The sequence below is a fragment of the Microcebus murinus genome, chromosome 17, assembly GCF_040939455.1.
Source record: "Microcebus murinus isolate Inina chromosome 17, M.murinus_Inina_mat1.0, whole genome shotgun sequence".
Classification (NCBI taxonomy): domain Eukaryota; kingdom Metazoa; phylum Chordata; class Mammalia; order Primates; family Cheirogaleidae; genus Microcebus; species Microcebus murinus.
Genome location: NC_134120.1, coordinates 40,599,426 through 40,887,783, shown reverse-complemented (window position 1 = coordinate 40,887,783; position 288,358 = coordinate 40,599,426). Strand labels below are relative to the sequence as shown.

Genomic DNA, 288,358 nt, shown 5'->3' with positions numbered 1-288,358 from the left:
ATTTCACATCTTCTAATTAAGCATTTCTCATTCATTAAATTCTTCCTTTTTGGCATTTGATTCTTATTGATTATTCCAAGTTTGTTTTTTTCTGCCTTTTCACTTAGAAATCAATTGTTATAAATCCATTGATTCTTATCTTATTCCATTGATTATTCCATGTTCATGTATTTTTCTGCCTTCTTACTTGGTAATCAATTGTTACAAAACCATTGATTTTTATCTTATAGCTATTTTTGTAATTTGATTTAAGCACTAAAACACTTTGTAGTCCTTATTGATCAATAGACATAAGAAATGCCCTTGATTTTGATGTTTACAGTAGTCCCACCTTATCCACGATCTCTCTTTCCTTGGTTCTAATTAATCATCAATCAACTGCAGTCTGAAAATATTAAATGGAAAATACCAGAAACAAATAATTCATGAGTTTTAAATTGCATGCTGTTCTGAGGAGCATGACAAAATCTCATGTTATTTGCCCCATCCTGCCTGGGACATGAATCATCCCTTTGTCCAGAGTCTTCATACTCGGTACCCACGGTGTACTTAGTAGGCATCTTGATTAGCAGTTTGATTGCCATGATATTGCAGTGCTTGTGTTCAAGTAACCCCAACCATTGATGCCATCTGCTCCTCACATCCGACCATCTACATTGTCATTGCTTGATGATCTAAGATCACCTGAAGTAGATGATCCCCCTTCCAAAATATTGTAAGAAGGTCAATGGTAACATAACACTGACATAATGCCTATATAATTCACCTCACTTCATCTCATCACATAGGCATTAAATCATTTCACATCATCACAAGAAGAAGAAGGGTGAGTACAATATAATAAAATATTTTGAGAAAAAGAAAGACCATATCTACATAACTTTTATTATAGTATATAGTTATATTATTATATTTTATTATTGGTTATTGTGGTTAATCTCTTACTGTGCCTAGTTTATAAGGTAAATTCTAGCATAGGTATATATGTATAGGAAAAAGCATAGTATATACAGTTTTTTACTATCTGTGGTTTCAAGCATCCCTTCGGAGTCTTAAGAACTTGGGACACAGAAGACTTAACATATCTGGCTGATAACAATTCAGCCTATAATATTTAGATATGAGATGCAATCAACAAGAGTAATAGGAATTATAGAATGAGTTTATTTCCCAAGTTACCCTAAACACTTACTCTAGCAAATATCTTTTTATCAGCTTCTCTATTCTTTACCTGGGGCTGCCATAAGAAAACACCACAGAGTGGGTGGTTAAACAACAGACATTTATTTTTTCTCAAATCTGAAGGCTATATGCCTGCCATCAGGCTGTAGGCAAGGTTGCTTTATTCTGAGGCCTCTCTGCTTGCATTGTAGATGGTCACCTTCTCCCTGTGTTTGGACATCATCTTCCTTTTGTATGTTTCTGTGACCAAATTTCCTCTTTCTATAAGACACCAGTCAGGGAAGATCAGGGCCCACCCTAATGACTTCATTTTAACTTAACTACCTCTTTAAAGGCTTTATCTTTAAAGTAGAGTTATATTCTGAGGTACTAGGGGTTAGGACTTCAACATACAAATTTTGAGAGGACATAATTTAGCCCCTACCAGCTTCCTTCTTAGCCTTCCTCCTTTGTAACATTATGAAACCTCTTTGTTCTCCATTTATGAAAGACGAATACTACATTTTAAAACAATCCTAGGAACACAATATAGACTTAAATACTGGCTGATACCATCATAGACCATCCATTATTATACTCTGGATCTGTGAGATGAAGAAGATAACGTAGTTATCAAAGGTGGAGAACAAACTAGAGAAAATAAAGCAAAGACTGCTCAACACAAGACTGGTCTATAGTACAGGAGTTAAGACAACAGGATCTAGAGTCAGTGCTGCTTCATGTATAAACCATGTAACTTTATTGACTTCTTTCAGTTTTATAGTTCTCATAAGACCATCCTCATCATAAGGTTGTTGCAAGGATTGAGGGAGATAATGCCAGGAGTGTGCCATATAGGTTCTTGCATAATGTAGTACTGGACGGTCAGAAGCCACTACCATTACTAATCACCTTTGGGATGATGAAGCATTCATTGTATTCTTGCACACTTTGTTTTTCATCCAAAGAAGTGAATGTGAATATTTATTAAACCAAACACTATTTTGTTTTATTTTTTTCATTAAAAACGATTGGCTAAAGAAATGCATTTTTGGGGTTTAGGAAAAGGAAATATATCTCTATAAATATACTGTGAAGAGTGAACCCTCAAGCAAACTGTGGAGTCTAGGTGATAATCATGAGTCCAGGTAGGTTCATAGATTGTGACAAATGTATCATTCTGGTGTGGGACATCGATAATCTGGGAGATCATGAGTTATGTGGGGGTAAGTTATGTGGGGTAACTCTGTACCTTCTGTTCAATTTTTCTGTGAAACTGAATGGATCTAAAAAATAAAATATACTTTAAAAAGTATTTTGGAAACACTTTTTATCCATTTTATACTATGACAGGACAAAAGGAAAAATATGTCTGTACTATTTATAAAGAAAGCTACTACTAAGATTATCTTGTATCAAAATGGAGAGAATAACATCTAAGTGTATATTATAAATGTTTTATTTGCTTCTAGATTTCTAAACACAGCAATGTCATTTTCTTTTACCTAACTTTCATGGAATTGAGATGATATTTATGATAAAATAAAACTCACTCATAGGCAATACAATAGTTCTCAGAAAAGTGAAATTATTCCCTTTTTTGTGCTATAGATTCCTCTAAAGCTTCAATCTGCAGTTTACTCATCTTTTTAATAATCGAGACTTTGGGAAATGAATGAAAATAATTATATATTGAGTGAAAGAAAAATTGGGTAGGAGGCTTTGGACAATCATGCTTTATTTATTCAGTTAAATACACAGTCATCTTTACCAAAAATTCTCCAGAAAAAAAGGGAATTAGGATTGTTATCCAACAAATTATTTTATGAACTTCTTAACTATGCTTTACATTAAGCAGAGATCTGTTAAAATACACACACACACACACACACACACACACACACACATATTGCTCCATATCATTAGTATTCTAAGAACAGAGTAAGGAGCATACAAATGGAAAAAATGGCTCCAAAGTTATACATTTAACTTTATATCTCTATCAGAATCTTTGTTATATCCATTATCAGAAATATCATTTTTTTGTTAAGGGGGAAAAAAGAATCCAGTGTTCTTTTCTGAAGGTAAAAAGACATAAATAACATTCTCTTAAATTCAGACTCTCTGTAATTGCACCTGTTTAAATGAGCCTTCCTGAATACAGCAATGTCAGCATGTCATTTTATAAAGGATAAAATTATACTTTCTACCTACTGAATTATTAATGGTATTTAATTTCTCCAGCATTCGCTTTAGATTTAAGGGTCACAATCAGAAATATATTTGCTAATTCACAGTAACAGAAATGGAAGAATTAGCCAACAACATTCTCCAATATCTATACTCAACCACTGCACCACTCTAAGGACCTGTTTCAAATCAAGTATGTTATTCAGAAGAACTCAGGGAAATGAGAGGAATAACCTTGAAGTTTAATTACAGAGTGGTAAAGAAAAAATGTTGCTTTGCAGATACCAAAGAAGTGGAGCAAAACCCTTTCAAGTGAAAACAATCCCATTTTAGGCATATGTTTGCCACTCTGGAGGTCACCAAGAAAGGATAATCAGGATTTTACACTGGATATCAACTTATACACTTAAAATGAATATCAGAGTGTTTTCTCAAGGTGGCCAGAAGCACTCCTTCCAATGCTAGCACTGGAGTTATTAGTTTAACTAAAGAAATAAAAGAATAGAGTTACCACATTAAAAAAAAAAAAGACAACCTGAGACATCCCAAAACAATAGAACCATCTCTTTAAATGTAGAGTTTTCTATAAAAAATCTCAGTGTTTGTGTAACTTTATTTAATCTCTCTAATAACTTCAAGATTATATATGCAAAGTTGTTTTTTCCTTTAAAAGAATAGAATCTGACAAATTTAAGCCAGAAAAGAGGGATTTATTTTAACCTACAGAGATTCAAAGGGTCAAAAGAAAACAATATGACCTTGAGAAAGCCAAGTGGCAGGGTAGCTCTGGAGGGCTCAAAAGGCCAGAACCACAGACCACCCTTTAGACTCCTGGTATGAGAATATTTAACTGCAGTCCCTCATTCCCTAAGCATCCCTGCTCAAAATTCCTATTATTTGGAAAGAATCCATTAGTGCTAGCTTGGGACATGAGCATATCCCTATGGTAAGCTTGGAGAGTTGGAGGGACGGGTGGGGACAGGGATGGGGGAGGGGCAGAGGCAGGTAGGATAGTTGTGTCCAGGGTACTAGTGAGCCTCTCACCAGGTCACAGGGATGGCACCAGGGCTGTCCTTCAAATGAGAAGGAAACCAGCAGGGGGAAGGAGATGGACCCTGCCCCCATCCACCAAAAAGAGGAAAAAAAATTTCAAGTAAACTATCTTGTACATTAAGAAGAATATAGTTAGTGTGATAAACATCATCATGATGATTTATTTGGACAGGATTAGAACATACTAAATAAACTCATGAACACATTTAATCTGGAAAGCATGTCTCATTTGTGCCCTCAACAAAGTGTTTTAAGTGCTTCCACCTAAATTATTTTTCAGTTTTTCTATGATTTTTGAGAAAAAAAAATCACCCTCTTCTACCTTCACTGGAAATAAGAGGCAAAAACTTCCTTTTGAGCAGGCTCAAAGTTAAGCAGTAATGTCCTGGTCGTCACATTTCTCTTGAGTGCATAAGCCCCACAAAATTCTCTTAGAATCTTTCCACTTTTAGAGAGAATTCTCCATAATGAGTTCCCAGTCCCATAGCCAGGTCACTGAGCTCCTACCAAAACTCCTCTTGGGTGCTTCCCTTAGATTATTTACATTTTAACAGGAATAATAATTTAAGGGGAAAGAAAGGACGCTCTGACCTTGGAATTTGAACAGTTCTGAAGGGACAGGATTTGACAGGTGAAGAGTCTTGGTGGTGCTCTATTGGGTTGTGGCCATGTGGGAGAAAGAATTCCTATGGGACAAAACACATTGGTACAAACAACAGTCTGCTCAACTGCAAGCCCTTCTTCTTGCCTGCAAAATCAATGTGAAACTAAGATTCTCCCAGAAATTCTATTTTGAACAGTTGATCTACCAGCTCCTCCAGTCTTTGTTTTCAGAGCCCAGTCACTATAAGACAACACTCAAATACTTACTCAATTTAAATTCTGCTACCAGGGTACTCTGGGTCATGCCCTCTGTGTTTGTTATGTTATATTAAATATTTTGATGGTGGTGTTTCTTTCCTTTCCTTTTACCCTCCCTCCCTCCTTCTTTCCTTCCCTTCTTCCTTTTTTCCTTCCTCTCTCATTTCTTCCTTCCTCATTTTACCTAGACACAGAAAAATTTTATATAAAATACAGATTTAATAAAAATGAAGTAGAGTGTAATAAAATCATTCAAGGAGGTAAGATTTACAGTTTCTAGGTCTGAGTCCATTACTAACTATCTGTGGGATGTGAACAAATCTCTTAAGCTTTCTGAGCCTCAGTTTTCTCTTCTCTCCATGGAAAGAGTTATTTAAAGCAATAATTTACTAAAGTCCTCTACCTCCGCCCCACCCCAGCCAATTCTGTGCCAGGCAGTATATCAGAATTTCCTGCTTAGCATTGACAATGGGTAGTCTTTTATACAAGTTCCCTATTTCCCTGCCAAGATCCTATATGGTCCCTCCCTGTGTTCTCCTCGGAAGAATTCCATCACTGATCTCACTTGATGTTGCTGATGGAGTGTTACTTTCATCAGGGGCAATAGGGAAAAATCAAAGATGGGAACCATCTCGAAAGTTCCTTCCAGCCCTGACATGGTTTCTCAGTGGGTTTGAGTTTGCCACATTCTTTAGTCTCCAAGGATAAATTCAGGACTGCTCTCACTCCAAGAGAAGGATATGTGTCAAGAACATCTAATTAGGCTACAGTAGCTTTTAGAGGAGAAATCAATTTTAAATAGCACAGAACTAATATAACTTCTGCAAAAATTGCTCTCTTCATCTGGCTCTCTGCTCTTCTCTTTCTTCTCTCCCATGTAGCTAGTACAGTGGGAAACTTCTCTGACTTTTAAAAGCAGAGTGTTACTAGGGAAGGGTCCAGAAAAATGAAGGCATGGGCTAGCCTACTCATGTCTTCTCTTAACAGAATGGACCTCTGCACCATATCCATGTAATAACATGGATCAGTATGGTAGGGGACCGGCCAGGGATTCAGGGCTGAAATTCAGACCAACACAGAGCATGAATTTATTTGGTCATGTGCGGCTCTGCATTTATTCCCTGGGAACCTAAGAATCACAGCAGCAGCTAAACTAGTGTACAGGTCAAGGTTTGAACATCCCAGATAACCCAGAGGACATAACTTAAAATTAGAGTATTAGCTACTCCCAATTTTTAACTGCCTAATCATGACTGGTTCAATGTAAGAGTTTTACATTGAACCATTCTCTGAATCTTGAGAAAGGAAGCTGCATCATTTGGATTTCCTTATAATATTCAGATGTTAGAATTAATTATTAAAAAGCATGCAGTGGATAAAAGAATTTAGGGTGATTTTACCCATAGATAATGTTATAAACAGACCACCAACTCTTTCTTTAAAAATGTGACTATTTAATAGTAGCAAACTACAGGGTGTCTCAAAAGTCTCCATACAAAAGAAAAATTTTGTAAAATTTTGTAATGAATATTTTGTAAATAAAGATATATTTAGCTACAATTTCCCATTTTCTCTATGTATGGTGACTTTTGGGACATCCTGTATTTATTATTCATTGTTTATTCTAATTATTATTCACTATGAGCTTTAGGATTATAGGAGTACTTATGCTTGCAGTGAAGGTTGTACCTGCAGCAAAAACTGGTTTAGAGAAAAAAGCATATTTGAATATGACAAATACCTACTTATTTCAAGAACAACTGATTAACAAGTAGTTGGTCTGCATTAAGTATATTTTTCCTCCAAAATTAAGTTGTGTTGATAAACAATTAACTCAAACAGCCTTTACTGAATTCCTACCATGGACAAAGTATTGATTACCTTGAAGGAATTTAGAATGTAGCAAGAGAAACTGAGTTAAAACATATGTAATATATGTCTTATGATAGGAGTGTAGATGGATATTTTGGAGTCACTCTAGTGCTGGAAATGACCTATCTTAAATGGAACACAGAATATTTAATGTTAAAGTCTACATCCTTTTCATGACACTCAAGGCTCGCTTTACTTTGGTCCATACACACATTTCCATTCACTTCCTCTTGTTTCAATTTACAGTTCAGGAGTTTACATTTCAGTAAGTTAACTTACTTGTAGTCTCTAAAGACGGGCTCTGCTCTCCTGTGCCTCCATTGATGCCTGTTTTTTTGTTTATCTGCCTATTCCTTCTTTAGACTATGAGAGCCTGGTGGGAGCTTTTGTCGACCTTCACAGCCCCAGGACCTGGCACAGCCTGGCATACAATTGGCGTCCATAAGGATTTATGAAAGTAGACTGAGTTAATAGCTTATTCTCCATGAGACATTCCAAGCAGAAATCATTGCCTATCTTCAGTGCTCTCACAGTATTTTCTTCTTTCTACTATTTTATTCGTTCTTCTCTTTATCACGTGATTGTGGAGAATTAAGTCAATGTTCTTTTTCTTTTCTCTCCTTTTACTATCTCCTTGCTCAGTTCTCATCACATACTGGTGTCAAATGTGATAATTGAAATAATAACAGGTAGACTAGGGAGAGATCAAACACCTTAGCAGGTAATATGAATGGATGGTATTTTGATCATTATTCTTCATTATCATTTCTTAGTGCTTCCAAAATTTCAGACAATGTATTTGATGTCATGATATAGTCAAGTCTTATGTTCAGGATTGTTAAGTGATTTTCTCAGACATATGCGCATTGGGGTTTTGATTTTCTAGAACTGGCTTGGTGCTATGAGATAATTCCAGGCATGAGGATCAATGGCAAATAAGTGCCATCACCAGAATTCTCCCTTGAGTCCAGCACCCTGTCATCCTGGGCTGTAGACATTACAGCCTCTCCTGCTACAGCCTCTTCTCATAGATCCAGATTTCATTCGAATTTATCAACTGGCAGTAATAGCAGGCTGGCAATGCCCCTCCCCATCCCTCACACTAAGCTAGCCTTTAAAGGACTCTAGATGACAACAAATTGGAATTTCTTCAGTAATTCTATCACCAACACTAAAATGACTCAATTCTAGATTCATCCTTTGCAACTGAGAAATTAATGTATAATTTATACTACAAAGAAATACATTTACTTTTCTAGAGTTTTATAAAGTGAAATTAGAAGCAAAAATATTCAAACACGAAAAGTTCATGGATAACCTATTTTAATCTGATTCTAATATATCTAATTGTAATCCTTTACGTATGTTACTATAAAACCAGAATCTTTTCTGGTATGGAAGAGTTAAAGGAAAGGGGAAGAAGAAGCCAAGGCTAAGGGTGTATTGGGGTGGAGATTGGAGTTACTGGAGTAGGAGGAGCAACAAGGCAAATTGAGAGATAGGAAGGCAAAGAAACTCCATTTTTTCCCTTTGTTACAGCAAATAAATAACCTTTGCTTTAAAGAAGCTGCTGCATATTTTCTTCCCCTGCCTACCTACATTTCCACCAGCCCAGTCACCATAAAATTTATAAAGATCTAAAAATGAAAATGGACAGAAACATTATAATGTTTCCTCCTACTTTCTATTGTGTTTGAAAATCAAATTGCCTCCCAGATTAAATTTATTCCTAAGTATTTTATTCTTTTGAGACTATCATAAATGGGATTGTTTCTTGATTTCTTATCCTTTTTTGGATAGACCATTATTAGTATACAGAAACACAACTTATTTATGGATGATGATTTCATATCTTGCAAATCTGCTACATTCATTTATCCGTTCTGAGAGTTCTTTGGTAGGGTCTTTAGGATTTTCTATATATATAAGATCATGTCATCTGCAAACAGGGTTATTTTCATTCCTTCATTTCTGATTTGAATACCTTTTATTTCTTTTTCTTGTCTGATAGCTTTTGATGGTCTTCCAGTACAATGCTGAATAGAAGTGGTGAGAGTAGGCATCCTTTTCTTATAGTGGATCTTAGAAGAAAATCTTTCAGTTTGTCCCCATTGATTATGATGTTAGCTATGGGCTTTTCATAAATGACCTTTTTAATGTAAATTTCATTCTATACTCAAATTATTGAGAAAGGATGTTGCATTTTGTCATATGCTTTTTCTGCATCAATTGAGATAATCATGTAGTTTTCATCTTTCATTCTGTTAATGTGATATATCGCATTGATTTGCATATGCTAAATCAATTTTGCATCTCAGGGATAAATTCCACTAGGTCATGAGATATAATCATTTTGATATGCTGTTGAATTTGGTTTGCAAGTATTTTATTGATGATTTTTGCACCTAAATCTGTCAGAGGCATTGGCCTATAGATTTCTTTTCTTGTGGTATGTTTGTCTGGCTTTGGTATTAGAGTGATGCTGGCCTCATAAACTGAGTTTGAAAGTATTCCTCCACTTCTATTCTTTGGACAAGTTTAAAAGGGATTGGTATTAATTCCCCTTTTAATGTTTGGTAGAATTTAAACATGAAGCCATCTGGTCCTGGGCTTTTCTTTGTTGGAGATTTTTAATTACTATTTCACTGAAAACTATAAAACACCAGTAATGAATGTCAATTTCTATAGATAGATAGATAGCTTTTGGATAACCAAGGCATGCTTATATTACAAAAAAAGATCACTGCTAATGAAGATAAATACTACATGTTCATAATAAAAGTTACATTTTCAAATATTGATTACAATGTTTATGGTTTTGTTTCTTTAAAAACATACCTCTTTTCATATCACAACTCTGTCACTAAGAAGTCTGCTTTGATAGTAAACAAAAGACACTTTACAATAAGGTAACATTTTATTATTTATACAATAAAGAGACTTTTATGTTATTCAAAACACTTTTTTAAATACTGAAAAAGTTGAGTACACCAAAGCCGAAAAATGGATCTGCTATACACTGCACAGCATTATTTTAGTCAAATAAGAAGACAAATAAAGATAGTCCATGTTCATGTAATAACATTTTTCAAGTATTAATATTGTTAAAATATATATACTACCCAAAGCAATATATAGATTCAGCACAATCCCTATCAAAACTCCAATGGCATTCTTCACATAAATAGGAAAATAAAGTCTAAAATTTGTATGGAATCACAAAAGACCCCCAAATAGTGTAATCTTGAGAAAAGAAAACAAAGCTGGAGGCATTACACTTCCGGATTTCAAAATATGCTACAAAGCTATAGCAATCAAAGTAGTATTGCTTAGTAACAGACGCATAGACCAATGGACTAGAATAGAGAACCCGGAAACAAACCCACGCATATACAATCACCTAATTTTCAACAAGCCCACCAAGAAGACAAAGTTGGGAAAGGATAGTCTCTTTAATACATGGTGCTTAGAAAACTGGATATTCATATGTGAAAGAATAAAGTTGGAAATTTGTATTACACCATACACAAAAATCAACTCAAAATAAATTAAAGATCTAAATGTAAGGGCTGAAATCATGAAACTCCTAAAAGAAAACACATGGGGAGCTCCACAATATTGTTCTGGGTGATGATTTTTTGGACATTATACCAATAGCTCAGCCAACAAAAGCAAAAGTAAACAGAACCACAAATTTAAAAGTGCCCAGCAAAGGAAACAATCAACAATATGAAAAGGTAGCCTAAGATCAAGAGAGAATATTTGCAAATTATATATATGATAAGAGGTTAATATGTAAAATGTTCATACTACTGAGGAAAATAGCAAAATATTTAAAATAATACTTTAAAAATATTATCTTAAAAATTAGATTAAAAGTGGGCAAAAGACATAAATAGACATTTCTCCAAGAATACATAAAAATGGCCAACAGGTATATGAAAAGATGCTCATCACTAATCATGAGGGAAATGCAAATCAAAATGACAGTGAGCTATCACTTTATACCTGTTAGGATGGCTGTTATCAAAAAGACAAGTTGATGAGGGTGTAGAGAAAAGAGAACCCTGATATATTGCTGATAGGAATGTAAATTTGTGTAGCCATTATGGAAAACCTTACAGAGGCCCTCAAAAAATTAATAGTAAAAGCTATTAATACCATATGATTCAGCAATCCTACTTCTGGGTATAGATTCAAAGGAAATCAAATTAGCACCTTGTAGAGATATCTGCATTCCCATGTTCACTGCAGCTTTAATTACAATAGCCATGACAGAAAAACAACCTAAGTGTTCATGGATGGATGAATGAATAAAGAAAATGTGTGGATAGGTGTTTGTATGAATATTATTCAGCCTTAAAAAAGGAAACCCTGACATTTGTGACAATATGGATGAATCTGTATTACACTGGGCTAAGTGAAACAGTCTAGACATAGAAAAATATTGCACGATCTCACTTACATGTGAAATCTAAAAAACAGAAGAGGCAGATATATAGAAACAGAGAACATGTGGTCATTACCAAGGGCAGAGGGGGGTAGGAAACAGAGAAATGTAAATAAATAGGTACAAAGTTGCAGATATGTAGGATGAATAAATCTAGAGATCTAATGCACAACATGGGGATTATAGTAAAAATACTGTACTCTATACTGGAAATTTGCTAAGTGAGTAGATTTCAGGCGCTCTTACTATGCACACTCACACACACACACAAGAGTTACTATGTGAGATGATGGACATGTTATTAATTTGCTTGGCTATGGTAATCATTTTACTATGTGTAACTACAGCATCATGTTATATGCTTCATATATGTACAATAGAAAAAAATTGGTAAAGGTAACTGCATGGTAAATATTAAATCCAGAATCATTGCTTTTGGACTTATATATTTTTCTTATACAATTTAAATGATAAATGCTTAAAACAACATTTATAAATCTTAACACAAAAAGTAAAAACTTTAATATAAAATGAACCTAAGAAATATAATTATCTGACTCTTTGTGATAGGAATTTTGAAAGGTGGTTTTTATCTAACACTTAATTGACATAAAATATTTGAAACTTTGCTGATTGGTAGGCACTCAAGAATATTTTCTTGTAAATTCTAGCCTTGGTACTTTGCTCCAGTGATTATAAAATTCTTTTTAGAGAGCCCCAAATTGCAAAGAATCTCTAGGTCTTCCTTTTTGAAACAGAGTTGATAATGGCAAGCCAAGGATCTATCTTCTTCTGTTGTTTGTTTGGTTTTTATTTGTGTTTGTGGTTTTTACCTAGTATCTGACAGTATGACAGTATGACTTGCATCTTGCCTCTGAGTAGCTCACAAGCTATTCAACCCTAAAGCCCAAGTTGTGATTCCGTGACAAAAATATATTTTAAAAGTCTGCCTTCTTTCCTATTTGGGAAAATTCCAGGCTGAACTACTGGACTCTACAATGATTATACTGTGCTCTTCAATAAATTACTTGTGCCCTCTGTGTTGAAGACATCATGATTAAATTAAGGAGGAAACATTCACTATTCATCTATTTTTCAGTGTAAAGGGAAAGATTCATTAGGTCATATATTATGCTTTGAGCAATTCAGTAGCCAAAAAATATATTGTCACAATTTCACTAATCATTCATCATTGTCCACATTAGAATGTCCACATAAACTTGACATTCATACATGACTTGACGTCAACACCAATACAGCACCATTCTGGTGCTAACATCAAGTTGCATACATTGTCAAACACATTTATGCTAAAGCAAATTCTGCTGGAATATTCTGAAACAAAGCAAATTCAGCTGATCACAGCAGCGTAACTTGAAACATACAGAATTTCACTGAACTCTCTCTCTCTAAAACTAATTTTTGAGCCCAAACTAAGCAAGATAAATTATATAGCCAAAGGTATTTTTCTGAGAAAATTATTAGGGAATGAAAAATAGAGGTTAGCTCACCATGGCCTCAGCAACCTGAACTGGAGCATCACCATTACTGTCCCTTAAATTAGATTTTCAGTGAGATCTGCAACTGCTATTCAGGGCTTAGCCTTGGTATGTCATGTGGCCACAAAACTGCCTACAGCAGAAAAAGGAATTAGATCAGCTCAGGTGGGTGCATGATTCTGTTCTAAATTTGTTAAGGAAGGGTTTGGGCTACAAAGAATATTAAATAGTAGATCACAGGTTGATCCTAAATTTGATTTCTTTAAGGTACTCTATTTCATTTTGATCAGGAGGCAATATCACATCTATATAGTGGTTCTGGGGGTATATGGAAAATTGGGTCAAATAAGAAGCACCTGGGGAGTTTTAAAAGTACATAAATAATCATACTCCTGATTCAGTCCTCCATTCCAATTCTGTAACTTTCTCCACCTTTAGGTGTGTATAAGATTATCAGATTCTTTGAAAAGAATCTGATAATTTCAATACCTAGCGCCTTCTAAAATCACAAATTGCTGGGATGGTTGGGCTGGGTTTTATGCTGCCAAACTTGGAGCTAAATAATAGGAGGGTTCTCATTCAACCAAACCAAGCCAAACAAAGCAAAAACAAGAAAGGTAAATGCTTTTGATCCCAACTATAGAAGAGAAAATCAGAAAAATGTGGGACACCAAAAGCCCAGTATTGCTTATGTTTCAGCAACTTAGGGGTTGCTGTTCATACCAGAATCCATACTCCTAAGGTTAGCCTGGAAATGAATATCCTTTTGAATATGGGAGGTACCATTTGCTTCCCACGTATGCAATCATCTGTTGGTATCCATAGGTAATTGGTTTCCATCAGTAAATGGCCCCCAAAGATACCAAAATCCAAGGATGTTCAATACCTTTATATAAAATGGTGTAGTATTTGCATGTAACCATGCATAGCTTCCCATTTAACTTAGTATACATTGAATTATCTCTGGGATTATTTATAATATCTAATACAATGTAAATGCTATGTAAATAGTTGTTCTATTGTTTAAATAATAATGACAAAAAAAAGTCTACACATAATCAGTACAGATGCAATTTTTTTGGACTTTTTTTTTTTTTAAGAAACTAGATGTTGCTTTGAATACAGTGGCATGATCATAGCTCACTGCAGCCTCGAACTCCTGGGCTCAAGCCATCCTCCTGCCTCAGCCGTCCTAGTAGCTGGAGGTGCATGCCACCATGTCCAGCTAAATGTTTTAGCTTTTTTATAAAGATTAAGGTCTTGCTGTGTTGCCCAGACTGGTCTCAAACTCTTGGCCTCAAGGAATTCTCTTGTCTTGGCCTCCCAATGTGCTGGGATTGTAGGCATGAGCCACTCATCCAGGATCTTCCCAAATATTTTCGATATGAGTTGGTTGAATCCCCAGATGCAGAACCCATAGATACAGTGGGCTGACTACCAGTCACTACTTCTCTGAAACTACATTCGAGAAAAGCTAGAACAATAAATATCATTATCCACAAACTTTTTTTCTTTATGCTAGTATATCATTGGATTCTTTTCTGCTGGAAGAGAGGAAAAAATATGAACAATATGAACAAATTGAACAATATGAAAAATATATGAATATATTCTAATATCCTTAAAAGAATGTTTACTAAATTAGAGAAAGATCTAGAAAATAAGCAGGCTCAAATGCCTATCTGAAACCAAAATACAGTCATCCAGTTACCAGAATCTGGCATTTTATTTATTTATTTATTTTAGTTTTAAGAATATACTGATGATGATTCTTTCCCTGCTATTTTTTATCACATTCATGCATTTAGGACTTAGTTTAGTGACAAGAAACAGAAAAGGCACAATGAGATCATTGAGCCCTGAATACAAGAAAAAAAGGCGAGATAAGGTGCTGATCAAAGGTACTACCAATGCCCGCCAGCCAAAGACTGCCAGGAACATGCCTGTAGTTGGACAGGTTAGGTTTATGGCTTGCGGCAACAAGGGGCCATCGGGTACAGAGCACGCTATGGGGATGAGGGGTTTGGGGCATGTGGCCAAGGACATCTTATAAGGTGGTATTAGAAAGGACTGGGGCTTATGTCTGGGGAAGATTTCAAGGACTCAGATCTTAGCTACGAATTGGATGCTATCAGGAATTGGAGTAAATGTCATGATTGGGCCACTTAAAAAGCCTTCCCTGGAAAGAAGGACAATTAGAGTGAGGCTAAAGTTGTAATCTGTAAACCAGGAATGAATGATCATTCATATTAGCCAGGATAGGGTGCCGTTAGGTCATTTCTGGTGTTTGGCTAATATTCATGTTATTGTCCCCATTCAAACATGGTTGTGAGGTGGTCTTATTTTTTGTCATTTCATTTAATGATCCACACAGCTCCATGAGGTAGTACTCTGCTTGTTCCCATTTGTCACATGAGGAAAAGGAGTCGTGGACAGCTTGAGTTCCTGGTCCAGAGTTGCAGTGTTCCTACGTTGTCAAGCTGGCCTGACTTCAAAGCCTAGGTTGTAAAACACAGTGTCATGCTCCCCACAGCACACAAGTGAATAAATACTTCCGTTCTCACTTCTGAAAAAAATAATCTTTTGTGGTTAATTATGATTATCCAAGGGCCTTGCTTGCCTTCCCGATGCTCTGCTGAGCTCTTATTTATCTCCAATGCTAAAGCATTTTGCAACCTGTACCATCTTCACAATGCACAATATGTAAAAGGGGAAACCAATTTGAACAATTCTGCTATGCAAAAAGTGGCCTGAAATGTAGGTTTGCCAGATTGAGCAAGCACATGAGCATGCACCCACACAAACACACATGCGCACACACACACGCACACACACACACAAATACAGGATGCCTAGTTCAATTTGAATTTCAGATAAACAATAAATACTATTTTTAGGCTAAGTATGCCCCAAATATTTCATGGGACATACTTATGTGAAAAAATTATTTATTGTTTATCTGAAATTCAAATTGAACTAAGTGTCCTGTATTTTACCTGGCTATCCTACTCTAAAAGTTTAGTGAAACTTTCCAAATTGTCAACCATGAAATTAATTTCCTTTTTGCTATCTTCCTGGCCATAAGAAGAAAGACATCAGTTACCTGCTCTTTGAAGGCTGACCATTCTTCCATATTTATTTCTGTATCTCACACAGTTAGTATAGGTAGTCTGTAGATATTCTGGAACTAAAGGAACTGCTATATTTAAAGCCTTCATACACTGACGCATCAACATACCTATTTGATGGCTAAAGATGGACACATGGTAGTATAAAGAATTATAAGCATTTAAAAATTTCTTATAAAGATTAAAGATATGCTGTCCCTCATTTACTCAAGGAGCCTCTACTATGTCCTAGAGCCTCCATATTACTTTATGGAGCCTCTACTATGTCCCAGACACCATTAGGCACTGGGGTACAAGGAAAATAACACAGTTTAATGAAGTAAAGAGAGAAACAATTAGCTAATCAGTGGACATTTTCCAATCCTCTTAGCATTATTTATCACATGCATTTTCAACAAAACATTTATTCTTTGGTTTTGTGAAATAATGCTTCAGCAGTTTGTTTTAGAGAACATGTAATTAATTTTCTTCTTGGCCTCTGCTAAATTCATCAGATGTCTGTACTATTGACTGCTGCCTGTTAGGAGAGTTTGGTACCAATTTAGCAAGCAAGCTTTTCCTAATTATTACTATACCTCATACAGGCCTGACCCACAGTTTGAATCCATAAAGATTTTGACTTCTCTCTATCACCAGAGATCATTTATTATAGCAAATAATATTTTAAGGTTTGGTCATTGCAAGATAGACTGATAACCTTCACAATGAGAAAGTAGGTGATTATCATTGATCATGACAGAGAATAGCTGTGCTCTGTAAGAAAGCGCTTCATTAGCAACTTTTCAATAAAAACAAGAGCTAGAATCAACTGTTAGGAAGGAACAAAAGAGAACAATAATCCTACATATAACCCACGAATTATTTTCCCAGAAAGCACTAACTGGATGCAGGAAGGTCTGCAATTAAGATTTATTTTCTTAGTTTATGGCACATATGTGCAACATCATTCTATGAATACTGAAGACTATTTGATTGCCTGGAATATCTTTGATTAATTAAAGAAGAAAAACTTCCAACAATTGTTTTTCATGGAGTTCAAAGAAGACCTAAGAGATTCTCTGGAGCAGCAAAAGCACATAAGGTAATGATCTGAAATATGATGAGGGATATTACAGCCCATGGGGAGAAACTCAGACGAAACTGTCTAGCAACATACATTGTGTCTTGGCATATAGAAAAAGAACAACAAATATTGAATAAGCAATGTGATTGAGTAAGAGTGCATGGATACACCTCAGTGTTTGGTAAGCAGGAATGCAACATGATGAAAAAAGTTGGGGTAGATGTGCTCAAAATTATCCATGGGATGGTTATAAAAGGTCTACTCTACCGTTTGATAATTGAGCAACCTGTGCTCATAGGGACCTCATGAAGCAAGGAAAGACCTATCCAAGGACAAAGAACTGTTCCTTGCTGCTGTCCTCAAAACTTGCACAATAAGTCCTATACCCTCATTTCCTAACATTGTTTGCCCATCTGATTAGCCTATAAGTATTGTATGGGCCCTCCCAGTGCTATTTACAAATACAGGCATCCCCAGTAGGTACTGCTATTTCTTTTTAAAGACTCATATAGTTGAAATGAAGCAAATGCCCCTCTTAGGGGCCTGCTGGGCACCCCCAAACATGGAAATGAAGGAAAAATATTAAAATGAAGGGAAAATATTGAGTCCCATTAAGGTAATTTCTGGGCACCTAGTTAGCCTTGAAAAGCAAATGAGCAACCTGAAAAGCAAGAAAGTAGTAATAACTCCTAGTAAGTCAGAATCACAAGGTGTTTTAGTGCCCTATGGAAACTAAATGATAACATCTTATTAATAATTTATGTTCCGGATCATGTCTGTAATCCTAGCACTCTGGGAGGCCAAGGTGGGCGGATTGCTTGAGGTCAGGAGTTTGAAACCAGCCTGAGCAAGAGTAAGACCGTGTCTCTACTATAAATAGAAAGAAATTAATTGGCCAACTAATACATATAGAAAAAAATGAGCCAGGCATGGTGGCGCATGCCTGTAGTCCCAGCTATTCAGAAGGCTGTGGCAGTAGGATTGCTTGAGCCCAGGAGTTTGAGGTTGTTGTGAGCTAGGCTGACGCCATGGCACTCACTCTAGCCTGGGCAACAAAGCAAGACTCTGTCTCTAAATAAATAAATAAATAAATAAATAAATAAATAAAAATAACTTATGTTCTGGACTTGTTTTGCAGAAACCCCCAACAGATGGAAAATACAAATAAGGGGAAACTGAGGACTGAACTTCGACTGCCTTTCTTTGTTCCAAATTTCTCCCTGAGGGACCTGGAGAGAGTCACACCCACTCTAACATTCCTTTACTCTAATCATGACACATAAGCCCTCACTTCAAGATATCCCACCTTTTTTGGACCAAACCAATGAATAACCTCCATGTATTGATTTACAATTTTGCTTGTAACTTCTGCTTTCCTGAAACGTACCTCTGAAATGTACCCTGAAATGCTTTCCTGAAATTTTATAAAAACTCTTGCTTGTAAGCCGCTGGGAGTTTGGGTCTTAGGCATTAATTGGCTGCCTATTGTCCTTACATGTTGCCATGCAATAAAATGTCTCTTGCTCCCACTGCAAATCTCAGCATTAGTGTCTGGCTTTGCTGAGCCAGATGAGTGGAGTTTGGTTTGGTTGGGTAACATAATCTTAGGTTTAAAGAATTTATGTCTTTGACTTTGGACCATTTTGTGAACAAACCAAATCAGGATTGTAAAATGGGATTAGCTTGAAAAGCCAGAGCTTGTCAACATGGTCAAATCACACAGGCAAATGTAGAAATACCAGTGTCACCATTTGTTGTGGCTCTTTCACCAACTGGTTAGTGAAAAAGCTGGCCAAATGTTTTCTTGTCTATTCCACATCTTCTTATGGCAGAACTCCTAGGAAGCAAAGTGTTCATGCAGCCTATTACACTCAATGTGTCCTCTCCTGATTTTATCAATATTTTCTCATTATTTATTGTGCCTTTACCTTAAAGTACTTTTAAAGCGGGTTGTAAAAACAATTCCAGTTTTCAATATAATAAGTTGAGGTACAGAAAATGGAAGTGAAGAATGTAGTTTATATGTCAGGCACTGTGCTTTGCATTTAAATATATTCTATAATTTCATATGCCTAACAATCAAGAAAGTTAGGAATTATTACATCCACTTTAAAGGTGAAGAAGCTCAATCCCGAAAAGACTATGTCACTTGCCCCAAGTAACACAGTTGGAAACTGCACTTCACAATTATTAAAATATTGGCCCAAATAAAATTGTTCTATACAATTCTTTTTGAAATTGTCACTAGAGAAGATACTGTTTTATGATGTATCTTGTGGTTGTTCATTTTGTTTGGCATCTACTCCATGCCAGGGTATTCACCTACAATACATTTTTTAAGTATGTTTTGGCAATATTGTCTGACTCCAAAAACCCTATGAAAGCAAATCTAAGGATTATTAGCATGAATCAGTTTGCTTTAATAGTGCAATGGAAGTGTACTTTCTAGAAAAAGACACCATTTTGGCTTCACATCTGTAGATCCAGGGGCATTTCTGGGATTTCTAGTCTTAGATTTTAAGGCCTGAACCATTGGTAAGAGATGTAAAGTGGCTCTAAAGAGGGAGATGAAACGAATGCATGAAGTTGCTCACAGTCTGAGGACTTTTTTCTATTCGCACATCAATGCTACTGGAGCCCTTGAGGAAGTTTACAGGTCTTCCTTTTCTTCTTGTAGGAACTTCTCTCTTGTCAAGTACAATCCCTTGATTGAAGCCAGTAGTACTCTGTCCATCCATTTCTTTTTGCTGCTCTGTTAAAATAAGGAAGAAGAAAATCTTCCATTCCCATTCCTCTGTGATCACAGCAGTGAAGTTGGGTTTATTCTGCGGAGATCATCAGGAGGCAAGTGGGCTACAGATGAGCCATTTGGAGGATGGCTCACTGTTCCCTGAGGAAGAATTTACTAAACCAATATCATAGGAATCTCTCTGCCCTTTGCCCCTTTAGTCTGGATGGGGTAAATCAATTTCAACGAAATCATTTCATTAATCTTTCCTGGGTTACTTACTTTGTTGCATGGATATAAATCTTATCAAGACAACCTCCAATTGTTTCAGAAATGATTTCCCCAGCCAGGGTTACACAGAGTAGGAGCCTAAACCTGGAATGAATTTCCTCATTCCTAGACCTAAAGCAGTGTTCTCTTCTCTCTCACTGCCTATTTTTTTCCCCTAATAAAATTGTTCTAGCTAATTACTGGATTAGAGAACATGAGACTGTATGAAAATTTCCCAATGGCACCAAAGGTTAGAGGGGGGAAGAAGCAAGATGCGTTTGTGTACTGATTACTAGGGGAGGACAAAAGTCTTTTTGAAAATCATGTCCTTTTCAAGCAATAAGCCCTTACAATAGATCCCCACCCTTGGAGATTAAAAGGCTTTAGGGCTGTACAAATAACAATAATCACATCAGAAACTGTTAGAAGCATAAGACAGATAAACCCAATGAGAAATCTTCAGAGGGAAACAGATAAGCATTGCATCAGAGGGAAAATGCCCGTGAAGCTATTCCACTCTGGAGGCTGTGTATTTTTCTCTTGAAGAGAGAAGAAAGCACTGATTAGAAACAGAAAATGTGTGTGCATTTTAAACAGAGAGATGAGTCCCATGGAAGGCCTATCCTCGCCTCTTGCATCCTGTCCGTCTAATCCTGCTCTGTGGCAACTAGCCCGTATCATTTTTTAAAAGTTGGGACCAAAAAAGATGTGTCAATCAGGTAAAAGAGTAAATGTTAAATGCATGAGCAAATTTTAAATGAAGGAGACACATGATTGAAACACACTCAGATCCAAAGTTGGGCTGTTGGAGAGCAACATGCTGATTGATCTCATATTACCTCACCCAGGTCAAAGAGGATGCCAAATAGAAAAAGAAGAGAAAAGCCTAGGATTTCTGCTCAGTAAGCCACCTCTCCCAGAGCTCCCACAGGACACAGGATGTGGCCTCTCTTTTTAATTCATCTCCTGAGAGTTTTCATTGCTTAGGAAAAATATAAAATGATATAGATAAATTTTTTTTTTCTACGTTGACACCAATAACTGCTTTTAATACTTCTGAGTCACTGACTCGTTTTTTAAACAGCTTTACTGAGGTATGATTTACATATCATAAAATTCACCCACTTAAATTGGACAATTCAATGATACCTAGGGAATTATTAGAGTGGTACAATCATCACCACCATATTTTCTCTTTGTCTTTGGTTTTCTGCAGTTTATACATAACATGCCTATGTGTGTTTTACTTGGTGTTTATCCTGTTAGATGGTCTCTGAGGTTCTTGGATCTGTAGTGTGTGGTCTACCATTAATTTTGAATGTCTTTTGGCCATTATTACTCAACTATTTCTTCCACTTCACTCTCTCTTCTTCTGACATTCCAATTTTACCACAGTTGTTCAATGTTCTACTCTGTTTTTGTTTTTGTTTTTTTCTTTTTGTCTTTTTTTCTCCTTGCATTAAGTTTGGGAAATTTCTACTGACCAACCTTCAAACTCACTGGTTGTTTCCTTCTGCTGTGTCAAGTCTGTAGATGAGTCTTTGAAAGTATTCTTCATTTCTGTAATTATGTTTTTCCTTTCTAGAATTTTCTTTACATTTTTTCTTAAAGTTTCCATCTCTAACATTATTTTTGCATGTTGCTTTCTGTTTTCATTAAAGAATTTAACATGTTCATCATAGTTATTTTAACTCTGACTGATAACTAAAGTCTTTAATGAAAAAAGAAGCCATTCTCTAGGACTGTGGTCCCCAGGCATTTCTCATTGTCACGTTGCATCACATTCAGCGTGATGGTTAATTTTATGTGTCAAGTTGGCGAGGCTGTGGTGCCCAGTCATCAGTTCAGACACCAGTATAGATGTTGTTGTGAAGGCATTTTTTAAAATGAAATTAACATTTAAATCAGTAGAATTTGAGCAAAACTCTCCATAGTGTGGGTGGGCCTCATCCAATCAGTTGAAGACCTTAGAAGAAATGACTGAGGTTGGCCAAGGGCACAGGGATTCTATCTCCAGACTACCTTTGGATTCAAGACTATAGCAATGGTTACTTGAACTTCCAGTCTTTGTGTGTGTTGGCATGTGTGTGTGTGTGTGTATGTGTACACATGTACAAAGGTATAGGCTGTGTTTTTCTGGTGAGTCCTGACTAACACAACCACCAACAATTTATCAAAACTGCTATCTCAGTAGTCCTCCCAGTTTATGGCAACTCTAGCATCTTTCTTTTAGGTAAGAAGACCTTGATTGTGTCTCTCTGGATGCGGCTGTCTCTCCAGATGTCAGAGTGAAGGTTTGCTGTAAAACCCTGGTTTTCTTAAGGATCTAAGAAAAGTCATTTGTTGTTGTTGCTGTTTAGCTTTTTCTGCTGTAAGGAAGTGGTGATGACTTCCAAGATCTTTACATGTTGGAAGTGAAACCTGAAATCTCATTTTGTATAAATGGAATCACAAAATATATAGTCATTTGTTTTGCATCTCGCTTCTTCACAGAGCATAATGTTTTTGAGGTTTGTTCATGTTGTATTAATAGCATATTTCAGTAGATTTTTGCTTTTCATTGCTGAATAACATTTTATGTATTATGATACTGCATTTTGTTCATCCATGCACCAACTGATGGGCATTTGGATTCTAACTTCATATTTAACATCTAAATATGATTCTTTTTTGTCTTGTTAATTTATTTAAAATATCATAGAATAAAGTAGACTATTTTTCCTTTTGGTATACAGTTTTATTTTAACACATGTATAGATTCACATTACTACCATCACAAATAAGATACAGAATAGCTCCATCACTACAAAAATTCCCTTGTGATATCCCTTTATATTTACACCTGTCCCTCTACTCTTAACCCTAGCAACTTCTGATCTAGTCTCCAACACTATAGTTTTGTATTTTCTAGAAGGTCCTACAAATGGAATTATATATAACCTTTTGAGACTGTCTTTTTTCCATTCAGCATGATGCCCTTGAAATTCATTCAAGTTGTTGTGTGTATCAATTGTGGGCTCCTGTTTTACTGCTGACTGGTATGCCATTGTGTAAGGACATAGGAAAGACCAAAGTGTTTTTCCAACTCTCTGCTCACACTATTCAACACAGTAAATACTCCTGACACCAGATGTGTTGGAATTTCTCCCCACCCACTAAGCAATTCTCAAGCAGACACCAACTGGGTGTCCTTTAATTCAATTCAACTCTGACACTTTCTACCTGGAGATATTGTCAGATCCCACAGGTTGAGGGCTCAGTTCCACAAGACTGCACCCCACTTCAAATGCCAGCCACAAGTAGTAGGTTGTCACCTATCCTTCTAACTGACCTGCTATAAGTCAAAGTTCCCATGAGTTCCTCTTTGAGTTCAATTTGCTAGAGCAGCTCACAGAACCCAGAAAACACATTATTTATATTTGCCTATTTGTTATAAAGGATATTTCAAAGTATACAGATGAACAGCCAGATGAAAGAAACATATAGGGTGCGGTATGGGGGAAGGGGACCGGAGCTTCCATGCTCTCTCTGAGTACACCATCTTCCTGGAACCTCCACTACATGTTCAACCTTTCAGAAGCTCCCTGAAATAAATCCTTTGGGCTTTTATGGAGGCTTTGTTACATAGGCATGATCGATTATATTATTGATCATTATTGGTGATCAACTCAACCTTCAGCCCCCTTCCCTTCCCCAGAGGTTGGCAAGTGAGGCTGAAAGCTCCAATCTTCTAATCATGCTGTGGTCATTCTGGTGACCAGCTGCCATTCTAAAGCTATCTAAGGGCCACCAGCCACCAGTCATCTCCTTAGCATATAAAAGATGCTCATCACTTTGAAGATTCCAAAGATTTTAGGAACTGTATGCCAGGAAATGGTGAAAAAGATCAAATAAATATTTCACGGTATCATACATTGTATGACTATAAAATAGTTTGTTTACTCATTTATCAATGGAAGAAAATTTAGGTTAATATCAGTTTTTGCCAATTATTGATAGAGCTGCTATCTATCGGTTCATTTCTCTCAGGTAAATACTCAGAAGACAGATTATAGGATTATAAGGTTAGTGTATGTTTAACTTAACTTTATAAGAAACTCTGAAAATAATTTTTAAAGTGGATGTACCGTTTTTGATTCCCACCAGTAATGTATGAGAATTCCAATTGCTCTACATCCTTGCCAATAGGTGATATTGCCAGCATTGTTTATTTTCGCTATTATTATTTCTCTAGTAGCTGTGTAATGGTATCCCATTGTAGCTTTACTTTGTATGCTTTACTTTTATTTTGTAGTGCCTAAAGATGTTGAACATTTTTCCATGTGCTTATTTCCCACATGAAAAGATGTTCGTGAAACATCTTTGGTGAAATGTCTTTTCAAGTTCTTTTCCGATTTTTAACTTTGTTGTTCTATGTTTAGTTTTCATTATTGTTTTCTTCTTGTGGAATCATCCTTGAACCCCTGCATTACCATGTTGAATACTAAAACAATGCAATTATTTTAGAAGCTATGATAAAAAATAGTTATAGAAATCTATGTGGTTAATAATAATCACTCTTTTTAAAAACTGATGTAAATGTTAACTGAAAAAAGCTTTTTTGAAAGGGAAATTGTTGTTATCTAGTAAGGTTAAGGATATTTATATCCTATGGTCTCACAATTCCACTTGTAGGCATATACTCCAGAAGAAATCTTGCAATTTTTAAATAAGAAACATACTCTAGATTATTTAAAACAGTATACTTTATGAAAATAAAAAACTAGAAAGGTTCCAAATGCTCATCAACAATAGAATGTACAAATTATGGCAATTCTGTAATGGAATATGATTTTAAAAAGTGATAAATAAATGCATTATATTTATATAAAACAATAAAGAAATATTAATAGTAAAAGTTGATATGATACTAAATAGTAGAGTTAATATGATACTAAATTCATATGGAAAAACAAATATGCAAGAGTAGTCAGGAAAACACAAGAGATAAAAACCATGAGGAAGACTAGCTCCACCAGATGTTGAAACATTTTGTAAACACTCTAATTAAACCAGAAAGATACTAGTGCATGCCTAGACAAACAGACCAGTGAAATAAAAAATAAAGCCCTTAAATAGATTCAAGGACATATAAAATATAAGTATATTCAATATGTTATAAAGGTGGCATCTCAAGTCCCTAGGCCAAAGATTAACTTTATAACAAGTGATGCTGAGACAACCATTTAGCCACTCAGAAAAAGATAAAGGTGGATCTAACTCTCATATCATACACAAAAGTAAATTCAAATGGTTTAGGCATCTGCATGTAAAATAAAGCAATCAAATGCTGGAATGAACTGTTGGTAAACTACTCTTTAATTTTAGCGTAGACAAAGGCTTTCTAATAATGACTCAAACCTAGAGGCAATAAAAGAAAAACATGTTAAATTTGGCTACATAAAAATTAAATTTTTGTGTGACACAAAATACCAGAAACAAAGTAAAAAAAACAACCAATAAACTGGGAGAAAATATTTGCAACATATACTAGAGACAAAGGGCTGAATTTCTAATATAGTCATGCACCACACAGTGACATTTCAGAGATTCTATAAGATTGTAAGACGCAGATACAACAGTGACTCCATCAGATCATAATGGAGCTGAAAAATTCGTATCACTTAGTGGCATAGTAGCCACGATAATGTCATAGCGTAACGTATTACTCACGTGTTTGTGGTGACGCTGGTGTAAGCCGGACTGCCAGTTTTATAAAAGTATAGCACATACAATTACACGCAGTACATAATACTTGAAAATGATAATAAAGGATTCTGTATCTACTACACTATACATGTTCGTCATTATTTTAGAGTGGACTCCCTCTACATATATAAAAAAATAAGTAACTGTAAAACAGCCTCAGTCAGGTCCTTCCAGAAAAAGACATTGTTAGCGCAAGAGATGACAGATCTACGCATGTTATTATGGCCCTTGAAGACTTTCCAGTGGGACAAGATTTGGAGGTTGAAGGCAGTGATGTTGAAGACCCTGTTTGGGCCTAGACTAATGTGTGTGTTAGTGCCTTAGTTTTTAACAAAAAAAGTTTAAAAAGTTAAAAAACAATTTAAAGAAAAAAGTTTATATAATAAAGATATAGAGAAAGAAGCTATTTTTATACAGCTGTACCATGTGTGTTTCAAACTGTTACTACAGAAGTCAAAAGGCTTTACAAATTGAAACAATTATAAAGTTAAAAAGTCATAGTAAGCTGAAGTTAATTTATTGAAGAAAGAAAAATAACTTCTTATAAATTTAGCATAGCCTAAGTGTGCAGTGTTTATAATCTACAGTAGTGTACAGTCATGTCCCAGGCCTTCACATTTACTCACCATTCACTCACTGATCCACCCAGAGCAACACCCAGTCTTGTAAGCTCCATTCGTGATAAATGCCCTATACAGGTGTACCATATTTTGTCTTTGACATCATATTTTTCACTGTACCTTTTCAAGGTTTAGACACACAAATACCATAGTGTTACAATTGCCTACAATATTCAGTACAGTAATATGCTGTACTGCTTTATAGCCTAAGAGCAATAGGCTACACCCTATGCCCTAGGTTCATAGTAGGCTATACCATCTAGGTTTGTGTAAGTACACACTATGATGTTTGCACAATGATAAAATCACCTAAAGGCACATTTCTCAGAATATATCCTTCCTCATTGTTAAGTGATGCATGACTATAATTTAAGAGCCCTTAAAAATTGAGGGACAAAAGATCAAAATCCTGATAGAAAGCTCTGTAAAAGACATAAATAGACAATTCACATGCAAGATGATATTAAAAAGCCCTGAAACATATGGGAAAATGTTCAAATTTGATCATAATGAGATATGCAAATTTAAACAACACTGAGCCGTCATATTTCACTTAACAAATTGGCAAAAATTGAAAGTATCGCAACACATTCTGTTGACTAGCTGTGGATAAAGAAGCACTCTCATCCATCGCTGATGGAAATGCAAATTGCTACAACCCTTTGAACCAGCTCCATGAACAAAAATGCCTCTTTGCAGTCCTCATTTGTTTCAAGTTCCCAGACCAGCTAAGATTTGCTGACCAGAACTTTGCAACTTTCTCTTTCACTGATCCATTCCCTATTGAGTTGCTTTTCAGAAACAGTGAAACCTCCTTGTAGCCACAAGATAACTACAAGGCTTTCCACCACCTGATTGTTCAGAGAAGTCAAGATAAGCAGCATTCCACCATAAACCTTGCCCAAGGACCCTATGAGCTACCTACTCCCCACAACCTGCATGTGCACAAGGCTGAAGGGATGACCAGTATTAACCCCTAGCTCATTATGCTACTAAAATCTCTACCCTAGGAGGGGATTATCTGCCATTTTTGATCATGTGATAGATATATGCATCAATATGATTTTTCACTGTGCTTTCCTGCCTTGCACTCCACCCCAAACATGTAGCGGTGCTCACTCACTTTGTACATTATTCATTTCACCTCTAGAAAAATCCCTGACCCCATCAGTCTGGATTTGAGGCAGTTCTCCCACCTCCCAGTTGACATCCTCTGCAATAAACTTCCATTCTTCCTTGTCAATACTTGTTGTCTCAGTAATTGGGTAAGCAACTGAGCCTAGGAAAAAGCACCCTTTGTTGACACACCTTCTAGAAGGAATTAGGCAACCTACATATACACTTGTTTTAACCCAGCAATCACTTTGTAAGAATCTACCCTGAAGATACACATCCAATAATACAAAAATACATATGCACAAGTTTATTAATTGCAACATTACTTATAATTACAATATATTAGAAATAATCTAAATGCACACACTTAGGAGTGTGGCTGAATAAACTACAGTACATCCACTCAATGGAATAATATACTGTTTTAAACAGCGATGAGAATGATCACTGAGAATGGATATGGATTTCTAGCATATATTGCTAAGTGTTTTTACTTAAGTGCAAATGAATATCTATAGAATGCTCTCCTTCATGTACAAAAGAAGAGGATATAATAAATATATATGTATTTGTTTATATGTGTAAAAGAAAATTATCTATAGGGAGTGAGTGGGGAAGGTATTGAAAGAAGTGGGAATGGAACTGGACTGGCATGAGAAGAATGTATCAGTTCTCTGAGTGCCCTTTTTCCCTTGACTCTAAGAACTATAGTCATGTTTCATATGCCCCGATAATAAACAATTAAAATCATATAGGATTTGGGAAACCCAACTGGAGTACAAACAGTAACAGATGCACTGACCTGTACTACAAATAAATAACATTATCACAATGAAAGGGACAGGAGAGAAGAGAAGAGAATTAATCTAAGAAACTTTAAAAAAACACTGTATTTTGATCATACACCATCATGTTAATGACAAATAGAATTGTGCACAAATACTTGACTCTTGTGAATAGATTGGTTTCTCACAGGGGTATGGATTAGCAATTCCTAAATTACTTTCTGTTTATACTAGGATTAGACATATAGGCAAATAATGTATTATAAATAAGGTGAGCCAGGCTTTTCATCATTAGAGAAATGAGCTACAAATAAAATAAGGGGAAGACCAGAATGAACCCTGCAGTGTTGGACTGGAATCAGAGGCGTTAGTGTGAATTCGTGTGTGTGTGTGTGTGTGTGTGTGTGTGTGTGTGTCCCAAGTCTATTGCTGAGACCTGGAAGTCATAGCAATCCACACCAATGGGCACACCCAGTATCTGAATTTTAGTTTCTAAATACCTTTCCCTGATAGTAGAAACCAAAGCTCCTTGGAAAAAATGGTTGATGCTAGGACTGAGCAGGAAATATGCAAGATAACAGCCTAGAACATCTTGCAGCACCAGAAAGTAAGAAGTTGCTCAAAAAAGTTTGGGAACTTGTTAAAAGAACACAGAAGCCATCCTGAAGAAACTGAGAATAATTGAAACTGGAAAAAATTATGAACACTACATTAGAATATGTAGAATAAAATAAATATTCAGAGTCCACACTAATATATTTAAATAAAGATATAGAAAGCGAAAAACAGGATTTATGGAAGAATTCCAATTAGAAAATGAAGGGAATAGAAAAATCATTATTTGGCAAATACCACACTGAATAAATTACGGCACACAAGAATCACCAATGGATGCAAAAGCTAGTGGGTCAAAGTTTGAGGAGAAACAACATATTTTCATAGTCTCAAAATATCTTCCCAAAATATTTTCTAATCACAAAGGAAAAGTAATAACTTTATATTAGAGAACCAGGAAGATATAATCTTAACCAAGTAATTAGACATATTGACATCATAGATCCTGTGATATAATGAACATCACTTCTGTGGCATTCTTACCAAAGTAATCTCAATCTAACTAAAAGGAAATATTTAAAAAATCAAAATTAAGAGATATCTTGCAACATACCTGACCAGTACTCTTCATGAGGGTAATCAACAAAGTTAAGAAACACAAAGAAAGACTAAGGAACTATCATAGGCTACAGGAGATTGGAGTATATGAAACTAAATTTAATGTAAGCATTTATAATAAATGCATGCCTCTGGATTGGAGCCAGGAACAGAAAAAAGGGCACTAATAGAAAAAATGATGAGATTCCAAAAGGTCTGTGTAGTCCAGTTAATAGAATTTTTCCAATGTTGGTTTTCTGATTTTGATAACTGAACTATGTAAGTTACAGTATGCTAAGGTTGATTTATTGTTGAGGAAAGAAAAACATTTTTGTAGAAATTTAGTGTAGCCCATGTATACAGTGATTACAAAGTCTACTGTAGTGTACAGTAATGTCCTAGACCTTCACATTTACTCACCACTCACTCACTGGCTCACCCAACTTTAAGGGAAGCTAGGTTAAGAACATAATATAGAGAAACTCTTTCAACTATTTTTGTAACATTTCAATAAGTCTAAAATCATTTCTAAATAAAAAGCTTTCAAAAATAATATACTTAAGATCACAATATTTTCAGTAATACTATTCAATCTCACCAGGGATAATAAGTATAAAATACAGGCTAGTGGTGACATTTGAGGGTCACAGTATGGGAAATGGATTGAGGAAGGGCACTTCAGAGGGCTTCAAAGGTAATTTTAATACCATTGTTTTTACAATGGCTATGAATACTTGAATATTCATTATAACATGATTATTTTATATCTTCCATGTATTTGACAATTTTGTTAAATCAATGCAACATATTTAATAAATACAAATATGGGAGATTCTAGCATGGATATAAAGAGTTTACATTAGAAGCAGATTCATTTGTAGCAATTTGAAATTGCATTGCATTAAATCAGAATACTCCTAAAAAGACCTTTCAATGTTACAATTTAAAGTGCTAGGTTTGCTTACACCTCTGTTTAGAGAGCCCTAATGTGAGTTGGCTTGCATCAGAGGATAGTAAAATCTTGGCAATAAGGCAGTTTAGTTCTGAGTGTGGTATCAATGGAGAAAGGGAAGCAGTTGGAATATTTGCCTGTGGATACAATTTTAAGAAAAGCAAATGGAAGAAAGTACTTATTGGCACATACCAAGAAAAAAACCCTGCAGTGAGTCTCAAGATACCCAATTAAGATAAAATTAAATCATGCAAATATTGATGCAGTTAAATTTGCCAAGGGTAAGTCTTATTATCAGTCAAAATTTTTTTATATCAAATAGCAAGGAGCTGTGGAAAAGCCAAAAAAAATTTTATATATATTTTTAAATCAAGAGAACAGTAATAATAGAGGAAAACACATTTCACTTCATTTTTATTGCTTGCATTGATTATTGACTTGAAGTGTTGCTTATTATGACTAGTTACATTTAAAATTTTAGACTTCTTCCCAGGTGTTTACCACTATCATAGATAATATTCTACACTCAAAAAGCTAAGATTTTGTTTAAATAAGATGCATGCAATTTTATGTCATTTGCATAAAACTAAAAGCATAAAGTAGACCAAAAGATATCCATGAGCAGCACAATGGCACATGGCTTGGAATGTCCCTAGAAAATGACTACTCATAATCTCATTGATCAAAGTAATTGACTATAATTTCATCACCAAATGAAATTATTCTTTAAGGAACTTTCATCCTAATTGATGTAGAAAAACATGTTTAATTCCACAAGTGTGTTTGAAAGAATGCATGTCTGAATTTTCTTTGTAAGATTTATTTTTCTTTAAGGATATAGTTTCCAAAAGCAAATGTCTCCATTAAAAATGTCTCCATTTGCACTAAAGCAAGCTCATTAAAAATGTTTTTTCACAAATAAGGTATGAACAATTAGCCATGAATTTGTTTAATATTGTCTTCACTGTTTAGGTCATTATTCCAAGTTGTTAGCCATAATCTAATAGGTGTCTCTGATAAAGTAGATGCTTTCTTCCAAGTCTTCCAAATCATACAGGTCTTTGCGAGTGCAGACCACATCAAAGCAGTCACCTTTGGAGGTCACGTTTACCATTGATGTCGACCCTTGATCAAATACTTTTGGAATTCCTTTTTCAGAACTGCACTCACAGCTTACAACACATTCAGGAAAATCCTCAGTGGAGAAGAATCTTAGTCCTTTGGCAGTAGATTTGATTAGAAAAGAAAATTACGTGGAGTTCAGTATAGTGAATAAAATGGGTGATGAATTTGCTTAATAGAATTCTGGGCTAACTGTGAGGCTTGCTTACAAATGATTGCCATTGCTCCAGAGGACATTTCAACCGGACTTCACACAAATGGCACCTTTGTTAAAACGAGTATAAAAACTTCCAGAGAACCTATATTTTGAAGCACAATATTCACTTGTTTGCACTAGTTATGGTATTGACATTTTAACAAAAGACACTTTATATAATTCCTCGCAGTACACCATTCGGAGCTGGTTAGGGCTTGCTGTCCTCAGTGTGTCCCCGAGAAGCCATTGTGTTTCTGGGGGGCGAGGGTCCCCCCGACCACAGGGGAGGCCGCCTTCTAGCCTGGGTGGAGCGATGAACACCAGAGCTTCCCTTTTCTTATTCCACACCTCAGGTAGCACAGAGGCAGCCAGAAGCCAAGACTGTTACAAACAGGTCAAGCAGATGCCTGTGAAAGCCACTTATCCCCCCCAAACCTAGCAATTTGTTGAAATTTGACTAAAATGAAATGGAAAACAAGTTCACTGAAGGAAGACACACAGCTGAGAGTCGCTGGGGAGCGTAGCAAGGGCCGGCTGCTTTCACACAAAGAAGCTGACGCCGTGCACATGCGCACAAGCCGTTTGGCTGAAACTTTTTCTCTCCTGTCCTGCGTGGGGCTTTTCTCCATAACACGACTCTCCACTTTCACACCAGGCGTCCTCCCCGTCCTGCCTGTCTGCCCATCTCTGGGACGCCACAATGCTTAAGGCCATGGGTAGCTCTGATGGGTCATCCCCTTTCCAACTGTGGCCTTCCTTTCCTTCTCTTGCATTCTGGAAATAAAGATGGACACAGTTTCTCTCCTTTAGCTTTTCAAATTCCTCCTTCCTCGTGACTCTTCAGACAGTACAGTGAGGAGGTAAAGTGTGGGATTTGGAATCCCAGCCGGCCTCCTTACAGCCCTGCAATCTAGCTCAGGGAAGCGCCATGGAGGCTGGGATGAGTTAGGGCACAGAAAGCCAGTAGCACCGCCCTGCGCCCAGAATAGGCCCTCTGTGAATGTTAGTTATTAACATTGTGATTAATGCCTTAGTTTCCCTGTGCTCAGCAAACATCCTCCCTACACCAGCACTGCACAATCCCCTCACTACACATATTCGGGGTCCTACCCCCTTCTGCTTGGGCCTGGGAGGAAGAGGGAAGAGGAATGCTTGTCACCTTCTAAGACTTTTATCTGGAACAGGCTTTATCTCTTTCACTGTGGGGATTTTCCCCAGGCTCTTTTGTCCTTTACTTCAGAGCTTATTTTTCCTCCCTTTTGTGTTGCATTTGCTTCTATAGGGGGGTAGACGTGCCCTATTTACAAGACTAGCTATCACCATGGTAACTTGGTATTTTGATACAGGCATGAAACAATTCTGAGGGAAAAATAGGTCCCTTATTTTTCAGCTTTGGCATGTAGATGTACGGGAATCAAAATACTTGCCCAACATTATATAGCTGGTTCAAATGTCAAAGCAAAGAAACAAGTTTTGTTGATATTTTAAATAAGTATTGAGCAACCGCAGCAGGGTATCAATGGAGCAGAACATTCTCACAATTAATTTCTGCCTCTTAGGCACTCATGCCTGAAGGCAACGTGGCATATACTTTGGTGAACTCATTCTCTGAATGAAAAAATTGGTACACATAGTTGGACAAAGAATTGTTGTGTTCACTCACATTGCAAAAAGCATTGGCAATGATGCCGGTTGGAGTTTCTGGGATATTCTGATTGTTTATTGAGAGGGAACAAGAGAGAACATTTGAAAATCAGCCTGCTGATCAGAGGAATGTGGCTATTGTATATATCACTTATACACTGTGTGTGGAATGAGAAGCAGGCTGCTTTGGGTTAGTAAATGCCTACTGTATGCTGATCTCTCTTCTATGAGCTGCTTAACATAGATTAATAAACTGTCATTAATAAAAGTTCACTTCTACCCTTGGCACGCTTCATTGGTGAGAGAACAACATTTTACACCCTCTGCCAAACAAGGACAAGCACAATGTCTACTTTCTCATACCCCAGCAACCTCAGGATTCCCAGGAACCTTGCTGATAAGCCCCTTGAGAATTTCCATGTCGAACTACTTCGTTTTGCCAAATGTGACATCTTTTTTTCTTACCTTTACTCATCTTGCTTCATCTCCCCTGGATCTCTCTGTTCTGCCATGCCTCCTTCCCTATCCATTCCACATGTGTATTTCCTCTTACCAACTTCTGTGCCCTTCAGGTCTTGGCTCTGATATTTCTTCCTGGGGCAACCTTTGCAGACCCGCAAAGAGCGCCCAATTTCTCCTATTTGCTCCTATAATACCTTCTACTTACCTTCACACTGGTGCTTATAAAAATGTTTTACTGTTGCCTGTTTTCTGGTTTGAGTCATTCAATTCACTCATTGATCTTCACTGAGAAGCAGTGGGTGTTGTTGCCTGTTGTATTCCCAGGGTCTATCTTAATGTTTATTAAATAGATATAGAAATGAATCAGAGAAGACGCTGTCTATCATAACTGCTAACAAGGGAAAGAACTATCTTGTCCCATATGCTGTTGTCTTGGATTTGTTATAGAGAATCTTCCTGCAAGGTATGGGTGGCTAAGCAAGAGGAGAGATGAAGCTCCCTGTTTATTTCATTTCGAGGGTAACAGTTTATATTGAAATAATTTCAAACTTGGAGGAAAGTTGCAAGATTACTAAAAGCAACACCATAAAATGTTTACACAAGTTTTACAAATGGTTTACATTTTACCCCATTGGCTTTATCATTTTCTTCATCCCCCCCTTTCTCTGTACATATATATGTAAATGTACATGTCTGAATTTTTTGAACCATTTGAGAGTAAGTTGGAGATATCATGCCCTTTTACTTCTAAATGCCTCAGTGTGAATCTCTCATCAAACAGGACATTCTTTGACTATAATCACAGGATAATTATCAAAATCTGAAAATTTAATATGGATATTAATACAATATTAATGCCTAATCAGGGGTTTATCTTTACATTTTATCAATTATACCAATAATGTTCTTTATAGCTATTTTACTGAGTCCAGGATCCAATCAAAGATCACTTGTTGCATATAGTTGTCATGTCTCTTTAGAGTCCTTTAATCTGGAACTATCTTTCAGCCTTTCTTTGTCCTTTTTGATCTTGATAGTTTGGCTGATGCAGGAATGTTATTTTGTAGAATGCCCCTCAATATTTGGTTTAATCTAATGTTTTATTATAATTAGATCCAAGTTATGCTTTTTTTTTTTTTTTTTTGAACACTACAGAAGTGAGGTTTGTCTTTTTTGGTGCAGCACATCAGAAAGCATATGATTTCAGCTGGGCCCTATATAGATGATGGTAACTTTGACCACTTGGTGAAGAATGTGTCTGCCAGCTTTCTCCACTGGAAAGTTCCTATTTTTCCCTTTGTAGTTAACAAGGAATCATGCACACATGTACATAATTATAGTTAGATGTGTAGGTAGGCAGATACTTAGATACATAGACAGATATACAAGCATAGACATAGAAACAGATGTAGACATAGAAATTGACACAGAGGCAAAGATGTAGAATTTCAGGATCTTATGGTAAAAGTGAATATTGAGGTTTATAAGAAATTTTTTTTAAGGGTGGGAAGTCATTTATTATTCCAGGGAACCTTTTAGGGTCATGTATCTTGATTGGGTGGTAGTTGCAGGGGTACATACATTTGCCAAAGTGATTTTTAACCTTTCTTATTTTGTAATATAAACATTTAAAGCTATATATTTCTTTCTGAACACTGTTTTAGCTGCAACCCACAAATTTTGATGTGTATTATCATACAATTTGATGTTATGTCAAATTTCTCTTACTATTTCTTCAATATATGAATTATTTTGGAAATTTGTTTAATTTCTAAGTATTTGTAGCTTTTAATATATTTCATTATTATTCATGTCTATTTTAATTTTATCGTCAGAGATCCTAATCTGTAATATTTTAATCTTTTGGATTTTTTTAAGACTTGCTCTATGATCTATCATATCCTTATTGAACATTTCATACATACATATAAGAAATATGTATGAGGCAGTTGTCTGTTCTATAAATATTGATTAGATCAAGTTGTTTAACAGTATAGTGTGATTCTTCTATTTACCTGTTAATCTTTTGTATACTTGTTCTGTCAATTAAGGAGAGAGGAATGTTTTGTGTTCGACTTGTCTATTTCTCTTTTTCCCCCATTGATTTTTCTTTTGTACTTTGAAGTTATATAGGTAGATACATATGCATTTAAGAGTTTATGTTTTCTTGATGAATTAATTATTTTATCATAACAAAATCTTTCTCTTTTTCTCTGGTAATACTTTTTGTTTTGAAGTCTATTTTTTCTAATATTAATACTAATATAGTGACACCAGTTATTTTGCATCTACTGTTTTATGGCGTAGCTTTTCTCTTATACTTACATTTAACTCTGCCTTTGTATTTAAAGCGTATCTTCTATGGGAACAAAAATTGGGCCTTGCTTTTTTCTTTTTCTGACAATCTTTGCCTTATAAATAAGATAGTTTTTCCAGTCATAGGCAGACGTTAATATTGACATGGTTTTATCTATGGCTACCATTGTTATATTTGTTTGTTATTTGTCCCATTTGTTTTTAATTCACTCTTTTCTTTGTCTCTCTTTTGGGTCAAAGAGTCTTCAATATGCAAGTTTAATTTCTCTATTGGATTTTTATTAATAGTTGTCATTGTAGGAATTATAGAATGAATCTTAAAATTATCACAGTCTATTTAGAGTTGATATTATACTAGTTCACCTAAAATGTAAGAACATTGCAACTGTATAGTTTCATTTACCAACTCTATCTTTTGTTCCAATATTTTTGTATACATTAAGTCTACATATATTATAACCCCCACTGGGCATTGTTATAACATTTTGAATTTTTTTTAAAGCAATAAAGTGAAAAAACATATAATCTTCTACATTTACCTAAATGTATAATTTCCAGGACTCTTCATTTTGTCCAGTAGATCTGAGTGCCATATGGTGTCATTTTCTCCAGCCTGAAGAATTCATTTTAGCATATTTTGTAGTGTCGATCTGATGGCAAAGAATGTTCTCATTTTTATTTACCTTAAAATAGTAACCTCCATTTCTGAAGAATATTATAACTGGGTGTAGAATTATAGATTGCCAGATTTTATTTGTTAGCAGTTTGAAGATGTTGTTCCATTGTTTTTGGCTTACATTGTTTCTGAAGAAAAATTGATCATAATTTACAACTTTATATATGTCATTTTTATCTAGGTGTTCAAAATGTTTCTCTTTATTGTTGTTTTTCAGCAGTTTTATTATGATGTGCTTAGATGCAGTTTTCTGTTCTTAAACTACTTAGGGTTCACTGAGCTTCTTGGATCTATAAATTATATTTGTCAGCACATTTCAAAATATTCTACCACTTTCTCTCTTCTTTTTCTAGGACTTAAGTGACATGTATGTTAGACTACTTGATATTGTACCACGTGTCACTGAGAATATTTTCAATTGTAAAAATCTTTTTTCTCTCTGTTCTTCAGATTATATACTTTCTATTGATTAATATTTAAGTTTATTACTCTTTTACCTTCTCCAATCTGCTATTAAGCCAATCAGGACATTTTTCATTTCACATACTATATCTTTAATTCTAAAATTTCCGCCTGGTTCTTTTTCATAGTTTCCATCTGTCAGCATATTATTATCATATTTTCCTTTAAAATCATTAACATGCTTATAATAGCTGCTTTAAAGTCCTCACTCAATAAGTCCAATGTCTCGTTTTTCTGAGCACTATTAACTGTTTTTCTTAGACGATGTGACACATTTTTCTGTTTGGGAAGGAGTGTCTAGTAAGTTTTGATTATTTATTGAACATTGTGAATGATATGTTGTAAATATTCTAGATTTTGTTATGATCTTCTTAAAGTCAATATATTTGTTCTAGCAGGCAGTTAATTTGTACTCTAGATTTTCTTCCTCTTGTGATGAACTACAGCTGAAACCGAAGTTTTCTCTCACTCTTCCAGCTGTTACTTCTGGTGAGTCCGTTAGAATCTCCCTGTGCATGCTTAGTTCAGACTAATCGAAGATTTGGGCAATGTTTATTGACAGATTTCTGGGGTAAATATCTAGACATATCCTTCTGATCTGGGACTTGTCTTCCTACTACTATTGTAACCCTGAGCCCTAACCTCTGAGTTCCTGAGTAAGACCAAGCCTTTCTGCTTATGTTTAAGATACTTTATGCCATGGGGACTGGATGTACTCTCAGGCAAAATGCTACACAAACTGAATATCACACAGTGCTCCTATTCTCTTTCAAGAGACAAGTCTTCTCCAGTTTTTGCTTGCTTTTGATTTCTCTCCTGTGTTTTCTAATAGTTGCCTAAAGTTTATAATCATTATATAATAAGGGTTAGTTAGTCCTGTATAAACTGCTCAGTAATTACCAAAATTGAAATCTGCCAAAGATGGCCCTTATTACTTCTACACACAGGTCCTGTGCATAAAATAAGACAAAGATCCATTAATCCATTTATTCCAGATATTTCAGATTACGTCTATATTTCTTCTTTGTTTTATAATATTTCTTTGGGTAAGATAAATAAGACATGGCACTTATAACCATGACCTCTATTATAGCCTTTGAAACCTTCCCATATCTTTACCTTTAGACCTTACCATTTTTTGAGCTCCAGGCTAGATTTCCAACTGTTACCTGACCCCTATTTGTATTTATAAAATAGCATTTTCTTTGTGAAACCTTGCCCAGACACCACCAATGGAAATCAACACTCCCAACTCTAGGCTCCCAAAGCATTTTATTTTGCTCCTATCTTATCACTTGTCAGTATCCAATTTCTGTTTTAGGTATTTGTGTGTACTTGTTTCCTCCAATATAGTGTAAGCTCTTTGTTGCCAGGTGCCATGTCTTATTTATCTTCACATTATTAGTGCTTAACTTATTTATTTTGTTCAAAAATATTTCTTAAAATTAGATTTTAAAAGGACAAATGTTTATATATTGTTCTGGTATAATAAAAGGATGGTATTGTCCCAAGAAAGCTCTTTGCTTCTTACAAAGTTAAAATATTTGGTTTTTCAATAGGACTCTACAGCAGGCTTTGAGGAATGTGAATGAAGTGACACACTATAACCCATGACTTGTAGAAATACTTTTAAAGACAAATAATTCATTTTGAACTTGATGAAATATTGATATATACCTGTTAGTAAAGGGGAAATAAGCCTTTCTTTTTTTTATTTTTTATTTTTAAAAAAGAAGATATTTGACAGGTTCAAATTCTGAGTCATGTATACTCTGGAAGGAGTTATATAATATGTTATCTCTTTCTGATATGATCACAAGGGACCCATCACTTGGAAAGTGATCATTCTCCAAGCTCTTTCTCATGAAGAAGTAGAGTGATAATAACACTAAAAATAATAAGTGCTATATTTATTGTACTCTTTCTATATTTTCAAAGTATTGTTCAAAGTGTTTCATATCCATTAACTCCTCTACTACTCAGAAGAATGCTACAAAATATGTATGATTATTAATATCATCCTTTCTCTGGTTGAGAAAATTGAGGTTTAAGCAGAAGTAAGCTGAAGATATTTTACAATCTTAGTTTTCTTAACCAAGAATCTACTCTACGGGTGGAGGGTATAGTCCTCCTCATGCTTATTTCTGGTACCTTTATTTTACTGACTCATTGCTTCTTCGAAACCTTGTGTTTGCCTTTCATGCATTTCTTGTATCATCATTTTACTGGTGACAAGTTACCTAAAATATAATTTTTCTTTATGCTTAAAAATACTCTCCAACTTTGGCAAATATTCTCTTATCTCCATCCATTATAGTGAGCTTCCATTTTGTCCTTTTAACTGTTATACTTGCCTGCCACTAACACTAATTTTGACTTGAAGTAATAATCTTTTTTCCATCATAAGAAGCCAATAAACAATTTATGTCCCTACAACAACAATCTTCAGCCCGTTTTCAGTTGGCTCTTATCCATGTTGAATTACGTGTAATGTTATACTGATGGGAGTTGAACTCCGTAGGAATTGATTTGACATTACCAATCTAATTTCTTCTAGGTCCTTAGGTCTTAAGACCTTGCAAGTGGAGATGATGGGTTCTTTCTTTTTGGGTTTATAATGTCACCAGGTGTTTAAAATTTGAAGTTTACTTTTTATAAAACATACAGTAAAAAAGAAATTGAAGCCTTATAAGATACTTTTTACCAGAATATATGAAAGTAGTACAATTGCTGAGATCATGAAGAGCAATTAAATAACAATAGTTCACCAACATTTTAACGTTGGGCATCATTATTGTTCTAGTATTAAAAAACTAATAATAGTCTTATGTAGCTCATCATTTTGTTATGGGAAGAGTTAGTATATGTTTAAACCAGTATGTTGGTTAAATATAAATCAGTATTTTTATTTTGATCTGGTACTTAACTCAGAAACATGGAAATGGCAACCAATAAAAGGAAAATGGTTTCCTTCTCTGAGATGCCTCTATGAGAAAATATTATCAACAATAATGGGAGTTGGTTGTTCACATTGAGAGGGCACTATGCCCACAAGTACTCTTGAAGCAACATGTCAAATGTGCCTGTTTCTAAAGTTCTGATTTATGTAGTGCTTTATTCACTGTGTAATGACATCAGTCTCTGAAGTGCATCCCATAATTATACCAGCAATAACCATTTCTTTTTGTTTATAAAAAGAACAGTGAGTGAGTAGCTGAAATGTAATTTCCCAAAGCAAGGATCTTAAGAATTGATAACATCTTTGTAACTCTCCATCCATCATTTTCAAATCCCAATTCGGAAGGTCAAGAGTCTTGTTTATTAATGATTTCTAAACAATGGTGCCCCATAGAGTAATGGAATTAGAAAAGATTGAAAATCACACATATATTTAATGAATATTTAAAAATATCAAAATATAAGAGCACCTCAATTATTCACAATCATTTGAGGAATTGGACATTCTATTTCATTGAATTTTCTGGTTACGTGAGATAAGATCTATTTATGCTAGATGCATAAACCAGTTCACTTATCATGCCTCATTGAATTACTTTATACTTTTAAAAATATAGATATTAACCAACCATGAGTCTTCAATTTAGAAATCAATATATTCACTGCATGGTCAATATTATTAGAAAAAGTATATAAAAACAGAAGTTTAAAGGTTCTACCAAACCTTATAGGTATAAAAGAGTAATGGCCCAGAAAAACGATTTTAATTATTTCAAATATAAATTTAGCTCAAAATTTGATGCAAAAAAGTTTTGAAAAACAACTAGATAATTTAGAATTTATGTAATCTTATTTAAAGAGGTGGTGATAAAAATGCAAATATGCAATTGCCTCTAGCTCTCTTAGCTAACAGAATAAATCTTAGTTGAATCATTTATCCCCCTTTATACATATTCATATTCTTGCTGTAGCCTGAAAACTCAGAGGTAAGAAGTGAAAACCTTTAGAGGTATCTAGGACACAATTGGCAAACAGATTAAAAGTCATAATAGTTGGCAATGTGCCTTCTTCTCGTCTCTTTCTCATTGCCTATGCTTATCTCCATATGGTGCCTCTGTCTCAAGCTAGGCACTATCTTGTCTTCCCCAAATGAAGCAGAATTGAATTCATATTTCATTTTAATCTGCTTATTCTAAGAAATTAATGCCACCTGCTCCACAAGCAGAATGACACGTCTTTGTCTGGGTGAACTGTTAACGTAATATCTGGCTTTACCCTCTTCAAATGACATATTTATTTTTTGGCTTTATTGTATAAGAGAGACCAAGTTTGCCAGAAATGTTTCTACCATCTCTTTATGACAGTTAATAGCTATTTTGCACATAAATAAAACATTTAAATTAAATTTACTCTTCCTTTTATAAGAGTTTCTTAGGTCAGACTCTTTGAGGATTATGAACCAATTAACCTTCTTTGATTTCTCTTTGATAGTTCCTAGTTCTTATTTATATTTGTTATAAACTCCCTTGGTTGTAGGTCAAAGAAAATCACCTGAATAGTTTTAAGCAAGGAGTCCAATTTAGTGTAAGTGGTTTCTTTTGGAACATCCACATAGAAATGTGGTTGGTGCTAAAGAATGTCTGAATAGGAGGCACTGAACTATCTGCCTCAAGAAATCCTACTGTCCCTTCTCATTTCTGTGTCTCCGTGTAGTTGCTGAGTTAGTCTGCAATTGCAGACCAATTCTTTTTGTTCAGTCTACATAATAAAAAATAGCTAATGAATAACTCCATATTTATGTTGCCACCATTGAGAGCCTAGCAAGATGGAGCTGAAGTCTTATTTGCAATGACATGTTTTGATTGGCAAACTAGGATTATAACCATCTATTTTGGACTGAAGGCTGAATCATGTCACACAAATATAGCTGCTCCTGTTGTTAAACATATAAATGAGGAGGGGGGGAGCTTTGAAGGCAACACAAATGCCTTGATTTTAACTTTCAAATTAATTATGTGAAGTTTTGACTTACTAAAGAGATGGATAAGATTAGTTCTATTCATCGATTTTTAGTATTTATCCACAATCATTCAGGTATCATGCAAATAAATGTAGAGCTTTATTTAAGAGAAAGTTAGAAATGGCTTTGGTTTGTAACCATGCCTATTGAATGCTACTTCTTATTGTCTGGAGTTATTAATAATATTTTCCTGTTTGGAAACATACTTGGTAGCAAACTTCGCAATGTATATCCCTTTTTATCTTAGATATAAATAATACTACACTGTAGTAAAGCTAAAAATGCAAGTGCATAGGTTCACATGCAGTTATAACTCTAAGATATTAATTGTTGACCCCAGCACTCTACTCTGATGTAATGTGGCTCACACTTGTTAGGTCCAAAGGCAGGGATGATAGATGCATCACTGAGATCATGGTGCTGATGAAGCCAAGTTCATAGGTGTAGTCTCTGTGTGGGCCAGGATTCCTGTGCACAGAAAATGAAAAGCCAGCATCCCAAATCTCATCTCTTCTTTTTATTAATACATACCATTAATCATGAGGGAAATTGAGGATGATGTTAATGAAACTAAACCAAAATGCATATCCTCCTTACTGTACCTAATATCATATATAACTCATATGTAAAAGGAATTTCTTTAATCAAAAAATATCTTAGTTCAAGAGTAAATTTGACAATACATTTTGGCCTTTATGGAAACAGATACACTTTACTTTCAACTATTGGTTTATAGATGTACAAGTATGTCGTGAACTGTTTAGCCATCCACATGAATATAATAATCCTATTGTATGTTATACTTGAACCTCTATAGCATTTTGTGAATATTATAAATTGGCTATAGTCAATTGCTAGGTGTTTGAGTTTGCTTAATTCCAGTTCTTAGGTTAAAAAAAGAAGAGAAAATGAGAGGGATAGAGGAAGAGACAGAGAGACAGAGAGAGAGAGTGGGAGATAAAGAGAGAAATTGTTTTAGAAGATTAGAAGAAAATCTACATTTGAGGCCCAACATAGTGGCTTTTACTTGGCAATTTTAAAAATCTTGTGCTCTAAACTATTTTGGATGCCCCAAATCACTAAGTTCTGAAACTTACTGATGAATCAAGGAATATTTTGGGAAGACCAGATAGAAGTGTTTGGGATTGAAACAAAATGACAAGATGCCTCAATGTGTATTTTCTTAGAAATTTGAAATTATACTTAACTAAGACTTTTCAAACCTAGTAAGAAATTTGCCCTAACTTGTGGACTTTGACGCTGTGGTATAGCTCAAAGTCTGACCTATTTGAGATCCATGAACAGTCTCACTGAAATAATGTAAATTAAAGAAAGATATCATCAGCTAGTAAGTACAAAGTATTTCTTATACAACCATGAAAGGATGACATGAATGACCTGGTTATACCATTTTCATTTTAATACATAAACACATAATAGTATACAATATAGCGAATAGTCTTGTGATTCCTCTATTAATACCATTTTTTTTTTTTTTTTTACCTACATCAGGTGTGCTTAAAGCACACACATTCAGATGTATATGCACATTCTGAGGTCTGTTTCCCTTCTTGGTTCTGTCTACTTCTTTTTCAGGTCTAGTTTATGCTTCTGTCTCGGTGGATGTCCATCACGCAAGCCAGGAGGACGTGTCAGTTAACTCCACTTTGCCTTCTGACTTGGTTCTGCGAGTAATCTGAGTGCCACTTATGCTTTGATGTACAGATTTCCTTTCAAACCAGCAACATTCCATTACAGCAACTTGGAGGCATAGATTTCTTTTTCTACAGGAATCAGAGTGGTTTATTGTCTCTTTGATACTGTTAGATTTTCTTTCAGGGACCCTTTTCAATTTTAACATGATGTCCCTTTCCTGCCCTAAAGATCAGTTATTCTCTAAACCAACATCTCCCTTAAAGGGCCATACAACAATTTTCCTAATACATTTATTAGATAAAACATAATTGCACTAAGCATTGAACCATCTTATTAGCAACAGCATACAATGAAATAGTTATTCAACTGCATTTTCTTTGTTCTTTGGGCATTGACCCAAGGACATTATGGGAACCATGGTTTTTTTTGTATTTTTTTTTTTAAATAATTAATCAATTAGGTGCAAGAGTCTGGAATAGAGTAGCATCTGCACTGGAAGTACGTTCTTATCTGTGAGCCATGTTCCAGTCCTGTGGAATTACCAGTGATCAACTGGATTGGTGCCCTCAAATCCCAGTACATAGATGGATTACAATGTTGCCTCAGGCTTTAGAATTTTATTGTTCTTGAATTAGTAACAAGGCTTCTAGGATTGCTTTTTTGTGGCTTTCTTTTTGTTCATTCCATAGCAGGAGGGAGAAACTAATGCGCTATTGGATATTGCTGTTTGGTTGGTTTGCAAGAGCAGCATTTTGATGCTATGCCATTTTGAAATACACTTTTGCTATGTTGTCTAGCCTGGTAGCAACCACCATTCTTCCAATCGCCAATCTGAAAATCTAGTAAATCTGGTAAACTCAATGCTGACTAGTCTTTGTCTCTTTCTCCATCAACTATCACTAACCCCCACTCTTGAATTTTTTCCCCTGGTTCTGTTCTGTTTATTCTACTTTACCCATGTATTCATCTATTCACACTACATTGGAGCACCTCCAGAATCTATTTAATCTATCCATTTTTACAACCCCACAACCAAAGCCAAACATCCATGATTTCATCCTCTCTTGTTCAGATTCTTTCAGTAGACTGCTAAGTCATCTCTCTACTGTAGTTTCGACCAGCTGCTATTTCATTCTCTCTGTGCTAGACTATATATAAGCATTTGGGAAGGTGAGCAAACAATTCAAATGATTTCATAATTAACATTTTGAAAGAGCATTGAAATAATTAATATGAGAAAAATGAAAATATAGTCAGATTTCCTTACATTTCTTTTTACAAATTTATTATTGTTCTTGATTTGATTTTTTACATGGGGAAGAGTCACCATAATATTTTCCATGCCTAGGACCTCTGAAGATTTTATTTGGTCCCTGCAGACTCCATAGAACCACCCGTATGACTACTCAAGAAAATAAATCTCATCATATCTTTCCTTTATTCTAAATTCTTCTTCAGCTTTTCATAACCCAAGACAGGAAAATGTATATTCCTTGTCAAACTACACAGGAATGGTCATTGCCTGAACCTGCCCTCACGTTGAGCAAGCTTCATTCCTTGGCAATCTACACTCTAGTATTTTCAAATGACTTGACCTTTCCCCAAATGTGCCTTGAAATCACAGCTTGATATTTTTGTATTATGTTGTTCCTTTCCAGAATGTTCTTTTTCTCTCCTTTGGGTCTGGGGAACTTATCCTTCCACACTCATATTAAGTCTTGCAATGATGAGGAGGCAGACAAAAAGAAGTCAGATGTCAGATATTCCTTTTAATAGCTCCAGTGGAATTGGGTTTATTTCTGCTATGGCACTTTACCACCTATTGTAGTCACTGGTAGTGTGACTTATCTCTGTATTAGACCAGAAAGTCCTTGAGGACAGACCGCAGCCTTAATCATTTGTATAGACTCGTGCTTGGCATGGTGCTTGGCACAGAACAGATCAGTATCTTTCTTGGCTAAAGCACAAAGTAACATGCATTTTCCTTATTCTTTGTAAAGGTTTGCACTATAAAATTTGTCTCTAAAGAATTAAAGGGAAATGTTTTCACTTCATATTTAAAGTATTTAAATAACAAAACCCTCTTAAGAAGCCTTCACTAAAACCTGAATGATTTGTGTGAATGGCTGTATTCTGCTATATTACAAACACAACTATAATATTGTTGACAGAAAATAGATCATCTAGAACAATTCAGATTATTTAGTTTGATGTTTTTAATTTTATTTCTTCTTGACCATGGAAGACAGAGCTTAAGTGATAGACTCAAGTCTTAGACTTAAACATAGTAACAACTGCTGTGATAACCATCAGTCAAGGTTAGAAGATCAAAATTAATATTTATATATATATATTCTAAAAAATCTTTCATATACCTTTTCTTTTTTGTCTCTCATAATAGCCTTTTAAATTAAGCAGGCATTGTTATTTGTTCATGGTACAGAAAAGGATGTAGATGCCGACAGTTTGTGTGGTACGTATATGGTACATATTCACTAGTAAATGGCAATTCTGGTGTACAAACTCAGGACTTCTGGCTCCAGAAGTCTTCTCTTTCCACCAAAATGTACATCATCACAATTCTAGGGGAATTGGCTACCTACAAATTCCCTTTAATAACCAGAATGATCTATGTCTCACTCTTTCTTTTATATATTTCATATTTTTCCTTCTTATCCCCTGTTCTCTCTTTTGGATTATTTAAGTTATTTCTGCCTGGCTTCAAAAAACTTAGTGTAGGAGACTGAGATACTAACTTTACCCAAAGTAAAAAAGTGCTCTCAATTTTTACAGGTATTCTAGTTCAGGAAATCCTTACTAATGCCAATTTAATGTCCTGGTACAAAGAAAAAGTGCAAGTGAAATAGTTATATCATTCAAATTCAAAATACAGAGTAAATTTTATGTTAGGATAGCCAACGTCCTGAAATCCCACATTTTATTTCCCTGCTGGGAACTTAACAGCATTGAAATTGTAAGATCAATTTTCAAATATATTAAAAGGCTGACATCTTACCAAAATATGAAAATTTACAAGTGAAGCCTGCAATTTTGTTATATGGGAGGTAAAATAACTTTTATGAAGATTTTGTTATAATTAAAATGAATATTTACTTAAAAGTATATTTAGTGGCTAAAAATATGAATTTTAGAATTAGATACACCTGAGTTGTCCTACAAACTCTGTAATCATAATGTGATTTTAGATTTTATTCTTTTTGAATCTTAGTTTACTCAACTGTAAGATGGCTGATGTTTGGATCTAGAAAGATAACTTATTTAAGGCACATCAATAAGCACAAGATGAGCAAAATAAATGATTGTTTTCACTATTATGTTATTAGGCTAATTTATCTCTTTGTTATTTTTAATACATCTTTTAGTGTCTTAGCCAGTAATCATTGATATGTCCCTCTGGATAACATGAAAATAATCTATACACTAAGCCTTGTGATCTAATTTTCTTTTAAATTCTGTTCACTATTTACTGAAAAAACCTGGAAGATACACAACACAATGGTAAAAATAGAAGGGAGCCAAGGATGTAGGAACTACATTTTATGCTTTCTTGATATAAATTAAACTAATAGCCCATTACTTCAGGTAATCAAGAAAATATATAATTTCTCTTTTGCTCCAGGAAGATTTTTTTGCAAATCAAGACAGTCAGAAAATAGTCTGCTATAAATGGTGAGTTGTAGATTGTATTTAATTTTGAAAACATTTTTGTACCCCCCGATATTTTTGTACCTTTTAAAAAAATATAGGCACACGTTTTTGAAACCACACATAGTATTCATAAATTGGATATGTAATTTGACTATACAGTCAATATTTGTAGACTGTACACTTAATATTTATAGACCATGTTTGTATGCACATATTTTCATATTAATGAATTTTAGAATGGGTAATTCCTATCTCTGACATCAACATTCTTAAGGTGATAAATAGTTACAGGAAGCCGGGCGCGGTGGCACATGTCTGTAATCCTAGCTCTCTGGGAGGCCGAGGCGGGCGGATTGCTCAAGGTCAGGAGTTCAAAACCAGCCTGAGCAAGAGCGAGACCCCGTCTCTACTATAAATAGAAAGAAATTAACTGGCCAACTGATATATATATATATAAAATTAGCTGGGCATGGTGGCGCATGCCTGTAGTCCCAACTACTCGGGAGGCTGAGGCAGAAGGATCGCTTGAGCCCAGGAGTTTGAGGTTGCTGTGAGCTAGGCTGACGCCATAGCACTCACTCTAGCCTGGACAACAAAGCGAGACTCTGTCTCAAAAAAAAAAAAAAAAAAAAGTTACAGGAGAAGAATAGGATGGATCTATCTTTGGATTATCTTTTCCTAATTAAAAACATTTTTCAAAGCTCTAAGAATAAGGTAAGTTTTCAATTTGTTTTAAAAGGTGCTATTTATGTCTATTAAGTAGGGATTAATTATATGCTATACATTTTTACTATAGTAAGGTATACTTTATTATATTCTGGATATTTCTTTTTTTCTTAAGGAGCCAAAACCTCTTGGATTTTTTTGTAAAAAAATACCTTGCTATGAAGCAGTGAATAGCATAGGATAATACCATATCAAAACTTCTGTATGTATAATCTAGTAGAATTTAAAGCAATGTATACCAATTAATTGGCCTGGTAACATGCTGGTAGATGCAAATTTATCTGTTAATTAGGTTATTTGAAGGAAAGCAAAAATATTTTTGACAAGGTATTCAAATGTTCAAGAAGTATAATATTTATAGTCTAGATAGAAGGAACTCCATTAGATTATAGAAATATATCCCTAGAGGTTTGCACAAAGTACTTGTCTCCATTTATCAGGAGAATGTTTGTGGGCCTTCTGGATCAGATGAATTTTCCTTCTTCCTGTGAATTTTTGGGAATACATACTGCATTTTCCACCTCCTTTGTTCCTTGGGCTCCTTCTTCCCAATTTGACTGTATGTGAGTTTCTCTACATTTTCTTCCTTGCAGTTACCAAATCAAGCACACAAGTCCTTCCTTATATGAACTAATCACTGTGGGTAAATGCTGAGAGTCATAAAAATAGCAGCAATTTTCGATAGCTCCTGGGGTCTGGGTGTCCTTAAGAGCTACATTAGTACTATTTCAACCTGCCACCCCCTGCTGCACTAATATTTCTGCTGAATCTTTACCTGATTTCCACAAAGCACCAGGAGTACAAAACAAAAAACAGCAAAACAAAATCCCCCAAACCTCCTACATGACCTTTATGGTGGAAATGGAGCGGGTGGTTTATATATAACACTGCAAACAAATTGAAATTGAATGTCAAATGGCCCTGATGTGTCAGACTTTTCCTGTGCTGTGTAATCATGCATCATCTCTCACATTCACCTCCGTGCTCTTCCTGTGCATTTCAGACGTGGCACTCGAAGTCACCTCTCTTTTGCACTGTCCTAATCCCAAGAAGTCAGCTTTCTATCTAGACACAAATTTCCTTCCTAAAAGAGAAATTTTTTATACCAGGTGTTTTTATTTGGTTTTTGTTAAGCCACATAATAAAATGGCTAAGTTCCCAAGGTTAAAAACAAATTAATAAGCATTCACTATGGCGTGCCTCTCAGAACCTTCTGGAAAACTGAGCAATATACTTCCACAGTTCTGACAGTGTGGCTAGCAGATGGCTCCCAGTTGTCAACCCTCTTCTAGGATTGCCTGCCAAGGCCAAAAACCTTCCTAGGGCTGCACACATCCAATGGCTGGTCTACAAGGGGCATTCAGCCTACATAAGGCATTCCTTCCACCCACCCAACACCCAACCTCAATTTAGAACAACCCTGAAGGACCATTATCACTTTAAAATTGTCTGAGGTATCTGTTGAAGGCCTTTGTTAAGGCTTCATGGAAGCCCAACTTCTTCTCCTGCCTACTCTGGCCTTTTTCCCTTCCTTTTCACAATCATGGATCCTAAAACAATACTTCCGGATAAAATTTCGGCATGCAAATCTGCATCTCAGTCTGCTTCCTTTGGAACCCATCCTGGGTAATTTTCTTAATTAGTGTTCCTCCATATGGTTACCAACTGTCTAAGTCCAATGAGACCCTAACAATGCTTTTAGGCAAATCCAGACTGATTCTTCTCTTGGGTGATTCTACATGGCAGGTTCAGTAGCTCATACTGTGGCCTTGGGTATATTGGGGTGGGAGCCAGGCATCAGTATTTTTAAAACATACTCAGAAATCCTAATGTTCAGTAAGTTTAGGAGCCACTGGCCAATAAACTCCACTATTCTTCATGAAGTCCTTCTACCTTCCTGGATGTCTTTTCCTGTTAAAAGAACCTTTGCTTGTGCTTGATACTGACAACAGTTTTATTTAATGCTCATCTGAGAAGCCATGTTTTCTTCCCCTGAGACTAATGAGTGACTTCAGTTTCCTTGGCTCAGATGGTTGCTTCTCCATTCCTTGGGATCACTAGGATTTGATTTATTCACATAATGCATCTTTCCTAGAGGACTAGTCATGTTAGAATTATGGTTTGATGATAGAATAATCAATTTAATGTACAGAAACAGTAGAAGACAGTATCCTTCAAAGGACAGAGAATCAGTTTGTCATACCATTTAATCATTTTATTCCACCATTAAGAAGTCATAGCTATAATGAATTATTTGAGAAAAGCAAACTCACCAGGCAAACAAATCCTGGACCAAATGGACAAACTAATAGCTTCATCTCTGCCCTGTTTCTCTGGGTTGTGACACTAGTACATTCTGGGATAGCTAAGTATTAGCTTTCAGTACATAAAAAAGATACATATTTGAGGTTTCAATCTAAGTAGCACTTACTTGATTATATTAATACATATGCCATCCATTTCTCCAAGTTATTGATTGAATATTTAAAACCTAATATTTATACAGCCCTTTACAGTTTCCAAAATATTGTCACATCAATGGTCTCACTTCACATTCTTCAGTTGTGCTGAAAGATTTAATTAACTTGGTAATACTGATGTTAAGTTCTTGTAAAGAACATGATCATGATTAACAACAGAAACTTGATATATTTGCTTCTATGTCCTATACATCAAGTTATGAAAGTTTAATGGAGTATGATGACCTCATTTTTGAAAGATTCCTATACATAGAGTCAGAGGGTTTAAGAGGAATGTTACTATTAAGAAGGGAAATATTAGAAAGTGGATATAGAATTAGGTGAGCCCGGCTAAAATGGATGATTCTGCTAACATGGCTGAGTTATTAAATCCACAGTTTTGATGCCAAAGTCCACAAGAAAAATCTTCGAAGCAATAAAGTTTGATCTCTTTAGGATCTATCACTTCTAGGCAATTTAATCGATTTTCAGAATTTCTGTGGTTCCAAGTTTCCTGAAAATACTTGGATATTCTTCCAGAGCTGGCAATTAAGGAAACAGAGGTAACAGATGTAGAAGCATTCTGGTCACTGGGGCCTGGACTCAAGAACAATTCTACTTCTGTAAACTTGGCTTTGAAGGCTAAATTACATAAAATATATTTAATACTGCTTTTAATAATGGTAAAAATATTTGAAACAGAATGCGAAAGCCTAAGTTTTATTATTATTTTTTTTAGTTTTAAAAGGTAGAATAAAGTCTCTTACCAATGTAAGTGCACATATAGAAAGAACAAAAATAATGTATACAGTAGAATGATAAAGTTCTTAAGGAAGTTCTGTCTGAAGCCCTGTCAATAATGTCTGAAGAAATAATAGATTAAATTGAAATGTAAAGTAAAAAGCTTTTTTGAGAGTAGGTAAAAACATTTTCATTTTTTATAAATTATAAGAGGATATGAAGTAATGACTATGGGCATATAGGTAAATATGAGCATGTCTTATAACAGATTACAATGACGAGCTTATGGCATGCTCACTATGTTCCAACATAGTAAAGTGTTACAACAGCTCTGTGATGCACCCCTATTCTACAGATGAGGACACAAGAGATTCTGAACAAATTATCTGAAGGTTACACATCCATTAAAGGGCAGAGGTGGGATCCAAACCCAGGGAGGATCGAGCCAGCTTGTGCCTTCTGGTAAGACTTAATTTCTCCTCAAGGCACTTGAGGATGTTGCAATGTTGGAAGGCTGAGAGTTAGTATATTGGAAAAACAAACCAGCTATGTTGGCTAAAGAAACAGAATAAAAGATTCATCTTTCTTAGTGGAGAAGAAAATGAGTTTCTGCTAGCAGACTAAATGTTCCCCCAGAGCCTGGAAATGTTACTTTGATTTCCAAAATTGTTCAGCTTACAACTGGAAAATGTAATATCTAGGCCAGAGATGGCAGGTAGGTCTTGTTGTGCGTATGGATGAGATTGCTCACAGTGGCTGTGAACAGTGCACTTGGCAGCTTGCTAGGCGCTGGAGAAACTGTTGGATGAGAACACTAGGAATGTGCAAATCTTGGTGTAAGCAGTCAAGGAACTTAGTGAGGATAAGAAATTATTAAATTAAAAAAATTTTTGCTCTTACCCTGGGGTCTTCCCTTCATCCTCTTCCCTCCCAGGTGAATCCATACTTACATGCTTAGTGTCTCATAGGATATGTATGGCTCCTTGTAATATATGTGATTCATACTTAAAATTTAGATTGAACTAACTTAAATATTTTATTTAGGTATGTAAGTTGAAGATATTTGGCTGTTTACACAGTCAAAAGTGGCATATGGTTCAACCTAATACACAAATACTACTGTGCAATAGAGCTATGTTGTCCTTTGTTTGCTCGGCCCTGTGCTTTTTTCACTCAGTGCCTTCTAGAGATAAGTGTGAGCTCTGGAGCCAGACAGTTGGGCTTAAATCAAGGCTCTGCCACCTACTAGCTCAGTGTCAGTGGATGAGCCACATAGCTTCCCCTACTAGAGCTTCTTCATCTAAAGAAACCAGGGACTATAAAACTGACTTTGTATACCTTAATGTGTAGCTCACAGACTCAGTGACACTCTGATGCTGGGGCTTTATTAATGTTACCAAAAGGCATCCATGTAAAGTTTTCACACAAGTGCCAGCATCTTGCTAAGGAGCACTTAATTTACTGTGTGAAGTTCCTTAATCTTCCAATTGTAAAAATGTGGGAAACAATAATGCACCTTTTAGAAGTGAGCAAGTAGGGTAATTACTGTAAAGATTAAATGAGCTAATATTGCCAAGGGTACAGCACAGCATCTATGCAAGTGGAGAGAGCTCGGTATTAATAAAATCCATCCATGCTGTCGAATGTGTATCTGTGTATGGGTTTACACAAGGCTAGCAACAGTTTCAGTTCATGATAGTCTATGAGGCCGCATGTTCTTCTATCACAAATGAAGTCAATTTTAATTTATAATGTTCATATGGGGTCTGGGGAGATGGAGGCATTGATTCAGTTTGATTAACTCCAAAGGTTGCAGAGATCCTAGTGCAGTGGTATGAAACTGAGTATTCCTAGTGAAATAGGAACAAAAGGACAAAAGGGACAAAAGGAAATAGTGTCCTTCTATCTGTGGTTGTTGATACTTTTATTGATCTTTAAAGATGACAATGGAGGTGAAACAGGAAGATAAGAAAAGTAGCTAATGAAATAAGAAAAATATTATTAAAGTAGTCTCAACCAGCCTCAAAACAGGGAAGCCATTTAAAATGAAAATAAACTTTAAAATAGTCTCATCTGATAGTCATATTTCACCACTGACCCTGGATGTTAATACAATCAATGTCTTTACCATACATAATGAGAAACCTTCATAGAAAAAAAAGAAGCAAATTCTGCAATTGTACTATGCACACTGTCTTTCCCACAAAGTAGAAACTGGAAAAACAATCTGTCACAGATAAATGTATCTGCACTAACCTACAAGATAAACGTCAACATTCTTAAATTTGAAGTTTCTTACTCGAAGTTCTTTAGTTGTAGAGAAAGATAAGCAAATTATTGTAGAAGCTGACATCGATTTAGCAATTAAGTTCACCATACATTCTTGAACATATAAATGCTTTTAAGAATTATTCTTGAGATCAATATTTAAAAACTAAAAAAAATGAACAAATGAATTCAGTATTTAAATATATATATGTATATGTATATATGGGTTTGAGTAAAATAATATTTCAAAGATGTCTGTCCACCATCATATTTTTGATTCACAAAAATGTTTCTAGTCAAGAGGCTAGACCTCCCCCCACCCTGTCCCACCATCTAAAAGTGGACATTTAAAATAAAATGTAACTTCATGAACCTATTTTTTGCTAAAAGAAATTATAAACAGAAAGTATCTTCTCAAGCTTCAAGGTGTACCTATAGTCAGCACAATCATTTGACGTACTCAAAATTAAAGGAATTGGAATTACTGTAAATCCATAAATAATCTCCCCTGAACACATTTTAGCTGCTGTAGCATCATCTCTTTTTCCAACCACTGAACTCTCAACTACTGGATGAAAAACAGAAAAAATGGTGTTATATGTGAACTTTTACTACCAAACTTACAGAAGAGCTGATGACAAAAGAAAAAGTAGTATCTCTAACAAACACTGAATTTGCTGTGTCAAGAAAGAAATGGTCTTGCTGTGTTTCCCCTCCATTCCTTTTTTAATGAAGGTCCACCAGCTGAAGCTTTTCTGGGAAGGAAGGATTTCGTTTTGTTTTCTTATTTGTCCGTTGTTATCGTTGAGGACATGGTGGGAATGCCATTGTCAGGTATTTTATCATTGTATGATCTCAAAATTGTCTTGCATGACTCAAAACAATGACAGTTCAGGATCCTGTGAATCTCCTAGGTCTTCTAGTTTTCCTTATGAATTAGTTTAACAATTTCTCCTTTGCATATGCAAATGATACTGTTTTCCCTCAATGAAAAAAATACTATGACGGATCTTAAATGAACAACTATAAAGCTATGAAGTAAAAAGGGGAAAGAGGCTTGGCTTTTTAATGCTTCTGTTTTTTATAACACGGAGGTCAGTTGACATGCTGGTGGCCTGGAGATACCCCGAAAAGCTGTGGGAACAGTGACAGCCTTGTTCTCGTTCTCTGAAGTCACATCTCAAATTACAGAAGTGGAGATTACTGGTTTCAAAGACAGCAAATTGCAAAAATAAAATCATTGTAAATACTGTGGTTTTGGCCAATCTACCATTACCTGTTTGAAAATGACACTGAAATAAAGTTTTAAAATGTATATGTTGTTTAGAAAGATGTGAAAAGCAAAATTAATCAAAGGTTGTTAACAATAAAGAGATGGACCAAGTTATATTAGGCTAAAATCAGAGATATTATTTGGCAATAAATGAAAAAAGAAAACAGGTATATTAAATTAATATTGAATAAAGTGGACTTTAGGGCTAAAAGCACTGATAGTTACCATGCAAGATATTCTATAGGTAAAAGTTGAAATCCAATAGTTTTAAGCACATATCAACATGATCTGAAAATATACAAATCCAAAATACTAGTGGGAAATGTTAATAATCCTCTTTCAGAAATTGATAGACCAAAAATAAGTAAAATACTAGGCATCTAAAAAACAAGTTAATAGGCTTAGAGAAATGTGCACCCAATAGCCAAGTGAATAAATATTCTATATCAATTAATCAAAAAACTGGTTCTTTGACAGACAACAAGTAAGACTACTGACTACTCTGATGAAGAAAAAGAAAAAAAAGGTAGCAGGCACAGTGGCTCACACCTGTAATCCTAGCACTATGGGAGGTCAAGGTGGGAGGACTGCTTGTGGTTGGTCAGGAGTTAGAGACCAGCCTGAGCAAGAGTGAGACCTGGTCTCTACTAAAAATATAAAAATTAGCTGAGTGTTGTGCCTCACACCTGTAGTCCCAGCTACTTTGGAGGCTGAGGCAGGAGGATCACTTGAGCCCAGGAGTTTGAGGTTGCTGTGAGCTACTATGATGCCACTGCACTCTACCCAGGGCAACAGACTGCGACTCTGTCTCAAAAAAAAAAAAAAAAAAAAAATAGCATATGCAATTTTCTATCAATACACTTTTAAGATTGATGAAACAGATTTTTTAGGAGAGTGTTAATTGTGAAAATTTGTCAAAAAGAAATGTAACACTTGAATACGCTCATTCTTACTGAGGAAAACCTATCCCCCACAATGATAAAATTATAGGAGAGTTAAAACAATTTTTTGGCTAACAGATAATTGCGATTTATATAGCCCATTCCACAGCACAGAGCAAAAAAGTAATCTTCCTGATTATTTATTTTAGGCTAGTATAAATCTGAGATTAACAACAAACAAGGGTAGTGAAAAAACAGAGAAGCATAAGAAAATCACAAATAATTTAAAATTCTTAAGTAAAATAACAGCAATTCAAATATATCAGCCCATTAAAATAATAACTTTATGACCAACTATGGTTTATTACATATAGGAAAGTTTGTTTCAATATTAGAAAATCTAATGATATTAACTGAATAATTCACTATATTAATGGGTTAATACATAGTCACTATGTAGATGAAGAAAATACATTTTGTAAAATTCAACAGGTACACACAAAAATCTCAAAGCAAACTAGGTATAAACCTAACCTATAGTAAATGTTATATATAATGGTGAAATATACAAAGCATTCCTACTATAGTCGGGAACAATAAAATAATGCTTGTGATCACTTCTACTAACTGTACAGTGAAAACAAGTATCAACCTTAGAAAGATGAAAAAAAAAACTGTCATTATTGCAGTTATGATTATCTATCAGGAAAATCTAAGAGAATTACCAAAAGCTAATAGAACTAATACAAGAGTGAAGATACAAACAAGAGAAATAATAGTTGGTAAATTTCCAATAGACCAGTAAAGGAATCCTGAGAAAAAAATGATATGAAAGTAGAGCCCACTCATAATCGCAATGAAAATTATGAAATAACAGTATAATAAAATGAGATGTTTAGTGAAACTCTATGAATGAAGTACATATATATGATCTGAAAAATCAGAGATTATAGCATTGAATGGGATAATAAATGAAACTGTTATCTTTTCACAACTCAATAGAATTTTGAAAAAAATTTTTCATGAAACTTGACAAAATGTTTCTAAAATTTATGTAGAAGAGAAAATGTGGAAAAAGTATATAGGCAATTTTGACTAAAAAGAACAGTGTGGGTAGTATCTTGTCAAAACTGACATTGTAGCACAATAATTTAGTATTGTGCGGGAATTAAATAAAAGATCAATGGAAAAGAATAAGAGATTCAGAAACAAACACATGCTTATATAGGAATTGTGTATATATGATAAAGATTGTATTTCACATGCTTGGGTTATGGTTGAAGTTTCTAGCAAGTTGTATTTGGAAAATAGACCATGTATCCAGAAATTTTCGTGAAAGTTATATTTCTACATTGTACAAAATAAATTCCAGGTGAATTAGAAAGCTAAATGCAAAACAGTAGAAAGAAAACAATATAGGATAATAATTTATAATTTTGAGGTGGAAAGACCTCAAAAATCTACACTGAAACATATTGAGAATAAACCACATAAAAATAAAAATTTCTGTAAGGCAAATTTCTATAAGAGAATTCATTAGATTAGCAAAAGACCATGAAAAATGCATATAAATAGCTTTTTTGTAGATAGTGCTGGTAGGCGTGTAAATTGGTATAGTCTTTAATTAGGGAAATTTGGCAATGCCTTATTAAACTTTGAAGTGTCCATACTTTTATCATGGAAAATGACCTATTTTACAGGCACTGTAGCACTTGTATGCATGGTTTTAATTATAGAAGAGGTCCAAATCTAGGAATGGCCTAGAAAAACATGTTTCTGGGTGGGGTCCATAAATCATGTTCATAAATGTATAGCTTTCAAGGTTTTATGATGTCACATCATTACAGTAATTTTACAGAGTACTTGCAACTAGTACTGTGGCCTGACTAAAAGTCTAATTTCCAAAGAAAAAGGAATAAAGCCTTGGCTAGATTGTCTTATATTTTGTGGTTACTATTTTGAGCTGCATAAAATCCTTTCGCAAGAGGAGGAAGTTGCTGGTTTTTAGAAAGCCTCGTCTTAGCTGAAATGCATTTTGAAGCATGCTAAAACATTTATAATTCTAGCCATATTTAATTAACTTCTCTCCACATTCTTTAATCCAGCAATTCCAGCTCCAAGCATCTATTAGTATTAGAGAAATACTCCCATGCAAAGAGACATGCACAAGGACATTTATTGTGGCATTGATTTTAATAGGAAAAAATTGGAAACAACAAATTAATTAGGAAATGGTTCGATAAAACTTTTATGCCCATATTATGGAATACTATGTCACAGTTAAAAAGGATGAGGTAGATGTACATATATGCTAATATGCAAAAATTGCCAAGATACAGACTTAGTGAAAAAGGCAAGTTACAGAATAATACATAATGTACAATCTCGTTTTCATGAAAACCAAACAAAATAAAATCTTTATGGAAATGCATGCATAGAAATGCTTTCTGGAAGAAGAGCTAGAAATTATATCTACCAGCTAAGGAGAAGTTCCTTCTGTAGCAGGGCAGGAGTCTTCGAATTTCTATTAATTTCCTACTTTTACTGTTAAAATTTTTTTACAAAGGCAATACAGTTGTGTATTACATCTGCAAAAAGATTAACATTTACATTTACTGATTGTATACATATAAAATGTTTATCATTAACACTTAAAGTTTATACACACACGTACACACACACACACACCAGATATGGTCTGTGTCTGCACACCAACCATAAAAAAATGATTTGAACAGGTTTGTTGATCCAAATAATGTAAATTTTCAGTGTTGCAATGTCTGAATTCAAAAAGATAGTTCAGTTTTATTTGGATGTACAACAGCACAGAGACACAGTCTAAGAATCAATTTTAGAAAAGACTATTCCAGTTAGCAAATTCAGTAAGTTTCATTATGGAAATTCCCAGAGGCAAACTCCAGCACATTTAATGATTAGAAAAGTAACAAGAAAGTATTGCCTACAGTGTGAATCAATAGAAAAAGTAAATTTCACTGTCTGATATAAAATTACTTTCATGTTAAGCAAAAAACATGAGAGTTAATTAGAGGAGGTATATTATATGTTTTCAAAGTGTACAGTATAAGAGTATATGGTGTGATAATGATTATGAAGCAAACAGACAAATGCAAGTGAGAATTCCTCAAGTCTTTTAATATTCACTAATGAATCATATGGAGACACATCAAGAATTTTATAAAATTTAGCAAGAGTGTTTCCTTTTATGTCTTCTGCCACCATATCAAAAGCAAATGGTCAATTCATTGAATAAACGCCAGTCAAACCTGAATGTGCTTCACTAAGCACATAAAACAATGGCTTCAATGAACTGGAGGAAAATTCCAGGTGTCCACTGTAGTTTCCAGCTCCAGTCCTATAGCCCATTTACTGAAGTTTCCCTTATGCTGGCGGCTCTAACAGGAAAGACTTGTTAGACTCAGCATAACCATTAGTTTGAGCAGAAACAAATTAAAACATAAATTACATTAAGAATTAACACTGAAGTTCAGTGAAGTTAAAAAGGGCATGATTTTTATATCATCACCGGTAGGGTCTATTCCTGGGGTCATTCGATGTTTTTCTTCTATGATGATGATAAGATCCAAAACGATCCTCTCTGCTGCTCACTGGGCATGGTTGTCATGCTACTCATTTCAGTGGTGAACAGTGCAAGAACAAATACATACTTTTGTACCGTTGTTCTCAACAAAAACTCCAGTACTTGGAATTTTTGCAACATTCAAAGCAGCTCAAGTAGAAAAGAAAAAGTTCAAACCAGTCACCAGATCCAAAATTAGCATTTTATTCAGAACGCTGGGGTCAGAGGTGTATCATTTATATTCTGGTACACAATACAGAGGCAAAGCTGTTGTCAGAAGTCTCTCCAGTTTAAAAGCTTTTTTTTTTTTCATTTTTTTTTTAAAAACACACACTTAGTAGTGCCATCAGTGTCAGGCCACCCCTTTCTTTTCTTTCCTTTTTTTTTTTTTTTTTTGGTACAAATTATGTAAAACATTTGTGCTAAGAACTTTTCTCCCTCCCCAAACAAAAAAGAAAATAAAAAATAAAAAAATTAAAAAATTAAAAATTGAGTATTCTAACTACAGCTCAACAATTGAATCAAATGTCACTTTTTTGTAAATACTTTATCCATAACGAAAGATATAAACATGCAAAAAACCTGAATCCATAGTCCAAATAATACATACACATGTTCTGAAGTTTCTGCACTTCTCCATAGACTATGCCAATAAAACATTATGTACACATACCATTTTTACAGTGAAGTGGAAAAAATACAGAAATAAAAAAGTGTACATGGATTAAGACCAAAATGTGTCTAACATTCTAGTTTATGAAAAAATTCAATTTTGCTACAAATTGGTGATATGAAAACTCCCTTTATTTGCAACCAGCTGCGTAAGTTTTAAGATTTTAGTGAAAAAAAAAAAAGAAAAACAAAACTAAAGTCTAAAACTAGAAGTAATGTACATTTTCCAATCTCATGGTCTCATCCCTCAAGATAATAAAATTGCTCCATGAGTTTTTTGTTTGTTTGTTTGTTTAATTCCGTATTTTAATAAAAGCAAATGCAATGTAACAAAAGCATGTTGAAGCATATCATGGTTTAACTTACTGCTCCCACCACAAAATATTTTGTCTTTTACTTATCGTTTCAGAAATCAGTACCATTAAAGCCTTAAACATAAAACTAATTCCAATCTGAAAAAGGTACAAAAAGGCACATAAAATCCCAGTGCTTCTGTACTGTAAAATTCAAGTGTAACTGAGCTCAGTGTTTTTCCAAACAGTATTGGATCACTGATATTCCCTCTGAGCCCAAATTGGTTTGCAGCCTATGCCAAAGCCTCCAGCAAGCACTGTGCTAGCAGACTACAAAGTTAAAGCCTAGCTTCTGTTTGCTTTTTGGGAATATCAGTTGATATTGTTTGTACTTGTCCAAAAACCAAGTTCACCCTGAAGTTCAGTCATCACCTCCACCATACATGTCAGCGAGTTTCTTGAACCGCGGTCCCCAGTCGTTCAGGTAATCATAGTCCTGCTCGCCACCACTACTTGAGGAATTAAGGGAGCTTAAGGACCCAGCAGTGGAGCCACTGCCTTCATAGTCAAAGACTAAGAGGGAGTCATATGGCGGAGCTGTAGGATCATTGTCAGCAGCTTTAAGGCCCTACAATTTGGAAACACAAAGAAAGAAAGTATTAAGAGAGGGGTTCACAATTTGCAAAACCGCAGGCACATCCCTAGTGAGTGATTCCATGGAATCAAATAAACACCTGTTTGTAAATTTCCATTTTACAGACCATAACATTTTCAACACACAGAAACTGGGGTTATCACTATTTGAAAGTTAGACAAAAACTAACTTATGTCTTTCCTCTGTGAAGAAAAGAGCCTAAAGAGCATAGCTCAAGAAGGCCAAGCCTTATGAAAGTAGGGGTTAACTGGAGAATATGTTTGACAGGTAGCAGAAATGAATGGCCTACTGCTTGAGGCAGAGAAGTAGGGATTTGAAATAACATAATATATAGAACAGGACTGCTGGATTTTTTAAAAAAATATCTCATTGAAATACAAGCTATCTCATGGCAATTAGTATGAAATCAATTCATTCATTCATTCAACATTTATGGAATACCTACTACTCTTACCAAGAAGTCTGATAAATGCAACTATGCAATAGTCCATTGTGGAAGAGCAATTTTGAATGAGTAATTAAAGGTGGAATAGGTTACATAAAACAATACAGAAGGCTATGCAATCACGTGATACATGGACCCTAAGTCAGGGCGAGCAGGTTTTCACAATTAACAGGATGAACAGGAATTATAGGTAAGGCGAAGAGAGGGATGAGTACCATACGGTCCTTGCCCATGTACAAGGTTACAGTCTAGCATTGTATATGACCTAATTTTGGAAGGATATCAAAGAAAGAATGAAGGCAGGCCAGATGTGATGACTATGTAAAGAGAGGAGCTCGTTAAATCATTTGTTATTAACGTAACATAAAATGTGGAATTAATTGATAAATTATGAATCAGTATTATTCTTTAAAAAGCTTCCATAAAGCCTACAAAAGTCATAATCCAATATCTGTACATTGTATAAATATTAGGGAGGAGAGGGATTCTTTTAATCTAAATTAGCATGCGTTATTGACCTCTTAAAAATAATTTTAAAAATAAGAAATAAGGAAATAGTTATCATCTATATTCTTTTTTTTTTTTTCATTTCAGCATATTACAGGGGAACAAACATTTAGGTTACATATATTGCCTTTGCCCCACCTGAGCCAGAGCTTTAAGCATGTCGATCCCCCAGACGGTGCACATTGCACCCATCAGGTGTGAATGTACCCATCCCCCCAACCCCCTCCCACCTGATGAATGTTACTATATATTCTTAACTCTTGCAAATAGATGCTTTTAAATATACAATTCAAGTATCTGCAGCTAGTTCCTAACTATGCTCTGCAAAACTTCTAAGGATTTAATTTATATCCTTTGGGCATTTTTTTTCCTAGTTATTTTTCCCAGTTCCATTCTAGTATTCCAAGAAATACCAACATTAGTAATACAAACGATCACTCTCTCTTCCCACAGCTCTGCTTTTCAAATGCTGGTGGACCCATGGTGGCCTCACTTATCCAAGGTGTGTCACAGACTGCCCAAGAGAGATCAATGCTTCCATGCCATATGCACAGGGCTGTCCAGAAAGTATCCAGCCATAAATGCCTCTGTTTTGCATATTACATTGCTAGATACTTTCCATAGATAGTCTTTGTATTTTATGAACATTTAAATGTGTTTTTTTTAATGAGCATGTGCTCATTTCTTCTTTCAAGTTTACAGAGGAGGAATAGAGGTGACAAGCATGGAAATTAAGGTCACGGTGAGTATGGTGTAGTGGGTAAGGGATCCAGTTGTAAGCTGACATCCCAGGTCTCTCCAACACTACTTGTGGGACCTTAACACTTCCCCATCTCCAACTATAATAACAGTAATAAGATTATTATAAAGACCAGACGAGGTAAAGAGACCCAACGGCTCACCACACTGTCTGGTACATGCAGAGCTCAATGAATATTAGTACTTTAAAAAATTTTAAGTTTTACAGAAAAATTTCCTGCCTGGGATTTGCAAAAAATTTTTAAAAAAACTAAAAATATAATATTCTAAGAAACAAAATGGCAGCTGCTTGACTCGGATCAAAAAGCAGAGAGAAAAAGTACACATGACCAGCTTTCCCATCTCCACGTATCTCTTATGAAAAATCCTAACCATCAAATTAAGTATCATTTTCCCCCAAGTCACGCAATACTATTTATAACCCCGAAAAGCCTGTGTAAAATGAAATGAAGCAAGTCTTCAGCAAAGTACTTCAATAAATTTATATAAAACATAAATAACTTCAGATAGGATTTTCTTTAGCTTATTTTTAGAATAAGCTATAAGGCAATTCTGTTAAAATTGAGAAACCTACAATTTCTCAAACTTCATAATTCCCTTCTGTGGTAGATTGTGTTACAGACCTCAGTGATTCACTGCTTTTTTTTTTGCGTAAGCAGATCACACACCCATACCACCACAGTGTCCCTCTGGAGTCAGAGTTTATGTCCCCAACCCCACTGCCAGGCATGGCTTTGTGACTGGCTTTGGCCCATGCAATGTGAGTAGCTGTGAAGAGTAGCTTCTTTCAGAGCTCTATCTAATGTGTTTCCATCTACTCCTTCTCCTTCCCCCTCTGCCAGGAGAATGGCCTGTCTCAGATGGGAATTTTATTTTTCCATGGATCCTGAGATGAAGAGGAGATCAGAAACTGAGCCACTGGGGGACTGCAGTTGACTTGTAACTTGAGCAAGAAGTAAACCTCTGTTAGTGCAAGCTAACCATACTTTGGATTTGTCAGTTAACGCATGTAAACTTATCTAGCAAAAGCCAAAGAATGCACCTTCATTCACTTTGTTTTTACATTTATTTATTCAATTCAAGACATATTTGTTGACTATCTACTGCTATAATGTATTCTGCTTAATGGCAGAGATAACGACTATTAATGAGCTAGATCCAATGTCTGCCCTCGTGGAGTTTACATTCACATATTAGCACACACCCCTCTTCCCTTTTCCCTACAATAGCTAGCCATTGCAAATTTAAGCAACAGGTGATTCCTTTAGTTCAGCACTGTATAACTAGAGCCACACAAGAACTGGACCCAAGAAAGATCTGAAGAAAAATCAAGAAAAATCCGATAAGGAGAATAAGTTGCTGAAAACAAATATTAAATTTCCATTATGAGAACTGCTTTATAATATAGACAACAGAGACAATGGCTGGGATCCCTTTGTTCAGGTCATCTGATTTACCACAATTCGATTTTTAAGTGAAAATACACACAAAATCCCTGCCCAATCTTTATAGTATGAATACCAAACTGGAAATATGGAAAGGTTAAGACTAACATTAGCTCTAAAGAGTTAATGGCAGGGTTCAAGTGTGTCTGGACTCAGTTTAGAGAAGACGGATGGCCTGTGTTGACCATGTCCAGTGAACAAACATAAGAAGTGGTCTGGTCTTCGCTGGTGTGTTAAGGACCCCAGAGCTCGTCCTCAAATGTCTAAGTCACCAAATTCAGCTCCTTAAAATAAATATAATGCTGGTGACAATTTATTCCCATACCCACTATTGAGATTCTCAAAAACATTCCCCCCCCCCAACCTTTTTTTTAGCTCCTGTATTGGCCTTCTGATCATCCTGGTGGTTTCTGAATCTCTGTTTTCTTTCTTTCTTTTTTTTTTTTAAGGAGGTTAAAGCCATAAAATCCATTAGACAGAAACCACTGTGTTATGCTAGATCATGGCACATTGTCTTATGCTTTAGTAATTACAAAAGGGCAAAACCACTGAATTTTTTAATAATTCTTATGCAAGTCATCTTTCTAGGCAGAAGGTTAAGTACTTCGAGTCCCACTTCCACTTGGATAGCACTGATTCTTTTCTGAGAATAAAATATGACTCTTCTGAATGAGGTATTATATAAAACTCTTCGTAATATTTTGGTAATTCTGAAAAGATCACAGCCAAGTCCTGAGAAACTGACATGCCCGAGTAACAGGCATGAAATCAGACTGAATGCACAGGAGAAACCCAGTGGGCAATGGAACCTTCTGGTCCTCCCTATGGGATTCCCTATTCTTAGATGTGGACATCATTTCACAGGATGTACTGTTGCCAAACTTACAGACTCACTGCATGTGCTTCTCTAGGTTGGACTAAATTTAGCGAAGTGTGCTCTTGTTCTACCTTTCCTGGAGAGGTAGAGCTTGAACTTTGGATGCATCTGAACTATTTTCTGAAGTTTGAGGCTCCTCTGCAAAGTGAAAACTGTGGTGCTTGCTGAATTCTTGCTGAGCTTGTATTTATAGACTCCTGATCTTATGCTTTATGGGTGGAGACACGCTTTTATGGGGATAAAAACCCACATTCTCCAGTGAGGAACACATGAGGGATATAAGAGGGAAGAGGTCCTATCGATTCCTTTACATTCTGTCTTTTATAATCTCAGTGCCACTGTATTAGTACAGGTCCTCATTGTATCCTGCCTGGACCACAGCAAAAGCCCATCTAACTAGTCCCCCTGTCTCCAGTACTATTCCTGTTTCTTTTTTACAAACTACTCTTGGTTACTTGATGTCACACCCCCAAGTAAAGCTTGCTGACTGCTCTCGGTGACCTATAGCAGTGCTTCTCAGATAAGGAGGGAGTTCCTCAGGGTGTGTGAAAGATGATTTTTACTTGGTGCATGGCCACTTTAAAATAATTTTCTTTATTTAAGGAAATTAAGTGAAAATTAACTTAACATTTATGTTTAAAGAAAATAATAGAAGAGGTGTGCAGATATGTTCTAAAAAAACTTAGAAGGTGTTACTCAAATTTCTGCTGTTTGCGTAACCTATAGATAGGATAAAGTCAAAACTCCTTAGAATAGCACTCAGTGAACCTAGACTGTTTACCCACACTCTTTGTTTCAGCTATTCTCAACTCCAGCAACTCAACTGAATGATGCACCTCCAAAGGGAATCTCCAAAACTCAAAAGCATCGCGTTTTTGTGCACCTCCATGTTATGTACATAATCATTTCATTCGGCTGAAATGTTACTCCTTTTGTTTAAAATGTTCTCTCTCATATTTTTTCACCCAATTAATATCCATCCATCCAAGACATTATTAAAAATGTCACTTCGGCAATGTTTTTTTCCCCAGCCATGACGGGGAGTCATTCCTGTGATCCCTCTAGTCCCTTCTACTTTCATTATCATGTTTGCATCACACGAGATTGTGACACACCTTTCTGCAGAGGCTGTTCTGTGTTCCCATTCTGCTGTCCCACGCAAAGCCTGACACCCAGCAAGTAGCCAACAAGGTAACTCTGCACCGCTGCCATGGGCTTAGCTTTTCCCCTCGGCATCATGTTCATATTTATATCAACTTTTTTCAGAAAAAGTTAGGATCTAGATTTAAAATATATGTAGGCCGGGCGCGGTGGCTCAATCCTGTAATCTTAGCACTCTGGAAGGCCGAGGTGGGAGGATTGCTTGAGCTCAGGAGTTCGAAACCAGCCTGAGCAAGAGCGAGACTCCAACTCTACCAAAAATAGAAAAAATTAGCCGGGCATGGTGGCGCATGCCTGTAGTCCCAGCTACCCGGGAGGCTGAGGCAGGAGGATCACTTGAGCCCAGGAGTTTGAGGTTGCTGTGAGCTAGGCTGATGCCACCGCATTCTAGCCCACGCAAGAGTGAGACTCTGCCTCAAAAAAAAAAAAAATATATATATATATATATATATAATATGGATATAAAAGCATGCCATGTTTATGTTACAGCAAAATTCTGTGGCTTATCAAGGCTTATGCTACTACCCCGCTCTCTGGGAATTTCAATTTACTTAAAGCAATTTTTTAGAAGGAGAGGATTTTAATTGTTTTATTTATAATCAGAGAAAAGTACAATACAAAGTCTTATAGTTTTAAAAGGTAATTTACTTGTAAGAATAATATGATACTACTAATAATTAAGATATTTTACTATGAGACAGGCACTATATCAAGCACTTTACACAGATGATCTCATTTAATTCTCACTGCAATCTTAAAAGGAGTTTCTATTATTACTCCCATTTTATAAATAAGAAAACTGTAAATAAAAAAGGTTAAATCCAAGGAACTTGACCTTGTATAAGGTAACAGGGCTATGGGTGAGGCAGATGTATTTGAATTCACATAAATGCCCAACTCCTGTAAGAGTCGAAAGAGGTATTTTAAAAGAGGATGAATTAAACTTAATTAATAGGAGAAAAAGGCAAACATTGTAAATGCTAGTAGTTTTAAGCAAATTAATCTAGAAGAACCTTACGTAAGTTTTAGACAATATTAATCAAAAGTTGGTCTTTTAACAGAAGTATGCTGGTTTTTATACCTCTAAGTATAATGAAATACTTCTTTATATAAATAGTATATAGAGTATATTTCTTTATATAAAGAAATATACAAGATTAGTAAAGTTATTGAAGGTATGCTAATATCTACTGTTGGGCTAGGTTTAAAATAAATTTGTTTCAACTGTTTTACCCTTTTAAGATCATGGTTGAAAATTCAAAATAGAATGAAATTCTGAAGTTGAAATTCAAAAATGTGTGACTTGGTTTTCTCTACCTACTAGACTGAAAATCAGTTATCATTTTTGAGATTTAAGGCAACATTCGTTCATTATTTAAATAAACAAACTAGAAAATGTTCTCATGAGTTTTCTTATTCCGTATGTCCATAAAAGCACTCCAATTATAATCCCTACTACATTATTCTTCCTTTGGAACATTTGGTACTCTGCTAAATCAAATAAGACCTGCAGATAAATATATTTTTGTACATTTTAAGTATTTTTATAAAATGTGCATGATTCTCTCGAGGTGCTGTTCAACTGTTTCAAAACTTGACGTGTATTTATTTTTGTCCGTCCAGCTAATGAAGGACATTGGACAAGTCTTAATGGGCATCTTGGATGGAAGAATCTATACGGTGCTTTGAAGAGTTATTACTAGTTTATGCCTTTGGACGATTTTCATCTTTCTGAACTTTTCCACACAAATAATCATCACATCCCTGAAACTCTCCTTTTGGTTGTTTTCTGTAAAACGTTGAACTCTCTCAAACTTTCTTCCTCTCTCCAACTATAGAGACCTTTCTAGGTAACAATTTTTGGTCCCCTTTGTCCTCCATGTTTCTCTGTCTCGAAATCATATTTAAATTCATGGATTTAGTTGCTGTTTGGGGAATGATTTCCAAATTAGATCCTTTCATCCACTCCTTTATTCACCAAGCCCACGTGCCTCCTACTGCCACACAGGGATAAGCATCTCCTCCCAGGACCACGGCAGGGCTCAGAGAGGGGAGTTCTATGTCCCTCAGGATGCCACTGGATGGCACCTAGCCCATATTGTGCATGCCTGACCATTCCTGGGTCAATCAAGACTTAATGAAGGAACCAACTTCTAGAAAAAGGGGGAAGGGAATTCCAGGCAGGAAGACCAGCATGTGGATAGACAGGACCATAGAAGTACAAGCTGGCATTATAAAGTACAAGCAGATTTCTCTGTTGCTAGCCTGCAAGATGCTGGCTGGGGAGGGGTCTAAGCTGAAGCTGAAATGCCAACTAAGAACCAGACACAACAAGCCTTCTATGCCTGGAAAAGTACGGCTTCAGATCCTGGCACGTTTGCGCTGTACAAAGATTGTGCTGAAAAGCAAAGTGGGGAAAACACACAAAGACAATCTATGTCTAATTTATTTTTTTAATCCGCATATTACTGGTGTAATTATGTTACACACAGTAGACATTCAATAGTGATTTGCTGAATGGATGATCCTAAACCAAGCTCAAGATAGTTTCCAAATGAGCCATTTTTAACACAAGAGGCAAACCTCAAATTATGAATTGATTGTATTCTAGAAGTTAATTTGCAGTCAGTTGTTTGGAACAAAGTTTTTCACAGAAGTAATCACACCTGTTTGTTTTGGTTAAAGCCCCTTTTTTGACTACGTACTGAGCACTGTTTTAGAGAAAGAAAACTCTACATGGAAATTCCTATTATAACTCTTTCTATTGTGGCCTAAGAAAGGTTGGGTAAATGAACCTTATTAACTAGATGCTCTTAGAATAACCAATATCTGCCAGACAAGGTGGCTCACGCCTATAATCCTAGCGCTTTGGGAAGCCGAGGCAAGAGGACTGCTTGAGGCCAGGAGTTTGAGACCAGACTTAGCAAAAAATAGAAAAATTAGCTGGGTGTGGTGGTGCATCCCTTTAGTCCCAGCTACTCAGGAGGCTGAGCCAGGAGGATCATTTGAGCCCAGTCATTGAAGGCTGCAGTAAGCTATGATGATGCCACTGAATTCTAGCTCAAATGACAGAGTGAGACCTTATGGCAAAAAAAAAAAAAAAAAAAAAATAGAAAGAAAGAAAGAAAAAGAAAAGAAAGGAATAATCAATATCCTTATTTTCTAAATGCAATCAGCACCAGTAGTGTGAAAGGCTCCAGACTTGGTCTCCACTGAATCCCAAACGTAAACTGGGGAGTGCCCATAGCTTCATACCCTACACATCTACTGCAGTAAATACTTGAACGCCTAACAACAACAAAATCTGAGAGCTAGGCAACGTACTAGATGTTCAGGTTATAAAAACATGAGCAAGAAATAGTTCTTGTCCTGGAAAGAACTCGCATGCTGAGTGGGAGAAAGACACAGTGGCAGTTACACCCCGGCTGGAGAGGCCTATGACAGAGGAAGCATCTTGCTACTCCTTCCCAGAGGTATCAAGGAAGGCTGCACACAGAAGGCGACGTTTCAGCTGAATTCTGAAGGCCAAGTGGGAGTCCTGCAGGTGGTCAAGAGGGTACGGGCTTTGCAGAAGTTACAGTATATTCAAAAGTGTGATGCTTTTGAAGGTCTGCACATAGTTCACTGGGAAAACACAGGAAGGGAATGTGGGAGGTTGAGGGGCGGGGAGAAGGCAGGAATCAGATTCTGAATAGCTTTATAAACACTGCTTAGTTCCTAAACCTACAGTCAAAAGATTCACTATATCTTCAAACCTGACAACCACAGGAATAACCCAACAATTTCTCATAATGACAAACACTAAATCAAAAATAAAATCATCCAGGCACTGGTATACAGTCTAAAAGGTCTAGCCATATGGACAAATTTCTAAAAGTTTCCCTACCCAGGTCTATACATAAATTAAGAGCTGGAAAAGTCAGGATATATTTCTGTAGATAAAGGGATTTACTGGCATTCTGTTGTTTTTGGCTTCCATCTGCTTTTACACCATGTGTACTACAAATTAACCTATTACCAGTTTAGCAGAAGTGAATATATCTGTGTTCAGAAAGCAGCATATAATTTAGGAATAGACAGTGATGGACAGTTGCAGAGATAGATATATATTCCAATTCTGTTCCAAAACTTTTTCTATAAGCTCTAAGTGCATCTAAAAACCTAAAGTAGTTTGGTTATGTTTATATATTACACAACTATTTCAAAGAATACCAGGAAATGAGAGTCTTATCAGCACATGACTGAAGGCCATATACAATAGATACATTCCACTCTGTAATGTATTGGGACCAATTCCAATCTTGGAGATACTGAGGCTGCAGCCAGAGAATAAGAGTCCTGCCATATATTCACAATCAATATCAAAATGTATCTTTCTCTTATACTTATTAATACAATATAAATTCAAAAGGAGAATTATAGTAAAACTATAGACATGATCCAAAGAAGCAGCATAAATCATTTTACTTTAAAACTTAGGTATTAAATGTAGCAGAACTCTTGGTCAGTAATGAAATGAATGCCATAATAATTTTGACAGTGGAAATCATATCTGTTATATTCAACAGAGAATTAGCTTCCCTTTAAAGAAGCTCTTAAAACTCCTCAAAGAGACAAGTATTTAAATCACTTACATAATATTTAATTTAGCTCTTCCAACTAATCTCTTTTGATGGAGTCATTGGCTGGGCACTGAATTCTCGCCATTTGCGAGATGCAAAGGGTACAGTTTGAGGAAAATTAAAGTGAACTACTGTTATGTTTATCCATGCTAATAAACGAAATTAAATGCACTATAATATTGTTAGTCTGTTTATTACTTGTAATCTAAGGGAAAAGTCCTCCTTAGAGATGACAGTGTGACTAATACTGATAACATATGATGAATGTCATTTTACAAATTGCAGAATATTAATTGATAGATCTTTTTTTGATTGATCAAAACAACTACATTTGTTCTTTGTTAATGAAGCCGCGTTTGCTTTCACACAAAGATAAGCTTGAGAAAAGCAAGTATGTTTTAATGAACTACACAGTTGTATTTCAAGCAATTTGTGGCCTACAGTGATCTAACCACTGGCATAAGATAAAAAAAAAAAAAAACTTATAAAGAAAGTGAGTCTCTTTGTACCTCATTAATGAAGTCCCCAATGTCCCCAGGGTGTGGGGCTGCGGATCTGACCGGATACTGGGGCTCGGCGTGGATGGGTCTCTCATCCAGTCGTCGGATTCCTACAGGCTTAATGGCATCAGGCTCCACGGTATCGGGCTGCTGGAGTTGGCTCAAGTCATAGTCCTGCAAGAGACAAAATCCCAAACCCGTGGTAGATGGGCACGAAGACTGGAACACTCCGGTCTCTATTTTAAATCGTACACTCAGAACACACAGAAATGAGTACAATTTAACATAATGGAAAAGTTGCCACTATGAGTTTTTCATGTTATGATTAAATATTTCTTTCACACAGCTCTTTCTTCTGTGCTTTTCATTCCTGCAGTCTGTGCTCCATCTGCTTTGCAAAGTTCCTCATCAGTTTCCAATGGAAAACAGCAGTGTGACGAGGTCTCACTGTAAAATGACTAAAAAACCTACTAGACAATGTAGTTGTACCCCAGAAGCAAAGTTACTAACTTAATGTCTTTAATACTATAAAAAGATGATGAAGGTGCTTTTTCCTTTTCCCTAAAGGAAGGCATTAGTTCATCAAGGTTTCAAAGCCACCCTTCATCCCTCCCGTCCTTTTATGGTCTAGAGCAGAGTTCGCACACCATGGTCTGTGGGCCCAGTCTGACTCGTGGCCTATTTTTCTCTAGGAATAGCTTTTACATTTTTTAAAGCGTTACTTAAAATAACAACGACAAAGAAAAATATGCTACAGAGACTATACGTGGCCCACAAAACCTAAACTCTGTACTATACTATCTGGCCCCTTATAGGAAAAGTTTGCCAACTTCTGCTACAGTGGTGCTAGGCCAGAGAGAGGGTGGATTTGCTTTCAATGCAGTCCCCTGTGAATGTCTTGGAAAAAACAGCCTGCCCATTTTCAGAGAGGCAGAGGCGAGCTTGTGAAGAAGGATGCTCCGGGCATAGGTTGGGCCCTTAGAACTATTTTCAGCCAAGGCATCAGCCAGCTGGATGGGAATGTATATAGAAACTGACTATAATGTGGCAATGAATCAAAATTTTAGGTTTGGGCAAATGCTCTGTAGTTTTCAAACCTCTAAATTTTGGTGACACAAAATGTCATATCCCCAGCTTAACCCAACTTCTCCAATTCAACATCGGCATTTATAGAAACTGCAGATTTTCTGGTACTCTTCTTAAGAAGTTTGGGCTTCATCTCTCTGCCTAAAACCAGCTTAAAACCTTTTGCAGTATCTGTATGGTGGTTTGGATTTATTCAATACTTGAACATTTACTACCACGTGTTGGCAATGTTTGAGGTGTTTTACCTATGTTCGCTCATTTAATCCTCTAACAACACGTGCGATATTAAGTTTTATTACCCCAATTTAAGAGATGGGGAAACTGAGTTTCAAATAACCCAAGTGACTCATCCATTATCCCAGATCTATTAAGAAATAGACCCTGACTCCAAATGTCAGGGTCTAGACTTTAAAGCTTGGCTCTTTCACAGTCACGTATGAGTAAATCAAGACTGAGTGACAAGGTTAGGTTTAGAAAAGGGGTGAAGAACCTGGAGCCTTAGGGCCACATGTGGCCTTCTAGGTCCTTAAATGTGGCCTTTAGACTGAATCTGAATTTTACAGAGCAAATCCTTTTATATTTAATAATACATTTTTGTTCGTCTTTTATATTTAATTTTATTTTTAAAATATACATATTTAAATACCAAAGAATAAAATAAGCTTCAGTGAAATAATCCTCCCAGATTGATCAGGACAACTGGAACATTAATGAGCCATAAGGGCTAAATTGATGGCTGCTAGGCTCATGATTTAGTTCTAATTTCTCTCGCCAGACTGGCGCCACTACTGCATGAGGCTGGTTGGCAAGAGTTTACAGGGGTCGAGTGTGCCAGTCTGTTATCAGCTTTTGACAACGGTGCCTGTGTTTCTGTTTGAAGTGGAATTTGTGAGTAGTTGCACAGCTCGGTAGTATTTTTTAATTCTGTCTGCTTAACAGCCCATCGTGTCAAAGAAGACCAGGAGAAAGCTGAAGGAAGAAAACAGATTTTTAAATGAAGATTGGAAATTGCAATATTAACTTGTTTCTGCTAAAGATAAGATGATTCGCTTGCTTTGTGATACTGCAGTATCGACATTAGAGAAATCCAATGGTCATCGGCATTATAACACTCAAAAGGACCACTAATATTTTCAATTAGAGGGAGAGGCACGAAAAGTTGTATCGCAGAAATTAAGAGATGAGAAACAAAAGCAAAGAAATTCTTTCAGGCAGCAATAATACCTGGAAATAATGCCACTGAAACAACTTATAAAGTAGATTATATATTAGGGAAAAAAGAGAAACCACTCAGTGATGTAGAAATTGTGAAAGAATGCACTGTCAAAGTTGTAGGATGCTTAGAACCCAATTACGTTTCAAAGTACAAACAACTACCTCTTTCAAGGAGAACCATAACTGATTGGTAGCATGAATTAGCCCTCAACTTCATGCAATACTTGAAAAGGAAAATATATATTAGCCAATCGCTTTAGATGAATCAACTGATACTACTGACTCGGCTTAGGTTTTATACTTCATTTGGGTCATGACAGAAGATTTTCTCTGCTATGAAGAGTTACCTGCTTTGGGCACTCTTGCGAAAAGAACATGGGAAACAGATATCATCAACAACTTTCAATATAAATATCGTGAAGTTGGACTGAATTTGGTAAGTTTAATTAGCGTATGTACAGACGGTACACCTTCTATGTCAGGAAAACATGAAGAGTTTATTGTACAAATAAAAAAAGTATGAACAGATCCAGATGCTCTCGTTTCTTTTCATTGTATCTCACATTAGCAAAATCTGTGCTAAAGCTAGTATTTTAAGTGACACTTTGCAACAAATTATAAGTATTGTTAACTATATTTGTGCAAATGCAACATGGAATCCTCAGTTTCATAGCATGCTAAAGTTGAAGGTATTCAGTGTGGATTTGCCGTATCATTCCAAAGTGCGTTTGCCATTGCAGGGACAGGCGTCAGCCAAAATTTTAACTCTGGGAGAACAGAAAGTTAAATTTTATGAAGAACAGAATCAGCAATGTGAATTATTGAAAGAAGACTTCTGTAAGAATGCAGCATTTCTGTGTGATGTCATGGCAAATCAAGACGACTTGAATATTTCTTTGCAAGGTAAAACTAAGTCTATATATATGATACGTGGCAAAAAAATCCAAGCATTTCAAAAAGGCTATCTTTTTTCAAAACACTTCTTCTTCAAAAGGAAATTCTGGATGAACATTTTCCCCAGTCAGCAAAGGTCACTGATGAAAAGGATGACATATGTGAATCATTTGAAGAATACATAGCTGTTATGAACCTATTAATTGGAGAATACAACGAAAGGTTCACTGACTTTGAGAATCATGAAATTCACACTCAAATTAGCATTTAGCCTCACTTACTTGATGCTATCAAGGCACCTAAAGAACTACAGATGGAACTGATTGAGCTCGCAGTAGATGACATTTTAAAATCATTGTTTGATGCTAAGAAAGATCCAACTGAAATATGGAAGAATGCAGTCGAATATAGCACGCCTTCAGCAACATGCCCCCCAAATGCTTTCTTGCTCTTCAATCACTTATTGCTGTGAATCTACCTTCTCCTACTTAACCCAAATCAAGATGTCCTTAAGGTCACAAATGACTGATACCCATCTAGAGGACCAACTGCAACTGTAGAGGACCATGCTGCAACCAAATATTCAAATGCTTTCCAACAGAAAGCAGACACAACAAAGTTATTAAAAGGTTACTTCACTTTAAAATTAACAGATAGTTTTCATTCTTGAAATTATGAAGTACATAGTGGTTAGATTTTTTGCAAAATAATGTACATTTTTAAATATAGCTAATTGAAATTTCTTGGATGTGGCCTAATTCGATTATAGCTAAGTTAATGTGGCCTTCCAATAGGAAAAGGTTTCCCCACCCCTGGTTTAGAGAATAAGGAACAAGGTGGATGAGTACAAGGGCCAGGAATGTCAGGAATGCTTAAAATAACAAAGGAGACAAAGGGGAGAAAGGTCACTAACCTTGACACCCACTGTGTGCCAGGTACTATACTACACCAGGCTCTTGATAAGTGTTTCCTTGATATTAATACTTTCTAATGAACCTGTGAAGAATGTTTTATTATCATCTTTTTAGATAAAGAAACAGACTCAGAGAGGTTGAGTAACTTGCCTAAGGTCACACAGCTAGTATGTAAGTAAGATGGAAAAGAAAACCAGATGTGTTGTACTTTAAAGCATCTGATTTAAAAGTTGCTTCTATGCTCTTTGAGACACTTTGATCCTGACAACACTCCCCCTGGATAATTCCTTACCAAGAGCTTCAATTAACATTACAGGTGAAGCACTGAAGTACCATGATGGGAAAACTCCTCCTCTTAGGAGTGTACAGGGCGATGTGGAAGGTGAGGTAGGTACACAAAGTAACACGAGGCAGAGCAGGTGGTAAACTTGGAATATTACAAAGTACAACACGCTCAGAGGGAAAACTGGCTTTAGGTGTGAACTTTGAACCATTCATGGGCTGGGGTGAAAATGCTGTTTTGGGAGGGCTAACAGCATGAGCAAAGGCATTCTTGGGTCAGGATAGGGTATTTGAAGTCATCCATACAAAACTTGAGGGAGAACACTTTGATCTTGCACAGATGTACTCCATTTCCAATGTTACAGAATTGAGTAACAATTCTGTTATAGAATTTATAGACTATCTTAAAGCAAAGGTCCATGATGATATAACAGATGTGAAAGCCTCTGAAATGTTAAAATGCTATACAAGATAAAAAGAGGGATTTATTTAGAGAATTTTAAATGCTTTCACCCGAAGAAGCATGTTTTTCCAGGCCATGTTTAATTGCATAACTACCAAGCACAGTAGAGTGGGGTGAACCGTGAATAAGTGTGCATTCTAACAATTACCAAAGCTGTCTGTGGGAAGGAGGAAAAGAGATGGCAAGTGTATTGATGACAGTTAATAAATGTTTTTACCCTGAGGGTGAAAATTTTTATTAGAAGTCTGCGTTACACAAAAATAGGTAATTGAATCTTATGTTTAAGGACTGGTTTTTACTTGGTGACATATTCCTCGATAGTCCTGGATAGCTCAGGGTGACAATTATAAGAATATAGAAGGATTTCTTTCATATAGCTAGAGATAACAAGCATGGGGGCTTGCATTATTCCTTAGCTGGGAAGAACCCCTCTACCCTGACTTTTTATACAATTCATGCTGTATTCTAAGGTTGTAAATACAAATGCATTTTGATTGGCTAGCAGTGTTTTAAAAATATTCAAATAGGTCACCAACATTTAGATGCAGGTATATCTCACCTGGAAATAGGAAAATCTGGCAAAACAGAGCTCATATTCTGACGTAACCATTTGCTGCTATCTATAAGCAGCTCTCTCCTTTGGACAAGGATAGCATCCCCTGGCCTGCTCACTCATTAATGTGTACATAACATACTTATATGGTAGCATATTCATTTACAGTTCTTCATCTTTCTTTTGATAGCCTTCTTCTACTATCTCTTAAGAACCAGAGAGCAGTGGTAGTCTTAAAGCTTCTTTGGTCCTGTTGAGTCCTTTGACATCAATGTGTTAGGTCCATAGAAAGTTCTCATTTAAAAAAAAAAGAAGTGTTAAACATAATCTCAACAATTATATGCATGCCAGGTATCCAAAGAGCAGCCAATTTAAGAAATATGACTTGGATAATATTATGTTCCATAGCAGTCATTCACAATAGGGAAGAAGAGAAAGACCCCTGGTCCCATTTCTGAGAATCACTGTCCCCATAATGATGGAAACCTGTTTAAATTCCTTAGTGTGATGGTTTTGATAAAGGGGCAGAAAAGCACTGATTTGTAGGAAGGTAGAAATTGGGTTAAAGCACATGGCTTAGAGTTTCCCTGGGATGGTTTCCCCTTGTCTATTGCAAATATGGGATTCAAAAAATCAGATGGTGATAGGGAAGGCGTGGAAGTGTCATCTGGTCACAGGGATGGGTTTTCCTGTCAACATGCATCTGTGTTGTATGGCAAAAGTCCTGACCTGAGGGTCCGATTTTAGGCCTTTTGATAAAAGGTCGCCCTCTGCAAACCTCCTAAATTACACATCTTTTACAATCCCACAATGATTTACTTAAACACACAAATTACAACATGTAGGATAAGAATTATAAAGAGAATTACAGAGACTAAAAATATTCTCCAGGTCATTGAGTTCATGGCCTTACTTCTGAAGATTATAAGCAATCCAACAATGAATCTTTATTTGGCTCCTGAAACTCTAGAGAAATAGTGGGTCTGAAAATTCTCTCATGATTGCCAACCTTTACAATACTAAATTCACAAAGAAATCTAATTTTCAAATAGAGGCCCAGGAAAATCTCAGTTTTTAACTAATGTTCTGGAATGCATGTTAATTGGCAATGATCATTAAAAGTAGGCAGGAATTAGAGTTTTGAGAATACTAACATTGCAAATAACTTTTTTTTTTTTTTTGGTCTATGATTTAAAATGTTTTAAGGGTGATTTAATTCTGGGAGAGTTTAAGAAGTTAGTGAGCAGCTAAAGCTCTGATTCTAGCTTTTTTCTTGCTAAATTCCACTGATTTGCAATGATATGTAATTGGTTCAGAAAAATGATGCCAGGGATCTACCTTAGGGCATTTGGTTCTATTACAATAAAATAAAATACTATATCAGTATAAATTAAAATTCTGGAATCCCAGGCAAATATTTCCAAAAACAACACAGCAGATAGAATCTATAGAATCATACAATCAGCCCGTTTCAGGGAGTGAAAACATTCACTTACCAGTTCATGAATGACTACTAGGTACCAGATGTCATTTTTAGGCCTGAGAGCATGAAAGAAGGAGCACTTTTATTTGGTGCTCATCATCCATCAGGAATTTTACTAGGTACTTTCCCAGGTGCTATCTCACATAATCCAAACAGAAACCCTTCCAAGTGGGTGTCACTGTTCCCACTCTATTGATTACTGCAGCTCAGAGAGGTTAATGATTTGACCAAGGTCACAGACTCAGTTAAGCACCGTCAAAGGATAAACCAGAGACTACCAGAGCAAGCAAAATAAACAATCAAAAGCTGCATCTTTGGGTCATTTGCTAGTGAAAAAAAAAATGCACCAAATAGTTTGCAAAGTGGGAAAACATCAGGGGTTTTAAATACTGGAAGGAAGAATTTAAGGTGGCAAAGGTGGTTACGCCCATTTGGCCTTGGGCTTTAGCACTCTGGATATGAGTTCTTAGGTCTGTGCATAGTTGGTTAAAATAAGACTGTTGTTTAGACAGGAAGACTCTTTGCTTAGGCCCAGCAAGGGTCTAGCACATGGAAGAGGGCACTCAAAGTTCATGTTCCTTTATCAGCCTCCACTGGTTAGAACAGTGTTGAAACACAAGAGAGTTTTGCTATCTCCCAGGCATGGGCTGATACGTACGAGTGGAAAATTTTCCTTTAACAGTAGCAAAGGCAAGTGACTTCAAATTCCCATACAGATAAGGTGAACATTTTTAACGTTTCAAGGCGGAGTGACAGAGAGAAATAAAAACACTCACATCAAAGTAAATGGACAAAATTTTTAAAGAAAAAAAAAAAAAGGATCTGGAAAAAAGCTGACTGTGGCAATGGCCAGAAACTCCTCAGAGGGACACAAAAAGGAATGGAAGGCAGAAGAGAAGAACATTATTATCTCTCCCTCTATTGCTCCTGGCATTAAAATAATTGAATAAAATAGTGATGAGGTGTCAACACATTACCATACAACTGCTGACAAGTAAGTCAAACACCCTGGCAAGCTTTATGTAAATTACATCACGACCTGATTTTCTTCCAAGCGAAATATAGTTATGATGGTAACTATCTACACGGGCGAAATGATGTGGAAAACTAAGTAGATTCTATGGATTATTAAAGTCCCCCCCAATAAAAGATTTGCTAAAAGCTTTCCTGGATTGAATCATAAACCTAATAGAAATAAAATAACTTGGGGACTTAAAATATACAGACGGAGGCCCTGCACTCTCTATTTTCATGTACACTTTAATCTCACCGGTAGCTGGTTTTCCACTTCCCATAAGGGAGGTGGCCGAGTCCCCCAGGAAGAGGGAACATGGGTACTGTTTCTGGCTCCGTGGCTTATTGTTTCTGTTGTGCTGTCACAGGCCCTTTTAAAACGTTACCTGTTTTCAGAATTGTGACTGAGCTACAGGTTCATCCTTTGTAGTGTAAAATTATGCTTCTATTTTAGAAACTGGGACTGCTGAAATCTTATCACAACTCATTTCCCATTGTAAAATTATGGCTTATGCTTTTAGAAAAATGCAACCAATACACAATTCAATTCAACTGCACAGATATTTTCCTAAGCATCTCTTGGGTCACAGACTCGGTCATTGACCTCATAGAGGCTTTAGTCTAATGTCTTCTAAAAGGACACATTTAACAATAATAGAAGCTTAATATAATATCTAAACTAATACAAAAAATATGGAAAGTGAAGGTGTAAGTAGCTGTGAAGTAGGTACTGCTGGAAGAAGGGAGGATGTGGATACACAGAGCCTTCGGGATTTTAAGAGTCTCCTGAAATCTGAAACATCTATTTTTCTCCTATTATTTATAATTTCCCATTGTTTCCATGCAATCTAGTTACATACAGCCCTATAAAAATGAACTCATTTCTTAACCCTTCTAAGCATTGTGGGTCTTGGGAGACAAAAGTATAGCCATCTAAATGCATGGTGACTTCCACGTTTTCACCTTAAGCTCCTACTTCTCCTTACCAAAAAAAAAAAAAAAAACATGTCACCAATCAGATGATGTTCAAAGTCACTCTATCTCAGTATGACTTATTATTTGATCTTGGAGGAAACATAAAGATAGGCAATGAAGAAAGCACAACATTTGGTTGGGAATATGGTGGCAGAGAATCAAAATCCTTCCCTAGTTTATGACATATCACTTTGGAAATTCTCAAGGAAGAATATTCTTCATTTTAAGATAAATTTACACATAACAATCAGCATAGGAAAGGGAGCACAACATTTGATTTTTAAAAATGAATTCTGAAGTCAGAGTACCTTGATTCAACAAATGCTGGCTCCATCATATTTTAACTGTGTAACCCTGAGCAGATTACACAAATTTCCTGTGCTGACTTTAATAATATTCAACCTTTGACACAATAGGATGTTAGTCAGGCTTAGGAAGAAGAGAAATTCTGACCCAGGAAAGAACCTTGAAGACATTATGCTACTAAGTGAAATAAACCAAACACGCACACTATAGGACAAAACTGTATGATCCCACTCACATGAGGTAGCTATATTAGTGACATTCAGAGAGGCAGAAAGTAGAACAGTATTTGCCAGGGACTTGGGGGAGGAATGATGAGTTAATGTTTAATGGGTACCAAGTTTCAGTTTAGGATGATGAAAAAATCCTGGAAATGCATAGTGGTGATGGTTGCACAATGCTGTGAATTAATGCCAAAGTGTTGTATGCTTAAAAATGGTTAAAATGGCAAATTAAATGTTACGTATATTTTACCACAATTAAAAATAAAAGCATACATGTATTAAAAAATAGTATTCAACATTTGGCCAAAAAAGATAATGAGGACTCCATTAAATGGCATAAGACTATAATAAAGTTCCACTAACTTTTTTTCTGTAAGGGCCAGATAGTAAATATTTCAGGCTTTTTGAGCTACGTAGTCTTTCACAATGTCTCAACTCTGCTGTCACCGAAGCATGAAAGTAGCCACAGACAATATGTACACAATGGGCATGCTGCATGGCTGTGTCCCAATAAAACTTTATTTATAAAAATAGGCAGTTCCTGGATTTGGCAGCTGGTGGAACATTGGCCTACAGCATGTTATCAACTTAGCTGTTTTCCCCAAAATGCTAATATATATATTTGGCATTCAAATTTTTATCATTGTTATTACTAGGATAGTGATAACTACTTACTCCCCTAAAACTAAATATAGTAAACTTATAATTGAAAATGAATATTAAAACAAATTACATAAATTATTATGTTCATTCATATGGAGTGACAGGAATAGCAAACAAAATAGTCAATCATGTGCACATTAAAAATACTAAATAACCAGGAGGGAATGGATGCCAACCAGTTCAGGATACATGCTATCTACAGCCTACCAATATATGTCATCTGTCCACAAATGTTTTGAAAATAGCATGCAAAAAGGGGATGACAATGTGCTAACCCAGTCCCTGGTGAAACTTTCCTTTTGAGAAATCAGCATAATTCTTTCAATAACTAATACATACTAGTGTTTGCAGGTGGATAAAAATGGATGAATAACTTGGGAGCATCATTTAACAGAGTGTGCTTTAGCCAACAACAAAAATGTTTAAAGTGGTCTCCACAGTTATGTCCAGATTCAGCCATCTGTTAGTTTGCTTATAAAGCAGAATGATTTTGTAAAACAATTATTTCAAGGAATCAAATATACCATGGTAGAATTATACAGCTTCATTCTCCACTTGAGTCAAGTGGTTGGCCTTGGCTGCCCACATTGAGGCTGGTTCCTGAGATTGGCAGGAAGTTCACAGAGATCTTCTGGCTCAAGCAGAGACCTTTTGTTTCAAGAAAGTAGCTGGTTTGATCTCAAGGGGCTTTCTTGTACCTGTGCCCCTTCCCTCTGTCTAGGCATGCTGCCTAGATTTTAGAGTTTACTTCCTATTGTCCAGATTGTATACCCAGATTTTTTGCAAAGTATCCTGGCTGCTCAGGTTGTTTCTCCAGATTTTAACTTTGTTAACGTCAAAATGTGGTCAATTTTGCAAGCTTAATCAATTAATTGTGTCTTAGCCTTCACCAATTCTAAAGTCAGTTTACCAGTGGTCATCTAATAAACTGTGGCCAAGCACCTAGCCTAGCTGGCCCTCCCCAGTAACACCTGCCTGCTAATAGACCAGCGAGACAAAATAAAACACCTGTCATATGACCTCCAGCACAGTGCATAAGAGATTGATCTCTCACGTCACAGAGACCTGGGTTTTAAAGCTATACACATAGCAGTGTCTCCTTCATAGGGTCATCAGGCACACAATCAGGTATAAGGCACACAAAGTAAGAGCATCAAAGTGCCTGACACAGAACAAGTAATGAATGCCAGCAATTATGAATGGCATCATTTCCTGAAGACATCAGAGATCTCAAAGGATAAAAATAAAGTTATCAGGGGTGTACTGGTACAGTTAACCCTACAGATAGAGTTGCAAACTAAGTCAGAGATTCAGGAAGAAGGCCAATGCAGTTCAACTAACATTCTAGCATGTCTTCCCGGGGCCAACTGTCCTAGATACTGGAATAAAAAATGAATATGACAAGTCCCCGCCCTTGTAGTGCTTAAGGTCAAGACCAGGACTAGACACAAAAGCTCGAAATAGAGCTAGACAAGGATGCTGTGGGAGCACAGAGCAGAGACACTTGATTAGGCCTGAGACCCCAAGACAAGATACCTAGAGATGAATCGTGATGACTAGATAGAATTAGACAGGGCGAGACATGGAACAAGTCAAGAAAGTGTGAAATAGCATAGCATAGACGTAGAAGTTCAGGAAGTCCAATCCTACTTCAGTTTAAAAGGCAAAAGGGAGGGGCAATGAGAGGAGAAACTGAGTCATCGAACTTCAAAGTCCCTGTTCCTAAAAGCCAAATCGCAGGTCATAGAACTGTGGATTCTTACCCCACCTCAGGCACCTGCACTCTGCCCAGCACGCTTTTGTATCATCAAGACTGTAGGGATCTCATCTACTTAAATATTGAGATTGATTTCCACAAATCACATAACAAATCAATTTTATTGGCTGGGCACGGTGGCTCACGCCTCTAATCCTAGCACTCTGGGAGGCCGAGGCGGGCGGATTGCTTGAGGTCAGGAGTTCGAAACCAGCCTGAGCAAGAGTGAGACCCTGTCTCTACTATAAATAGAAATTAATTGGCCAACTAATATATAGAGAAAAAATGAGCCGGGCATGGTGGTGCATGCCTGTAGTCCCAGCTACTCAGGAGGCTGAGGCAGGGGGATCGCTTGAGCCCAGGAGTTTGAGGTTGCTGTGAGCTAGGCTGACGCCACGGCACTCACTCTAGCCGGGGCAAAAGAGTGAGACTCTGTTCCAAAAAAAAAAAAAAAAAAGTGTGAAAAAATCAATTTTATTATTAAAAAATTCAATGGACACTCATACAACAATTACAGGGAGGAACTTCTGGGTTCTAGAAACCTAAGCTGTTAAAAGGAACTCTTATGATGACTCTGTTTATCCTAAAATTATATGTGATTCCTTACATGCACAGGTGCTGGACCCTGATCAAGAAGACATTATCACAGAAAGTACTGGAAGCTTTCTCCAGATAAAGGAGATCTCCCTCCCTGGTTTCTGGGGAGCTTTACGTGCTATTTGTCATGCTCATGTGGTGTCTGGCTTTGTGTGTTGCTGCCTACTGTGTCCCTCTGTGTCCAGCGACCTGCATCCCTCTGGCTTCCAGGGATGGTCAGAACAATGCGACCCATTGTGGGTGGGGTAAATGCTGTTCTCCTAGAGTCCCCAGAAAGATTCTCTGAACTCAGGCACCTAACCCAGAGGTGGTAGAAACTTCCAGCTGATCTCTGAAGCCATTTATTCTTCTTTCTAGGCACACAGAGAACTGGGAGTGACAGTAATGTGTGCCACTTCCAGGGTCTAGCCTATAAATCATCCTCCGGGGCCCTGCTGTCATTGAGTAATTGCATATACATATGGCTAGAATGACCTTGGAAGTCACATGTGGAAGATGGGAGAGCCACTGGCACCCTAGCTCCCCGAATGACTGTATGAAGTGGAACAGACCTCCCTTCTCCATCCCAAATGCCCAAGACCTGAACCAAATTACTGTAAGTAAGCAAGAAACACATTTCAACTAGACTAACATTTCTATTCACTGAAATAGAATTTGTTACAGCAGCTAGTCTATTTTAACTAATATATCTGGCTAAATATATTTTCTGTGGCTAATCCTCCCTCTGTCTTATCTCAGTACTGCAGCAAACTAGCCTAGAAATCTACCTCTTCCTTGTAGAAATCTGTTTTTGTTAATCTAAAGCCTAATTATTATTATATAATTTAACCAGGGTCTGCAAAAAAAATAAGTATCTATAAAGTACAGGCTAATAACATAGATCAATAAACAATAAAGTTGGCATGATGCCAAAAGAAAATGTACTGGAACATGATTGCCCTGCTTAAAGAGACAGAGCCTCTATTTTGTTTCCAATAATTGTTATGTTGTCAGAATGCAGGCCATGTTTCTAGATCTTTCAGTTTTTGAAAGGATTGGGAATCAAGAATTTCATGTGATTATTGTTAGTTTTTGAACTCTGCAAGCTAAATAAAACAGTCATGGACTATGTATGAAAAGATCCCCAGTTTGTGAACTGTTTCTTTAAAGTGATACAGAATCTATCTTTTAGACATGTCTCCCAAACCATCCGGGTTGGTATTAGATACTGCTATGGTCTGAATGTTTGTGTCCCCGCAAAACTCTCATGTTGAAACTTAACCCCTAGTGCAACAACAGTATGAAGGTTGGGAGCCAGGTGGGTTGGGGCATGCCTATAATCCCACCATTTGAGAGGCTGAGGCAGGAGGATCGCTTGGGGCCAAGAGTTGGGGACCAGCTAAGCAACATAGTGAAACCTCCCACCTCTACAAAATAAATTAAACAGTTAGCTAACCAGGTGTGGTGGTGTGTGCCTGTAGTCCCAACTACTCAGGAGGCTGAAGTGGGAGGATTGCTTGGGCCTAGGAGTTTGAGTCCAGCCAGGGCAACATGGCGAGACTTCATAACAACAAAAAAAAAAGAGCTGGGGCCTTTAGGAAGTGATTAGGTCATGAGGGTGGAGCTCTCATGAATGGGATTAGTGCCCTTATAAATAAGACCAAGGAAGCCTATTTGCCCCTTCCACCATGTGAGGCCACAGCAAGAAGGTACCATGCATGAAGCACAGAGTGAGCCCTAACCAGGTATGGAATCTGCTGGTGCCTTGATCTTGGACTTCCCACCATTTAGAACTATAAGAAATAAATTTGTATTGTATATAAGTTACCTAGTTTATTGTATTTTGTTATAGCAGCCCAAACTATTGAGGTACTTTCTCTGAGAGTTCAGAACCATCTCAGATGCCAAAAAACTAGCCCCTAGTCAGTCCCTAAAACTTAAAAAGCCACATGTGATAATTCAAGCAGAGTCTTCTCAGTCCTGGGATGTGAACCTTACAGTGTTTACTGAGCCTAAGTGGTGTTGGGTCTCGTCCGAAGAGACTGCGAGAAGATAGAGCTCATTGTGATGGTGCCGTCAGCGACAGCAGTGAGTCTGAGCAGACGGACCAGTGGATCACATGGGCTACGAATCCAAGAGTGATCAAAAGAAAACCGACCTGGAACCTTTAAGCAGCCACTCAGCCTCCTGTCGTGACCTGCTCTGCTCAGTGTCAGCTTTAGTCTCTAACGAGTTAACTCTGCCTGTGGAGACAATAAGCTCTGATCCCTTATGGCTGGGATTGCTCCCCTGAGCCACCATTCCTGGTCTAAGGGGTCCTAGTGTCTGCTGATAGTCACTTGCAGAACCCCCGAACATGAAGACCAGCACCTCCTTTCGTAGATCAAGACTTCTCACAACAGGCCAAGGTCTTGGGAATGGTGAATTTTCAAGGTCAAATTTTGAGAGCAGAGGAAGCTGCTGGGTCTACTTTGAGAATGGCAGAGCCTTCTGGTGAATTCAAGTGGCTTCCTGAAAGTCAGTGTTTTCTTTGCCTTGGCTGAGCATGAGCTTTGCCAAGCTGGGATATGATATTGTAGACACTATCTTCTTTGGATTTAGGCAAGGATTTAAACTACACTTTGCTACTTTCCATAAACTAAAATAAAATTGTAAGCCCCCTAGCCAACTATCTGGACCCCCTCTTGGCCAAGGAGACGCCCCCAAAACCTTATAGCTGAGTTTCTGGCCACGAGGAAAAGGGAGGTCAGACATATCTAGTTATGCCCTGTACCTTTTTGTAGTTATTCTTTGTAACAATAAGATACAAAATCATTAACAGGCCTAAGGCCATGTAAGACAGAAGTTAAACCACACCTGCAAGTCATCTATTCACTATTTAATAGATCACTTGAGCGTCAATATATGTCCATATCTGGTGGCTTGTCTCTGATTAACAGACATTCTTATCTTAACTTAAAACATTCCAAACCTTTAGACAAAGCTTCATTTTTTTTAAATCAATTACAACTCAAAGAATCTTTAACCCCCCCCATAACCTGTAATCCCCCAGCTTCAAAATGTCCTGCCTTTTTGGGCCCAACCAATGTAGGCCCTTCCATGCATTGATTTATGATTTTATGTGTAATTCGTGTCTCCCTAAAGTGTATAAAACCAAACTGTAACCCAACCATGGTGGGGCCACTTGCTCAAGGCTTCTTGGGCATGGCTGTCTGAGCCATGGTCACACATATTCAGCTTAGAATAAACCTCTTTAAATGGTTCTTTACCATTCCCATTTCCAACAATATATGCCTATTTTGCTGTACAAATGTGAAGTGCAAATGAAATAATGTATTTAAAGTACTTAGTACAGTGCCTAATCCACAGGGTACCCCAAACAATGGTTTTTGCTATTATTATAGAGAATGAAGCTGCTTAGTGTTAGGTGATTTCAGCAGATGTTTTTAAAGTTGTAAACATAATGCACACTTGATAAATGTTTAATAATCAGAATAATCGTAACGAAGCCTAAGCTTTAAAGAGCAGGAAGCTAACAGTTTCTCTTTCCTATTCCAGGGCTTAAAGAAGATGGTCCCAGGGAAAGTGAGCTATCGGCTGTATGGCACATTCGCCCTGATTTTATTAGCAATGCTGATATGGAAGGAACTTAGATGCAAAAATCATTGAAAGCGATAGTGTATCTGCAACCAACCCCATTGGCCAAAAGGGCACTGAAGGACATTTACTAATGAGGGTAATTAAACATGTCTTACTAACCAGCAAAAGCCCTGGTGATTACAACAGTGAAACAGATAAAGAAGGAACCTCACCCTCTGAAAAGAGACTGGACATTATGCTAAAAGGCTCTGATAAAAGCCCCACAAGCTCTAATAACTATACACAAGATAAGAAAAACAGATATAGAGATTGTCCTCCTTTTTTTCTTCCTCCCTCCTTCCCTTACTTGGTTCTTTCCTTCCTTTTTCCTTTTTGTTTTGCTAAACAAATTTGCAACCTGTACACCCTGACTTACACCTTAAATAGCTAGGGATGCTAATCAAAGGCAGAGAAGATAAGAACTACTCTCTTAAAGGACAGCTTTGCTTTGTTTTCCTTCTAATCAGGTAGCTGCTGGTAAGAAGGATATTTTGTCTTAGCAGGAAGAATGAGAATCCGGCTAAATCAGCTGCAGGCTAATCTTCTTGAAACTGCTGATATAGACCTGCTCTTGCTGTAATCACAGTCATTACCTGGCATCCATCAACAACCTAAACTGACTCTGAGACTTGTCTAACTTTTAAAGCTGGATAAATAAAACATGGTTAATTTTGACAGTGGAATACTATTCAGCAACGGCAAAAATGATTCTTTAAGGCTGCCCAGACATGCAGCAGACTAGACCAGTGCCTGATATCACAAGCCATGTTCACCTACTAAGGCCCAATCCCTATCCACACCTTAAGGTAACACACATGCTCGGTAAAATACCAGCATGTGTGTAATCAAAATGACCTAAAACATGTCCAGAACACAGCATGGCACCAGTCCCATTTCTAAGATCCATTGTTGTAAAGAGATGACATCTTCAAGAAACTAATGAAAATTATGAATCATATTCCACTGCCAAAAAGGCTTAATGCATACTACAAAGAAATAAAATTTCTAACAGGGAGCTACATGTGAATTATGGAAAATAAATATAATATATTTGATAAAGCTGAACTCAAAAACTGACAATGATTTTAAGAATTAAAGTGATAACATCTATTTAGAAAACAAAGTCCTTGGATTAAATATACTTAAAAACATAAGATAATTAAATAAATGGTTTCTTTTTCTTAAGAAAAGAAAGTAAAAGAAAATCTGCCAAAAAATCTTGATGAATACAGTCACAGAATTTAACCTCTCAGATATCAAGACATGAAAAAGCTACAGTAATTTAAACAACACAGGATTGGCCCAAGAATAGATAAATAGAACAGGTAGCACCTCCCAGAACACCAGACAGATAAGCTCACGGAGCCATACATCTATAATCACCTGCTTTACAACGACAATGAACCACTGCAATGCAGTGGTGAAGGGTTACCTTTTTAAAAAGTGGTGCTGGATATTCATAAAGAAAAATAAAGTCTTGATCCACATTTTATGCCAAATGAAAAATCAATTACAGATAGATTATAGACTTAATATGATAAGTAAAACAATAAAGCCTCAAAGAGATAATATGAAGATAAATTTGGGGGGATGGGATTCATTTCTTTGGGGCAAAGTTTTTTTTTTTTCTAAATTAGGATATAAGATCACTAACCATAATGGAAAAAAATTTGATAAATTGGATAACATTAAAATTAAAAACTTCTGTCCATCTGAGGACATCATTAAGGCAGTAAAAAAGAATGAGAGAAAATAGTTACAATATATTTAACTGATAAAGAACTCCTATCTATAATAAATTAGGACCTCTACAAATCAGTAAGGCAAAGACAGACAATAGGAAAGTAGAAAAACAGGCTGAACAGAAATCTCATGAAAGAAAATATCAAAAGTCTAAATATGTCAACAGGAATATCCTAATGAAATTGTAATTAGACTGACATCAGCAGAGTGGCTAAATTTTAAAAAGATTGAAAAAAATCCAAGAGCTAGTGAAGATGAGAATGTGGGGCAGCTAAAACTTACATACACAACCGTGGGGAGGGAGGGAGTGTCAACTGTACCATCACTTTAGAAAACTGGTAGGAGCACATACACACACGCTACAATCTAGAAATTCCATTCCTGTGCACACACCAACAGAAATGCACCATAAAAATGCACAAGAATGTTCACAGCAGTTTTATTTATGATAACCCAACTGGATGAATTCCAAGGTCCATGTGTAATAGAATGCATAAATAAAATGTGGCTAATTCTCATAACACAATACTATTGGGCAATGGCAAAAATGAACTACTTCTGTATACCACATGGATGACTATCACAGATATAATGATGAGTAACAGAAGCCTACATAAAATGTACATAAAATTTACTTACATAAAATTAAAAAATAGGGAATGCTAATGTACAGTGATAGGAATAAAAGGGACTGGTTACTTTTGGCAGAGAGCACACTGCCTGTTGTGGGAGACAACAGAAGCATCTATGGTGCTGGAAATGTTCTTTGCTGGTAAGAGTGGTGGTTACACTCTCGTTTAAGAGGAAGCCTTCTATTACTGTAGTACCTATGTGTCCACTTAGGTGCTGCTCAGTTAATACCAGTTTGCTGGTGAGTATATGTGGTGCTTGTTTTTCCATTCTTGGGATACAGTAATAGGGTATTGGGCAGGTGGGAGGGGGCAGGGAGGCGGGTATATACATACATAATGAGTGAGATGTGCACCATTTGAGGGATGGTCATGCTGGAGACTAAGACTTGTGGGGGGAGGGGGGAAGGGCATTTATTGAAACCTTAAAATCTGTACCCCCATAATATGCCGAAATAAAAAAATAAAATAATAAAAAAAAATAAAAAGAGCAAAGAAGCATTAACAAGAAAGAAAAAAAAAAAGAGGAAGCCTTCTGCTTCTGGTTGGGATATGGAAAGTCAGGAGACTATTTTTCATACTCTAACATCAAAGAACAAACTGAGGCTAAGAACAAAATAAGGCCTAACTAAATGAATGTAGAGAAACTGACAAGCCATTTCCAGGAAAAAGAAGACCCATAGCTGCTCTTATTCCTGGAGGAGGAGAAAGAGGGAGAAGAAGGAAATCCGCGATTAAAACGCATAAGGACAAACCAGCTACACTTTGAAGGAAACAGTCTCCATGAGTGGAACGGCTTGAGGAATTTGCACCCTGAGGACATCTGCCACCAACTCTTTCCCACGCGCCTTCCTTACTGGGTGAAGGTACACCTTACTTGGGTGCAGGGCTGAAGAGCTGTGATGCTAACAAAGAAGTTTAGATTTGACGAATTCCAGGGAGTGGATGGAGGTGTTACAGCAGAGACAAGATGCCCGCTAGGAAGCTCTTGCAGGATGGAGGTGCCAGTAATGGCCTTGGAGACGGAAATAAGTGAATGAATTTCATGAACCACTTTGAGGTAGAGGAGACAGAACCCTTGGTGTAGCATTCCTACACCACATACTTCGTTCCGTTGCTATGAGGTAAAGATTAGATGCTTAAAAACCCATTATGTAATTTTGTCACAACTGTCTATAATGAGAAGCGCGTATGGAAACCACAGCAGAGGATCAGAGATGAGCAGAGGCTCTGGATCTAGACCACAATTCCATCAAAGAACCAAGAGGATACAAAAAGACACCACAGGAAGGTCAGTATCAAATAAAAAAAAATAAAAGAATACAGAGAAGGTTCTAGAAAAATCCTTGGACTATTGGGGAAGTGGGTAGGAAACAGCACGTTCATGCTCAAGAGTTTAGCTGGGGGCAAAACAAACAAATAAGAAAACAAAACAAAACCCTTTAGAGATCAGGAAAAGAAGAAGTTGAAGGCGTATGACCATGATTTTAACAAATCTTGTAACAGGTAAGATTTAACACGATCTCCCTAGAGAATAAAGAGAGTTTAATAATTATTTGTTGAATATAATGAATGAGTGAATGTTATATAAACCCAGACAAAAGTAATCAGTGACCTTATGGTAAAGTAATAGTTTTGAATTTCTGAATTAGTTATGTGATCTTCATAACATAATTATTTAAATTCATTATTCTTATATTTTAATAATGTATTTTTCTTATATTTATTTTTATCTTAAGAGTTACTATATTCTTTCAATGGTAATACTTCACTAGTTTGTACATTTTTCAAGTTGTGTTTAGCTTTAGCTACCTTTGAAAGATAAATAAGTATGGAGGGAAAAAACCTGTACAATTTAGGGCTATAATTTTAACCTCTTATATTCCCTAAAGGATATCTTTTATATAAATTAAACTGTAATGTACTTAATCTCACCTGTAATGTTTTGTGTAATTTTATGACTTCTATTTTGCTCTCTTAATTGTGATTAAAATTTATTGTTACCTAAAATATGGTGCTCTAATAAATAAAAAAATAATAGTGAGGACAAAAAAAGACTTATTAAACAATTTCTTGAAGGGATTGGGAGGGAGAAAGAAGAAAGGTTAAACTAGCCTCGTCCCTAAGATGTTGAGAACTATCTTGGTTCTTGCCTGTCTGGGCCTCCAATGTTGTGTAGCATCTCGTTATTACTGGTGTCTCTCTATCACTGTTTTTGCTGAAGCTACATCATTTAGGTTTCTGCCTTGAAAATCATGCATAATGACATGAAAAATAAAGTACGGGGAGAAGAAGAATTATGAGAGAATGTGATCAATATATGTTTGTTGATCTTGAACACAGCCTAGAAAAGTGAAAGGATAGATTAATTGAATGATGAATCCAAACATGAACTTTAATAGTCAACGACATCTATAAGCAAAACACCCTAAGGTATATTTATAGAGCCACTTTAATTAGTCAGTATTCAAAACAGCTTTACACACATGAGTCAAGTTTCAATATATTTTAAATATGCATCTCTTCTAAATGAGACAGTTGAGGTCTTAGAAACCAAGCACAGCCCCTGGAATCAGAACATGAGGTGCGAGTCCTGGCTCTGCCCATTACAAACTCTGAAAGCAAATCACGCAACTTTCCGCAGATGTAAAATGGAAAACTCTAACGGGCTGCCACGAAGATTAAACGATAATGGATGTGAATGTGCTTTGTAAAAAAAAAAAAAAAATGGATATATCATTTCCTCAAAGGAGTGGAGGAGAAAAAATACATTCATAAAAATTTGCTTTTATTTAATTAACAGCCCTATTGCTAATGCCTACATAGGCACTTAAGATGGAATACATTTTCATTTACAGATAATGATGCAAAACCCAAGAATTCTGGGTTCTTTCTCAGCCTATTATCTCTGACGTTTGCATTAGTAAGGAGAAATGACATTAGTATCAAATGTATCTTAAAAATTACCTGTCATAGCGATTCTCATGGATTATATTACTGTTCTTCCACAAAATTTCAAGAGGAACTATATCACAGTAGTTAATTCAGGCTGTAACGTCAGATAGACCTGCATTCAAATACTGCATCTATTACTCTCTAGGTGTATGACTTTGTAGAAGCCAGCCTGGGTTTTCTATTACAAAAGTGGAAACTATTCACAGTACTAATGCAACAGGTTTCAAAGATTTAAGAGATAGCAGCACTTTATGTACTCAGCAGAATGCCTGGTGTGTAGTGCAGGCCTTATAAATGTCAGCTATGATAACGTCTAAAATGTTGCTTCAGAGCAGATGGAGATCTTTGTTTTCCATTTATTGGTCATTCTTATCCATGAACAAGTACGCTGTCCCGTATGTATATAATGATATGGGAGCTCACATTATTTAACAGCCAGAAGGGAATTTTGATATCTATTGAACAACCACCACGAGCCAAGGTCTATGGCAAACGTTATAGACACAAAGATGAATTAGATGTTGTCTCTAACTTCAAATATTTCTCAGGAAAGTAAGACTCTTGAGGGCAGATACTTGTTAATTCTGCTCACCAAGATATTTTCAGGTATTAAAATAGTGCCTGGAATACTGGATTTGCTTCTTAACAATTTGTGGAACGAACAGTATTGGTGTTTTTTCTATCATACATATAAATATCTAGATCCAATGTAGAAGCTACTTTTAGTTCTATTTTGGTTACCTAATGAAGAAAAACTGTTAAAAAATGTTTTTATTAGTACAAATACAACTGGAATTGGGTTTAAATCCTAGGATCCTTGAAACAATATTAAAGATTTTCTTACAAAATAAACACAATGACATTTGGCACATTGAAAACAAAATTCAAGAAATGTGCAACAGACATAGGAAAGAACTCACCAAGTGACCAATAACAGATGGGGAACCTGATACCATTTTCTTACTGTGTGTATTAACATTTCCCGCTATTTATTTTACATGATCACAAAATTTCCTTTTAAAGGGATTTAAAATATTGCTCACCTGGTCTTCTTCTCCTCCACCTTCTTCATCATATTTTAAAATATTATCTCTTACATCATCTTCTGGATCAATTAAAAGTTGCTTGGCCTGGCGTTCTTTATCCCGGCGTTTCATCCACACCACAAACATCAGAACGAGGACTGAAGAGTAAATACATAATATTGTCATTTTTAAAGCCTGACCTGCCTACTCATCATAGTCAACACTAATACCTTATATGGGTCCAAGACTTGGAAAGCATCTTTCACTCTATTATCTATTTCTGGCCTCACATTAAGAGAAATGAGACAAAGCAGGCCCAAGCACCGTTTAGGGTGTGAAGGTGCGTTCCAGTTCTTGCTACACTGGAAACTCACTTGGTGAATGTCTCTGTCCTCAGTTTTATCACCTCCACCTGGGGACAATAGCTTTCTATCTTCACTTCGACTTGCTAGAGGACAGATGCCCTTAACAGAGTGTTCCGTGAAGTCTAAGGACACAAAACAGCAGTAAGTTAAATTGTCACTTGCTGTTTTATTCAGGTTGGTCAGTCATTGTTATGCTCCCAAATTTACAGAGGCTGGCACTTCTCCAGGGGGACAAGGCTTGCCTAGATGACTTGGGTAGTAATTTGGAACCGGGTCAGCAATTGGATCCTGGAATTTTTTGACTCCCAGAGGCCAGCGTGGTTCTGCCTCACTATTCTGCATTCTCTTCCGTATCAAACGGCATGTTTCAGCCAAGAAGGCTAGGGGATTAGTTTCAGCACTGAAATAACATTAGGCTTTCGTGCTTTACATTTTGTGCCAGGTCTAAAACTGTAAATTTTCCAGAGAGTTGATGTTAAAATCAACACCGATTCATTTTCCTTCAAAATGCCAAAGTCACTTCTTCATTGCTATCATCCATCACACCTAAGTCTTTCTTGATAAGATTGGCATCTATGGCACATTTCAGTTGAAATGGAAGCATGTCCCAAAGTGCACATCTATGAACGAATTCTGTCTAAAATCTGGGGATATCAGTTTACATCCTGAAGCAAAAGATTTAATGGCTCCGATTTGAGCACATTTTTATTATTGGCCATAAAAGTAAATATCCTCCTTTTAAAGCCAGATAACATGATCTCATTTGCCATTGTTCCAGGGCTAAATCTAGCAAGTGGATTATTAGTATAGCATGCAGGTTTCAAATTATAGCCAAAGTAGTCTCCACACAGGAAGTAAAAAATGCTCAGGCTTCTATAGTAATTGCTTAGAATAAAGGGACAGAATTCTAAATTGCCAGAACACTTGTAAATGGAGAAAACATAAAAGAAATGGCCAACGTTTTCAAGAAAGTGATTGGTGCATAGCATGATCATGCAATAAACTAAGTCCTGCTGCTATTCCACAATAAAACTCAGGGCCCAGGCAATTTATTCTTTTAACCTGCATACTTAGAAGTGGTTCCTAAAGTACTTTCCAGTGGTTAATTTTTTGCATTCCATTGAACCCAAGATTGCAAAGCACCTTCAAAAAGGAGCAATTCCTTAATCTACACTTACTCTAAAGGCAGACAATTTATTGAGCTGTGTAATCATTTCTATTATCCAATGTGCTGTATGTGAAGTACAATCTCACCATTTTCCGCAGCCCTTCAGAAACAAATACCTTGACGCTCGCATGACTGGAGCAGGTTGCTGACTGCGCTTTAGATGAAGGAAAGTGAAGGGAAGCAATATACTTATTTTCCTAAATCATCAACCATGGGCTATAAATTCATACTCAAATCATGAGATAAGTGCTCAAACTTGGGACTGTTTAACATTTTCCTATGAAAAGGGTTTGTGACCGCGCTCCCAGCAATCAGCGTCGGGAAAGGGTGAGAGAGCAGGGGTGGAGGCCTGCCAATGAGGCTTACTGCAAGCCTGTAAGTGCCTCAAACTATGCTCAGGGTTTTTTTTTTTTTTTCATTCTAAAGTGGACTTGGCCGTCCCACATATGATTGGCAAGAAAATGCTCAGAGGCCAAAGAGAGTTGTTAGGTGACTGTGCCGGGCAACAGCCACAAGTGATTTTGCTGAACGTCCCAGAAGCAAAAGGAACTGAAATGTAAAAGACAGTCCAAGTACTCACTGAGCAGGATGATGATGCAGAGCAGGATGGCGATGATGGCCCCCGTGCCAAGCCCGGCACCCACGATCCTGTCCACATCCGTGCAGTCCCCGTTGGAGTCACACTGGCAAACCTTCACGCGCAGAACGGAAATATTTGATTTGGGAGGATTACCCGAATCTGTGATTATGATGGGGACTTCATAGATACCAGCTTCAAGAAATTTTATCTTTAGATTAAGCTGAGCAAAATCACCTATAGGAAAAAAGGAAAAAAATACAGTTTGATAATTAATACGTAATGTGATGAAAAACACACAGCATTTTCCAGCATGTATTTACGACCTAATAGTATGCATAAAGTAGATTGCGACTATGCTGCATTGTGAAGAACTTTTGGGCTTTAAAGTCTTTTGATATCTTATTTAAATTTTAAGTAGCTTTTAAAATATGTTTAATGAGAAGATTACGAAGCACATAAAAATTAACTTTTCATACCAGGCTTCATGCCTCTCAATTGCACATATATCCAAATAATTAACCTGTTCTTACCATTAAGCCGAGTGATGGTCCAATTTCTCTTAATAGTCACTGGAGATAAAGGAAGATCAAAAGCAAACGGTCCAGCGTTTGGATCAATGTCATAATCAAGTGCCGTAATGTTAATGGAATTGGGGTCTGGAGTTTCACAAGTCTCTGCCTCTTGAGGTAACACTTGAGGGGCATTGTCATTAATATCAAGTAAATAGATCTGCAGCGTTCCTGTTCCACTCATAGGAGGAATTCCTTAAAAGGGAGAAAAATCACAAACCAGTGCTGAGCAGTTCTCTCCAATGAGCCTCGATTAGGATGAAATTCTCAAAGCTTCTTGCCCTTATCACTGTGTAACTTTGGAAAAAATCTAGTTGCCACAGCATCTGGACAAACTGTTTCCAGAGTAAAAGTACTTCTTGCTTCCGTTCTAGAATGACCCTGAGCTCCCACTGCTGCTCTGGAGGAGCTGAGCATGGTGGCAAAGAATGAATGCCCTTGCTGTGGGTTTCCATGCCGTGCTGCCCATCGCTCAGGGCCCGTGTAGGCCACACTCCTCCAGAAATGGAGAACATAGGGCTCATGATCTTATGGACCCTACTCTTGACGGAGAACCAAGGCATGGGTGTGAAAGTGCCAACACAGCTACAACCTATTGAAAGAGTCTCCAGACCAGTGATATTATAGTGAACCCACAGACCTTATCTTGGGAGGAAACACCATGGGGAAAAGAAACGATATTTATTGACCAACCAACTACCTACTTGAGAACGTATTAGGTTGCTCTATATACATTATTTCATTGCAATCCCATCAGCAGGTTTAAACAGACGAGAATCTGAGTGTCTGTAAACTTCTATTGGCCATACACTGTTAGAAGTGATAGATTGTAACTAAGGATTGGTCGGCCCCAAATCCATTCTCGTTCCAGTATGAAATGTTGTCTCTACAACATTATATGATAATCTACCCAATGTGATTTGGCTTCTGCTATATTATAAATATTTTAAAAATAATGACGCCTAGTGAAGCCAAGAGATTTAAGTGACCTACCCAAAGTCATGCAACTAGAAAGGTGAACACACACACAGTACTAAGGATGGGATCAGGAGGAATCTCTACCAAGCTCTTTGAGGAACACGATGGTCCTGAGAGCAGGGAGTGTTAAAGTGGAGGGGTACAGTGGCTGTTATAATATTTGACTACCACCATGATCACTATGATACTCGATAGTTTAATCAATCTTCATATTTATTATCACATTGAATATTTCTAGATCTTATAACAACTTTATAGAATAGGCAACCAACAAAATGATTTATCAATAATGACACTAAGGTACAGAGAGTATAAAAGCTTGCCCAATCATAAAGAAGAAGAACTGGGCCTCCAAATTTAGCCTCGTGATATAAAGTCAAGTGCATTTGCAAAGCATCAAAGCTACATAGATTTAACAGCTCACTTCTCTCCCATATCAAATGCTCTTTCGATTAGAAAACAATCCACCTTAATGAATGAGAAATCTGGTTGTAACTCACAACCAACATACATACATATAATTTTATGGCTCTTTAAATCTCAACAGCATGATTGAAGATGTATTACTTTAAGTTCTACTGTAGAGGAAAGCTATGGCAAAAACAGCATAAAATAGATACTAATGCTATGTTTTGATGTTCGATGGCAGAGGCTATTCCTACAAAGTTACAACTTTAAACATTTGAACAGGAGGTCCTACATTAGAAAGCATAAGAAATATTGCTTTGGCTCTGTCACCACGTAGATTTACTACAGATAGTAATCTCACTGAATCTTGTTATACGGGATTTGGAAAGCCTCATTGAAATTGTTCTTATCAAAAGTATTGATAGGTAATGTTTCTCAAACTGCACATCTTAACTACCAAATGGAAGCCTATTTTATTAAATAGCAACATGCATAGTTTAACACTAAAAATATTTTTAAATATAGATGTGAGCTGGACATGGTGGCTCATGGCTGTAATCCTAGCACTTTGGGAGGCCGAATTGGGAGAATCAGGAGTTCAAGACCAGCCTTGAGATCAGGAGTTCAAGACCAGCCTAAGCAACAGTGAGACTCCATCTCTACTAAAAACAGAAAAATTAGCCGGCTATGGTGGTGTACACCAATAGTCCCAGCTACTTGGGAGGCTGAGGCAGGAGGATTGCTTAAGCACAGGAGTTTGAGGTTTCATTGAACTATGATGATGCCACTGCACTCTAGCCTGAGTTGTAGAATAAGATCCTATCTCAAAATAAAAGAAAAAGAAATATATATATATATATGAAAGAAATATATATATATTATATATATGTATATATATATATATATATATGATTCAGTTTTGAAACGATGATGAACACGTAATAGAAATATTTGAGTGGTTAGTTTGTACCAGGCACTGTTTTAAATGCTTTAAATAGAAGCCATTATATGTTCCTCAAAACATTGAGTTAGGTACTGATAACATTATCTCTATTTAACAAAAAAGGAAACCAAGAGATTTAAAACCTCATTGCCAATCCCACAGTTAGGAAGTAGTAGAGCTAAAGTCTGGACCCAGGGGGTCAGGTAGAACTCCAGAGCTTGCACTCTTAAACACACATCACACTGAGAGCTAACAAAGTAAAATATGCCCATCACCAGGTGTACATAAGTCTCTTTTATCTTACGTAGCTGAAAAAGAAAGTGCTCCTCTATTAATCTCAACCAATTAAAACCCAGCAGAGACTCAGAAAGAAAAAAAATAAATAAATAAGGTGCCAAAATATATGTATGTTCCAAAACCAACACCCTAAAGCTCGCTACTCACTTATCTCAATTTATGCACAAAATTAAGAGTTTCCTAGCCCACGGCAGTTGAAACCAGGGAATTAGAAAAAGGAAGATTGCTAGAGACACACATACTGATGGCAGCAAACAGACTGACTGGAAGAAATATCAAAGGAACAACTCAAAGAACACTGTGTCTTAGGGCCAGTGATGACAGACTGAAGGTATCAAAATGTGGCAGGGTATAAGACAACAAAGGTTTATAATCACAGTGCCAGGCTAAGAGGGAAGGTGTATGGACATTGATAATTTTCATTACAGAAGACAGGGAAGTATGTCATAGAAAGCCCATTGGAAATGGAAAATAAAAGTTGAGCTCTTAGTGTAATAAAGGTCAGTTTTCTAGGTAATTGAGTCTTACAGAAAAACCGCAACTCTGGTGCATGTATTTCTGTACATCTACTCTCTTCAATCAACATATAAAATAACACAGTGAATGTATTTAATTACGTACCATTGTCAGAAGCAAGGAAAGTGGCATTATATATATTGTTTTTCACATTTGGCGATTCTCTGTCCAAAACAGCAATTGTAGTTATGTGGCCATTCACAGGATCTATTTTTAGCCAATTGGCAGGATCAGATAATTTTGTGTATCTATAAAATGGAAGTGCAGTAAGTTTAATTTTTTGATATGAAACCTAAAAAATAAAGCATATTTTACAGGTTGAATTCCAAATGCAACCGGCTCATTAACTCGCATATTTGTAGATGATGGTTGGAAATACAGCTTTAGCATAGAAAAGTATTTCTGTGACAGTGATCTGGGAGGCATGTTAAGGTTGTGTTTGATCAGATACACAAGAAACATTCTATGGGTGTTTGAGGGGCACAGTCTCTCTGTTGTGGGCCAACGCAGATTGGACAGATCTCTTTAGGCTCTTGTCCAGGCCAACAGATATCAGTGATGCAGACAAAATAGCTCAAATACACGTAAATAAACAGTAGTCCTAATGTATAAGACTTAAGAGAAATTATAATAGATGTTGGATATCACAGAACACTCCTAAAACATTTACCACCTTGTCATTGCAGAGATGAAGCCACAATGGCAAGAGATCTCCATAATCCCATTCCTACTTGGGTTCCACACTGGGCCAAGCCTCAGGTCTACATCCTTTCCAACCCTTTCCAATGAAGTCCCAGTCCTGAGTCTGTATCAGTGGATTTATTAGCTTAAATTCCTTTTTTATTCAGGCTAGGGTTTAATTTTTCAAGCTTGGATAACCAATGTATAGACTGGAGAAAACATGCTATGTTCTGAGAGGTAAAAGCTGTAGGATTTCAATGCACCTATTAATTGGCTATTTAACTATCTTGATTTCGATGTATAGGGAAATGGAGAACATATGCAGTTATCTGTTAGCAGCGGTTCTGTAAGAAGTTAAATAAAATATAAGCTCATTCTAAAAATGATCATCGCCAGCTATGGGTAACAGTCGTGTGGGGCGGGCTCTGCCATCCATTTACTCCTGTATCAGGAAGGATAAATTAGATTTTGCTGAGGTTGGAAATCTTTATAGATATGTTTTATAAGTCTAATAACTACTGTACAGGTAAGGGATGAAAATAATTAGCTCTTAGATCTTGGTTTTGGCAAGAGCTTTCTTTTCTTCACGATGCGTGGAGGAGAGAGATAAATGTTATAAGCCTCTGACAGTTTCTCATTTACTCACTGTAGAACCTTTTGTGGTGTTTGATATAAAGGCAGAGGCTAAATAATTATTAAATATTTTTTTTTAAAAAAAGGAAAGGTGGCGAAAACAAAGAGGCAAGAGGCATTTTTTTTCTTCTTCAAATAATACATGAGTAAGATCCATTCTTGTATTTCCTATCTAATACAGTCAAGAATTTACCGAGAGGAAAATTCATCAGAGAATTTTAAATTATCTTATAATAAGTAGTTTTAGTTCCAATGAAAATTTCTTACTCAAATAGTAAATTGAAAAAAATTTTATGCACAGCAGAGAACACGATGTAAACGATAAAAACACACCATAAATGGCATTTCATACCTAATGTTTTGCTGCATATATCGATCTGGGTCCTGAGCAGTAAAAGTTGTCAACATGGTACCGGCGTGAAGGCCTTCTTCTTGGCGAATGATCTTAGGGTTTGGGGTAAAATAAGGGTTTTCATTCACATCAATAACTGTAACAGACACAGTTGCGGTTGACTGAGGTGGGTGCTGAATTCCCTTGGCTAATGGCACTTGATTTTCTGCAGCAACAGTAAGGACAAACATCCTATTTGCTTCAAAGTCAATTGGCTGCAACAACAAAAAAAGAGAAACCATATTTTTGCAGGAAATAAGAATATTTGCAGTCTGTAGCTTATTCTTCTAACAACCCCATTTCCAAAACATTAATTTTTTTCATTCACTACATAAGGCTTCTCTCAAGTTTCTGGAAAATGTGCATTAACATGGCCAGTGTTCAAAATATTTATCCCATTTAACCTATTTATATATCTTGTGTCCCTCAAAGATTTATGTTCACAAAATAATGCACATGATTACTGCACAGATCCACTTATTTAAATACATATAAAAACTTGATTATTCTTAAAAACAGCATTGTTGACCCCAAATACTAAATAATGTAAAGTCAAGTGAGAACAGGATAGTCTAAATTCATACTCTCAAACACTGGTATAAATAAAGATCACTCCTCATCCAGGAAAGTTTTTATCAGTCTGTGATGAACTGAAGAAAACAAAACCCAAAAATGTGATTTTTTTAAAAAAATAAAGCCAGATTTATTTGATTTTAAAATATCTTTCATAATCTGAAGTACACATTTTGCAGTACAAACATGTACATATAAACACACCCCTTTTTAAAATAATAGTGTTTTCACATGACAGATGTTTTTCACTTTCCCTTTCTTAGCAAACTATAAAGCTCTGCTATCTTCAAAAGTAATTCTGGGTATTTTACTGGTCTGTAAAAATCCCAATTCTAAGAGCACCATCCTAGATAAATGCAATGTACAAATAACCCTTCATGTAAACATTAACTTGCAAAGTTCACTGACTCCTGCTGTCCCTAGAAAGGTTACCAGGAGTCAAATGATCAGATATTCACTCTTGATTTCACTTGGTCACCTTCTAGAGGAGGCGCAAATATGCATTACTGTGCGGTAATAATTGGAAAAAAAAAGGCAGCCAGGGCTCTCGTGCCATCACTGGTAGCCTGACAATGATCAGAGGTGAAGCTCTAGAGAAAGCCACGTTATCAGCACAAACAGTACCAGTTTCTTACCCTAGACCACCTCCTGACATCTTCAAACACATCATTTTTTTCTTCTTGCTCTGAAATCCCCAATTCAACTTCCCTTTCTCAAGTATTTTCCTTTTTTTTTTTTTTTTGAGACCGAGTCTCACTTTGTTGCCCAGGCTAGAGTGAGTGCCGTGGCGTTAGCATAGCTCACAGTTACCTCAAACTCCTGGGATCAAGCAATCCTCCTGCCTCAGCCTCCTGAGTAGCTAGAACAACAGGCATGTGCCACCATGCCCGGCTAATTTTTTCTATATATATTACTTGGCCAATTAATTTCTTTCTATTTATAGTGAAGGCGGGGTCTTGCTCTTGCTCAGGCTGGTTTTGAACTCCTGACCTCGAGCAATCCGCCTGCCTTGGCCTCCCAGAGTGCTAGGATTATAGGCGTGAGCCACCGCGCTTGGCCTCTCAAGTATTTTAAACATGACAGGAGAGAAGACAGGAAGTAAGACTGTAATATTTTGAGTGGTTTCATTAGCCACGTTAAACACCCTGGATGTAACATTTATTTATGCTAAGTGGTATCTGCACAGCTCTGAGTCCTTTAATGTGTATGAAGCTCATTTATATCTCACAGCAGTGCTATGACTTGGGTACTGTCATCAGCCCCACTTTCTGCATGAGGAACCTAAGATTTATAGAGGTCAAATAGCCAGCCATGATGACACAAGGCTTCAAGGGCAGAGCTGGGATTCCAACATGAACACCTGGGCTCTGGGCTGGTGTTCTGGATCACCTTGCTGTATTTCCAACCCCCATCCCATTCTGCTCACCCATATATATAATTCTTGGCATTAGCACCTGAGTGCACTTTTCTAAGTAAGGCCAACTTTTGGATTCACTTACAAATCAAGAGTGGGTGGGAGGCAAAGAAGTAAATACCTTCACTAGGTGGTGAAAAGGAGGGGACATTCACTTTCAAGGGCTTTGACACTATAGCTATGCATTTATTATACCTGAAGAACATTTTCTTTGTTTCCAGCACTCAATTGTCTTGTTTGGTCCTTTTTTGACAATTAAAGATCCAGAAGAACCAATTTCTTAAAGTCTTGAAAATAGCATTTAAAAATAGCCTTGTTAATGTAAAACCTTTTAAAAATGTAGGCCCTCTTCTAGCCTACTCATTCCATTTTACTTCTGTGATATTTTTTCGTTTGGTCACTACCTAAATTGCTGTAGACATGAGCACAGCACGTGTGATGCTTTGTTCTTAATAGCTATCAATGGTGATCAAAACCTCAGAATGTGATAGAGCACTAATATATCGACTACACTGACAGTTAGTTAACATTGTTGAGGTCAGTTAGTTAACATTGTTGATGTCAGTCCTGTCTTCAGATTGCTAAAACTGTCCAAACTGATTTAAAAACAATCATATGTCAATGATAATGTGAGAACCTCAACATAAATTAAACAACACATAACCTCTCCAATATACATGAATTCCACATCTAGAGATGTTTTTGGGGAAAAAAGTTCTAATAATATTCAATGGCAAAACAATAGGGTAGGGAGGCGTATATTGGTTTTTGCTGAGCAGCTGTCAGAGAGATCAATGGCCCAAGGAACACTTACTTTTACCACGGTGACGAGCCCATCATTGCTGTTTGGGTCGGTCTGAATGGCGAACCGCCCTGTGGGATCTCCACCGCTGATCCTGTACTCTGCGTTCCAGGCTGGCGTGTGGGGCTGGTCCTTGTCTGTCACAGTTAGATTAGCTACTATGACATCTACCCTGTTCTCGGGGACTTCACCATAAAACTGTGAGAAAGACAAGACTCAGTCAGAGGAGCGATACGGACCACACAAGACAGCTTGTCTTGATGACCACATTGCCCAATTTTACTGCCCCATTAAATCTTTGCTATCTGCCCTAAATGAGGAGATTGAGAATGCAGATACCCACAGCATTTATGTTTGGCTTTAAACATACTATAACATTTTTCAGTAGTCCATTTTTTCCCAAATTATGTTACAATTTCATTAACATTAAAATTAGCATCCATTTGTGAGTATCTGGGTGATTCATGTGAGGTCAGGGGAAATGTTTTTACTCCAGATACAGATAATTATATGCTGATGAAGTAGCATAAATCAGTCATATAATTCATGCACCTGAAAATATTTGTAAGTATTTTGTTATAACAGCACAAAATCTTTTTAGGAAATTTTTTCCAGGCAGCCTATTTCAATAACTTTAACAGTGGACTTGGGGACTATGAGGAAACCAATTACTTGGATGCCTTATTTAAAGCCCTGGTGACAGAAATGTCTGAGTCAGTAGTCATTCTACTATGAGATGAAGCAAGTTCCACCTCCGTTTAATACATTTATTATTCATGACAAAACTTCTTGGTAATGGACCACAGACCCAAAGTTGTGTGAGTGACAGGTTGTACTTACTGTCATGGCAGTAAACTCTGGGGGATTGTCATTGACATCTGTCACCGTGATGACGGCCGTGGCTGTGTTAGAAAGGCCGTATGTGGGATTGCCTTCCATGTCCGTAGCTTGAATTATTAACGTATACTGTTGCACTTTCTAAAAAGACATAAAGATAACAACTTAAATGAAACTAATTCCTCACGAAGACATAACAGTTGTTCCGTAAATGGCTCTTTATTACACGCACAGAACACCACATCATTCATTCTGATTAACACGACTTGAGATTTCCCAAGTGGAGTTTACTTTAACTTACAAAGCACAGGTCTGGTCCTTGTCTAGAGAGATTTAACTGTGTATATTCACTTGTGCTCCCCGAAAGGAACGCATTGCAGATGTGTGACATTCACAGCTAAGCTGAAACCTCCATCTGGTTGCAACCTTTCCCTTCCCTTCACAAGACTGCGATCAAGCATTCAAGTCATTTGGTTCATATTTGCTTTCTCATGTGTTAATTTCTACCCAGTTTAGGATACTAAAGACAATGAAGAATCTCAAAAGAGGGAGAAGGAAGCATATATAATTTATAAAGTATACAAACTTTCCTTTTATATATTCATGAATATATTCTTTCTATTATAACAGGATTGATACAATATTTTTCCCTAATTCCCATTAGTATATATTATTCAAAACTATATAGAGGAGATGTACAATATTCTTAAACAAAGTCAAACTTAATTAAAAGGTTTGTTTATATCCGTAGTCCTGGAACATAGTAGGTATGGAATAATTGATATTCAAGGGATTTGGGCATAATGTTCATTGTGTATAATGCTTTGAGCACAGACCTTTAATTCATACAGATATGAATACATTTTCACCTAGATAGTCATTATCAAACAGGCATCCATTACTTTCAAATCCCAGGGTGACTGTTTTAAAAGAGAGCCAAATTAAGCTGTAATGTATCTTGGAGAAAATGTTGAAATTGTCTAAGAAGTCAGACACTTGCTGACAAAGTTTTATATCAGGAAAACCTAGCTAAAAACAATCTCTAAAATCATTTGGAATCTCTGTGGAAATTGGCACAGACAAAAGAACTATAGATCATTTTCATAAATGTTAAAACATTCTGAACAACAAAATCCACTTCTTCGTACAAAAATAAACTGTCACTGCAAAGTGTGGTTTTCCCTGATTCTAAATATAGCTAACATTATGAATAGCCATTCTTAAGGGATTTCTGGAGCTTGGATGGAACAGACACAAATTGTAGCTTTTGATTTAGTTGTCAGAGGGAGGGGCCCAGGAAAGAAAGGAGTAGGAGGGAAAACCACACCTCCCACATTAGATTTTAAGTCTCTGTCCATCCAACTGCCAATCTCCAGCAGTTATTTATCTTAGTTATTTTTTATCTTCCTCAAAGAGAAAATGCCAATTTTTTTTGAATAAAAAAGAAACTACAAAGAAATAGCGCTGGTTGATTCATTTTATTTAATAATTTTTCACTATAGTGCTAGCGTAGGCTACAACACTTCTCAAGGGTTTCCTTCTCCCAATTAAGAGTGTCACTTTAGTGACAGAATTTTGAAGGGCATTCAGTCCAGCTTCCCATCTGAAAACCATGAAAATAAAAATTCGTTATGACTTTTGAAATGCCACTTTTGTTAGCTATTTGCAGAAACAGATGAACATTCTCAAAAAAAAAAAAAAAAAAGAAAAGAAAAAAAAATGGAGCTTATTTTTTTAAGAAGGTAAAAAAGCCCAATAGATATTATATGAAGGTACAGTTCTTTCCTAATGTTTATTCTACAAAAATTTTTAAAATTTGTGTAGGCGTATAATATACAATTTTCCACTGAGCTGCAATATTGAGATCAGTAGCTACTCGAAATTTCCCAATCGATTCAAGATAGTCTTGAAATCTTTAGGTTACAAAAGAACATTTGTTACTTCTAAAATATGATGTCTCTTCAAGTAAAAAAAAAATCCACTTGGTAAATAATATGATCTCCATTTTCATATTACATTTAGTAAGGAAGCTTTCACAGCTTATGTTTTCAACAACCGAATTATTTAGAGCTTCTTGCGTCATTTAGTCATTGGGCATCTGGTTCCGAATGACTGACATTTAGATTCCATAAGATTTCACTTGTCACCCTCACAATCCTTCAGCTGATTAAGGGAATTCTGCTTCAAAACTTCTCCATGTTTTCTGTTTTGGATGGGATCAAATCTCAACTCATCTGCTTGTTGTCTGTCAATCCTTCCCTCACAATTTCCTCTCTAAAATAGGCACACCCGCCTATTTCACCAAAGTTATCCCTTCTCATTCCCTTATGCCTGAAGTGCCCAACCACCGGGCTGCAGACTGGCTGCCTGTTAGGGACTGGGCTGCAGAACCTCACTGCCCCTCCCTCCTCCTGTCTGTAGAAAAATTGTCTAAAATTGTCTTCCATGAAATTTAGGAACGGGTGGGGCGCACAGCAGGAGGTGAGTGGCAGGTGAGTAAGCAAAACTTCATCTGTATTTACAGCTTATTTACAGCTGCTCCCCATCACTATCATCACCGCCCGAGCTCTGCCTCCCAACCCCGGTGGAAAAATTGTCTTCCATGAAACCGGTCACTGGTGCCAAGAAGGTTGGGGACTGCTGCCTTATGCCGCCCTGGAGCTTTGTGTATTATCTGTAAGTGCCCCGTCATGACCCTATGCCACTGCATGCGGCATTTCCCTCTGCCTAGAACCAGTGGTTCTCAACTGGGGTGATTTTCCCCACCAGGGGACATTTTTGGTCAATTACAACTAGGAGTGCTACTCACATCTAATGGGTAGAGGCCAGGAATGCTGCTAAATGTCTTGTGATGCACAGTACAGGCCCTTACGACAAACAATTTTCCAATCCAAGATGTTAAGAGTGTCATGGTTGAGAAACCATTGCCTAGAATACCCTTCCCTTTAATCTGAACCTGGCCAACGGGCAGCTTAAAGTCATCTCAGAGATGACATCTGAAAGTCCTAGAGGCAGAGCTGTTGTCCTCAGGACTGTGCCCTCACAACACATTCCTGTCCCTGTTTATAGTTTATACGGCTGGTATCAGTTGTATGCCTGTCCTAGCTCCATTCCATACACGGGTGTATGTGCACACACACACACACACACACAACCATACCCTCAGTCCTTTGTTCATGTTTGTGTTGCTGCTATAGATCATGGTGCCTGACACAGAGTAATCAAGCAATAAATACTGTTGACTTTGTGGCTGTAGAGATGAATGGATGAGAAACCTTGTGCCTTGCATTGCCTTATAAAAATCATCTCAGGTTAAGGACAAAAACAACTTTTAATTTCGTGGATAGCTATAATTTACTTATTAAAACATATGCTGGGAGCATAAACTAGCTCACTATTTCCTAAACTGCAGTGATTCATACATAATCTTCCCAATCCTGCCATATCCTCATATTTCTATACCATGAGTCACTTCCTATTTATCTTGACATTAACACCCCTTTTTAAGGCTTAAATGAATTTATTGTAAAAGTGCCACAAATGGTACTAGCATCATTTGCCATAAATATAACTGTAAAAAATAAACAACATCAATTCTTGGACTCCTTCAGTCTCTATTTGATGGAGTAGCATCTAAAAGGCCAGGCTCCGTTGCTGTCCTAGAAACTTCTCTGCATGTACCGATGAAAATCATTATACATGTCATGTAGCACACTTTTGAAATGCTGGACTAGAGTGATATCAGTAAATGAGGAGTGGAGAACATTCAGTCATTCATTTTGCACAAGTTTACTGAATGTCTACCGGATGCCAGGCAGTGTCACATTTACTTGGATATGGCCTTGCTTTCATTACATAAAGGACCAGAGAGAAGTAGCTCACAGGACCAAATGTACCATGCAACTGTAGTAAGGGGAAAAAGAAGAGATGCAAGGAAGCTTTGATAGAGACATTGCAAACAGCCCCCTAAGCTTGGAGGGTGGAATAAATGCAAGAGATATTTTGGGGGTAAACAGAGAACTTGATGACTAAACAAACTGGGGGGGGGGCTGGATAGTGCATGGTAAAAGCAATTAGTCCATAACCTTGGGTGATGGGGGCAAGGTACTGATCACAAGAAATAGGAAATTTGTCATAAATCACAGATTTTGGCAGATGACAGATTTGCTTTTGGATAGACTGGGTTAGGGGATGGACGGTTGAGTAATAATGTCATCAGATCATGGTAGGGAAGCACAGGTTTGTGACCTTGTTCAAATTCTTAATTGCTAAGCTCCGGTTCCCTCATCTGTGAAATGAAGCTGAAAGTACTACCTACCTTGTAAATTTGTAGTCTAGAATATTTTTTACATACTTATTGTATGCTAATACTATTCTAAGGGCCTTGATAATAAAAAAAAATAACTTTTATTGAAATTGAGCATTATGCACCAGGCACAGTGCTAAACACTATACATTAATTATCCTATTTAATGCTCACCATAATTCCGTAAAGAAGGTGTTTTTAATCACCATTTTACAGATGAGGAAACTGAGGCTTAGGAAGGTAAGGAAACTTGTCTTGGACACCCAGCCATGAGTGGCAGAGACAAGGCATGACCCCAGGTTTCTCTGAGTCGAGAGTCTGTATCATTAATCATTCCACTATATCAGTGACTCTAAGAAAGTCAGAACGCTGTGTATGTGCAGCATGTGCACATCTTGAGTGGGGGAAGCAGGCAGGAAGCCAGATTTCAAACAGACGATGAAGAAGTGGGAGCTGAGCAGTGAGTCTGGGCTGCCCTTTGGAGAATTCTGACACTGAACTGAAGGAGAAAGTCGAATAACTTGAACATTGCTTCAGGGTTCACGTTCAGGGTAAAAAGATAAGGAACATCTGCCCCACTGGACGTGTCGAGACTAGGAATCTAGCTGTAATTTCTATGTAACATAGTCTTTGTATGTAGAGAGATGGGCACAGACTACTGTGGGTGCCCAGAGAAGGAGCTCAGAACTGGCTGTCAAAGGGTGAGGATTAGCTTATCATATAGTGATGAGAAAGAATATTTAGGCAGAGGAAACAGCAACAGAAGAATAGAAAATGTCTATTGTGCAAGGAATTGCATGTGGTGCTACGAGTGGTTGGGTGTCATTTGGCTGTAAGTGGGAGGCAAGAATTCTGGAGGGTTAGGCTAGAGAAGACTTTGAGGCCAAGGTTGTAGAGGGTCTGGAATGCCACATTAAAGAGCTCTGACTTCATCCTATGGTGCATGGTGAGCCATTTAACCACAGGGAAGACTCAGTGTGTTTGTAGATTACAAAGGAACACATAGAGAGGGGAGAATGGAGCCACAATAGCAAACAGAACACTCCTTCAGAATAGAACTAGGAGTTGAAGGTACAGATCAAAGGATTATTAAGCCTGGAAAACAGGAAGAATAATTCTTTCTTCTTATGAAGAGAAGTAAAGCGATAGCATTCAATCATGAGATGCTGAGGCTGCCATTTGTGACGGCAACGGGGAAAACGATAGCTCCTATTCACCGGGTACCATGCAGGATGCTTTATGCATTGTGGCATCATGCTCTGTTGTCATCATCCCGTGAGGTAGGCATTATACTGCTACTCTCCCCATTTACAGTTTCGGGAGCTGAGGTTTCAGATTAATACACTGAAGGTCAAATAGCACATCACAGGGAGAGCCAGAACTCAAACCTGGGGAAGCAGGGGTTGTCATCAGCAGTCCTGTGCAAAAAGGGCAGATGGACATGAAAAGAAAAGGCTGGAAAAAAATAAAAGAAGATGAAAATGCCAGGGATAGCCACCACCAAGTCATGTGACAAGAAGTAAGACAGAGATAAAAAAAAAAATCGAAGACTGGATCATGCGGTGGCTATAACTTTAGGCTTGGAGAACCTGAAGAATTGATATTTTTTAAACTTGCAGATTAAAGAAAAATAAAAAGCTGAACCTCAGTAAGCATTTTGATGATTAGGAGTTCAATCACTTAAAGGAGTCATACATCCTGGGAGAACGACGACTAAAATTACTTTTGACAGAAAGGAAACTGTGAATTCTAATAGAAATAAAGGAATTTCAAGCCTGCAAGAGGCCTGAAAAAGTCAAAGTAATTTATCCCCGGCCTCAGGAAGAATTACCATAAACCATCTGAGATAGATACATTTTTTGTATGCTAAATGACTTTTAGAAAAGGAAGGTTTTTCCATAATTTCCCTAGTAATTCATTGTTGTGTTTAATAATTTCACTGTCAAGAAGCTATTTCTCATACTGTATCTAACCCATAATTCTTTAGTTTCAAATCCATTTCTGTATTAGTTTCATCAAAGAGTAGTGAATAGCTTCTCCAACCACTGGAAGATAAACTTCACCACGACTATGGCCTCATTGCAGGCTTTCATCCTCTACACTAAATATGGTCTCTTTGATTTTTAAACACGTTTGGTCTGCTTTAGTAAAAACTATCATTAATTCTTCCTGTCTCTTTCTTGCTGTAAAACAGCCAGTCTAAATGTGACAGGAGTATTACTGTATAAAAACAGGATGAAACCCAATTTTTGTATCTCACAATGACAGTGTGAATGAAAGAGAAATATTAGGATTACGAAATGAGCTAAATCTACTTGGTATGTGAGCAACCTGGCACTCAAGAGAGAATATTGAAAATTACCCCATATTCTCAAATAAATTACGGCATTCACACTGAGTTTATTGGCATATAAAAATAGCATTTCATACAGTAATGAAGAAGGGAAAAGACATACATGTTCCAAATATCACTACACTAAAAGCACTACTGCAAAAACGAAACACATCTCGACAATCTTTGATGCAAAACATTCCTAAAAAATGAATTGCTGACACCTGGAAGTTAATAGGTTTAATGTCATGGGCATACATCTAAGTCCTAAGTAAGGCTTTCAGCTCAGAATAAAGTCATCTTGATTAGCTCCTATTACTTTACTGTAGTGCTTCTAACACTATCTTGTGTATATAATTAATTTCGATAGTACTGTTTTCTTCAATTCAATTCAAGTGAATGGTACTATGACAAATAAAAGCATCGAGAAAAAACAACTCCTAAAATCCTTGTCAATAATATTTTATTGCAGTGGGTATAATGTTTCCTTTTGACATATATAATCAGAAGTCTCATTACAGTAAAAGCTGGCTCAGCCAGAAATGTACAATGCACGAATCTCTGTGAGTTGGCACTTTGATAATTCACTCAAACAATGATTATGGTGGTCAAAATAATGACCTTGACAATCTATAAGAAAATGGTCAGGACAGAATAGAGAAAGGATGTAAAAGCTTCATTAGGACTGGACTTTTCAGGAAAGGCTATAAACAGAGCTTAAATCAGAACCTGAAAAACTGGAAGGTCCAATATAAAAAAAAAAAAAGAGAGAGGTGCAAGTCATTCTTGGCAGAAGAACTCACATGAACAGTAACACAGAGGTACACAGAAGCTCAGCGAGGTGAGGACTGTCACACTGAGACAAACCGGCTGGACTTAACCAAAGTATTCCTTCCCTCTCAGACTGTGACACTACATAGTCTTTCAATGACTTCAACATTTTATGACTTTTCAAGAAAGTATTATATCAGAAGTGTGTTTTTCTGCCTTTTAAAGTGCTTGTCAGCGGAATTAATGTAGTTACTACTGTTGAAATATAAGTAAATTAATCTTAGTTAAGGGACTAGTTCTAATAAAAGACACGATCTACTGTGCCCTATATCAGCCTATCCACAGGGGCTACATAAAAACCTAATCTCATCCATGTTATCTGCAGCCTCCAAAAAATACAAGTGTTAAAAATTACTCCAAGTTTATGCACATGTCATTTTGCCATGATGTTTAATTAATTCCGCACAAAAACCTTTGACAATAAGGGTAAACTGAGGAAATGTTAAGCAGTTTCAAAAGTTAGATACCAGAGTATTGGTTTAACTTAGTCAATTATCACATTAAATATGACACAGGCTAGCGATGAATGATTGGTATACAATACATTATTTCACCAGCCTAAAGTTCTATAGAAAATCGTACCACAGATTTCTTAACGAAAATTATTGCATTTGAATAATATTGTGTATATATTATTACCTGGAGATAAAGTGTATGCGATATTGTGCACCTTTAAGAATAAAAGCTGGAGGCCGGGCGCTGTGGCTCACGCCTGTAATCCTAGCTCTTGGGAGGCCGAGGCGGGCGGATTGCTCAAGGTCAGGAGTTCAAAACCAGCCTGAGCAAGAGCGAGACCCCGTCTCTACTATAAAATAGAAAGAAATTAATTGGCCAACTGATATATATACAAAAAATTAGCCGGGCATGGTGGCGCATGCCTGTAGTCCCAGCTACCTGGGAGGCTGAGGCAGAAGGATCACTCGAGCCCAGGAGTTTGAGGTTGCTGTGAGCTAGGCTGACGCCATGGCACTCACTCTAGCCTGGGCAACAAAGCGAGACTCTGTCTCAAAAAAAAAAAAAAAAAAAAAAAAAAAAAAAAAAAAAAAAAAGAATAAAAGCTGGAACCTATTCTACTAAGTAAGTATCCCAAGAATGGAAAAATAAGCACCACATGTACTCACTAGCAAATTGGTATTGACAATATACTGATCAACCCCTCAGTGGATATACAGGAATAACATTTATTGGGTGTCGGGAAGATGGGAGGGTGGAGGAGGGGATGGGTATATACATACATAATGAGTGTGATGCGCACCATCTGGGGGATGGACACGCTTGAAGCTCTGACTCCAGGGGGAAAGACAACACATGTAACCTAAACATTTGTACCCCCATAATATGCTGAGACAAAAAATAAAAAAAAGAATAAAAACAAATTCAAATACAGTTTTTGATTGGCTTACTTCTCGATCAAGTCCAGCTGCCACTGTGATAATATCCCCCGTCTCATTGTTGATTGTAAACATGTTGGGTGAAGGGGTGCTTGGAGCCTGAGACAGAATTCTGTACCTCAACATCCCATTGAGGGCATTTGGATCGTCAGCGTCAATAGCAGTTACGGTCATCACATATGTTCCTAGAGACAGTGTACATGGAAAATGAATGGTTACCCTTCATTTTAGAGTCCCCTAAAAAGAAGGTATACTTACTGTTTTGGTCTGTCTTATTTGAATTTTTCAAAACAAACATTTGAAATTATTTAGACTTGATTAAAAACCCTACTGATAAGAACGGTAGGGTTCTTCTTCAAAAATTCTCACTTCAAAAAATATAAAAGATGGTCTAGAGATACTTGAAAAGAATATGGTACAATATACATATGTATGAAGACTCCATTTTTCCTTAACTTAGAAGACAAATTCACTTTATGATTCCAAAAAGGTCCATGTCAGACCTTAATTTATATGAAATGCAAATAATGGGAAATATGGATACCGTTAGAAACATATTTTATGGCTGCTGATGCCTTCCCTCTGTCATATTTTCTTCCGCTGTGTGATAATGTCTAAAATGACATGCTGAGTGTGATACTCCCTAGTGCCTCAGTCCCTTTCAGAAAGTAGGCTGTGTGCATAACGCGGCATACTCCATTTCCTCAGGTCATAAGACGCCATTTCATGCATTACTGTTTTGGTACATTGAATAGAGATTTGGCACTGTGGTTCATTATTTCCTCAGAGATTAAAAGAACATTCTAACCAGCATAGGGACCTCAATTTATTAGATATTTTGGAAAAGAAATCTAGAAAGCATTAGGATCAAATTAGTTCAAACTAGCTAGCCGAACTGTAATTTAGAAGTAGACTGAGAAATAGTTGCTGTTTAGGATGGCTTGTTCTATGGGATCCTTTTAAGAACTGACTTATAAAATTTTCTATCTCTTATCTTCCTTTTGAGTACTTTCTAAGCTCAGTTCTACTTCAGACCCTATGCACATGGGCTGTTCTCTCTGCATGTTATACGTGGGGCTCAGAAGTAAGCATGGCTTCATCAAATTATTCAAATCTCCTTTTAAAACTTGTCTCTCTAAATAATTTACCTTTTTTTTATTATGTGCCATCCCTACACCCTTATTTGTCAAAACTTTCTTTGTGTATTGTTTGGTTGTTTATTTATTTATTTTGTATTTCCTCCCCCTACTAGAATTTAAGCTCTAATAGGGCAGGAACTAGCTTGTCACTGCTGTACCCACAGTGCCAGAACAGGGCCTAACAGCCCATGCTTTTATAAACATTTGTTGAATGAATGAATGGACAGTTAAAAAAAATCGTGTTTCAGAACCTTGAGCCAAAATACTGATCATGACACATTTTAACTGGATTCATCACATTATCAAACCTTGCCTAGAGCCATATTTTCAAACTGAACAGAAGAATCACAGGAAATACACTCAAGAAATGTTCTTACTTCTAGTGATCACTGAGAGCCTGTCTTTATTTATTTATTTATTTTTAACAGATCCATCCAACCAGGGAATGAAAGTCTTGTTTATGGGGGACTTACAGGGAAATTCATGGTCAAATGGATAATAAATATAGGTTTAATCATTTACTTTCAACAACTTTTGTGAATAGTGTTTTAATAAAGTTTGAAATAATAGAGAAAAAAAGAAAAGAAGTGATTAAAAAAAACAAAAAACTTCTTCAACCAAAAAAGCTCAGTGTTTATTTATCTTTGGAATATTTGTGTGATAGTTGTGTTTTAGTAAGGATATGTTTAACTTGCTTCAATTTTACTGTGTTTTAAAACACTGATGAAAGCTACTTTGAAAATGTGACTCAGAAGGGAAGGAGCCAGGGAGAGCTGAACTTCCTGTACAGCCCCTGCCCTCCCTCCAGCTGCTCCTTGCCCCAGAGGTGTGTCTTTTCTGAAGATGCAGAGAGGTGCACTTGGACCAAAAAAAAAAAAAATGCATTTAAGGCACAGTTTGTTATAGTTATAAGTTGATGTATACATAAGGGAGCTATGTAAACTCATATGGATGACATAAGTATAATGTAGTACAATTTTAAATATTGAGGTTATTTTAAATACAAAAAGCAAAAAAAAAAAAAAACACAATTTAGCTAATCAAATTTCTCTAAAATACCAAATCATCACAGGAAGGTTGGCCAAACATTTACTTTTACTATCTCTAAACCGACCTTGTCCACTAGTTTTTCAAACTAAAAAGGCCTTTCTGGCCTGGTCATTCTACTCTGACTGAAGTCTATAGTGTTTTCAGTAAGAACCCAAAACCTTGGTCAAATACCACTTTACAATGGTGGGAGATTTTCAGCAAGTGCTGTTTCTAGGCCAGGGTACTTTCTATTATGCTGGTTGAAGAGAGAGGGCTGCAGACATAAGAGCCACGCTAAAAGTAGCTCTCCTGTATAGCTAGAGGGCAGCAATCACAGCTGTCACCCAGCCCCTTCCTTGCTCTTGGTTTTACTTCACCACCTGGTCCCAGGAACACCAGGTATCTTTAAGGATTTCCAATATTGTTTAATGGCTGCTGTGTCTCCTATGATCAGGTCTGTACTTTATAAACAGAAAGTCTCTAGTGTCCTGGGGCTCCCTTTCAAGCTGCACTGACTGTAATCAACTAAAGCAGAATGAAAGAATTCTATAGATTCTAAGGGTAGAATCAAATACTGTAGTACATATGATTTTCAAAGGTGGGAAAGATCATCATGGGGAGTAAGAAGTATATTTTTCTGTTTTTCTCATTTCAATCAGTTTTTCCCTAAGTTACCTTCCTTTTTCCCTAAAAGCATTATGAATCAAAGAAAATGACATGAAATGATTCATATGATTTTCTTCTTTTCTGGTTTATCCAATAGTACCTGTTACACTACACTTCCTCCAGTTATTTCCAAATTATTATCTTCAAACTTACCAGGCTTTGATCCCTCAGGAACTGTGCCATTCCAAACCTGGTGTAGGAACTCAGGTCTGTTGTCATTCATATCAATAACATTGATGACAATGTCAATGGGGTTCTCCACTTGATTTCCATTAATATCTACTGCATGTGCCCTCAACTGCAAAAGTAATTAGAAGATAAAACTATGTAACAGATCTGTGTCTGTGAGAAGATAATATGTACAATCACAGTGCTATTAAAATAGCAAGAATAAACTTAATAACAGCTGAAAAACAAAAGCTGTTCTTCCCAACCAAATTTAAGTTAGCCCAAGTCCATGTAACTAGGGTAGGTATAGGCACAAAAAACCACCATTTACTACATACAAGGCATTATGCTCAGAGCACAATGGATTTTAACTCATTTAATCCACATACAAGAGTGGGGCAGAAACTGTCAGCAACCGAAGATGAGGAAATTGAGCTTCAGAAGGGCTAGGACACTTATGAAGGTCACTGTTCTCTGCTGACAGAACTCAGATCCCAAACCAGTTCTGTCCAACTCCAAAGAAGACCGAGTCAGGGTAATTAAAAATGTGAGACTAACACAGAGTAGTCATAGAGATTAAGAGAACAGAAAAGAAATCTAGAAAGGGTTAAATGCACATAGGAAATTTTGACTTTTTTTTCTTAATCATAAAAGTTACTCATAAACATTGAAAAGACATGCATATATATAAGATAGCTGTTCCTAGGCCGGGAGCGGTGGCTCACGCCTGTAATCCTAGCACTCTGGGAGGCTGAGGCGGGCGGATTGCTCGAGGTCAGGAGTTCGAAAGCAGCCTGAGCAAGAGTGAGACCGCGTCTCTACTATAAATACAAAGAAATTAATTGGCCAACTAATATATATAGAAAAAATTAGCCGGGCATGGTGGTGCATGCCTGTAGTCCCAGCTACTGAGGAGGCTGAGGCAGAAGGATTGCTTGAGCCAGGAGTTTGAGGTTGCTGTGAGCTAGGCTGACGCCACGGCACTCACTCTAGCCTAGGCAACAAAGTGAGACTCTGTCTCAAAAAAAAAAAAAAAAAAAAAAAAAAATAAGATAGCTGTTCCTGTCTCCAGCCTCAGTTCTCAGTTTTATAGATATTTTTTAGGGATTTTATCTTATTTTCCTTCTTAAATAAATATAATCACTCATCTACTCTTGGTACAGCATCTTCAAAATTTTTTCATGAAGCATAGAGATCCATTTCATTCTTTTCAATGTCTGTGTAGTGTTCCATTGGATTGGACATTTTGAAATGGAATGCTTCTATGGTTTTCCCAAGTCTGACGCTGGCTGTTGGTTTCTGTTGGACATGCTCGATCATGTTAAAGAAGCTACAACATATCTTTTTTTAAAATTTATTTATAGGTCATTAAACCCATGAAACAATGTTATTGCCTTTCAACACCTAGGGAGATAATCTTTTCCTCCCTGACTTATTTAATACTTTATATTACATTAATAGATTCTTAATACTGAAACTTAATTATAATTATACCAAATACTGAATCTAAATACTGAACTTTAATACTTGCAATTCTGCAACTAATTCTAGTTTGTTATGGGTATTGCTCTTTTAATGTGTAATAAGCAAGCATTTGGAGAGCAATAGTTTATCCCAAAATTGATCTGAATATATTTATTTACAGAGTTTTAACCACAGGAGTTCAGATGGTAAAAACTCATATCGGAAGAGATATTGAAGTTTTTTCTGTATTAATATCATTTATATTCATAAATTAGAAAGTAGTCTAAAATAAAGCTCGGTCTATTGTAAGCTACCTTTATGAAGTTTCCCTATTAATGCTGTGTTATCTCTGTACAAGGTTTGGAAGATTTACTTCTTTCTCTGTGTTTGAGAACAATGTAAAAAGCATTCAAATAACCTGTTCCTTCAAGGATTTTTAAAGAATGGGCTGATGAAGCAATCAAAGCCTTTGAGAGGAGGGAGTATTCAATAATAGTGCTTAAAACATTATAAATTTCTCATATGCTTATTTGTCTTTTGGAGTCTAGGGGAATCTATTATAGTTAAAACAAATCCAATAATTTTAAAAGCTTGTACAAATGCAAGAATTCAACAAATATCTTGATGGGCAAAATAGAGTCTAGAAACAAACAAAAACACATGTGGGATAAAAGTTTTAATGACTAAGTGTCCATGATAAATCAATGGGGCCACTAATTTGATACATGCTGCTGGGACAACAGGCTGGTCATAAAGGAAGAACAAACTGAGTCTATATCAATATCTATTTTTCCTTTTATTAAAATAACTAGCCAGGGCACGTGGCTCACGCCTGTAATCCTAGCGCTTTGGGAGGCTGAGGTGAGAAAATTGCTTGAGCCTAGGAGTTTCAGACCAGCCTGAGTACATAGCAAGACCCTGAGACCCCGGTCTCTACTAAAATAGAAAAATTAGCCAGGCGTGATGGCACATGGCTGTCGGCCCAGCTACTCAGGAGGCTGAGGGCAGGAGAATTGCTTGAAGTTTGCAGAAGTTTGAGGTTGCAGTGAGCTGTGATGCCACTGCATTCTAGCCTGGGCAATGGAGTGAGACTCTTGTCTCAAATAAATAAATAAAAATTAAATTAAATTAAAATTAAAAATAATAAAATAACTCCACAGAGGTTTAAAATTTTAATGTAAAAAGTAAATACAACAGACAAAATTGGAGAGATTGAGGTCTTGGAGTAGGGAAGGCTTTTATCAACAACTCTGGAAAGCCAGAATGTATGAATGTAAACAAATGAATTATTCAGTGCAAAAACTATGTTGTACTATGGTAAAAATTATAAACAACAGAAGAATAAAATATCAAACTGTACTAACATCCTTAACAGATAAATGGTTCTTAATAACAATAAGAGAAAAAGATAAACAATCCAAAAGAAAATTCAACATAACATAGGAATAGGGAATTCACTTTGATTGTAATGCTATGTATCCATTAACAATGTTGTGATCTCTATATATTTTACATACAATAGTGACCCCATTCATAACAATGTGCTCTTAGCCACATACTTAAGGCAAGTGTCAACATGTAAAGAGTAATGAGATTTTAGGCAATTTCACTTTCTTCTTTGTTCATGCTGGGCACTATTTATTTTTTTTATCAAGAACATTCATCAATTCTGTAAAAACAATAATATTATTCAAATAAACCAAAAAGGCTACATACAAATGCATTTCTTAAAACTCTCAGTATTAAGGTTTTCAGGCCGGGGGCAGTGGCTCACGCCTGTAATCCTAGCACTCTAGGAGGCCGAGGCGGGTGGATTGCTCAAGGTCAGGAGTTGGAAACCAACCTGAGCAAGAACGAGACCCTGTCTCTACTATAATTAGAAAGAAATTAATTGGCCAACTAATATATACATATATATATATATAATTAGCCAGGCATGGTGGCGCATGCCTGTAGTCCCAGCTACTGGGGAGGCTGAGGCAGGAGGATTGCTTGAGCCCCAGGAGTTTGAGGTTGCTGTGAGCTAGGCTGACACCATGGCACTCACTCTAGCCTGGGCAACAAAGTGAGACTCTGTCTCAAAAAAAAAAAAAAAAAAAAAAAAAAAGGGTTTTCAGACTTATAGAAGAGGTAATGGCAAACTTTTCAGACATTTAGGATTAGTAGAGTATTATTAATACAGAGAATTCTCAGCTGGGCGGAATCTTACATGAAACCGGGCTATCAGCTCGCGGTCCAGGGGCTTTGTCACGGACAGCTGACCTGAGATGGGGTTGATAATGAAGATACCAGTTGGAGGCTGGTCAGCTCCTGGCCCAGTCACGCTGTACCGCAGTGAAAGGTTTTTATCTCTATCAGACCTGATCTGAGGATCAAGAAAACAATCACATTAAACGAGAGACTGAACGAGCTCATTATCAGCGACACGGGGCACGCCACACTTCATGCCCTTTTCCAGTTACAGACTTACACCATCTCTTCCCAGAAAACCACTCACACTCTCCCAGTCCCTGCTCTTCCTCTCTGCTTCTTGGTGATAGGCTTCAAAAGAGATGTCATCCAACACCAGAAAGACTGGGGGCAACATTAACATCTAAGAGAATACTCACTAGGCGCAGTGCAAAAAGTCACAATTTAGGAGTGTCAGCGTTTAAACAATCCAATTCTACCCTGGGAGTTTCTAGGTTAGACTATTTAACATACTACCAGGTGTCCAATTTAATTAAAATAAACGTTGTTTACCTTTTTGCATCAGTTACAACACGAAATCATTGTCTAACCCGTAGTGTGAAATATCCTCTAATGGAACTCTAATATTATGATTGAGCCTGGATGTCAGATTTCTGTACTTGCATTTTGCTAACGCTATTCATTACAACCAAAGCCTTTCCGTCTCATTTTAAGGTGACACCTAATACTAACATTCTTCATTAATAATAAAGCATACAAGAAAGGATTTTAAAAAAATATTTTTGTATTCTCAAACATTATATCCATTATAGGCTCACTGCCTTTTCCAAATACGACTACTCTCAGGAAAATTAAGTCTGTGGAGAAGCAGTCACAGGAGGCAGAACAGGGTATGGAAGGGGAAGAATGCAGGCAGGCACACAGATAGTATGGACTGAGCAACACTGCTTGGAGATAATAATAAGAGACCTTTACTTATTAGGTACTTACATGTAATCCTTTAATAGCTTTAATAGAGTCTGGTTGTGTTTTTTTAAGTTAAGGCATGAATTCTCTTTTTTCCCCCACACTCCACTGAGAAAGCACCTTTATTTTGGGGTTATGATCATTGTTAAACTGAATTATAATGTGCATTAAGACAGAATATACAACACAAATAAGTGGCTTATTAAAAAAAACACAACAGTTTTCAGTATGTGTTGGAATGATAAAATAACCATATAAAGAAACATTTATATTTTAATAAATGGGAATACAAAAACTCTGTCTTATATTGTTCTTTTGTAATAAATAATGGGTTGCTAATTTTACTGAACATGCAAAAATATCTAATTTCTTTCTGTATTTTATGGTATATATCTGAGAAGCAAAAAACATACTTCTCAGATTTGAAGGCCTATGGTTTTGCACTGCCCTAGGCATTCTGTTAATGGTATCAGAGGTCATTTTTTTTTTCTTGAAAATTTTTCAAATGCACATGATGTTGGCGTTTTTAGCAATAATTGTCCCATATTTTTTCTTTGGCCCCAAAGCTGTCTGTAGAGGGCAAAGATCACCATGGACAGCCCAGCTTTCAGACAGGGAAGCTTGGGTGCATGTGTGTTGTGCGCGTGGGAATGGTATGGATAGGAATGCACCTTGTTCACCAAAATGAACAAGCTTTCCTATCCACAATGCCCAAGACCTACAGAGAGCTCTACTTATAAATCCTCCAAGAGATAACAATGGAAAATGAGAAGAGGCTTTCTATAACACGGTAGAAATTCTATCTATACAGAAATGTTTTTTAGTACATATATGTTATAAAGTCTACTTTGTAAAAAAAAATAAAAACAGACAAAACCATTTCGAACATACATTCGTCACATGCCACGGAAACAGAATTGTGCCACCCTACCCTGACGAGCTCTTGAGGGAAAGGGCCTCTGGAGTTTTCTGGCAAGTTGATTGGAGGGATGACCCAGTCTCTCTTCTGTCTCTGTAGATAGCCATTGTGCTTAGCCACTTGCCTGGGAAATACTATTTCTTCAACTTCCGGTGATTCCTTAGCATTAAAACACACAAGACATTCCTGAGTACTAGGAAAAACATTTTTCTGAAAGTACAATATTAATGAATACCTGAAAGCATAGGCATCATGGGTTATTATGAACAAAATATGAGTCTGGAGGATTTTTCCTTGTCCCCTTATTAAAATAATAGAAAACACCATAAAATGCTGGGGTCATACTGTGCACTGAAAAAGTGCATTCTAAACAATTTATTATATGGCTCAACTGCATAAACTATTTGCAGTTTCTATAAACCTCCTTAGATAGTAGTTAGTGCTGAGCAAAATTTAATAGTACCCTTTTATACATTTCTCATTAGTTTAAAACCACAGTTCAGGTAATGTGCTACTGTACATTAAATTTAGATCTTGATGTGCTAAAATATAATTTGAATTCCAAGAGAAGTTTAATACATACTGCTAAGGAATGTCTCAAATATTTATGAGCCTATTAAATCCCACAGAATTAATGCTGTAATTATTCTAAACCTATGTCAGCCATGATGGATGCTATAGATGACCCACTTTGCACATTAGGTATTAATCTCTGCTGGATGTCAACACTTTCTTCTGTTTCTCCATCTATCTGTAGACATTTTAGCCATTAGCCCTTGCTGCTTCAGTGCAAACATCCAAGCTAGTTTGCTGGAACACAGTGAATCAACAACAAAAGTATCTTTTCACTCCATTAGTTACCAGTTTCGCACATTATATTACCCAAATGACATGGCTACCCTTAACAGTTAATAGATTAACAAATTAAATTTCACATAATGAAGACCCCAAACCAGAATACAAGAGGAATTATATATTTTCCTTGGATATATTCACTCATATTTTATTTGGGGTGTGTATATCACACTTACAATTAAATACAAGAAATGAATACGTGTGTTTCTATCTCTCATAGTACAATAAATATACAAAATGTAATAGTGATAGTTCATAAAATCATGGACTTAAATATATATGGGTGTGTCCCCACATATTTGTTTTGAATTAACTCAAAGAATTATAGTATTCAGAATATAATAGTATCATACTTTTAATGAAGAAGTTACATTTTATTTAAGATTCCTAACATAGTGACTTATACAAAATAAGTGCTCAATAAAATGTTTGTTGAATTGAATTGAATGATACTCTGTTAGAAATATACCTCATTTATTTTATCTTGGCTCATAGTAGCTTCCACCAGAGGGAGTGTATCATTCCTAAAAGTCATATTGGTATAAATAATTCATGCCCCCCAATTTGATTATTAAGGGAAAAGACAAAAACTCAATACTCATTGCCAGAAATGCTTTTCAGTTACTACTGTAAATCTGTTCTTCTAATCTAATAAATTTGACCAATGACATCTTGCAAAGAATTGTTTATTTTGTGGTTATATTTAATAGCTTGTAAAGCTTCTAAGAAATTTAAAACAAACAACTACTTCTAATTTAAGATGAAGTTATAAATCTCAAAGTATAAACAAACCTTTCAAACACAATTTCTGGTTGCTTAAAATGTATTTAGTTTAAGTATCTTAAAAGATTAAAAACACAACAAAATACTGTTAAATGACTGGAGGTGCTAAACGTTCAAATACTGGCCATCCATTAATGTGATGCAAAGTATATTATTTAGTTGAAACTTTATAAATCTGATTGTTAAGCAACAGCCCCAGAGCCATATCTGGATATTATACCTTCACTGATTCCTCTGTTAAGGTTGGCTTGAGGCTCAATTTTACAGCCACTTGCCACTTTTCCTGGGTCTCTTTGTCTTGGGCGTATATGAGGAACTTGGAATGCTCAGAAGAGAGGGGAAAGCTTCTCACGGCATACACCATACCGTCTTCATCCACCTTAAAATCTGCTGGCTCGCTGCTTTCATACTGGACTTTTCTTTTTCCATTGCAGTTGCTAAACTTCACTGTAAAAGATAACAAAGGTATCCATTTAATTGGAATACAAAGGCAAAAACAACTAACACCTACACCTATATCCTGCTTAAGTGAAAGGATAAAGTGCAGTAGCATGAAACACAGATGTTTTATTTTCATATTATCACAGGCTTTTTCATTCTATAGAATGCCAGGTGGTAGTTCTGAGTGATGCCTCAGTATCTCTTTGTTTTACAGCTTCCCCTGCTTTTCACACTGCCCTAGACACTGGGACCTTGGGTGTGTTTCACCGACACCTTTCACTGCTATTGCTTCCCATTCCCTTACAAATGCCTCAGTTCCAGCTCCAAAGTCCCTGAAGGTAGAATAAACCCACTATTCCCAGTCTTTGCGTAGCAACGTGATCTGTACTAACTCAGTTTCTTAGCCATGTCTGACCCTCCCTGGGGGAAGTATTGCAGGGGCAAATATTCTTACTTATCTTGCATACCGTGCACACATTTCCTAATACAGGGTCTTAATATATATATTTTTGAATAAATGCTTAAAGGAAGAAAGCAATGCAATTACTAATGCTAAATGCCTACTGTGCTCTAGAATTGTAAGACCTTATGTTAATTAAAAGGTGAATAATTTGCAATTTCTATCCCTCCTGGTCATTATAATGGTTCTAATAAGCAATTAACTACTTTATAAATTTTCAAACAAATGAAAATAAACATGTATCTCAAAATAAGTTTTAAATGAAAAAAATCTATGGCTTAAGAGTAGAAAAATCAAAGTGTCTTATCTCTATCTTACATGCAATGACTTCAAATTTTAAAAATTAATGCTTTCTTAAATGCTGTGCAGCTTATTTCTCAACAGATAATAAAATGAAAGTTAAACCATGTACTTATGTGGAACTAGACATATTCAAGACATAAAATAATAAAAATAAAAATATTCTCTAAGGAAGACTATTTCCTTTGAAGTCCTTAATTGTTCTTTTTTGAAGAAAAGTCTATGGAAACAGCAATAGGGGTCAAATAAAAACCAATTTTTAATTTCTGTAAACATCTGATATTATGTTCTGACCACAATTACATAGGATATTCTTTGGAATGCAATTAAAAAGTACACATTACAAAATATAATCATACACATCTTTTGTATTTCTCAAGGATCTCAGTCAAGTTTTATGAACCCTCCCCACCCTATATATGAGCTTATGACAGTTCTTTTGCTTTTATTAGTAAAAATTCACTGAAACATGCGTAAGATCATAGCCAAATAATACACATGCTATTTCCCTTAGTTACTATAAAATTCTTGATAAAATAAGACACTTTACTGAATATATTATTTTCCATATAATGCCAGATATATCATATTTCATATTTCAATCATTTCAAAATGAATATAAATGTTGTATCTCCAACTAAATTAAGTTAAATCAAAATATTTGTCTTTGGAGTAAAAGTATATCAAAAGATATTTAATTATTCTAACTTTCAGTGCCATGTGATTTAAAAGTAAAAAAAATGGAAATCTTTTCTATATAGCAATGCCATCTACTATTTATCTTTTATTAAAGACAGCAAAACAAAAAATAAAATTGTATTTTGGAATCCCACTGAGAAGTCAAAATGAGAGACTTTTGCCAACATTTGTATAAAAGGAACCTTTTTTTTTTTTTTTTTTTTTTTTTTGAGACAGAGTCTCGCTTTGTTGCCCAGGCTAGAGTGAGTGCCGTGGCGTCAGCCTAGCTCACAGCAACCTCAAACTCCTAGGCTCGAGTGATCCTTCTGCCTCAGCCTCCCGGGTAGCTGGGACTACAGGCATGTGCCACCATGCCCGGCTAATTTTTTATATATATATCAGTTGGCCAATTAATTTCTTTCTATTTATAGTAGAGACGGGGTCTCGCTCTTGCTCAGGCTGGTTTTGAACTCCTGACCTTGAGCAATCCGCCCGCCTCGGCCTCCCAAGAGCTAGGATTACAGGCGTGAGCCACAGCGCCCGGCCAAAAGGAACCTTTTTTATATCACAAAAGGAATTCGTGATACTTAAAAACATGCCATCTGAATCAGAAAAATATATATATATATATACTCTTTTGCACACTGCTTTGTTAATTTTTACCACTTTATCATTAATCCTCATCCATTCTCACCTGGATTGTTGCAACTGCTCCCTGGGTGGGTGGTTGCACGCCCCGCCCCCAGTTCCTAGTCATGGAGCACCCACTGCTAGACTAGACCTCTGCTGTGATTTTCTCCTTAATATCTGTAATATTACCCATCAACTCTTTAACCTAGTGTACAAGGTTCTCTTAATTCTTGGTCACCCAGTTTCTTTAGTTTTACTTATACCATTTTCTAAAACAAATTCTACCCAGTGAGACGGATTCCACAGTCACTCTCCCCACCCCACTGCTGCCCACCTGCCAGGCCCATGGCTTTGTCTGGGACAGTCACCCATTTTCCACCCCACACCTCTAGACCCACTCCATCATTCTGGGGAAGACTCCACCATCATGCCCTTCACATGATGCCAGTCTATGCCCTGATTTGGGACTGCTCTGAATTTTTTATTTTATTTAAATTCTGCATTTCCCATTCATTGAAACATATGAACACTAATTTATTATAACTGTTATTATAATAAGTAATGCTAATTTATTAATAATTTAATGTGACTAGATCTTCTTTCCCTAAGCATACTATAAACTAACTTTGGCTTCTTGAGAGTGAGCCTTGGTACTTTTGATTCCTGTGACACTTAACAGTGACAGGGAAAGTATAAATGCTCGTTAAATATCCATTAATACCTTACAGTTTTTCAGAAAACTAGCAAACAGATTGGAAACTTAAAAGTATGCAAGGCCCACTATAGCAACTTTCAACAACAAAACCACACACACACACAAAAAAACCCAGGGACTTCAAATAATTTGACTTTGTATTAGGCCGTTGGTAGTAGAAGAAAATGAATTAGTATTTGTGAAATGGGAGGCATTGAGAAAAAAAAAACGCTCGCTGGGGGTGGTGGCTAACTCCTGTAATCCTAGCACTCTAGAAGGCTGAGGCAGGCGGATTGCTCGAGGTCAGGAGTTCGAAACCAGCCTGAGCAAGAGCGAGACCCTGTCTCTACTATAATTAGAAAGAAATTAATTGGCCAACTAATATATATAGAAAAAAATTAGCTGGGCATGGTGGCACATGCCTGTAGTCTCAGCTATCCGGAAGGCTGAGGCAGGAGGATTGCTTGAGCCCAGGAGTTTGAGGTTGCTGTGAGCTAGGCTGACACCACAGCACTCACTCTAGCCTGGGCAACAAAAGAGACTGTCTCAAAAACAACAAACAAACAAACAAAAATGCTCAACATTACGTTATCTCCTTTAACCTTAACAATAACCTCCTGGGGTGAGAATCATTATTTCTGTTCTACAGGTAAGAAAAAACTCACAGTCATCTATGCCGGTGGCTGTTTGACTCCATTGCCGTTCTCCCCCCCTACAAAAGTGCTAAATAATCTAATTAAATTCAGGACTTAAGTTATTGAAACCTAAAGTTTTAAGAGACAATAAAATTAAAGAAGTAACCAAGAGGCCTGATAAATGCTTATGAAAGGAGTAATTCCAAATGCTGAGAGTAGCATAGTAGATATATTAAAAGGTAATTCTTAGAGAATTCCCTAAATGTCCTACAGAGGGCAGTACCTGGAGCCCCTTCAGGTGGGGTGAGGGTATGACAGGCAGGATTCACACTCACTGGTTCTGTGGGGGCCTGTTCTGTTAATGTGACACTCAGTTACCTATTTGGATTCGGGTGTCAGTGTGCCCGGAAGGAAAGGAAAGGAGGAGGACTTTGAAAAAAACGCATTTGCAAAGAAGAAAAAAATGAACCTTTTTCTACAAGGGGTCAATGCATATCCAATGAATGAGAAGAGGTTGATCTCACCGAGTCTGACACTAGAGAAAACACTTGAGGAAATTGCATAAAGGTCAGTTATTTAAAGTTGATTAGTTTTTCTAGCACTTCTGCCCCTAACCTATAACCAATATGAATTGTTTTAATATATCTATAATTACATTTTGGGGGGGCTTTTAAATGTTAATTCTCATTTGCTTCAATATTAAAATAAGCAACATTTTGGGGGCATTGTTCAGGCTCAACAAAATGTGTTGTATTGCATAAGTCCATTTGTACATTCAACCAGTTGAATCAATACCTTAGATAAAAATAAGTCAATTGTCAACTGAAAAAGTTCTCCTCAGTGAAATATTAGTCCTGACTCCATCCTGTGGTTGTGAAGTAATCCATGAACAGTGCCCGGCTCATGGTCACACTCGTGAGATTCATCAAGTTAACCATGTTCTATTATTTTCAAGTCACACAAATTAAAAAGTTTACTGATTTCAACGGATAGTAAGTGAAATCCATTTATTATCCAGTGCTCAACTGTTATTGCCTGTTGTCTTGTTCACTTACGACTTAGATGAGCTAGGAATATTTTCTCAAATATGACAAGATTCACCTCTGCTCTAGGACCAAACACTAAAACTTACTCAAGAAGATTTTTTTAATAGAAACTTAAAAGTCAATGGGAAAAGACATTAATGGGAAAAAAGTGGAAAATTGCTATGTTATAGAATCTTCGTTACATCACATATATATATAATTTATAAATTATATTTATTTATAGTTTATAGTCTTTCAAAAATGTTTTCAGATTAAAAATAAAAATGAAGAAGGAGAGTAACCATTTGGAAGAGAGAAAAAGATATCAAAGAGACATGGTTTAATTATTGAAATTAGATTTAAAATTGAACTTTGAAGATGAAATAAAGCAAATATCATGGACATTTGACTTCTGTAAAAAGAAACACATAGTTCACTGGAGCCAACCTGTTTTTATTAAACATTTTCCTTATGGATGGAAGGTAAAGTACTTTGAGAAACATAATGAACTATATATATATATATATACACATATTTTATGGCTGGAGTGCAGTGGCATCATCATAGATCGCTGCAACATCAAACTCCTGGGCTCAAGCTATCCTCCCATTTCAGCCTCCCAAAGAGCTGAGATTATAGACACATGCCACTATGTGTAGCTAATTTTTCTGTTTTTCTGTGGACATGTGGTCTTGCTGTTGCCCAGGCTGGTCTCAAACTCCTGGTCTCAAGTGACCTTCCTAAAGTGCTAAGATTACAGGTGTGAGCTGTGGCTGGCCATGAAAAATATTTTTAACTTTTAATATTCAAAACATGAAGCAGTTTTATCATTTTTTAAATATATGGGCTTTCAAGAAGAGCTGATGGAAAGTTATCTTAAATTAAAATACATGCTTAGCAGTGGAACTACTCTATATGATACTATATATGGTGAATACATAACATTAAGTTTTTGGTAAAATCCACATAATTGTACAACACAGAGAATGAACTCTATTAACTCAAGTCCAACTTTAGTTAATAATAATGCATCATTAATGGTTTGTCATTTGTAACAAATGTACAATACTAACACAAGATGTTAATAAGAGGGGAAACAGTAGATGTGAGGGAGATATATGAAACACTAATTTCCACTCAATTTTTCTGTAAACATAGAACTGGTCTAAAAAAATAACATTCATTGATTAAAAATAACACGTTTCCTTACAGATAGATGATGGTCAAACCTGCTAATTGTAAGATATCTGAAAGGAAATGGATAGTTGTCTAGTTGTCAATATCCTCAATCTCTCCTAAACATGACTTCCAGTGAATTGCCTCAAGCTGGTATTTGTCAGAGCTGGAAAATATAATTGAATCAATAATTTTACGTAATTAACCTAAATGTGCAGATACTGAGTTGGTGTTAAATGAAAGTCATGCTATTTTATCAGACACATGTATACTGAATTCTATTATTTTAAAAATAATCAAAGAACTTGACTTAAAATGGTTTTCATAACAATCTTCCTTACATTAAAACATTAATTTTGCTGTAACATTGGAGAATAGAAAATACATTTCCTTAGACAACTGAAAGAACAGGCTTGATCCACTGGATTAATCAAATTTAAAACAAATCTACATACCATTAAATGATTGTGGCTAAAAACATTGTAATAAACAAGAAATTTATTATTAGAGCTACTGCATAGTTTCCATACATAATATGTAGTTACTGTGTTCTAGGCCACATAAAACTTTGTTAACATGATTAATATAAAATTAAACACCAGGGAAATAATTATTTTAAAGTACTTTTTTACTCTTAAAGCAATATCTCAAATTAATGTTAACCATAAAGCCATAATATCCTCATAAAATATTAACAGGAAACCACAGATCTTATATATTAAATGTATTAGCAGTTAATAGTACTACATAAACCATATAAATGAAAATGTGCAAATACTTACATATGCTTTATAATATTTGCTCAAGTAAAACATCATACTATATTTAGAAACAATTATAAGAGAACACTAAAGTACTGTCATGCCTAAATATGCCTTTGACTTTGTATTGTTTTCTTTTCTATATTAATTAATATTTTTGAAGCTATATTGGGAAAATAGAAATAGTTTCATAGTGTTAAATGAAGTTCCCCTTCCAAAGACATAGAGTAATATTTATTAATGAACTAGATAGATATCTATTAATAAAGACATATAACAAGAAGAAGGTAGGGAGGAGCTGTCTTAACAGTATTTCTCAGTGTTTTTATATATAGATTCCAATGAAGAATGGTTAACACGTAACAGGCGTGCTCATAAATCTGCAAAACCTTAGATTTTCTTTTGCTACCTAAGGCCCTTTCTAAGTATTAATTTGAGAGGCACCTTTTTTCCTAGAATAATTTAGTAGCCATTCCAAGGACTACCAATCCTTTCACACACGTACAATGGGATAAATTTTGAGATAGTTTTGGAATATCTACGAGGAGGTTGGTGAAAGCTCATTACATTTTCTTTACAGCATATATTTATAGGAAAAATGAAATACAGAATATTAGGGAATGAACATATTAACTACTTAACATGAAGAAAACTTTCAACTAAAATATTTTTAAAATCTGTAATGATAAATTTGATCTTGTATTCATGAAATTCCTTTTTTGTAACAAGTTTAATTATTGAAATATTAAATTCTTGATAATTACCATCAATAAAAATTTTATTCACAGAAGTTGGTAGGAGGAAAGGGTAGCACAGCATTTATCACTTTTTCTCCAAATGCCAGAAAGTTCTTTCTTGGCATGATCAAAGAGGGATAAATTTATTAAATTTCATGTTCCTTCTTTTCCTTACATTGACAATTGCAATGCTGAAAGTCCTTGTGGAAATGCAAATGTTTTTCAAATTTTTTCCTATTAAATATTTCAAAATAATAAGTAAAACTTTATTGTCTTTTGGACAGCTTATATACTTTGGCATATATTAGTAGTAATCCCTTATCTTTGCATAAAGCTGTATCCATCTGTTTAGAATCATATTTTTGTATCAATTCATATAGAGTTAAGATTTATGAGTAAACTTTTAGGTATAAGTGCTTCTTTGGTACTAAAACTCATCTCAGATTAAACTCTTGATGTTTATACCTTCATATCATTTATAGCTTTTACACCTTCGTGCCTCTAGGGCCAGAAGTTATAGAAACTTGAAACTGTTATAGAATCTTAGTTATGCCACTAATATATATTCATAATTTATAACTTATTTTCACGTAGTTTATAGCCTTTCAAAAAGGTGTTCGAGTTAAAAAAATAAGAGTGAACAGAAACCATTTGGAAGAGAGGAAAAGATATCCAAGGGTCATGGTCTAAATAAGATTTAAAATTGACATACAACGGCTTCATGCACAAATGTGAATAATTTTAATTTTGCTTCCTTGCATACATACTATACTGAATACTGTTGTGATTTTTTTCAGAATAAATAATGATCTTCAAGGATTCTAACAAGCGCTATTAACAAGCAGATTTATTAATGCCTTAAAGTCATCAATGTATAATAACTTTTTTGATGTAATAATCTGTTCAATAAGTGCTATCACTATGGTGTGTGACATACCATCACTGCCTGTCCTAATAGTACTATGCAAACCTGGCTCCTTTTCTATTTCTCCTGCTTCACTGCTCCCAGTATACTGCTGACGATGTATACATTGGCAGGTGAAATAAGAAATTCCACAAATGTAGGAGACATTTTGGCTTAAAGTATTAAATGTGAAACTTTATTAAAAAATGGCTTTTAAAGCTTGACCATACAACTGCTGTAATTAATCTCATAAAGGAACTTTTTAAAAAAAATTTTCTGCTTAAGAGAATTCAAAACTACTGCCCAAGATGGCTGCTTTGGCTTATAGTGCCCACAAAAATTTGTCAAGCTGGAAGCTTCACTTGATCACTTTCGTATGCACATAAAATGTTTAGCCCATGTGTGAGAATAATGGTAAGGGCACATCATCATATTATCAAAGTATCTTAATCATTTAGGGGTGGATTCTAGTGAAAATGAAGTCTTTTCAGCGTTCAGTCTCAAACTATCCATTGCAATAAGGGAAGTAAACATCTGTAAAAATGAAACATAAAGATTCTTAAAATGCTTTAAAATAAAGCATTGAAAATAAAGCACATGAAATACTTGAAATTAAATATACAGTAATCAAAATTAAACCAACTGAATAACTTTAATTTAGTAACAAAAAGTTTAAAAATATATAAAATATCATTTTTTGTATTCCTGGATCATCAAAAAATATTTTGAAAACAATCAATTTCTGGAACTTAGAGTCCTTATTGGTAATATAGTAAATTTCAGAAAATCCAACTAATTTGATTGAAATGAGTTTATTTCTAAAAAGTAATATAAATGTAAAATGATATAAATACTTTAATTCTAAAACACACAAAGTCAGTTATTCATTTCCATCAAGAGTATGAGCTTTGACTAATTATTAACTTTAAAATCCAATAGGAAGAAGAAAAGGAAAGAAAGCAAAGAAAAGTTAGGAAAAGAAAAAGGGAGGGAAGAAGAAATAAACAATTGAGGAAACTGATAAAATTAATGATTTCCTGTTACTGTACAAGAACATTAAAAGATAAAATATACACATCTTTGATTTTAGAATTTGTGAAAAATATTAGCAAATAATACAAGCAAATCGAAAGTATAATAAAATCAACATTTGCATAAAATATTGATCTTAGGATAAACATGTTGATCCTAAAGTAGTGATCAGATTAACAGAGGGACTGGATGAGAAAGTTGAGAAATTGTGGTGCTCACTCCATGGGCAAGTTCGGAGTCAGGGAGATGATCCGGGGAGATGCTGTGTAGACCCATCTCTGGCAATGGGTCTACAGATCTTATTCAGAAAAATAATACAAAATAATAAAAACAACAAAAATTTCTAACTGCGGCAAGTTTTGAGAGAGAGCCATAAAAGAGAATTCAAATATTTTATGTTTTAATTTAATTTTTACATTTATAATTAACACATAATTATACATACTTATGGAATACTGTGTGATGTTTCAATGCATGTGTACATAAGATAATGATCAAATCAGGGTAATTACCATATCCATCACTTTAAATATTTATCAGGTAGACAGGAAGAATACATTTTGGTGTTTTATCATGTGGTAAGGTGACAATGTAGTGTACACACATTTTAACATAGCTAGTAGAGAATAATTTGAACGTGATCATCTCAAATATTATTTTAACTTTTGTAAACTAATTTTTATGTTTTATTTAAAAAAGGCCTTCATATTTTTATCACTATAAAAAAGTCCAAAGGTACATGAATTCTAATTTGAGGGGTTTATTATTATACCAACCGGTATTAAAATCACTGGGGTGGTGGTATGGATTCTAGTGATTCCAATGTCACTAGACCTCACTAACAAATAAATATTGGGGGCCAATAAGCAGTCTTATTAAAAAAAAAACTAGAAGCCTGGATTTTTGTGTGAAACTTTAAACTGTAGAGAAGAGGTCACACGCTGGTAGGCTTGGTCTAGTTCTCAGACACACTTTGCTTTGAGCCATGCAGCATTTTCAATAAAGTAATTTCATGTTCTTCTGATTCTTTCACCTCCTGTGAGAAGTCAGATGATACATGTAAGGCTCCAATGTGCTCAGAAGTGCTAGCTAAAATCTTGTCCCACTACTGTCCTTTGACTTTCAACTACCTAACTCTCCTTCTAGTCTACGGGGTAGAGGCTATTTGGACCAAAACACAGTGGTGGCCTGAATCAGTTGAGAAATCTTGGTAGTGTCTTTTGAAAACGGAAGTAGAGACTGGGAGTGTTTTTTAAAAACTAAAAAAAAAAAAAAACTAAAAAAGATAAAATGAGTATTGGCAGCACACCTCCATTCATGGCATTCTGGCTAGGAAATGCTGGACTATTAATATTTTACCAAACTGCTGAAACATTAAGCTTTACGGAGGTATTAGTAATGATCAGCAATATTTTCAGTTTTTTCATCTTCCTAGACTTTCAGAAAGATTATATTTCTTATCTCCCTTGACATTAGGCATGACCATGTGGCCAATGAAATCTAGAGGCTGAAGGGGCACGTATCACTTCTCAGCAAAGGCATTTAAAAGTTGATGCCCTCTTCCTCTGCAGTAGCAATTATCAAAGAATGCGTCCCCTGGAAGCAATACAAGATCAAGCCCACAGGCTGAGTAAGCCACCCCGTACAGAACTTTCCTGAGAGTCATCTGCACCCACAGTGGACTTTGCATGAATGAGAAATTAATGTTTTTGTGTTAAGCACAGAAAACTGGTGGTAACTGTTAGTGCAGCACATCCCAGCCTAGCACTTCTGATAAGGCTTCAACTTGAGTGACCTACAGCACTCTCAAGACAGTAAAATTAGGAAGAAATGTCTATAAAAATGAAATAAATCAGAATCAATCTCACTGTAGGTTAAGTCCATAAAACAAAATCATTTTTTATTCCTAAAAGCCTTGGTATTTCTCCACTGAAAGAAAAGTTTTATATGTTCTCCAAAATGTTATGCAGTCTATTCGTAAAGTTGTTATTTCATTTCATTTCCTGGGAAAGTCATGTGATACTTAACTAACACCTGCACACAAGTTACTACAAATAAAAGAAAGAACAATGTGCTATGATACTCTTGATATGAAATCGAAAATAATCAAAACAGCAGTAGGGATGATATGGAAGAATGATTATGACATCAAAAATATAAAATTTAGATTTTCTATAATCCAATAATGCTATGCATACAATTTTATATATTAAACTATTGGAAAACCAGTAAGATTATTCATTTTTCCTTGTGTGTATTCTAATAACTCAAAAAATTTTAAGCTGTTCTTCACTTCATTGATATTCTTCCTCCAGGCATCTCTATGGCATGAAATTCAATGAAAACCCTTTCTTTTGACAGCTAAAATATATAAAAATTAACAGTGTTCAGGCAGAATTATTTTCTTTTCCGTAGAATGTGCCCATTAACAAATTACACTGAAATATCACGACCTCTAATTGAATTACTCTCTCAGAGTACAGGTGGTATAGAAGCTCCCTTTCCCCAATTGTATGGTTATTAGTCTCTGAAATCTGATGCAATTTAGTTAGCTCCACGTTTCAGGCTACTTATGTCAACAAGAAGAAAACCTAATTCCTAATTTTTATAAGAGGGTTTTGTTAATTTTTAAAGAAAAAGGGAGTTTCAACATAGATTTTATTAAAAACAGAAACCCTCGGTAATTGGAGTTATCAAAACACCAGTATAAAAGGAAAAATTGAATAAAACTAAAGTAAACCTGTGTCTCAATCAATTTCCACAATGTGGCCTCAAAATGTGTCACAGAGACCAGTAAGAGCAAATGTGTCCCCAGAGTTCCCAAATTACAAAGACCCAGGTAGACCAAGGAACAAAACAGTTATATGGTTTACAAAACCCGAATAAAAGAAAGATGTACATAAAACATAATGTTCATTAAGCAAATTAGCCCTATTGGAATGATGTGATATCACATTAACTGAAAGTAAAGTCCATCAAGCTATTAAACCATTAAATCCAAACTCATCACTGACAGTAAAGTTACAAAACAAGCAAAAGGGTAAGACTTTATCCTGAACACTTAAAATAATTTAAGAAGTGTTTATTCCTTAGGAGAAAAAGATCATGACCATACATGAAGAAATAACAAAGTATATAAAACAGCTTTTGGAAACTTACCATAACAATATATAAATCATAGTTGAAAAGCTGAATTCCTAATTTTTACTGCCAATCCACCAAGAAGATATATCAGCTGACTAACTGCTAGAAAGAACTTTGTAAATAGCAAAGTTGGACTGTTCACAGATAGCAAACTATAAACATTTAATAAAAGCAATAACAAAACCCCATTATTTCTGAAAGCTGCCTACATTTTCTGAACATTAGCTACTTGATGTGTAGCAAGTATTTAATAAATGCATAATTTCATAAAAATTTCAGCAACGTTACTGTTTCTTTCACAAAGGAAATGAAGTTATTCAAAGTAATTACGTAAAATCTCTAAGTTGCCAATAGAATTTAAGTACCAAAAGCAATGAATAAATCCTACTACAAATTCATTAATGTATTATTATTTGGGAAACATCACCATATAATGTAGAAAAAAATCATGGCCTCATAGTCCATCTTTTATGACTGTGTTAGGTCACCACTTTCCAACTTTTTGAAGAATTATTGCATAAACCCAAGAAAGCTACTCTAGCATTGGAAAGTATTTTACCAACAACTTAAAGGATGGTATTTTTCAGATCCAGTTCAGCTCACTCTGGTCTGACACACAGAGTTACAAGCAAAACAAGGGCAAGTTATCATCTATGACACATAATAAGAAATGGGTTTCACTTTTACTGTATTAACATAACAGCAATAAAACGTCATTTAAAGTTTATTTGATTTTATACACATATGTAAATGCCTAAGTTGGGTTATACTCTTTTAAAATGCCAGTTTATGTTTAGAAATCACAAGTTAGCTCTTCCTAAATTTTTATTAGTGCCCAGATACACCGTTGAATCAAAATGCCATCATGGTTTAAAAAAAAAAAATAAAGAAAGAAACAGCAACACCAAAATCCTCTTCCAAAATGTTCCCCCCCTTCGTCACAGCCCCAAATGAACATCTACCTCTGTGAACACACCAACTTAGCAATTTGAATAGCTGCTGCTTCAACTGACAATAATAACCTTTATCTTTGTTAATCGACTGAAATTTCCTCTTGGAGAAATGATTGCACCTCTATTTCACTATTCTCATTAATTATAACCAAAGCGAGTGGGATTCATTGCCATACCCTGTAACAGGATGGCCATCTCAGGTATGCTCCGGCCCCATGTGATTCATCTGGAAAACATCTTTGGTGCATGAGAACTCTAGAATTGTGCCTAGGAAAATTAATCCCACTCACACCCATCGCTGAATGGCACTAAGCACTCTTAGTCCAGCTGTTAGGCGTACTTATGAAGGGTCAAGGTCTACTTAAATATTCCAGAGATAAAGACTTTTCACATTTAATTCTCCCCGTGTAAATACACAAACATGTATTAAAGGATTTTCATTACATTAACTAAGATGATGTCAAGGCAAGTATCCTGTGCACATATGATTTGCTGCTCACTTACCATTACCCAATCTGTATGTATTAGCTAAAATAAATCGAGTTAGGCTAAAACAATATCCTTATCCTGTCCTGATGAGTAGATGCAATAAGCAGACTAGTCTGAATTATATCCTTTTGCCTAAAAGCCACAGCAATATCAATGTTTCAGATTAATATATTAAGAATGCTATTATTTTGAAAACTAACCTACGGTAGACATTTGACTTCCATAGCATAAAAAGTGAAAGAAAACAACAGATATGAATAATTGAGATAGTGACAGAAAAAATACACACGTAAATTAAATGTTTAAAGATCTATTAAATGTGAAATTTTTTGTCTAAAAATGTAACATTTTTTAAAAGGAGGGATATAAAACCAAGGACAGAGAGAAACTTGAGGTTTGAAGACTCTTGGATAACACGCATGGCACAGTGGGTTCACGGTTTTGAGGTGCCACCTTGTTCCAAATACACAGCAACAATAATAAAATATAGAGTTGAGAAAAAAAAAAAAAAAAACCCTAGCCAGGCTGAAATATAAGATAAATATCTCTGTGGATCAGAAAGGAACCAGTATAAATTGCCACCTGGATAAGGAACAAGCAGGGGTGACTGGAAGCTTGGCCTCTCTATAGGGAAAGGGGGTGTGCGGGTGACAGGAAGCTGGGTACAGCAGCTGGGATGCCACCTGACTCCAAGGAACGGGGCTGGTACTGCGACCGAGGCTGGAATTGTGCAAGGGCAGAATCAGAGATGAAAACAAAAAATCTCATTCACAATGAACCTGAAATTCCCAAATTATTACACGTCCAAAAAATCTAGTGCTAAGGAAAGCCAACACAATCAGCAATCAGAACCTAACACACTCCAAATGAAATTAATTCCATGGAGTCCTCTTCTGGTTTCCTCATCCCACTGGCCGCTCCTTTTCCATCTCCTTTAGTGCCTTAGGATTTAGCCCATGACCTTCACTTCTCTACATTCTCACCTTAGGTAAGCTCGACCAGTTGTATGGTTTTAAAAATCACCTGTACCAAGATTAGTCTTCAATATGTAAGTCTAAACCTTGACCATTCCCCTGAGATCTGGACTATATCCAACTGCCTATGTTATAGCCCACTTGGGTGTCCCCTAAGCAACTCAAACTGAACAAAACCAAAGCCAACTCCATTCACTCTCCTCCAGCACAACCAACTCCACGGTAGACAGTTTCACCCTCCACCCAAATGTTCAGACTGCAAAAGTATAAGGAGCTGAGCTTGAGTCCTCTCTTATCCTAAATGTAATCTATTTGCATGTCTTATCAGCTCCATCAAAATACATCACCAATGTGACCAATTCTCATCATGCCCACATCTACCATGTTATCTACCGTCAATCATTATCTGGTGAAGTCACAGAGAAAACCTCTAACTGATCGTCCATTCCCACTGTTGACAATATCTGCAGTGGCCTTTCAAAAACAAAAAAAATGGATCATGCTCAAAGGGTTCCTAACACACACAAAACAAAATCCTTAACAAATCCCCTGGGCCTGTAACCTAATCCTTCTCTCCTCTTCTCCTAACTCACTGGATCAGCAGAGTCACATAAGCTTTCTTGTGATTCCTGCCTCAAGTTCTTGTCTGTGTATCTGAAATATTACACAGTGGAGGGGAGGGGAGAGGAAAGCATAGGACAGGAAGTAAGGAAATTTGGAAAACCAGGCAAGAGAGGAAATCCAGGTTACAAAAAAATCATTAAGCTCATTTTTATCATTTGTAGGTTTTATGGTTAAAGTTATCTTTCCTTAATTTTCCAACTTCCATCCTTTTTTTCTACTTTAAGTGACACTAGTAGGATGATTAGAGTTGACATTTCCAGTTAAATCAGATAATGAATAAAAGGAATATTCTCTTTTTATTTATTGCCTAGTATGATTAGAAATGAGTGATGCAAATCATAAAATGCATAGGGGAGGGCTATAGTATACTATGCAATTTGATACGAGATAAACAAATAGGCAGAAAAAAAAAAGTGTTTCGATGTTTGCAATTTAGTTATTGGTCTACTGACCATGGCTGAGATGTGCCAGGTCACCCAGAGTCTGAACTATGACTGTGCACCACATTGCCTCTCTAACAACACTGGAATTTGAACTCACAGGAAGAAGGAACTAGCTTCTCAGCAATAATACAAAAGGCAAACAATAACAGTCCCGCTTCAAGCCAGTGTTCATTCATGTATGCATTGAGTTTCCTCAATATTGGAGACTAGTAAGAATAAGCACAAAGAAACTTGTGGGTTCAGCATCTCATCTGTCAATTATAACCCTGTTTCAACGAAAACATGTGTAGGGTGACTCATAACATAAGGAGGCAAGGGACAAAGATGGAGATTGCTCCCACTTCCTCAGATCCAACAGCATTGTGAATAATATTACACTGACTTGTGTGTTTTCTATATATGTATGAATTCATCTATGTATGTAAGTACAAAATTGTAGCATCTAGCACTATACTCTGAACAAAATTAGTAATCAAGACTGGGCATGGTGGCTCATGCCTATAATCCCAGCACTTAGGGAGACCAAGACGAGAGGATGGTTTGAGGTCAGGAGTTTAAGATCAGCCTGAGCAACATAGTGAGAACCCCGTCTCTGCAAAAAAAGAGAAAAATTAGCTGGGTGTGGTGGTGAGCACCTGTAGTTCCAACTACTCAGGAGGCTGAGGCAGGAGCATCACCTGCGCCCAGGAGTTTGAAGTTGCTGTGAGCTATGATCATATCACTGCCCTCATGCCTGCCTGGGCAACAAAGTGAGAATCTATCTCAATGGATGAATGAATAAATGAATAAAATATTACTCTCATTACTACTGTTTCAAAGTTGGGAGTCCAGAATGTTTGTGATATAATATCTCATTTGAATATCACCTATATTGATCCAAATACTTTCATGTACTTTCTCACCTTGACATATAGGAAGACAAAAAGCCACACAGTGTAAGTTACCAGGTCATACCAAAAGTAGTTGGTGGCAGTGATGCATGAAATCCTTGGGGGTATCTTGGGAAGCACCCTCTACACATTTCAGGATCAAGGGAAATTTCCATTTCTTATTGAATCAACTGTCCACACTCAAGGACAATTAACCACATGATTCCTAATCTCCCATTTAAGGGGAATATAGAAAAGGACATGACAAGGTCCTTGATCTCTGGGAGCTTAAATTTAGTGGGAAAGGCCTTTAATAATCAAAGTAAACAATATATAAAGCAAAGCCGAAGTGCCTGATTATGTTTGAAGTGAGGAAGGAAATCACTGAAGATGTGATGGAAATGGTGGGCAGCTTTTGATCTGAGCACAGGACAAGCGTGCTCCCAGGAGAGGACAGGCAAGAGGTGGCAGCTTCAACTCAAACAAGGGCATGGAAACCAGCCAGTGAGGGTGCACTCACAGACGTCTCAATGTGCACAGAAAGAGCAGTGCCTGGATCAGCACGGTTGTTCCTCCCTCAGTGCCTTTGTTAACAATGAGCATTTGGGAAGGATGTTTCCTAGGGCAAATTTGCTTAGCAAGTTGTTTCTAGGGCACGCTATCTTTGTGGGGGAGGGATTTGCGTGGACTAAAGTCTCTTATTTAGAAAAGAAATCTCCAGGTACACTGAAATCCATCAGTCTTGAAAAAAGAAATGTCAACACAGACACAAACAAAAGATCTAATTACTGATGTACATGAATTAGTTCACTGAATTTAAGGGCTGTGTGTGTGTGTGTGTGTGTGTGTGTGTGTGTGTGTGTAGCATACACATTTGACAGTAGGATTAAGTGTTAAAATTTAAATGCCACTGTAGTTTCTGTAAAAAGGCTTAACATTTCCCCCTCTTCCTGATTCTATGAGTTTGGCCTATTAATATGAGGAAGACCATTAGTGGCATTTTTTTAAACGCAGGAATTATTCAAAAATACACAATATAATATGCAAGATGTGATTATACCAAAATGGGACTGATTCCTCAAGTCACACAGAAAAATCAGACTCATTATGTAACAGTCACGCCTTGTATAAATTATAGTCCAACCAACAGGGGCACTAAATACGCACTTTAATTTGGAGTACTGTACAGAAGTAACCTCACTATCTAATGAGATGAATTATTAATAAATGCTAAAAGATACTAAAAAAATACTCTGCTTGTGTGAAGGCCAACTCTAATCTTATATTTTACAAGCAATCTTCAATAAGCCACTATCATTTTATACTCAATTGAACCACACTCTCAACTAGGAACTAGTAGACTTTTCTTTAAACTGGAAGAAATTGCATTGATGAGATTTTTATCATTTCTCTCCTGTTTGGTGCCAAAAAAAAAATGCAACAAACTACAAGCTAGTGAACACAGTTCTGGTTGTGGTTCCACTGATACTGAATAATCTCTAAAGGGCTTTGGATCTTCATTTCTTCAACTGTAACGTGAGAGAGTCTTACTAGGTAACTCTTCTGCTAATACCTTTAAAGCACTAAAAATATCCATACACCATAGTCTAAAATTCAATATTGTAACAAACCCCTGAGTGAATATCGTCACTAAAAGTTGTACTCAAGTTTTGTTTGCTTTTGTTGTTGTTGGGTAGTCATTATGAAAATACACTGGTTTTTCTGGGACAAAAACCAGTACAACTCTATTTCAGGTTTAAATTATGACAGCAAAGGGTGCTCCTTTAATTTTATGTGACACATTTTCTTTTTTAAAGAAAACAAACAAACATAGTATTTGTTATAAAAGAGTCATCCTATATTCAGTTTTCTTATCATAATGGCCGTACGTAGAGATTCCACTGCAAGTTTTAGTTTCTAATGGGTAGCATTCTTTCTCTCAGGTTCAAAGTCATTTTCATCACCAGCCTATTTTATATGCACACACTACCTTTTGATAATTCTTTTCATGAACTACAGTTTAGACTTTAAAACAAGCAACTTTGCAGAATATCTTATTGTTTTTCTAGGCAGTTCCAAACCCCTTGATGTTTGGCAAATTTTTACGAAATTAATGAGGTTAACCTTCATTTTTCAGACTTTCAAAGTTACTTCATGTTAACACAGACATCTCATTTAAAGATGACTCATATTCAAGGGCTTTCAAGTTTGACTTTATTTTTAGGAAAACTTATTAAGCTCAAAGTAGATACTGAAAAGGACAGAAGTATGTTAATACTTTCTTAATCTTAAACACATGTGTGAAGCAACTAAATGCAGGTTAATTCTAGTTGTAATGAATTAGATTTATGAAAACGAAGATCTCCGAACTAAAATTTAAATAGATATTAACAATGTTTTTCATTTCATAAAGCTGCTTGTCATAGCCCACGGTAGTCTGCCTTCCTGGTCCGTTCCATGCGTCTCACTGTGTGTATCTCACTCTCACTACAAGGTTTGCACTGCGAGAGAGCTAGAAATATAAAAAGTGAATGGGGCAAGTATTTTACCATCAAGGAAGTGATTATCTTATCTAAGAATTTCTCTAGCAAATTATGTGAATTAAGATGAAGACCGACTTAGTGGAGATTAGGGAAATCAGGCCAAGAAATGTAAAAGCTGAAATTGACATGTAATAACATAATTTAATGGGTATCACAAAAATTATAAAATTTGCCACAAAAACATACTAGGTTTGTAAAATTTTAATTTACTTGCAATTTGCAGGGAAATGCCTACTATAAAGAGAGGGGCAAATACAGTCTGTTGTTAAGTATTACTAGCTACATTTGAAAATGTGTACTTTGTTTTGAACACAAAGATGCAACTCTCTAAGCCTCCAGTTTTACAGACAGGCGAGAGAGAAATACAGCTTTTTCAACATTGCATTTTTTAAAACCACCACTACCCCATCCTCAGAGAATATATTTGCAGAGTTTCTTGTGATTATGTTTTTGGTTAATTTTAGAATAACAGAAATTCATAGAATCATGGAATGCCTTGTTTAAAATACAAAATATGCTTTGTACATAAGTCTTATTTTATGGTACTTTGCTTTCCAAGTTAACCAAATCACTAGGAGAGGAATGAATAAGGTAATTTTTGTTACCTGAATGGAAAACATACAATTCTGCTTGGTTCTTTAATTTCTCAGGGAAGATACACACATAGCTCCTTAATAAAAACATGCCATGGAGTTTCCATTTCCCATAATTCTTTCTGCTTAGTGAACAAAGTCATAATAGGTATGTCAGAATGAAAGCAGGGATAAAGTTCTTTTGAGCTGACGGAAATGCCTAGGCAGCTTTTTATAACTGGAATACTGACCGTCAGCAAAACAGAGATTGGGTGGCTCAAACAGAGCCCATATTACATCTGATTCACTGATCCCTTTCAAATTCTTGCCCCTAACCTTGGGTGCAACACAAAACCTTCCTGAGCTCTGCTGGTCCTTTTGTCTGTTTGCAAAACAAAATACCACATAAGAATAAACTTTCAGGGGGTAAAACAGCATTTCTATTTGGACAAATTGCTCCCAGTTTGGTTATCTTAGACGCATAGTCTATCTAGTTTTTTCAGTTAGTAATTATCTATTACTAGTTATTTGGCAATTCATTAAGTAAAAACACCTATGGCTCTTCGAGCTTTCTCTATAAAAGCAACTTGGGTGAAAAGTCAATAATAAATGTGCTTTGTGTACCCAGAAACACTGAAAGTGCTTGTAAGATAATTAAAATTGGTAAGGAATTGTTGGTTTCATACCTTAAAGTGGGTATGAATCCAAGATTGAATGTCAAAAACGAGTGTATCTGAGAATACTTGTTAAAATGCAAAATTTCATAAAGAAATGCACTCCATGTAAAATTAAAGATGCTCTAAGTGCAAACCATGCCTAAAAATAATTTCGCTAATGGGTAGATACAAGAGTCTCTATGAGTGCTGCCTCTCCTAAATTTTTGCAGATGTTAAACACACCATGAAACCTTATGAGGACTCAGATAAGCTGCCAGCATGAAGCTAGAGTTACTTTTAACAATGGCTTGTCAGATGTCTTGTTTTTAAACACCCCCCTTTCAACAATCAACTTTCTGGTTCGCACCATATGCTAAGGTGTTTGCACAGCATAAGAACATCGTAGGAAGGGGTGAGAAAGCCTACAGAAATACTTGGAGATAATGCTGAACCTTGGGATTTTGAGAGGTGAGACTAGGAAGAGAGAGAGTTCCAGTAAGTACTAGAAATAAACTCAGAGCAGAAGAAAGGATACAATGGCATGTCCAAGGAAACACAAAGCCAACCATTGCTTAAAATATAGAAATCACACAGGAATATAGTGAAAGCTGCATCTACAAACTGAATATGGGCAAACAGTAGAGAACTTGCAAGAACTTGAGAGAGAAGTGCTGAAGGTTTCTGGGCAGCAGAAGTGAAAGTAGTGTTTTGGGACAAGTGACCTAACTTAAAAATACAGGCTAAAATTATGAATGAAAACCCAAAGACTGGCAAAGCTCTGAGAAGGTTAGCTGACCATGAACTAGGGATCTCAGCCAGTGTGATGGGAGTAGAAATCTCAGAAGAAGATGCATACACAAAGAGGTGGTGAAGGAAGAATCCACATGAATTGGTAACTAATCAGATGTGGGGATAGGGAATAGTTATGGCAAGAAGGAAGGAATCAAAAAAGGTTTCCAATGTTTGAGTCTAGTTAACCGGTAAAAAGATGAATAGAAATGTGTTAAATATAAATGAGGACATAGCTTTAGGAAAGACTGCTTTTCAGAACTGCTGATTTAATTTAGCATTAAAAATATACACACACTGCATCTTCTGAGTGCTTAACACTGGGCTGGGTAGAGAGGTTTCATAAGCTACCCCACAGGCCTTCCTCTGCAGGAGCTTCCAGCAGTCTGATCAAAGAGACCAACACACGCAATTTTCATGTAGTTGAAGTCCCAGGAACAAGGTGAGATCTCTCAGGAAGAAAGTCATGTCTAATTTAACATTTTTCAACTTAGATTACCTTGTTTAGTTGTTGTATTGACAGAAAACATGTGATAGCCATCTCATATGCAGGCATATGTTCAAAAAGATATAAAAAATGTACTGATCTCAACTCTCATTTTGTTTTTTCTTATTATTGAGTTTATTACTTTACTTGTGGGCCTTTAATAATTTGTCCTCTGCACCATATTCTAATTTGCTACTATCTTTTTCAAATGTATAAATCACCGTAAAGAGCACAGTTGCTGGTGCAAATCACTTTCATCACAATGTCTGAATACCTACTGAATGCAAAATACTGTCCAGCTTTTGTAATTCCCACGAAGACTCTGCAATTTCTTGTGAGTTTAGAAATCTTTGTATGTATTAATGATAACTGAGCAATCCATGTCCCATCTCTGGGACTGTACACAGGACGATGCCCTCTATGAATCTTCCTTTAGACTCTAGGTGCCTTGCTTGATGCCCGACCACTATATCAGGTCTAATGCCATGTAAGTTCTTTCATTTCTATTTCCACAGTCATTAAAAGTTGTTTTCTGGAAAGCACATAAGCTGTACTGCCTGACCTCTGGTGCGACCATTTCTGACATCCGCGGATCCTGCAGTGGAAGGGATGGCTGGGACCCTGGAAGCCTGGGACATCCCATGTTTGAGATCGGGGCAGGGTGGCATGCGGGTGCTCTTTGTGTGGCTGCAGTTTTCCCATTCTCCTTCCAGTATGATCTTGGGTTGAGGAGACTGGTATTGATATTTCAGTGATTTCACATACTTGATCATATTTGATCTTCGCAATTCCAACCTGAATAAGCACCAACTCATATTTCCACTTTATAAATGAATTAATTAAGGCTCAGGGAGATTAAGCAACTTGCCCCTAGGTCCCACAACTGTCAAACAGAACAAACTGCCACTATTAGGGACCAAATGAACTATAAATAATGATAGGTTTCTAACTCACATTTAGTTTATGGCTTGTTATAATAACCTATTTTCTGCTCTACCAGTGCTGAGTCAGGATTTCCTAATCTATATCGTGTGTGTTTTTGGTCAAGTCAAGTTCTTCTCACCACTAATTTGTAAGGATAATTTTTATTCAATTTCACAAGCTGTGGGGTTAGACAATTTCACACAAATTAGAGTTCTGCATAGCTATGAAAAAAATCTTGATATTTTACAGTGATAGTATATACACAGAGAAAGCAAAGGTCAGTCCACACTGAGGGTTCAAGAAAAGGAAAGTTATAAGACAATCAATAAATAGTCAATTTCTTTTAAATTATATACTGATGATAATGCATGCATTAGTACTGGCAACAGCTGACTGGCAAGGCCAAAAAAGAGAAGCAAATCTCTTTCTGACGAATTGAACATAAAATCTGCAAAATGTTTGTATTATGATATCTTAAAATGACGTTACCAAAGAATAAATAATTATTTTAGTTACAGCCAACAACATTTATTGAAAGTTGACCAGGCCTTTGTGCACAGGGACTTAGAGTTAAGTATCCAAACAAGCGTGTGGCACACTGTGGTCCTCACCACTCACTTTGCTTTATAGCTAAGACACTATTCTTTAGGAAAGAGAACTATCCCAGATTTACTGTCTGATCAAGACAGTAATAGTACCCTGCCTCGTAGTTATGTAGCACTTTTAACGTTACAAAACTGCTTTCATATAAGCAGAAGGCCAATTATAATTCCTGATATGGCAGGACTCCAAAAGCTGTATGCCAGTGGAGTGAGTTCTACCACATCAGCAAAGTGATTAAACTCACTTCCAAGTAGCTAAAATTCCATGATGAACAATGTTAATTTTCTCTGGTCAGCATCCTGATAAAAATTGTGTTCCAACAATCTCTACCCAACACAAAAACTCTTAGGTTTGCCTCCTGGTAACAGAAGTGTCAGAAGCAAAATTATCCATACATAGCAAAGGTGGAAAGTACTTGAAAAATACCAGATGCAGAGAGCCAAGAAAATGACACAAAGGAGAAGGTGCACCAACAGAGCTCAGCCAAGAGTCAATGTAGAATTCTGCAAACTCTCCTACAATAAACGTTGCCCTATTACATGCAACAATATTAAAGGTAGAATGGATAACTCCAGTCCTAGCTTTCTAGATAGAGACTCACAGTGTAGTAAGAGCACCATGCATACCAATGTATCTAGTTCATTATTCTCACATTGAAAGATCTCTGGTCCACTGATGCCAGACACTACACACCCTATCTCATTTAAAACTAAGAACAACTTTAAAAAGTAGATGTTACACCTGAGTAAGCTGGTAAAACTGAGTCACAAGGAAAGTACCAGGCCCCAAATCACACAGTGGCAGAACTAATATCTGAACATTGCTGTGTGATTCCAAAAACCTCATATGCTTTTTCTAAAATGCTACACTGCCTTTCAGTTACTGGGAGAGGAGTTCACAATGAGCACAAGTTGAGAGTAAAAAAATTGAGCCATGAGTTAATATCTTTATGAATAAAAATATATTTTCCTTAGGAACAGCACTGGATTATAAATTTACAAAATAATGAAATAATTTGCTACATTCTTGAAATAATCTCTTTTAACTGATGTTTGTAAAAATGGTTTTCTGCAGTGAAAACTTGTCCATTTTAGCTTAAAATAAGGTATACATAGGCACAAGGGCTACATAAATATTTTTGACTTTTTTAGGAAAAAAATCAGAATTCACTTAATTTCTCATTGGGATCACACAATGAATTTTATACCGGGGGTGGGGGGGGAGAGGAATGGATTTCTACTGAATACTTTCTACTTTAATCAAAGCCTGAAATCAGACTCAAGGCTCACCAGGCAACCTGCAAAGATGGACAGTCAGCAGGCGACTGTGTGTTTTCAAAGGATAAGTGTCCATGACAACAGGAAAAAATGCCATAGCAGCGCAAGCAACACTGTTAGCAGACTCAAACAGATTAGGATAGAATTAGCCTTCCGATCAATCTACCTCTTTCCTTCCTTTTTTCAGAAGAATCATTCTTAACAGAATTAAGAAGCACTGCAGGAAGGATGGACCTGCCTCAACATCATTTTTATACCTGTTCCTAAATTGACAGAGGATTTTATGTTCTAAGTGCTGCCACTATTCAACAACCTACATGATAAATATTTTCGTGTAAGTCAAAAACAACTTATATATCAAGTTCTCAATAACATAAGAATGAACAGAAGTATACATTTATTTTCTAAGCATTTATTTTCTCAGCACTTCAGCACATGCTGAAGTGTACCATTCCAATGGACTGTTCCCAGTTATTTTAAGAATTGTGCCCTGATTGCATTTAAATGTAATTTCTTTATGAAAGAAACAAATTAACACACCCAGAAATGATTTTCCCTTTAAAAAGTTGTTAATTTTTATTATGCTTTTTGTTTGTAGTTGCCACTGAGAAATAGCCCTATAGTAGGAGGGAAGTCATCACCCATAAACACAGCAAATATAAAAGTTATAACTGGTATATTTGAAATGCATACTGAATAAGCACTTTTTATTAGCATGATGCAGATTTTACTAATACATTTTATTCTTAAGTTTTGTTAACAACATAAACATAGGAAACTTAACAACTGCTAGTACTATTATATAGTTAGACCAATCGATTTTTTCTTTTTATTCATACACAAGTTTTTCTGCCATTTTTTTTTTTAATTTCACTCCTTGGTCAGAAAGGTTTCTCAGCTTTTATAATACTCAATTCCAGCATTAGAATTACTGAAATGGTGCTTTATTATTTTACCTTAAAAGCACTCCAGGTTAGAGTTTTATTGCTAATTCCATTACTAACCTGCCTCGGATGACATCTAAGATGACCTATTTGATACTTAAATCCAACCTTTACAGAACAGTATCACAGTTGGTTTATCTACATAGGTGATCTGACATTACACTCTCAAAGCATGTACAAATTTTAAACTTTGATGAATTCTGTTCTAATTCTCATGTGAAAAAACAAGGAGACAAGTCATCTCACTTTAATGTTTCATAAAATCATTCATTCATTCAACAATTTCTTACTGAACACCTGCTAGAACCAGGAGCTATTAGGAGCCCTGGGATATACCAGTGAGTAAAAAATCATAAACACACACACACAAAATGTTTATGGAAAAGTAAGACAACATTTGCATTGATAAAAACAAGGCATCACAGGAAATTAAGGATTTAAAATACAGTGTTGGCCTTCTTTTTGTTTGAAGTCTATGAATTTAGGATCTCATCATTTTCCATGGAAGAAAAAGAATAATAAAAATCAGAATAACTGCTTTTAGCAGGAGACTAGGCCCGAAATAGGGGTGGAAGGAAGGACAGAAATCCTTCCTACCAAGGAGATAAAATGTTCATATTGGAAAAAGAGGTTTTATTTGAAGTTGTTGATGGAAGCTTGTGAGTTTTAAGGGTACTTATAAGTTCTCCAGTGGTTGATGGCACTGGGTTTTCTTTCCTTACATCTCATTCTGTTCCAAATGTTATAGCTTTTCCTCATGAAATAACTATCCCACCAGCACTATTCTTATGATTCCCATCTTTGAAAAGCCTCATTTTCATTCCAAGTTAACAAATAAAGGTAGAAGAAATGATCTTCCTAGGCACAAAAATTGGGCAAGGAACTTAAGGAGCTGGAGATGTTGTGTTTACAAGTGAATGATGACAACAAACTGGTTCAGCCGTGAGCAACTGGCTCCAGCTGAGCTACTAAACTCAGCTGCCTCTTTCTCAGCCTCTTGGACTTTTGAACAAAGAAAAAGACAGGCAGGGGCCCGTTTGGTAGCTGTATTAATTTGCCAGCTGTACCTTGGAGGTGGAATTCCACAAAATGCCCCAATTCTTGCCTGTTAACCTCTTTGTTTCTCCATGATTTTTCTGGTATTCTTCCAAGAAACACTCCCGCTTAAGTTGGGTTCCGTTACATGCAACCAAAAGATATGAATATCACATCTCCTCCCACTGGTCCAATGTGTATGCTTCATTTGAATTCATTTCTCTTTTTCTAATCATCCTGCTGAAAACTTTCCATGTTTCCTACTGCCAATAATATAAAAAGAAATCTATCAATATTCCAGTATTCTCTGTTGTGAAACTCCTTATATGCTCTTAAATTTAGGTCTATGTACTCAGTGTCATACAAAACCTGCTGCCCATTCTTCTTCTTCTTCTTTTTTTTTTTTTTTTTTTTTTGAGACAGAGTCTCACTTTGTTGCCCAGGCTAGAGTGAGTGCCGTGGCGTCAGCCTAGCTCACAGCAACCTCAAACTCCTGGGCTCAAGCGATCCTCCTGCCTCAGCCTCCGGAGTAGCTGGGACTACAGGCATGCACCACCATGCCCGGCTATTTTTTTTTGTATATATACTTTTAGTTGGTCAATTAATTTCTTTCTATTTTTAGTAGAGACGGGGTCTCGCTCAGGCTGGTTTCAAACTCCCGACCTTGAACAATCCGCCCGCCTCGGCCTCCCAGGGTGCTAGGATTACAGGAGTGAGCCACCGCGCCCGGCCCCATTCTTCTTAAAACACTACTAAAAATGGGGGGAGGGGGGCGGGTATATACATACATAGTGAGTGAGATGTGCACCATCTGGGGGATGGTCATGATGGAGACTCAGACTTTTGGGGGGAGGGGGGGAAATGGGCATTTATTGAAACCTTAAAATCTGTACCCCCATAATATGCCAAAATAAAAAAAATAATAAAAAAAAAACACTACTAAAAATGATAATGAAAAAGACAGTGAATATTCTTTTAATGATATGTTTGGGTTCAAATACTAAACTTGCTAGTTATTAGATGTGAAAGTTTATGCAAATTTTCAAACCTATCTAAGCCTTACTCATTAAAAAAGTGAAGAAAATATCTTGTTCTTAGAGTTTTATTGAAGATTTTAAAAAGATTATATATAGAATACTTTATATACATAAAACTAACAGTGCCTGGCCCACATAATTTTTCAATAAATGAAAGCCATTATTATTTCATTATAACTTAACATGACCTATTTCATTATGACTTATGTCTAACCCAGAACTTTCTTGAGATTCAGAGCCACAGATCTAAGTGCCTATATAAAATTTTCATGTGTGATGGTTTCAAATTCCAAATTAAAAAAGGAAAATTAACATCCACATTCCTCTCAGCTTGGGTTCTCCTACATCTCTTACCTTGAAGAATAAAGTAACACCATCCACCAGCCACAAGTATGATAATCTTAGTCCTTCCTCATCCAACTAGTCTCCAAGCCCCATCGACTTTGACCCTCAACATCTCTTAGGTCTATCCTCTCCGTCTCCCAAGCACACAGACCCTCGACACTTCTCATCAGGCCTCCTGTAATAGCTTCCTAACTGATATAATGTTTGTCCTTGTTACACTCGCCAAATTTACCTTCCAACAGCTGATAAATAAGGCTTTCTAAGACTCAAAGCTGATCAGTTTTAAATCTATTAATAGCTCTTCATTGATTGGAGAATAAAGACCTACTATTCCACCACATGTCCTTCAATAATGTGGCCAGAGCCTGGAGTTCATGCTCTCATGGAGCCTTGCTAATGAACTCCATTCCCATCATATTCAATTGCTTTCAGCTTCTGGAGCACGCCCGACTGTTTCAGGCTTCTGCAGCCTTGCTGACGCTGGTCCATCCAAGTGGAACACCCTGACTTAAGTACCTTGGCAAGTGGCTACTCATCTTTCAAGGGTCACTTCCTTTATGAAGCCCCGGAAGATACAGCCCTCTCCCACGTTTGCACTCCGACTGTAACCCTTAAATACTTCCATCAGAGCACTCAGACTTGAATTTCACATCCTAATTTACATAGTTTCCCTAACTGAAGGGCAGAGCTATGCCTTATTCCTTTAGAGGCCCTCGTGCTTCACTCAGGCCTGGCACAAAACAGGCTGGTGATATATGGCTGCTGAATGCATAAAGGTACAGAAAAAGACAATTGAGGGAATTTAATAATTAAAAGCAAAATTCAGAGTATGTTCTGGAGTCTGCAGACATTCATTTCAGTGTCTCTCGCAGGACTCACAACAATGCAGAATATTATAACTCGTCATAATTATGATTTCTACTCATTAACGAAACATTCCATCAAAGTTGGGCAGGATGCCTTATTTGAGACAATCAAGTACGTAATAAAGCTGACAGAATGTTCCAGAAGGGGCTGAGTCAAGCATTCCTTTTTATAAGATGGCTATGGCCCCTTAAATGACAATTTGACGGACATAATGGCTTCATAGTCTAAATAATTGAAATATGGTGCATTACTGAGCAACACCAGAAAAGAAGCTACTATTGTCTAGTAATTTGTGATCATTTTTAATACGATTAGGAAATTTAAGCAATTTAATAAATTTGCATATAACTTTCTTAGTGGGTCATAAAACTTTTAGGAGAAACCTGCAAGATAAAAATGCATTGGAAGAATATTTTTATCACCTGATTAAAATAGAGAACTATTTCTTTAAAAAATGTTCACAGTAAAACATTAAGGACATATGCGAAGATGTGATCAGAAACCAAAAATAAAAACAAGGATTTTCTTGGCACAAAGTAATTAAGGGAGGGAGAGATGGAAAGAACTCATAATTTAGAGAAAAACCTTACATTACTGAATCAAATTAGAAGACTCAGTGCTGAGAAAATGTTCCACAGATTTACAGAATGCATCCTAGGTAACAAATCTTCTAGGAAATTTTGTCACAGATCTGAATGAAATTTATGTAGTTTATCAAGATTCAGCCTAGTCAGGTAAAGAACTAAAGCAAACGAATGGCCATTCTGATAGACTTTTAGATGTGTTACTTATTCTAAATTTTATAGACTTTTAAAAAATTTTTTGGAGGCTGGGCACTGTCACTGGCAACTGTAGCTAATTTTTGGAGGCTGGATTACTGTGCTGTAATCCCAGCACTTTGGGAGGCTGAGGCCAGAGGATCCCTGGAGGCCAGCAGTTCAAGACCAGCCTGAACAACACAGAGAGACCCTGTCTCTACAAAAAAATATAAAAGTTAGTGTGTCTGTAGCCCCAGCTATTCAGGAGGCTGAGCAAGGAGGATCATTAGAGCCCAGGAATTTGAGATTGCGGTGAGCTATGATGACACCACTGCACTGTAGCCCAGGTGACGGAGTGAGACCCTATTTCAAAACAACAACAACAACAAAAAAATTGGGGAGACTTTCTAATGAACTTCACTCAGAGCAAAAGCTATAATATTGCATTTCAGATTTCACTTATGTTCAATTGAGTAATGGATAAAAGTGACAAAAGCCATGACTGATGAAGTCAAATCTATGGCCTTGTGATCTCCCAGGATTCAAGCAGTTCACAAATTACCATCACTTCCAGAGAAAATGGATTCTTAGATGTAGAAAAGCAACTAAGTTACAAAAAAAAAAAAAAAAAAAAAAAAAAAAGCACTAAGAGATTTAAATACCTAGAAGCTTGCTAGAAGGTAAGAAAAAAATGGGATACTGATAAAAGTTAGATATCTATCATAGAAAGCTCTGGGCCCCCATTCATAGTTAAGCAAGAAAACTCATCCAAATACTCTTTATTTTATATCTCAAGATGGTTTAATACCAGAGGATGAGCATTCAGCCAGTAGATTACAGTTCTTATGATTTTACCATTTTAAAACAAAGGAAATGACTTCCCTTGTGAAGCCATTATAGACCTCAGTTCAGTAGGTATCAGGACAGAGAAAAGCAAAATTTTCATTGATTATTCAAGTTCTGATCTTATAAGATTTAAGACTAACATAGAGATCGCTTCCGTATAAAGAATAAAGCCTTGGTAAATTTAAATCACCACTTTTTAGTGTTTAATGCTAAAGATTAAAAGGAGGGAGCTGAAGTAAACTTTCCCATTGTATTTTCTCTGCACCTGCTCACTTGAAAATATGGGTAGTGATTTTATTGCGTGAAATAAATATACAGAAACAACCCTTGCAAAAATGTACTTCGTACAGGTGATGAATAATGATTCTGGTTGTTATAAAGAACAATTGCACTTGGTATGTATTTGATATGGGTCAAATGCCCCCAAAGCGCACAAAGTGAGTAGCTAGAGACTGGCACTAAAGTTTTTTTGGCATTTCTTCAAGTCCACAATGCTATTCAAGATGCTATTTCCCAGCCTATGTGAAGGTGTTTCTCTTCAATGAATCTGAAGCACATAACCATGACACAAATTTGAATGTAAGCAAAGAATGCTGAACCCCCTAACTAAATGCAGCAGCCTCTCTACTTCAGAACAGGCAAACACTGCCAGCAAAAACAACAAACGAAATTTCTGTTGAAACAAAAACAGCAGAGCGTGAAATAGCAGCCTGCCATCAGACATTGGGAGTTTGATTTTCATCAATGGCAGCTGAAACAGCCCTCTCCTCCCACTTCTGCATGAGAAAAAAAGAAAACAGATAATCCCATCTGCATGCAAGCGGGAGGAAGAACCTTGTGAGTCTGTTTGCTGCACTCTAGCACGAAATCCACAGCGGCCACAAACTCCTGCTTAGACTCCATTTCATTCCCTGAACCTAACTGATACTCCCAGGTATTGTACATTCACGGGAATACACAGTGATTTTCTTAAAAAGATTCTGCCCGTGTCACAACATCTATTGGAAAACTTTTCAAGCAGAGGGCTTCTGATTGATTTGTTTGGGGTCGTGCGGAGGTAAGAGGAAAAGTTTGAAAAAATAAGCACTTAAAAGTGGTGAGTGGCAAATCCAACCAGCAAGGTGAATGCATTTCAAAAGCTTCCTCTATGTTGACTACACAAAAACGTGCTACTGGCATGTAGTACTTGCACCAAAACAACAGTTGCTAGTTGCTATATGGCTATTTCCAATTCACCTGTTACAATGCTAAACACGCTCCTGAAACTCTACCTTCTGTGAAGGATGAAACTTTCACACAGAGATGAAACGAACAGTACAAATATACACAGTGGTAGTACTGAAGGCAAGTTTAGACCTAATAAAGCAGACTGATAAAACAGGTGGAAAACATCCTCAGCTAGACTAGATTATTAATGGTATCAGAGAAGCACCAACGTGCTTTAAAATTTTTATATGCTTTTGTTCATCAGAGATGGCCATAATGGAGCAGAGCGACTGGATTAACTCATCACCAAATAATATCGATGACAAGGCCACATGCACATTAATTGTCAAAAAACAACCAACTACCACCATCACAAAACAAGCAACTCAGCCACATCCTACTGACCTAGTTACTACTGTTAGAAACTTTTGCTATAATTTAAGCTGATGATTATTATTATGATAATCATTTCAATAGCTTGGATTACTGAACAGAAAATATTCACTACACTCTTCCAGCCACTATGGGCAGAAGATACTTTGTTGTTCCATTGATGTTGGGCTTGGTGCCATGTCTTCCTTCGGCCACTGGGTTGTTAGTGGATGTGACATCAGGGAATGTTTGAAATGCGCTTGCACAGTGGGGCTGGCCTTCTTGGAGGATACTGCCACCAAACAAAGGAACATGCGCTGCCCAGCCACTGAGTTAAGAAAGATGAAGCCCTTTGGAGCAGATCTAGACTCAATGTGCAGCTTGGATCTCAGCCCCGTCTGGATCAGCTGAGCTCCACCCAGCCCACAAATGCAGCAGCAAAAACAGTGATTATTTTAAGCCACTGAGTTTTGAGGTGGTTTGCTATGTGGCAGCATTGTGGCAACAGCTAAATGAGATAATATTAGTAACGACAGAATTATTACCATAAATAATGCCTATACATTAAATCAATGGTACAGTGTGAAATGGAAATACAGACATTTCAGCACTGCTGATAGCAGAGAATATAGTTCTAAGCCTTAGTACAATTGATTGGACCTTCCTAGTTTTACTCCCTTTTCTACACCCACATAAGTAGCTGGCAGCATTTAATAAATACTATGTCTCAGGCACTAAAGCAGTCGCTTTCTATTCATTTGATTCTTAATGCCTGTAATGTAAACTCTATCCCTCTTTTCCTGATGAGGAAATCAAGACTCGCAGAGGTTAAGGAACTTACCAGATCCCAGAGCTAATGGGCTACAGTTCTAAGTTTCAAGAAGGTGCTTCCTTAATACTTACCATATTTCAGAAAGGTTTTTTCTATTTAAAAATATTTAAAGGGGAAACCAGCAGGCTCCATCACTGAGATATAATGTCTTTTTCACTTTTGTTGCTCTGTAGGGACTCATCCAGCACTGAAATAGCTCTCCCATTCCCACCCCCAGATGGTCCACTTGACAAGGAGAGGCCTCCTGGGAGGGCTGAAAGCTCTCTTCTTGCAAAGGAGCAGTACAGCCTAGAAAATTCCTAAGATAGCCATACATTATGCCTCAAGAGGATGCAAAAAAAAAGTTTTATTTCTTTTTATCTATGATCATTAAGATAATTCAGTCTCCATAAGGACTATAAACTGAATAATCAGAGTTTTATTTTTTTTTTTAAATTCCCCTAACCAGGCATATTCCCAATTAACCCATACTATGAACTGAAAAGAAAACACTTATTTCTCAAACAATTTTTATTTCTCAATTCTAATTCATACGCGTATTATAAAAAAAATAGGTAACCAGGAACATTTTTCTTAAGGAAGCTTTTCTTTTAAAAGATACTAATGTAGAGATTAGGTCCTTCCAAGTATTATGTTAAATTACTATTAATATTTCTGTTGCTATCACAGAATTTTATCAGATATATTTCCTAATAATGCCTCAGTGTAGCCAGGCAATCTCTATTTTATAGTAGTAGGAAACTAAAGGATGGCTCACATACTAAGCACAAATCTTTCAAAATTCGAAGATGCTGTAAAACCACAAACTAGATATAATGATTAGGAGTAACAATGACCTTGGGATAATACCAAATGCACTAAAAAAAAAATACCTACATAATTAATAGGCCGGCGTTATCTTTACAGTCAGTAATATTAGACTTGCAACTGGAAATGTCTGTTCATCCCGGGAAAAGTAGTATATAAAGGAAAAGAAAAGGATTTGCATGTAAGACAATAGACTCTATGTCAGAATCATTCTTATTCCTATCAGGAGTTCTTCACTTTTTAAAAATTAAGATAAGTCCCAAACATTTTTATTAAAAATAAAATAACTGAATTGTTTACTGCAAAAAAAAAAAAAAAAAAAAAAAGCCTCCTATCCACTGCAGAACTGCCCTGCCCTATATACAAGACTGTTTATGAGTAAGTTTTCCAGCACACATCCTATGTGCCTGGTTAGGAATTCCTCTGCCTATAGGGAATCTACATGAATGAAACTCCCAAATGTGGTAAATATTTACTGCTATCTTTTTCTGTGAAATCACCACGCAAAATGATAATTATGTCATGGCACAAATTTTTACTGGGAATGATTTCAAAAATCACAAAAAGAGAGAATAGTACAATGAAGTCATACCAATTATCCAGATTGGACAATTATCAGATTTTTGCCACATGTTTCATCTATTCCTTTTGTTGTAGTTGCTTAAGTATTGTAAAGCAAATCCGAGATCCCATTGGAATGCATCTCAAAAAATGTGAACATTCTTCTCAGAGAACCACAATGCCATTTGAGCCTGACATAATAAATGATAATTGTTTGGTGTCATGGGATAACCAATCTATGAAGTTAAAGCAAACTTTTCCCCAACCATAATACATTTTACAAGGAGAATTCTTTGTATTTCCCAGATCTACTTTTCCAAAAGGAAAAATGAAGAAACAAAAAATAATGAAAAGAGTCTTGATTTCAATTTTTAATTTTTTACACATGGGAGATAATTTGTGTAAGGGAGGTATAATTGAAAGAAGACATGGGATCAATATGTACATCAAAATTATAATTAAACAGGTGAAGAGAAATCATTACCTGAATTTTAGTTTATATTTAAGCCATAATAATTGCAAATGAAAAACTAAATTTAAACTTCTAAGTCCTTTGTCATTAAAGAGTACAGTGAAGTGAACTCTTAAATGAAAAGCTAATATATTTAATGGTTCACTTCTCTACACAGTCTTATTCATAATTGTTTGGAAAGGAAGAGAAATTTCAAAGACTGCAGAGAAGTGTTTCAAAGTCATTAAATAATGCTTTAACTTCAGTGCTGCACATGCATCCAAAATATCAATACTGGGAAAAATCAGACGGAAAAATGGCAGTGGAACAAAAGATGAACTGACAAAAACTGAAAGTGAAAGTGTTTGTCATGACAACGTGGCCAGAAGTTCTCAGGTGCATCTAACTGCTCAGTATCAAGAAATAGTTCATTGAAACTAGCTGACTTGTTTTATGAAGTTAAAAAAAATGAACCGCTTCCCTTCAAATCATTAAAAATTATATTCCATGTCTTATGGGCTGAATTTTGTCCCCCTAAACGTCATACTTTGAGTTCCTAACTACCAGTGCCTCAGAATGTGACTGTATTTGGAGATGAAGAGATAATTAAGGTAAAATGAGGTCACAGGGATGGGCCCTAATCCAATATGACTGGTGTCCTTATAAAATGATGAAATGTGGACACAAACATGCATGTGCAGAGAGGAAAGACCATGTGAGGACACAGTCAGAAGGCGGTCAAGGAGAGAAACCTTAGAACAAACTAAAGTTGCTGAGACCTTGATCTCAGACCTCCAGCCTCCAGAACTGAAAGAAAGAAATTTCTGTTGAGTCATCCAGCCTGTGGTATTGTGTCATGGCAGCCCAAGCAAACCAATATACCCTGTAATGTTGAAAAAATCTTGAAACTCTAAAAATTAGTCACTGACTTCATTCATAACCAGGCAAGTTACTTAGCATTTTTTAATGCTAAGTGTTAGAAATTTTTTAAGATATCCTTTTCAAATAATGTCTATTAGGCTTAAAAAGGTAACTATAATTCGTTGAAATGATCAAATATCCAATCTGTAATTTCTCCAACTGTCCCAAGTTAAATAAAATTTGTAGAAGGCCACTGATTTGGAGTAGGCTCCTATACTGGGCCCAACAGACCAAACCAATATGGGCTCATTCATGCTAAATGAAACTAAATAACTTAGGAATATACTCATGTAACAAATAACTGAGTTTGGGTTAGTTATAGCTGCTGAGCTTTAGATAATCATTGGCAGCCAACTGATTTAAAAAAGACTATAATCAATTAAGCTCTATACTTCACATCTGTTTTTTACCCATAATACTGTCTGACCAAGCTGGAGCCCCAGAGTTCTTTGAATCTGTTCTGGTTCCGAGGGCTGCCCAATTCCGGAATCACGAATAAAGGCCAATTAAGATTTTAAAACTAAATTTGTTGTAATTCTGTCTTTTGACAGTATTGGTACTGTCAGGCCTGAAGGACATTGTTGATGACTCAAAACACCTCTGGAGGTAACACAGGAAAGGCCCCGCTGAACCCCCTTTTAAGATCCCCTGCCTTCCTCGTGGAGTCCTGAGAATTTTAAGTTCATCTTTGGTCGGACTCTGTTCTTTTATTGTGCCCTGATCTTTTGGGTTTTTGAGTTCATGGTTAGTTTGTGCTGAGAGAGAGCATATAACCTTTGGAAGTCTTCACAGAAACTTTGGATTGGATCCCTGGGGGAGACCTCAAGTGTCTGACTGAGTCAGATCGAGTGAACTGGGTCCTGTAGATAGGTAAGGTTACTGGAAGACAGAGCATTGGGGGATCATCTGGATCCAAAGGGTCTAGAACTCTTCCATCTGGAACTCTAGTCAATTTCATGCATAAGAACTATGGACCCAGAAAAAAACAAAAAACAAACAAACAAAACAAAACAAAACAGAACTATGGACCCAGGAGCTGTGCTTTTCTTTAAAAAAAATGGGTAAACCTTACCAAAAATAATTTAGAATTACAGTGGCCACAGTGAAGAAGTTTTAACCTAGATAAAACTGTGCACTTGTGAGGCCCATTAGAAAAGAAAGGATCAGAAATCCCTGCAGGAACAATGGGATGTTTGACTGATATACAAAGGCATCTGAAAGATTAAACAAATCAAAAATTGCTGCTTTACACAAAAGGCAAACAGGTGCATGTCTTTACAGCTACAACAGCTACAGAGATCAAAGAGCTCCTTAAACATATTTTAAACCAAACCCAAGAGGTCCCAAACTAAAGAAGGCTGTGCCCCCAGATATCTGCCTTTATTTTAAACAGGCCATCAGAAAAGAAACTATCCACTTTTATACCAGCCATCTGATGGATCCACTCCCTTTGACCTTAACTGTTTGCCCACCAAAGGAAGCCCAGGATAAGTCAACTAATCTAACTAGTTGTTTCCTATTTGATCCTTCTTCTCCTGTGGGAACCTTCAATTAACTAAAATCTCTCCTCTCAAACCCTTGTTGGTTATCATGATCTGTGCTATGCCCCAAATTATTTTTTGGCCAAAATATGGATTTCTGGCATAAGGACTATTTTTAGCTGATTTATTTATTTATTTAGAGATGGGGTCTCGCTCTGTCACCCAGGCTGGAGAGCAGTTAGGTGATCATAGCTCAGCTCACTGCAGCCTCGAACTCCTGGGCTCAAGAGATTCTCCCACCTCAGCCTCCCAAGGAGCTAGGACTACAGGTGAGTGCCACCATGCCCAGCTGTTTTTTTGTTTGTTTTGTTTTGTTTTGTTTTTGTTTTTGATAGACATAGGGTCTCAGTGTGTTACCCAGGCTGGTCTCAAACTCCTGTCCTCAAGTGATCCTCCTTTCTCTGCCTCCCAAAGTGCTGGGATTATAGGCCTGAGCTACCTTGCCAGGCCTTAATTGGCTCTGTTGAGACCCTTTTGAAATATAAATTTATATCTATAAAGAAAGCCTCCATTTGTAAGGGTGGGAAGATAGGAAGGACTAGATCACCAGAAACCTTTACAAAGGAGAAGCCAATAATTTAAATTTATATAACAAGTCCCACCTTTGACCATGTTGTCCTAACTAGGCTTCCTAGTTATGTCTTTGTCTCAGCAAATAATGGCATTTAGGCCTGAAATTTGATTACAATGAACAATTTAGCTAACAATTGCTTAGGGCAATGGAATAGGTAATTGAAAGACTGATAGTGTGAAAGGGGAAGAGTCATTATTTAGAGACTGGTAAATAAAAAAAAAATTAATGAAAGCTATAAGATCTGCTTCTGTCTATATAGTTGTATATGTTTATATATGTGTATATGTTGTATATGAGTGTATATGTTGTATACATGGGATATTTTGCCAAAACTATAAAGAGCTCTAATTGGCTTCCAAGAGTAATTTAAAATGTTAAAGTTATGTTAAATTAAGCAATAGATATTTCTGAAATGTTATGATATTTATGAAATGTAAATTAAAACACAGAGACATTAATTGCTGAACATAAGTTTAAAGTATATATACTTTGGCATCTTGTTTTTATACGGCATAAAGAAGCTAAATATATTTGGGTCTATTCATAAACATAAAAAATGTTCTATGAGGAAGCACATGTTAGAAACCACGAAATGTATATTCATATAGTGTAGCTATATAACAGTTCAAAATTGTATAAGAGAAATGACTAAAAGGATGTAAGAAGATCGTGCAGGATTTGTGGAAGATGAATCTTGTGAAAGAAATATTGTATGTGATCAAGCCGGCAAAGATTAGAAGGGAATCATAAGTTTTCCTAAAATTTGAGCATTAATATCAAAAGTACACTGATGAAAAACTAGAACTTGCTCTTTTCCGTTCAAATAATAAGTTTTCTTGAAGTATTTATCTGCTTTTAATAGAAAATCGTGAAAGGTTTTTCTTTACCTTTTAGGTAATTGGCCTAGAAAACAATGATTCTGTGTTTTATCAAGATGTGCTTCATGTTATCTTCATTAGGTCTTTAATTGCTTAAGAAAACTGAGTGTTCTCTATTAAATAAAGAGCTAAGGTTTTTCCTACAACTATGCAACTTTCTGTATTTGCCTTTGAAGTCTTTCATGATTACTATGGTTTAAATGAATATTATTTCACAGTCACCTGTGATTCTACCTGGAGCAAGTGTTTCCAACCTTTGATATTTTTGACAAACTTCCCAAAATATAATTCTAAATTAAATCTCTTTGTCCTGGAATTAACTCTCGGATATTCCTTTTAAAGCCCCTGGAAAACCTGAAAAAACATGTCTCTCATCTTATAAAAGAGAGATACTAAAGTAATTAGGCTTATTTAATATATTAAGTTAAATGAGAAGCACTGTCAAATAATAAGTGATGCTCAAACCTTCTCTAAGTTATATTTGTATGGATGTGTTGTTGGTATGTGTTTCAGACCCTGTATAAAATTCTTATAAATTTGTTATGTTATCTGCCATACATTGGTTATGATGTTAAATTATTGTATGCCACAGAAATAATTAAATCTCCTTGTCAAAAGCATCATTATTGTAATGAACACTCATCAGATTTTTAACGTGGCCATTTTAAGTCTTGTCATTCAGAGCGGTTAACAATTTACTCTGGTACTTTCTTGAACAACTATAAGCCTAAAGTGTTTCTTCTTCAAGGAGATTCATGGAAAGAACTTTGACAAATACAGGATTCTGATCATTCTAAGTTCATATTATTGAACTGGATAAGAATTCCCAAAACTCTAATGGAGAAACTGATTGGCTTTATAAAATTGCTAACCAAACATCAAATACAACAAGAATTAATTGAATATCAAGGAATATTTCAGCAGATTTTCATGCTAATCAGCTAATACTGAAATTGTTAAGATATGCAATTTGCATAAACTCTGTAAGATTGATCCCAGTCAAATTACCTATGATAACATATTTCATAAATAGTACTATGCAACTGAATTGAAGAAACAAAACTGGTGTCTAAAAGGATGTAAGTTCAGTGTTAAATGTGGACTCATAGAGGAGCCTGGATGGCTGCCTGCCTCTCCTGGGTCATTAAATCTTCCATAATGAAAAGTTCTCTACTTCATAACTCATCATGGAGTAGACAAAACAATGCAAATTCTGAAAAAAAATCTTGGTGTAGTGATTGTTCTGGAATAGGGTGGTGGTTTGGACCAGTTGGACCAGTTTGATTTGTCAAACTCATAATGTTGGGAAGTCTATCAAAACATCAGGTTATATATTTCTGCTACCTGATGGACCATTTGAACATTTACTTAGGAATTTTATTCATTATCACATTCAATGGAATGTGAATATGTTCTTGTAATAAAGTTCTCTGGTTTGGTAGAAGCATTCCATGCATCAAAGCCAATACTTTAACAGTAGAACCTAACGTATCTTGCATTCTTGTAAACTCTGATGTCAAAACATATTTTCAGCAGGTAAAACAAGCCCTTCATGACCCACCAACTGATGACAATCAGATCTTTTGTAATCTGGAACTCAAAGATTGAATCTTCTGGAGAAGAATTCAGAGACAGACTGCTCTTGAACCCCATTAGAAGAACCATACCACCCACACTGCAGTAAAGCTTCGGGGCCTTAAACTTTAGTTCCAAAACTCAAAACCTAAAGGGATTCCTCCAGACTCCTGGAACTTTATAACTGTTGAAGACTTTAAGGTAAAGATGACTACGGAAAAATTTCCCCAGAAGCAGAAGACATCTTAGACATCAACAGCTTTTCGCAAGATGTCAGAACAAGACTCTTCATCGTGATGTAACTTGTACCTTTCTTAACGTTTCCTTGTTTATACCTACTTTTTCCACTTGGCAGGATAATGCTATAGTAAAGACTTCACAATGAGTACTAAACGTTGGATCTGTTAAGCCGAACTCAGATCTTTACATGATAGTGGCCAACTTTGGCAACATCCTGAACACAAATATTTAATGTATTTAGATTATCTCAGTCATCCCTTTTAAATAGTTGGACTTCTGGAGCAACTTATTCTCACTTCCTGCTTTGATTTGGCACAGTCAAGGGATGCTAGATTGCTTACTGGCTGAGCACGAAGAGTCTGTGCAGTTGCTAATCCTTTTTGTCGCACATGAATAATTATGTCGAGAAATGTAGAGACTCGGTTCCAAAACAATGAATGAACAGGTTACTTGGGTAAAACAAGTGGACTTCTCATCTGGGTTATCTATTTCATTTTAGTTGGTTTTGTTCATGAGGACCCTGGCTAAGAGGCATACTCCAAACTCTTGGTGTTATCTCCCTGATAGTCGTAATCAAAAGTTTTAAATGTCTACATACCACCATCTGTCAAAGATCAAATGGTCACTTTGGTTGGAATGACAAAAACTCAAGGGAATGCAGGATCATGAGGACACTATAACCTATGAATAGCATATTGAGACCAGAAATCTACAACAATAGTAACTGAGAGTAGCACTGATGCCCTAACTTGTGGTTATACTCTCACCTTGGTGAGAGCCTAATTAAAAGGGGCGGGGAATTGTTAAAATAAAATTTGTAGGAGGCTACTGATTTGGAGTAGGCTTATGTATTGGGACCAATAGACCAAACTAATATGGAGTGATTCATGCTAGATGAAACTAATTATCTTAAGAGTATAATCATGGAACAAGTAGCTGAGTTTGGGTTAGTTACAGCATCTGAGCTTTAGTTATTCATTGTCAGCCAGGTGTGATTCAAATAAGACTATAATCCATTATGCTATATACCTCATTTCTATTTTCCACCCATAAATACTGTCTGACCATGTTGCAGCCCCAAAGTTCTTTGGACTTGTTCTGGTTCTGAGGGCTGTCCAATTCTAGAATAGTAAATAAAAGCCAATTAAGATCTTTAATAAAGTTTTGTAATTTTGTCTTTTGATACACATATATATTTATATGCATATGAGCATACATATATTTGTGTGTATGTTTCACATATATTATACATGTAAATGTATGTATATTATATACCTGAACACACATGTATACATTTGTTCAAATCAGATTCCAGTGAGATTGGTTAGTAGTTCTCCTTTAATATATGGGCTCTCCATCTTTTTTTTTCCTTTCAAAATTTTTGTTGAAGAAGCTGGATCATTTGTCCTACAGCATTTCCCTGCAATGTAGATTTTGCTGATTGTAATTCTGTAATGTCATGTAACACGATCCTCTGCCCTCTATATTTCTTATAAACTGACAGATCTATAAGCTTAGAACAAGGCTCTTTCTGATGAACCTCAGCATGCACCCCCAGGGTCCTCATTCTTATTGCATGGTCATTGTTTTTAGGAACTTCAAAAGATAAATCTATAAAAATCAGTATTACACCTCCGCCTTTCTTCCAACCAAGAAAGTATATTCACCTGCTTTATCTCAAAGCAGCTTCCAAAAACTAGCACTACCACCAAATATGACTGTGAGAAAGGTAAAAATTACTTTTGCCTTTTTTTTTGGGGGGGGGGATCAGGGTATATCACACGAAGGATGTAGTATATAATCAAATTTTTGTGTTTTAATAGCATTTGGAATGGTTCTTCTTGTGACTGGTTATACCAGCAACTAGATACACAATGAGGCTTAGTTCATTTTTAGTGGTTGTCCTCATTTTACCGGTTTTGTTTTATACTTATCCAAAATATGTACACATTTACAAAGTCAAATCCACAAAACACCTCCCCTTTGATCAACAGTAGAACCTTTTATTAAGTGTACTTCTCTCTGCTGTGCTGTTTTCACTTAACACTTTATCCTAGAGCTCTCTCAACAGTAGTTTATAGACAGCCTTCACTGCTTTTGATAGCCACGTAATACTTTCCTTAGATGGATGTACCATAATCTATTCAACCAGTCCCTGGATCATAATCATTTGGTTTGTTCCAGTTCTTAAATTTTATAATCAGATGCAGTGAAAAGCCTTTTTTTTTTTTGGAAAAATTTATGAGAAATTTAATTTTTTTCTAGCCATTTATTTCTCTTTAAAAATTAAAAAGTCATTAAAATTATTTCAAAAGGAAAATAATATAATGCAATAGGATAGACTACCAGCAAATACTCATCCATTTGTTCAGTAAATGAAAGGATCTGTTAACTTTTCCAACAGAAAATATATAACTTCTTCAACTAATTAACTATAATCTCTAATTGAATATATTCAACTTGAGTCAACAATAAAGCTTTAGTTTTGTCTATCTCCATTATTTTTATAACATAGATGAAAACTGTTATTATCCCCAGGCTTTTTTAAAATAATGAAACTGTTTTTTACAACCCCTGATACAGTAAATCATAAGTAATCCACACTGTGCAACTGAACTCATGATGCTAATATTCACTACATTAACATAAAATCAGGCAGCTGCATATATGAAAATTTTCCAAATTTTAATGACACAACATTAAGAAAAATGGAATGAACTATCACAAATTGAGAAATACACGTTTCATAAAAGCCTAACAGGCACCCAAATTGTTAAAAATATATAATATCATCAAGAAAAGGGCAGTAATTTAAAAGTAGCTACTTAGATGATAGATGAAGTAGCAGTATATGTCCTCATAAGTCACCATTATGGAGATTTTTTTAAAAATGAAAGTATATAGCTTTGTAAAATCTTACTTGTTTCATCAAAAAGTATTTGAAAATGAAAAACACCCCAAAACACAACGATATTCCTACTACTTTTCTTATATCTTGAAACTTAACCATTTTACTGAACATTTCATTACTACTATAATGTATTCACTATTTAGTGCTTAAAAACAAAACAGTATAATCAGGGGAACCAACAACAGATACCCAAGAAAGTACATTAACTAAAAGCAAATGAATCTCATACTGTCTGGGGGAATGAGAAGAGAAGGCTCCTTTTAGGAATTGTTGAGTGAACACTAATGGCAGTGTTTCTCATCTGGAGAAAAAAAAAATTGGGGATTCTGGCAGGTTATTTATGGTGGCATACACCCACAACTTCAACAGCTCTCTCTCAGCCATTGTACAGAGCCCTAAAGCATCATTAACACGTCCTAATAAAAACTTTTCACAGGGGCTCCTTTCTCATCTACATGCAAAACTAAATGTCAGCAGGAGGCCCATAGCTTCAGGAAGCCATAAAGTGAAGCTTGAACCCAATAATGATCTGCAGCAGGGTGTCCACAGAGACAAATTTACTTAGCAAGGACAGATCTGATGGCAAAACTGTGTATGTAAAACTTCACACCATTTTAGCTACACATCCCTAGGATTTGTAGGCAAAAGTATCCTCTTTCATGCCTCAAAAAGTATTAACAGGCTTTTCTGCATTGTCTTTTTAAAGGAGCTTCATATGATTATTGGTTACCATCTACATTCTATAATCTTCAAAAATCACCAGCCCCAATTTATTCTATCATTAAGATCAACTTAAGCACTTAAGCACAGGAAAAGGTAATAGAATATTTATTGCCTGCCTGAGAGGTGTTAACAACCAAAACAAGTTAAAATATGTGCTGTCCTTCATTTATTTATCCAGACACATCTGAATGAGAAACATCTGGAAATCTCTTAAAACTATAAATTCCTCAAAGGAGGGTGGGGTGGGGGAGCAGAGGGGAATTTTCTCTCTTCCATCTCAAAAAGAACCCCACTTCTGAATATGTATTAGTATGGAAGCAATCCTTGGGAATTAGGACAGTTTTCCCATCCCTTTTCTTTCACTGGCTTCCTAAACTTAATTTTTCCATGAGGCACCAGCCAGAGCATATGGGGACATACCAGGGTGTGATGAAGAAGAAAATACAAGGGTAGCAAAGTAAGAAAAAAAAAAAAGTAAATGAAGAAGAAAATAGATACAGAAACTAAAACAGAAAGATGGAGATGACTGCAACTGGCTATCTCTCCCCAGTTTTGAGGTGGTTTAAGAAAATAGGGGAAAAAACCCACAATACTTTCAGAAACCTGGAGCCCTATTTAACAAAAGTATAAAATACAAAATGAAGTGAATATTTACTTAAAATAAGAAAATAAATTACCAGAGTTACCGTAGCCTTGAGAGATCTCTTCTGAGATCTTTTAAGGCAATTTACTAAAAATGTTTTCAGATTACAACTTCCTCACTTCTCTTCCCCTCCCAGGACACTCTAAAAGAATTCCCAGCAGATTCCAATACTTAAGAGTCTGAAAGTGAGGAGCCCTGAACTTTGACCTTCCTTAGCTCATGATAAACCTGCCTCTGCTGTTCCAACTCACTTGGCTTGTCCTCTCCAAGAACCATGAATTTTCAGATCCCTTCCTTCCCAGCAGCTGCCTACCTATCCTCATATCCAAGGATGTCAAAATGAAGTTGTACTATAATTCAAATGCAATGCTCAGCGGCTACAAAAAAATAAAGAACACAACTATAAATTTATAGCAACCATCCCAGCTTGTAGTTCACTTCAACACTCTTCAAAATTCCCTCTTATAAAGGGAAACTCTGGGGAGCTGAGCCAGAAACTCAATCACCAAGGGATTTTATCTCCTGTTGACACTTCATTGTTCAGAGAGGGACAAGATCTAAGCCAAGATCTGAGCTAGGGTCCCAATTCCATCAAGTTTCACAACTGATAATCTCTACAATATAACATTCGTATATCAGGATGCAGGCAGTAGGGAGATTCTTGAGTATCCAGAACAGAATTTTTATTACCAAAGATGTCTTACAAAAACAGGCACCTGGGTTATTACATGTTAAGAAGAATCCATCCTAGAGCAACTAAAGTAGAGGACTCTTTCAAAACAGCTGCCATTTTCAACTATATATGCTTCTATCTCCTAATATGGAAGAGGGATTACTGTTCTACATTCTCAGACACTGGCTTAAGTGCCAAGAATGCTGACTCACTGATAACCCAGTTATTGTCAACCTCCAAGGAAATCCATGGTCACTAGCTGTAGAATTAGTTTCTTGTTTGTCCAGGATGCTGACCTTATAAGAAATATTACATCATCCTTTTTTTCTCTGTCACAGTCATTGTCATCATCATCCTCTTGTCCAATTCTACAATATTAAATTCCACAGAAGACCACAAACAAGGACATCTGGGAGGTATAGAAAAATCTCAGTAGTTTCCTAGGTTATGTGGTGATTAATGACTCAGAAGAGCAGTACAATCGCTGCTCTTTATTTATTATAGGAATGCCAGATTTAAACGCTAAGGATTTGGAGAAGACCATGAAATTAAATTACACTTTCCCTAAGCTTTGACGATTATCCACCCAGAAAGGTACCAAATCTGACAAAGCATGGTGGGGCTTTTGAGTTCAGGTGGGGACGGGAGGATGACAAGGCTGGGGTTGTATTCCCCCATTCTCCCTATTTGTTCATCAAATATTCAAGAGCTTGCAGTTTTAGAATTTGCATGTCAATTTGTGTCACAACTCTCTCTAATAACAACCATTTGAAACGTACTTCACCTCTGGCTTTTAAGAAGTTGTTCTCAAATTCAAAACATTTATCTGAAAAATTATAACTCAACTGGACTGAACTGGAAGGCATGTTTCAAATGCACACAGGAAAAAGAAAAGACAAGCCAAAACAGACATTTACTAAATATATAATAATTTGATCTTCAAAATTAATTACAAGTGAACTTCAAAATGTAGATATCTCCTTAAGAGAACCACTGATTTTACAGTATTAAAGTAAAACTTGGGTTTCCAATCACAGTATTTTTAGCTTTCAAGGTTATCACCTTTAGAACAAGAGTTCGAACAAAGGCTCTTATGTTCAATGCATCAAGAATTTTTCAGAATAACTCTTGATAGGAATGCATGGAATTGTATTGACAGCCCCCTTCTCCAAATAGACCCTTTTTCACTTTTCAAAGGGAAAACTCTCTTTTTCTTACTGCCTATCAAGCAGACAGGCATGTAATTAAAACTATTTTACTAATTCTCTTTTTAGTTGAGGTGCCACTTTAAAGCTGGTACTACTCTACTGTTTGAATAATGATTTCTATTAGAGTCAGGCTGAATCTGAATTGTACAAAGGGTGGGTTTTACCACTGGATTAGATGGAAAAAATTTTAATCTGTAAATTACAAAAAAAAAAATGTTTATTCTCAGAATTTGAAATTCACAATATGAGCACATTTAGCATTTTGAAGAAGACACAACTCTCGTAGGATTTATGTATATACTCCTCCAATGTGAAAGAACTGGCAAAAGAACCAAAAGTGAATTTTAAATAAAACTGGAAATAAAAGCCCTAAAATAAGAACATTATAGAAATTTTAGTTTTCTACTTGGATCTTTCTCCTTATAGACAAACAAACCTATAAAAACAAAATTTTACAAACTGCAGGGGGGAAAAAAAAACTCTGCCAATGTCCTAACAAACAGATTGCAGGGGTTTATATACCTCCCGGTAATCAGCAACTTATTAAAAACTTCACACAAATCTGAAAGTAAATATCTGCACATTCACATTGATTATGGAATATATATGTTGTAGTTTTGGTTTTGCTTGCTTTTGTTTACTTTCTAGTGTCACTGATTAATTTTTAACAGCTTTATTAAGATAAAATTCACATATCGTACAATATACCCACTTAAAGTACATAATTTGATGGCTTTTAGTATATTCACAGTTGTACATCTATTACCATGATCAATTTTAGAACATTTTCTTTACCCAGAAAGAAGCCCTGCACCTCTTAGCCATCACTCCCTTCTCCCTTCACCCTCCTCCCTAGTACTTTCCTACTCAACCCTAGGTAACTACTAATCTACCTTTTGTCTCTATAGATTTACCTATTCTAGACATTGCTTATAAGTGGAATCATACAATATATGGTCCTCTGACTGGCTTCTTTCAATTAGTATAATGTTTTCAAGGTTTTATCCATGTAGTATATGCACCAGTACTTCATTCCTTTTCATGACTGAATAATATTCCATTAGATATACCACCTCTTACATATCCATTCATCTGTTGATAGACATTTGGATTGTTTCCAATTGACTAATTTTTTAAAACCATACTTATTATCCAGTTTCACTTTCTTGACTGAAGATATTCATCCAATCAATCCTTACAAAGCACACTCTGCTCAAAGTAAATAATTTAATTTCTATTCAACATTATAGTCAAAACTGAGAGTCAAGTTCTAATTTCTTAAGTTCTACCATCTTATGTGGGCTTGAATTTTCTCATTTATATCACGATGGACTATTTATGATAAAATATAAATTTATTTCTGAATTTAAAGTTTTAAGAATTTAGAAATTTATGAGTATAGTGCAGTGGAAAGAATTATCAAACTAAAGCTGAATAAACCCCCAGATGCGGTATGGTGAGACCTGTCTACAGCCACTACACACTACACAGGAAGGGAAATAAAACAATAGATGTCCAGATTCTCCTTTCCTCCCTCCCTCAAACCTCTGCCAAAAATCTCATTGGCTAAATCCACTCAGAAACAGAAGGCAAAGGAGCCCACTGGTTAGTCCACTCACATCAGCCTCCTGGGTCAGAGCAGAGCAAAGAGAAGATTCTTGATCCCCAATCATTTCAAACAGCATTTCAAACTTTGAAAGCTAATGGCACAAGAGGAAATAAAAATATCAGAGCTGCTTGCTATAAGGACTTAAACATTATTGGCATGAACAATAGTTAACTTATAAATACAAAGATGGTTCCAGACAGTCAGTCCAAACATAAGTATTTGTCAGCATACATTTCTGAAGCTCAAAGGTGGCTAAATTAACAAACACTCACAGACACTCATAATGTCACTGTCAAGACCACTTTGAACATTCTGAGAAGGGACACACAGATAAATATTCCTAACCAGTACAGAACTTATCAACAAATTAAAAATAAACCAAATTTACTCATACGGCAGATAATACAGACACATAGAATTAAAAGTGGAAGAAGTGTTAACAGCATGACCGAAATAGCTTAATTGAGCCTCATGGTGAGATTATGACACCTGATGTTCATACAGGAAGATAATAACGTTAGCTACCATCAGTCAGTACCACAGATTTAAGGGTATGCTTGGTTTTAGGAAGGTTGACAAGAAAATGGCCTCTAGCCGAAGAAGAGCCACAGAGGCAAGAACTAATTCATCATGGTGAACTAGATGCCATGGTCGTTCATTAACTAGCAACTAATTTGACACAACCTGATAGGCACTGTGCTTTTGCAAAGCTGTTCAATCTTCAACCTATTTAATAACATAAAAATCTTAGATTAAATTGGCAGAGAACAAGTAGTCATTCCATACCATATAATAAACCATCCTTATTCTCTCTCTCGTTATTTTTGGAGAATAGAAAGGCTCATTATCACATAGGACACAGAAGGCGTATTCCTAAAGTATCTCCCTTATTTCAAGATTAAGCCTGACAAAGGATTAAGGACATTGCTGTTTACCACATGAAGTAGAACCACCGTGAAAATGAATTCATCATAACCACGTAGAAATTACAATAATCTTGACACATTTTTTTTTGTTTAGGGAGATCTATATTATTTCAGAATTTCTGTACAAAGTTTTATACATATCTTTATATGACAGTATTTTCAATGCTGGAAATTTGATCACATTGTAATGCCAACCTTTCCTTGTCTCGTTTATGTAGACTTTGACATGCTTCTTCAACCTTTGTTTGAGGCAACAATCTGAAAAGGTCTCTATGATTATTAAGTGGAAAAAAGAATCAATTTTATTCTGAACCTTCAGTATAACTCCCACTCAATGGATATCAAATTTCTGTCTTCTGAGGGAACTATCCTCCTCACATTGTACTTGCTGTGATAGAAACCCCAGTTTCTTATTCTCACTTTCAAGTATCTAGAACCAACAGACTCAGTGACAATCAACTCACTTTAACACCTTCTGGAATGAACAACCCGCTGTGAATTGGTCACTTATACCTTGTCTCAGCCCTCGGAGAGCCTACGGCCTAAGTCGGGACAACAAAGTACAAACATGGCCTAAATGGAGACGACAAAGTGTAAATAAGTAGTTAATCATCACAAGATAAAGGTAGGAGAGACACACACAGGTATAGAGGAAACGAAGGGGACCGCATCAGCAAATGGTAAAAAGCACAGCACACCATACCACCCACAGATCACAAGCAATCCGTCAGCAGTAGGGTTTGGATTAAACTACAACTAGATTTTACTTATTTATTATTCAGGAGATATTCTGTTTTTCAATTATTTTTTTCCTCCCCCACATTAGTCCACCCATTTTAAAGCCCCAAGCAATAATATATGACTTCCTGCCAATAATTTGGAGATAATGACTTGTGTCTCAGTTCTGCCTGCATGGATCTTCCTCTGATAATTTGGAGAGAGGATGATGTGTATCTCCCCTCTTTTCAGACAGTGGCCTTAGGGATTTTATTCATGGTTGGGGCAGGGCCCTAGCTTTTCTGACAGATTTAGGGAACAGGAAGACAGGAATAATCCAGGACTGAACAAATCTGTCCAACTCATTTTCTTTCAGGGTTTTCTGCCAATTTTTGCTCCCTCCTTCCCTCTCTGTTTTTTCCCTTCCTTTGAGTAAGAGGAAGAAAGTTGGGAAAATATACATGTGATGGTTCCTAAAGGGACAGACTAAAAGTGCAACTGAGCAAAAATGCAGGTGTACAGTAATTGGAAGGTCACTCCCTGCTCCTTGGAGATGAAGCAGGAAGCCAAGAAGGGAAAGAGAATGCAAGGAGTAGAGAGAAGACAGGAGGTGGGGACAAGCCGTCCACAACTGTCCTGCCATCCTCAGAGCACTGAGGACAGGACGCCGACCACCTCTGCTGGACCTCATGATTATGAGCTCCCCTCCCTTCCTCCATCTCTTATCTTCCCATTAGCCAGAAAGCAGGGAAAGAATTAAACCTATTTTATTGCTAAATAATTAACAAACCACTGGCACTGTGACAAGTTGGCATGCATTTTCTTAATCAGCAACCCAAGTAATTTTGTTTCTAAGCTACTTAAGATAAATACTGTCACTTAAATATTCTAGATGAGCCTATGTCCACTATCCATTTCCTTGCAGTAACTTGAGTAATGTTTTCTTCTCCTTCGGGCTTCCTTCTAGCCCCAATGTGGCTCATTTTTATGCGCAGGGATTACACTATTAACCCTAAAGGTGGCAATAACATGCTAACAGTAGTTCCACTAGAACAAATACAACCGAGTTTACAAGACTTTCTTATCCTACAATTCCTCTCCAAAGATCCTAGAATTTCAGGGCACAGTAGAGATAATGACATTGCTCTTGATAAAGTCACCAATGACCGCTTAATTGCTAAAGTCAATGATTCTGTAGAATTATCAAAACTCGGCAACATCTGACACAGAATCACTTATTTTGTCTGCCTTGGAACTCTTTCCAAGTTATCACTCTCTCTGCAGTTCTTCTCCCATCTTTGTGCGTTTTCCTTATGAATGTCTTTCTTCTACCTCTCTTTTGGGTGTGGGTGTGCTCTAAGGCTTCCTGATTGAATTTCCTTTAAATGATACAAAGAGCCCAATGCCTGCCCAAGCTAACCACCTACCCTTCCCCAACACTTGCCCAATGTGACACCACCCCGCACGCCTTCCAGCCTCCAGGCAGTGCTGTGCTTGTCTCACTTCAGAGCAGCTGTGTTCATGAGGCTCTCTCTGTCCTCTTCAATGTCCCCATGCCCCCCTGACAAAGCACTACTCAACCTTGAAGACTCCACCTGGCCTGCTTCTCCTCTGTCCTCACCACAATTTGTGATCATGCACTTGTTAGCTATTTGTCCCACTAGTTCCATCATATGAGGGACCTCTGTCCCTCTTATTAACCATTGCTTTCCTCAGAACTTAGCAAATCACTAAAAGAGAGTTCTGAATAATAAACTAGGCTAGAAGGTCATATCCAAATGATAGAGACTGAAAACAAAACAAACCAACAATTTTCCATAAACCTTTGACATGTAACACACGCAGACTTTCTGAGCTTTGTGATGATGTATTTACTATTACAGTGTATTGTTCTTCGAACAAAAGTAATCAATAAAATGACCTTAAATAGTTGCTCACACACAAGGCAATAATTTCTGCTTTATGTAAAATAATATTTGAACATAGGAGTGGCGTTATATATCTAAAATAAAAACCCATCAATGTTCAAAAGCCTATGAATGCTAGTAGGATTCATAGGTTGCACACATGCCTATGTGTGTAAGTGTGTAGACCTATATATACGTACATATATACTCACACGCATACACTCACCCAGAATCCCCGTTACTGTCTTAGCTATCAGTATATCAATTATCAATAATGTCACATAAATTATACAGATGACACACCATGTTTCTCAAAAAATAATCATTTTATAGATTCACATAAGCCCGAGGATACTGGAAGAATATCAATGAGAAGCATTATGCCTGTAATTTGGATTACATTTCCTTCAGTTTTCTAGTGTAAACAAATCTTCTTCCAAATAGCCCTATTAGTAAATGAAATATTTACCACATCGATAAATTTGCCACAAAATTTACTGACCAAAAATGTTTTTAATGTAGAGAAGTTCATCTCACAAGGTATTTATTTCGTATCTTTCGTCAAAGTTCACATACAATAGGGGCCTTTAAAAGCTTAATAGGCCTGTTTTCTGATGATATTTTTTTACATTTTATTTTAAAAAATCAATTAGTTGATTGTTTTTCCTTGAAAATTATAAATCAATATGTTGAGGCTCTAGAAAACAGACATTATTTTAAATTCTGCTTTTAAAACTGTCCCAAACAATGAGTCATTACATTTTTCTATATTTTAAGGTGGGGGGAGAGTGTTACTAAAGGGGCGACCTTGAGCCTTCTTAGCTTACTAAAGGCAGATAACAAAATCTACCCTGCTGAGATTGTTGTAAAGATGATAATGAATGAGCAGCATCTGGCCTGGTACCTGGTGCACAGGAAGGGAACATGATACACATTTATGGAATTGAAAAAGGAATCAAGCTACTAGTGAGTTATTATAGGCTCTGGAATCAGAACACTTGGGTTCAAAAATCAGTTTGATTTTCTAGTATCCATGTGACCTTGCGAGGCATTTACTCAATATATCCGAGGTTCCTTATCCTTATCTGCAAAAGAAAGATAACAAGAACCTAGCTCCTGGAGTTGCTGTAAGAGCCAATGAGATAATGCATACTAAATGCTGAGCATAGTACCTAGGCATTCATTATCTCATTATTTCCACTGCATTAATTCTATTAGCATGTTGGGAGTGCCTGAAGATGTGCCCCAAAATTTCAGGGAGACTATGAATTCTCTATAAGAATTTTTAAAATTAATTTTTGGTTTTTATTCACATAATAATTTTTAGAGTTAAGAATATTTAATGCTCACTGTAGTCACATGTACAAAGAGGTACAAAGTAGTCATATAAAGATGGACTTTCTTTTCTTTTTTTTTTAAGACATGGGGTCTTGCTCTGTGCCCAGGCTGGCACACAGTGGCATGACCATAGCTCACTGCAGCCTTGAACTCCTAAGCTCAAGTGATCCTCCTGCCTCTGCCTCCTGAGTAGCTGGGACTACAGGAGCTCACACATCACCACCACATCAGGCTAATTTTTAAAAATTTCTTTGTAGAGGCAGGGTCTCGCTATGTTGCCCAGGCTGGTCTTGAACTCCTGGGCTCAAGCGATCCTCCTGCCTTAACCCCTGAAGCGCTGGGATTACAGGCATGAACCACCTCACCCAACTTGGACTTAATATGTAGATGGTACCTCTCTTATCAAGCAAAGGTCAAATGAGGCCACCCTATGCTGTATGAAGGTCTGAGCTAGTTTGAATAATGAAAGTAATGTGTAAACTCAGCCATCACAGGACACATACATATATAAGAATGCTGAAGCCACCGGTGTAACTGTACAATGTTAGTTTCATTACATCATTACTCAAAATGTCATTGTTCATGGCATTAAATTAACTCTCTAATTTCAATTTTAACGGCTCTTTAGTTTTTTGTTGTATGTTTAAAATTACTTTGCTTTTACAATTATATGAGACATATGAATATAATAAATGTTTAACTAGTTGTATATTTTGTGTTCTTATAGCTAACACGATATAGTTTAAAGCCTAAAAGGAGCCCTTTCATTTCTCAAGCTTGAGAAACATTGTTTTTAGGAAATGTGTTGATTTATCAGATCCCTCAAAAAATTATACCCAAACAACTCTGTCAATCTCTGATAGATGAAAAAGCAAAGAATTATGAAAATTAAAAGATATAGTGCACAAGAAGTACTCTATATAGTACCTGCCACTTCTCCTCATTAAAATTTGCCTTTATCATTAGCATAATTATCCTGATAATCAGTCATTGTCATCTTTAGAAGCATCTATTCATCTTCTACTTTAGTACCCAGGAAAACAAATCTGGGTAAAACAGTTTGCATCCAATAGCCAAAATGGCAATAACTGTTAATTTTACCTTTTCTATTTTAAATAGGCATTGTTTTTCTGGAACACTGGTCACACTGCTTTCTGTTTTAAAGTCTACTAAAACTGGTAAAAACCAATAAGTGAGTAACAGCATACTTTTCTGCTTGTTTACAATAGCAGAAGTCATAATCTTTGGAGTAAACAGTCAATGAATGAATTACATCAGAGATTTACGGAGTCCCAAATTGGAAACCATGAAAACTTATAAACCAATATGCTATCAGATCAGAAATTAAAACAAGATTGAAAGAAATCCTTTAATAAAGAAAATCACCAGTACAAGAATATCCAAACATTCCTGCATATATTTGACCAAAGCATTCTGTCAGTGCTGTCTGAAAGCCCGGAAAATGTCATTATTTCTTAACTCCAGCAGTCCTCCAAATACCAACAGGAAAAATAAAAGAAATAGCAAAACATTCCTTTTTTTGCAAGAAAAGGGGACAGTAGTTATCCCTAACATTTATTCTCCTTCCATAAACTAGAAGCTTTGCAAAATTCTAGACACCATGTCAAATCTGTAGCTATTGTAAGAGAAGTAGTACTTGCATATCAAGTTCAAGACTGATTAACTTCTGTTGAGAGGGCACCAAAGTTGGACATAGATCTTGTGCCAGGAGACATCCCTCCCACAGCATATATTGACTATTAATATTTGCAAAACACACTTCATGCAGGACATGTGACATTCCTTTTGCATTTTTGCTTGACATGAAAACACAGTTCAAAGTTAAAATATTAAAGTATGCTTCTCAAGACCTATTCTGTGACCCAGAGCTCTCTAGATTCTCCAGAGCTGAGAGAACTTTCCAGATGAGTGGTTGACCTCCCTGTCTCAGGCAAATACTATACTGATTTAATTCGTATAAGGAAAGTAGTGATGTACACATATAAATGAAAATGGAGATTCATAAACCTCAGTGTCTTGATAAAAAGAAGGTATCTGAACCTCAGCAATGGGAAAGGTAGAATGTTGGAGAAGAATTTAATTACAGACAAATATAGGCAGGAGGGGCCACAGTTAGTGACTCACTGTGATACTGGGGCGAGGGAGTGCACTGATGCAATCTCCGACTTCAGGACAAAGTACCAACTCTTTAGAACAGCAGTCGAGGCTTTTTCTAACCTTACCTGCCAGCCTCTCATCCCTCACATTTGCTATTACAGCTACCAAATTCTCCCTTCCAGTACAGCGTTCTTCCAAACACCCAGGCATTTATTTGCACATTGAATTCTTTTTTTTTTTTTTTTTTTGCCTGAAATACCTTTCTCTAGCTGAAACACTCCTACTTATCTTTCAAGACCCTAGGAAAACAGTTCCACACATCAAAGGCTTTCTATATGCTTCCCCCTGAAGTTTAATCCAAGTCTTTTATGCATCCAAAGCACACTGCTCACTCCTCCACTGCAAGCATGCTTATTTCACAACTGAGTGAACAATCAGATGCATGATAACTTAGAAAGGGACTTTTCCTCCGCACATTAATAAGCTCATTCCTCCACACACTAATCAGAAAGAGCCTACCTTAAACTGGAATTATCTGCCTACCTTGTTTTACTAATAGACTTTGGGTTCCTTAAGTCTCCAGGAATGTTTCTTATTTATCTCTGCGTCTAGTAGCTTGATAAGTCCTCAACAAATATCTGCTAAATAAAATAGTAAACTAGTCTAACATGTAGCTATCCAAATTGTTTACAGTTTTTACCTATGCCTAGCTTAATTTCTCAAAATAAAGCTGTAGGTAAAAAGGAATTTGCCTCATTATTATCCACAGATGGGGACAAGCAGTATTTCACAGCCCTCCCTCCAGATCATAAAAACCCTTGCTCTCTAATCATGTTTTTTCTATTCCTTTTTAAATTTATCCATTAATTCTTAAAATATGGCGATGTAAGCAGAAAGTAGTATTTTACAATAGAGGCAAAGCAACAGGTTTAAGTGATTTCCAATCCTGTGTGAGTCTGACTCCTGTCTGCATACAATCAGAGTACATATGCAGTTGTATTTGGGTCTCTCCAATTATTTTATTCTATAGCTATGTACTTCCCCTTGAGGAAAATTATTCTGCTTTTTAAGAGATCACAGCTTTGTTTCATAATCCCATTGACTATTTTTTGTCCTTTGTAGGATAAATTTGCCTTTAAAAAAAAAAAAAAAAGCAAACCAAGCAAAGAAAGGGCATTATGGTTAATGGTTTAAAGTGGTAAAGAATTCCCAATTCCAGGTCTGCTATCAAATCAGAGGCAAGATGACAAGTCTTGAGAAGAGATGGGTCCTGTCAAGCAGGACACTGTCCTGAAACTATAGACCTGTATTGTCACTGCAATACCCTGTGATGGAAACTTTATTCTAGCATGTATAGTGGGTAGCCTTTTTAGAAGTGATTTTTTTTCCCCATCATATGAAAATGTGTCATATGATCATAAGGACTTAAGTGATTTTTAAAAACTGAACCATAATTTTATAAGCGATTAAAAAAAAACACACAGCAAAATAGAATTTAAGCAAAGGGAAATACGAGGCCACAGAAATATCTTCTTACATCTAACACATGAATTGATATTCTCGAGAATGGCATTAACAGAGTATGATCCAGGGACCCTGAGGATCTTTCAGTGACTAATGACTGACTCCTCAGAAAAAGGACACAGGGCTGATATTCAAGAAAAGAATAAGAATGTCCTGGTAATTAATTTACCCAAAGGTGGAGGAAAGACAAGACCCTGAGGGCAAAGCAAAAACCAAAATGACATTGGCTTTAAGGCCAAAGAGAGGACTGGCACTGAAGAGCGAAGGTCACTACCTGAAATCTAACACAAGCCCAGAGGCCTCACAGTGATGACTCTGAAATCACAAATAACTCCAGAATACAGAAATCTATGTTTTCATTTCCTACTTAATGAGGCAACTTGAAATAATCCCTGATTCCCGTTCAAAAAGAAATTAAAATTCCACAGAAATTACATTAAACACAAGTGTACAGTTCTAATGGGTTTCTGCAAAAAGATGCCTCACTTTCCATTAATAAGTTTTGAAGTTGTGAGATGACAGCACATAAATTTAATAATTAGGTCTTTCAAAAATTAACGAAGCACAAGACAACGGAGGAAAAAAATATTTTTGTAAAACCTGAAACCTTTGATTATCAAAAAATGCTGAAAGAAATTATCATAAATCTTCACAGAGTTTAAATGTATTTTGTTTGCATAATGTTTGTGGCTTATTTGTGAAATCATGCTCATGCTAACATTTAACCATATGACCAACCTAATTTAAGTATTATACAGGAAACAGAGAAAGATGCAATTCTCCTTCACTCAATCAGTTAATATTACAGAACACCTTGGATATCCCACACCTTGTAATACAAGGAAAAATATTTAACGATACTCAAAAAGGCCCATGTCCCTACTTATACCAGATTTCCTGTAATGCACGGATTTACCGTAAGCTTAGCACCTACTGAACTACTGGAAAGAACATTTGTGCCTATGTCAGCACCTTTTTTCAAGCATTCTTTCCACCTTGAAAGTTTTCTTTTCCCAGAAGCATGCAGCCCACTGAGTAGCTGTGCAATCAAGAATAAATGACTAAACTCTGAGCCTTATCGTTCTCATCTGAGAAAACGCTACCACTGTAAGGCTTAACCATATGCAAAGAGCCTAGCATGATGTCTGGCTACGTTGCCCATGTTGCTCTTGAACTCCTGGCCTCAAGCAATCATTCTGTCTAGGCCTCTTTAAGTGCTGGGATTACAGGCATGAGCCACCATGCCCTGCCCTCTTCATCTCTTGAATACCATCTTTTTCAGTACCAGCTCTTCAAATCACATACTCAAGTCCAAGCTTAAGTCCACAGCCTTGTAAAACCTTGCTATGAACTACCTACAAGCTTACCGTGACTAAATGAGTGATCCACGAATGAATGTTCTACTTATTGTAAGGATAGCAGCAATTTAGGATTTCTAAAAAGTAAATGGCAATACAATATGTATAAGCATATTTACATTTCATCACTGGAGATATCATAACAAAGGTTGATGCAGATTAAGAAAACTAGATCAAGTTTTTAAGTGTTTTTGCCACACCAGAAATTTTAATAGGCACCCCCATCCAAAATTTAATTTACAATTTTTCCTACAAATTGCTCAAAGATTCACAAAGCAATTCTTATCATCTCATTAATCCTATTTTATATCAGAATATAAAATGGTGCATTACACATGTTGTTTTATGATCACACAGCTGTTCCTTAAATGGTTGTTGTCTTAATGGTACTTAAGCTTTGGTTTCTTAAATATAATGAAAATATACTTTAAAAAATTTCATTAATTAGGAGACAAGGAAAATAGGCAAAATGCTGTCAATACCCACAGATAAGCGTTAATATCATTTCTTAAGGGGAATATTTCAGCACTGGTGAAAGGGTGTCCTGTACCAACTGGAAGGTTCTTTCCCATCCTGATCTATGACAACAGGGTTAGGGTTTGTGTTCTTCACAGTGAACTAAACTAATGGGGTTTAAGGATACCTTATGATCAGCCTAAAAGTAAGTAACAATTTACGCCAATTGAGCAGAAAAGAATGCTGATATTAAATTTCCTGCCTATGGACTTCCTAAGGGAGAAAGCCTGGGAAAACATGTTTGTTGCTGTGGATCTGGTTGCAGAGCTATTCCTACAATTAGCTCCTGGAGATGCAGATAGTATAATTAAGTAACTAAAGATAACACGCCCCAAGAAACTCATTCTCAGCATCAGGTCCAACACTGAAGTACCTTCCCTTAATTTTATAGCCCTTGTCCACCCTTTGCTGGAGATACTGATGAACAAATAGCCAAAGGCACTTGGTAATTAGAAGAATTAAGAAGAAAAGGAAGAACTTTGGTCCAAAAGAATCGTGAGAGTCTACAATTTGATCATAAGCACTATTGCGCCAACAAAAGCTAGACCATATTGGACCAAGCAGAAAACAGCAAGAAAAAAAATTGTTTTTAAAATCTCTCAAATACAAACTAAAAAATTATGAAGTATTAAAATTTGAAAAAGACCTTAAAGATAATTTTATGAGTGAGGAAAGCAAGATCCCAGAGGTAAGTGACTTGCTCAAGATCACAAGGCTAGTTAGTTGCTGAACAAGAACTAGCACCCAAATTATCCTTATTTTCAGGCCGAGATTTACCACACCAATTCCCTACACCTCACTGAAGTTTGATTTGAATATGCCCTCTCATTCATAAAAGGTATGATAAATTTTACGGCTGACTGACAACATAAATACATATGCTATAGTCAACTGAATTACAACATGTGTGTCTGCCGAGGCAAATGGAAACAGGAATACAGCACAGGTCATAGCTGGCGATCGTTTTCCTACATCCAGTATTTTGGTTTAGTGAGTTCTACCTCTGTCTTGCTGAGTTCAGCAGAGGGCAATTTTGCCAAGTTTAGAGAGCTGCCATCCAGCTTGGTTCACACATAATCTGAAGCCCGTCCTGGTAGCCAGTAAGCAAATGAGCCATGAAGACTTTTGTCTGACAAATTCAAATGATCAAATATCAACAATACAAGATTCGGTGCTAGCAGCCAGTGCACATGAATCCTGTTTCTTTAATTCTCTGTATACCTAGTAACCTCTGAGCTTTTTGCACGTATCACTCGAAGGTATTGCCCTCCAGTTTTACATTGCCTGAGAACTAGCAAGGAATAAGGTGGACAAAAGTCCGTCTGCAAAAATGACATTTAACATAACAGGGAGGGGATTTTATTGTTTCCTTTGTTATTATTGTTTCTTTGATATTGTGTTTTTATGAGAAGTACAAAATAATCAGAATAGTTAAGAATTGCCACCATGTCAGGAGTTTGGTGGAGCATATGAGAAATGGCCAGTCTCCCTTCTACGTGGTTTCTTCAAGTCACATGGGGAAGAAAGCTAGTTTTAACATTGTTTCACAGGGAAGGAACCACACTGAAAAGCACAGTGGTAACACAAAAAACAAACAAAAACAAAATAAAACAAACAAAAAAAACAACAAACACGCACTCAAAGAAAAAACAAAAAACAAGAAAAGACAAGAAAAATAAAACACACAAATGCACACATGTGCACACAAACGCATGCGCACACCCACGATCCATAAAATATCTGAGTCCCAGCCTGTTCTTAATAGCTTACTGGATAGCTGAACAATGGTTTCTTCCACTTTGACCTGTTCCTTCTACCCGATTCACCCAGAGAAATCCCAAAACTGGGATCAAACCGGCAAAGCACCATCTCTTGTTCAGATGCAGGAAACTGAAAGCTTCTGAAGAAAAAATTCTGGATCATGTCTTTCAATACATGCCTTTAGTCCTAATCAGGTAACCAGTAACCATGATTTTTTGTTTGTTTGTTTGTTATACTTGGTACAGCTTTTTCCAGTTCCCTAAGGGACTATTCTGAACCTTCACTAGGCTATGGCCCACCCCACAGGTGACTTCCTCTCCTACTATCCTGGGAAGATGAAGGCCATCAGCCCTGGTCAAAGTTCAATTTCCCACTTTACTCGTCCAGGTACAAATGTATGGATAGTCACACCCATCCCTATCTCTAAGAGTGCAGTTGGAGGAACCTCTCAATTGGGTCTTTGATCCTCTAGACTTCATCTAGAGACATACGTATCCTCAGCCCATTCTGTTTTCAACTTCTCTCTTTAAACTTTCCTTGTACAAAGGCCATATTCTTGCTAAAAAATGGTCATTTCCCCACAAGGCCTTATCTTAATGTACTTCTCAGCTCTATTTGGCGGTCTCCTTTCTCTTTCTCACTCTGTCTTATACACACACACACACACACACACACACACACACACACACACACACACACACAAACATAATGAGAAAAGACATTCCCGTACCTAGCAACCACAGCACCATAAGCACTGCATTCTACTTGTTCTACCCTGCTTCTCTGAAAAGTCTTTATTTTTCAGCTCAGGCTCCTAATCTCCCACCTGCACCTCAAATCTTAACTTCCCAGGGCATGACTACCATGCCATGGCTCTTCTCACTTACTTTGTACAACTGTATCCACTACTACATGCTATCAATAAACAACTCGCCACTGCTGACTCCTTCTATCTAGCCAAGACTTACCCTCCATCTTCAGAAAATCATGTTCAAATGCCTGCTTGGCACTGACTGACACTGCCATGTCCGTGGGCATCTCAAAGTCTCACTTCTGATGGAAATCTTCAACTTTTCAAAAAATCTGGCCTTATACTCTATAATCCTTCTCCCAGAACCAGAGTCATAGTAATCCTTGAATCCCCGTGCATAACGCTGTGTCTGGGACCAAATAATTACTCAGTGTGCTGAATAAATGAACTGATTAATGACTGGTAATACTATAATTTCCTATGAAATTAGTATTTGGGTTGTGTGAACAAATAACATGATAGTCAATGCCACAGGACACCGGTTATTAACTCCTACTACACTCATCTTCTCTACAGGAGAATAAAAATATCATCTATCTGGAATCATGCTCACCAGTGTATTATAAACTTGTTACAAAAACGAATGACATTTGGGGACCAGAATATAGGACCTTTGAGACCATGTTAATTTTTGCCTAACCCAAGGGAGAACTTCAACCTTCTAGCACGTTAGAAACAGTGTGGCTATATTTACCCTGGAACAACCTGGTTTGCCACCGAGAAGTTGATACAAGTAAGAAAATATGTTTACACAATTCTAAAGAAGGGATTGATGGGGGTCATTATACTATTTTCTTATCATAAAGAAGCAGCTTCTCAGTTCCAGAACTACTCTACAGTCCTTTCCAACATTGGATTTCTATAGTTCTTCAGTTATTGCTATGCTTAAACAATTCTTCTACTTCTAATTTCTTAAATCTCCTGGACAAACTTTGCTATTTTTCTTTGTTTATTAAGGCTTCATTGTTTTTAAGTAAAAGGTCCATTTACCTATCATTCAATCACATTGGAGGCCTACTGTCTCCCACTGAGAAAGACCGTGCACATAACAAAAATCTTCAGAGTGTAATCAGGAATAGAAAAGAAGAGAATATTTCTTCCTTTGTCGGTCAGCCTGACATCCTGTCAAAAATCAGGACCCTCTGAGCTCTTTGGGAACACTGACCATGGTTCTAAATAGTATATGAATCTGGACAATTACAAATGTATGTTTTTGCTCTTTGCTCACACACAACACACTCTAGGGGCTTGCCTCCAGTTGAATGGCTTCTTGTATTCACTCAGTTTCCAGCCCATGCTCTCATCTCATTAGAATTTCTGTATCCTCTGGTCTTGCAGAGTTCCCTTTACCTTCTTTTGTATCAGACAAAAGATGGTAATTTACGTCTAATTAACGGAACTGAGTCATAATGAGTTCTTTTCTCTTAGACAGCATTTGAATGTCCAAAATAACCAGTGAGATTGGGCTTTTCAGTCTCGCTCCAGTTTAAGGTTTTAGAACACAATGCTCTCATTCAGGACTCCTACTTTGCATACAGTCAGAGGGCTGGAGGTTATCCACATTGTGAAATTCTTTGGCTGGTTATGCCCAGAATGATTGAATGGCAGGCAGGCGGATTTAATATTTTCTGCTAAGCAGCTCTGTTGAAACAGTCAAGCTTATGATTGCATCCTTTTTATGTCTCTTACTTATACTTTGAAATGGTATCTTTTGCCAGTTGATGAATTTGATAGCATTCTTTATGAGATCAATTTCCTTGCAAAAGATACAAAAAAGACAGTTTGAAAGACAAGTTTGATGCAAAGCACACAAAGGGCCGTGCATCTGCGTGGAGAGAGGCATGATAAAGCACAAATGCGGTTCTCCTCATGCCCCGATGAGGGACAAAGATGTAATGATGTAAACACAAGGAGCCTGCCTACAGAAAGCAAAAGCACATGTTCTGACAGGAACAGGAACAGGGAGAAAGTACTCAAAGCATCTTCTAGCGCTCTCCCATGCCAGGGTATTTTAATATGCCCTCTATACATGCAGGCATGCCAACACAAACACACTGCAGAGCCTGAAATCCGCTGGCATCGCGCCATCCCACAATGACACCAGTTAGAAACACTGGGTTTTTTACTCCAGGGATTGTCTTCATCCAAGCTTTTTATTACATTGGGTTAAGAAGAAAAAAAAAAAATCCTTCTCTCTACACCTCAAAAGCCTCAAAATCCCAAAATGTATTCTTATGATAGAACACTGTTATATTGAAAAAATTGTGCCAAGACCACTTAACTATCATGATGTTCTGCTGAAATACATCTTCACCTCTACTCCAACTTCACAGGCTCAGCCACTCAAAAACAAAAAAGAGAAAGAAAGAAAGAGAGAGAGAGAGAGAGAGAGAGAGAGAGAGAGAGAGAGAGAAAGAAAGAAAGAAAGAAAGAGAAAGAAAAAGAAAGAGAGAGAGAAAGAGAGAGAGAAAGAAAGAAAGAAAGAAAGAAAGAAAGAAAGAAAGAAAGAAAGAAAGAGAAAGAAAGCAAGCAAGCAAGCAAGCAAGCAAGCAAGCAAGCAAGCAAGCAAGCAAGCAAGCAAGAAAGCAAGAAAGAAAGAAAGAAAGAAAGAAAGAAAGAAAGAAAGAAAGAAAGAAAGAAAGAAAGAAAGAAAAAGAAAGAAGGAACCCAGAAGAAAACAAAACAAAAAACAAGGCTGACCAAACTTTCATCAGAGGAGCCCTGGGACAGGGAAATTATAACTGTCTTATGCAGGACAGGCAAACTGGATTACAAATACTCAGATTTTTTTTTTTTTTTTGTCTCTTCATCTTTTTTTCCCCCCTCATAGAGGGTAGAATGTAAAATTTATGAAGACAAGCTCCTCAATAGATACATCTGATTTGTCAAAATGAAAAGATGACCCCTCAGTAACTAGGCTGCTTGGTGAAAATATTAAACCAGACAGTAAGTCAGAGAAAATTAAATACCACCTTGATTAATAAGACTTAATGAGTGAGAAGCAACTAATTTATAACACTAAATTGACAAAAATAGGTTAAAGAGAATGGAGACGGTTTCGCATCAGATTAAAGTATAATTTGTTTTTCACTTTTTCTTTTTTGGAGGGCAGAAGGAATATATTGACACTCAAAAAAAAAAAAAAAAAACTATAGTTTTGAACATATAAACAAAAATCACTGTAGGCACTTTGAAGCAACTGTCCTTACCTCTTGAGACTCAAAATCTAATGTGAGAGGTAAAACATACATAAGAATCCCTGAACATGCAAATGAATTTGAAAGTTAATTTATAAATCTGACACTTGAACCACAATTCTTTTCATTCAAACTAAATCCAAAATCATTTGGGCATCTCCAAGTTAACTCAGAAACCCTAAACTAGAGTAGAGTGAATTAATAGCACAAGAACCTCACAATCCTGCCTTCCATCCTCATCTACTTGACGGCATGCAGACTCCGAGAGTAATGGGGAGATGTAGGTCCGTCCTAGAAGGTTCTGAGAAGCTGGGGACCTCTCAAAGCAGGCAGATAGAGGAGAAAGGATTTGCAGAACCAACAGCTCCAGCAGGGACGTGGAAACGCAGGGACTTTCCATGACAGCAGCCTTCTGAGTAAGTCAAGTGTTTCTAAACTGGGGGCCTCCTGTACATAGCACAAGATAGTCACCATACAAAACAGCTTAAGTGCACCGTGAGTGAAGGCAGATACTGCGTATCACGAGAGACAACACGGATTCTGTGCTAGGTGTCAGGTAAAGACCACAGTGCAAATTCAAAGGGAAATCAAATCTGATTTTAAAAAAAATTAATGCGACGAATGCCTAGGTTATTACACTTAAGTATAATTTACAAAATAGCCCTTCTTAAAGAGCTTTGTAAACAAATAAAAACCGAAGCACGTGTGACTTAGTTGTATTCATTTATCTGCTCTCATAACGGGGTATTTGTAGAATAGAGAAGAGAGGATGAGCAGTTTGACAGCAGATCAGGGAATATGTCCCCTTTACTTGCCATTCAATGCCATCGATGCTTCAGAAGACTGTTTTATAATGAAGACTAGATACACAGATATTTCATAAAAACCTAACTTCCAAACCAATTTCTTTTACTTTAAACCAGATTAGGACACCATCAACTGATAATGTTCTGCAAAAAAAGATTTTAGGACCTCAAATAAAAGAGAGTCAGAAACGCAATGAAAGTCATTCCAGATAATAACTACCACAGAAAAATCACACAGGAATATTCGGTCACAACTTACAAAGGGAAAAAGCCAGTCACATACATTTCTCCACATTATAATTATATAATCTTCACATTATAATCTTAATAGTAACATTTCCTAGACATAAGGACATTTTTGAATGCTTTTCTATATGTAAAGGAACCTGGTTTTCATAATCTATGTCTCTTTTTTTTTTTAACCAAAAAGTTGCAATATAAATTGATGGTCTCCAAATAGTATAACTTTAAATGGCCTTGAATTAATTAAGTGATTTATAACAATTTTTTCAAGTCCAATAATCTTTTCTCAAACAAATGGTTATATCTAATTTATCCATTTCCTAATATTCATGGTAAGTACTCTTACCAACTCTTAATCCAAAAGATATATTCAGCAACAAATATTATTGAGCATCTACTACATGCAGGTATGTGAAAGGTGCCAAGAATACAGCAGGCAACAGGACAGAGCCTGGTTCCCCCTCCCTCTCATGGAGCTCGCCACACTTCAGATTCATGTTTAGCAGACAGAATCTTCAATATCCACTGTCAACTGTGTTTTCTTAAATTGTTTAATTCTATCCTCCTACAAAATCTTTGAGGTTTCAGTGATGAGACAATATAGTTAGCACGCTTCAAAAAAATTATTGGATACCATCGCTATAAAGGCCTTGGAGATCAATCAGTCTGGCTGGTCCTTAACTTTTTGAGTACAAGTACCAGCTTTTTTACTTTACAAATAAAACAGAACAAAATAAAAACACAGAAGTATGCGGACCCCCCACATATTTAGTAATTGTTCTTTTTAGCATCTGTTGACTAAGACAATGCATAATGAAAGAACTAGTTCGAATTCAGTGTGCTTTAAATACATGTGTATTACATTAATCTCAATAACATCTAAATTAATTTGAAGAACAGTGCCAAATGTGTGGTATTGGTTGGCATGGATTTGTGTATTGGGCAGTAACTCTGAGGCCCTTTAAAAGCAAGAATGGCAAACATCTCATCCATCTCCTTCGTGTCACTGTCGAAGCACAACTGAAAGGCCAGAAATGACTGTGCCATCCTCCCAAGATCACACCAATGGCTAGTGAGACCACGGAGGGTTATAGCTGCCATCCAGACAACCTCTGCTCAGGGGCTAATCACAACTTTACTCCCACAGATGACAATTCTCCTTCAGTTACAAAATTCAAAAGTAATCTCTGTGAGCATTTACTAGAGGATTGATTGTCTACCGTGTGCAGCAAACTTTTAGTCATGCTATAAATGTTCTTCCCCTTCCAACCTTATGGTAGATAAGAACTTAATGAAAGCTAAAATACAACTTCAGGGCAAATGACAAATTTTCTTTTATTGTACTGTAAAATGTTGTATCCATCATGGCCTAAAAACACCCAGAAGCCAGTATAATATTTATAATGTAACATGTATCATTTTGGTTTGGGGAAGAAAAAAAAATTATTTTATTCCTTTTCACTCTGCCTACAACTAGAACATTGAGATAATAGAGATTAAGCCTTAAATTTCTATATCCAATAGCGGTTGAATCACAAGAGGACTGAAAAAGCATTTGTCTCTACAAGCTAATACCAGAGTGTTAGTCCTTTGGGCAGTTTACATTGATTTTGCATTTAATTGCATAGGCTGACTTACTCATATTTTCCAGGACAAAGTTGTAAAAATGAAAGGATCTAGGTACACTCTGCTAAGAAGCCAAAAGGAGAAAGTAAACTTAGAGCAATGGTTTCTGAAATACCTATACGACTGCAAAGAGTTTTGTTTTGTTTTTTCTACTAGAAATTCACACTGAAGATCATAAACCAAATTGAGATCAGAGGTGATAAAACTGTACTTTCTCCTCTTTCCTGCATTTCCCCACTCTGTTCTTAAATTACTTAAATGGGAAGAAAAGGAAAAACACTCTCTGACACTTAAGTACCTTTCACCTACTCTGTAACTAACTGGGTTTAATTCCCTTCGGTTCAGTTAGCTAGTCGACTTTGTCCTTCAGTCTGTCTGGTAAATACTAGTATTTCACAATTCTTTCCATTATGTTTTTATAAAGTGGTGAAAAAAAAATCTCAATGTCACTCATTTCTCTTACCATCAAAGAAGATAAAAACAATATTTTGATGGGAATGAAGCAATTAACCCTAAACGATTAACTCAATTATTTTTCAGAGTATAGGTTTCCTGAAGCTTCACAGAAAAAGATACTTTAAAGACAACTGATTTGCTATTTGAAGGAGCTACCACTGGAAAATTAAATAAAATGCCAACAGTTTTAGGACAGGGGCTATGTGGAAGCAACGTTAATACCAACTTTGTTTCCAAAGAAAAATGATAAATTTGTCTTTGCAATTGATTAACCAAGCTACTTTAATCATTGTTTAAACAGCTTCCATGTTAGTTTGCTAGGGCTGCCACAACAAGGTACCACAGACTGGGTGGCTTAAACAATAAAAATTCATATTATTACAATTCTAGAGCCCAGAAGACAGGGATAAAAGTGCTAAGAGTTGGTTTCTGCTGAGGTCTTTCTCCTTAGCTTGTAGTTGTTGGCCTTCTCTCTGTCTCTTCATGGCATCTTCTTTTTGTGTATGTTTGTGTATCTATCTCTCTTCCTATAACACCAGTCATCGTGGATTAGATCATACGCGATGGCCTCACTTTAACAACATTAATTTTGTAAAGATCCATCTCCAAATACAGTCACATTCTGAGGCACTGGGGAGGTTACGATTTCAACACCATCCCCACTACCCAAAAATTAAGTCTTCATTTCCAAGTGGCTCCACAATGTCTAATCTTCTCAGCCCAACATTTAATGACAGTCTTGCTTCTTTAAGGTTAAGAAAGGAAGACTGGGAAAGTCAGAAAAATTACTCATCACGATTCCAAAGCAACAAGAGTTAGTACTAGTGGTGGTCTCATCTTAGTCTTTATTGGATAAATGGTTACTTTTATGTATAAATTTGAAATCCTTATTTAGAAAATGAAACAAAAGTAAGTCAGGGGAACAGTAGTGCACATATTTTGGTTGTCACACTTCAGAAGAGCAATGTAAATAAGTTGTTCAATTCATTTACCAAAATTCCTTCTGCCACCCTATTTTAAGGAATAGGATTAAATATTGATCAGAAGAGGGAAAAAAAGCATGAAAAAATCTAAAATTGTAAAAAGCCCCATAAAAACTAAGCAATTGACAATCTTAAGATATAATATTACTTTATATAATGTTATTTTGTAAATCTTCAAAGAAGAAAAAGTCCCTAGTTCCGAGGTGGTATCGAATCACACTGCTAGTATTTATTTCTAATTTTATTTTTCTTCCATAGAATAAATTAAATTATAAGAGAATTACAGAAATCTTTACATCTTGGAGCTCCAGTGGTATAATTGGTTAGTGTGCAGTACTTATAGTGTAATCTTCACATCTGTCCTCTCATTTTTAACAGTGACAGATAAGGTCCATTAAGAAGAAATTATTTTCTTAACAACCAAGTGCAATCGTTCAATATTCAAACCTAAGCAACCCCCAACATGTAAGTTATGTGCTCTTTCCAAAGATAATCAATGAATTTGAGTATTTCTCATATTGTGAGCAAATCACCAATGTAGGTAACACTGAACTGTCATCCCTCTAAAGGACTTGTTAAAAAACATAGTGACAATAGAGTTGTTGGCCATTTCATTAATTATCACAATCTAGCAGGTACTGCGTAAGAATTTAAAACAATGATACTTCTCATCTTTTGATTCAAGAACACCTTTAAGAATATAACTGATAATGGTATGAACCCCATCTCCAGGAAAAAAAAAATGTATGTGTGTGTGTATATATATGTATATGCATGCACACAAAATTTGTCATGTGAGGGAGGTGAAATATCCTCCAAAAGTACCCTAAATTAAAACTTATGACTCGGGTCAAAAACAAAGCCTAAGTTAGAAGGTGCTGAGTGTCACCTGTTGTTCCTGAGCCCTCATCTCAACTGGAAGACTGTTCCCGTGTAATAAAGGAATAAGGTGGGAGTCCTAAGTTTTCAAAATTCAATGAATCAAGAATATAAATTTTCAAAGTTGTTTTTTTTTTTTTTTTTGCCCTTTACACTATTCTACTGCCATATGGAGACTGCTATGTTAGCTTTGATTAAGATAGATATGTCTTTATCTTTTTCTAAGCAAAGAAGAAAAGAAAAGAAGAAAAGAAAAGAAAGAAAAGAAAAGATAGGGAAGGAAGGGAAGGGAGGGAGGGGAGGGGAGGGGAGGGGAGGGGAGGGGAGGGGAGGGGAGGGGAGGGAAGGGAAGGGAAGGGAAGGGAAGGGAAGGGAAGGGAAGGGAAGGGAAGGGAAGGGAAGGGAAGGGAAGGGAAGGGAAGGGAAGGGAAGGGAAGGGAAGGGAAGGGGGAAAAGGGGGGAAAAGGGGAAAGAAAAGAGAAAAGAAAAGAAAAAGAAAAGAAAAGAAAAGAAAAGAAAAGAAAAGAAAAGAAAAGAAAAGAAAAGAAAAGAAAAGAAAAGAAAAGAAAAGAAAAGAAAAGAAAAGAAAGAAAAGAAAAGATTGGGTTGTTAAAAAAAATAAAAAACTTAGCTATAAGGTTCAGGTAAAACACTGTGAAAAGCACTATTACTGCCAGTCCATTAAAAAATTAATAAATTTTCCTTGACATATTCTATTTAATTCGTTTACATATTACATATTACACCGAAAAACTAAAACTTAAAACCTAGTAATTTATGTGTGCCTTTTCCACAAAGACAACTATAACTAAACCCCAAAAGTAAATTTCACTCTCACTTTTTTTAAAAGTGAAGAACACACAACTATAAAGAAATATCACAGATATCAGCTCCCTGAAGCATTTTTTGGAGGTCTACAAGGAAGGACGGGAAATGGGATGATGCCTGAACAGCATGGGCCCTCGGAGTCAAGCGGACACATCCCAGAGCCCACATACGACGCTGGAGCCATGTAATATGTTCTTCTTACATTAACAATGTCTGGATGCTTTCCGGAAAGACCTCATATGAGTGAATCTAAATTATTCTTGGAGTTGATGAAAAACTCTTACATGTCTCGAATGTGCAGAGATACAGGCAAAGTTCTTCACTGCATTTACGATAAAATACACCCTTCGACAGAGTTAAAATAATCTATTTTTGAAAAAAAAAAAACAGCTAGTTTGGGGAAAGTTACAACTACCTTGGAGTTCAGTTTCCTCCACTGTAAAAAGGAGTTAAAAGATGATTGCTATGGCTCCTATCTACTTTAAATACTACATTTCTATGGCTTAAAGTTTGTAGTGAATGAGGGCTAGGATTCAGTTGGCCAGGCCAATTTAACTAAAAAAAAAAAAAAAGTTTGGCAAAAATACATGTTAAAGAATTTATAACATGTTATAACCTATTTTTTTCCAATAACTTCAAATCAATGCTGCTTTAATAAGGTGTCTTGATTCATACATTTTAGTGCTTACATTTTACACTCTGTCAATTACCTAAGAACTCAAGTTTTTCTTCCCTTAAAAAAAGGTCTGGCCAGACTTCAGGGACCAGGTCTTTTTCATCTTTCTACACTCCATATCCAATAAAGCTTAGGAGAGTACTCAGACATCTAATAAATGCTTGCTAAATGAAGGAACAAATTAGGAAGTAACTGCATTGCTGTGTGTCAGGCATATGGAATTTAAAACCAAAAACAGCTTCTGACTATTGGTTTCCATTCTTCTGGAAGCATGCAGAATAGGGGACATAGGCAGGTTAAAAAGAATTAATTACAGTATACTATGACTAAGTTCTACATGGAGAGTATGTACAGGTACAATAACAACACAGAAGGGTCATGAAGGAACTGGCAGGGGCATGAGGGGTTATTACTATGAATTGCTGGGTGCATTACAATGTCAGAAAACAAACTATTTGGGAATTATGCAATTTTGGTAATAACTAGCCATGCTTCCTTTAGGAAGGTCATTGTGAGGGTGATGCAGACATGTTTTTACTCCTTAAAGTGTACAGAGCCAAGTGAGAACCCAACAGTATGAGGTGCTACTCCCTCCATACCACTGGGCATGTAAAAGTACACATTACAGACTTTAAATTTTACACACATAAAAACATATTTAACTTGGAATGATTCCAGAAAGAATGGAACAATTTTAGGTGCAGCAAAGAAAAACCTCTACCAGGCAAATATTTGAGCAAAAATTATGAACAACTTTGCACAAGTCAAAATTCCAGCAATAAATAATATTAGGAACAGATTGATCTCCTTGCTAGTAATCACAGAAGTATCAATTAAAGCAACCTTGAAATACCATTTTATGGCTGTTAAGAAAGCAGGATTTTTTAAAAACAATACACTCACTACATAATGATGAGTAACTATGGCAGGGAATACTATTAATTAGCAACATACTTTTGGAAAACAATATGAGAATACACAACAAAAGCAATAAAGTAGTTTTATTTAGTTCCACTCTTAGGAATATATTCTCCAAAAATACCCCATAAGAAACTGTAAAAAAGGATACAAGTATTAAGTCATTTTTTGGCATTATCTATAAAAATCAAAAAGTGGAGCAAAATCCAAAATGAACATGTTAATGAGTTAAAAGGTACTGACACAATCTAATATTATGCACTCAATAATTTATGACCACAAAGGCACTGCAGAAATACGCCAAAAATTTGTTATGAGGATACGTGAAAAATATGAAATGCCACATGTACTTTGTGAATAAGACTTATATAGCATCAATCTGCATTTGCTCTCCTGTAGCAGCAATGCTTAAAATAATAACAAACTAGGCACACTCCCTATTTGAGAAAGATCATGTGCAAAATTAAAAATCTGCCAATGTAGTGGAATTATGCAAATTTATAGCAGTAGATAATTTTTCCTATGGTAATCTTTCAATGTCTAGCACACATGCCACCTCATTCAGCCATCCAATTCTCACAGCAGAATGTAATATTTTCTGCAACCTCTTATTTCCAAAGTACTCTTAGAGTGCCCCAGAGGCATTAATCAGGATCTCCCCTGTAGCAGAGGGGTTCCTGCTCTGACTTTCTGGATGGGAGGGAGAGGTAACCCTTCTTCACTGTTGCATTTGTGTCTACAAAGAAGAGATGCACATTTGTGTTCCTTGAATTTAGATATCTGAAACAAAGCTAGAGAAAAGAAACCAAAGAGGGGCTGGTCATGGAGATAGGTAGTCTGGAGTGTCCCTATACACCTATGGCTGTAATATTCCAAAAAAAAAACTCTGAAGCTATGGAATTTCATTTTTTTTAAGAAGTTGAATTCACAATAAAATAGTCAAACCAGTCTCCAACTTTATCCGTAAAAAGAAGGGACTGGATTAAAAACCCTAACAATTCCTGCAAGTGTATTCATAACTAATTTACAATTCTCTCCACACCTAAAATAGAGTTGACTGTTAGTATCCATGGGTTCTGCATCCACAGATTTAACCAACTGCTGATCAAAAATACAAATAAATAAATAAATACAGTATAACAACTATTTATGCAATATCACATTGTATTAGGTATTACAAGTAATCTAGAGATGATTAAAATATGTGAGAAGATGTGTATACATAAAGAACTTGATAATCTGCAGATATTGTTATCTGTGGGGGTCCTGGAACCAATCCCCCAAGAATACTGAGAGATAGCTATACTGTGCACTGCCACTTAAATACATTAGAACAAATTTACTACTCATATAAATTCCCACTGAAATCTGAGATAAAATTAACTTTTATATTTTTTTTCATATTCACATAGTTTCAAATTTTGATAAAAACAGAACTTTGGGCTCACTTTCTTTTATTCAGAAAATCAAGCATATCTGAAAGGCCACAAAGAAATCTTGCAAAAAGCAAAAAAGTTCCTGTTTGCATAACCTGTGTCTCAAAAAATTTTATTCATAGAAAATTTGTTCTAAGAAAATAATCATAGATGGGTAACTACAAGGACATTTATTCCAGAACTGCACCTAACAGTGGAAGTTGGGGAGCGGGGTTAGAGTAAATGATCTATAAAAGAACTTTTATCAAATAAACTAATAGCACATCTGTATGCAGTACTGCTACAAAGATATTAAAATGATATTGAAGAAGATTTAATAACATGGGACAATATTCAAAATATACCATTAAGAAAAAATTCATAAATGTGGGAGTCAATTTTTAAAAAACAGAGTAATTCTTGTTATTTGCAATAGTTATGATCTGTGTAGTTGGTGAGAACCTTAAATTTGTAAACACTGAACCACTGCCCCTAGAGGAAATACAGGGTTAGGTTCCTGTTAGCCTGTGGACATAATGTTTTTGTCAACTTTGATCAACACTTTGTTTTATATGCATTTCTGTTTAAAAACACCTTATGCACATATGCTGTTGATTCACTAACACTGAACACAAGGCCAACAGAACTATTTAATATAACTCCTGCCTGAACAAAATTTACCTACCACACATATTTTCTCCATAAAAGAGCCTTTTTGTGCTTAGGAACACTTCAGTCCTATACCTGGGGACCATTTTAAACAGTGAAACCACCAACAAAAAGCACAAAATGAGAAAATGTGACACTAAATAGGCTCCCGAAAGGAGACTTGTTTACAGTCTGAAAGCTGAAATAAGAAGGCAGAATGTCGCCTTGGCCAAGCTCAGCTGGGAAGGTGTGCGTTGGGCGACTCAAATTTTCTGCCACTCTGTATGTGTTCACAAATGACCAAGAAAGCACCATGAGTATTAACTTAGGGTTATGAACAAACCTCAGGGAGTAGTTGAATTTTCACATATAGAACCACAAATCAGAAGAATTGTCTATACATACACATGAGCACAGAGAAGAAATGGATGGATATAAGTAATCTAGGAATGGGAGTCTCTCCAGTCTCTCCAGTGGGTAGCTGAGTAGTTCTCTTACAGGTGTAAAAAAGTACTATGAGATCTATGGAGGAAGGAAAGACTTTATTTTCAGAGAGAGAAACAACCCTCGGACTAGGGAACCTTGTTCGAGGATACCGGAAGTGCACACTCTGAAGGGAGGCGGAAGCTGGTACATATGTGTTACAGACTCAGTCTTACATACATATTGAACAGGGTTGGGGAAATTTTATGAATATTCATGAGAAGTCAGGAGCTTGCACAACGAATGGGTAAGCATACATGTAACTCATGTCTCATGTTCACTTTGGGGAACGGTTTTAGCATTAAAAGGAGGTGGAATTTGGCTCTTTACATCAAAAGGTGAACTAAAGGCCCAAAGACAATTTGTGCATAGTCTCTATAAGCTGGCTGAAACTGGCTTACGGTCTGTGGCTATTTATCAATAAAATAAGGCTGGCCCCCTGTGCAAGTGGAGTCATGGCAGGGGACCCCAGGCAGAGGAAGACGGTTGTCAGCTGATGTCGGATGGTCTATCACGGTCAGTTGGGAAATTTTCCAGCTGTAGTTGTTGCAGTAATGCTTTTCGGGAGCTGGTTTTTACTTGATGACAGGAAAGAAAACTGATGGCAATTAATAAGGGATACGTGACCAATTACTCATCCTATTAAGCCAGGAGATTTGGTTTTTTTGGTTTGTCTTCTTTTAGCCACAGGGGCCCTATTCCTCTGTTTATTGGGGCACATTTTAACACTAGTGATATTTATTTTCTTCTTTTTGTTAATCTGGATTTCAAGGTAAATTTATCATGCTTTCATTACGTATAAAAATAACATACATGATTATTCTAATTTTCTACAGCAAATATGTATTAACTTTTTGATAATGGGAAGAAAACTATTACTAATAAAATCCTTTTAAAATATGATGCTTCCATCATATTTTAAGAACTATCTTACATTGTTAAATAGTTTGTGATATTGAGAGTTATTTGACATTAACCATGTGCCCTAATATTGGCAGTATCTATTTTGCAGGGACTAAAAAGAATTGAGGTCAAGAGGACTTTGTATTTCTATGATGAAAATGATTCATATTCAGATTAAGAGAAAATAGACTCAAGTTATTTATAGCTTATATATTTCATTTTCAAAACACTGATATTGTACCTTATTTTTTTGTGTGTTTGTAGTCACACTAATATGGTTACCAGTAGCAGGATTTCATGAACATCTTTATATCAATTAAAATCTAAAAAGTTATTATCCACATGGTAAAAATAAAGGCCATGGGCAAGAAACCACTAGAAAGAAGTTTAATAAGGGCAAAACCAACCAAAGCAAAATCAGTTAGGGAGAAGATAAATATTAAATATAAATAAAGATAAAATTAAATATAAATATTAAATATACCTAGGTAAGAAAACAAGGCCATAGAGGTATAAGAAAAATTGAGAGACAGTATGATATTAAAGAAAGCAAATAGCAAGTAAAAAGATGTGCAATTTCAGAGAAAAAAAACCTTTCATCTCTTTTGAATATGTTTGTGTACTTTCAAAGGTAGGTATAAGCTTAAGTTTGGTCCAAATTTAAATACAAAGATCAAATAATACTATATTTCAAAAAAAATCTGTGAAATTATGTATTTTTAACCAGCAAAAACAGATGTATTTCTTGATCTACAATATGGAAACTTAAGATTCTTACACTTCTGTAATGAACACTCATTTATTTTCATTTTCCATTTACCCACTCATCCATCCATCTAATATATATTGAGCACTGATGTTTGTAAAGTACTGTCCTGGGTACTGAACAAACACCACATGTGATGGTTAATTTTATGTGTCAACTTGACTGGGCCATGGGGTGCCTGGATATTTGGCCAAACTTTATTCTGGGCATTTTTATGAGGGTATTTTGGGATGAAATAAACATTTAAATTAGTAGACTAACTAAAACATTGCTTTCAGTAATGTGAATGAGCTTCATCTAATCAGGTGAAGGCCTAAAAAGAACAAAAAGGCTAACCCTCCTCTGTGTAAGACAGATCTAAGATTTGAACCAGCAATCCCACCACTGGGTAATTTACTCAAAGAAAAAAAAGTCATTTTATCAAAAGGACACTTGCACTCCAATGTTTATTACAGCACAGCTCACAATCGCAAAGATGTGGAATCAGCCCAAGTGCCCATTAACAAATGACTGCATGAATAAAATGTGGTATATGTACACCATGGAGTACTACCTACTCAGCCATAAAAAGAATTCATACCATTTGTAACAATCTGAATGGAACTGGAGACCATTCTCCTAAATGAAGTAACCCAAGAATGGAAAAATAAACACTACATGTACTCACTATTAAATTGGACCTACGCAAACAGCACTCGTGTGCACAGATGGAAGTAAAACTCAATGGAAGTTAAGCAGGTGGGAGTGGGGAGGGGGGGTGATGGGTAAAATCATACCTAATGGGTACGATGTACACTATCTGGGTGATGAGCAAACTTACAACTTTGTCTCAAGCAGTACAAATGCAATCCATGTAACCAAACCAACCGTTTGTACCACTGTATTATTGTGAAATTTAAAGAGAGAGAGAGAGAATTCCTCCTGCTCTACTGCCTTTGAACTGGGACACCAGTTTTGTTTTGTTTTGTTTTCCTGCCTTCAGATTGGAGTGTAACAGTGACTCTTCCTAGGTCTCAAGCCTGCTACTCTTCAGACTGGAACTGTATACACCATCAGCTCTCTTGGGTCTCCAATTTGCTGGACTATGTTGAAAATCTTGGGACTTGTCACACTCTATAAAACCATAAGCCAATTCCTTATAATAAATCCTCTATGGATTTTTCCAGGGAACCCTGACTAATACACCATGATAGTCTACCACGATGTCATGAGCAAGTCAGAAGGGTCCTGAGTTTCTCCAAACCTGGTTTATAACACAACTTAACCTGTGGTCGTCTAACTTGGCAGATTTTTCAAACATTTGACAATTCAATGTCATTCGTGTATACATCTCATCCCAAAAGTTTTAAGAAATTTCTAATAAAACCTAAAAACTCTGTTGGACCTTAAAGTAATACAATTATTAGAATCTTCAGTTATTACCATAAATCTGAAAATACAGCTCACTACAAGCTGCATCTCTGCAATGTATGCAGTGCCCAACTCACTAGTTGAAACTACACCTTTCCATCTCACCAAGCAAGAATTTCTGCATGCAGACGAGACTAATATCACAAAGGGGTTAACTAGAATTCACACATAGGCTCAGAATTGAAAGAATTCACTTTTGAAAAGTGAAATGTTGCAAAACTTGCTAACAATAACCAGTGAGATGTTGCAAAACTTGCTAACAATAACCAGTGTCCCTTGTGACACTTCTATCTGCTCTCAACACGAATTTTCTAGAAAACCCCGGTGGAGAACTGACCATCTAATAAACATGATTTGGAAACATGAAATATAAAATTTTCCTCTACTGCTAATGACTAGAGTTACTGTTAATAGTTTAAATGACTTTCCAGTTACATTGTATCTAGAGTACCTTATTAGTTTGCTTCCCACTTAATATTTTACATATCCAAACTTTTGTTCAAAGGTATTTCAGAGCTTCTCATGTTCCACAATTTTGAACTATAGACATAAACACTACCTTGCTAACGGTATCAGTCATATGACCCCTATGTCTCATTATATGACTCTCCTGAAAAAACACAACTTAAATTTCAACTACTGTAATGAAGTTCATGGTGAATTTTTTTGCCTTTCAAAATCATCTGCACCTGTATGCATTTCTTTAACAGCACCCTATTAACTTATATTTCTCCAAAGCCATCTGGGGAACTTGACTGTAACTACACCTGTGATTTATAAACAAATACACCATAACACATTTGGGAATTTAATCTCACCATGCTTATTTAATACCCATGTGCAATTTAATTTGAGTAAAATGCTATGTTTGCCTGAAATAGCAGTTCTTGGGGATTCAGAGTTTCAAAAAGAGAAAGAACTGATTGAAGTACAAGAATAAACTTTTCTGGAATCCAGGAAACTAAATTGTATAGCTTGAGGCACACAATACATTATAAAAATCTGCCCAAAGCATGAAAGGGTTTCTAATTATTTCCTTGATTGCTTAAGAAGGATTCCAAATATAAGAGAAAAAAAATACCTCACCTTACAAAGACGCCCTACTTTGGTTATAATGAATATCATATCAAAGCCAAAATTATTAGCCACTTGTGCACCTGTTTCAGTTTTTCTCTGCCATCTCCATTTCCCCCTACATCTCTTCCTATTTCTCAAATTGCTCAAGAGAAAACCGATGATGGATGTGCATGGTGAGAAGTTAAAGCACGTCCCGATTTCCCACAGCCATCTATAAAGAAAACGTGCTCACAGGTCACACCAACTCACCTTTATCACGGAATAGAAACCTTGTCTACTCTGAAATTTGCCTGTGTCCCAGTTTTTCATTTCAAAGAGACAGCAAAAGCAAGTGGTTACTCCCTGTCATGGTTTCCATAAACCAAGAAATCATGAGTTAATTTTAGCAGAAAAAAAAATTTTATACATTTTTGTTTTCATTTTATTAAATGGAGGAATGAAATCCCAAGTGTTTGGAATTTGATTGACTGCAAAATGCCTAAAGAATTAAGAAATGAAAATTTCAAGCACAGTCAGGGTATTTTGATCCATCTCTGCAGAATCACTGTTTGAAACGTTTTGGTGTTTTTTTAACCAAAAGCACAGAAAGCAGAACCACAGACCAATAATACCCTTGCTTTCTGATTCTATATATCCATCCCTGCAGTCAAGGCTGTGGACCATGCGCAGGACAAGAGGCCCATTTCTACACTGAGTATCCAATCGTGAGTGATAGTAGTTGGTACCCTGGGAAAGAGCAATTGCAGAGCAGGTTATTTATTTTGTAATGATTATGCAAATTATTCCCTTGCCTTTTTAAGCCAAGAGTTTAGGCACTTAATGTAAATTAAATATAGGAAATTCTAAAACTTATCTTGCGGTTTGGAGCGAATTATTGTCATTGAGAGGCCTTATTTATTTGGCTTATTTGTGGGAGAGGTGGCAAGGGGAGGGGGGAGTGGCCCAAAACTACTTATCTGAGAAACTGAAATGGAAATTGGAAGGAAACATAAAGTATAAAAATAGGCTGTAATATCTAGTGAGCAATGCTAAATATCTAAGAATCCCTAACACTGCAATTGGAAAGTGGTTTTGAGATTATAAAAACAATTAGGGTGTAAATTTGAAGTCAGGTGAAATACTTCTTACACATATCAGAGCTGATTATCATCATCAAAACATATCATTTGCCTATAAAAGCACCTGATTTCACTAGTTACTTAATAATGGGTACTCATGGTTGGCAAGTACTGAGTGAACAGCCCCCATGAAGAAATAAATGAAATAATGTAAATAAGGGTCTTAATCCCAACTGATAAACTCTTACTTACTATCATATACTTATATATACAAAACAAAGTCAACAGAATTTTTAACATGCAACTAAAAAGCTTTCTTTTTTTTAGCTCTATAATGCAAAAATAGTCTGCACACTTAAGAATGCCATGTGCCCAGGGGAAGTTGGAGAAGTTGGAGCAGTACTTTTTCTGGCAAACTCTACCAGCTGTGGCCAGTGGCATTAAGCTGTTGCAGGATTTCCTTCCTGATGCCAACTGGCTGTGACTTTTTCCTGTCTGCCTATCCAAGAAAATAATCAATGTTCATTTCAGTTGGTTGTATTATTGATTTTGGTTACTAAAACAGGTTTGTAATGAACAAATACTATGAACAATGTTACCAAAAGTTTTTGTTGGTTCTTTGGCAAATATGACTATAAAAATATTTACCATATATATTCATTAAAAGGTCCCCCAAACCTTTGTTTCTGAAGAAATTAGCTAAATCAAAGTAAACTGAAAGTGCACAGTATTTGTTCTGTATCATAAAATCTAGTTACATGAAAACTGAGACTATAACTGTTGGTAACTTGAAATCAAGGGTAATAAACAGATAATATTTAATTTTCATCCTTCTTCAAATATTTTTTAAAAATCATGAGGCAATCCAAGAATTCAAACTAATTATTTTACATAGACTCCTTATTCTTATCCATTATCTCATGGAGGTGTTATTAAGGGGCAAAAATCCTAAAATTTGGTCATGAAAATAAGTAAAATTATCCTTATCCAAGAAAATCAACCTCATACTTGTGATTAATTCACAAATAGAATTAAACATACTTTAATAGGCAAAAAAAAAAGCATTTGACTACACCTAAACATACATACGGATACAAATATATATATGTAATTTTTTTTCACCATAATGAAGTATACTTAAAATTCACTCCCTTCTAGCTTCATACCATGCTTTTTTAGAAGTATTACATTATGTGTATTGAATAATATTTTTCATGGTAAAAATACTTGACCTGGAGCCAGGAGTCCAGGGTTACAATTCCTTTTATTCAACTCTAATTGTGTGTCCTTGAGCAAGTCATTTAATCTTTCTGGAACTCATTTCCTTCAACTGTAAATTGAGAAGGCTGTGGCTGAAAAGCTCTAAGCTCCATCCTGTTCTAAAAACCCATGAATCGGTGAGAGAGAAAGTTCATAAATATTCCATAATCTTCCTTTTACCAAAATGTTACTTCCAAATATAGATAACCTTTCATGACACAAAGCAAATGTTATGACAAGGTACCTTTCAATTAATGCAAATTTTAAAGTTACTATTTAAAACAATTCAAAAATAGAGCAGACTCTATCAAGATGTTGTGATTTCAGATATTTCAGAACACAACACAGCGATCGTATGCCAATCAAAATAAACCTGAATGAAGCAAATTATTAACTATGAATTTTAGAGAGTTCTGGAATACTTCCAAATTCCCGATATCATTTTCAAAATAGGCTTTTCATAAGAAGAAATACGGTCTCAATTAAGCAAAGCCAACAATTATGTATAAATTTAACAAATATTTTTTAGTCCACTCTTAGGAAAAAAGTTCAAACTGACAATAGAACAAATTTATATCATTCAGTAAACTTTTTTCACTCTCCTCTAACTTATGGGCCATAGTCTGTATCACGGAACTCTAAAATGAAAATTCAAATTCAGAAAAATATACACCCAAGTCAATGCATAGTTCTTAATTAAAAATATAACTACATTTGTTAATGATGTCGTAATAGCCACAGTATCCTAATATGTCTTATAAAAATGCTTATAAATAAAGCTCGAAATTAAAATGGGTTTCTGGTTAACCTCTACATGACTTAATTAACCAGAATAAAAACACTCCACTCTGTGGATTAGTTAATTGAGGATTTACTGTAAAAGCAATAAGTAGAAGTTGTAATAGATGGGAAATGAACAGAATGCATTCTCTTTCATAATATCCTCATGGTATTAGTTTACTCACAAAGCTTATTCACAAGTTTTTTGCTCTGAGACTGTGAATGTGAGATTCTTAAAAATTTTAATTTGCTGCCAGCAGTCATTCACCACTAGCAATAGGGTACAGCAAAGTGCTATATCTATTTTATAGACATCAATTTACCAGGGTCTTTTTTGTTTTTTTCTCCCAGGTGGATAGTTTGACCTTACTTTTCCATCAGAGAAGAAAAAGTTATCCACTACAGTTACAAATTTCTAGATATGATTTAAAAATATCACATAATATGTAACTACTGAACAGTGAGGAAGACCATGACATGAACTACTTGTCTGTTCTGATTTTCAGATCATCTTGTCCTCTTGTTTCTGGCTCAATTAAACTACTCTTTAACCCTTACTATGTAATGATAAATATACACCAGCATTTAAAAAATTAAATTCAAGTTGTTACAGAAGTTTAATTTTGGTTTAGTTGTATTATTTATATCTAGTTGTATTATTTATATCCCAGATAACATGCAATAATTACTTTTATAGTTTATCTAATTACACAAATGTTTAGTTAAAATTATTTTGACTATAAGCAAAAAAAAGTCAAAATTAGGTACAAAGGAGCAATCCAATCTGGCATCGACTAAACACACACACAAACACACAACTAGGCACTCATTACTAACTGCATGACAAATAATTTGCGAGATGATGAAAAATTTGAAAATGGTAGAACTGAAAAATCCTACAAGTTTAACAATTAGAATCAGGCAAAACTAAAATGTAGTACTAGAGTGCATCTACTGTAATAATGTTCCAGAAAATTCTAGCACCATTTCAGACTATAAAATCAAAGCTCATCATTTCACTGATCCAAGATATCTCTTTTCCTTTACATTAAGAATGTAATAATATAATATACTACCTGAAGCAAGACACCTAATATACTACCTGAAGCAAGACACCTAAAACTAAAAAGTGCAACCAATATCTATTAATATTGTGCTTAAAATGTTGAAAAATGTTGATTTTTGACATGATGGTAGAGTATGGAGCAAGTGATGATATGCATATTAAAATGGAAACTGTTGATTAGTGATATATTGTAATACAGAAGACTGTAAGAACACTGTTAACCTAAAAGCACTTAAAATGACACAAGACTAAACAATATAAAGCCCAATGTATAAAATGTGAGAATTGAATAAAACTTAATAGGAGTAGAGTATGCATGCTACAACACTGATAAATATTGGTACAAACCTCACATTCACAAGTAGGACTTATTCTCCTAATATTTAAGAGTTACAAATAAGCACATTAGAGTTCTTCTCTACTGTATAAAGAAGCAGTCAATAAAGCAAAGAGCAAGGCAGGGAAGAGTGCAGAAGGTCAAAAAAGGCAGATGTCAAAAGTATATTTCCCTCTGGGAAAAAAAGAAGTGAAAAGTTTTTATGCATTTTAATTAGCCAGCTTGCAAAAATAAATAAAAAAAGGAATCAGGTGAAGACTACTAATTATCACCTTCTAGCCCCACTAACACTTTGTAGTCTAGCAAAAAAGAAGAAAAGAGGAGGAAAAAAAAGAAAGAAAGAAAAACACTCTCCTTCTCCAGGCCATTAAAAAAAAATTCAAGGCTTCCACCAGCAGCCTTCTAACAGCTTCTGACAAGATTTATCTTCAAAGAACTTTCGTGTTTACAATACAAATCTTCCCCTCTGTTACAAATTAAACCCAATTATCTGGCAACAGTTTCCATAATAAAAACCTGGTAGACAGAGGAAACAGTAACCTTCCCATTTTTTCCTTCTCCATTTGATAGCCTGCAGGTTTCAAGAAGTGAAAACTACTCTTACTTATCCCATTAACAGATAGGTGTTGAGAGGGCATGGAAACCCCTGGAAAGATAAATGGCCTCATTTTCTTTGGATCAGGCCTTAGAGACAACTTGCAAAGATCTGAAAAAGTACTGAAAACTCTCAGTTGCTTATTGGATCCATAAATTTAAAAACTACTATGGGAAACATAACATTCTACAGAAAAACATCATTAACTCTTTCTGGCGAATGGAATCAACAGCCATTGGTATATCTAGTCATTGATGAAGGACAAGCCACAAATATTCAAGGAAATAGATCCATCTGTTGAGATAGCAAATAGATGAAATGCAATCACATCACTTGAGTCCCAGCCAAATCTAACTCACCCTGACAGACTGGGGCTCAGCCTTTAATCAAGCAGCTGCTCAAAGACACATTTGTGTCTCTGTAACAGCACTCATCCAAGGAGGAATTTTATAAAATCAAGTTTATTCTAAGTCTCAATAGTGCATTTGTGCATGCCAAAGACGGTGTATGAAAATTTGTAATTACAAAATTACAAATTCTAGTTTATTCTATGATAGTGTCTTGCATTAGGCAGAGACTTAACCTTACTTAGAAACAGGAGTAGTCTAGAAAACAAATTTAAAAACTCCCCTTTCTTGCCACCTAATATGTAGAATTTCATTTACCTGGCCAATCAAGAAAGGCAGGATAATAAAACTCAAGTCTTCATACCTCAACAGGTTTTGTTCACATAGACCATCAAATAATAGTCAGACAACACAACAGCGCCTTCTCCAGTACTAAAAGCAGTATGATTAATCTTATTAAACCAGCATCTGAACCATGGCCACCATGCCATGGGAGAATAATTAGACTGCTAATGACATAAATACCGTATCTACAAACTCCTATTACTGGCGCTAATAAGGAGCAAAATGGAATATTCATGCTTGAAATGTCCAATACAAATTAAGAACATTTTCCATAGAAACAAGATACCTATGTTACAACATAAATATATTTTGGTAGACTAACCTGTGGCCCTAAGTGGCCTTCTTCTGCTTAAAAAAATTTTGACACTGTTATAACAGAAAAATGTTTTATTAATTTGCAAATAACTGACAACAAATGGAATGCCATCAGTTTTAAGTTGGGGAATTCCTATGTCCCTACCTAGTTAGAAGTAAACTGTAATGTTTTCCTTCTCCCTAAACATATCATGAAGGATTTAAGGTGGAACATTCATTGAGCATAACAAAAATTGAAAGCTGAATTCTTGGCCACATCTCCTATCTCCATTAAAGTATTATAATAATATACATAAATAAGACAATAAGAAGAGCTAGATATGGAAATGACTGTACAAATGAGACACTTTGGACTATTATTCTCAAGAACTGGAGAATGATTTATTATTGCAAATTTTGATATCATTCAAGACAGAACCAAGTCTTAGCTTAATGATGATTTCACAAATAACTAGTGTCAAATTGCTTTTTCCTGCTACTTAAAAATATGAAACTTCTCTTTAAAAATTCCACGTCCAGGTAATCTGAAGATTAAGAAGAAATTTTTTTACTATTTATAAAATTATATATTCCTATTATGACTAAAAGCACATGAATAGTGTGAGCACTTACAAAGGGTTATTAATTCCTCTTTTATATGCCAAATAGTGTTTCCAAAAATGCTGGTTAACAAGGGCTATTCCCTTCCTTTTTTGAATGATTGCCCAAGAATTTACATACCATACTTCTGGAGAAAATCATTTTTGACAGAAGGAATTGTCATGGCAAGAGCATACAAATACAGGGCCATATGGTGTCCTTTCTTGAGATAAGAGGTAATAACTTGATACACTTAGGAGTTTATTTCCTTTCTGAATTAAGAACTTGGTGTTGCCCATGTTAATACAAGACACGAGAACATGTTCGGGCTGCCCTAATTACACATGGGGACCTCCACTGTTATCTCTGCTGTTTAGCATTGTCTTCCGGTTAATTCTGCTTTGTTTTAGTTGTACCCAAAGACTAACATAACAGAATAGCATTTCCCTACACAGGACCCTCTGTCAGCCACATTCTTTTTCACTGCATAAATTATTTCTTGAGAATAAACCTGAGCTCTTTGTGAGGTGCTGAGTTAAGGACAGGAGGAGTAAGAGATTTCCATAGCCACTTCAGTCAGGAAGTCAATAGGAATCAACCTTAGGAAAAGAGGAAGATGAGGCCAGAACCAAATGGCCATGATGACAGTCATCTCCCATCGCAAAAGCCTTTGTTTCCCATGTCTGAAACGAGGAATCTTGTTCTGCAAGCTAGTGGGCAGATTCACCTAAGTAACAGCGGGAGTTACCAGGAGAGGGATGATGAATATAAATGCTGTTGGGAAGTTAAAGGTAGACTGAGGATGCCCTTCTGCTGTCAAAAGAAGGAGCATAATGATCATGAAATAAATGTATACTATAATTGCTATAAATAAAGGTGTTATCAACAAGTAACATGGTCGGTCAACAAGAGTTCAAAGGAGACAGACTCCTATTTCTACATAGGTTACAATCAAGACCAGAGAGAGGCGGTTAAGATTTGGTCAAATGCATCCGGCTTCACAGAACAAAGCTGGCTGTAGAACTCAAATCACCATTCTCTAGATCATGGGTTTTCTTCACCAAGCTACACTTTCTCCACGGTCCACCTCATAGACCAAGCAGGACTTAGTGTAAATCAAGCTGAAGGTGGTTAATATGGGAGAGAAATGAAAGAGGCTGAAAAAGAAAGAATATGCCCTCCCAGCAATCAATCCGTGCAGCATCCCAGAAGGTGGGCCTGCCATAATATCTTAGTGTTGCAAGGAGAAGAGAGTTCTTATCTACTCTGCTATCAACTCCCAAGGCCGACTTGCAGTGGCTCCCTGGCCTACTTACAAGGCCTTGGAAATGGCCAAGACAAACGCTGCCCTGGAAGAAAACAACAGAGCAGGACTTCTATTATCAAATCTCAAAGCCTGGGCAGCGTGGCCTCAGTCTCATCCTCCCTCCTGAGCCCGCAGGCTGACCTAGATGGAAACACCGCAGGGCGTGTACACTGCACACGCACGTGGCTCCCCCACCCCTGCTCCCCAAGCAATGAAATTTCATCTGGATTGAACGTAACCTTGAAATAGAAGTGGCTTTTTAAAAGATTGAAAACATATGTATTTGAGGTAATAACACTGTCCACATTTTTAAAAAAAAGAAAAAGAGAGATAGAAAGAACTCTGTGCTATAATTTGTGGGAGCTAAAAAAAAAATCTTAGAAATCATCTAACCAAGACCTGTCATTTTATAAATGAAGTAACTGAGAATAAGAGAGGCAGGTGTTGTTTCTCTGAAATTAAAAACACTGAGTTTTCAGATATCCTGATCAGCCTGAAACTTTTTGAGTGAAGATTCAAAACACTGGCGAAAAGAACACTAAAGCTAAATGTCAAGAGATTCGAATTTTGGGTTAATCCATGCTATGAATTAGCAGGGAGGCTTGAAAAAGTCATTTATCTTCTTTAAACCCAGTATACTAATATGCAGCATGGAAAGATTAAGAGCTTGAAACAGCTGATCTCGCAAGTCTTTTTTTTTTTCTTCTCCCAAATGTAAAGTTCTATGATTCTGTTCCAAATTGAACAAGAGTAAATAACAAGAATAAAGTGCAAATAGTCTGACTGTATTTAAAATGGTTACTTTCAAAATTTTAAGCTAACCAAGTTTTACAAGTGCACATTTTATGTGTTACAGGTTTTTTCCCTCGCCTCTGCCACACATACGTGTTCTTCTATCTACAAAACTAGAAGGACAGTTTGACCTTAGCATTTAAGGGCAACAGACAATGAGCCCGACAGACAATTAGCTGTTAACAGTTAGATATATTTAGCATTTAAGAAATGTACTATCAGTCCACTGAAAGTATTTGGAAAGTTTAGTCATCAGGAGATAGAGCATGAATCCCGTTCATGTCACCAGCAGGCCACTTATCTAATCACTCCCACTATAAATGCAAGACTCTATGTCTCCAGAGCTGGTTTGTTTCATATTTCAGCTCCACAGTCATAGACAAATTCACTGAACCAAAACAAAACCTTCTGACTTTCTGCATTCACTGTCCTAAAATGGGTTAGTGATGTCTTGCCCGCAGAATTCCATACCAGGATCTTAATGAGCAGAAAAGGATTCTGTACTGCTTGCTCTCAGCAGAGACGACACCAAATGGCCAGTAAAGACGCCAGACTCAAATTCCTTTGAAGGAGGCAGCAGCGAGGTGATAGATTCAGCAAAAGGTCCTGAAGTTCATGTAAAACTTCACTTAAAACTTCAAACACTCTTAAAAGACATTAACAGACTGGTTAAAAAAAAAGAAATTTCTTAAAACTACATTGTAGAACTCAGCTGGTTATCTTTTAATATCCAATAACCTTTACTTTCATGAAGTAAAGTATGTAGCCTCTTATAAAAATCTTCTAATTGGTAAACTAAATTTAATTTTAAAAGAAAAGATTTTAAAAGACAAAGCTTCCTGAGGATTCCTGCCCACATTCTGAGTAGCAGATTTACCAACTCAAACATGCAGACCAAAGCCACACTCTAAGACCCCGTATTCCTACCGGCTGGCAAGGAAACAAGGCACAGAGCCATGGGAAGAGTGTACACTAATTTTCCTAAGGACGAAAAGTCAACAGCACAGAGACAACACAGGGAAGGGAATCAAAGAGGCCAAATCTGTAGACCAAAAACAACAAAAAAACATAGATCTGCTTTGCTAAAATTTAAGAATGCTAGGGGGTAGGTAAATGTACCAGGCAGTACTCACAGACTATGATAACAGTAAATATTCTTTCAATACAACTTACAGTTATTAGGCCTTGAGTAAAATACTGTATCTTGTTGCTAACTATATAGGACCTAGGGCAGGGCTGCCCAGGGGAACTATAAAGTGAGCTGCATGTATAATTTGAACATTTGCAGTAGCCAGATTCAAAAGGTAAAAAGAAACAGGTGAGTTGACTTTAATAGCATATTTTATTTAACCTAATATAGCCAAAATATTATCATTTCAATATGTAATCAAATTTTAACAGGAGACATTTTTACATTCTTTTTTTGATACTTGGTTGTCAAAATCCACAGGAGCCACATTATAAATGCTCAGCAGTCACATGTGGCTACTGGCTACCATATTCTCCACTGCCTGAGAAGAGAAGGCAAGGTAGATTAAGCAGGACTAAAATAGGAATGATTTAGGTTTAGACATTAGAAAAAAACTTCATAGTTGATGGGACTAAAACATTTCTACTACTGTAAGCATTTGTATATAATCCTTTCCTTGGAATACTATATAAAATACACATGATTTTCAAAAATAACTTAGAATTAGCTCTGAAAAAAGAACAGGGAGTATGCGATACTACTGCTATAAATTCCTTCAAGCTTTTAAAGATGACTCTTAATGTATATAAAGTTACACTCCATAAAAGACTGAGTAATTTATACAAATTCTAAAGAGGCATAATGAAGATAGGCATTTTCCTTTTAAAAAACACTAAGGAAAAATGACAGTATCTGAAAAAAGAAGACATGAAAAAGACTATCTAAAACAAGAGCAGTCACTTGGAAAGGAATCAGATTTCATAGTATTTAGTAGTAGCACCCTCCAACAAGTAAGATGTTAAGTGGGACAAGAGAACTGGATCATAAAGTTATTTCCAATTTCCTCCAAACCTGTGTTCAGACACTACAAAATATTTTTTTCCATTAGTCCTCATATAATTAATACAGAAACATACATCCAATAAGAAAAACATATGTGATTAAATATTTCATATCTGGATTATTTAAGCTTTTATTGGAATTTATTCCTAAATTGACCTGACAACTGATGAACAATAAAATGATCTTTAGTTTCATTTAAATTATGTTTTCTAAATTCTATGCCATGGAGCTGTCAAAGATGGTTTCTAATAATGACTCACATAACAAGCTGTAATTCAAAGCTGACATTATCTGGACTTGGTGTCAGTAAAATACTTAAGTTACTATGTCATCAAAGATACTAGTCATAGGGCTTCTAAATTTTGAGGACTTGACTCTGTTATTAATATGCCATGACCTTAGGCACATTGCAACCTTTGATTCAACCTATCCATCCTCTTAAATCAACTTATTCCCCTCTATCTAAATTGTAGGTTGCCTACAGATTGGAAAACAAATATTTGAAAAATATCTTACAATGAAATTAAGGTTTAGCTTCTGTTTTGTCAAAAATGTTTAGGCCTCAAAGGTTATCAACATCTTTTCTGCCCAATCCACCCAGGGATTCCTAAATGGTGCTTCAGTGACCTCCAAGAGTGAGGAAAACATATACTGCCTACTGAACTTCAAGGAGTCAGGATCTTGGGAATTCCAGGAGTCTTCAACCTTTAGGTAAATCCTGGGAACCACAGTGGAAAGACCTGCGGTTACTCAGAGTACTGGCTCCTGGAGTGAAAGTTAAGGCTGAAGGATTTTCTGGGAGAGATTCCTAACAAAAATTCCCCTGCCCACAAGATGCCACAGCAATCACTTCCACAAGAAGTGCCATATCGGAAAGGGGCATGAGTCATATTCTTTGATTCCCTGCCCTGTTCTCCAGACCCTCCTATTGGAAGATGTAGGAATGTCCCCAGTGTGAATCACCACCCACCAGTCAGTGACTTGGAAGAAGAAAGGAAACAAGTCAACCCTAAGGATTCTCAAACGCAGGCCAGGACAGTTGTTTCCTAGTGGCTGATGACAAAGTTCCACCAGAAAGCCCCTGGTATCTTTCATGGAGAAATTCCTGATTTCAGGGCCCCCAAGTGCAAAATCTTAAGGATAAACAGGGAGATGCCTACAGCCCTTATCAGACCCACACTAGAACCACCACAACCAATTTTTTACATGTCCTTTTTTGCCAATTTGCCCAGATTATTCCAAAGTCAGAGAACTGATGTTAAAATTATTACTTCCATTTATAGATGATGCCTATGTGAATTAGAATTTTTACAGCAACTTTTTTTTTTTTTTTCAAATGGCAGAACAAGTGGGATATATGAACTCTACTTCACCTTGGACTATCTGGTCTGGATCTGTCAAACATGTATCAAGAAAGCAAGTAAATTCAATAAATCTCATAACATTTTAATACTGTGTTTTTATTAGGTCAGCCTATGTTTGTCACATTATTTTTTCTTAGGAAGACCTTTATTCTACAATGTTTGGTGTCAAAGAGTAATAATAACTATTTGTTTATTTAATGCAGTGCTTCTCACCTGGAGGTGATTTTGCCCTCTACCAACATTTGGCAATTTTGGAGATAGTTCTGGTTGTCACAACTGTGGCATCTAACGAGTAGAGGTCAGGGATGTTGTGAAACATCCTGCAATGCGTGGGACAGGCCCACAGGTCAAAGAATTATTTGGTTCAAAATGCCAATAGTGCTGAGATAGAGAAGCCCTGGCTTAAAGCGTTCAATAAGCTTTTTTTTTTTTTTTTTTTTTTGGTTGAAATTTTGCTAGTTTTCTATCCATATGGCCTGCCATTGCTAGGTTACAAAAGATAACTTGTTAGGTGGAGACCATTAGGTGATAAAGACAGAGTTTAACAATCAAAGAATTTTTGGACTCAATACCTTTGAAACCTAAGCATCTAGAAAAATGGAAATGATAATAGATAATCTACTTGAATAGCGTTTTAAATGTTACTGAGTGCTTTAGCACATTTTCTCATCAAACTGTATGTTATTATTTTGAATGTCCTTTTAGGAACTACTTTGGGTCAAACTCCGTGGATTTTAGCTTAGTACGAAGCAAAGTTTCTCCAGGAACTAACTATTTCAGTAGGAAGTCAGTTATCGCTGTAAGAATTTAAGATGAAAGTGAATGACTGCGTATGTGCCTATTTTAGAAACAACTCCCAAAAGGCCAGAGTAAAACAGATGATACCAAAGGTCATTGACATTCAAAGTTGTTATATAAAACCAGTCAATCCTGCCGTTTCCCTCTTTGTCTTTGATCCTGAGCACAGAATCAGTGTTGTCACAATAGACACTCAATGTTTGAAGGACTCAAAAGTATGAACTCCTGACTTAGCGAACTGAATCAGGCTTACCCAAAGTTACCTGAAAGAGTTAAAACAGTAGCACACACTAAAGGAATAGCTGCTCGTTTTATGTAATAGGTACCTGTCTTAGGAATGAAGGGAGAAGAATCAGTATTTCATTTTTTTTTTTAGAAACTAGATTACTCAAATTTTGTAGGTGGGGTAGGTTCATTAAGCAGCCTCATCTCCGAAATGTGCCCACAATCTTGTTTTTGTACTCTTCCTCTCTTAGAATTACAATGTATTTGAAATAAATCTTCTAACTTTTGAAGTTTGAAAAGTGGCTTGCGTTACCTTACCCATTTTTCTCATCCTGATATTTAATAGTTTCTTTAAATTAAAATGGATTGCTGCTACCTACCAAAAGGAGAAGTGATGGCACACAAAAATAAATCCATTCACCCACTTGTAAAAAACAAATTGTTCTAAATAAGATTGAGACTGGAAATACCAATCTCTAGTTAAATAAACTAAATCCATATGGCCAGACATGTGATCCAAGGGGAATATGGCTACAGGAAAAATATACGACTTAGACAAATGTTCACAACCAGCAGGACACAGATATCCCTTCCAGCCTGGCCCCAGGAAGGGCACGCAATGAGTGGGCTCTGTCCACACCAAGCTAATGCCAACAGCTTTGCTGTGAGCTGGTTCAGAGATTGTATTTAAGTGCTCCTAGAATATAGCAGAAGCAGCTCCATGCTATAATCCAGGGACCACAGCCTAACATCGCTGTGTCACAAAACCTATTCCTGAAGAGTTTAAACTACCAAGAAACATATGTAGCCTTAAGGGAAGATAAATTACACAGATGTGTGCACAAATCCTGCTTTGTAGAAGACAGCTCTAAAAAAATTCCCACTTTTTGTTCTATTTTGTGCTGGTTTAAAGATGAACGTTTCCAGTAAAAGGATAATCACAGACTTAAGAGGGATCTTAGTAAAAAAAAAAGTAGTACAAAGCCCTGCATGTGAAAATGGCACCCAGAGACCCCATACACCATGGTAAGGTTAGCCTGAAGTTAATAGCTGAGCCAAACCTGAAACCCAAGTTTCCTGACTCCTATACTGCTAATCTCCCTAGTATGTTAGGGAGCCTGTCATCTAAATAACATGTACAACCCTGTGAAAAAATTTTAGAGCTTTTGTATATCAAAACCTAAAGACTTCATGTGACTTAATTTATTAAAAATAAAAGCAAAGAATAGTGATCTTATATCTGCATCTTTATTTGAATATTATCTACCCTCCTACCAAGTTTAGGGCAACATATACACTTTCCTTTTTCACTGTTCTCAACTGAGTTTTGTATTTTATTTTACTAATGATATAATTCCATTCATACCATAGGAAAGAATCCTTCAAAAGTTGTCTACAATAATTAATATTCACATACATCTATGTTGAAGGACGGAGAGTAGTCTGAGATTGAAATAAGAGGAAGGAATGAAGGGAGAGAAATGCAATAGGAGAAAAGGAATTAGGAACAAATGCTGATTTTGCCACAAATGTACAGAGGCATATTTATAGCCAAACAAAATACGCCATCTTCTATTACATATGGCTTTCAGTGACATTAATATTGATCCTCATGGTTCTAAAGTAATTAGATAATCAAAGAAAATAATAAACCTATTTCAAAAGAATATTGTTAAAAAGAACAAATTCTAAAATTCTCATTAAAGAGAATGACAAAGATTATGCAAGATAAAACTATGTGAGCCAAGTGTTCCTTTTGTTGTTGTTGTTTTATGAGGCATGTAAGGTTTAATTAGTGGCTTGTTTTTGTCGTAGGTTTAGTTTTAGTTTTGTGTGTGTGTGTTGTGTGTGCATACACACACACTGACTTTACACTGTGAACAGTATGGAGGTTATACCAAATTTTGCTGTGTTTTAAATTTTAAGAATAAACCAAACACTACTCCTAAAAAAAGGCTTGGGCAGTATACCATAATACTTATTGATGTATTCCATTAATTTTGTCTCAAAACCAACCTTATATTTCTTCAGATTGTTCATTCTAGAAAGTCCAGAAGTTACAGTCTAATTAAATGGGAAAATTTTAACTCTGAATTCCTTAAGAAAGGGAATGTATAATTATGTATAATTACTAGCTAAAAGTATATTTTGTTATGTTAAGAAAGAACTTTCCAAATCCTGAAAGTCATTAATTAAATAGATATACATAGAGTTATTTTCCTTGCTCCCTGACATATGTCCAGCTGCCCACAGTGAGGGCAAATGAATAACCCACGAGAAAATTCAAAACCAAAAAACCATCCAGAGAATACAACTTGAATCTTCAAAAAATTTTCCCCACAGAAGCAATCAGGTCCAAAGTGGGTTATGTTTGGGGAATATGGTACAAAGCAGACTCTGAGTGAATGAGGATGAAGAGTCCTTTGGTCAATTTTCCCCAGAATGCCTTAACGCTAGGGTCTATGCCCGATTCAGGTTGTATCCCACGCAGAGCACAGGACCTCCACATAAGGGAGCTTAATAAAGACTTGAATCCCCATTAAAATACCAACGTCATTTTTTGCAGATCTAGAAAAAATAATTCTATACTTCCTATGGAACCAGGAAGATGCCGAATAGCCAAAGCAACCTTAAACAAAAAGAACAAATTGAGAGGCATCACTTTACTGGATTTCAAGCTATACTACATGGTGATAGTAACCAAAACCCACCTAACGGGCACAATGCACTCTATCGGGGTGATAGACACACTTATAACTTTGACTCAAACTGTACAAAAGCAATTCATGGAACCAAAACATCCGTACCCCTGTAATATTCTGAAATGAAAAATGAAGACTTGAATGAATGAAGAGAACAATGTTTAAGAAGCAAACACAGACCACCCCTAATCTGCCAGGAAACAAACGGATCTCCAGCAATGATTAAGTGCCATCTAGCACATAACCGGATTCCTCAAAGATTAAAATTCTGGAATTTAAGATCATCAGGTTTTCTAAATGGAAGAGATGTCTCATGCATAATTTATAAAGCATTCAATAAGGCATTTATAAAGCCTTAATATTGAACAATATTGAGTGGGCATTCTACAAATGATCAATAATAATGCAAAGATAGAAAAATAACATGTCTGCTATTTATATACACAAACTCTATTGTGCCCTAGGGCAGACACTGTAACCCAATATTCATTCTCATCTTCTTCCATAGTAATAGAAGTTTTAGCTGGGCACATTGCCACTCAAAATAAAAACGCATTTCCCTGCCTCCCATGAGAATGTTGTACCTTATAAAAAACTTCTGACCCATAGGATACAAGGATAAGTGACATGTGCAACTTCCAGGTCATGCCTTTGAAAACAAGGGGGCATTCTCTGCCTTCCCGCTGCTCGGACTGTGAACTTGACTCTTAGCCATCTTTGGCTGTGCAAATGAAGGCAATGCTCAAGGAAGGTAAAACAGCAACAGACAAGGAGGCTGTATCCTCGGGTGACTTCATGGAACAAAGCTATCATATCTTCCCCAGAATGCACACTTCTAAATGGTTACATGTGAGAGAAATAAACTTTCTTGTTTAAGTTATTGCTTTTTCAAGTTCCTGTTTCACACAGATAAATCTGTATCTTACCTAATTCATAAATCAAGTGAACAAAAAACACTGTTTTTAAATTATCCCTAAGTACTTTGGCTAAATTATGACATACAAACACACATACACAACTGAAACCATATACACAGACACACTTGTGTGTCATTCATGTGTGTATATAGGCCTCATTTTCAGTTGACATAACATGCCCACAGGCCCAAGATATTTCTTAAACTTCCTCTCTTCAGTATATTTGACTGTATTAAATGTTTCAAAATATGATCAGTTGAGAATGTGAGCAAGGAAATCACAGAATACTCAATAAAAGAAGACAGAACACAGATTTTGATACAAAAGTAGCATATATATGTATGTGTGTGTGTGTGTGTTTATATATATATATATATGCCTCACAGTTTTCTCCAAATATTTTGCAGGTACTTAGTCATAGGTATAAAACAAATGTATGCCATATGTGATCAAAATTGATACTTCACCTAATAGTATATGGCTGAACAGCCTATGTATATTTAGAAGACAAGGCAAGCCCATAATAAAGAAGGCAGATGGACAGTAATATATAATAAAACAAACAGATATAGAAGGAAGGCATGATTTATGCCCAAGTCAGACAGAAAACCTATGGTACTTCATCGACCCCATCTATACTGCCCTAAATTGTACATCTAAGAGTGAAAGGACAATATGGAAGAAATATTCAGACACAACACACAAGGGTCACCCCTAGACACAGATATCACCCATGCTATCAAGAAATTGTTACTGTGTTTATTTCCTTTGAAAATGATTTCCCAATTTGAAAATTAAACTCTTAGGCAAGGGTTTCTGCCCTTCTCAAGAGAAAGTGCCTTTGGCCACAGGGGTAAGCTTTTACTTACAGACTCTGACTATAGCCACAGGCGCTGCAATAGTTCAGTTAATAGGTTCATTCCAAGTCAAGGACAAATACAGAAACCCATGGAAACCACAGTGAAACACTAACATTATTCTGTGCAGTTTCACGTAAGTATCTTGTACTTGGAATATGTTTTGACCAGTAACCAGTTTTCATTCAACTAAAAACAACCACAAGATAGCCTTAGCCTTCTGGCTACCCAGGGGCAAAGGGTCAATAGAAAACACCTAAATAAACTAAATTGTCCAACATATCATTACAAATGACATGTGAAAATATGTGAGTGTTTTCATAAAGAAACACATATTTTTGTCTTAACCACTGTATTTAAATTACTCTCAAAGGGCCTCAAAGACTGCCCATTCACCAAATGCAACTTTTTCATTATGTTTTATTTTTCTTGGCCTTCCACAGTATTCTAACTCCTTAGTCATCCTTTAATTATTGACATTTTCTTTGTTTTTAGCTTATGTGGTACTGACTTCTCCCCTAAGGTCCACATTTGGGTCCTGCAATTCCGTCCTCAGCATTCTTTTCTCTCCTCTGTGTTCTGGCTTCAAGGCACCAACTTGCATGACCTGGGTTTTGTAAAAACCACAGGCAGAGAAATTAGCAGGGTAGAATGGACGGGTAGGAGTGGGACAAGTCAAGAGTGATATGTACAAAGGTGTACAGCTGAGTTTGGGAACCGCAAATACTTCATTTAGTAGAACTAGAACTAACAACAGTGCTAGAAAATGCAGGTGGTCTTCTCTTCTCATTCTTTACACTTGTTTTTGGCATGTCCTTATTTCAGCATTCTTACAATTACTTATACTTAAATCCTTGTATGTCTTAGGCTCCCTTCTCTTTCTGGTACCCCATACCCAACAGATGCCAAGCAGAAAATCCTACTTGGTTTCATCTATTTCTACCATGTTTTAAGGCTTAGCTCAAATGCCAAGTCTCCAGGATACCTTTTCCAACTTCTACCATGGAGAGAAATAATCACTCTTTTAAGGATCCCCTAATAATTCCACTGTCTGTGTTTGTATCAAATACCTCTACTATTTGAGGAAAAACCCATGGAAATCAAAGGCATTTCTATTCTGAGTACAGCATATGTACATACTGGGTGCTCAAAGGTGCTGCTTTTTCTCCAACTAGTTGTTTTGTTTTGCTTTTTTCTTACTCATCATGGCTCTTGTCATGGGGAGTATTGCAAGAACCTCATTTCACTCTAATAGCAAAATCAAATATAAAAGAAGTTAGCCCAGTTGTGTTTTTATTTTATAAATTACTGGACTCCATGGTAGAAGGGGACCTAGGTAATTCACAAAATTCTATCACCATCTAGAATGCTATGAGTGTTCAATCATACAAAATATAGTTAACTAAAAAAAGTTAATGCTGAGATTTATAATTATAAAACACCGAGAAGCAAACTGTTTTAAATCACCACCTTACAAAGTGATTTCTCAGAACTTCATTAAACACAATTCTTTTAGCAGACTACATTTATTTCATTCTTAATGCCTGAGAATATAAACATTTAATGCCTATGAATATAAGCATTTCTTACAACACTTTATAAAACAGAAAATAGGAGATAGAAATTCTCTGATGGGCCTCGTATGAATTATTTATCGGCCTTATATTAAAAACAAGTAATTTCTAATAAACAGAGCAAACTTTATCAAGATAGATTTTTTTCAACAAAAATAATCTCAAGACAATTTTAAGTCATGATGAAAGTTTGTAAAAGATGCATTAAGATATAGTAGCCAAGAAGGTGACACATTGTGTTTTAATACTTTACATAAGGGATTAGTTTCCAGGCCTCACTTCTGCCTATCTTGATGCAAGTGTTAGAAAACTGATATCCCAAATATTCTAACATACTACTCCAAATATATAAATATCCTAAAAGTTAAGATGAAAACTCTTTAAACGTCTCACTAAGAGCAAATCCTGAACAAAACATAAAACTCAGAAAGTACAACATATTCCAATTTGTTTTATTCGTGCTGCACACAAATGTATCTATATTAAAATTAGAGTTGACAGATCACCTCTCAAATGCTATGATTATCCACATACTTTTCATAAGCATGCTGCTAACCTGTAGGCACATTTTCATAAAATAAAGGATTTTATTTAAAACCATTTAGCAGTAATCATCTTATGTGATTAAGTCATAGATATTAACTGAAGCAGTATTTTGCTAACACTCAATTTTTCTTTCTCGAGTCAAATGATTTCTGCTCATGCATTCTTCATTCCAGAGAGGACAGGTCCTTGGACGAAACCGGGAGCGAGCTCTGTCAAGCTCCATCCTGGTTAATAAGAAAAAAACCTCAAACATAATTTTGATTGTGCTTTAGTAAGAAAAACAGACACCTTCCTACCCTGGCAGTGATGCTTGGAAGGGAATTGGAGCACAGACTTCATTACACTGTATCGATCGCACTAAATAAAGGGTTCTGAATGCATCGATCAGCTCAGACTAAACCCCTAACTGTTTGCAAGACCATGCATGATGTGAAGCCCCAGTTCACTGAAGAAGGAAGAACAGAAAGCACTTTTGTTCTCAGGCAGCCACAGAGCAGCATTTTACACTAAGTAGTAGATTAACATGATTAAAATAATAGACAGCATTCAGTTAGAGAACAGGGAGGGAGATAAAACTTGTGTCAAATTCAAAGATTTCTCAGTTTTACAAATGATGCAATAATAACTTAAAGGTAAAATGACTTTTTAAAGAGGAATATTTTGTTTGCATATTTCTAAGCAGAAAGGCAATTTTGTCTCCTTAATACAGTTGTTCCCTCCAAACCCAGAAAATATGTCTGTAGTGGTTTTCTTGTTTTGTTTTTAATCTATGCAGCAGCTTCTTCCCCCCTCTCCCTTGTCACTTTCACTATGACTGCTAAATGATGCATGCAGGGAGGGGTAAATCCAAGATTAATTTTAAGGTTCATTTTGTACATCTGCTCATTTTCATTTTCATTTGGAAGGACATGATTTTCTTCAGTCGAACTCAATTCTCATTCAAACTAAGCCTGAATATGCTGTGAATTGATCTTATTACAATAAAATATTGCTGCCAAAATTTACAGTGGGCTTTTATCTCAGAAAAAGGGAAACCACACCCCTTTATCCTGGTTTTCAGAACATAGGCCGAGCATGTGTTTCCTAATTTTGTTAGTGTCTATCTTTATACTTTTAAAAGCGCTCTCAATTTTAAAACAAATAAAAGGAAAGCCTAGTTGGTTTTCTAAACATCAGCCATGGGGAATATTTCCCAAAAGGCTTTCCACGATGTCTTTCACATTCAAAGAGTTAAGTACTCTGATCTACTACTCCAATATCTTAGTATTAAGATAGAGGAAGACGATTTTGTATTAAACCACTGCATCAATCTTCCTGATATGTCTTAACTCTTTTCAACCCAAAAGAAATAAGGTCATTGGTTCTAGTTCAGAGAGAGAAAACTCCACCTCCAGCCCAAGGACTGAATGCAAACTTGAATGCAATCTAATTTAGTGGTGTAGCCACTAAATATTATACATTGCACCATCTTCAGCAAGTTGCTATGCATCTCATTTCTTTATTACAGAGCAAACTCTGCCCATTCGCCCAGCTGGTTGTGAAATATTTTAAGAAATTATTTGAAAATAGCATTATATACAAATATGAGTTATTTTTTAAATTGCCTAGGATTTAGATTCTAATATCTTTATGTCCACTTTATCAGGAGAACACTACAGCTGCCACACAGACATTAAAGACTTCTTAGTTGGTGAGAGAAAAGGGAGAGACTTATGCTTTACAATTTATGTTCCAGTGTATGAGATATAAGAAAATTCTTTGAAGTTCTTTCCTCTGAAGGTCAAGAAGCCAGACCCAGTACAGATGCTCTTAGACTTACCATGGGGTTACATCCCAATAAACCCATTATGATGTCAAGAATTGTAATGATGGGGCTCAAGCCTGTAATCCTAGCACTCTGGGAGGCCGAGGCAGGCGGATTGCTCGAGGTCAGGAGTTCGAAACCAGCCTGAGCAAGAGCAAGACCCCGTCTCTATTATAAATAGAAAGAAATTAATTGGCCAACTAATATATATATATATATATATATATATATATATATATATATATATATATATATAAAATTAGCCGGGCATGGTGGCGCATGCCTGTAGTCCCAGCTACTCGGGAGGCTGAGGCAGAAGGATTGCTTGAGCCCAGGAGTTTGAGGTTGCTGTGAGCTAGGCTGATGCCACGGCACTCACTCTAGCCTGGGCAACAAGCGAGACTCTGTCTCAAAAAAAAAAAAAAAAATTAAAAAAAAATAAAACACAAAACAATACCGGAATAGTGATGTAAATGACTGTGTTTGTGTCTATTTTGAATCAATGCACTTGAGACCCAGAGTTGCTTCTTTGCTCACTCCCTGACATGAGCTATCCTTGTTCTACCCCAGGTAGGATTCGGGCAGCATCTCAGAGCAGCAAGTTCTTTTGTGGTCCCTCTGTTCCATCTTCTACTTTACTGAGCTTATTAACTTAAATAAGCTCTACCTTCCTACATCATAGGAACTCAATAACTGTTAGTTGGACTCATCCTAAATTATCATTGTAGCTATAATCCTCTCACTCACCAGTGTCCAGAGAAACCCAGACTCTCAGACCACTCTTCTGTCAGGGACCTCAACCAGAGAGTTCATTTCAGAGTTGATAATTCTTACCAACGCTAGACTCTGGAATGGTTTTCTGTGTTTGTGTCCTATTGATTACATCCCCTTAAAAACATGATCTCACTAAATGCAAAGTGCCATATTCAGGTCAAAAAAAAAAAAATAAAGAAAAAAAAATAAAGAATTGTAATGATGAAAACATTGTTACGATGAAAACATCGTAAGTCAGGGACTGTCTGTACATTACTACACAGTCATTAATTCATTTAAAATATGTTTACCAAGTGCCTAGAATGACTATAGAAGCTGCTGTTGCTGCTTTATACATAGAACATAAAAACTAATACCTGCCAGCAGTGATTCCAAGGAAGAAAGGAGATGGAAGAGAGTCAAACAAACAAACAAAGATATTTTAAAAATTCACTTTCTTCTTAAAAAGTGAGCCACGATGAAGTGGAAATATATTGGGGAGAAGGAATGAGGAACTGAACCCAAAAATTTGTTTTACAAGAATGGACGTTTCCACTCTAATACATGCATGTATTACATGTAAACAATAACTGCAAATTATTTGGATTTCAGAAAATGCATAATTTTGAAAAGTTGTAGAAGAAAAAAAAAAACCCTAAACTATCATAATGAACACTGATTTAGCATTTGCTATGTTCTGGGCTTGTTTTAAGCACTTTAGATACTAACTCATGTATTCATCCTGCTTAGTAAGCTAACTACTGCTACTGCTGGTGTCTTCAGTTTCAATAAGTAAACTGAAGGAGTTAAATCTCAGGTATCATCATTTATGATCCAGGGATCCCAACTCCTGACTACAGAATGCATAATATGTAAGATTACATTTAAGAAATATTTTGAGGTATAGATATACACAAGATGGTATCGTCATTTTCCTAATTTTGAACTGGAAATAGTATGAGAATTAAAAAACATAGAAACTTACCTTAAGTACAGTATTTTTATAAGAAAAGAGATAGAGTCTACGGCCAACTGCATTGTTTAACACTTTGAGTGGCTCAGACTGACAGGATGATAGTTCACATTCAAAGAAAAACAGTTAAATATTTAATAAAAATTAAATTGATATAAGGCCATATACTTTTTATTATACATGAGAGACAGACTGGAACATGTAAAGATATGGCAATGTAATCACATGGTGCAAGGGAGACCCATCGATGAGACTTGCATGTGCTGGGGCCCAGAGTGTCCAGAGGAGTGACTGGGCGAACATGTCACAGTGGTGCAATGAGACCAGATCCAAAGACCTTTCACATGTGGCTCAGGCAACGTGGTCCCATGTTTGAGTCCTTACTTAAGCAGGAGATACACACCGTATCTGCTTTGTATGAAGAAGCTCAGCAGCAGTATGGAAGAGAGCTTGGAAAAGAACTGTATTATTTCTTAAAAAATAAATATTGTGTTATTTATGAAATCATCTTCTTTTGTAGAGAAAAAAATAATCAAGTCATCCTATCCACCAACCTGATGTAGGGGAAATAATACTAAAATCTACAGGCTTTTCTCCTAGCTCCCTCAGGAGCAGTTATGGATTTAGTTGATGGATTCTACTTCTGAGTGGCTTCAGAATTTATAAGCTTCCACATAATAACATCAAATTCAAATTCTGGTAGCCATAGTGACAGGTTATTCCGGCCCTATCTGAAATTTGGGAAGTGTCCATCAGCACCAGGCCCTGCAGCAAAAGGAGAATACCTTCTTCACAGTGAGCAATGGTCAAATCAGTTTACCCTCAAAAATACATTCAGGATTTTATTTAATGTTATTAAAATAACGTTCATTCTGCTTTTTAATAAAGAAAATAATCTATTCACAGAGCACCCAGGCTGATTTTAATATAGCAATTTAAGCTACTCCTTCCCCCCCCCAAAAAAAATCTACAAATATTTAAAAATACAACTAGATCTGAAAAAAATGGTGTTTATTATGGTTGGAGGTAGAGGTGCCCTTTAGTATACAAGTCCTTAAAGGCTATTTCAGTACAAATGCAATTAGAAAATTCTTTTGTAAAATAACAAAAATGTGTGGCCTATCATCTTTCACCATATATATACATGTAAACTCAGCTAATCATAAAGTTAACATATTGTGAAGCTGTATATGCACAGACATCAAAGTGCATGGGTGATATTAGCCAAGAATGTAGAGGTCAAAGATTTTGCAAAGTTAAACTATTAAGTATTAACTTACAATCCTAAAAGAATGCTCAGTGACAAATATTTTAGATAACAAATAAAAGGGTAAACGAAAGCTCAATGGTAAGTTGGCTGCTATTCTGGGATGTTTCCCACATTCCCAGGACATGTGGCTAAAGGAAATGGTTGAAGGTATGGTTAGTATACCACCAGCAACCACAGGGAGGCTATAGCTACTCATTATCATTATCACACTTTTTAAAAGTTTTCCATGAAATTCCTTGTCAGTTTTTCCTTTACTTTTTCTATACTAAAATGTAATATGAAAGTGAATTAATAGATCACACCGCAATATGTAATTAGGTTCTGAAAAACTTTTTGCATTGTAGCCAAGCCTCATAATCTCATCACTTATGTAAGTAAATTCATAAGTTGTGCATGCAGAACTCCAGGTGTATAATATAATATTGTGTGTACACCTAAAATACTATATGTAGGTATATTTACTTCTCATAATGTGGCTACCCTCCAAAGAAGTTTGACTGCTGAATTGAAATATACAAAGTTTTATTTTAATATGCTTCAATGGCATCCATGAATTAAGGAGCTAAGTGAATGCTCGGTTTGGATTAACCCCATTATTAATGAGGCTACCTCCCATAGAAAGACACAAAAACTATACAAGTAGGATGTACTTGGCCACACATTCAACAGGCCCCCTGTTTATTTGTTTATGGTAGATATACCAGTGGTACAAACTAAAAGCCTATTTAAATTGCTTTTTTGCTTACATTTGAAAGGCAATTTGTAAACTAATTTCAGATGCAACCAACAATGGATGGCCATGCCCATAATATCTAATGACATCAGACCTTCACATATAGGTTTCAGATGTATCCCAGCCCACTCAAATGAATCAGGCATCAGATATTATGTAAATTTTGCCCCTGATATATGCAAACAGACCTCAGAATTGCCTGTGTGTGATCTTCTGGTTAATAACACTCCACTGAAAATTATAATCTGCCTTTCAAAATATCATCGTGTCAAAAATTGATGCTAATGCTAAATTATTTTTCTGTGAAAAAAATTACTTCTATCAGTTTAATATTTTTAAATCACAACTATTAAAAACTTTAAACTCCCCAATAAAACATAACCACCTGCATATAAAATCTACCTACAATTTAAGCGAATACAATTTAATTGTGGTAACTGTCAAAAAAAATACTTGAAAGAAGTCTGCCCTGATATATTAGGTAAACATGAAATGGAGATAAAATATCAAAACCTTATTTTACTTAATGAAAGTCCTGTCTGTGATTTGTGAAACAGATGGATATCAGGCTCTACAAATTAATAACTTATCAAAACTGAATGCCTCTACTGCCTATGTCAGCAAACATAATTTATACATCTTTCTTATTCGTATGTAGGACATCCAGAACTGCATAAGAAAAGCATTTTTAGGCCAACAAAGCAGACTTGTTGGAATTATGTGACAGCAAACACAGGGTCCCTACTCTGCTACTCCTTTGGCAGAATAATGAACCTCCCCTTGGCCTCAGTTTTCATTTGTAAAATAGGTACACAGTCACAGTGCCCACACCTCACAGATGACTGTGCTAATTCACATAAAACACTTTCATATCTAGGATACGGTGTTCGGTGAATACTAGTCAGAAGCATCACCGTCATTCTGCAGTTTACATTAGCACTAACAGAAGTCCCCTGTCCACAGGTAAGTCATAGACAGTTATCAGAGGTCCACACTCCTGGAGGACGGACAGAAAAACTGAGAAACTCTGGGCTGAGTACTCCTACAAACTCAACCCTAGAAAGCACAGCAAATTCGATGCTTTTCAATGTGCAGATATCCACACATGACTGGTATAATATGGAATGGAACTGAACAGAATATGGAGTATATCATAGTCAAGCGTCAGTGTAACATCTTGTGAAATATACGTGTAAGTACAGGGTCATGATGTAAAATGTATTTCCAGCATAACAATTTGACAGCTGTTGCTCCAGGAGATATGGGTTAGTCTCCACTCCAAATCGGACACCTGTGAAGTTGCCGCGGCAAGCCTAGCTGCCGTCCAGAAGCCAGAATCTGCTGGCAGGAGTCCGGGGAAAATGGAGAGCATCCAGATGTGTGCATAGCCGCTGAGCAGGCCTCTTCCAGGGAGCCCTGTGGGAGAGGATTTGGGCTCTGTCCCCAGTGATTGAAGTCGAAAATTGTGTTACCTCCTTAGGGGTAGAGAGAGCTGTAATGCTGCCAAGATGTTCCAAAGTAGAATTAGACTGCGAGAGCAGTAAGTCCTCTTTTAAAAAACGGTCCAGAATAGTAAAAAAGATTACATTTTCCATAGGAGGCTGAGACTTAACGTTTCGATGATCTCAAGTTTTGATGAGCAACATTTGAAAGATCAAGAGTTAATTAAACATTTAGAACCTGAGCACACACACTCATCCACAATGGAATCTTTATTTGTTTGTTTGTTTGTATTTGAGACAGGGTCTCGCTCTGTCTCAGCCAGTAATCCTCAAACTCCTGGGCTCAAGTGATCCTCCTGCCTCAGCCTCCCCAGTAGCTGGAACTACAGGCTCGTGCCACCACACCTGGTTAATTTTTTTCATTTTTGTAGGGACAGGGTCTTGCTCTTGCTCAGGCTGGTCATGAACTTCTGACCTCAAGCGATCCTCCTGCTTCAGCCTCCCAGAGTGCCAGGATTACAGGTGTGAGCCACCACATTCAGCCAGAATGTTTATTTTAATAAAACAGCTCTTTACACCATTCCTTCAGCTAACCAGACATAGAACCAATAAACAATTCCAAAAATCTGAGACGGCACAAGCCACTGAGTATCAATAAATATCATACAAATAAGTAAAATGACCTCTACCAAAAAGCCCCCAAAACATATTCTAAGTTCCATAGTATTTGACAGTAATAATTCCCTTGTGTTTATTCTGCTTTTTTTCACAACTCTATGATTATAGCATCATGATGTTTTCAAAAATATTAAAACTTAGGTTTTCTGCTAGGAACCAAAAAAAAAAATGTCTCAGTGAATTTTCTGTCAGTTTTTCAAAATCTAACACTCCGAATTAACTTTTGTTCCCCTTCTTTGTGAGAAGAAAGGCCACAGGAATAAAGATGATGATAGCAAGGTCCCCATGTGGGCACACCGTGGGTTTTTAATGACACTACCTTCCCTCACATCTGGGCAAGTTACAGGAACACTTGATAGAATCTCCACACAGCACATCAATCCCTGCCGTGGCGATTTTATATTAAGATCTGACCTAGAAAAAGCCCTTGATTTTTTTTTTTTCCTCTACACTCTACCTTAGAATATATTTTAAAAACCAAAATATTTTGGAAGACATTTAGAAAAAAAATGTCTCTCCATTTAGAGAGAGAGAAAAATATTAAGATTAAAGTAGAGATAAAATTGCTCTCAAAGCATTTTTGTGTATGTGGCCTGAAACACCTTAGTTAAAATTTCCTTTTACTCAATACTTTCCACTAATTTGCAAGCTAATATCCCATTCCCATTTCCATCTTTCTAACTTACTACCTCATTAAAAAAAAATGTTCATACTATTCTCTGCAATAGATAATACTCTCCTTGACCTCATTTCTTATTTCTCAGCAAATCTCCAAACTTTTGTTCACATTCATTCATTCACTGAATCTATCAACCAATATCAAAAGGCCAGGATTTGTCAGGCATTGTGCTAGGCATTGGGAGTATTAGTAAGTGACGCAGAAAAGCACAGCAATATAGACCCCCCTGAGCAGAGAAACATCTTTTTATGCCTGATGTGATACCTCCCCTTTCTGGACAAATCCATTTACACCAGCCTCTCATTCCCTCGAAATTATGAAGTCTATACTCACAATGCTCACTGAGACCTTCAGAGAGACCCACTATCGGTTAGGATGCAACTCACTGAATGTAACAGAAAACTCATCTCACGCTGCCGTACACAATCGATGGGCCTTATCAGCTAACACGACTGGAGGCTCAGGGATAGGAAAAGCTTCTGGATTATATTAATTCAGCAGTTCAGTAATTTCACCAATGGCCAGCTTTCCTTCCTCCTCCCCACTCTGCCTGGAAATGCATGACTGACTAGGACTCTTGAGATTATTTGCTTCCTTTCCTCCATTCAGGGAGGGAGAGAACCACAGAAAGTAGAGGAAGGAGGTGGGGGTGAGAGGGGATGAGGGGGGAAAGACAAAGACAGGTTGAGAGGGAGCAATATTTCCCTAACCTTGGAATAGGAATAAGTAGCATCCCTGGGACCACAGGTGGACTTAGCTTCTCCTAAAGCTGTGGGCACCAGGAGAGCAGCAGGGAGTGGATATCCACACATTAACTGGAGGAATGGATCTCAGGAGAGGCCACCGTAATGTCCCCTACAGCAAGTGATTTCACACAAAACATTCACCTACTGTTTACAGACTTTAAAGTCAGCTTCATTCTTAACATCCTCTCCAAAATACACAATTGTTTAATTCTCTTTCACGGCTCCAGATGACTCCCACCCTACCATTTAACTCAAATTCCTCCCTGGTACTCCAAAAGCCTCTTCAAGACTCAGTCTCACCAAATGGTCCACATTTGGGGGGCTTATTCTCCAATAAAAATCTTCCTCCCACGTCAGTCTAATCTCACATGCACATTCCTTATTTATCTCTCTTCCTTATCTATCCAAGCTGCCCATTTTCAAATCAGTAATATCTGCTGATCTGGCCCCTCACTTACCTGAATTTTCAGACACACTCTATGGAGACAGCACAGTATGTCGTAAAGAGTTATCGAAGTGGAAACCCCAAAGAGCTGGGTTCAAATCGAATCCTAATGCCACCATTTGCCAATGACGTGGCCTTTAATAAATCACTTTAAAACTGTTTACACCTGAATTTCTTTACCTATAACATAGGGTTACCACTTTTTCAGGGCCAGTTAACAGACTAAAGATAATTTCTATAAGAACTTGGCACATATAAGTTGCCTGATAAATAAAATCTATTATCATAACTGAGCCATGAAGTCTCTTGTTTGTTTGCATGCAATTTTTGTGGGGTTTGTGTGTGTGTGTGTGTGTGTGTGTGTGCTCTCGTATGCTAGATTTTCACTTAACAACAAGTATTCAGAGGCAAACAAGAATATTTATATCTCTATCTGTGCCCAATCAATTGTTGGCCATTGCATAGCACAAAACTGAGATGCTATTTCATTAGGAATACATCTGACAGTAAAACTGACTTTCTACTTCATAAATAGAAAACATTCATGGCTTACTGTATGCTAGGTAGATGACTGATGATACAAACTACTTGCCTCACTCCCCCATCCTCCCCACAAAAATAGAACCAAGAGATGCTGAGAACCCATCAGGATTGAGAAAGGTAGAGGAGCAGGACCAAAGACCCCCGAAGAACCCTGAGCTCACTTACTGGCATCTTAAGGAAACCAAGCAAGGTTCTTGAAAAGTGCATGGGAAAATGAATGAGTACCTTGTATAGCAACATAGATTTTAAAACCCAGACAAGCAAGTGAGTACTGGCACGTAAGCACTGGAAAAGAGCAAAGTGCCCAAAATGCTCTATCAGAAGCAGGCTTTCTGGAGAGCTCTGACATTATGGGCTGGAGGGAAAGTACCCTCTACAGTGGACAGAAATCAGAACACAATAACCCACATTTAGCCACTTACTCATTTTAGGATTTTAAGTGAATCACTTCAGCTCCATTGACTCAGCATTATATGAAAATAAAAATGCTCCCTGCTCTACCTGACTCATAGGGTCTGGGGCAACTAAAATAAGATTTATGAAATGGCCCAAGAGTACAAAATGCTATGCAAATACAATCATTTACATATAACCAATCTGAATGCCAAAGGTAAGAGGTTTCTTACAAATTTTAAGATAGTATTGCTAAAATGTCCATGTGTGACCAGCAGACATCACGTATCAATAATTTGCCAAACAGAGGATGTATCTGTTAATTCCCTAGTTTTTTTTTTTAAATAGCTGCTTGGAAAATAATAAATTATAATTATTATGTGAGATGAGTTAAACCATTAGGACATTTAAATATAAAACTACTAACACCTGGAGATCGGGGTGCTAATATGGGTTGAGAACTCATGCTGTCTACTAATTTCTTAATCATCAGTGGAATGAGAATACCATACCAGGGCATTACCAGTTTCAGCAGTTAGTGTGCGATTACCTCACAAGGGACCGTCTTCCTATAATACAAGTGCAATGAGATGCCTTAATAAATTTGTCTTCTGCATCGACAGAATAGATGACAAGTCCACAAAGATGCCATAGCAGATCTAAGTGACTGAACTGAAGGAATAATTGCCTATATGCATAATATGAAAATCTGCAAGATTTAATTTCACCAAGGAATTAGGAAAACAAATATTCTACTCTGTTGAGATTTTCCTCTGATCATTTCATTAAGGTGGCTCATTGTTTTTTGGCCTTTAAAACCAGGCAGAAATTCTACAAAGAAACATTTATAATTTAAATTATTGCCACAAATTATGACAATTATCCTTACCACCACAACCAACATGTGTTATCTAGGCAGTGGCATTTTCCAAGGCCATAGAGACTTCCTTACACACAATAGAAAACAAACTATTTGTTGAATGAAGGTACAGAACACAAATACTTCCCAGGCCATGAGAATTTCTTTATCAATACTTTCTTAAATTTCTAATGCATGCTAAATATGAGAGCACTTAATTTAATGTTAACTTTTGAAATGAAAGACAAAGTAACAATAAACTGGCTCTGATTTACAGGGCTTGGAATTAGAATACAACACAAAGCATACTAAAATCAAGTGTCAATATAAAAAAAGAACATTGGAACATTGGCAAGGCCAGAGGATGTCAGATAAAAGTCAAACACAGTATTACCAAGGTGCTTTCCTTTGGCCAGAGCACAATATCAGAAGGTCAATGAAGTGGCAAGAAAGCAGAAGCTTTCAGGTCTAGGAGTGAACTGAGAAGTAGAGTTTATGGTCTATTTTCTTTGCTACAATCTTTTTTTTTTTTTTTTTTTTAATCAGTGAAGAACCCTAGTCTCAATTTAGTCAATACTTTCATTAGAACTTGTCTTCTTATTTGAGCACCTGGAGAAATAAATATTCCGACGCTTAAGAACAAACAAAAATGTACTAATAATGTACATGGATATGCTCTGACCAATTTTTAACATGAATAAAGGTTTCTTCAACATCTATTTTAGATGTTGGTAATATATATCCAAACAAAGATAATATGTAGGTTTCTATATAAAAAGGGAAGAAAGAAGAGTTACTCTACAGACTCCAAAGTATAACAGCTCCAATAATCTATCTGGACTAAAATGGTTTGACTGTCTAAACAGAAAGCAAACATAAAATGAACATGATCTGCATTTCTGTTGTAGAAATACACACAAAGGTCAAATATGTAAGTAGAATGGAAGATCACCTTTGTTAGAGTCACTTGAAATTCACTCGTAAAAATGCATATTCTTAGGACCCAGGCCTCTAAGTCTGGGGTGGACCCCAAGAATCTACATTTTAACAAGCTCCCTCAGGGTAACTCTTAAGGACCCTAAAATCTAAAAACCAATGCTATTGGTTTAAAAAAAAGTTCAAACAAAAGAACTTTGGAAGAGTTATTTCCTATACTTGTTAATACCGACACTAGAAACAAAAATTGAACTGGAAAGAGTAAAGCACACAGTGTAGAATCATGTGACAGTCAATTTAAGAGGTAGTACAATTAAATCTGGTGAGTGTGTATGTTTCACACTAATGAAAATCTTTGACCAAGGTGAAATGATGGATCATCACAAAGAACAACTGGCACTTAGAGAGAGGCACAGGGTGGTGTGCCCAGGTGTGTGAAGACATACTTCTTCAAAAGTGGTTGGTGCTATCAATTTCATTCTTGATACAACAGAGTATGAGTATTTGCATGAAAAGATGATTCCATTGGGAAAGAAGCCTGAAAGACATTTTCCCCAAAAATAACAGTGAGGTAAAACATCCATAAAAAAAATCTAATCGAGCCGGGCGCGGTGGCTCACGCCTGTAATCCTAGCTCTTGGGAGGCTGAGGCGGGTGGATTGCTCAAGGTCAGGAGTTCAAAACCAGCCTGAGCAAGAGTGAGACCCCGTCTCTACTATAAATACAAAGAAATTAATTGGCCAACTGATATATATATAAAAAATTAGCCGGGCATGGTGGCCCATGCCTGTAGTCCCAGCTACTTGGGAGGCTGAGGCAGAAGGATCGCTCGAGCCCAGGAGTTTGAGGTTGCTGTGAGCTAGGCTGACGCCACGGCACTCACTCTAGCCTGGGCAACAAAGCAAGACTCTGTCTCAAAAAAAAAAAAAAAAAAAAAAAAAAAAAATCTAATCGACATAAAAAAGGAAAAATAATAGATCAAGCTGCTGGTGACTTTGCCGTTACAAGTGAGCAAATCCCAACCAGAATGATCTATAAAAGATTTAACAGTATACAATTAAAGAGGCAAACGTTAGACTCCTGTAGAGACACAGCTCAAAGCCCAAAGTTACTCAAGGCCATAAAAAATTGTGTTCACATCTCCAAGCACCGTAAGGAGTTCATCTTTGTTCTATATTCTGTCAGTTTAGGGGATAACCACCTATTGACATAAAACGCCACAAGATGAAATGGAGACTTTTTATCAACTGATAGATGTGCTTTCATAAAATATGTGCATTTTTGAAAACAGGCAATTTTTTTCTTTAAAAGAATGAATATCCCTGCATTTTTCAGGAAGGATCTGAAACAATCATAACTGAGATTTACATTTCCTCTTACTTATACCTTCAATTATCTGCAATAGGCCTTTTCGACATTGCCTGACATTAATAAATTCTATGTTAAGAAAATCATAAGCTATGAATTAAAATATAGTTTTAACATGTGTCTTTAAGTGGCTGTAAGCTGAAATTTTTGATTATTTAGTTACTTAAAGTATGTGTGTATGCCCATGTGTGTGTGAGGTTTTTACCCCATCAACTTAACAACCGATGTCATCTAAAACTTGTAGATTTCATTGTATATCCTTTTCTTTAAATGAGGATTTAAAATAAGTACTGCATTGATTCCTAGGACTACTGTGTGTCTGGGTTGTCAGTGGAGTCTCCAGACAGCGTTGAAGCTAGGACCTTAAAAAAAAAAAATCAACCTACAGGTCTAACATTTGTGTTCAAAAATCAATTTTACAAGTGCAAGATGGTAGGCAGTTCGTCTGAAAAACACCCAGGAGTTTTAGTTAACCACAGACTGAACAGGAGCCAACAGAATGATGTAGCCATAAATAATGCCAATTCCATTTTGGGCTGCACAGAAGCGCTGCATCCACATCAAAAGCAGGAAGAATGCCTTTGTAGCGTGCGTCAAGACACACAAGGTATTAAGTGCAGTTGTGGAGGGAACCTCAGTTTCCTCTATCTAAAGGTAAGAGTAAACCAGAATGCTCAAACGATGCTGAAGAAATTGTTTGATGTTTAGCCTGGGGCAGAGGAGATTCAAGGAGCCAAGGCGATTATGTTCAGGTATTTGAAGGATCTCTAGAATGCAAGTTCCTATGACAGGGATTTTGCTTGTCTGTTGACCACCATTGCCTGGTTCCTTGAAAAAGGCCTACCACGTGACACATGTTCAAAATGACTTGTTGAATGAACAAATGATTAAATGAATGACCTCAGAGCATAAGAGAATTATTCTAGTTCTGTGTGGTGCCAAAGATACCAGTGGGTGAAAATCTTAGAAACATATGCTTCAGTTAAACTTTTTAAGAAATCACTTTTTAACAGTTCGAGCTATCCAAAGACGGAGCAGACTTTGTAAAGGAATGATCTCCTCCTCGTCTGGGGGAAGGGAGTAGCAGTAGTATTCTTGCAGAAACTGGATAACCATCTGTCAAGGATGCTACAGCAATGAAAATGCTGTTTACATCATCGAATACCACAAGGCTTTCATTTTTATCCTCTCTGCCATTTCTGTAAAGAAAAGTTCTGCTGACATAAAATCAGCAAGCTGAAGTGAAGAGTTTTTAACCATTTTAGGAGTGACTCAGAACATGTTACCGTGGTTCCAAAATGCAGGTACATAAAAACATCCGTGGAGCTTGTCAAAAATACAGATTTCTAAGTCAGTTTCTCTAGTAAACTCTATGACACTGTTCTAGCAATTGTCTCCTCTCTTCTGCACCGTCACTCTTTCCCTCCCCACTGGATACATTTTCCTCATCGCACAAACATACTAACTCTCATTAAAAAAACCCAAAAACCTCTTGGTTGATCCCACTGCCCTCATTAACTAACACCCATTAACTAACACTCTCTTTTCTTTTGATGAAAAACTCAATCTATATATATGCCCAGCTTTGCTCCTCCACCTGACTGCTGAGCACGCTCAAAGCAAGCTTTTGATCCTTGTCCCCAAGAGTTTTTTACTAAAGATATCTGTTACCTCCATGTTGCTAGATCCAATAGTGAATTCTTAGTCCTCATCTGAGTTGACCCTTGGGTAGCATTTGGCACAGATGATCACTCCCTTCCTTTGAAACGTTCCCTTACTTGCCTTCAAAGATATCCCATCCTCCTGACTTCTCTCCTACCTCACTGGTGGGTCACTCTTTCAGCCTCTCTGACTTCCTTATACTTGAGTCCTCAAAGGCTTCATATTTAACCTGTTTCTTTTCTTTGTTTGGTTTCTCCTCCTCACACTCGGCTCCTAGTGATTTCACCCTGTGTCATGGCTTTACCTGCTATTGGTACACTTAGCACCCCCCCCCACTCTGCAGCCTGGCCCTTTCCACTGACCCCAGACTCATATCCAAATATCTCACTGACATTTCTGACCTTCAACTCAACAGATTCAAACCGAGCTCCTGATTTTCCCTATCACAGTAAATAACATCCTTCTCTGTGCTCAGACAAAATGCCAAGGAGTCATCTTGAACTCCTCTTCCTCACCAGACATCCCATCCCTCATATTCTGTCAGTTCTATTTCCAAACATTTTCACAGAATGAAGTTAGACCTCTCTTTAGATAACAACTAAAACAGATCAATGACCAAATATAAGAGCATTTTAACACCATAAAAGTCTTAGAAGAAAACAAAGGGGAAAATCGTCATGACTTTGGATTTTGCGATAGATTCTTAGACACAACATCAAAAGCAAGAGCAACAAAAGAAAAAAAAAGAGAGACAAGTTGGACTTTATCAAAATTTAAATATTTTATGTATCAAAAGACATTATCAACAAAGTGAAAAGACAACCATGGTTTCAATGTTTGTGTCCCCCAAAATTCATGCCCAATACCACGGTATTAGGAGGTGGAACCTCTGGGAAGACATAAGATCATCAGAGCTGTGCTCCTATTAGTACACTTATTTAAAAGGCCCCAGAGAGCTGACTTGTTCCTTCTGGCATGTGAGGTTACAATGAGAAGATGGCCATGAGGAAGAAGACCCTCACCAGACAATGAATCTGCCAGTGCTTTGATCTTGGACTTCCCAGCCTCTGGAACTGTGAGAAATAAATTTCTATTCTTTATAAACCACCCAATCTATGGTGTTTTGTTATAATAGCCCAGATGAACTAGAACAACAACCTACAGAACGAGAGAAAATATTTGCAAATCATATATCTGATAAGGGTCTGGTATCCAGTATCCAGAATATACAAATAATTCTTACAACTCCAAAACAAAAAGACATCCCAATTAAAAAATGTGCAAAAAAAGTTTGAATAGACATTTCTTCAAAAAAGATATACAAATGAAACCTATAGAAACATACTCAACATCATTAGCCGTTAGTGAAATACAAATCAAACTATAATGAGGTACCACTTCACACCCACTAAGGTAGCTACAGCCAAAATAAACGTAAAATAACAAGTGTTGGTGAGTGGAAATGTACAATGGTTCTGCTGCTGTGGAAAACAATTTGGTAGTTTCTCAAGAAGTAAAACATAGAATTAATATGCAATCCCTCAATTCTACTCCCAGGTATACATTCAAAGGAATCAAAAACAGGTATTCAAAAAAGTACATATATACATACATACAGCATTAATCACAATAGCCAAAAGGTGAGAACATCTCAAATGCTCATCAACAGATAAATGGATAAACAAATTGTGGTATACATACCCAGTGGAATACCATTCAGCTGTAAAAAAGGACAAGGTACTGATATAAGCTAGAACATGGATGAACCTCCAAAACATTATGCTTAGTGAAAAAAGCCAGGCACAAATGGTTTGTGGGGCCAGAGGTAAAGGGCATCGGGAAGAAAAGGCGTAAAGGGTAGAGTGTTTTACATTGAAGTGATGGAAATGTTTTGGAACTAGATACATGTGGTGCTTGGACAACATCATGAACGTATTAACTGCCACTGCACTGTTCACTTTAAGTGAGTTAATTTTATGTTTTATCGTTTTGTTTTGTTTTTTAAATTCAGAATCCCACCCATTCTCCTACCTCCACTGCTACTGCCTTGGCCCACACCACCAGCTTCGCTCACCTGGATTACTGCTAAGCTCCTACCTGGACTCCCCTTCCTCTCTTGCCCCTTTGGTCTGTTCTCAACATCACAGACAGAATGCTATCGTTTTCAAAGTCTGAGCATGTCCTTCCTCTGCTGAAAACCCTCCAACAGATCTTTAGCTCCTCATAGTCAAAGCCAAAGTCTTTACAATGGTCTACAAAGCCCCACACAAAGTAGCCCATTACTGCTCTGACCCCAGCTGACCTCATCCTCTCCTTTTCTCCAGTCTGGTTAACCAGGCTCCTTGCTGCTCTGCCAACACTGCAGACACACTCCTGCCTCAGGGCGTTTGGACTTGCTGTTTGCTCTGCTTTTAACGCTCCTTCCCTAGACATCTCCAGGCCTTGGACCATCACCAACATCAGTTCTTACTCAACCGTCTCCTACACAATGACGCTAACCCTCACCGTCCTATTTAAACTGCAGAAGCACATTCTCTCCCTAGTTCCTTCCTCTGCTTTATTTTTTAGCTTTTTAGCCATAGCTTTTATCACCATCCACCATACAGTGTCTATTACTTATTTATTGTGTTTATTTTCTACTCCCCACCAGATGCTTACTAAGGAGCCCAAAACGACAAAGAATAAGGGCCTCTCTGATCTTAAAGGGATAGATTTTAAACCATGTGGGTGTCTGCTTGCTAATATGTTTGTACGTGTGGTAGACGTAGAACTGTGACTTGCTTTCTTTAACACCTATCTCCTGGTTGCATGTTTGTGAGGGAGCAGACCTCAGCTACTCCAAGTTACTGAACGCTATGAATAACTGTGAAAAGACTTAAAAAAAAAAAAAGTGACCACTCACACTGGCTTATCTCAGTTTGCAGCACTGCATTAAGAAAGCTAGACCTAAAATACATCAAAAGGGATAGAAAAAATTTCAAGTATTAAAGTCTAAATGGTTACAATGAAAATAAGGGTGAAAGTTCTTGGTTCCTTTATTGATCTCATTATATAGTTAATTATTCTTAAACAAACAAACCAAATTTACCACAAGGTTTAAAAGAAGCTCTCCACCCCTTAAAATGTACACAGTTGCATTTCATTTGTTCCTCCTTTAGAGTTTATCATCAATATGCAAGAGATCAATCTCTATACTTTGTGCCATTTTCCACAATCAATTGGAAATCAATAAAGTGCAAGGACCTGGCTGGCTTTATAAACAAGATGTGTATAAACCTATTTTTCAAATATTTTAAAACACTTACACATTCAATGACAAAAAAAAAGATTGATCGAAATACATAAATAAAGAAAACCAAAAGCCATGGGCTTATAACAGATTAATACAAGCCTCTTTCTCGATCCAGTAGTACACATCATATAAAAGTACTCAAATTATTAAAAAATAAAGCAGTTGTACAGTTGCATAGTCCTTCTAAACTAATAAAAATTATTTCAGTTCTGTTATCTAAAGATGCCATACTGCAGCTTCCTCTGACCATGTTAATGCAGACAAGCCTCAATCAGTAAGCACACTAATCTAAATCAAATTCCATCTAGTTGAAAATAATCATCATGCGCTGCCCAGAGATGGTGAGTCTGAATGGATTACTGAAAATATTCATGGTAATTGCAGATTGCTATTTATGTTGACCAGATTTGGAGGAGTTTACTTAGTGAAATATCTAAGCGTGCAGACCACCAATGCAAAACACACAGGAATATCACTCCTGACACTAAAAACAGCCTACGATGCTCTCTGCAATGTCATGGTGCGGTTGTTATTTCATAATGTCAGGTACACTGCTGTTGACAAAATGAAAATTTATGATTGCAGTTATTTTATTTTCAAGAAATAAGCTACCACGAGAGATTTTTTTTGTCTAGTTCAGTGGAGTGTAAGTTAAATATTAAGGGCTAAATATTAGTACCATCTTCCAAAGCCCTAGATTTTTCTGCAGTGAACAGGTATGCACAAATCAATGGCAATAATTGAAAAATCATTTTTAATTATAGGGAATATTGTTTAACTTATAGTCCCTGCTTCCCAAATATATCTAGTAACACGCAAGTTATGGTGGTAAGTGGGGAATAAAGAAGACAAGCTCTAAGATAAACTTGCTACAAAACACCTGGTTAGGCTGGCTCCCATGAGACTTCACCTCTGTGTTATACCACAATAGTTTTTTACCAGCACCATCATCAGAACTAGACTGGAAATCAGGAAACCTGGGTTCTAATTCCAGGCCTGCTGCTAACAATCTAAAGAGCTATATGATCACGGGAAAAGTCTATAATCTCTCCGCACTCTAATTTGCTTATTTGTAAAATGAGGAGGTTGGCAATAAATGCTTTAAAAACAGAACAGGAAAATGCAAGGTAAAAATGACTACCTAGACATATTAAAATTGATCCAAATTTATAAAGGCAAACACATATATGCCACACGATGAAAAAGGAATGTTTTTCACCAGAGGGGAAAGAACAAAATGACAAAACATTATGGAATTAAATGGTGATGAAGATGTTGAAAGGAACATACTTTTAGTCCTCTAAGAAAGAATCCTACAAAATGCAAAAAGAAACAAAAACTGTCAAACTCTACTTTCCCTTTGACCTACTAATGCTACTTTTAAATACAAATCCCCAAAGAAAATATTCCTAAAGAAAAATCAAAGTTCTCTAAAAAGAATCTCCATAGCAGCACTATATGTAAGAGAGAAAAACTGGAAACAACCTGTATGTTCAAAAATAGAGGCACAGTGAAGCAAAATCTGGTTGTGCTAACAAAATGGAACAAAGGCCTATATAGCTATTTCTTAAAATACTGAACTATCTTCAAAGAGTAGATGTATTCATGTGATAGCACATGAAATATAAAGGTTGATCACAAAATATCCTCTTTATTATTTCACAAAAAGCATACTGATGAAAACCAGAAGAGAAACTGAAGGGATATAACTAGGTCTCTGAGTTTGTTATTTGTATAAAATTCATTACAATAGCAAAATATAAAAGGGGAGTGGGGGGATGGAATGCTCTCTAAACTGCAGTACAGCTAGCACATTTCATGCTTCTTCTATACAGTTCTTATAAGGTGACCAACACCACCTCATATCTCCATCTGATGCTTAATGTTTCTCAGGCACTTTCACAAAGATTATGTAACTTGTTTGAAAAATAACCAGCATTCATAGCACCGATACACCAAAATATTAAACTTCTGTACCGCAAGTTTGCCAGATGTATCTCAGGAAGCCATACTATACATATTGGTGAGCCATTGTCTTCCTCTCCTCCAAATGTCATCAGTGGGAAACTTAAGGAAGCATCTGGAGTTAGGAGTTATGATCTCAACAGGCTCATAAAAGTTCTAAAGTTCAGGTTCTAAAGTCAGCTGTAACACTGTACAACATGCTATGAGGCAAATGCCTCGGAAAACTGTCACATACCTCTTATGTACAATTAATTTTTTCCTCAAACACCATAAGGCCACAAAGCATGGCAAAATTGATCACCCTGGTTGTCCTAGCAATAGATTTCTTTCAGCTATAAGATATATATAAGGTGAATGGGCTTAAATTACAGTACACAGAATTCACAGATATAATTATAGAACGGTGCTTGGCTTCAGTTCATAGACACAGCGTTGGATTGTCATTCCACTAAAAACTCCAAAAAGATATAAAAGGTAAGGAACAAGAAGTATTCTAAGTAACAATTCTCCAAAAGAATCATTAACTGGTGATTAACACGCTAGTAAATAGAAAGGTTAAGGCTCTACAAAAGCCTGTATAATTTTTCTTCTTCCCAAAAAGTTTTTTTTTTTTCCTTTTAATCAATATTTTAAAACAGTATGCTTCAAGCTGTAAGCTGCTGGTGTCCTTTAACACAGTCTAAGAATGACAAAGAAAAAAATACTAATAGTGTGTTTTATGGAAAACTATTAGAAGAAAGACTACAAACTAAAATTGGAAACATGTAGATATACCAAAACTGTAGAAATTCTATCAGAGCCTATCATAAACACTTCTCTCAGTCATGGCTAGGGCACAAAGTAAAAAATATTTTCAATCTTTCACACTTACAACTTTAGCAAAATTCCCAAGTTTCTAGGTTATACTAAAGACACTGCAAGAAGCTATATGCAATTTCTACTGTCACCAGCATTATCTAATAATTAGAAAACAAGCTATCATTTTCAAAAGTCTTCAACATGCCAAAGTCATTAACCTTAAGTCAATAGTTTCTAGTGACACACCATGTGTTTATTTGTAATCAACAAATTATAAGCTTTGAGGAAAAGGAATTACTCATTTAAAAATGAATCTCAAAATATGTTGCAAAAATGCAACAAATTCCACTGACATTTTTATCTGTCTGAATTATTCTGTAAAGTTATATCAGTATATTTTGCATATCCAAATAACATGTATAAAGCATGCAGAAGAGCTCTAAGATTCATATTAAGTTAAAGAAAATCTACACACTGTGATTTGAATTAAACCTCCATTACCCATTAAATGAGATAACAATTCACTGTTGAGACAGACTAACTCAAAAACATTCACCCATTAAAATACCATGTAATGAGGCAGGGACAGGAGCGTGCCTTTAAAAACATTAAAAATCAACTTCAGAAAGATGGCACAGGTGTAAGCAAATCCTAATTTAAATAGAAATTAAAATAAAATGTAACCAGCACCCAAGAACTTTAGCAGCTAAGAGGCCATTTACATTTCAAAGTCCTCTAGCTATGCTATTCTTAAGTATTGCACCACTAACGTTTGTCAGTGCTGTGGAGGCACTTCAATTAAGGCTGTGTGGTAGAGCTCTGTGTAAATTAATTAGTTGAGGTTACACAGATTTTCTAAAAGCAGCTCTCCAAAACAGCCTTGGAGATATGCAAGATTTGTGGGGAATTAGAATCTAAATACAACTTACTAATCAATTCTTCTTGCAGTCACATTTCAATGACATTTCATATAATAATAAATAAGCCCATGAAAATAATACTAACTAAAATTTTATTTGCTTTCAATTAGAGCTAAAGGAAGGGACTTTCAATTTTGCTTTTGATACTCAGGTTTTATTTCAGATTTTATCTAGACTTATTGGCAAGAGTTTCCATATGATAACTATAATGAACTTGATCCATATTTAAATGGGAAATGAGACTATATTTGAAATTCACATATGCTACAACTAAATCAGCTATCTAGTAATTGGTATAAACAATGTCATAACAGAAATACAGATTTCATGCTCCCGCAGTAAGACCTGTTAAATTTGCTAGATATGATTTAGCTAAATATCAAAGTTTGATAGGTTTTATCAAAGATAATATTACAATAATTTTTTCTTTAATTCAAAATACTAAGTGAATTTTTGCTGTAATTTTTTAAAACCATTAGAACTAGATGTTTGATAAATATTATCCTTCAAAATACATAAAATGTATGCAGAAAAATAGTAATAATCAGTTGCCCAATGTTTCCTATGGTAAATTTTAAAGATAGACATCTGAAGTTTTCGAGAGAACAGGGGACTTCTAATTATGTATATAAGAGATTCATGAGTTCTTCTGTAATCCTAAAATAAAGTCCCTACAGTCTCATTATAGTGATTGTGAAAAATTCATACTTGTTATACAGTGGAGATGATTTAGACTTTTATAATGGCTAATTTGTTACATGAGCACAGACACTGTATATACAAATATATCTTTTGAGATAGTACCACTGAGAAGAGGCTGTCCTTCATGCACATCCTTCGATAAGACTGCACTGTAAACATCTTCAGGAAATCCAGTCTTGCATAATGCTATTTCACCAGAAGCCTCTACAGACGCCTGCAACACAAGAAAAAAAAAATGTGTGCAATGATTGCTACCTCCTTCAACTGAGAAACATTCCACTTGGCATAAAGCCTCATTTTTTCCAACTATCTTGTACAAACAACCCCTTTGTTTCTGAATGGTTACAATTAGAATGTAGAGGGCAAAGGGTTAATCATTTTGATAACTGGAGTAGAAGAAACAAATCCCACTTGTCTAGTCCAGTAAAATCTAAATAATACACATTCTAGCTTCTTCCAAGGGCTGAACATTTCCATTAAAATGGTCATTGTGACTGAAGAACTATCAAGTGGGCATGGGTTGGGGCACAGCCAAGTAGTCTTTGAGCTCCACAAATCACCACCACTAACTTAACTTTTCAAGAAAAATGTATATATTCAAGTATATAGATCTTTATATTCTCATCTAATTCTCTACGAAGCTTGTTTCAATATATCTTGTTCATGAAAAATAATAAAATTATAACATACTTACTATAGGATATATAATATTTTATGCCAAGTAAAACTAATCAATCGAAATTATGCATTACTATTATTTGAAGGGCAGGGATACATTAAAAATATAAGTAAAGCTTAATACAACTATGTTTCTTTTTTATACATAAAGTTAGAAAGTAACTCTTGCCATCTTCTTTATCATCATATAGAGTTAATTACTCAGTGTGCTTAAAACTCAAATCATGCCTCCTACTACTATCCAGTTAACCCTCCAATTTAGTTTCACAACTTCCTCCAGCCTGATTGATACAATCACAGGACAATTAGCCCTCAGCAGAACTCCTGTAGCATTTACATTTAATATAGGAAACTCTACCCTGCACCAATGAGGATCCAAATATAGGAAGAGGAAGAGTTGATTTGAGGCCACCCAAGGGAGGGGTTCTGGTAGCCACAGGGACAGCATTAGGAGTATTCTACACAGGTGGGGAGAATCAGAAATTGAAAAGAAGGAGAAAAGGAAGTCCCAGAAACTGGGAAACCTCAGAACAGTCTTCTAGATGAAGCAATAAACTACAGCTTCATAATGAAAGGACTACCTGAATTATGCATGTGAAATTTTGTAAATACTGATGTAACAAAAATCCAGACTAACCTAATAAACTGTTCTTTTCAAATCTGAGAAAATAGAGAATAAATTTAAACTTTATTAAATATTACATGGTATTTTTTCTCAAAAATTATTAGAAGCAATAGTAAGATACTATTTCAGACCCATAAAATTAGTAAACAGTTTTAGTTCTGTTATGTGCAAAAAAGGATTTTATCAAGTCAAGGACATAGAAGAACAGACGTGAGTGAGCTGGTACAGTCACCTTGGGGTATAATTTCACAAATTCTAGTAAAGATGAATTTCGATATATCCTACATTTAAGTATATTCCTAGCAAAACTCCCCCATGGGTGTTCCAGTAGACATGCATAGGAATGTTCTCTGAAGCAAAGTTGTAACAGCAGAAACTAGAAACTGCCTAAATGTCCATCATTAGGAGAATGGACTAATACATTGTCACTTACTCAAAAAAAGAATACTTAACAATATTAAAATGGAAGAACTGGAACTATTCCTATCTTCAAGGCTATCTCTCAAAAGCAAAACAAAATGAAACAAAACAAAAAGTTTCTGTAAGTTCCATGCAAGATTGAGAGAGAAATTTAATCATATATCAACCCAGGGATAACTATTATCTTTAGTACCTTCAGAGAACTATTTGCATGACGTCCCAAATTCAGAATGAAGGCAAAGCATATTGCAGTATGAATTTTTCGAAAAAACAGAAAGCATGATTGATGATTCCATTTATATAAAATTTAAACACAAAAGATAACATAATGTTATGGACCCATACATATATAATAAGAATATAAAAATGTATAGGGTAGTGATAAACACCAAATTTAGAATGGTGGCTACCCTGGGAGAGTAAAAAATAGGAAAGGCATTAGAAAAGATTGTACAGGTGGCTTCAATTTTATCTGTAATAATTCACATTTTTCCAAAAAGACTTTGAAGCAAACAAGGCAAAATGTGAACAGCTGCATAGGCACATGGGTACAAATTATATTATCCCTTGCATGTCCTATATGCTCTGCATAGCTCACAACAAACAAGAGAAAACATTATGAACTAACTGAGAAGTAAGAAATGAGGCTTCCAACCTTCATCAAGTCTGGGACACTGGGAGATATATTCGGACACATGGCACCTGTGAACACCCAGGCACTTATTATACCGAGCTTGGCACAGAGCAGCACTCAGTAAGGGAAAGCTTTTGCTTTTAGCTAACCCCAACCCAGGGAACTCCCCAGTCTGCCATATAAAATGCACAAATGTGTTGTAAACCTGTAAACTTGTTAGGGGTCTGCCTTTCCACCTCCAGTCCAGGCTTCTAACAGAGGTGAATCGTGGCAGGTGCTAGCCCAGAGAGGTAGGTTGAGGCAGAGTTCTTCAGGGCAGCAGGCCAGAAGCAAACAGTGGAAGCCGCTTAGCAAGTAGGGGTCACGTTTCGTCCTGGGCATTCGGGTTAAGACAGCCTGCAGTTTCATAGGTAAGCACCCAGAGATCAATGAAGTGGAAAGACTAGGGGAAACAGTAAGCTTTTCTTCAACTCTACAACCTGAGTCTTGCTTCCCAGCGAATGTGCCCTAAGGTAGAGCAACCGGCGACACTGTGCTCCTGGTCCAAACCCACAGGCATGGGGTTTCAGGGCCACATTGAGGTTGTCAGAAATACAGTGAATGTTCTCCTCTGAGTTTCAGTCACTTCCTTATATCAGAAAAGGGAATGCCTGTCCTCAGTGTACTACCCCTTCTTAACCTCTCTGTGCTCATTTTCCTCATGTATGAAAAGGCACCTAATGGCACAGAGGGGCTGAGAGATTTACTGAAACAACATTTGTAAAACACATCTCTAACAACTACTGGCTATGACTGTTAAATACCATGCTTTACTTTGAATGATTTCATATTCATCCTAAAGCAGCTGAAACTTTTCTAAACGCTTCTTCAAGACAAAATGGATATGCTACAATAATATGCTATTATTATTATTACAAAATAATATGCTATTATTCATCCACAAGGTGTTTTCTTAAAGCTAGTCTCCATAAAATTATTAACATATATTTCTCCCTATTTATTTATTATTAATTTCCTCTCCCAACTCTTAGTCCCAAAATAACAAAGTTAACAAGTTCGAAAAACAAACAGGAGGCACTCAAATGAACGTGATTTCCAACACGGAGATAGTGCAGGCTTACTCTGTGCCAAGCATGGCGCTGGTGAATCAATATCCCATTCAATTCCCCCAGCAACCCTACGAGGCTGCGACTGGTCCTAGGTCTGAGATTGCAGAAAACAACAAAGGCAGTAAGCACGGTCCACCCAGGGAAGCTGACACCACTCTGGTGATAATGGCTTTTTGGGCACTGAAAGTTCTCTATATTCTAATCCATGGCTAATGCTCGACTGTTCTACAGCAGTGGTTCTCCACTGGGGGCAATTTGGGCCCCCAGGAGACATCTCTCGAAATGTCTGCACGCATTTTTGGTTGTCACCACTGGGAGGGTGAAGCTACTGGCTTTGAGTGGGTAGAGGCCAGGGATGCTGCTAACCATCATACAATGCATGACCCAGGATCCACAGCAAAGAAGTACTCAGTCCAAAATGTCAATAGAGCTAAGGGCATGAAATCCTGTTGTACAACAACACATGAAGAAGGGGTGACCACCTACCCATTAATACCAGCAGCAGTGCAAAAGCCCACTATTTCTTCAAATAGCCCATTAAACTCTTGTTGGAATACCATCCTTTCCAAAAGCCAACACTGAGGCTCTGTGGCTCACCCCCCGCATGCACTGATCACCTGCCAGGCCCAGGACAAATCGCTGGAAGTTCAGAGACGAGAAAGAGGAACCCTCCCCTTAACAAGTTCACTGTGGGAACAAGGAGGAGGTGTTAAATAATATGCATTTTCCTAATACTTGAATAGTGCAGGCATCAGCAAACTTTCTAATGGCTAGATTGCAAATACTTTAGGTTTTGTAGGCCATGGGATCTCTGTCGAAACTACTTGATCTGCTGTTGCAGTGCGAAAGCAGCACTTGGTAAAAGAATAAATAATTGGTAAAAAAAAAAATGTACATGGTGTAGTTTATTCTAATAAAATTGTATGTACCCCCAAATCTGAATTTCATTTAATTTTCAAGCGTTGAAAGATATCACTTTTCTTTTGAGTTTTTTAAAAAGCATTTAAAAATGCGAAAAACATTTTTTGGCCCCACAAAAACAGGCAGCAGGACTGTAGTTTGCAGCTCCCTGGAATAGTAGGTAAGTTTCATACAACACTGCTGTCTCACTCAGTTCTCAAAATATTCCCCTGATGGGGAGCAAAATTATCAGGCTTTTACAAATGAGTAAATAGGTTCCCACACAGAGGTGCAGTGAAATACTCAAGATGTCACATCCAGGAAGAAGAGGCAGGACTCTAACCCTGCAGTTTTTCCAAGAACGACAAATAATTACAATACAATTCTTTCAAGAAATATGTAATAAGTGTCTATTTGCAACTGGAAACAGAGAACAAGATATAGCCCCTGCCCTTCCGGAGTTCAAGGCTTAAATGTAGGAGGCAGAGATGTGCAGAGGAGAGGAGGAGAGCCCAGGGTAGGCGGTCTAGGGGCCTTGCAAGCAGAGACCTGCAGGAGCAAGGCGCTGGAGGGTGGCAGAAAAGCCATCCCAGGCGGTCACTGCTCCAGCTGAAACAAGGCGGCAAGAAACAGCACAGTGCCTGGGGAATTACAATGAGTTCAGTGCCGCTGGAGTCCAAGCAGCAAGGCAGGAAGTCAAAAAGTTGAGGCTGGAGGGTTAGACAGGGTTAGATCCTAGACAGTTGAGGGCCCGGGGTTATCCTCTAGGCTGAGGGAGCCAGGGACAGATTTTAAGCACAGGAGATTGGATCTGATAGAGAATTCTCTGACTGTTTTGCAGAAAATATGTCTGGAGGGGGGATGACAAGTGACAGATGGGAGACAAGCTAGGACACAGACTTGAATCAGGGAAGGGGCTACAAAGAACGAAGAAAAGGACGACTTTATCCACATACAGATAGTTAAAACTGGCAGGACTTAGTGAGGCAAGGACTCACAGTGGGAAGAAGGAAGGGAATTATTTCCTCACCCATGTTTCCAGCTGAGTGACCGTGAACATGGGTGACACAAACCAAGGAAAATATCGCAAAATTATAACATCAGGAACAAAGTGCTAAAGGAGCAGAAAGCATGGGATGATGAATCTGCCCGTGGAAGTTAAAGAAGACTCCATAGCTGAAGTGGCATTTAGGCTCTGTCTTTAAAGATGATTAAAAATTTGCCAAGAGAAAGAAACAAGAGGAAGTGGAAAGGGGCATCCCAGGCAAAAGGTACAGCCAAACAAAGCCCCTGTTGATTTATGTTGAGCCTGCGGTCCACCAAAACCACCCTGGTCTTTTTTTTACCAGGCAGCTGGTAAGCGATGGCTTCCTCCTCTAGCATCTCTGATGCTGATTTGGGGCCTTTAGGGACAGCAATTTACATTTAACCCTGCAAACTTGGATCTCAATAAATTAATAATTCCAGCTGGCTTTAGTCATTCCTCCCAGCTTTATGGATCAAGAAAGTCTAATGAGATACCTCAACGTCTCCATAAAGATGCAACTCAGATGCTAAAGACAGGGCTTGTCACATGCCTAGACATGGCCCTTCCCACCAGCATGCACCATGAGCAGACATCTTGAGAAGGGCAGTCGGTGGAGCACTGGAGCCAGCCTGCCCAGTCACTACTATCTCAAAGTCAGAACTTTGAATCCCAGCCCCATCACTACTATCTGTGCAACCTCGGAGAAGAAACAGTTCCCACATCTGCATGGTAAAAGTAATAAAGATAGCACCTACTCACCGGACGTATGTGAGGATTAAATGAGTTAATGAGTAAAGCACTTAGAATAGTGTCTGGCACATGGTCATTTAATGCATTAGCTATTAGTCATAGTGGTATTAATACTATTAGGACAACATGAATCCAACTCATAGCATATCTGTCATACGGCCTAGTAATTCCCAAACTTGGCAGAGCAAGCAATACAGGAGATTTGTTTAAAAGACAGATTCCCGGGTCCCAATCCAAGACTCATTAAAACAAAATCTCAGGAGATGTGATAGATCAATCTGTATATTTCCCAAGTGCCTGTGCTGCATTTGGCGGTCGCATCTCCAGCACAAAACCTCCCCAAACCTTCCTGAACTCCAGACACAGCATGGCTACCTTTCTTTTGCTCCTAGTCATCAAGTCTAACATCTTAGAAACATTTTCTGTTCTTAACAATCCCATGCACTCTACTCTTTTGTTTGAAAACTACGCCTTCTTGATTTTGCTTTTTGTTTTGCTTTTAATAGGGACACTACCCCATCCCCAATCCTTCAGCAATTTTCCTCTTCTCCACAATTCCTCAAGGATGACAAGCAGTCACCAAGTCCTCTCAACCCACCAGGGTGAAACTCACGCTGGTCAGAGGATCTGAACTCATTTAGCGCCGCTCTGTGCTCTCGAACAATCAGCTCACCTATCTTGAGTTTCAATTTCCTCTTACAAGTATTTGTTCTACTCTTCCCGGCTGAAGATCGACCTCCTTGTCTAGAAAGGACAGAAGTGTAATAGGAGTTGAGGAGTTCTGCCTGCCTGTGAGTATTAGCCTCTCTGTTCCGGTTCTGAACTCACAGGGCCATCGCTTTTTGCTCTTGTTCAAATTTTTCCACAGTCTCAATACTGTGAGCTTTAAAGCCCTGAGTCCACTACTCTTTTAGGTTCCCATTCCCATTATTCATTTTTATAGTCATCCTTGGTCACTGGATCTGCTTTCCAATTTCCTCCCAGTCACTCCTAAATCTAAGCTCTTAAATATTCCATGTGGAGCCACAGTGGACTGACTCTTCCAACCTCCTTGGCTGTCCACCTTCTTCCTAATCGAGATCATTTATGATCACTGGCTAAAAATGTCGTATCTGAAAGCAGCCCAGACTGAAGGGAATCAATCTTTTCTTTCTGGCTCTGAAGACTGCCTACTGAAACCCAGACTTATGTTGGTTATCATACACACTTAAATTTAATCAATTAGATGTTTTTCCCCAAAGCATCAATCTCTTCCTTTTTCCCTATCAGACAGTGCATGGTCACAATCTAGTAACAATTAGATTATTGCTCATAGATTATCAAATGCAGTCAACAAAGCTGAAACATTCTTTTACTTTAAAATGTTCGCTCAGATTATTCGGTGTGGAAATAAAGGCAACAGTGTGCATTTGCAGTTGAGACAGAAGGCTCTGCAGCAAACCTGCTTATGCTTAAACCCCACCTCCACCCCCTACTACCTGTGTGATCTTGACAAGCTACATAACCTCATCTGTGCCTCATCTTCTTCCTCTGTAGTAATAATAATAATAATAATAATAGCTAAAAGTATGGGCCACACAGGATTGTTGTGAAGAATATAAAGGGCTTAAAAATAGTACTTCATTCACCACAAGACAAGAGTTAGGTAGTATTCCTCTGCTGTTATTGTTTTTGTTCTGAAGACATTTATCTCTTTTCTCTGGAGTGCCTGAGAAATATTTTAAAAGAATTTTGTGAAGCAGGAATACCACAAAGACACCAAGTTTGCAAAAAATAAAAATACATTCACAAACATGGACAAAAGAAACGCAAGTGGAATTCCTTTCATAATATGTCATTTGTGGGTTGTGGGGGGAGTGGTTGTGGGGAAGGGCGGTAACTATGTTAATACTTTTACTAAGCAGTTGTCTGCCAAATGATATAAGCAAATAGAAATAGTTAATGAAGACACTGCTAAAGTGGTTAGTTGGGTACATGGTAATAGAATAATGAAACTGTCCAAGACCAATTCAGCATGACTAATTTTTTATTTTTTAATCCAATTTATCACCATACAATTACGTTTGCCAGATTCTCTACATCTCAAAGGATTCTATCCATGATGTTGGATGCTGTTAAGAAGATTATCCAACAGCTACTGCCACTCTTTCAAGATTTTCTCTGTGCCAGTAATGCCACTGATGGCACTCTGAATTTCATATCCCTGGAAACATGGTTAAAATGTGCAGAAGGTTAGCCTCGGATGATCGAAATTTTTCTTTTGTCATGTACCATTCATGGGGGAACTGACTGCTTTTGTACTGGTTCCTTACCTCTTTCTTGCCTTCACAATGTGCTCTAGAACAGCTTAGGTGCAAAGAGCACCCAACCAAGGCTATATATTCACCCACTTTGACCACCTAGTGATTTCCATCTTTGCTTCAATTATGGTATAAGGATGTGTCTTTGAATATCTCCAGTACCAGTACTTTTACTTTTCTGATTGCCATTTCTTTTAGTTAAGTAAAGACAAAAAGAACAGTTAAATGATAGCAATGCTGGCACAGAAACCTGACAATGATGCTGATATTGAACTCTTTGCTAGAAGACAACATCACAACACAACGTTTTGATGAACAAAAACCTGGGTCCAACACACAAAATGTGGTTTAGGATGTAACCTTCCCAGGAGTAAAACCTATCAAAGTTTAGGACAATATACAAACATACATCAAGTGATGTCCACGTGGTTCTCTGCACAATCCTGTATCTCCTCTCCGCCCAAGTAAGAAAGGCTTTCTAGACATCCAGGATTCCTTGGTGGAGTCTCAAAAGATAGACAGGAGCTTACCATGAAGTGTACTGGATGTCCAATGTCGTAGGTAGCAACAACACACCTACAGATTTAGGTGGTGTATAGAAGTATAACATTACCATTACATAGTGGCTCAGGCAGCTATCCAATTAAACTGACATGAAAAGTTCAGAAGTGCCTAAAGCAATTCCAGGAGAGATGGTCAGTCCTGGCTGTGATTGACTCTGCCCCATCAACTCATTACACTCACCAGAGACTGCAACATGCTTATATATAATACTCAAAATGTCATCAAATAATATAGCACTTGGCATTAGACTGTGTTTAGAATCAACATGGGAATTAGTTCAACAAAATACACTCAATTATCAGTGACTGCCAGTATTTATTGAGTGCTTACCATGCGCCAAGAAGTGTGCTACAATGCTTTCCATGCATTGTATCTTAAGTAAGTCTTCACAACAACGCTAGGTAGGTACTGCTAGGAATGTCATTTTGCAGGCAAGGAATAAACTTTAAGGATACTTCCCTAAGTCATTTAGCTCATCAACTTAGGGATGGTATTCAAACCAGCACCAAATGGCTTCTGGGATCACCCTTAACACAACCACTAAAAAAGCCATTAGGAAGCATCTGTATACAATGACACATAATACCTAACTGGCTAAGGGCTGAAAATTGTGCTATATGCATTGAGACCAAGTGAAAAATCTGCCTGCTCCCATAATGGATTTTCTCCTAAAAATATGATTCTCACATATTATATCTGATATGATACATGCTAATAAAATAATTTCAATGTTTCTTTTCTCTATGGAAAAAAATGGAGAGAAAAAGACATCTGGTCAAACTTTCTTCAACATCTTGTTTTTAAAAATCATCCAAATCAAAGCGCCAACCCCACCCTTAAAATTTTCTAAAAATACACGTGGAAAATTATCAGTAAACACCTATCATAGCCAGTGTACTAATTTTTAGTGGTGATATTTATGAGGGAGTAATTACAGTCTGTAATGAACTCCGTATACATTTTCTATACTCAGGAATCCCTTGTGTCCATGTACAATTAGGCCTGTTTCATAAAACCTGGAGCACAGCTTCACTTTTTAAAAATGGTTAGAGATATTTACAGTCCCCAAAACTCCGATTTCAGTTGAACAGCTGGACCTGGTGATGATTTAGCTAATTCTGGGTCCTGATAAGATAAACACAATCCAATTATAACATTAGTTTTGTGAGAAGAAAATAACCTTCACGGCACAGTTTCCAAGAAATATGCAAGAGCGAAAAGGGGGCACTGCCAATAAAGTCAGAGTTCAAAGCCATTTGTGAACTTGTTCTGGAAGCAGCACCCCATGCAATGGCGTCCTAATAGATCAAGCAATAAGAAGTACATCCCCAAGCCCTGCATGCCAATTGAGAGGTTGCACAGCTAATAGCATCAGTTCTGGCTTCAACTCAGGGGCTATAAGGGCTAGCATTTTCCACCCATGGATATTGTGAATGACTTACATCTGGCATTTGGATCATTCCGCTACGTAACTCTGCTAACCCCAATATTCCCCATGCTTTCCACTACACCAATCAGTCACACTCCTGAATGGCAGTTCTCAAAGTATGGTCCAGGGAGTGGCTCCCTAGGGGTCCCCAAGATCCTTTCAGGAGATCTGCAAAAGCAAAACTATTTCATAATATCATAACATTATTTGCCCTTTCCACTCTCATTCTCCCACGCGTGTAAAGTGGAGTTTTCCAGAGGCAATGTGATATGTGGTACTTTAACAGAGAAAATGCAGAAGCAGATACAAAAAAGCAGCTGTCTTCTTATTACGCCAGACATTAAAGAGACTGTAATAATGTAAAAGTACAATGCTACTCTTCCCAGTCATTCTGTTTTCCTGTTTTAGAAGATATAGTAATTTTTTCATAATAATTGGTATTTATGTTACACATGTAATGGGTTTAATATTCTTAAATGAATTAATAAATATTATATAATTTTCTCAGTTGAAGTTCTCTATGGTAAGCACTGATAGACGTTACCCACATTCGGAAAGCTCACTGGAGTACTTAATAATTTCTATGAGTGCAAAAGGATCCTGAGACGAAAAAAGTTGGGAGCTGTTGTGTGAGAGGAGAGAGGGATGGAATGAACTCACCTGAAGGCTGCATCTGAAAGAACAATCTGGACAGCTGGTGCCCAGCCCTGTGCCCTACTCCTCCCACCTGGGAGTCACAGGCCCACAGAAAACAAGTGTGGTGATCTCATTTTCCATGCTGGGAGTTCACAGATCCGCTGCAGCATGTTGGATGGGGGAGGGAGCATGTCTGTGGAATCCGGAGGTTCTGGGATTCAGTTTTAGCGATGGGGACATGCCCACACAGAGAAGCCACACCCTCTAGCCTACTGCTCATCAGAACTACAGTGATATTTTCCTTTCCTCTCTGCTGACTCTTCTGGCTTACACCTCTCTTGGTTCAGAACTCAGGCTAGGAGAAGACGTCCTATTTATTAGGCTCCTTCAAAGAGCTCAGCACTTCGTGACTATCTGGGGACCTTGAGAAATAAAAAAAAGGAGTCCAATATTAGCGAACAAAATATTCACGGAGGGACTGGGGCTTCTGGCAGAGGGAAAAGGGTGTTTTACTCAGGCCCTGCATGTTTCTTAACTTGGTGGTTTTCAGCCTTGATTGTGCAGAGTGGTGGCTGGCTTTTATAGTTGGGCAGGTGGCTTTTAACATCAAGAGGCTTTAATTCCCAAACCACAGGGTATTTTGGTCTTGACGCATGACCACAACTTAGGGTGGTTTAATCACTAAGAAAGTGGTTGTTTAAAGAGATAGGGCTTAAAGCAAAAATAGGGGACCTCAGGAAAGGCCACAGACCTAGGGTCTCAGGACAGAGGCAGGATGCACAGTGACCTTAGCCAAATGGTGAACACTCTGGGCAAGGGCTGCTGCAGCATGGCCTTGGCAAGGGTCTGAGGTGTCTTAGGCCTTCTGGAGGTGCCCATGGACCCCAGCCTGAAAAACCAGAGTTACAAAAAAAAAAAAAAAAAAAAAAAAAAAGGATTATTTAAACATCTTCTGCCTACAAACTAGTGAGAATAATATTTGTTATTTTTAAATGACACTGGGTTCAAGAGCCCAAGCAAGGATCTCACTTTATTAGTGACAGGCCCCTGAGAGCAGCAAAGGATTGGCCACCTCAAATTCTACTCTGCATTGTGGGGCCAGGAGGGCACATCTTGGATCCTGACGGCTTGACCACAGGCTCAAGGGTTAGCCCCCACCAAGTGCCGTGGATGGTCTTTACAAACACAGGAGAAATCTTCCCTTGCAGATGATGGCCCCCTCTGACCAAAGCAACTCCACAGCAAGTGGCCATTGTGGCACAGGACTGCAAACACCTGCTCCCAGGACAGTGTTTCACCAGTCACGCACCAGCCCAAGCCCAAGCCCACCTTGGTGACAGCACTGGGCTATTACATGCAAGGGCCTCAGAGGGAAAGGCTCAAAGGGAAAGGAGGTTTGAATGTGCTGGCTGCAAACCTAAACTCAACTGGGAGAAGCTCCCAGTGGGAGGGTGTTCAGCACGTCCTATTTACCATCTGGGGAGGAGGCGATGGACTCATGCATACAGGGTTTTCTTTCAAAAGCTGGCATTTGAGATACTGCTCCCTTTGGACAAAATTCAGACACATCTGATGGGCCCAGTTGTTTTTGAGGTGCCTTTCTTTCTCATCTAGCATACACAGTACCTTTAAGTCTCCAATTCTCCCTTTGAAGTCTGTTTGGTTCAAAGGTCGTGGATTATAGAGAAAAGGCTTAGACTGACTAGTAGCCAGAAAAGGCTAAATGAAGAACATGTTCTCCACCCACCATGAGTCCTTCCCGCAGATGTGATGGGCTGTCTACCGTGGTCTTCGGAACACTACGGCAGGCTCTGGGAAACAATTTTGCCTGAGATAACTCTTCCAGGAGTAAGGACTGGTTTGCTTTCTAACTCTGCAAGCTGTTAGGACTATTGCTGTGATCATCTTGCAAGTCCCACTAGGTTTAGGGACTCTTTAAAAAGTAAAGCTATAGATCTTTTAAGACTTCATGAAGTTGAGAGCAAGACTACTCTATAACAGATGCCCACCTCCCATTAAAGGAGTGGAACCCTTTCTCCCTACGTCCATGTGGTGGCAGCTACATTGGCAATACTACTTTTGACCTCTGTCTACCTCTCTGCAGAATCTGGATGAAACAACTGGGCTGAAAAATCACCTTTGCTTGGTCAGGAGCCAGCCTACCTCTGCAGTGCAAATACTGCCACACTTAGATTACTGGGCTTCTAAGGCAGGATCCCCAGGTGGGAGGAGGCCTTTCACCCACACTGTGGAAGAAGAGAGGCCAGGGGTAACTACTTCTGGGATCTGAAACACTCAGGCCACATTCCCCGAGCTTATCTTTATCAGTAATAAAGGTTGTAATTCTGGTTCTCTATCTGCTGACTCTTTTTGTCTTGTTTGTCCAGAACTTAGCTGGAGAAGAAGCATTATTGTTCAGGTCTCTTCAAAAACAATAAAATTATCTACAATGTCTCAATCTTACTTAACATCTAAAGGCCAAGGCTAAAAGATCAAAAAGAAGTCAGTGCAAATAACAACTGTTATACCACCAGCAGGGCCACAAGCCCACTAACCAGGATGGCTCTCAGGAGGGCCTGAGAGCCACATGTACTTTCTGGATGACTGGGTGAGTACAGGTCTCGCCTAAGCTTGCACGAGGTAAGGAGAAACAGAGCAATTCACAGAAAGAACCATCAACCATTCATCAGATACTTGCACCTTGAAGTCACCACCAAAGAGCTACATGGCCAGTGACTGCAATCACCTGCTTCCTTGGTAGCCTATCCTACGTCTGGCTCAATCTGTCAGATTTTCCCATTCTTAAGGCCAAAGTGTGCTCCCTGAAACTGAGATCCTTCAAATCCTCATTCTAAAGTCCAAATCCTCCTTCAGGCGACAACTCTTCTAAGTCTAGAATAGACTTATCTTGCTCCCACTGGGTCCATTATTTTACAGACTTCCAAGAAAATGGTGACTGTTAGAGCTGCTACCAGGGAAGTGAAACACTGTCCAAGGCCTGCTCTGCCACCTCCTAGCAGTGTCCCTCAGGTAAGTGGTTTAAGCCAGGCTCCCTCAGACACTTGTAAAATGGATAATGATAATAACGACTATTTGTCGCAGGGGATTGATGTGAGGATTACATGAAAATACAGGTAAAGTGCTTGGCCTGGCACATAATGAGCACTCAGTAAAGTTTAGATTTAATCACATGAGTTAGCTTTCAACAAGGTTCTGAGGCCTTGGAAACACACCTTCATTCAAACCATGACTACAAATGTTAGGTGAAGGGAATGGGCAACAGCAAGGCCAAGCTACAGACAATTTACAAAGTTCATCCAATAGGCTCGTGTTCATGCAAATACTTTGAGGAAAAAGAAAAGGCCAAAACACAGAGTGAAACATTAGTAACCAGGAGAATTCAAATTTAAGCCAAAAGGAGATACCAATTATGGGGTCCACCAGATCGTTAAAATTTTTTTAAAGTTTGATAAGTATCCTAAAAGTATGGGGGAAAAATGTATACATAGTGCTGGTGGACCAGTTTGGAAAACACAATCTTGCATTACCTAGTAAAGAACATATGCACAGCTTGCATATTCTACTCCTTGGTACACACCCCAAAGCAGATCAGTATTCCATTACCAGGGAGCTTGCTAGACATGCAAATTCTCAGGCTCTACTGCAGACTTACTGAATCATAAGCTCAGGGAATAGGGCCAGGAATCCATGTTTTAGCAAGCTTTCTGATGATTCTCATAACACTCTAAAATTTGGGAAACACAACCCTAGAGTTTCTCTGGCATTTATACCCAGGTAGCATGTACAGGAATGTTGATAGCAGCAAACACCTGAAATCACACACACAAGTGCATCAACAATAAACCAAATAAGTAAATGGTACCAAATTCATAGCATGTGATGCTCTGTAGCAGTGAAAATGATCAAATTATAGCTACACGACTCAACTGAATGAATCTTACAGACATAATGCTGAGCAGAAAAAAAATCACAGAAAAAATACATGATAAAATATACACACATGCATTATACATTTATGTATTTATGCATGATGTATTAATATATACATATATAAAGACACATCTCTCTATATATGTTTAAATAATATATACATAGATGATAACGCTATAAAACAAAGCAATGCAAAGAATAAATGGTAGAAAAATCAGGATAGTAAGGACAGTAGTTATCTCTTGGAGGAAAGAGGGGAATTGGAACAGTACTCTAGGGAGTTCCAAGATAGTGGCAATATTCTATTTTCTTAACGTGGCTGATAGCTATACTAATGTATTTCAGATATTTTAATTATTTTTTAAACTGTACATACTCCTCTGTATGTATCACACTTCACAATAAAAAAGTTTTTAAAAAAAGAGTGATCCTCATACTCAGACAAAATAGAAATCGATGTCAATATGCTTTACTTTTTTTAACCTGAATTCAAATACATTTCAAATCTATGACATCAGGCCACTTGCATATGAGTCCCAGCTCCATCACTTAGCAAGGTAACTTTGGACACCTTGGTTAGCCTAATCATGTTTTGGTGCCCTAGTATAAAAAAATGGATATACTTTTTTTTAGAATTTAATTATTTAATAGATGTAATCTACTTAGACTAGTGCCTGGTACATAGTAATTACTCAAAAACAAAAAAAAAGTTATTAGGATAGAAAGATTCTAAGCTAATTGCAATATTTCCTTCATCTAATTATCAATAAACCATCAGCATCTATGGAACAATGAATTTACTTTCATTCTGTGTTTGTGGATGCTGTGCTGGCATCAGCCAATATAACAACACTGCATTCAACCCTGTCCTCTACTGGGTCCTCATTATCATGGTAAAAGTATTCAGAGGCTGAGAAACTGGTTCCAGGCTAGTCTTAAAAGACATACACAGGTACATAAATGTGTACATGTGTGTGCGTATGTGTGCATGGGTCCTTACCAAGACATTGAAGAATTAAATCACAGAAACAAGAGACAGGTCTTGAAAATACCAGAATAGCTTCTGTCCAATAGCCTGTTATGTCCAAATCAAATCACTGGCACAATAACACTCTACATACATGAATCCTTTTCTCTAATTATAAAGATGACAGAGTTGTATCAGCCTAGATAGCATCTGCTAGAATTTAAGAATGACTGAAAGAATTTGTGCCTTCCAAGTGTGGTTTCTAAGTGTAGTCTAAGGAGCAATCACTGGTGGTAGGGAGTACATGGAGAGCTACATGTTATTGGCTGCAATACTGAACATAGAACAAAGTCTTGCATGCATTAAGTGCTCAAACTTTTTCACATAATTGCATTGTCCCTTGACTGTGTTTGTGTAAAACAAGGGCAATGACTAGGCCCCCAAATCTTCAATTAAAGATCCAACATCTTGCTCACTACAGGAAAGTATTTTTAAGTTACATACACAGATGTGCACGCACACACACACAAACACATTTCCTTCCCATAATAATGCTATGATAGAGACTCTATTATCCCCATTTTACAAATTAGCATACTGAGGAACAGAAATGTCAAATATGTTGTCCAAGTTCACAGAACAAGTGTCAGAGCTAGACAAACAATGCCTCGGCTACTAAAAGAGTATAATTAAAGAGACAAAAATGAAAGAGATCCAAAAATCTACAGAAATGTTGTACTTGATAAAAGAAGCATTTCAGTTCAGAAAAATAGAAACTTTGACAAATGGTGATAAATGTGTTACTGTGCACACGTTGTGTATATAAAATCTGGGGGAAAAACAAAGCGAGACCTCCTACCACACATGGCATACAAAAATAAATTTCAGACAAGTAAAATATCTAAATGTAAAAACATAAACAGATAAGTAAAACCTGAGATAGCATGAGGTTTGAAAAACTGTCTTGGAGGTGGATGGGCCTCAATTTATTGGCTCACCCAAAAAAGAGTAGCATTCCAGATATATACCGTATATATGTACATGTTTTAATTATAAAGAACCAAGACTTAGGAAAATAAGGAATCCGAATCTTGACAATATCTATTAAGTATGCAAATACTAAAAAAAAAATGCCTGTTTTGTTCAAAATGCTTTTATTTTTCATCGTAAATGTTATAAGCAATCTTCAAAATAATTCATTGTTATCTACATTAAATATACCACTATCTTTCTTTAAAACATAGCACTATCAAGAAGGCCTCAAATAAAGAGAAAGATCATAAACCAAATCATGGATTTAACTCAGTTTCATTTACAAGGCACTTAACTCTAAATCAATTCATAAATTAAATCAGTGGTTATGATATTCTCCCTCAAATGTTCTTATTTATTTGTCAAACACAAAAGACAGAACTATAAATAAAATTTAATGCCTAAAACACAAACACTGTATGTTAGCAATTACTTTTATGATAGAAAAACAATGTGCAGGGGCAAAAGCAAGTGAAATACAAATTATATATCAATAAGTTAAGGCCACACAAAGAGTATAATCTTTTTAAATATAGTAAAATAAAGTCCACATGTGTAAGAACATAAATAAATTGTAGCTGCCTTGAAGCAAATAAATCTTTGGTGGGCCATTACCTATGGAATTTGATTCCTTAGTCTTCATCATTATGCATGGAATCCTCCACCTACAATTCTAGACCTACTAAACAACCATTATAAACAGAGAGGAAAAGCCTCTAGAAAAAAAAGATAGATCTTCAGACAAGTATGAGCAATCTGCATTCCTCATGGCAAACTCTCAGATCTTTAAAAAAGGTATACAAACATAAAAAAAGGCTAATGGTACCCAGATGTATGTTGAAAAGCCAGAAAGCTAGTAGTTTGTGGCATTATAAACCCCTCAATGTAAAATTAAAAACGAAAACAAAAACTGAGAAGGGCCTTGTTAAAAAGTGGGTCACTAGTAATCTCAGGGAAGACATTAAGAAGCATTACTGAAAGGATTAGAATCTCTTAACACCTAAATCTTCTGACTGAAAACTTCAGGTCAAAAAGATATTTAGTTCTTTGCCTCCACCCTCCTTCTGGTAAAAGGAAGGGCAAGAAAGACTATAACTTACAGAATTCCAAATGTCTTTGACTTTTGGGTGAAGCAATATTGTCAAATTACCAGAACTGCAGAAAAAGATATCATTGTAGGAAAAAACCCACAAAAGGTATTTAGTGGCTTGACACTGTAAATGTGCAAGTGACCTTTAGATGCAAAAAAACAATTAATCTTTCCTTTTATAAACTAATTTTCAACTTCCTTAACCTCCCAGATATTTCTATAGCATCCATGAGTCTTTCCTAATTTTGTGACTTTTACAAATATACATGACACAAATGTATGGATGATTCTACATATCGAGCACAAGATGCCAGACACAAAAGGGAATATAATGATATAAAGTGCAAATAAGTAAAAATAATCTATGCTGTTAGAAGTCAAGTAAATAGTTACCATTGGGGGATAGCTAACACTGGAAGAGGCTGCTCTTGAGTTGCTGGTAAACCTGTGTCTTGATGCAGTGCTGATTAAATAACATGTTTAGCTTAGGAACATTTAGCAGGCTGTCCAATGATATGTGCAATTTCCTGTATGCATGTTATACTTTCATAAAGTAAATGGATTTATGTGTATGTGTGTAATCTGAATTTTGAACTCCTGTAATATAATACAAGAAAGTAGGATATTAGAACCCAATCTTGGAGGTGTTGACACCAAATGGACTCCACCAGGGGTGGGTGCCAAAGGACCTAAAAAAACTAAAATAAAAAGGCCAATATTTTGGCTACATAAAACACACTTTCCTTTATTGACTGAACCAGAAAGCCATAAAGAATGAACTTCAGACTTTGACCATTTGTATTAACCAATTAAGACAACAAATGGAAAATAAAAAATTAGAGTGGTCACAGTCTCTAGTTTATTAAAGATTTATGTTAAGCAGAGGGAGTGGATTATATCCTCTTTAAACTTAGTAAAATTATAAGTGAAATAAATAAACTTAGTTATTTATTTCAGGTTTCACTTAATATCTTCCCAACCAACTAACAGACATTCTGTGCAAGACTACAGTTAAGCCAAGTGTATCCACCCACCAACAACAGGTCAAGTTACAAATAAAATAGTTCTAGGCTTTTCTCAGCAGCGAATAAATCACACAAAATATTCACAGGAACCTGTTTGTAGTGGGTCATTTCAAGATGTGTACATATATATTTTAAAAGAAGCCAAATAACTTCCTTTGTGGGGGAGAAAAGGTAATTCAAAATATTCAAATATGGGAACTGTTTGTACATTAAACATTAAAATGTTTCAAAAATTGGTGGAAATTTCTTGTATTTATTTTCATAATGAAAAATGTATAGCCTCTGGCCTGAGAGTTTATAGGCTCTTAGGAAGTACTGTAAGTTCCAAGATTCACAAAAAACAAAATTATTTTTGAGCATTTATCAGCATTTTATTTGTTGATCAAGACAACTTGAAGAACTTTTTCAAAGAGATCATGAATCATGTCTCTAAGATTTTTTCTTCTTTCTCCAAGAGAACAGATTTAAAAAAAAAAAATGAATGAAAATCTTAACCAAGCATTACATTTTGGCTTCAGACGCCAAAAGAAAACAAAATATTTAAGGGCAAGATTAAATAGAGAGTGTAATTCAAAATTTAACTGTTTAAAGAAAAGATGTCTCAACTCAGTAGAGAGGATTAAAGCTCTTCTCTGATGTTAGTTCTCTGATTATTATACAAAAAAGTGTATAATGGAGAAAACCATGTGCTTTGAAGTCAAGCCCAACTTTACTATGAGAGACATGGTTTTATTCTGAATTTTCATAATATTCAAAATGTCTCAGTTTCAGTTTCATCATCTCTAAAATAGGAATTACACCCCCATTTCACAGAATTATATAAACAATTAACTAAAAAGTTTTCTTCCCTGAAATTAAAAATTATTTAATTTTTAAGGTTTAATATTGTCAGGCATTAGTTTGAAAACCCCTTTGAATAGGTGGCAGCAAATACCTAAAGTTTCCATGGTTTTTTGTGTGTGTGTATCTGCTTTTCTGAATAATGTGAATGACCTACTGACAACTGTCAAACATAAAATAAATTGTGCAATGTCTCAAACTGCAGATGTGGAAAAAAACTAATAGGGCAATGCTTCCCTACAACCCTTATTAAAAGCGGTAACATAAAAGTCCAATATTTATTGCAACAGAATAAGGTTAAATAAACTTAAAATGTATTTTAGTAATGAGGGGAAATATAGTCATTTTATATTTCTAGTGCCAATAATTTCTGGAATGTTATAGACTCTAAATTATGTACCCCTCTTCCTAATGGATATTGCTAAAATAAAAAAAAATAAAATCAAAAAAATAAAATAAATAAATTATGTACCTTTTAATTTACTATTTTTTAAAAAAACTAATACTATAATTCACCAAAACATTAAATAACATATCAGAATGTGGGGAAAATCTAGGTATACATGTTTTAAATTATGATGATGTTCAATAATTTTTTTTAATTACACAAAAAACAGTATTAAAATTAAAATTATAATATACAGTAGTATGTAATGCCATTACTTGTATATTTATTTAAGGTTTTAATTATAGGTAAGTATATTTTGTGAAAGAAAACCTAAGAACAGATCATTGATCAAGCATCTCTCCAAGTTACTCTATTATGAACCTTATTATATTTATAATCGCACCTCCTTTTAAAAAGTTCAAGCTATTTTAAAAGCATTATACAACTAATTCTCCTAATGCTACTTGGAAAAACTCAAGTTAATTGTTTACTTAGTCAAGGCAGTGAGTAGACCAGAAAAATCTCATTCCTATACTGTCCTTCTGCATCTCAAATTCCAGATACCAGTAAGGTCTATTTTAGATTATTCTTCCACTATCAAAATAGATGAAAACTTAAATATTCAATCAGTCAGGAGAATGTAAGAAATGTCACAATGGTTTAGCCAACTAGCATACTCTCTCAGGCACAGAGAACTCAGCACGATGTGGTCATTCCATGATGTCAGCATGGAAACTTATCCATTATTTAGCTATCCATCAATTTAGCCAATCTGCCCTTGGACCTACTTACAGCTCAGCCTGCTATAGATTGTTCTAAACCTAACTTTAGATTGTTCTAGTGTTAGTTTAGATAACTTTCATCTTATTTCTACACTGATTTTCTATTCTTCAGTTGTATGTTATATCTGTGGTCTTTGTCCAATTTATGCTTATTCAGAAGCCTGAATTCTCACCATTTATTTTGGTTGCCCTTCTCTAGCTTTTCAAGAAGCATGACTATCCTCCAAACATGGGGTGGTTTAATAATTATTTTCTTGAACTGGAACTAACTGAACTGTTTTGTTCCACACAGTATGGGTTCTGGAATCTGGATGCACATTATACTATAATTTATTAAATTATTTCTTACTGATGGACTTTTAGAGAGCAACTAATCTCATCTTTCATCATCATAAACAATGCTTCCATAAATATCTTTGTATAAGTATCTCTATCATGTGTTTGTCATGAACACAGACATACCTGTAGAAAAATAACCAGAGGATGACTTTTTAGGACAAAGGGCTATATTTTTAGTGCTGACCCCCACCACTCAATTCAATGGTTCCCATGGAGGTTATCTTCTCTCAAAGAAACATGACAGCATGAAAGTGATAAAATACATAATTTTATACCTAGTCATATTATACTTTTCTTCTATTAAGCCTAATCCCATCCCCCAAAATAGTTTATTCTTACTGGTAAAGGTAGCATAGCCAATGAAGGAAATTTAAGTTTAAAAGTCAAACATATAAAAATTACAGATGACGTCTAGCCTATCATTTATGATAAACTATGGTTAATAAATCTTCAAAAATCACAGACTATGACTACAAGTACCTGAAAATCTTTACATTTTAGGTTGAACATTAAAGGCATTTGAAAACCTTTCTAAAGGAGATATATTTGAGATATTTTTAAGCAGCCCCAAGAATCACAGAACTGAAAAGTCCCTTAGAGATCAACTAATCCAACCAGGCTCAAGATTTTACTGTTGAGGAAAATGAGGTCACAAGAGGTTGAAGAGAAGAGACCACATCTGGACCAAATTAGAACCCCAGGGTTCCTGCCCTTGACACTAGCTCTTGCCCTTGACACTACACAAGGGCAGCTCATTTGCACAGAACAAAGTTATTATACCTTTGGTGCCCAAACCACCTTTCATGACACACACAAAGGAATTAATCAGCTATTGATTGACACTTCATGTCAAACTGTACTGAATATTGCAGAATACACATAACACAGATTGTGGTCCTCAATATACATATTATGAATGTATTAATATTTGCAATGCAAGGGCCTGGGTGTTGTAAGTACAGTTGGAAACTCAGACAAAGAAGTGCACTGACCACTAAAGAGTAACAGAATAAAGAACTGAGCAGGATTTATGTACAACCTAAATTTCCCTTTAAAAAACTCTATTATAACATAAATTACAATCTTTAAATCCACATCTTTCAAGAAGTCCCATTTAGCTTCTGAATTCACCTTGTTCTACCTACTTTAAACCCTTCACTTCATATATGTAGAAGACATAGCTCTGAACTAAAACATTAATCAGTATATACCTCTTCCTTGCCATGAATAGGGTTGTTTAATTAAAATTTATCTATATTTAGTTAAATACAAAGACTAGCACCTGCTCAGATGAACTGATATAATTTTCTGAAAAATTAAAACAAAAATAAATTTTTAGTAGGAAAAAAAACAGAAATGTGAGGCATAATGATTTGTTGATACCAATTATGCTTCAACTTACAGTTCTTAACCCAACTTGAAAATACTTAGATTCTACAAGGTGTACTGCTGTTGGAAATGAAGTACTTATTCAAATGACAAAATCCTAATTTCAAATCGATCATATTTTTAAATAGTTGATAAAATTTACCACCAAGTCTAAGCAGTGCTTAAACTTGATTACTTTTTGTATTTGAGCCAAAAGAAAAAAATTGAATAATGTTAACTTGGAGAAAACAGTAGCATGCATACACAAATACTACACTTCTTAAATTTTTTCTTTTAAAACCACAATTCTAACTTGAGATATCTGCTTGAAAACAGGATGGGGATTTTAATCACTCAGGATTTTTAAAAAACAGGATTTAAAGCAAGATTAACTGTTGCTTTAAGTCTTGACATTCCCCTCTTAATAGCCTTAAAGCTTAATGAAGCACAAAAGATTTAAGAATTGAAAATTTCTAATGAAAAAGAAAATTCAAGACAGTTTGGTGCAATATACTGTCACCAAATAATCTTTTCCAGAAAGACTTTAATCTCTATATGTAAAAAATAAGAAATATCTACAAAGAACGTCCTCTTAAAATCTGTCTGAACTTTTAGAAGGAGGCCAGGTTAGACTTCAATGCAAGCATGACAGAGAGAAAATACACTTTGTATGTATATTATAAACTTGTAATTGAGGCCTGATATATATATTAGGTCTAACATATATATTTAATCTTTAAAAATATTTTAGGATATATAAAATATTGTTTTTCAAATCACACCTAATACATTTGCAGTGTATGACCTATTAGTCATGACCACATGCCCCAAGATAAGAAAAGGGCAAAGAAATATATAACTATGTCCAATAAATAAAATAAACTGTGAATACTAAGTTAATTCTCACTTTCATAAGAACTTATGTTTCAAAGATACATGAAAATGAAATAAACATTGAGAATAAATATGTGCTTCACATTTAAGGTAATTATTGAATCCTACATTTTCCACATCCTAAAACAAAGCTTCTTTTTTTAATGTATGTTTCATATATTGAATATTAACCACTTTAAAATCTGTACTTAATAGGTGAAAAACAGGTAAGGTTTATGCCTCTCTTTTCCAAGGCCCTCATTCAGGATTGAAACCAGAACCTATGTGATAAGACTATGAATCCAGAACATTTCTATGAACATTTAAAGTACTGTCCTTGATGCCTCATAACCCATGTAAGTGTATTTAAATTACAACAATGAGGCTATGCAATTAAAATGTGAACTAGAAAAACAAAACACATTTCCAATATATTAACAAGGTCAATAATAAAAGCAAAATTGATTTTTCCTAATGATAAACCTATACAGATATCCTAAAGTCATTTGTACAGTTTAAAAGAAAAGACAGTCATAACTTTGTAATATAACATTTTATCCCTTCATCAGAGAAGTTCATGGTCAAATGTGATTTTTTATGTAAAAGGCAATGCTACTATCTTAAAGCAAAATGACAAAGAATAGGAAAAAAATCTCAAAGCTGAGTACCATAACATGCAAAATTGACTAGAATTATATAAATCCAGGGAACAGAATAACTAAATTAAAACTCTCAAATTAAAATAAGAAACACAAACATTTTGGTTAACAAATGAAGAGAGTGCTTAGATTATTCAATTATATTTAACTGGTAATGAAAAAACAATGTTGCTCAGTATCTGCATTAATAAACTGTACATTCTCTTTTCTAAAACTATGGGCTGCTTAGTCTAGACTGAAAAAAACTAGAATTTTAATAGCAGATGACTGCAGAGGAGCCAATTTCACCTTGCAGACAGATCTTTGTTGTTACTGGTGTATAAAGCAGACCATTAGCACAAAGTCATTTCTAATCTCAGTTGTACAATCCACATGGTGCACTTAACCCTAAAACTCGTGTTGCATAAACTGCTCTGTTTCCACTCCTAATGACCTTCCAAATCATTCCGTTTTACTGCTTGACCTGCACTCATGAACTAGACAGCCAAATAACTTGATGACAAAGTTGTAATTTCCCCTTTCATGAAGGTTTATAAAAGTCAACATCAGTATAGAAGAAACTGAGAACAAACATACAACGGCAAAGATAAGCACATTATTTGGCATTTATATATGATATTTTAAAAAATGCTTTAAGAAAAAAAAATGACATCCAAAATTCACACCTGACTTCAAGGCGGATGACTAAAAGAGAAAATGAGATTGCTCCAGTTGCAAAACATTTAGATTATCCCCATGGTATTCATAGCCAGCAAGTCTCTCCTCTCCTAACTTCACTGTACAGTATTCAATTAAAACTTACTTTCAGATCAAAAAGTTAGTGAAAATAGGCAACTACTGCTGGATTCACACTCTGAGGATTTATTGTCTATATATAAGTGCACCCAATGTCCTAAAATTAATGTTTTTAAAGGTAAGTTTTTTTAAAAAAATTTAGGACATCTCCTTTGTTAAAAAGGAAAGAAAAGGTCTAGCGTACATAGGATTCTTAAGTTTGTCCTGCCTTCCCCTTAACTTCAAACACTGAAAGCAGCACTTTTTTCCTTCTTCCCCTTCAGCCTAACCTCTCTGATAAACCCCATTTTTAAAGAAGAAACAATAAATGAAGTGACAGGAGGTGAAAGAATGAGGAGTGTGCGCTCTGAGAATAAAGGGCGGTTTTATAACAGGAGGTACTTTTGTTAGCAAGTGACTGGCAGGTCTCCTCCCCCAAGTTAGAAAGAATTCCGTCCACTCTCCAAAACTGCAGAGGCCAAAAATGTCTAGTCTAATAGTTCTGAAATCCCAGAGTCAGGAGAGAGCCAGGGGAGGGGACTGGCGAGTGGGGGAAGGGAAGAGAGAAAGACCAGCAGGAGACGAAAGAACAAAAGGAGAAACCCAAGAAAGGAGAAAGGAAGGACGGGACCAAACGGCCTAGAAGCCAAGGGTAGGGACAGAGCCAGAAAGTGGGAGAGCACGACCCGGGAGGAGAGCGCGGAGCCCGGCAGGACTGGGCGCGCCGCACCACGGCGCACCATGGACAGGGCTCGGCGCGGCCGCGGCCCACACCCCTCTAGGGGGTGGCGGGAGAAAGCGCGAGTGACCCTGGGCGCCAGCCGCGTCCCGCCCCGGCGCCCGCAGGCCCCCAGTGGCCCGGTCGCGCCAGGGCCTGACCCGTAGAGACCCGGGAGTGTGGCGATCCGCACCATCTGTCCCCACCTCCAGCGCAGCTGCACTTCCCAGCCGCGCCCGCACTTTTCGGGACTGCCACCTGGCGGGCCAACCACCCCCCAGCTGGCGGCACGCAGGGGGCCCCCGCAGGATTTTCTTGCCCCGTGGCGTGGGCGGACACGCCCCTCTCCCGCAGCCTCCTTGGGACCCTACCGCAGGCGGGAGCCGACTTGGGACCCCGACACGACCCCAGCGCAACGCTGGGGTCCCGGCCGAGGCTGCGCGGCGTTGCCTCCGGGTGCGGGCTGGCGGGCCGGGAGGGGTCTGGGGGCATCCTCCGGCAGGACGCGGCGGCAAAGTTGGGCAGCCGGCGGGGCTGGGTACCAGTGGCACCGAGCGGCGAGGGAACCTGCGACCTGACTGGAGCAGGTGCTTCCTGCCGCGGAGGAGCCTCTCAGTCCAGATTCAAGGAAAAGGCTCCCGGGCGCTCTCCCGAGGGTGGGAAAAGTGGGAAGGCTCCAGGCGAAGGCGCCCCTGGGACCTACGCAGGGCACTGGCAGCCGGACAGAGCGAGAGAAATAATCCCCGCGTAACGGAACTTCTCCCTGCCCGGCGGGATGCTGGCCGTGCGGGGCCGGGGGCTGGGTGCGCAGGCGACGGCCAGCAGACTCCTTGGGACAAGGGGGCTGAGGTTTTCTGTCCAGCTGGAGCCGACACATTAAACTGTGAGGGCAAAAGGAAAAGAGGCAACTCTGGGTTGGGGTAAAGACAATAGGACAGTGGAGCCCTTGGGCACCGGGAGGCGCGCGGGTGCCAGGGTGGGGTGGGGTGAAGGCAAGTCCCGTAACTAAGACACGAGAGTGAGAATTCCTACTGCAAACTCGAGACCCATCTCTGCAGAAATAAAAAAAAATTGGAGCAAAGTGTAATGCGAGGGGCGAGAAGCACAGAAAACTGCAAAACCTGGGAGTTATCCTGCCTCACCCTTCTGCTGCCTGGGGACACCCCCAGCGAGTTCGCCCGGCCCCGAAGGAAGAGCAGAGGGGGCCCGCGATGGGCCCCCGCAAGCCCCGCCAGGGAACCTGCTGGCCCCCAGCCCTGCCCCGGCGCCCGGCCGAGCCTCGTGCCTGCGCAGCTCCCGGCCGCGCGGTGCGGCACCTCCCTTCCCGGGTGCGCAGCCCGGCCCCGCAGCGGCGCGGGGAACAAAGGGACCCGGAGCCGCCCGCCCCACCCCGCCCGTGGCCCGGCCCGTGGGGACCGCCGCGTACCTGGAGCAGGGCCGCCAGCAGCGGCAGCAGGGTCCGCGGCGCTCCCGCTATCCGGCACATGGAGGCGGAGAGGGGCCGAGCGAGGAGCCGGAGGCGGCGGCGGCGGCGGAGGCAGCGGCAGCACCAACAGCGGCGCGGAGAAACGGCTCCAGGCAGTTTCCACCCCTTCCCTTCCCCTCCCCACCCCACCCCCTTCTCCGCTGCTCTCCGCTCCCCGCCAATGGAGAGCGAGCTGGTGACAAATAGCGGGCCGCGCAGTCCGCGGGACTCGCACCAGGAGTAATAAAACAGACCGGGAGATCAAGGAGCTGGGGAGGGCGGGGGCGGGGGCGAGCGGGCGTGTGCGTGTGGAGGCGGCCGCGGTGGCGGCGCAGGCGGCCGTCCCCCGGCCCGGGGCGCAGCGGAAGCCGCGAGGGATGCGGCGGCGGGGACCTTGGCCGGTGTAGGATGCGGAGGTGGAAGTGGAGCGGATGGCGCTCCCCAGGAGCTCCGCAACGCGAGGTTTCGGGCTCGAGGTTTTGCTTCCTCTGGGTCCCTTCTCCAGGGCCGCTCGGCGCGGCGAAAAGGCCGGGGACAGCGCCGCGGGGAGGGCGGTCCGGGCCGTGCGCGCTGCGCCCACAAAGGGCAGCGGTCCAGCCGCCCGCGCCCGCGCTGCGCGAGGGGCAGAGGGCCGCTTCTCCGCTCCCCTTTCCCGACCCCAGGCTACTTGGAGACTGTTCTCCGGCCTCGGCCGCGCGGGGGGGAGGCGACGGGCCGGTGCGGCCGCTACCGCCTCGGCGACTCCGTCCCGCGCAGCTGCCGCCGCAGCCGCCCCTGCAGCCCGGGCGCCGGCACCCGCCCGCCGGTCGTCGCCCTGCGCCGCTCACTCGCGCGCGCCGCGCCGCGCCCCGCCGACCGCGCACCCCGCTCGGCCTCCGCCTGCGCGCCCCGGGCGAGCCGCCGCCGCCGCCGCTCTCCCCGCGCTCGCCGCACGCGCTGCCTCGCTGCGCGCCCGCTCCCCTCTCCTATCCCCTCCCGCCGCCGCCCTCGCCCCCGCCTCCCTCCTCCGCGGAGCCTCCCCGCCCGCGTCGTGGCCAATCGGAGGCCACCAAGCTGCGGCGGTAGCCGGCCGGATCCGCGGCAGCCGCCCGCCCCCGCCCCGCCGAGGCGCCCCGTTTTTGCTGCAGCCCGCGGGGGGTCGCCGGAGGGAAGCCTAGGGTGAGCCGAGCACCGCCCTGGCAGGTGGAGGGGCTGCGGGAAATAAAATAACTTGCGCAGGAACTTGATTGGTGGCAGGTTCATCTTTGGTGCGCGGTGGGGAATGTGATGGAGATTAGGAATCGGCGTGGGGTGGGAGGGGTGCTTCCCTGGGAGCCTAACGCACGCTTCTCTATTTTGTCATTTTTTCGAGAATGGGTTATTTTTCCGGGAAGGGACAGACACAGCAAACTAAGGACGCAGGCGAAGCCCATCCTGGCCATTGTTGTCTGAGGAGCTTGCCAGGAGCCACCTGCGGGCGGGGACAGGGACGGGGACAAGGGCGGGGGCGGGTGGAGGCTGCAGATCCTCTTTGGAGCTCGCACCTCGCCGACTCCCACCCTTGCGGATGTACTGGAAGGGCCCAAGTTTTTGTGTTCTTGTTTTGTTTTCTTTTATCCCCACTGGAAGTTTGAGAGTGCTTGTTATTTTATTTGAAGTCTCCTCCTGTTTTATATTTCTACCCCTTAGTGGTACAGTTCACATTTTGGGGCTTTTGGGGTTTCAGAGACTTTGACTCCCTCCTACACCACCCCCAACAACAATCAAAAAAGAGAGAAAATAGAAGGGAAAAAAAAAAAAAAACCTAAAAGCCAGACCTCGCGGTGAAAATTGGCTTATCTAAAAGATAAAACCACTCTGATACAGAGTTCGCACCATGTAAAGGATTTTTGCTTACTGTCTTTACGGCATGAACTTGGAGTGCAACACACAGTGAGAGACTTTGCAAGTTTGGATCACAAGCATTTGTCGAATGGAGGAGGGGTGGGGAGCAGTTGATTGATTCTTGCGAGGAAATACGAGTTTTCTGAAACCTATTTTTTTTAAGGTTTTCCAGGTAAATAGAGAAATCCGTTTTATCTAAGGGTTTCAACACTTGGGAGGTCGGTGAACTTCGTTGCAGTTATGAACATTTTGTGCCTTCCGTGCTTGCTCTTCTGCTTTGAGTAACTGAAATATTAACATTATTTGAATTTGAATTTCAAGATACTGATCATTTAACAATTTGATGATGAACCTTTAAAAATCAAGTACTAATTTCTCCACATAACTGATGCAGCTTTTAATAATGTACTATTGCTGGCTAGGCTTTTAAAAAAATTAATATTCATAGGGAGGTTTATTCAATTTTAATTAAAACATAATATTGTAAGTCTTTTTTTATGAAACTCAAAAATTTTCCTGGATCTTCTTTCTTCTCAAATGAATAAGAAAGGTTATGTTAATTAAATTTAAAAGATGAGATGAAAGGCTCAGCTAATATAGTAATCAGAAATGCTTGTTCTTCCTCTTTCTCTTCTTTTCTGCTAGATATTATTGTCACACTCTTGCTAATCGACCTAAAAGTTATCTTTGCAGTAGGGTATTTATAAATTCTACTTTCAGGGAGTCATGCTTAATAATAGTAAAACATTGAGCAGCAATATGGAGAGATGTTTGTTGTATTCTGAAGTGGGATTTATAGATATCATTTCCAAGGCTAAGAATTAAGCTGTGATCCTGTGCATGGGATCTTCATTGCACCATCACCACTCCCAGCAGTAGCCATCAATGTTTATTGCCATTCTGATTAATTTAAAGGTAGAACAAATTTCAGCATGAATAACTCTATTGCTTGTCAGTATTATTTGCTTGAAGCTTTAAACATCATGTCCCTTATAAATGAAACCTTTATGAAACCCTTGTATAGCTTCAAAATCTGCTTTAGAATAGCTGTCAGTCAACTAATTCTCTGATACTAACAATTTTTGATCCTTCAGGTAAGCACTTACAGCATTTTAAAAAAATCCAATTTGTATGCCTCTCACTCTTCAATGGTTATGAATTGTTTTGGAATCTTGCCTATTTTAACCTGATCACACGCGGTCAGCCAAATCCTGCTACCCAGCCTTTGATTACAAGAAGGAATAGCCTAGTCTAAAATCATGTTATTGGAGGCTTTGTGCATCCCTTTGATGTTAACAAAAGTAGATCTAGCGTTGAGTATGGCATCCAACTCATTTACCCCTGTAACATGATACTTAAGATTATCTAACAAGGCCATTCATTTTTCTAGACAGGTGATGACCAAACCATCAGATTTTTAGGCCCTACTCAAAGAATTGTCTCTCTGAAGACTGGTTTTCCATCAGCCTGTAGAACTCCAGGGATGTAAGGGGCTTGTCAGTGACCCATAGAAACAATCAGAGGGTATTGACGGTTAGGGTAGAGGGAAACAAGAAAAAACAATAATAATATAAATTAAGACTAGACTCATACACCAAAAATCAATCTAATCCTTGATTTCTGACTTACAGGGTGATGCTGATTTACTACAAGAGATCTGCAAATGTGTATGTCCACAAAGAACTATGGAAAGGGGCACATTCAATAAATTATGTGCCCTGCACACATAGCCAATTTTTATATGTATGTAGAGGTCATGATTCATTTCTAAACATTCATTTCATTGTAAAATGCTAACTTTTGTTCTGGTGTGTTTTCTCAGACAGGAGATGACAAATGTACAAATTCATCATGTGAGCGTTTGTGCAAGGGGCCCTCACTTTGGAAACCAATGCCAAACATTAGGAGTCTGAGTCCTTCTAGTCAGTAGCCTTCTCTCCGCCCCCCACCCCTACAGACGCAGGCCTCCAAGGCAAGGCAGGATGGAAGTGGTCTCTGTCTCTGACATCTACAGAGTGTCCTTCCCAAATATTGAATGGAAACCTCCTCCTCTGGGTTTCCTTCTTCTCTTCCAATCTTCACAGCAAACTAGGATTGTCCCTTTTCCTTTATGAAGTATCCCTCAAATTTCATTTATTGTCCTAATTAGCTCTAGTGCCCATCGAAGCTGACTTTCCCTGGGTAATATCCTTTTCACAGAGGCCTAGAATGTTCTACATGAACAGTTAAAGGTGGATTATGCAACTTCCTCATTTTACAGATAAGGGCACCCAGAAGTTTTAAAAGGTGCACAAGGCCACCAGCTGGTAAGTAGGGGATCCAGAATGGGACCCAGGTTCTCTTATTCCCAGTCTTATCCTAGACTCTTTACTTTATCCTAAGGAGTCCCTTTAACAGAATATTCAACTACATGGGATGAGAGGGAGACTTAAAAAAAAAAAAAAGAAAAAAGAAAGAGAAGAATGATACTAAGGATTCATTCACCATTTTGCCTCAATTGTTGGTTCTTCCAAAGTATGTTGAAATTGGGAATATTACTCTTCTTTCTACTGATCTCAGTTTTCATGTGCCTGTCTTAGTGTGATCATCTCGCCTTATTTAATATGACTCTGGCATTTTAAGATCCATATCTTTGATACAACCTGCCTGCTAAGCGTAAGCTGGCCACTCATCTACTACTCAACCAGAGAAGTAGTGATCTGATCCAATGCTAGAAGAAAAATCTGGCTATTATTTTTTTAAATCTACTCTTATTTGGACACATAACTTACCTGTTATTTTTCACTATTTGAAAATCAAACTCAATGTCTGCATAGAAAATATAATCAAGTAAGTAACTTGAAGTACACATGTTCACTTAAGTGAATTATAAATTTACCCAATGAGTGACTCAGCAGAGGGAAGTAATTCATAAGCAGCCTCTGCATTACAATCCCACAAAAAAATAAGGAATCCCTTTCTGGAAGGTAGAGGGTATAATGAACAGATAATAGCTATATGATCAGGTAGACCTACGCCTATGACCTTGAGTAAGTTTCTTAACATTTCTAAGGCTATTATTTTTCCTCATCTGTAAAATGTGAATAATACCAGCATTTCTTGGGAAAGCCGAATTTAACACAGTGGAGCACAGCAGGGCCTTCGCATTTATTTATATGTGTGTTAATTGTGCTGATTTCCACAGAGGATCCAGAGCAGAGTTACTCAGGAATCTCAGTGAATACTCTTCCCTACTCCCCCACTTCTATCAGCTAATAAATAAGTAAATAAAAGTTTGTAATCAAAATTTTATTTGGGTTACTTGGGGGGTTCAAATTTTACAAAGCAACACAAGATCTCTAATGTAAAAAGTAATGGCTGAATAAATAGTCTACAGACTGGCAAAAAAATTAAATTTTGGTGGCTTTATAATGTATAGAAAAACAAGTCTGGGAATATGAAAGTATTCTTGGGAAACAAATTATTCAATATTGATGTATTAATTTTATATAGGAAAACGAATTCATTTTTGAATATATCGCATAAACTAATAATAGCAAGACCAGGACTAAAGCTCATTTTGTTTAGCACTTTTTTTGTGTGTTACTCTGACTTCTATTGTTTCTTGAACTACTTTCTGCTTATGTGCTCCCAGAGTCAAATTTGCATAGTTGATTGCCTGAGTACTGTGTAAAGAGAGGTATATTTGACAGTATGATTTGTGTGATATGCAAGAAATGTACCTTCTACACCAGAAGGGTGGGTGAATACGGGGTAATACCAGCACTGTGGATTACTTAAAAGACAGAAAGCCTATTTCTCAAGATAAATAGATCTTGAGAAAATAAAACAAATCATTCTGAAGACTTTGGTAACATTTAGTTGTGCCAAACTTTTGCCCTTGTGTCCTTTTTAAAAGGAAAGACTTGTCTTAAGGAAAGTTCTGAAATATGACTGTCAGTGTTTAGAGGATAGTAAAACATATTTAGTATTTGAACTTATATGGACTGTGCCCGTCCAACTCCAATGGAAATTGAAGCAGTTGAATAAGTATTGCCTTGGACTCAATAGACCAGTGTAGTCTTCCTGGGTCTATGGCTGGCTGAATAATCTTAAACATGCCAGTTAATTACTTTAAATGTTTTCTCATCTATAGAACAAAAATAATGCCACTTTCTTCACAGGAATGCTGGGAGGACTAAGAATATAATGGCAGTAAAACTTAGTTCTTTAGAGAGAAGTTATGGATAAGTGCATGGTATTCTTTAAGACTGTGTATTCAACTATGAGAGGAATGACTGGTATCTAAAGTTAAGTTATATTTTAATAATGTGGCATAATCAACAAGCTACCAACTGCCTATTAAATCTTTCTCCCTTTCTCCCCACTTATTCACCCATTTAAAAAATAACATAATTATCTTTCCCATTACAAAGGCAACATTCACAGACATTTAAGAAAATTGTATTGTTAAATGCATCATAATCATTCATAGATTATGCTTACCCATCCTTATATTCCAGTACTAGCTGGGTAAATATGGTTTGAGTTTTCCTTTTAAACAACAGTGAATGTAAAATATCAACAATAGTCCCATTTATTACAAAATTTATGGTGTATATCACTGCAATCCATTCTTTACATAGTAGCTGAAGAGAGCTGAGTGATTATTACAGATAAGCATTATTTTTCTGGGAGGTCTATTGAGTCGTCTTTGAGAAAGGTTTTTCAAAGTTTCATTTGCAAGAGATAAGGATATTCTCATTTCTGAAGTTTTTATGACAGCCAATAATAAACACGTATTTGCGTTGCAAAACTGATTTATCTAAGTCCTAATGAAATTTCAAACTCTCAGAGTCTCACTGGGGCACAGGACGTCTCAAACGGAGGGAAGAGGACTTTGAGGAGGTTGTGAGGGAAGGGAGCTACAGAAACAGGGACAGACAGGCACAGAAGGACATCAAGAAGGACTGAAGGACTTGAGGTGTGTCCTCTCTAACAGCAGAAGGGGCTCATGCTGTGGATAGCATGTGGACTGTGGCCGAACGACGGGGTATAGGTAAGTTTGTAATCTTAGTAATCACTCAATAAATATTTGCCCAGATTTAGAAGTGAGTCTCACAGGAAAACAGAGCATGGAATTTGGACAAGGGGGTGGGGACAGCCTTTTGGAAGCAACTGATAATGTAACAATCCATCCAGGGCAGTTCAATCTGTCCTCTCTCAAAATCCGCATGTTTCATGATAAGGGCAAATCATCAACAGTAAGAAAGTTTCTCATGAAATGCTTGCTGGGAATGTGTATGGTTATCCCCAGTTCTAAAATTGCTGTGCTTCCAAAATTCCTCTCAAGTTGTTTTTGTAAGGATGGAAATTATGTAATTTTGTGTGTGTGTGTGCTCTGCTGCCTTTTTTTTTTTCAGTCAAAAATTAGTGGGATGGTATAAACTTTAACTGAAGAAGATATAAGTTGGCTTTGTAAATTTTATTCTCTCACTTTCTAGAACTCTTGTTTTTTTGGATGTAGAACTTTCCAGATGATTAATTCTTAATTTTCTTATCTCTCTCATTTTCTTCTTTCTCTTTCTCTCTCTCTTTCATATAAATTTTCTAAGAGATTTCTTTACCTTTTTCTTCCAGTCTGTCGAGAATTTAGCAAATATTTTTGATTCCCTAGTGAGTGATTCTCTGATGATTTCTATTATAGAATCTCACTCTTGTTTCATGAATATAAGAGCTCTTATCTCTTTATATAGTGTTTAAAAGTTTTCTTCCACTTCCAGCTTTATCTGGGTTTCCTCTGTCTAGTTTTTCTTGCAGTGTTTGTTTTTGTCTCTTCCATGCTTGAGGATTTGTTGGGGAGGGGATAATGTTTAGTATGCAAAATCTCATTTAATCCCCCCAGTTTTCAATAAACCACCCTATTCTGCCCCATTGTTGCTCACATTAAAAGTTCAGAGCCTGTCTCTAAGGCTTCTTCTCCAGAGCCTTCTTCTCTGAACCTCTTCTAACTGCTGTTTTCTCACATTCTCATGAAACAGGGGCTATTACTCCCTCACTTTGACCAGATGCTTCATGCTCATCTGTGCCCTGGCACTAGTTTCTGCCCTGTAAAAGTGTACACAGAACCTCCCCAGCTGAAACTGGTACAAGCCACACTGCACTCTGCTGGTGGCTTGACCTTATTTATCTGTGTCAAGATTTCAACTGGATTTAATCCTTGATAAGAGAAAGAAGGAGCCCTAAGTGATTTTCTGGGGACTAAATGACTGCTGACACATTTTCCTTGTCTGAGTGGGTCATCTACAGCTTCCCAAGGATGACACATCAGTCTCAATGGAGGCCCATGGCCGTGACAGAAGCTCAGTGGCTTTTAACTTAGGGCCCTCATTGTAACACAGCCCTCCTCAAAGTTAATGAAGGACTTCCCGTTTTTCATGTCCTATGAGAAATACTGTCACCTCTACAAATCACCAAGCTCCGAATTATTTTTTTAGCCTCTATAGATTTCATCTTTTTAAAAAAATTTAAATGCTTTATCCTCAACATAATAATAGTTATGAAGACCATTTTCAAGCTTTTACATTATGCTGAAACAATCCATGAAGGTACATTCACCCTGATTTGTTCCCTGGCATTCACACTTACTAAATCAATCCAGAATGAAGTACTTGTCTACATAATATGAATAAAATTATGTTTTCAATAGATAATAAGAAATACCAATTTATAATATCGGTAAATTCAAATGTGGTATTTGTAGTAGATGGGGAAGAAATACCTCACTTAGTAACTAAAATATTTAGTACAATTATCTTCAGCCTTTTTTATTGTTGTCGTACTGTATGCGTTTGCTCACATGTCCTAGAAATAACATCTTTCATCTTTCATTTTTATACTCTTTCTATATATATGTTGATCAATAGATGCTGTTACTGTACCTTACCCCAAATATTGTAACATGTTCCTGGTAGGGAGGGTCATTGTCACTTTCCCCACTAACACTCCTGCTGTTGAGAATCATGATTTAATATTTAATCACTCCTCACTTTCAGTTAGTATAAACCTATTATTCATTCGAAGTCTTCTGAGGTTGAATTTTGTCATCTGGTTATTTATCAGTGTGCCATCATTTCACCTACGGATATTTCTAAAGATTTTATTCACATGCTGATTTCAAGCTTGGAGTTGAAATGCTAGAATCCATGCAACAGATTAGGATATTAGAATCCATTTAACAGACACATAGAAATCAGTCACAATTTCACCAGAAGTTATATTTCCAAATCATCAGTTTTGAGAAGTGCATCTCTACTGCTTAGAATATCCAGTTTTACTTTACAGTAAAATTGGGTAAGTTGACCACTTACTAGTAATACATTTATAAACATATTAAAGTAAAAAAACCTATTTTCACTTATGTAAAAAATCCATTCCCCTAAAAAAGGTCACTTTTGAAAAGGTTGTGTCCAGATTGAAGAACTTACCTGAGAGTAAGAACAGAGTATAAAGACCAATAACATCTATCTTTTTCTTTTAACCTTAGCTATAGGGACGACAAGCTGGCTTTATAGCATCTATTACAGTGACTACAGAGCTTATGGGAAAAGAAACAATGGGGCCACCAACAGGCAGAGGGAAGGAGCACCATTAGTGAGCAGGAACATGGAACCTTGAAGGCTCCAATGAGATTTTTAACTTCCATGTACCCAGCAACAGCTAACAGTGAAGAGATGACGAGTTCATAATAGCTCCTGCTCAGAGGAAAGCAACTTCCTCGGATCTGAAACGAAAGAAACTTTTTGGGTTAAGTCAGCAGAATCTATACAAGTTAACCCAAGACTCTGGCTAAAATCTTAAAGGTGTTGCCCTGTGGAACATGTTTTGTTTGTTTGTTTTTAAGACTCACAAAATCAATATAGGTGCTTGCACATTGCAAACCTTCAAGAGACCCTTTTGCGTCCTCTCTAAGTCCTGCAATTTAGATTACTGACAACATCCCATACAAGCCATATATCATATTTAGATTATTATCAAAGGTAAAATGATATATTTGCTGTTTTTTAGTTTTGCAAAGTTAATATTTAACAAATTTTAATTTTAGCAATCTTCGCTGTCTGGGCAAACACACACACCCACACAGACACACACATTGCCCTCCTAAATGCTTAAATAATCAATATCATAATTAATGTTTTTCCCAGAAATCAAATTCTTAAATCTTTCTGCAGAATTTTGAACATAAAAGTAAATATGTCATATCCCCAGGTACCATTTTCTCAACTTCAATTTTTATTTAGAAATATTTGCTTCTGACCATAGTCATCCTCACTAAACATTTTTCCCCCTTTGGCCCCCTTTGGTTTGAAACCCATAGCTGATATAATTTCTTAGCTCCCTGGGATTGATGCATTTTTAAAAAATCTCTGTGTATTTTGAGTCAGCTTACAATGTCTTAAAAACAAGCAAGCAAAGAAAAAAAATAGGGAGGGAGAAAGTAGGGGAGGAAGGAACAAAAAGGTAGTTAGGCACACCATTAACTTTTTCCGTGCTCTGTTTAAATATCTAATCCTAAAAGGGATGTGGTAGAGTCCTGCTCTTTGAACCAGCCATTAGGAGGTGCTCATAGTTTAGAACAAACTCTTGAAATCTTTAAGACTACTTGTACTCTAGTTTTTATGTTTCGTGTAACTTATCTTTAATTTTAGAAATTTTCTTGCAGTTGAACTTACCACTTGTAAAAATTGTCAGGCTGACAGCTCTGGGAACCGACGTCATCCAATTAGTCCAAAAAACAAATGTTTCTGTGGCATCTATCACCACAGAACACCAATAGGCCCTCAGACAAACACATCAGGTTAAAAGAAAAACATATATTTGAAAAAGAAAAAAACTTCTTGGCTACATCGCCTTCAGAGAGATATAGCTATTGTTAATTGGTATAAGGCATTGGTCTTCGGGATGTTTCCCCAAAGGCTGTTATCTAATTTTGTAAACTAGAAGGGCATGTTTGTATCCTGACTATGCCTACAGGGTGGAGTGTATTTTCATAAAGCAGTTTCACAGATGTTTATTACAGACACATTGAGACTGTTGATTATTCATTTTGTTTATGCTATTATTGCTTTTTATTTGCTATAACAGACCCAAACTGGCACCTTGACAAATGTCTGGCACAGTGTGGACATGTATGGAACAAAGAAGTCTGAAAGACAAGTAAGCCCTAATCTTGGTGGGTTTTCATTTGCCCCTAAGGCATTGTTTGGAGGAGAGTAAAGAATTTTAGGCTGCTTATTTGTAACCGATGTTATTGTTAAGGGGTCATAGGTGTATGTACAAATACTGCAATTATAAAATATTGTGCATGAATTATCTAACTGATTGACTGATGACTTTAATAATCTTGTATCAATTTTCAAGTTCAGTGTAATAATCAAATATTGACATCAAATATTTTAAAAATTTCTCTATTGAAGGAAATCAGTGTACAAAGTTTTAAAATTTTACATCTGAGAAAAAAGAAAGCTAACTTTTAAAAAAATTGTTACTATTTGGAGTCAACTCCTAGTGAATAGAAATGCTTATCTTACTTTCATATCTTTGGGACCCAAATCACAGTAAGTCTTTTTATTTATTTATTTATTTTTTGAATAATGACCCAGCAATCCCATTACTGGGCATCTACCCAAAAGATCAAATGACGCTACAAAAAAGACACCTGCACTTGAATGTTTATAACAGCACAATTCGCAATTGAAAAGCTGTGTAAACAACCCAAGTGCCCATCAATTCATGAGTGGATTAATAAAATGTGGTATATGTATACCACAGTAAGTCTTAAATCAGGTATTTACTGGATTTTTGAGTGGCATTATGTCTGCACTACATAATATAGACGATGACACCTACTGGCAGCATGGGATTTTGCACCCTAGTTCCACAAGACACTAAAACCCCTAGTTACCTAAGATTAAACAAATTTCAAATCTGTGCTTATATTTGAATTAACATTAAATTTTACTAGCAAAGTCACATTGGATCATGGCTATCGTTCAGATAAGCTAAATTATTCAATGCCAAAAAAACTCTCTAAAACTCAGTGACTTAAGTTAACTAAGGTTTCATGCTTACACACTACTTAGATCTCGCATTATTAGCAATGAAAGATCCGAAGTGAAGACTGAAAGTCAATTCTACCTCCAACCCCACTGTTAATTACTAGCATAGTACCTACCACAAGGATATTGACTTCTGATGTGGTCATATATTACAGTCTGTATTTTGGGATATCTTTTTCTGTGATTGATCAGGATCTTTCTCTCTTTGCATCAATACCTGGTGTTTTAATTGTTATAGCTTTATAATACATTTTACTATATGAGAAGACTTTTTTCTTCCTCTTATTGTTCTGTTTTTCAAAATTCTTCATTATTTTCACCTGATTATTTTTCCAGGAAAAGTGTAGTATTATTTTGTCAAATTACCCCAAATAACATTAGATTTTTTTAAATTTGAATAGCATTATACTACAAATTCATTAGGTAATAATTGATATCTGTAAAATATTTAGTATTCTCATTTAGGTACTTTATAGCTCTCAAACATATTTATAATTTTATTCATATTTAAATATGTTTTTATAAAAATAGATTTTAGAATTTTATATTTTTGTTACAATGTATAATATTTATATGATTTTATTTTCACATTTCCTATTATCTGCATATGGGCATCCTATGGTTTTTGTATTTTTCTCTTATAATAAATAAAATAATTGCATACATTTTCCATAGGATAACATTTTGCATCTTCTTTACATGAATCACTCTTCTTTATGTCTTGTATTTATCTCTTATTATTTATCTTCTGTGTCATGTCTAAAACATTGGCTAATTCTTCTAGTAAAGATGTTGTATGTCATTGCTTTTTATGATTTAATGGTAGTCTCTCTTGCATTTTGCCCTTAGGAATATATGATGGTGACTATTATTTAATCATGTTGATTTCATGCTCATTGGTGTTTGCAATAATTGTGACTGTTGAATTTTATCCAATTCGTTTTTCAAAAATTATGATAATCATATTTTTTTACTAAATTTAAGGTATTGTAATAAATTATATAATATTGATTTTTTCTGCATTACTGAAATAAATTTTACTTGATAAATATAAATTTTTAAAATCACAAATGAAATCTTAGAAATAAAATGTAGCACTACATAAAAAATCCTTTGGAGATGCTTTTATTAAATTGATATCCTTGGCAGAATTTGATATTTTATTTATTTCTAAAAACATGGTTATATTGCATTTATTGATTATAATTTTATTTTATACTTGCTAATAATGTTATGAGACATTTGCTTTTATTCTATTTTTAAAAATATTTGGATATATTTAAAAGTTTTGAGATTAATTAATTTTGAAATAAATTCTTCTTTTACTATGAATTGATTTTATTTTCTTTTTCTAAAATTTGGTTTGTTTGCATAGAAAAATATTTATACTTATCAATTCACTTTTGTGCACCACTTTTTCTTTGATATTTCTGTATATGACTTTTATCTCTACCGTTACTTTTAAAAATGTGTTTTCATTCTCAAGTGGTTAAAGCTTGTTTCTAGTAACAAAATATATATATATATTTTATAGTTGATTTTTTTGGTCAGTTAATATGGTGTATGATTTCAGTTTCTTTGGAATACTTACCTTGCATTTGGGTGTTATGCCAATTTTCATACATGGTTCTTACATATTTTATGTGAAGGAAGTTACTGGTGATGTAAAGAACTGTGGAAGATGGAAATTTACCCTACTGAAAAAATTAGTTTTCATAGTTGTATGAAAGACATGCAACTAGTGGGTCAGAGACAAAGGATTTTATTACTCACAGTAATAGCAGCAGCTAGAGAATCAAATTTTTGTGTTAGTTCCCCATGCCCAATTCCCACAAAATGGGAATAGATGATCAGGTGACACTTGCTCACAAGAGTTGTTATAGGAGAGGGGAATCTTGAGCTTAGGACATGTGATTCTTTTTAAAAAGGTACTTAGGCATGCCTGCCTTTTGTTCTGGAGCAAGATATTATCTTTATCATGCTGGACAGCAAGCATGGCTGACCTTGGCTTTGGAGTAGGACACTATCTCTATCTTCTAAGACTCTAAGCAAACCAGCTCTTTGCTCCAGAGGGAGACACTATCTCTATCCTCCAACATAACTCTCTATGCAGACATCCTTGAAAAGATAGTCTGAAACCCAACCATCTAGTGCCTGTCCTTTCAAGATATACAGAAATGCAAGACACCCATGGGTAATTATCCCCTGACAGGTGAGTAGAGGATAAAATTTCATCTCTATATTAGTTCTACCTTATTCAAATTCCTTAAAACTCTTTTTGTCAGCTCAATATAGACATAGATATCAAGATAAAGACATTTGCCATGTGTAGCTAGCTCTATCTATCTAGACATAGAAAGTATTATTATATTTAACAGTATAGATAGCTGATAGATGTTATATGGATAAAGGTTATGCATTTAAAATATCATTCCCTATGTTTTTAATAATTTTGTCTTATGTATTTTAAACTATTCAACTTTAAATAGTCAGTACTGTTACTTCTTTTACTGTTTGTAATGATATGTATGTAATAATCAATGTGTAACAACTGTTTTTGGTCTCATTTGTGAAAATGGCCACATTTGCTGTTATTATTATTGTTCTTTAAATCTATTTCTTAAAAGTAATAAATCACTGAATTATTTTTTTGTTCAATCTAATGTATTTCACCCTTTTAAAAGGGGAGTTTCAACTATATTCATTAATTATGTTGTCCTGACTTAGATAATTTTGTTGTCAGTTTTTTGTTTGCTCACCATTTGGCCTCTCTTCTATAGCCTGTTTTGTTTACTTTTATCTCCTCATTGCTTTAGAAAGCATACATCCTGTGTTTAATTCTGTTAGTGGTTATCTTGTGATTATTAAGATATATTTATAACTATTTGTTTATTAATGAAAATACCAACCAAGAGGCTCTTCTTTATTAATTGTGCCTTCCTTCACCCATTTCTGTCTTTCCTAATTAATCAGGTTATGCAAACTTTGTCATGACTATATTTATATATATTCCTCTTTTCAAGAAATGGGAGTTTTTAAGATGTTGCATTTGTATTACCCTAATAATGCCAATTATTTTGAGTTTTCAGTGTTTGTTTTATTCTCTACAGTCATATTTTGCAACAGCTGTCAGAACACTACTGTCACAGGTAGAAGGCAAAGAGAAATTTTCCTAAATTCTCCATTTTCTTTTTGCTTTAAAGCTAAGGTAGAAGTAGATCAGAATTCCAATGAGTCTGGACAGCCAGCTCAAGGGAATAAAGTTAATCCCTCTGCATTGATGGGCAAAGTGATGAAGAAGGAAGGGCACCTAAGGGTTCCCCTGAACAGATGCT

At 36.7% G+C, this 288,358-nt stretch overlaps 1 protein-coding gene across 2 annotated transcripts; it reads right to left on the bottom strand.

Moving 5' to 3' along the window:
* Nucleotides 1–60,205: 60,205 nt before the first annotated feature.
* Nucleotides 60,206–273,188, bottom strand: CDH2 (cadherin 2). Of its 2 annotated transcripts, XM_012737106.2 has the most exons (16): nt 273,025–273,188; nt 245,823–245,934; nt 124,518–124,744; nt 122,672–122,818; nt 120,794–120,949; nt 117,106–117,250; nt 114,131–114,303; nt 105,262–105,399; nt 104,434–104,619; nt 101,594–101,847; nt 100,033–100,175; nt 96,747–96,980; nt 96,217–96,450; nt 94,122–94,261; nt 71,721–71,885; nt 60,206–61,368 (listed from the first exon to the last, which is right to left on the bottom strand). In XM_012737106.2, the coding sequence occupies exons 1-16, from the start codon at nt 273,082–273,084 to the stop codon at nt 61,162–61,164; spliced, it is 2,721 nt and encodes a 906-aa protein (XP_012592560.1). In that variant the 5' UTR covers nt 273,085–273,188; the 3' UTR covers nt 60,206–61,161. The 2 variants fall into 2 exon arrangements, with proteins under 2 accessions (XP_012592560.1, XP_012592561.2); XM_012737107.3 differs by lacking the exons at nt 245,823–245,934; nt 273,025–273,188 and adding an exon at nt 144,415–148,405.
* Nucleotides 273,189–288,358: the final 15,170 nt, after the last annotated feature.

Coding starts and splice junctions, on each gene's coding strand:
- CDH2 (XM_012737106.2), bottom strand. CDS start 273,084: ATGTGCCGGATAGCGGGAGCGCCGCGGACCCTGCTGCCGCTGCTGGCG. Junction 245,935..273,024: donor TGCTGGCGGCCCTGCTCCAG/GTACGCGGCGGT, acceptor CTTGTGTTGCAG/GCGTCTGTAGAGGCTTCTGG. Junction 122,819..124,517: donor TAACAGAGGAATCAGTGAAG/GTATAATATCCA, acceptor TTTAATGCTAAG/GAATCACCGGAAGTTGAAGA.